Source organism: Xenopus laevis, chromosome 9_10S (genome assembly GCF_017654675.1).
Source record: "Xenopus laevis strain J_2021 chromosome 9_10S, Xenopus_laevis_v10.1, whole genome shotgun sequence".
Lineage (NCBI taxonomy): Eukaryota > Metazoa > Chordata > Amphibia > Anura > Pipidae > Xenopus > Xenopus laevis.
In genome coordinates, this window is record NC_054388.1 from 60,393,481 (window position 1) to 60,652,483 (window position 259,003).

At 38.3% G+C, this 259,003-nt stretch overlaps 2 protein-coding genes across 5 annotated transcripts; one reads left to right on the top strand and one right to left on the bottom strand.

The window, feature by feature from the left end:
* Positions 1–24,186: 24,186 nt before the first annotated feature.
* Positions 24,187–25,772, bottom strand: rprm.S (reprimo, TP53 dependent G2 arrest mediator homolog S homeolog). Its single transcript, XM_018237860.2, has one exon. The coding sequence runs from the start codon at positions 25,512–25,514 to the stop codon at positions 25,203–25,205; it is 312 nt and encodes a 103-aa protein (XP_018093349.1). The 5' UTR covers positions 25,515–25,772; the 3' UTR covers positions 24,187–25,202.
* Positions 25,773–40,918: 15,146 nt separating this feature from the next.
* galnt13.S (polypeptide N-acetylgalactosaminyltransferase 13 S homeolog) lies at positions 40,919–211,842 on the top strand. 4 transcript variants are annotated; one of them, XM_041577760.1, is made up of 13 exons: positions 40,919–41,808; positions 83,670–83,838; positions 117,493–117,659; positions 119,964–120,171; positions 122,697–122,867; positions 146,230–146,347; positions 149,972–150,152; positions 162,895–163,034; positions 169,776–169,874; positions 188,591–188,725; positions 201,480–201,509; positions 206,777–206,970; positions 210,427–210,505. In XM_041577760.1, exons 1-12 carry the CDS (start codon positions 41,667–41,669, stop codon positions 206,960–206,962), a joined length of 1,746 nt encoding a protein of 581 aa, XP_041433694.1. In that variant the 5' UTR covers positions 40,919–41,666; the 3' UTR covers positions 206,963–206,970; positions 210,427–210,505.
* The last annotated feature ends 47,161 nt before the right edge of the window (positions 211,843–259,003 follow it).

Below are 259,003 nucleotides of genomic sequence, written 5' to 3' on the forward strand. Positions count from 1 at the left end.
CTGCAAATTATAAATAGCCAATGCAATCCTAGATCATTGTATCTATATTGTTACTATTGCCAAGGTTACCTGTTTCTATGCTCTCATGAAATGGCTGCTGATGTGCCAGAGCGGTGTCTCATGCCTTGTTCCAGCCAGCTGGTGCCTCATTATTCCCCCTCAGCTATAATACAATGCCTGTTGGGAAGCAGGGAAAGGTTGCTGGAGGCGAGGGATTGCCGGGAGTATTACCCTGGATACAATTAACAAAATACATTGACTATGGTTGTAACCTGTGAGCAACTCAATGCTCAAGCCTCAACCACTATCCTATGATAAATGTTCATAGAGATCCTGCTAAGGTTTATTCCATTTATGACCTTGTTTGGCTGGACATACTTATAACCAGCCCCTTGGCTTATAGAGCTTTATACCACAACAGGGAGGCTAAGGAAGGAGATAAGCATGGCCAGACATATAATGTCACCTTAGTTTGCGTTCTACCTACTTTGAAGAACTGGTGAGAGTTTTATGGAAGATTTCTCTGTCTGTTGGAGGTGAAGTATTAACACTATACAGTATGTCACAGCCATTCCTTATTGTGTGTTCAAGGACACGGTCCCTGCTTTGAATACAGTTTTCACCTGACAGGGGTCCTTGGTAATATAACCTGCAACCTTCACATACACTATGAAGTTGCTTATCAGCCTCTGTGCCTATCTGCTTGGAATACTAGAGCTCTGTTCTTTCCCACCCCAGCCCAGCTGCAGTGACATCAAAAGCAAATTCTACCAGTGACTTGTCTATTAGACAATTAATTGACAGATGCAAATAAACAGACAAAAATGGCTTTTTCCTCAAAATGCTGTATTTTTTCAAGAACTATGGTATTAATGTGCTGAACATAGTCAAGTGATTCTGCTCACCATTGGGAGCAAACTGTGCTAAAGCATGGGCACCTGTCTCAAAATGCTAGGCTGATTACACTTGCATCATTATAGGTGCCAAGCAGGAGGGGCCTGTGTGTATAGTTACATAACTGTTAATTGCATGAGATTTCTTAGTAAAGATCATGGAAGAGTGCAATGTACATAGGGAGCTGTATAGTTAGCACCTGGATAGTTGCAAGTGTAAAAGACAGGTGTTCCTTGCGTATCGCATTAATATGCTCAAATGGTGCATTGACATGGCATCTTAACGTGCACAGACTTGTTTTTCTCTAGCAAATAGTAAATGAGACCCGTGGTTACAGCAGCCCTTTCATACATTAATAAGGATCTATAATGAGCTATAACCATCCATCTCTTTTAACATCAATGCAAAATTAATGCATCGTTCATTGCAGTTCAATTTCAGACCCTACTCCTTGGCAAAAACCACAATGCAGAGAAGGAATATTCTGGGCACATTATAAACATACACTTCACTTAAAAATAACCCTATTTATATATAGTTTTTATCATGCCTTTATAGGTACTAATCCCTATCATGCCTATTCTTCAGGCAATCCATTAATAAGATACTACTCAATCTGCCAGGCGTATTTATACTGACATGAGTCATGAGAGGTATACTAAATGAGATGCACAATGACGTGCTTTAAAGGGGATCACCGCCCAAAAACTATTTTTTGTTTATTGAAAGGAAATATAATTCTAAGCAACTGTCCAATATACATTTATCACACATATTCAGCGGGTGTAAAAGTGTTTGTAAATGTGATTGCTATCACATAGACGTCAGTCTAGAAGTTTCTTTTGCCTGTACTACTGGTCCTGACCCCTGAAATAATGTTGCAGAAGCCAGCAAATTAACAGACTTGGAGGAGAACTGACTTCCAGGGCATTGATTCAAAAGAAAGAACCAGTGACAGACAAGCACTCCTTTAAATAGGTATTATATTTACACATAACATTGAAACCACTAAAAACTTTTAATGAATCTATATTGGAAAGTTGGCTACAAAGACATTTTCTTTCATTATGCAATAAACTATAGAAGCCCTGTTTAAGAGATTATTTAGAGGCTGAATGTCACATGGCAAATATAAAGGAATTCTAGAGGGCTAGTGAGGCTCTAGAGAAATAAGAAGATGCGTGCCTGTATAGGTAATAGCTTTGCAAAGACCTGATAGGCTATTACAAAAGTGCTCCAACCTTTAAAGGAACAGTTGAGTGTGAAAATAAAAACTGGTTAAATAGATAGGCTGTGCAAAATTAAAAATGTTTCTAATATAGTTAGTTAGCCAAAAATCTAATATATAAAAACTGGAGTGAACAGATAATAAAACAGCCAGAATCCAACTTCCTGCTTTTCAGCTCTATAACCCTGAGTTAGTCAGCGACTTGAAGGGGGGCCACATGGTACATTTCTGTTCAGTGAGTTTGCAATTGATCCTCAGCATTCAGGTCAGATTCAAAAGCAACAGATATGACCCATGTGGCCCCCCCCTCAAGTCTCTGATTGGTTACTGCCTGGTATCCAGGGTAACCAGTCAGTGTAAGCCAAGAGAGCTGAAAAGCAGAAAGTAGTGTTCTGACTGACATGTTATACATGAGATCACTCCAGCCTTTATACATTACATTTTTTGGCTAACTAACTATATTAGAAACATTTTTTATTTTGCACAGCCTATTTACACAGTTTTTACTTTTACACTGAACAATTCCTTTAAGATTTTGGCACTGTTCCCAGCCCTTTGTGATGGATGCATGCTTACTTTCACAGATAGAATGTCCCAACAGATGTAGGTATCCCAGGGATAGAAGAAGTGTCATTGAAAGCATTCTATCACAGAAAAACATGTTTTTTTTACAAAATGCATAAATTAACAGTGCTCTTCCAGCAGAATCCTTCATTGAAATACATTTTTCAAAAGAGCAAACACATTTTTTAACATTTCATTTTGAAATCTGACATGGGACAATACATGCTGTCAGTTTCCCAGGTTCAAAAGTAGAATTTCCGCACCTTCTCTCCTTTCCTATGATATTCCTGTTTGGTGGTACAGAGCACCCTAGACGGTCAGCTCACGTCAATCATATGAGTAACAGCAAAATGGCTGACCATAATAATTATTGCAGGTGGGGAGCTTACCCCTTTTATTTTTTACCACCCGTGGATACACTGGTGGTAAAAAATAAAAGGGGTAAGCTCCCCACCTGCAATAATTATGGTGTTGTGCGACTCTCTTTCATTTTGCAGTTTCCCAGGTGCCCCAGTCATGTGACTTGTGTTCTGATAAACTTTAGTCACTTCAGAATCAGAAACAGAATCCCTTTAATGTTTGGATACCTGCTTTGGAGAGTTAAGAGAATGCAAAAGAAAGATATATTTCCCCTTTAATTGTAAAGCCAGTCAAGTTCTCAGACTGTGTTCAAAGCCATCAGTGAACTGCAAAAAAAGGTTTGTTTTCCATACAATGTGTGAGTGGCATGCCATCAAAACTGTTTGGGAACATCCGGATCAGTGTAACCCTTCACTGTACTGATTGATTGCAGCGGCTGTCAAAGCAAAGCTGCTTAAATAGTAGCACAATATAAAAAGTATTTCACATTCTGGGACAGGAAAAGTAGAAGTAATTCCCTGGTACAATGCACATCATTGAGGCAAGTTTATTGCAGGAACAGATCCCAAATGTTATTACTGAGAATGAATTGATAATGTGTTCTGAATTATACTGAAAAATGTAGGGCATCAAAACAACTCTAACCAACTAATTTGTAATCAACATGTTTCCGTTCAGAGTCAGTTGGCCGTTCTAATGTGATTAAGCGCAGTCAGGAGGCGCAGGGATGCACTGTGGCCAATGACAGTCTGTTCGGATGGGATGATGACATGATTTGTTGGCTAATTTTATTGTCAGGCTAAATGTATTCCATGTCTCAAGCTCAAGCCTAAAATGAATTTACTATCTGCACATGTTTCGGCACAAGGCATATATCTGTATAAGCATAAGTGGCCCCAGATCTCCTATCGTCTCATGATCTGCTCTGGAAAGGGAGAGGAGTTAATGTTGATCTGATATTTTATTAGCAATGCCCTTCTCTTAATTTAGCTGCCTCTGTTAGTAACTATTTTTAAGGAATTCGCACAATTAGAGTTATTTATAGTTATTAGTGTACTAGCACTTGACGACTTGACTCATTAGTGCATTAAAAATGTCTTGTTAGAGCATTAGCTGTACATATCTCAGGCTTCAGGCACACAAGTCGGACAGTTTGTAATGGTGATTACATTTAATGCAGTCTAGGAGCCACTTCTTACTTTGTCATTGTACGTTTTCCTGCTGGATGCGAGTCATTAGCGCAGCAATTATACAATAGTAATAAAGGAATTCCTCTGGGCAAAAAACCCTAAAAGCTGAAATAGAAAATCATTTCTCATTGCTGCAATTATATACCGTATATCTTCATTAGAATTAAGAATAATATGATTAAATAATACCCCCTGTTGAAAAATATAAGGGTATTAGAAACCACCTCTTAGTTCCATGACCTGTATAAAAGCACTAATTATTTAGTCTTCTGAATTTATATTGTCATGGAATGAACATCTTATATCTTTATAATACACAAAAGCTATGAATATCTTGTAAATTATGTCCTTATAAATGGTGAGTTCTGATGTCATCAGTTATAAACGGTGAGTTCTGATGTCATTTCTGTCACATGACTCGCGTTTTTATATGGTCAAGAAACTCCTTGGTAATGATAATATCCTTATATTTTACAAGAGGGGGTACTTTATTCACTATATAATTTACAATGGAGGGTACATTATCCCTAAAAATACATCAATGCATAACTTAGCCTGCAGCCTTGTGTCTTTATATGGTCACAGAACTCCTCAGTGACATATCTAATTTACAGTAGAGGGTACATTATCCCTCATAATACACGAGTGATACTCAGAGTTCACTGTATAACTGAACCTGTGTTTATATGGTCGCAGAACCTCTCAGTGACTTCCAATATCCTTATAATTTATAATTATTTTATATCATTTTTATAGGGGATATAATATTCCCTATAAAATAAACTTCATCTAATAAGATTTAAAGGATAAGTAAACCCATACTCACATATATGACTTCTGTTACATTTTTAGTGTTCGGGCATCTACTTCAAAGCAAGTATTCCAACAAAGTTTCCTGATTTCATCAGTTGGAAGAAATAGTCTCTTCAGAGTCAGCCTGACTCACCATTTTCATCTCTTCTGCGTTATACTATTCAGTTCTTATTATAATAATTAGTGATGGGCGAATTTATTCGGCAGGCGCGAATTCGTGGCGAATTTGTGCGATTCGCCGCCAGCGAATAAATTTGCGAAACACCCGCGAAAATTCGCGTAAAAAACGAGACGTCGGCGCCGTCTTGTGAATTTTTCGCCGTTTTGCAAATTTCGTGCGAAATTCGCAAATTTTTCGGCGAAGCGAAACAGCGCAAATTCCCCCCCTAATTTGCATATGCAAATTAGGATTCGGTTCCGCCGGGCAGAAGGATTCAGCCAAATCCGAATCCTGCTGAAAAAGGCTGAATCCTGGCTGAATCCCGAACCGAATCCTGGATTCGGTGCATCCCTAATTTTTATTTCTTTAAAACAATTTCATTTTTTGATGTTACTGTTCTTTCAAGCTCTAAAACTCTTCTTGATCTTGTATTTCTGCAAAGAAAATGTGTCCATATTTATATTTCATTATCCTGATGAAGTATCGCTTTATGCTATGACCCTTTGCAATCTGCCTTAGCTATCTACTGTATTTTTGTGCCTACCTACTGTACACCTGGCAAACAGATAGGAGCCCAGATAGGAGCCCATTTGGTTCAAGCCCACTCAAGGAATATAATGCCAAAGGTCATATGTAGTACTCCTCCTTAATTACCCCCCATTCCCTGATATGTATGCTGCTGCAGGGGTTAAACACAACTGTAGAATAAAGAAGCAGCTTGGCACCTGGAATACTAATATTACAAAGGAAGCCATAAAATAATACATAACAGATAATAGAATTATATATCTGATAGGGACTATTTCATTATAAATTCATAGCAATTGAGGAGATTACATGTACTAATTTACTTTATTAGCTCAGCTTTAATGTATATAAAAATAATTAGTAATTGGCCTTTAACATAAAGCTCACAGCAAAGAAGATTAAGGTTATGACTGCAAACTCTCTGCTGTATGTCTTGACAACAGTTGGGAGAAACATAAACAATTGAATTAGCATTGCTTCCTTAGGCTCAAGGAAATGTAGACCATTAGACATTGTCTCATTGAAGACAGAGATAAAATTAGTGGATATATCTTCAAGTTCATTTTTAAAATAGCAACCTCTATTCAATCTTAGTCATCATCATGCTCACATGTCTATATTTTATAGAGCTAGGGCTTGATACTGGAGCAGCATGCTTACTGTTATTGTAAAGGTTACCCAATTGTTGCTGCATTATCTTGTGTTGTATAATCCAACCTATCAAGTGTTAAACAGGCTGGAAGCCATACCCCAGCTATATCTGCCGATAACAGCATGGCATAGTGTGCACTGGGTCTGTACCATGAGAAAATGCTTTGGTGCGTTACAGAACACAACAGCACACAGCATGCAAATTGCCAGGATAAAAAAACCAGAACACTTTGTTCTGCTGTTTACAAATTGGTTGCAGAGTTCTGCCCTCCGTTTTGGAGCACAGACAACTTCAGCTAGACCTTTGAATAGAGTACTGCATCTATCCATTTGGGGTGGGTAATGGAAGTTTACCGCTACATGTCCCCTACGTTGCATGTCATTCAGATGGAGCCAACATTCTCTCTACCCATAAGTGTATGTCTATTTTCATCAACCAGGTCTCCTCACTGATTTGATTTACTTGAGCTACATGCTTCTGTGTGTATGTGGGAGACCAACAGCCCCATGGTTAATTGCTGGTTCCTGGCAAATGAGGTTCATTTGTTCAATATGTAATGTTAGCAAACAGGGCTCCTAATAATCTGCTGTCTTTTATCTTGTGAAGACTCCAGCTTTAACCCTGCAATGAACTCATACTTTCATTGACACATGAAATGCTTCAGAACAGAAAAGTTACAGACAGCTCAAGGATGCAAGATGCTACACTTCATGTTGCTATGCCATTTATACAAGGATTGTGCACAAGTCCATAGATAACTTGCCTCTTTGAGTCCCCAGCAGGTGCAACTAACTTCCCTCTCAGTTAAAGGAAATGTAGAAGGTTGGCCAACTGAGCCATCAACACCACAGCTGGCATAGCAGAAAGATGGCCCTCTCTACGAAAAGGCGCATGCAACACAGGAGATGGAGCAGTGTTAACAAGACTGTTGCATTGACCAATTGGAAGGCAAAGTTGATTAAAGAAGAAAATTACAGGCACTCAGGACTTAATGCAAGCGGGCCAAGCCCTGCGTGTTTATTTGCAGAGTAACGTTTCCGGGGCACGCCCCTTCGTCAGACTAGGCGACGGGGCGTGCCCCCGAAATGTTACTCTGCAAATAAACACGCAGGGCTTGGCCCGCTTGCATTAAGTCCTGAGTGCCTGTAATTTTCTTCTTCACCCAAGTGCCATTGAGGGTGCCGAATCCTTTTTTTTACCTTTTACCTTTTTTTCTCTAATATACTTTGAGAGGTCAGGTTGTGCCAGTGGTCTTCTTAAGGTAAAGTTGATGACATAATTACTGTACTAGATGCCCATGAGGCTGATAAAATAAATCTACAGCAACAATTACAGGAGGCACTACTCAAGATCAAGGACAGTGACAACTGTTCTTGTAGAAATAATATAAGGGTTTGGGGCGTACTGGAACATATAACAGAATGGCATGCAAATTTAGTGGACTTGTGTAGGGACTTGCTTCCTGAAATCAGACTGTCAAGATTGGGCCCTTCGAACATACAAAAGCAGGGAACCCCCCAGGGATGTTATTATATGCTTTCATTACCATCAAGTAACTACATAACTGGACACTCAACATTTACAGTCAATAGAAATATCCCCCTTGCAAAGATCCACCAACTTATCCCAATCTGCTAGAAGAATTTATCGCTTAACCTAAAGAGTATAGGTCAATACAAACTATACCGGCAAGCCGATCACTCTATTTAACATAGTGGTCAAGAAAGTGGATTCCTTTCAACCTTCACGAGTTCGCAACGGACATCCAGAACTGCCCTTGCTCCCTGATGGCAGCCATGATTGTAGTATATGTCAAACGCCTATCTAAACTGGTTAATATGTAAGTCGTTCAATGAAAGCTTTTCTGAATGTCAAATGACAGGAAGATAACTCATGAACTTAGAACCTACAGTGATGGATTCTTAATGCATCACTACGCATCAAACAAGTTCTCTAGGGCCAAAAGCCCAGTTAATGCATAGGTATCCTCCAATAAAATGGTGTCCTGCTTTCATTTGAATCTCTGTCTATATCTATAATTCTCCATTGATTGCAGAGTAATGATTGCAAGCAGAATGTGCACAATTATCCCGATACTGTATGTTAGATAACAGTGAAATGACTGACATAGAGCTGGTAAGGATGAATCTTATTAAAGAATTTTCCTGCCTTCTTTAGTGAGCTATGAGAAGCCCAAGAGTAATTTTAAGGTGTGAGTGTAATAGCAGCAAACAAAAATTGCACATTCATAGGTAGATTATCTTGCATTCATACTTAATCATACAACTTTTGGAGAGCTGACAATCTATGTAAACAATAGTTTTGCAACCACCTTGGGTCTTCTTTCAACATAATAAGGTTTGACATCAATGGGGCCATGTGTATTGTCATTTGCTGCCTTCAATCAATGCACTCATCGTCCATGTGACATGGAAATGATTCGAAGCCCTGAGTGGAAACCCTGTGATTTGTGCATTGAAAATAATTGTGATTTAGTACAAAGTAAGAGCAAACAGCTATTGTTGTGCTCGCTAACTTAATATAAATTTGTAAATTTTTTTAATGTTAAAATATTTTCATTTAATCCTCTAATAGTAGAGAATTGTCATAGATCAAGAAAAAGGAGGGTATTTAAGTTTGTACATTACTAAGCCCATTGAGGCAGCTGTTTACACATCAGCTTAACTGTGGCCCCAGAGGAATCTGTGCATTAGAAACATACCTTGCTGACATCCTGCTGCCATTATCAATTATAGTTATACAGCAATATTCCCAGGGTTCTGTGTAGTTAAGTAGGACCAGGCTTTACATGTGCACTTTGCTCCTGGAAGTCACATACCTTCTATAATCATTATGATACGTTAATAGAAAGAAGTTTGTTTGACAATTTTGAACCAATATCCTGTGGTGAATGATATAAGAGAATTGGTTTGGAGAGCACTTCAGCACAGAGGATGCAATGAGCACTGATTGATGGAATGTGAAGAGTCACTTCCATGTATAACATCAAATGTTATACGTAAAACAAAAAGTCATTAAGAGGCCAAATGCTCTTCTAAGGCATCCCAAAGAAATTAACTCTTGACAAACAGAACTTCTTTATACTAAGAAACTGGATTATATACAGAAAGTCTTTATTTTAATTCCAACATTTTTTTTCTTGCCAGAGATGTGTCCATTTAAGTACCTGTCACCCTAAGAAACAATTCCAAATTCTTTTCTATTGTGTTGGCCAGTCAAACTATAATTTTTAATTGGAATAACTTAAATGATGTTATTTCCGGTAAATGGATTTAAATAGCCGTTTGTTATGTCTGATTACCATGTCTATGACTATGTATCGTTGATACGAAACGCCTCAGGATTTTTTATGTTTTTAATCTGCTGAAATGAAACCTTTGATCTTACACGAGTGGACTCACCGAGTGCTTACCGATTTTTCACCATTATAATTTTCATCTCGATGGTTGGTGGATAGATCCTTCAATCAACAGATTGTACACAAATGACAAAACCAAAACATAATGATACAGTCACAAAGTCTTTAAATAAAAATGAGACTGTCTGATGCTTCCATAAAAAACTAAAATAAGCAGCAAGAACCCCCCCCCAAAAAAAGAATATACAAATAATGATAGACAAATGTATGAGTCTTCAGCTTAAAGGGGTCGTTCACCTTTAAGTTACATTTTAGTATATTATACTAAATGGCTAATTCTAAACTGTTCTTCAATTGTTCTTTTTTTTTTATAGTTTTTGAATTATTTGCCTTCTTCTTCTGACTGTTTCCAGCATTCAAATGGGGGTCACTGACCCAATCTAAAAAACAGATGTGCTGTAATGCTAGACATGTATTATTATTGCTACTTTTTATTACTTATCTTATCTTATTCAGGTTCTATTCATAATCTAGCCTCTTATTAAAATCAGTGAATGGCTGCTAGGGTAATTTGGACCTTAGCAACTAGATTGCTGAAATTGCAAACTGGAGAGCGGTTGAATAAAAAGCTAAATAACTCAAAAACCACAAATAATAAAAATAAAAACCAATTGCAAATTGTCTCAGAATATCACCCCTTAAAGAAATGACAATGCAGACTACTGGACCCAATTACTTAGAAATTACTTCTGGAAATGATTAACATAATGCTTTGATCCCACACTGAAACAAGGGATCTCCCCTTGGTGTCTAATATTATGAATACTTGCAAATAAATATATTGTGGGGGGTTGAGGAGAGCCTTCCTTCCTTCTCTTATAGATCTTGCAAATGGCATTTTGAGCATATAAAGAAATGCCTAAATCAATATCACACAGATGTTGTGGCCTGCTCTTAGACTGTTAATATGTGCAATTAACAGTTGCCCTATTACCTGGCAACTGGCATAATTGGGGTTTTACTGGCTGGATAGAATCATTTTCTTCATTCAAATGTGAAAACTGAAAAGCTGACAATTACACAATGAAATAAAAGTATCAAGAAAAAAGGCAATCCTCCAGTTAGGAAAAATCTGTATCTATTTCATTCTGCTGAGTGGACAGTGCTTTTCAGTAAAAGATGTAAAGAGGATATAAACCTTCTATACATCCTTTGTAGTCCCAGCTCTCCAATATAGGCATCCTAAACTTAAAGACAATCCAAGTGATAATAGATAATAGCTCACATTTTGGCCATTCAGGGGAAGGGGGGTACCACCCAGTCACAACCATGTCACATCTCCCCAACCACCAAAGTAATTCAAGACAGTCCATCATAACTTATTATAATTCCTCTTCCCTGTGTACATTTTGTTGCTCCTAATGTCCATAACTGTTTCAGCTGTACCATCAACAATGAATAAACAATACTAATAAAAAGCTGCTCTACCAAGTTCTTCTTGGCATTTCCCATTTCACTTAGCCTTAGGTGAACAACCCACCAGCACATTGGCCCCCTGCATTATCATTTATTTATATTGCACTGACAGTGAAATATATGTAACAGTAAATCATTTTTTAGATTCACTTATTTTTTCTTGGATGGGATTAACATAATGGAAAAAGTTAAAGGTATCCTGTCATCGGAAAACATGTTTTTTTTCAAAACGCATCAGTTAATAGTGCTACTCCAGCAGAATTCTGCACTGAAATCCGTTTCTCAAAAGAGCAAACAGATTTTTTTTATATTCAATTTTGAAATCTGACATGGGGCTAGACATTTTGTCAATTTCCCAGCTGCCCTGGGTCATGTGACTTGTGCCTGCACTTTAGGAGAGAAATGCTTTCTGGCAGGCTGCTGTTTTTCCTTCTCAATGTAACTGAATGTGTCTCAGTGAGACATGGGTTTTTACTATTGAGTGTTGTTCTTAGATCTACCAGGCAGCAGTTATCTTGTGTTAGGGAGCTGCTATCTGGTTACCTTCCCATTGTTCTTTTGTTTGGCTGCTGGGGGGGGGAAAAGGGAGGGGGGTGATATCACTCCAACTTGCAGTACAGCAGTAAAGAGTGATTGAAGTTTATCAGAGCACAAGCCACATGACTTGGGGCATCTGGGAAATTGACAATATGTCTAGCCCCATGTCAAGATTTCAAAATTGAATATAAAAAAATCTGTTTGCTCTTTTGTGAAATGGATTTCAGTGCAGAATTCTGCTGGAGCAGCACTATTAACTGATGTGTTTTGAAAAAAAAAAAAAAATTCCCATGAGAGTATCCCTTTAAATATTTTAGAAGGATAAAAATTTACAATAGTACAGAAAAAATTACCCTAGAAGCTCTGTCTTTAAAGTCATAAAGGGAAACATTAAACTTTAGTGCAAAGAAAATATGATTTTCTGGATTGAAATGAATACTGCAAAAGTAAGCTTTAACACATGGTGACCCAAAGATGAAATATTGCTATTTACACTTTTTATACCAGTCCTAATGTAGCCTACAGGGATTAATTTACAAATCAACAAGGCTATGTTTGTGCTGCAGTAAATAGTGGACAACAGCTCCTGGCTCCCTGGCTATTTACAGGACAAAAGACCTTGTCCAATGCTTCTCCACAACCAACATGGTGGCAGACACTGTGTGGTCCTTAATGTACAGGTGGAGTTAGCCTGTTTAGGTTGTGAAGTTTCATTGGTTCAGGATACCCAAGAAATGAGCTTGCACAGGACTGCTCAGGAAATCTCACTGAAGACATTGAAAGTGCCTGGACAAGTAATCTTGCATGGAAGGTGGCCAAACTAGGGGCACAGAGATTTTAATTTCTTGCAAAGACTGCAGCTCTTTAGGAACTTCTGTAAACTTCACCTCACCTTCACCTCACCTAAATGAAGCTAAGTTTAAGTGGTATAACTGTTTATTCACTGTAATAGACTTAGTTTTATGTGTATTGTTTAGGATTGTTTGTCAGTAGCCATTTTTTTTAGTAAAGTAGTACATTTTATATGCCATAGTGTGTGGCTGTCTATTTCCTTGACATTTACAGCAATTTCTTACTTACTGTGTGACAAACCAATAAATTAGTATCATTGTAGAATGAATTTACTCCTAAAGTGTTTACTTTGACCTCTCATGCTAGGAGTCATAGTAAAGAGCAGATGGACTGCTCCCGGATTGACATCCCTGCTTCCTGAACGATTTTATGTTTCAGAACTGTGCTTGATACACATTGCTTTTACTTATTCTCTGCGACGAGTAACCAAACCTCAGTTGCCATCAATTGTTAAACAAAGAGGGAAATCAATAAATGCTGATTAATGAACAGGCGTTTTGCTCAACAGGAGTGAACCAGGGGTTGTTGTTGCCCGAAGCACTGGTAATCAATTGCTCTGCATGGAGTTCTTTTACTGTATTTTGCATAATGCCTAAAGACTTTTTAAAGTTTAAGTGTGTTGATCATATACAAGTTTACTCAGTGAACATATAAGTAGCTCACATTGTACTTACCTGCAAGGCATCTCCGGCATCTCAGGCATTCCTCTGACTAGTTATCATCATAATTAAGTTACAGCAAATATCATGCTCATTTACTTTTGCTCAATGCCATGCAACTATTGTTCTATAGAGGGATGTTTTTAACATATTCAAAGGGATTTTAAAAGGTACCAGGGCCAAGGCCATGATACCTTTGGCACTGAGCAGAGTGGGCATATACAGTAGTAATAACATTCTTCACAGGCATGGAACTGACAGGAAGGGGCCCTTGTGCTTGGTAGAATTGTGAGTGTTTGTTAAAATATTGGTATATAAACAGATACCATAATGCCCATGCCTAGTGAACAGGTATAATGGATAAGATCAGAGTTCAGAACAGCAGTACGTAGCAGGTAAAATGCTGACCACAGGTAAGTAGGCAAGTAACAGAATAGTCCTGGAAATGGAAAACAACAAAAGCAAAAAGCTGGCTGAAAAATAAGCCTGTAAATCAGGCTAGTGGTCAGGCCCGGCAGAAGACCAATACAAGCCCATGAATTAGGCCAAAGCAACAAGTCCAAAAACAGACCAGGAATCAAAGAGTCAAAAATAAGAGTACCCTATTATAACTAATAACAAGACTGAGGTCATAGAGTAGCCTGTGGCTCAACTACGAGCACATAACCATTCCCCTAAATCACTTCTTCTATTGTTTATGTAGTGCAGATTATCCATTTTATGCAGTGATCGTACAGTCTTGTCTGAGCTTAATGGAGTGCCCATTATACATTTATAGCAGAAAATAAAATTTAAGCTGACATTAACTCTTATGTTTGGCTCAGTACTTGCAGATAAATTACGCGTATCACACACATTTCACATTTTAGTAAACTTGGTCATTGCACTTATTTTGGCACTAAAAATTGTGTAGTGTACATTGGGCGATGGCCATTGATTCTTGTTTGTTACAATAATTATGTATAAATATTGGTCTTAACAAAAATCAGTGCACAATAGACTCCTTTTTAAAAGATTTAAAATTTTCAATAGAAAACGTGACGGAGCAGATGAACTTGATATAGAATCAAATTGTATGTCCCACCAATTTGACAGACAAACACAAACTGATGTCACCCAGAGTCCTATTAATTAGGACTGATTTCCCAATGATTGATTTAATTATATAAGTGTGCAAAATATCTTATTGTGAAATTCTAAATAGAATCAAATTGGTCTTTCACCCCCTCCACAAAAGAGTGGGGCTTTAATCATCTGGAAGTCTGCACAAAGCACTTCTGAATTATAAAGCAGCACATCTATTTCAGCTCTGAGTGTATTATAAAATTTTAATAATGCTTCAATTTACTTTTATCATTTTAAATTAGATTTCGTGAATCAAATTTTCATGGAGAATTGAGCTCAATAAGATGAATGAAAGGAGAATGAATACAGTTCTTAAATCTTTTAATCAGGTAGAGGGCCAGCAGCCATGCTTCTTGTATGATATACATGTATTTATAAACAGTCAAACCATGCTGAAAGCTTTTTGTTCAACAACATTGCCAGTGGATTCTTAAAGTTACACTACTTAATAAAAACTTTTCTACAGTTCTCCAGGACCAAACGTCTACTTTAAGGGGTGGTTCACCTTTAAGTTAACTTTTAGGGGCAGATTTACTAAAGGACGAAGTGACTGATGCTGGCCGTTTTTAGGCACTTTAAAAAAACGTCAAATCGAATTCGATCGAATGCGCTATTCCTTCGATTCATATGATTCGTATTCGGCTGAATACGGACCTATTAGATCGAAAACTGACCTATTCGACCAAAAAAAAAAACTTTGACTTAATTTCGGTTTGGTCTTTTTGAATCGAATATCTACGTTTTTTTCAATTGGACATTCGACCCTTGATAAATATGCCCCTTATTGTTGTTGTTACTTTTTATAACTTATCTTTCTACTCAGGCCCTATGCTATTTATATTGCATTCTCTTATTAAAATCAGTGCAACCAGATTGCTGAAAATGCCAACTGGGGAGCTGCTGAATAAAAAGCTAAATAACTAAAAAAAACACAAATAATAAAAAATTAAAACCAACTGCAAATTGTCTCAGAATATCACTCTCTAAATCATACTAAAAGTTAACTCAAAGGTGAACAATTCCTTTAATACAAGAGGATCCTCCAGTAAGAGTCTTCTCCTGCTGATAGGTGTGACATTTTGTTTCTAGCTCTGAACACCTAAACAGCACTTTATTTGTTTAATTACAATGGGATATTGGCAAGGTATAGTAGAGATACTAATTAGAATCTTTTTGCATCTATAAATAGTTTTGGGTACTTACTTTGGGAATTAGACATACAATGTAAACACCTTGTAGTAGACAACAACACCATAATGACTTTTATGCAGTAACTACCTGGGTCTAACATATAATTTACTTGAGGGCTGCTGTGCTGACCACCTATAGCCATGATAAAGTCCTTAGTGTTTATTGTACGTTGCCTTTTAGTATTTAACCCCAAACACTAAATGAGTGCAGCCAGTGACATATTAAAATAATGACTATAGTGCCTTATTTTTACAATAGTGTTCAACTTAAAGCCCAACAAAAGAGGTAAAGAGTAACAGTGGAACTGAGCTTCAATTAGAACATTACTTACTTATAAAAGGCAGCAAATTAAATAGAAAATATCTCTACTCAAGATAAGCAACTAGCAGGCTGAGAGAACTGAACCTTTCCCTTGGGAGAAAAAGCTTTTACTCTGGTTTGTCTCAGGTTCATTCTTCCTTCCTCATGACTATCATACAGCTCACACTACTTATTCCATAGCTAGTCCTGTAGAAGATGGATTGGGGAGTTTTTGGGGACCATATTTTTCAAAAATTTCAAATGTCAGTGATATTAAACTTAAATATAATTGTGTTTAGTTAAATTCAGAAAATTAGCATTAAAATATTGTAAGGGTATATATTATAAATATATGAACTCAATCTCCAAGAAAAAAAACACCATTAAGCTGCTTTAAAATTTGGGGATCTGTTCCAATGTGCATTTCATAATAGCAGGATATTACTATACGAGTGCTCTAAAAAGTGTTGGTTCATTCTGAAAACAAATCAATGGATGTTGACAGAAATAGAATTTAAAGAACAAATCTATTGATATATAATGAATATTGCTGTATAAACAGTATTTTTATCCATTTGAGCACACAGAACAAATCCTGCACTGAGCTACTATACAGACCATCTCTGGAAGTTTCCCAGGTGCACTAAGCTTATATTCTCCTGACATCTGCTGTGTTTCTGCTATTTATAATTTTAGTGACCACATTAATATGGTGGCAGTGCATTATTGTTCTATGTTAAATGTCTATATGGTCAATAAAAGCTTTCATCTCTGTATTGCTTCCACCCAATTGCACTGATTGTCCAGCTAGGTGAGCAATACTTGCTAAAGGTTTTTCTAATTAGTAGAAGAAAAAAATTAACTGAGTACTCTGCTTAGGTTATAATAACATGTATTTTATTGCACTACTACTGACACATTTCATGGTGTAATATCTAAATGTATACATTTTTGCCACAAATTACCTGTCTTCTGCTGAAGCAGTGTAATATTATGAACTAGAATGCATGGGTATAATTGCTGCCTGCCATAATTTGACTAACAGCACCCATAACTGGCCAAGGGTCTTTGGAACACAAGGCACGTGTGTGAAACTGGGCTACTCCTCAGTCCATTACACCTGTCAGGAAGCTTAAGTAGTAAACACACACCAGTTGATATTGGAAGGGTGAGGAGAGTCAAGTAGCTGGTCTGATGATGAGCCTCTCAAAAAGGCTGCTGCTGCTGTGCTTACAGAATTGTTACAGAATTGCTTAGTATATAGGTGTTTGGGTCTGATCCCTATCTAATGAAAGCATGGCTACCTAGCATGTTAGGTATCTTCCCATTATGGTGCATGACACTTACTTTGTGGGGAAATTTACTCATTTTATAATAGCACAAAGCAGAGTGCATACGGTGAGGACTGTAATTCTCTCTTGGGGTACTATTGCAATTAAAATACCCAGCACCTTTAAAGTTATAATGGTTCTTCAAAAGCTATAGATATGGTGTCAAGCAACACTACGGGGCAGATTTATCAAGGGTCGAATTTTGAGGGTTAATAAACCCTCAAATTCAACCCTCGAAGTAAAATCCTTCGAATTCGAATATCGAATTCGATGGAATTACCGCAAATCTTGAATGTTAAAACAGCTGAAACAGACATGAATTTATTTTGGTGATTTTTGTGAAAATAAAATTATTCATAAAACATCAAACAGTTCTGTTGATATTGAAAAAAATGTTTTTACTAAGAGAGTTAACTTGTATATTAGCTATATTGCACAATTTTCTCGCGCAGTCAATGTTTTCATTTATTTTGCCCTCCAAATTTCCATAGATTCAGATAAAATAAGGTTCATAAATTATGGAGTGGAAGTGGAATGATTTTTATTTAATATATCTGCCTTGGCTTTACAATAGGAAAGAGAACCCAGCGCTGAATGCATTAGATGAAGAAAAACCTTACAAAGCCCGAGGGGAGAAGCCTGGTACCAACTGATTCTCTCCTTGTCCTTACTCACAAACATTATCTCTCGCTTTCATCTTGTCAGCTTTTTTTTTTCTCACATTATTATAAATGCCACGCGCTTTTCTTTTGCAGGCTGTCAGCTATTTTGACATTGTTATGACAATGACCCTGACAGATTTCAATGCTTTTGCAGAAAAGGGTGCACAGGGAGAGCGTGTGAGAAGGAAATAGATGCCTTCCTTGGATAATGTACGTGTAACAGAAGAATCATTAGAAAACAGTTTCACTTAAATGTATCCATGTGGAACAATTTCCTTTTTATGAAAAAATAAAAAAATAAACCAGTATGATTCTGAAGATGTTAGACAACAATAGGAGTCATATCAGCAAACCTTTGTATCTCCTCCCACCAGCTGTCAGCAAAAATTGAAAGTTAATCTCCAATTACAGATAACGATGATCTGACTGAACTCGCTCCGGCATGGATGACTTATTGCATCTGGTTTGGGATGACTCTTTTGGAGAACTGAGGGGATGCATAAAAGAGACTATATTAGTGGAGGAAATGTCACCTTTAGATGTAAAGGTGAACACCCATTTCCCTTGACTTAGTTGCAGAAAAATCACATTCATTCATTCCTATTAGGTGCTTTGGTCAACATGCACCTCCATATATTTGTGCTGCTGCCTCTCTTGCGTCTGACGCAGGGTAAACCACCTGGTTCAATAGTGGTGGTAGCTCCAGGGTTACCACATTAGCTGCATCAATAGGCACACTGTAGATGCTCCAAAAGAATTACTCTCAGGAAATTAGATTGGAATTATGGGGAAAAAGATACATTGTGGGTAAAAACCACAATATTGCACTCTAAAATGCCCCTATAATTAATTATTATTATTGTTTTATGTATGAATTTATATCAGTCCCTGCCTCAGTTGAGCTTGCAATCTAAGGTCCCTATCACATTCACACACAGGAGCCAACCTTTATTTCCATATATTTTTGAAGTAGGGGTTGAAATAAGGACACACAGAGGAAATCCACACAAGCACAGCAATTCTGTCCTTATTGCCTTCCATAGGAGCGGTGGTAGGTACAGAGCTCCACCTCAGTTAGTGCCCACTGGCACATGAATGATGTTTAATTTAGGGGACAAGTCATAAGTGGGAAGGGGGATGCCCATGTGCCTACCCCTGTCCAACTCTCAGTCAGTAATGTACCCATGGGGAGTCACCTCCCTGTAAATCCTTCTGCTTGTATGAACATATCCTGTTACGTCTCTCTCTGCAACTGAGCAGTTTCAAGAAAAGCTGGATCTGTATTAGAAATAAATGGCAAATAACAAAGCTCCTCCTCATCCTCCTATTTTGGTGTAGAGAACCTGCAGTACATATAGAGAACTTGCCCATCAGTTGTTATGTTGCATGAATGAAAATAAGTCGGAAAACTTTAAACATATTAAGACCACTATCTACTTTTTCCAATTGAAGCTTGAGAGGATTTACTTAGTACCCAAATCAAATGTTAGATGAAATTGCTTTTCAGGAGGAAATGCAAAATGATTCTGCAAGAAGCGATGTCTTTCCAGGATCTGGCTGAATTTATTAAGTTGATATAACTTGTTAAAAAGGAATGATTTCTGAAGGGCCTTCTTCCTAAAATGGCGGGGCTGAATCAGTGGCAATTTGTGCATTTTACAAGACTGATGCATTGTCTGCCTGTTAGGGAAATTTGAGTGGTTTTGCAATCACCCAAAATGTACTTTACATCAGCAAATGGCAATGGGAGAGGCTTTTGCTACTTGTTTTTAAGGGGGAAAAAAGATCAGTTAAATGGCATCTAAATAATTTATTTTGATAAAAAATACGGAATTTATTACTTGTATAATAGATACCTGTGAGAAGATATTAATGTAATTTCAGATGAAAGTCTATGGGGGTTATTTATCAAGGTCAAATTTCCAAGTTACGTGAATTTTTTTAACTCTAATAAATTCAAAAATTCTAATTATATTCAAATCGGATTCGAATCAAGGTTTCCTCTGAAAAAAAAACGCGAATATCAGGAAGGCTATTAACATCTTCAAATGATTCAACGGACCTCTGCACAACATAAACTCATTAAAATATCAGGGGGCAAATAAAGAAAAGTTGCATGGTTTACATTTAGTAGGGTTCAAGTTGAGCCATGTGGCTGCTCCTTTGTACAGGTATGGGATTTGTTATCTGGAAACCCGTTATCCAGAAAGCTCCAAACTATGGAATGGCTGTCTCCCATAGGGGCAAATTCACTAACCTGCTGAATTTCGCTAGCGCAGGATTTGCCACACTTCGCCAGGCGAAGTTTCACCAGGGCTCCGCTAATTCACTAAAATCCGAACTTGCGCTCAGGGAGGTGAACGGTAGCAAAGTTGCGCTAGCGTTAATTCGTCAAGGAAAGCGAAGTTACGCTAGCGATGCCTAATTTGCATACGGCGCCAAGTTAAAGTACAATGGACGTATATGTAGCAGCAAATACATTACATTACACAAGCCTGGGAAAGCTTCATAAAATAAAATAGAGTTGTTATTTTGCCCTACACATGTGCCCACTGTATAGTTTAGGTGCCATATGTTAGGAAATGTAGGGGGGAAAGAGGGTACCCCCAAAAAAATGTACGATCTTTTTCAGCCTATCACCCTTAAAAAAGGAAAAGACGCCAGATTTTTTTGGGACTTAGAAAAAATTTCAACTTTTTTTGAACCAATCCCTATCTACTCTATTGCACTTCGCCTGGTCTGAGGTGGCGAAGGCAAGTCTGGCGCAAGAGGTAACGTTCAGTAAAATGCGCAAGTTAGTGAATTAGCGTAGTTACGTCCCATCGCCATAGCGCAACTTCGCCTGGCGTAAGGGTGCGAAGTAGCGCTAGAGTAGGTCCACTATCATCTCTTTATGAAATCATAAAGGTCATGATAACTAGATAACTCAGCCCTGGAATCTTCAGATGTTTACCTCTTCAGCTATTATTACATAACCACTCATCACTTGGTCCCTCAACATCCACAGTCTGTGTGCAACCGCTCAAAGTGAAACTTCTTCGAAAGCTAGAGAAAGCAGATTTTGGATTGCTGAGCTAAGGTTATTTCTCAGCTCAGATACCTAATATTCAAGGTAAAATTAAAATAAGATGCAAGTGAATCTGATCTTACTTTTTTTTAAATTCTTTCTCAACCCTGAACCCAGCAGGCCCGCTGTCAATTTAACCGACACAGGGAGAGGAAGTATTATTTCTGACCCCAAAAACTGTCAGTAGGATTTACTGTGTGTATTGTATCTTTTATAATGTACAGTATGATCTACAGATAGCTTGCATTATGTTATGACTGGCAACATTTTATATTATAGTAAATGAATACAATTGTCAACCCTTCTCTGGCCATATGTTCCATCATACTAAATTAATAAATTTTTCAACTCTTCACTTGCCATATGTTGCATTATATTAATGGAATTCAATTTTCAGCTCTTCATTTGTTGCCTTCCGTCGGGTATGGGTTCTTCAGTCAGCATTAACGGGAAGAGTTCATAGCTTGGACAGGAAATCATGTAGCTACAATCCCCTTTACTTAAGAGATGCAACATATCTGACATTAAGGGGCCGATTCATCAAGCTCGAGTGAAGGATTCGAAGTAAAAAAAACTTCGAATTTCGAAGTGTTTTTTGGGCTACTTCGACCATCGAATGGGCTAGTTCGACCTTCGACTACGACTTCGAATCGAAGGATTCGAACTAAAAATCGTTCGACTTTTCGACCATTCGATAGTCGAAGTACTGTCTCTTTTAAAAAAACTTCGACCCCCTAGTTCGGCAGATAAAAGCTACCGAAGTCAATGTTAACCTATGGGGAAGGTCCCCATAGGCTTGCCTAAGTTTTTTTGATCGAAGGATATTCCTTCGATCGTTGGATTCAAATCCTTCGATTCGAAGGATTTAATCGTTCGATCGAAGGAATAATCCTTCGATCATACGATCGCAGAATTTGCGCTAAATCCTTCGACTTCGATATTCGAAGTCGAAGGATTTCAATTCCTAGTCGAATATCGAGGGTTAATTAACCCTCGATATTCGACCCTTGATGAATCGGCCCCTAAATTTACTCTTCCTAACTTAGGAGTAACGTGCCTTATATTTGATCTACTTCTTGACAAGCAGTGTTCACTGTAATATGCACTTGATTTGCCATCCAGATTGAATTCAGTGGGTCGGCAGAGTGCAATCAGTATACTGCACAGTCTCTGAGTTATCATTGCAAGTCACTTGTCATGACAAAGCACATTTTTAATAAATGGAATGTGTTGAATATGTGTATACTGTATATATATATTACAGTGAACTAAGGTATGTATTTTCTAGTAAAATCTTCTTGATAGCATTTCTCAAGCCACTGATATTGATCAGCTGGTTGATCATTACCTGTGTTTATGAAACTGGGTATGCAGAAGGGGTTTAGATATTTTTCATTTTCACAAGCAGCACAACTTTAAATTCAAATGCATCCAGTCTCTCTCTCTCTGTGACCCAAAACATGTGATTCTGGGTGATGTCAAATGAGTGTGGATTATTGACATAATCACAATACTGGTGTCCTACAATGTACATAAACAACATGTGCCGGTCACTATGACATCCCTGTATCCAGTATAAAGTTGCATAAATGCAGTTAAACTCAGTGATAAGGACTGGAACTATGTCTCACCCCTACTTGCTTTTTAATGGAATATGTTGCTGTATAAACAGTCTATAACAGATAAGTTGAAAGATGAAAAAAAGGGGTGGAAGGGGTACAATAGAAGGTACAGCATTTCTCTAGGTCTTGTAACATATGGGAACCAATAAAATACTTGTTTTTAAACAAGAACTGAGCAATGCAATCGGTATGAGTTTCTAGAACTACTACCAGTGTTGTTAAACAACCCCCTCGGTTAAAAACATTAACCATTCATATAGTTCAGACAAGTGTAACTCTGCTTTTATAGGAACACTCGTTAATACTGTCAAAAAGTCTAATAGTAATAACGGTATACATGGCATGGAATCTATTATCTTAAATTCTTGGGTTGTCTGGATATGGGGTTCTTTTGTCATTTGCCATTCATTAAGGCAAACATTGTTAATTAAGGAACCATTACCTACAAGGTACTGACTTATTATAACAGAGAAAAGGGAAATAAAGAATTACTGTATTGGGAATAAGGCATTCCTGCAATTTGTACCTTTCTGCATAATGAGATTCTAGGCAAAAGATCCCTTGTATCATATCAACCTCTCGTATTGAATGCACTGAAGTAAGTATAAGCCTTCAATACATTTTTCTAGGTGTGAAAATACAGGATCTCTTGAATCTTCTACATTTCTGGACTCACACTTCTGCATAGTGAAACATGAAACAAATCTTTCCTTTGCTGTCTCAAATCTTATTAAAATAATCAAAGCAGCTTTTTCTTTTATAAAAATGACATGTTCCAATACAAACCCTGACCTTTTTAGTAACACAATATGTCACACAGTATAACGCCTGCTTATGGTGCAGTTGTAAAGGGGATGAATATTTAGCGATGGCTCAGCGCAGCCAAACAAAACTGCTAGTGCTGCTGCAATGCAAACTCATGCTACTTGATCATCCATTTGTATTACTGATAATCTGACTTAGGTTTTCTATCCCTCCTATTCATTACTGCCTTGTCACAAGTAATTATTTTAATTAAAGCCATTCAAATTTCCATTTTCTACTGGTCTTTCTTTTATTATCATCTCCCCAGGACAGTATGCTCTGTTTTTTTGGAGAGAAAGCAGGAACATGTTATTTACATAGAAACCCATCCCCCAACTCATTGTTTTGTTTCATACTCCATCAAAAATGCACCTGCTCCCTCATTAACTATTTCACGTCATGAAACTGTTCCTTTTTGGTTACGCGGCTCCATATGCTAGAAACAAAAAAAACTTCATAGTAAATATCAGAAATTGTATTATAAATGTATTTTTTTTAATTGTATCCCCTCCCATGTTTTTTACAACAGGCTGTTACAATAAAATGTAAAAAAATCTGAACATCATGAAATGCTGGGAAACAATGTTTGAACATGAAAAAAAGTTGAATCAAATATTTAAAAAATCAGATTTGAATGCAATATCTAGAGCCCCATGCTCCAAAATCAAAATTAAAATAAACAATTTGAACATCATGAACTGCTGGGAGACTGAACAAGCGTTTGAATAAAATAAAAGTTGAACACAATATTTAAAAATCAGATTTTTATGCAATAATTGGAGCTGTTTGATTTTTTTTCGAATGATAATAAATAACAAAAAACAATTCCATTTCCTGAATTTTCACCAGCCATTTTTTTTTTTATGGGACCAAATTTCCTCGACCACACAGAATCAGATTGAAGACAGTCTGGAAGATATAATAACCTTTTTCTGTCTAATTCATATCCAGCATTCATGAAAGAATTTCAAAACATTTTAACAGTGGAAGCACCAAAGCCTATTGAAAGAATACAAAACTCTGTATTGGGAAACAACCAATCAATAATGCCTCTTAGATAGATTCTAAATATAATATATATATATATATATTACACTTCCAGGGATAGTGTAGGAAAAAAAGCAAGTTACCAAAAACTGTACAGATATATTAGTAGAGATATACAAATTACCGTACAGTAAAGAAATAAACAGACATTCTTAGTATCCCCCCTCTTTTTGCAAAAAAAGAAAAAGAGAAAAAAAAAATAACAGCAAAGTGAGCATTTTTAACAAAAATGTAACAGTCTTCAATTAACAATGCTCTCGCATTTATCAAAGGTATTGTATGAACTTGCTCTTAGGAAAGTCAGGCAGTAGTAATAAAGTTATAACAATCAGAACAGTGCAAAGAATCCCTCTTTCCAGTATAAAGTAAGACATAGAAGCCAAGCCTGTGCTTTATACTGATATGTAATACATTCTCACAAGTTCTGCTTTGAATGAAGGATGGGAGAGGTGGTTCCTGATTAAAGTGCAGCAAAAAATTGTATTTCCACAACAAATGTCATTTGCATCTTCATTTTTACTTCCATCAGACAGTCTCTGAGATTTTTCAGCCACAAATTTAAAAAAGAATAAAGAATAAACTTCAACACATCTTGGTCCCTCTCTCTTACTCTGTCCATGAGAAATCTGGTCTCATTTTTGGTTTGATTTTGATTCCTTCAACAGATGGGATGTGGGAATCAAAAAAAGGCAACCGTTGTTGCTTCGGACACCTGTTTGAGAATATCAGTGTCATTTTTTTTCTCACCAGTAATTTTATTTTTAATAAGGGCCAATGATGACTGCTTCAATTTCTTTGGAAGGTCTTCTGTCTTTGACCAAAAAGTTAATCATCCCTTCTGATTTTATTAGCAGGTTGCATCCCAAAAAGAAGATCCCAAACACGACTGTGAGGGATAGAACACACATCACTGCAATTTGTACCACTCGCATGATAAACAGGTTCCTCTCGTCAAGAGGGGGCACCTCAAATCCATCGTCTGTTACAACCGAAGCTGGGGTGCAACACCCCAAGATACTTCCAATAGAGTCAGTTCCGTTGGAGAACAGTAATCCGGCTTCTGTCTGGTTCATCTTCCTAAACTTCTTGTGGCTGTAGAACAAAGTCAAACAGGTGCTTCTGATGGAATAGAAAAAGAGAGTTCAGGGACAATCACCCATTAATCATAAGATTTGCCACATTGGTTTCTTGCTTCATCAAGAGGGAAGGAGAAAGATTGCCAGTCAATTTTTTCCAAACAAGATTTCTTTTCTTTATCAGTTTGAGTTTGCAAGCATCCGAGCATGGAAGAAAACCTCTGGCTTTCTTTGTCTATGGTTATTATAGTGCTCTGGATGAGCCATTAGCTGGTGGGAGGTGTCTCGGTTCCATTAGTCTAATATTTTTTTTAGAGTTGTAAGGAAATACTGCCATCTCTTGGCAGTTTGCAGAAATTAAATCTCAGTTTTCTACAGAGAAAACGGTTCTTCTTATTTTCATGCTTTAGAATATTGTGCAAATTCTTGTAATTTGCTAATTTATTTGAGCAGATTTTAAGATTATAAAAACTTTACAACTTGCTTGAAGTATCATTTTATTTTTTTGAAACAAAAATATTTACCCAACATAATTACCCGCCTTAAAATACAAATACTTATTTTTTTAAAAAACTTTTTTTCAGATACCCACTGATTGTGAAAAATGTAGCCCCAGGAGTACAAATACACAGAGGTATCTTTTCAATGAATGCATTGCACCAAGGGGAGAGAAAGGGAAGGGGAGTCAAATTGGGAATATGAGAACTGTAATACAGGCGAAAGGGGAGATACACAGAAATGAAAAGGGAAGACATTGACAGAGAGGGTGCAAAAGACTGGTACATGTGAGAAAAAAGTTGAAAGGCAGACACATGGGGCGAGGACTAAATGTGAATATATTAGAGCTTGGGGAGAGGTGTAAATGGGGACAGACTGGCATCCTCCACCTGTCTGTTGGCCCCGGGTAGACATAACACTATGCAACTTAATATAAAGCCCCTGTCACTTGTCTTTTGCCCTTATGAAAATGTATCACCAAGCCTCGGGCATGAGCTGCACCTCCCTTGTGAGCCTTGGGTACCTGGTGCATGGCGAACCCTCTGTTTAATTAGGCCTTTAGTTCGATTCATGCAAATCAAAGAAGGGTTGAATAATGCATGAAGTAATTTTATCTGAATGACTCTTTATTGAGTAGAATATAAATGCTATTTATAAAGTGCATCTTGTCTTGGCAGAGACTCCAAAGCATTTAGGCAGGGAGGCTCCATCACAGGGAGGGGCGAGGGGCAAATCATCAGTGCAGACAAGCAGAAAATGCAGGGCTGCTGAGAAAATCTAGTAAAAAGGGCAGAAGGAGGAAAAACTCATTAAAGGCAGACAATCTGCGGAGCAGGAGGGAGACAGGCAGCAAATTCTAATCTTCCGAGGCGCACAAGCAGGCATTTAAAAAGGCATCAATCCAATTAAATAAATCAATTGCTTAAAACCATTCAAGGATGCAATATTCTGCTCAATACATTGATGTTCTCTTTTTTGGGAAAACCACGGCTAAAGGAAACTTGGTAAACCTGTACTATAATGTACCAGATCTGGACTTTATCCACCCCTGGGTGATTAAAATCAGCTTTAAATAGGGATGTAGCGAACGGCGGAAAAAATGTTCGCGAACATATTCGCGAACTTGCGACAAAACATGCGAATAGTTCGCGAACGTCGCGAACCCCATAGACTTCAATGGGAAGGCGAATTTTAAAAGCTAGAAAAGACATTTCTGGCCAGAAAAATGATTTTAAAGTTGTTTAAAGGGTGCAACGACCTGGACAGTGGCATGCCAGAGGGGGATCAAGGGCAAAAATGTATCTGAAAAATCCATTGTTGACACAGCGCTGCGTTTTGTGCTGTAAAGGGCAGAAATCACACTACGTCACTCAGGTGATGTTTCTGGACACGGAATGTGAAAAAGCTCACACAGCTAGGTGGCACTTGGTTAAAGACTGGGCAAATAATGCCTGCAAGGTCAACGTATACACTACAGCCGTTGGATACGGAATATATTATTGCTGCTTGAAAAACGTCACTCGGGAGGTGTTTCTGGAGACGGTATTATTATTGATATTTAGACAGCTAGGTGGCAGTTGTTTGAAGAACAGATGCAGATGAGAGATCAGCAGCAGGACAGCTGCCCACAGCAGCTACATACAGAGCACTGCAGTAGAAGGTAGATTACTAGCCAGCAAAGCTACCTAACCTAAAATGTCCCTCAAATCCCTGCAGAGTTCTGTCCCTACAATACAGAGCAGTATCAAGTAGATTACTAGCCAGCAAAGTTACTATCAACTGTCCCTCAAATCACTAACAGCTCTCTCCCTACACTAGCTCTTCCAAGCACACACAGGCAGAATGAAAAAACGCTGCAGGGCTTCAGTTTATATATGGAAGGGGAGTGGTCCAGGGGGTGTGGGGGTGGTCCAGGAGGGAGAGCTTCCTGATTGGCTGCCATGTATCTGCTGGTCTGGGGTGAGAGGGCAAAAATAAGCGCCAGCTAAGGCGAACCCAAATTGGCGAACGTCGCGCGACGTTCGCGAACATTCGCCGAACGCGAATAGTCGATGTTCGCGCGAATTAGTTCGCGGGCGAACAGTCCGCGACATCCCTAGCTTTAAATCAGGGGTGCCCAAAAGAGAGTCTAATATCCCCATTGTCAGGGTCATCCCACTTCTAAATCATCAGGGTGGGGGGGGGGTGAAGGGCAAAACTGGTAATCTCTTCTTTTTATTTAGTGAAATCAGTGCAGTGGAACAGCTTCAAGGTAAAGAGATGCCACAGCTGCTCTGAAACTGGAGAAATAAGAGCAGAGGCCAATTAAATGTAACCCTTCTGCTGCTGCAACGTAAGTGCAGTTAGTTCAGCTAAAAAGGAAAGTGATTGCCTTTGGGCTTAGGAACACCTAAACATGGGCAAATCCTTTCTTACCTCATCATATGTGCTTTGGGGACATGCAGAGTGAGTATTAGGGTAATACAGATAGATTTATGGGGTATGTAATTGCTAACATATTGTTTGCTATAAAAGAAAAATAATTTGACTATTTGTATACAGAGGTGGCCCTTCAAGCTATTTTAGTATTTTGTATGTAATGGCTTAATCTGTATAGGCAGGTTTCATCCTCAGCATCATGCCCCCTTTAAGTTGTCAGTTTTGTCTCAACATGTATGACATCATAATTGCATAATTCCACCCTCTACCATATGGTCTGTTGGTACCCTGGGAACCTCCACATTCACAAAGGAACCTAGAGAGCAATTCATTCCATGTAGCGATCGAGAGGTTGATTTTTAAAACAGCAATGTTCCTCTTGCTTTGGTTTCCTAGGAAACATTTTTGATTGACAGGGCTACTTGGATGTATGCACTATAGATTCAAGGCCCTGCAGCTTTGCCATAGCCCTAGGAATACTGACTCTTCATATATTAAAGTTCAGTGAAGCAAGATGCAGCCAGAGCAGAATATAATGTACTTTTTATAGCCCCTTGGGGCCACTGTCAGTCTCCACTGTAATTAAGGTAAAGTGAGAATATATTCTTAAATAGTAAAGCCATTGTGTTGGCTAAATCTGTACACCTGGCAGGTTTATTACATTTCTGTATGGCTGATTCCACACCCCAGTGATGCTAGACTGCCCCATCCCAGACATTGAGTTATGCTTTCTGCAAGGGGGTTATAACACAATAGGATGACTATGGGAGGTGATAAGGAAGTTTGTGGCCCAGTTGTGGCCCAGTTTAAGATGCATGCTTGATTAATTCTACATTTACCTCTAATGTATATTTTGAATTTAATAAATGGAGACTTTTAACTGATTAAAATCCTCCTCTTGTGTTACAGAGACCCTAGAGTAACAAGATCACGCTGGGTCCCCCCACAAAAAACTTTTGAGGGGCCCGGTATGAAAGGTCTGCTTCCTCTATAGTTACACCATGGCCTAAGGATAATGACACACAAAATAATTCCCAGAGCACAACATGATTTCAGAGAATGGCTCCACTCATGAATAGGCCGGGTTAATTTGAATGGCGATTTCCTAGGGTTGCCACCCAACCAAGGCCAGTATTGTAATTTACCAGCAATGTATTTGGCAGAAAGTTAACTAACTCAGTCCCTGCTTGCAGCTTGATCTTATTACCCATCGTCACATGGATCTTGATTTGCCCACTTATGTCACTGCTCTGCCCACTTTTTGCTTCTGATCCACACATACACCTATGATGCCCTGGATACTTACTGTGTTTAAAAATGATCATTACCTTAACCAAGAGTTAACAGACAGGGTACAGGTGATTGCAGTTCCAGTGCCAAGAATGCCAGTTCCAGTGTCATACTGGGGAACTGACCCCCAAGACCAGCTCTACCACTCTAACTTCAAAATTTCCTTCAGCTCTGTGGGACTGCTGATAGGTAGTGGTGGCAGGCAGCAGGACAAGCTGGAAAATATCAGGAATTTTGGTGGGTGGTCCAGTTTGACCCTGGTAGGTAGTGGTGTCAGGCAGTGTGTAATAGGGTAAAATGTTAATGGTTTAATAAAAATGTTTATGTAATGGTTAATACATACATTTAGGTTGGCCACTATGGGGAGATAGAGGATAACAATTGTGAGGAAAAGTCCCCAGTGGGTGGAGTATAGGAAGTTATAAAAGGAGAAGTTTCAGTAAGCGAGGCTGAGTTGCATCATGGGAAGAAAGCTGAGCAGAGGGCACTACAGCAGCAGCAGTAGATTCATATCCTGGAAGGGGTACTGAGCCTAGGTAGTGTGAGGCCTAGTGGTGTAATAGTACTCTCTAGGGAATGTAAGAGAGCAAGGTAACTAGCATGGTCAGCTTTGGCCCCAACTAGGAGTGGCATAGTGTTTCCAGCAGGAATCCAGCCAGCCAGAACATAAGAGGAAGGGCTAGTTCTGGAGAGTGAGCCAGCCAGGACCCAAGAGGTGTGCCTATGAGGGTGTGTTCCCCCTGGCAGTGTGCAGTTACATATGTAAAAAGCTAGGATATTGAGCCCTGTGAAAGTGTTACTGCTCCACTGAAGGCCGTGATTATACAGAGAATGTGTTTAAATTGCAACTATCCAAATTGTATGTTTCACTGAGGTTTCGCCCACTCAAAAGGTTGGTGGTACATCAAGGGTTAATAACAGGTACAGCTGAGAAAAATATTTGCCCCAGTTACAAGCAGGACAAACTGGAAAGTACCAGGAATTTTGGCAGGTGGTCCAGTTTGACCCTGACAAATTTCAAGTGTTTTGTCATTTGTTATTGACCTAAGAGCCTTTCAGTACTACCTCTATGCCAGTGATCCCCAACCAGTAGCTCGTGAGCAACATGTTGCTCTCCAACCCCTTGGATGTTGCTCTCAGAGTCCTCAAAGCAGGTGATTATTTTTGAATTCCAGGCTTGAAAAGTGAATTAAAATTGCATAAAAACTAAGTATAGTGCCAAGTTGAGCCTCTTGTAGGCTGCCAGTCCACATAGGGGCTACCTAATAGCCAATCACTGCCCTTATTTGGCACCCAAGGGACTTTTTCATGCTCGTGTTGCTCCCCAACTCTTTTTACATTTTAATGTGGCTCATGGTTTAAAAAGGTTGGGGACCACTGCTCTATGCTAATTGCTTTACCTAAGTTGTTGATATGAAGCCAAACACTAGATAGTTATAGGCCACCCTGTCCAAATTCCAAGGATGCAGTGTCTCTAGTACATTTTGTGCTGGATTTAATAGACTCTGACTGGCACAATTGTGTTGCATTATCCTATATGAGTGTCTAAAAATATCTGTGAGTACATAATTGTTTGAACTAAAAAATGTTTAGATTAAAAAAAAAAATGCAAATATTGGTAGATGCCATTAAAGGTAACATACCAGGAGATGAGAAACTTAGGATCTTCAGATGTTGTTCGAGCTGCGAACAATCTGTGGTTAGCAGAGGATGCTGGGAGAAGTTGTTTATATGCAGAGCTGTGGGTTGCCTAGCTCATGTGTGTTATTTCCTTGGTCCTCAATGCAAATTTTGGTGCAGAGTCCCTGCTTATTTACATCTGAATCCTAACACTAACAACTACCACCTGTTTAATTCTACCTCCATTATCCACCTATTTTCTTTATTCCCTGGCTGTGGGATTGTACATTGGCATCAGACTGTTCAGACTGTTTCCATGGGGGACCATCAGTTTCAAGGACCCGACCCAAAACTCTTGTAGCTCCACCCCTTGGTGTGTGAAGTGACTTAACCAAACATATATTGAGGGAATAAATGAAGGCTGCATTCTAATCATCCATAATGATGCATTATGGTGGGGTCGGAATGAGGAAAGTGCAAGTAGTGTGTGTGGGATCCAACTACCATCAGACCACATTTATCCCATATTCTAGGTCTCAGAATAAACTACAAATCCCTGTGTATACAGCATAACTGTGCAAAGAGCAGCTCGAACATTATTTCAACCTATGCAGAGCAGGCATTCTGGTATGTTACTAAGTGCTGAATTGAGCACAAATGGGCTGCCGCGACTCATGCATCATACAACAGCAGGAGACACATTGCACCGGTGGCACATCTGTCATGTTAGATTTCTCTCTTTAAACCGAGAAACGTTTCTTCCTCTGGCATCTACTGGAACCAAACCATAAAGCACTGCTCATTTCTCTGGTAGCCCTGTCAGTCTTTACACACGCAGCTTTCTAACCCTAGAGGAGTAAATCTGTGGGAAATAGAACCAGATGGGTTTTTTTGGAACTTGCAATGTGAAGTTGTTATTCTGAACACATATTTCTGCTCAATCCAAGCATTTCTGCTACCCTTTGAGGAACAATTTATTCAATTTAGGAGGGACTCCTGATCTTGAATGAAGGTGGCATTACCCCAAAACTGCCACCGGCACCTATTTTTTGCCTTCATGGTTTTTCCTGGCATAAAAATAATAAGCATCAGCTTAAGGAGGGTAAAGCTTTTAGTGCAGACTTGATGCAGCTGGAGTAAAGGAGAGGGGGTGATCCATTATTCTTTAACTGAATAGTTCCAAGGCACAAAATAGGGTATTCCACTGTGTGGTCTATCCATGCCAACTGATACATATAGATATAAAGGTGGAGGAGTTGAGTGATGTATGTACTGTAAATATATAACACTAGAAGCTGAACACACAGCTAGAGGATAGAGGGGGCTTAGTGAAGTCTTGACTGATGTGCAAATTATAATATTTCTCTGGCAAATGCATAAATTGCTCAAAGATTGTTAGACCCTAAAGAAAGATTCTGCTGTGCAAGCCAGAACTAGGGGTAGAAAAGCAGTAGATGGGATCAGAGCGGGCGAGTGAGCTGTGGGACAATATGGGACCAAGCAGTGGGGCTAGGGGTGGGTTGGGTGTCAATACAAGCTGGTCTAGCTCTGCTGTTGTGGGCAACATCATTTTCATTGCATTTACTGGCCTAGTTATTGAAAGTAAACATTAGTGATGGGCGAATTTATTCGCCAGGCGCGAATTCGCGGCGAATTTGCGCGATTCGCCGCCGGCGAATAAATTAGCGAAACGCCCGCGAAAATTCGCGGAAAAAATTCGCCAGCGTCAAAATTTTTTTTCGAAAAAACGGACGCAGGCGTCAAAAACGGGCGCCGGCGCAAAAAAACGGGCGCCGGCGTCAAAAACGGGCGCCTGCGTCAAAAACGAGACGCCGGCGCCGTTTCGCGAATTTTTCGCCGTTTCGCGAATTTCGCGCGAAATTCGCAAATTTTTCGGCGAAGCGAAACGGCGCAAATTCGCCCATCACTAGTAAACATCTTATTGGTTGCTATGGGTTACTAGACCTACAGCACCATTGGTAATTTACTATGCCACATATAGTATGCAAGAGCACGAGGGGAGCAAATGTATACCCTCAATGCCGATTTAAAAAGCAGTTGCATCTTGTGTGTTGTTTCACAACGTCAATCCTCTTTTTCTGTGCATGGGTTTTAATCGCCACTCCATGTAGAGGGCTGCATCTGTCTAAAGAGAGTGGATAATCCTGATAAGGAATCTCTGCTGACAGATCACTGTAACAAACAGTGTCGCTGTGTGTGAATGGGAGTAATTAGCTCCAATTTATCTTTCCAGCAATGAACACAACAATCAGTCAATGAAACACACAGTAAACAGTCAGCACAATCAGAATTACTCACCTAAGGATGCTGACTGCAATAATGGTTTGTAGAATTTTCTTAAAGGGGAATCAAACCCTCCTAAACACTTTTTAAGGCCAATTGGGTTATTGCCCAGCTAGTGCATTAGAGCATGGGTTACATTTGACTTCAACACTAAAGGCAGAGCCTCCGTTAAGAAGAGATGAAGGTATGGTGTAGTACAACTTCCATAGGCTACTGTGCATAAAAAGGTAAAAGAGAGAACGGTTCTTGCAGTAAAACAGAAAAGGAACAATTTATTTGTCAGAGACAAATGAGCTACAGAGTTACTTACAGTCCAAAGAGGCAAATGTGTAAAATCAATAGAGGATCAGGAACTCCCTAAGGATATAGTGAAGTAGTAAAATACCACCCTCTAGGGAGAATTACCTCAACAGTGGTCTGGATTCAACACAGTGGAGTAATCAGGGAGAACAGTCCAAACCTGACACCCTATTCACTGCAGTCCCTTCACTGTAGGCAATCTAATAGCCTTAGGAAGATACTCCCTGCTACACCTCCTTGATGGAGCACAGGCTGCTCATGCTGTTTAACCCACCTGTCTTACTCTCCTAGAGAGTCCTATAATAGGTAGTATCCTATCTCTAATTGGTCTAATTCACAGGGTCCCTGCTCCCCAACTTGTCTCTAGAGGTGCTGGTCCCTTTAGGACAGAAAGGCTTAACCAGGCCTTGTTGTACCTAGGCTCAGTGGGAACATCCAGCTGGGTCAGCAACCAAAAGCCAAATAGAAAGATCCACCCCTAACCAGACACTATGTTAATGTGTGTCAGAAAGTGGTCATAGGCCAGTAGGCCAATAATACAAATATGTAAATTAGTAACTAGATACATGGGCATATATTATATAAAATATATAATTATATAACGTGTCCACCCCATTGAAGCACATAAGAAGGTGTTGTTTTCTGATCCCCCCCCTGCACCAACCATTTTACTACTCTGGACAGATGAAATCCACCAAAGTGGTTTGACCTTTGCTGCAACTTACAAGTGGGGGTGGGGGGGGGGGAGAAATAAAATCTTTATGTAGGAGGGTTTTTTTTGGACTGATGCAGGTGCTGGAAGAGAAAAAAAAATTGCAATCAAGCTTAGCATAGCACTTACTGTACATAGCATAAACATATTTACTTTGATTTCTATGAGGATTACCTTCCCCTTTAAAGACATGTAGTTGTGTAAAATGAGCCCCTCTTTTGTTAGGGTCCTTTATCTCTTTTAGTAAAGTATCTTATTACAATAGACTGTAGGCATTAAATAAGGTGCATAATTCTAAACCAATGTATAGTGATCCAAATTATGGAAAAAACCTTTAACTGGATAATCCCAAGTGCAAAACATTCTTTAGATTGCAAGATCTTGTGAGCAGGGCCTTCTGATCCCAACGCTTGTTTGTTAAATTATTGTAAGACCCCTTACGTCATATATTTTACTTATATCATATGTCTGATTAGGCAGGTTCTTGACAGAACAAGACCATGAATTTATTTCTTCTCTACACTAGAGGGCAGACTGATACACATATTAGCTTGAAAGGAATTAAATAAAATGCTTGTTGCAAATAAACATATCAGCTAAAACAAGGTCTGTGTATTTTTCAGCACTTCGTCATGCATTCACTATACATTGAACAGATATATATAGCATTTGTTAATTGCAAATAAAAATAAAGGTTATAGGTGATGGACCTGACTATTTTCATATTCTTTTACTATGCAATACTGTGTCAGAAAATATATTAGTATATATATATATATATATATATATATATATATATATATATATATATATATATATATATATATATATCAGTACTGTATATACATGTGATATTTGGGTATGTTTATGACAGGGGCTCAGTGTAGGAAGGCAGCAATGTTGTGGTTCTAGGAGTAGAGCAAATGAGGGGATGCCCAGAGACGCCACAGCAAGTTCAGCCTCCTACAGAGGTATTCTTGCCCGCAGGCTGATTTGATTCTTAGAATGTAGCATTCATTGACATAAGTTCAGAATGTTCAGAATGCCACAGACTCTCCATATCTGCACCCCCAGCCCCATTGTACATGACTTTATGGTATTGGAGGACACAGTCATTTCTCAAATATCAGCATTAAAGCAATTGCAATGAAATAAGGACAAAGTGCTCTCAGAAATATAGAGCTAAATAAGAACACAATCATTATTGTGGGTATATTATTGCATTTCTTGCTGTGAGTGCATATAAAAAAAGGATATAATACAATGAATTAGCTCATGTCTGGCAGCGATCAAAAGGCTAAGGTTAGAGACAGAACAATAGGCCGAGTTTTAATTGGGGTTGAGGTGCACCCATAGACTTTATTAATTGTAAATACCAGCGGAGGTTACTAAGCAACAGGAATGGGATTAAAGCAATACATTTCAAGCAAGAGTTCTGGGAATTTTACATATAAATAATGACGCAAAGAATACAATAATATTTTCCAAGATTAAAGTGGTTTATTTATGTGTTGGTGCACAGAGTTGATTGCATGGATTGGTTGGTCTCCAATACACAGTAATCAGACGGTTTGTATTTATGGAGTGGGCTGCTGAAGACAACAGAATGCCTCTTCAAGCCAGGCCTTATTCCCAATACCCTGTAGCTAAATGAAAACAAATCCTGCCAACAATGTCCTAACATCTAGTTGAAAGCCATCCCAGAAGAGGAGAGGCACAATTTAATATCAATGATATCAATGAATGGCCAACTTTATTTTAAAACCCTTGGTTTTGAAGATGTTGGACAGTCATCCACATGCTTCTGGTCATATAATATACTGAATATTCTAAATCAGAACACCAACCTCTAACTCTAAAATATGAAAGGTAACAAATTCCACCAACAATGTTCTAACATCTAGTGGAAAGCCAACTTCATATTAATACCCACAGTTTTGGAGATGTTGAATATGCAGGTATTATCATGGTGAAAGGCCAGGGTTCCCTTCCAGAAATAACTTGTCAAAATGGTTTAAATGAAAGTAACCATGCAGCCCATGCAACATTAAACATTACATTTTATATATTATCCAAAATAAAATGAAATTATGTCTATAGATGCTCAAGCTGTCACATGTAATTCCTTGATCATTACTAAATGCAGTGTGGCAAGTGATGTCTAATTATTGCTTTATGTCAATACAGATTTTCTTTGCACTTTTCACTGCCTGCATCATACTAAGGGCTCTTACAAATGAGCGTTTTTAGCTGCGCTCCCCTGCGTTCCAGTTTCATTCATTCAGTTGCAGGGGAGCGAAGGAGTAGATGCACTGAATTATTTTCAATGGGGCTGTACTCACACAGACGCATGTAAGTGCCGAACACAAGAAAAATGCAACATGCTGTGTCCCAACCTGCGTTCGGCGCTTACATGCGTCTGTGTGAGTACAGCCCCATTGTATATAATTCAGTGCGTCTACTACTGCGCTCCCCTGCGGCTGAGCGCATGAAACCGGAACGCAGGAGAGCGCAGCTAAAAACGCTCGTCTGTAAGAGCCCTAACAGTTAATTTAAAGGTCACTTGCCCCTTTAAATAGTCCCTCTATACAGTGGGGGTGCAGGGATGTTTTCCTTTAGCATGGCCAGTATCTGTTAGTGATTCTAGCTTGGGGAAAAATGTTGCATATACACTGATTATAAGGTACTGCAGTGATAATTATATTAAACGAAAATAATTAATATCGACTGTTTATTGCCCATCATATATATGATAATATATTAATAAATTGCAAGAAATTACTTTAAATTACTTCTAGCATTAATGGGCAATGAGTTATAGAAACCATAGTAAATGTTTAGGAAATTCCCGGTCGGTTGGTTAGGGAATATCCACCAGGTGGTGAGCACTATATACAGTTGAACTCTGATTGGTCACACATTATCCTCTGAACTATTGTCTATTCAGTCTGCAGGATCTAATTTGTCTGATTGATTTGGCGACACGCATAGAAGGTATAGATGAAGCCATGGAGATTTCACATTTTGTCACACGTGTCCTTTTAAAGCGCCACATCCTGCCTTTCTTTTGAGTGCAGATACTTGGAAATTCACAGGTGCAGGACAGAGTGCAAATTGCACCACTGATCGATCCATAATGATTTTTTTTTCATAAATCAGACACAAGGTTTTTGAAAAGAGATTTGCTATAAGTAAGAATTCTTTTCCTTGCACTGGCTTCCACAAATATTGCATTAGAAGGAATATGCTGATGGAGGGTTTCAATAAAATGCATCACACCCCCAGCCAGAGATTATTTATCCTATATTAGTTGGTCACTAATATTAGTTGCAGTTGATCAAATATATTAGTTGCGTAGCTGCATAGTTAAACATCATTACCTTTCAGTCTAGTCATGCTCTCTGTGACATGAGGCCACCCGCCATCCTTTGCCACTAAGCTATATCTGCTGCTGCCTTGTGCAATGAAACAAATCTCCTCTTCCAAATGCTTTCTCACTGGCAATAAAGTGGTAGTAAAACTTACTGCATCTGGTGTTTAGTTTTTCCAAAATTGCCTCTTTGGGGGACTCCCCTGCAGCTGAACACATGAAACTGGAATGCAGGGGAGTGCAGGTAAAAACGCTCGTCTGTAAGAGCCCATAGTGTGGCTAAAATTGCAAGCTGATCAGTATCACCTTCATAGAATGCAGATGAAGCAAACAGGTCATTGTGGTACATCACCTATTAGGTCTAAATGGATATTGATGAGGGAATCCTTTCTGTTTTGCTTCAGTGAAAAATTCAAAACACATTAAAGTCTATGGGTGATATCTTTGTAGGTGCAACATTTTTGTCACATGCAAAATTTACAGCGCTGTTCCACAAAACACAGTAATCCACGGTGAAACCAAACATGGCGAGAAGAATCGCTCATCACTATAAATGGAATTTCACACATATCAATAATACAATTATAGTTGCCCTTTAAGGTTCCAAAATGAAAAAATTGTTTAACTTGTTCCCGATTATAAACTTTCCTGCAATTTACATGATGTTGTCCTGCTCCCCTGAGAAGTGTTTTTAGATTTCTGCAGTAAATATATGATTATATTTGAACAAAAGTTGTACCGCATTTGTGCACTCTAATCCTTGCCACTCACTCTAAGCTTGCAGAAGCAAGATGTGTGCAGGCCCAGCACCATTTTGCCTGCAAGGCTATTAAATATGTATGTTTATAGCTGAACAGACACACAATAATAAAGCATTTGCACGGAATTATTCAAGTTTTTTTACTCATTCTGGGAGCATTGATAGTAGCAAAGCACTTGTCCGATGATTCCTTCTTCCCACAGAATAAACAGCTCAGAGAAAGCTCTGTTTTGTGTTGCACTGTATTTCTCACTGCATCCTTGCAATAAGAAGAGCAGTCTGGATAAACGCAGGCTGAGATTCAGCCCAGTGTGGCCATAAGAAACACATCCTGTTTTTGTAAACACATGCACTTGCATATATACTGAATTACTTATGAGACAGGGGACCAGGGGATGAGCATTGATCAATTGATCAAATCAGTAACACTTCCATTGTATTTAAACACATTTTTGCTTAGCCTTGGAGTGCACCCACAACCCTCCTATAGCCAGAAGCTGCAGACTAAGCTTTCACATGGTTTGTATCACCCTTACACCGACGCCTTTAAATGGTGGTCTTATGCTTTTAAAAAATGGGTGTTGGTTTGGGCAGTGCTCTCTCTTAAAAGCAGCAAAAGCTAGTGGCAGGGTAGGATCTAGCCCTCAAAATGAAACTAATGCCAAGGATCAGGAGACACTTCTCCCAAGTATTGCTACTATGCAGGAAGGTACAAGCCTTTTTATACTATGACCGGAGGTAAACAGTTAGGGACCTTGGTATGGGGTTTACCTTGACGTGGTATGGTGGCCTATCAACTTTATGATCATAACTTTGTAACTAAAAACCCCTGTTTTTGTAAACACATGCACTTGCATATATACTGAATTACTTATGAGACAGGGGACCAGGGAATGTGCATTGATCAATTGTCCAAATCAGTAGCACTTCCATTGTATTTAAACACATTTTTACTTAGCCTTGGTGTGCACCCACAACCCTCCTATTTCATAAGAAACACATACTCCATTTCAATGACAATATATAAAACTGTTTATTTCCGCAATAGTTTCCAGTTCTGTATATTTATTTACTGTAACTAAATAAGAGTATGTAGGTGTAAGTATTGCGTGTGACATATTTACAGTACACAGAAATGCAGCTTTTACAGTGTGTCCTTAGAAGAGACCTTTTTCATATACCAATATACTGCATGTTTTGACCACTAAGTTTGCTGTAACATTTAAGTCTATGGAGAATGGCAGCTTAATACAGCTATATTTGCAAAAGCAAATGCACAGAGAATAGATATTCAGTGTCATTTACTTAGTACAGGACTGGTAAGTAAGTAAAATGAGTGCAATACACCATGGTTTATGCACATTACACCCGAACTGTCCTGAAGAATTGCCATAGGTCCTGCCCTGTGTTGATGAGGGTCAGAGGGAGACAGGTGTTTTATGTACTCATGTTTAACTATGTTTAGTAATTTAATTTATGTGTAGCTGTGAGTGTCTCAGCAATTGATAATAGCACCCCTAGTGGACATCAACAGGTGATGCAAAAACTCACATTTTCAAATGTAAATATGCAGAAAAAAGGGGAAATAAATGGAATATTAAAGCTCTTTAATAAATAATATTTTGCATTTTCAAAAGCTTTGGAATTGAAAGCAGTGTTTGTCTCCACTGCTGGTCTGTTATTTAGCTGCCTTCTGTTACATTGTTTTAAAAGTTAGAACCACTGGTGCAGAGAATAGAATGGGACAGACAGATGCCGCTGTCAATGTCAAATATGTATACATATAACTATAAAACCATTGCACACGTATAATGAATGTACACTGGGAAATTGCTTAGACTCACCATTTCTTACATTATTTTGGAGTTGACACCCCCTGTAAGGAATGGCACTGTACATTTTACACACAATATGAATGCTAGTTGCTTTAGCCAAGGGTTAAGATTCCAGTCCGTTGTCACTGCTGCTTACCCTGTGCTTTCTCTGGCAGATTTCCCTGCATGCCTTAAATAATTGAATACAGAGCACTGATGTCCTGAGGGTGCACAGAGATATCTATTGTCAGAACCCTCCCTGCCTCCCCTCTCTCTTTAGTGTTTGGGGGGGCTCTGTTGTGCTTGTGGGCTGCAGCCGCTTCTGACCTCCACGTGCTGCCTCTTTTGCAGGCACCACCTGCTCAGCACCCTCCTAATCTCCCTCTATTTAACCTTCTGCTGTTCAAACTGCAGTAATAAACAACACTGTCCATTGTGCTACTCAGATAAGAATATGCAGCCTCCAATCAGGAACACCGACCTGTCTCCAATGAAAAGCCAGCTTACATTCTAATTCCCGGGACCTACTTCCCATCTCAAGGTTTCCTTGGCTGGAAATCAGTCATGTAAGAAGATTGGGCTTTTTTTCTTTTCTCTTTTTTTTTTGCATTCCTCTAGGCTGTGTGTATTCACGCCGATGCATGCAGAGAAGATGCTAATTGCAGCAAATGACAGACTAGAAATGAGAAAAAAGGGGCAGAACAAGTCAAATCAATAGGAAATTAAATTCCCATCCTTTTTTTTCTTCCCCAAGTAACCTGGCAACACATTATAAGCAATTCTAGCCAATTCTCCTGTTCTGCAGCTTTGCCACCTCTTGCTGTTGCAGGCGAAGCCCAAGTGCTCAGGCTGCATCTACAGATGGACATCAATGGTAAACGTCTCAGCATCCCTGCCTAAAACTAAAGTTCATCAGCCCTGAGTGTTTTGGTTTTTTACCGCTTTCATCTCGCTGGGATGTCATTTGCTTGGATTTCATGTTGGATTACCCCCGGGTGGCTGGGATTGATTTCAGTGGTGGCTGCTTCTTGCATGGTGTGACAACTAGACACCTACTAAGGACATGAGAAGATTTATCTATTGCAAAGTGGTTCTGGCCACGTCTTTGGTCTGGGTGCTCCTGGATGTCTTCTTACTTCTCTACTTCAGTGAATGTAACAAATGCGATGACAGAAAAGACCGATCGTTACTGCCTGCTCTGAGAGGTAAGACGGAACTCCACAGTCTGGTCACTTTACACATGGTTTCTTGTCTGAAAGGAGATAGAAGTCTGGGGGGAGGGGGGGCACCAAGGATAACCTTCATCTGCTAAGGTTTATATTGATAAGACAAAATGAGCAATAATGCAATACAACAAACCTTAAAATATTCATAATAATAAAGGTTAAAGAAAAAACATGTCACTAGTTAAAGTCACCAAAATCATAAGGCAAGTAGCTAGGTTACACTTAATGAAGGTGTATAACATTTGACCCCTAAATCATTAGCTAGCTTCACCCCATGAAATAATTGCAACTTATTGTTTAACATATTAATATAGCATATATTCTAGAAAGCCAACGTAGGATTTCCTGAACCTCACAAATGACTCACTAGCTACCAGCTCTGTTGGTGGGGAATCCAACATCATGCTGCATTCTGTACAGCATATGACACATAAAGGTACCCTTAAAACTTAGGAGTCAGTGATATCAGAATTCCCAAGAACCACAGACTTAAGTTCCAAACAACTGGAGGAGCACAAGTTCACCATCCAAGGTCAACATTCATGCCTTGCATTCTATTTTACAATGTATGTAAAGCTTAAGATGGATACACAGGTTTTATGACAGTGGCATTGGAAAAGGCACCTAGCCACAGAGCTGGATAGACAAGGAAGCCATTACCCTATAGGGACAGTGGGACTATTGAGAAGCAACAGGCAGCTCTGAAATTTCTGAACAGTTACACAAGTCCTTCAGGTTTGTTGTCATTAAACGCTTCAATTTACAAAGAGGTTCTGCCGAATAGGCAGCTTTATGCTCTTCAGCTACTGAAGGATCCCATTCCCACGATACCTACAACCATAGCTGGCAGTGTATTCCTGGGAGCTGTAGTTCTGCAGTGCTGAACAGAGCCTGTACTTTTTATCTCTTAGCTTTCTCATAGTAACTCCCTCTGCAATGATGGATGTTAATGCTGGCAAGCAGGTCTATTCCCTTTGGCAAGTTTAGCGCATGAACCTGGTTTTTAGCTTTGCAAATGGTGCATTTGTTATTCTAACAAAATATCACGTGTTATCTATAGTATTAGTGGGTTTGCAATGGATGAACATACAGAACAAGCTCGCCTTAGTTTGATAGTAACATTTTTAACTGACATTTTCAACATCATTTGTATGTTTACATTAACATTGTAGAAAATTATTTTGATTTCCCAGTAACTGTATAACCCTAGTTTAATTGGCCACTTGCAACTAGTACCCTAAGGTTTTTGCTCAACATAGATACCTAACTGTGCCAACAACCTGCAGCAATCAGTGTTTGATGGGTGCAGCTGGCTTGGACAGTGAGGTATATTTTAAATTAGAATTAAGTGCCTACCATACAAGCCTGGTGCCGGCTGGGTAAAGTATAAGCATGGAGGGTGCCTAGTAGTGATGAGATTCGAGGAATCCCATGGATTCCATGTTTTGGCATTGCCAAATTTTTCTGCAAAACCACAGCAAAATGTTGCTGTTTAAAAAATGTGTGTGAAAATAATGTGTCAAAAAAATTCAAAAGATTCAAACATCTGTATAATAAAAGTCCTTTTCAAATTAAACGTGAAATCCAATTTCTTTTTTTATTAATTTTAAGCATTCATAGGTCTTTTAAGCTCATTTACAAAACTCAGCTGTCCATCAAATATTGTCTGCCCCTCCTCTATGCCTTAGACATAGAGGCGGGGCAGACAATTACTTTCACTTTCCATTAAGCACTTCCTAGATGTTACTGCTCTCCCCACATTTCCCCTGTTCTCTTAACCATTTAATTGTGTAGCCAGTGCATGGGGATGGACATCAGGTCCCCCATTCTGGTGCACAAACAAGATTCTAAGATGATACAAGGCTTGCCTTAATAACAGTGTCCACAAAATGGCTCCTACCTACTTGCTATAATTATGAATTCCCAGACCGAAGGAAACAAGATTGAAATAATTTATATAGTCTAATTAAAGTTCATTAAGTTTGACTAATGTGATAAAATAGGATTTTGAATAATTTTTTTGGGTGACAGGTCCACTTTAACTTCAGTTTATTTTTTCCAGGAAAAGACACAGAAAAAACACCTTTTAACTTAAATACATTTTGGGAGAAAACAAAAAATTTGTGCAAAAAAACCCCACTGGCTTCAATGAGTGTCACTAATTTTTTTCAGCAGTTACGTGTAGTTTTCACCAAAGCAAGGCAGGATAGATATGCTTATCATTAGTGCCTAGTGCAGCTAGAAAACCCAAGGTGGTTGAAGGTGAGGCTGCAGTATAACATGTTCCTATACATGCCACCAAAAACAAAAAAAATTGGTGTAATATGCCATATAGTGCTGTAACCATGGATTAGTCTTTAGTGTCAGACTGGGGTGACAGCTCCAGCCCCTACAAAATGCCCCCCCATGTACCATTTACCATTTTTCCCTCTTGTGGTCATGATCAGGGATGGGAGAATTGACAGATTCCCTCAGTTCCCAGTGGATGAGCAGGCCTTGGTCAGTGTGGGTCCACCAGGTTTTTTTAATGGTGTCTTTCATGGTGACAGCCCAGTCAACCCTGCTAGTGCTGAACACAGAGAAATTAGTCTTTGACCAATATTACTTCTGTGGATATTACCATCCTCACAGAATTTCACATCCCTAGGAGACCATGTAGTGCCTTCTAGTTGAGCATATGGAAGTACGCAACCAACATTTCTTGATACAGTCCAAGGTGGAATTACAAAGTATTTCAGTACAGGCCATGTTGAGTGTAGGAGCCAACAAAGGATTCATATTAAACAGAACTTTGACTGCAGACCTGGCGTTTGTTTTGATGTCCTGGAAATGGTCTTACCTTTACTGGTTTGCACTGACCCAGCTATACTATGAGGTGTAAGGTATCAGCAGCAAGGAGGGAGGATCAGGGGTTATGCAGATGGCCTCTCTTATAAGTAGCTTGCTGCAAAGGAAGCCCTTGCTCCTAGGAGAGTTAGTTCACAGTGCTGGGTTGCAGAGAAACAAGGCAGGAGTACCTGCTCCCAGCAGTGTTGAAACAGTTGCTACTATCGGCCTTGCTGGCAGTACTGTGTCACTGTTCTGACAGGGACAGAGGAAAGAACTTTTGGCCAATGCATTGCAAGTACAAAGGCTGTGTGAGATTACTGACAGTACAGACAAGGGGGACCTTAGGACCTGTCACAACTTAGCCATGGGCTCAGGACTGCTGCTGTTTCCCTCAAAAGCCCAATGCTGTGAACTGAGAGAACTGAGAGGATTCCCTGTGCAGGAGGCTTTGATAGGAGAGGCTGCCTGCATACACAATTACCCCATGGACCGCTGACCCTGCAGTCTTCCTCCAATCTGAATTCTTTATTACTTCAAAATATGAAAACTTAAAATAACTTGCTAAAGTGCCCAGAGGCGCTCTTTAACGTTATAGTATTATCCATTAATATGCTTGATTATCGCTTCCAACTTGTCTTTAAAAAACATTTTCTTGATGTCTTTTAAATTGATTCTAACCCAAGCAATTCTGTAAACACAAGAGTGATTCTGTGATGGCTGGAAATGCCATGTTAGATTACATGTGGAATTTGCAGCTAGGAATAGAAATCAGGGTATTGATTTGTCAGAACTTTGATTTGGTATAAACCATGGGGATTCATGATAGGCTGAACGATCAAAGAGTTTTTCTTTTCTCTGCTTTGCTCTTTGCATGGTTTTGACCAGCAGTTCTTGGTTTAAAAAAAGTTTTGAGCAATTGAAGTAAGAGATAAGCAAGTCATTCCATAATATTTTCTTCAATAAGAACAGCAGATAATTTAATCATTCTGATGATCTGGAATGGTTGCATTCACTGATTCATTCTTCTGCTCAATTTCAACTCAATTGTGTCTCTGTTCTTAAAAATAATATATTCCTAATGGATGCAAATGGAGTGGTTCTGTGCTGAGGAACTTCAAGTCTCAGAATCCATCACTTTAAAATGGAACACATGAAGGAGGGTTTGCATGACTCTGTGTGCTTATGGTGGAGGGTAGAAAATGGTTTGTATGAGAATCATGGTTTCCTAAACATGGAAGCAGGTGACATGGTTGTGCGTTAAACATAAATATACCAACTCTTACCTTTAGCTTGTTTAAACTGCATTAGTCAGGAAAATATGGCTGCTAAGGGCCGTGGAACAAAAACAAAACCCTTTTTTTACTCTCTCTCCCTACTGCTATTCAAACACTGAGTTTTAAACTGTAATCCCAGTGTCATCAGCCATTTGTGGGCATAGATATTGTGATATGAACATAGGTATCTTTCTCATTAGCACACGTGGATCTGTCAGGATGACTAAACCCCGCCATTAATCTCCTCTGGAACTGGCGCTGTTGGAAAGGAATGATGTCTGATGTGCAGAGCCCAAGCATAATAATGTGTTCAAGTGACCTGATCATGATAGCATTCCTTTTATTCCGCTGTTATTTAATTAGATCACAAAGTCATTATCAATTTAATTTGCTCTATGTATTTACCCGATGTCTTTATTTTCAAGAGGAGAGGTTAGAGCCAATTGGCTGCTCCGTGTTTTTCAGACTAGGAAAATGAGACAGACTGAATGAGGAGGCCCCAATCACAATTTTTAAAAATATAATGATGATGGCTGTTCCATATGCAAAATTGCTATTTCATTCGCAATATAGTCCACGTCCAAGGTCATAAAACTTATTCCATCTCAGGATAAAGTGATGCCACTTCTAGATTTACCTCTATTCACTTGGTCCTCCCACTAAGACTAGGAGTGTAATTCAGCTCCATATTTAAAATTCTTATCTGTACTGACCCAATTATTACAGTCTGAGAAGTATCTAAATACCTTTTCTCCCAAGGTTATAAGGACACAAAATATTTTCCAGCAATTAATGTATCCGGTAAAATAGGTTTGGATTAAAGCAGCCATCCAAGGTCACAAGGATCTAAGCCTTGGTCTCTATGGTAGTTTGAGATCCCATGTCAGGAACCAGCTGCGATAAGTCCTCCCCCACTTTTTGTGTATATATTGAAATCCTTGCACAGAAAACAGATGGTTAAGAGGCTTTATAACTTCTGTCTGTTATTATTTAAAATCTTCAAAATCTCATTTTCCAAAGACATTTTGCACTAAGGGCAAATTAGGGTGGTCATGCTTGGCCTATATCACCACTATGCCATTATTTAGATGACCACATGCTTCCTAATTTCGTATGAATGTCCTGTATCCTATAAAAAAATGGGGAAGGTCCCCATAGGCTTCCTAACAATTTTCTGATCAAAGGAAAATCCTTCGATCGATGGATTAAAATCCTTCGAATCGTTCCATTGAACGATTATTCCTTCGATCGTAGGAATAGCGCTAAATCCTTCGACTTCGATATTCGAAGGATTTCAATTCAGCAGTCGAATATCGAGGGTTAATTAACCCTTGATATTCAACCCTATGTAAATCTGCCCCTTAGTAGGCGGAAAGCACATCAATTACTTGACTCCAGGAAACCGGAAAGACCTGTTCAGTTTGTTTTTTATAATTTCTGCACACCACTCAGCAAGGGATAGTAAAGGGGAGCAAATGCAATTTGGAATAAGCCCATCCCTTTCCTGGTTAAGGTTTAATAGGGTAACTGGCACTGGTACAAGCAGGTGGAAAAAGTCATGAAAATCCCATGTACAAATTGTCATGGGAACTCAAGAAATACAGATACTGAAGGAGAAAGGAAAACCTGTCCTTGGTTTCTAGGTCTGCAATAAATCCATTTGAACTGACAATGGAAATAGAGCAATATCTTGGAGACCTCTTAGGTGCTTTCTATATTGATATCCTATAATAAATTGGAAAAGGAATTTCCCAAAAAGTGGATACAGCTCAGATATATTGAACTGCAGTTCCATTCCTTCAAAAGAACTATATCTACCTTGGATTGATAATGGGATTTTGGCACATTAAAATGACCTGTTAGGCGCCATGATTATTATAATTATCAAAAGAGGATACATGTGACCAGAGTTAAAAATGCATTTAGTCAAAAAGGAATAGGAGGAAAGTCGGGCAAACAATGAGCTTTCTTTTGAGGCTGCATTTAATATTGTCATATAAGGGGCAATTTATAATGTGGAAGGCAAAGTGCAAAATCTAAAAAAACTTTACTACTCAACTGCTGAAGTCTATATAGGCCTGTCAAAAAGGGCCAAGTGCTGGAATATAGCCCCCAACTCCAAAGGGCACTCAATTCAAAAATTCAAAGATATATTTCCAGTCACTGGACTGGACTGGAAATATATCTTTGAATTTTTGAAAAGTGCAAAATCTGCCATGTTTTTGCACTTTGCACCCTGCCTTCCATTCTACATAAATTGCTGCATGTCCCTCTCTAAATACATGAATAAATGAACACAGTTTTGACAATTCTGAGTTCATAAGGGGCAGGTGTGGGGTGGCACATAGGTGTCCCCCCATCCACCGACTGCCCCCCCACCTGCTCACTGCCCTACCATTCTGATGCACATGTTAGGCAGCGCAGGAGGGTGCAAAACGTTCTGGAGCAAGGTGCATAGAGCTGCCCAATTCTGGACAGAAGTGCTCTCAGAATGATCACTAAGGAGTGTGCTTTTGTTGTCTGAAGTACTGTCAAAGTAAATGACCACTATATTGTTTTTTGAGACACAGCACCCTAAAATATTTTTGCACCTTTGAGCTTATTACACAACTTATGCTGCGAATGTTTTATGGTTTCTCCGTTTAAAGGCTATATAGTCTATTATCCCTCCTATACAGAATTCCATTTATTGGATCAATGTGTTAATTTTATACTTTCCTGGTTCCTGTTAAAAAGGTACAACACAATAAAGTACACATTTTCTGCATAAGGAAATTGTGTGCTGCTGTTTTGTGTCCTTTTTTCAAGCAACCACTATGACATTAGAATTTCGATTTTTTTTTGTGTGTTTTTTGTGTACAACAGCTCTGTTCTTTGGATGTATTATCTTATATTTCCAAGAGGACTGGATTGCAGGTTATACATCCATGCTTTAAACTGTGCCATATCATCTAAAAACAGCTTGATCCTAAACAGCACTTTCCCTCTGTTATTTCTTCCTTTACGAGCGCTCATATTGTTATGTATCATGGACATAAAATGCCAACTCTTCTGTTCAGGCTGAATATTCCTTCTTTAAATCTTCCACTTTCCCACTGAGTAAAAAACTCAGCTGACCAGTCATTTGAAACACATCCGAGAATATAAAACAAGCTGTAAAGAACATGATGAAAAAGACATTTTAGTAAAAATAAAAGCTGTGAGTTATGTCAAGAATAGGCAGCAGCATTCACCTGATTTTCTTTGAAGATATGTAGTTCTGCGCTGAAGGCATATTCTATAATTAATATAATTTATTTATAACTTGATCTGTTTTCTCTCTGCATGAGAGACCCTGCCTGTGGGAGCTAATTGTAGTGAACTAAAATATTTTTATTACAGGTAAAATATGTGTTGATTATAAGTATATTGGTGTTATATGAGGCAGAATTCCTTTCCATCCCTTTACATTACCTGTATAATATTTATAGGTAATCCTTGTTCCATACTGAGGCATTGTCTTACTGAATCATACCAGTTATTTATGGCTACTATGGCTGTCACTTTATTGAGGCCCAAGGCAGGCTTGCACTTATAGTTATAGATACATTCATGGATAATAATAAGGACTTTCATGGTGGCAGTCTGGGGCACTGAGTTGCCAGGTGGCCGTGAGAGAATCCTTTCATTGAAATAGATCATATGGATTGCAGGGACTGTGAATATAAAGTCATCTTTTTGTATAGTGGCATAACTATGGAGGAAGCAGACCCCGCAGTCGCAGGGGGGACCACGGAAAAAGGGGACTGGGACTGCAGGGTCTGCTTCCTTTATAGCTAATAAGGACACCTCCATTTCCCCAGCCACTCATACCTGTGGTGGGAAAGCAGAGAACAAGCTGGCATGGGCGGAGAGTTGGTGAGAGAGGGGAGTCAGCCAGGGGTTGAGTCAGGAAGTGGGCAGAGGCGGGAAGTTGGTGGGAGGGTGATGAGCGGAGTGCACTGGGCCCTTCTGAAGATTTTTTTGCAGGGGGGTCCAGTGTTTATGTACTCTGCAATTTGCTGTATAAGGCCAAAACACCCAGTTCATGCACTCAATTTGGGTCCACATTCACTCCACCCATAAGTTTTCATTCTACTGCACAGACAGTAATGTGGCTAGTTACTGTTGCCCTGTACTGCTTACTAAACTACCAACTTTATCTCCATCGCCATTGTCCTGGTGGGCTCTTGGGAAATGGCCATTTATTATGTCATTTGTTAAAATTGCCCTGCCCCCCTGCAGAAAGGAAACTTAGGGAGCGGAGGTGGAGGGGAGTGATAGGATGAACCCAGGGGCGCTTCGCCAATGAGGCAAGTTGAGGGGCAGCAAAAAAGCCACATTTTCAGTTTTTAAACCAGAAATTCGGCTCTTCTATCGCAGAGAGCAGTTAGGCTCTCTGCGCTAGCGTACTGGCCCTCTCTGCCGCCCTTGTGGACCCCTTCAGGCGCAAAAAGGTAAGCGCACAGTGGAGGGGGGGGCGGCAGCAACTGCTGCTGCCTCAGCCGGCGAGGGGCCAGAATCGCCCCTGAATGAACCGTGCGTTAGCTGCTAGCACTATTCTAGTGAATCAGTTTTATTTATAGTCTTGATTTGTTTAACTTGTAGGTTTTGTCCCTAGTATAGACAGATGACTAACCTGTTCTCTACTTGGCTGGTTTAGGGTTCCCAGTGAATTACTCTCACTTTTTTGTCAAGGATGAACAGCATGAGTCATTTGGTTGCACTTGGAGAAAACCCAAGTTAGGGTGTAGTTTTCTAGTGGATCATCCACAGGGGTATTAAGCCCATTATATTTTCCTCTACTAGCTGACTCTACACATAGAGCTGCTGTAGTACTACAAGTAGGATTTAACCATGCACTAGATATTTCTCATCGGGTCCCTATGCTACCTGGATTCCTTTCTACTCCAATCTTTGCAACACCCTGGCAAGAGACCTATACTGCTAAACATATTTGGTATTTTGATTACTACTGTTTGGAACAGCCACTATACTATGGATTGTCTATCAGTGGACTTGGACAGGAATCTGTGTGGCGACCATGCATGGTCACATATCATGTAAAATTCATGTTTATGTTAAGAGACAAACCCACTACCCATTACCCATTCTTCTGCCCTGGCTTATTTGAATAAATGAAGGCAAAAGACACCTGGTTATCTTGTCCATAAAACATATATCCAGATATACATTGTTAAATGGCAATAGGTCTTGTTACACTAGTTCTTGCAGGGAGCCGCTCTTTCCAACCCAATTAGTATCCAATATCAAAAACCCTTCAAAAAGGGCAAATCTGAAACTGAGAAATTGTCCTAAAAATAATCTCCTTTATGCTTCGTAGTAGCCTAATATCACAGCGTCTCTCAAACAAAATATTCTATTTTTAAGAGCAATTGACTTTCAAGTCAGAGAAACATTTGGCTCTTATCACACAACTATGGGGTTATGGCCAAGTTTAGAAATAAAAAGGCATTCATTTATATTGTTTCCATAGAAACAGGTTTATCTGTCAAAGCTCCACATGTTACAATGAATTGAGCTATTAGCAAATCCAGCTCACTCGACATATTTCACTGTAAAAATGAGCACATAGTATCATTGCTTTTGCCTTCGTGTACACATTACTATAAAATAAGCAATGATACATACCAGCTTTAGGCCGCTCACAAAATAATTTTAATAAGATAATTTTTTTACACTTGGAAAAAAAAAAGATAGCATTGTATATAGTTTGCATTCAGTCACCTCCATTTGTTGACAGGGCACTTTGATTGGCATATGTACACATTTGTCATTACTTTTTGACTTTGTGTAACAAACTTTATAGTAGGAAGTGATAGAATTAAAAAGTGACCATTCATTTGATAACATGCTCTGAGGACAGAGGCCATTTACAAGGTAAAACCAACCTGTAGGCAGTCGGAGCCCTAGAATATTCATAGCATGGGGGTTAATAGAACCAACTAAGGTCTAGCAGGAAGCAATAGCTCCTATAATGTAATGTCATATCTCAGTAAAAGGTTGGGTTACCAGTGTACCAATGTGGGCCTAGCCAAGGAAAATTCCCATCAGTGCATCCTTTTTTTCAGTATAGGCCTATGCAACAACTATAACATTTAACAGTATGGGTATCTTCTTATTACAAGATGGATGCATGACTGACAGCTTCTGTAGGTGGCCTTGGGAGGAACAGTCCATAGTCCATCATCGCCCAAGTAGCTTTAATGCAAACAAGTCTCACCCTATTGGTGAGTAGTTATGAGCGATTTCTTTTTGCCAAATTTCGCTGCAAAAAGATGCTCATAGATTCCAATGGGTGAGCAAAAATTGTTGTGAGTCAAAAATATAAATTGTCGCCCATTGACTTTTTTCGCCACATTGAATCTTTTTGTCATTTCCACAAATTTTCCACAAAGCAAAACGAGTCAGTTTCACCCATCACTATTGGTGAGTTTTTACATTTTTTAAATGCTGCCACAGTTATTACATGGCAGGCCCCCAAGTTGCTGAGCTGCTGAGCTTTTGTTGGCCCATTTGTGCCACCTTTAATTGTGCATGCTAGGGGAACGGCATCACCAAAAAATGCTAGTGGATTAAGTGCTGCTGTAATTGTAGCTTGTTTTGTATGGGAACTGCATGAGTTAATTTTGTATAAGTGCTGCATCTTATTTTGCTTTTGTTAATTGGATTCTACCTGCTGTGTACAACTGCTTTTAAAGTTAAGCACAGAGGGAAATGAATCAATTCAAAATGCAGAGAAACTGACAGAACTAGAAGTTGTTTTGTTGGAAAATAAAATCTGAAATAATCCTCTTTTCTTATTCCTTTGTGGCGCTTCTTTCCACCCCATAATATATTTTCTTTTTGGGTTGGCATGACTTATCCCATTACCTGTCTATGTGTCTATTTATATTTCTACTATATCACTCTCTCATTATCAGTCGATCTATCTGTATCTGTCAGTCTATTATCTGTTTGTGTATCTGCATAAGTATATTTGAGTGTAGAGCTCATTTACCAGGGCAGTGCTCCAAGCAAAATGTGCACAATTAGGAAGCAGCATGTATTTACCCACATTGCAGTGTTTTCCACCAGAATATTTCATGTTCCATAATTTCTCTGTGAAATTAGCATCTGCTTCGGTAAATCATGCACATTTTGCAACCCATGTTTTTCTGAAAATCGCATCAGTTTCATGTGTTGAGACAACCTGCTAAAGAAACCCTGGAATTATGACCAACCCAAGTCAGGAGTTTTTCAGGATTCCATTGCATCCATTATGCCCTGTACATGTGTACAATTCAAAGCAATCTGAAGTGTGAATCTCTAAGGTGCATCTATAGGAGCAAAGTACACTATGGAGCCTATTGGTCATGATATGTATAAAGTGGAGTGAAACATTTCCAGTGATGTTGCTCATAACAACCAATCAGATCTTTGCTTTTGTTTTCTAATTGTTGAAATGTAATTGCTGATTGATTGCTAGAAGGGGCATAACAACAGCAAGCCGGGCCCCCCCCACCAGAAAAATATTCGGAGGGACAGGCGCACATAGGGACTCCTGCCTGCACCCCAACCCCCTGTTGCTCGATGAGGCATGAGCGAGAAAAAATGCCGGGGAGGGGGATTTCAACACTATAGAGGAAACAGACCCTGCAGTCTGGGCCCCCCTTTTCCCTGCCCCCCCCCTCGACTGTGGTGCCTCTACAGTTATGCAAGTGGTTGCTAGGTTTCACTAGATGTTGGAGCACTGTTGGTGGGATTTGCTTCCATTCAGCTACAAGAGAGTTTAGTGAGGTTTGTGAATGAATTTGGGGATCAGGCATGGTGTTTCATTTGGTTGAGGTCATGGCTTTCTGCAAGTCAGTCAAGTCCTTCCTCTAGCATCATGGCAAACCAGTTTTGTACCGACCTCTCTTTGTGGATGGGGATTCTTATCCTTCTAAAAGAGAACACACAACTGTCATTGCAAATGTAGGTAATACTACATCATACATTGGGTCAGATTCAGTTCAGTGAGAAAAGGTTATCTCATGGGACTACAAGGAGAAAAAACTTTCCCCCCAAATTTAGTTCCAGTCATTTCCCATAGACTTCAATAGAGTTTTTATATGACAGCGAGATACGTTTTTCTGAATAAAATTGCATCTCAAATTTAATCTCATCCATGAGTTTTCACACGATAAACCTCTTTCTCAATGAATTAAATCTGGCCAAATGATTCTAATAATTTTAAAAGACGGTATAGTAATCTCCAGTTGCAGTATGATAGTGTAGAATTGCACACAGTAGTATCACTGGATAAAGCTAAAGCATTCCGTAAGATTGAACAGGAATATCTCTGGGCTGTGCTGCAGACTTTTGGCTTTAGTATTAGTTTCCTACCCTGGGAAAAGTAATTGTATAAGGAGTCAGTTTCAAGGTTAGGCTTGCTAGTAAAGGGTTAGATGTTAGATAAACTATATAAAAAAAAATAACAACAGCGATTTGCATGGGCAAGGAAGCAAGCCAGGATATCAAGTATGACATTAATAGTGTCTGTAGAGGAAAAAGGCTTAACCCTCCCTGATACCAAAATCTATTATACTGCCCGATGTTTGTCACATATACAGAGTTGGTTGAATCAAGATGAAACAGAAAAAGTTAATGAAATGCTTGCAGCACTCTTGCAATCACCTGACCTAGTTAGGGATAGTCCCTGTAGGTCCCATAGGGATCTTCCTCCTACACAATCGGTTTATTTGTCTGTTTTTGATGCATGGCAGGATCCAACATAGGGATGTACTGATAGCTGTTCTTGTATTTCGGAAAGGATTACATTATGGAAAAAGTTCAATTTGAATCTATAATATGAGCGGATGAGGGATAGGTACTTTATATTGTAAGGTACCTAAGGAGAATTTCCCTCAGGTAGCAGTGGATACACTAAGCAACCTGCAATTTAGGAGTATGTGTCCAAGCCCAGTTTGGAGTGAACTGGAAATACTGGTTAAGGATTTGAAGAAACCCTCAAAAATCCTAAAAAAAAAAAAATGGTATTGAGATATATATATATATATATATATATATATACACACAAACAAATACCCTCTTTGAGGCTGATTGATAAGATAATTATACTGGCTGAACCAGATGAAGAGACCTGGTCATTTATGCAGGGCTACTGTAATTTCACTTAGGGAAAAAATTATAAACTTTACATTTCTGCATATAGAGTATATTATTACACTCCAGAAAAGCTATCACACATTTTAAGGGTAAGGGAGTATAAATATAATTTATGTGGTGGCAGGATTTTTTTTTTTTTACATTTGTAATGGAGTTTGCCTGTTAAAATGATCTCACTAGGAAAAGGTAGAGTATATTTCATTCAGAATTCAACTTCAAATACAAGTATCCCCTGATCTGTATCTACTTTGCAAAATAAAAGTTTTACTTCATCAGTTAAAGTAAGAATACTTGTGAAGGTATTTATTTTTTATGCATATAAAGATGTCATTTGTAATTGGATGGGATCAACCCCAACAGTAGTGGAAAGGTGGTTATTACTAATTGACAGCGTGTTTCCTCTGATAAAATCCACTTATGCTAATAAAATATTTAAATCCTGTTTGGAATATACAGTATGGATCCATCTGCCTATTATCTACAGCATTATCAGCTATCAATGTATCTACTGTATCTGTCTATCATCTATGTGCATAATCTTTTTCAATTACAAGCAAAACTCTACAAGTTATCAACAAAGCAAATCTGCATTCATACAGTAACACCTGCCCCTTTTTAATTCCTTCTACCGTGTGTTTCACACCATAGTTTTTCCGCAGCATAAAAAATATGTAATGCCTCTAGTTTTCAATCAGCAGTAAGATCAACACCAGAGATAAAGCTGCAATAAATCTTGGGGAAAACAGCAACTTTTTTTTTCTTTAGGTTGTCTCCTTACTTTAAATTATTGGGTTTGGGTTTTTTTTTTAATAAAACCTTTATTAAGTCGGAGTTGGTGATAAGAGATAAGAAGAATAGAAGGACAACTCATTTTATAATAAAGCGTTTAGTTTGAATTCATATTATATAGTATTTACTGCACCATGGAACAATATTTGTGTGCATTCATGTTATTCATACAGTATGAGTTATAGCAGTGCTCTGATGAGTATATATTATCCAAATACTCTGATTAACAGGGCCGGATTTACATAGTGGGCGCCCCTAGGCCCACTGCCGTTCGTCGCCCCGTCCCCTCCCCTTTATTCATGCAAATTTTCATCATCTGGACCAAAGCAATGGGGATTGGTGCATGGGAATTTAAAAAATGATTGTATCTCCAGCACATCCCCAATGTTTTTGAACCAATATGGGTGTGGTTGGGCAGCATGCCGCCCCCTAAAATCCTGCCGCCCTAGGCCCGGGCCTAGGTGGCCTTTCCACAAATCTGGGCCTGCTGATTAAAAGTCTTGCAATTAAACTGTAGATTGCTTTCTGCATCACCCAGACAAGAAAGTATCCTTGTTTACTGTGCAAGTAAAATACTGCACTACATGCTGTTCACAAGTCAGTTTAATGTACCTTTAGCTTCCATCCATATGATTCAGCAGGAAGATGCAACTAAAAAGCATGAAACTAGCTCAGACAACATAGGCGGTAACCCAAAAATGCCATGCAAAAGCAACAGACCTTGCAGTGTTTGATATAACCCCAGTGAGTTTATAATCTCTAGAAATTGAGGTAGATACCTTAAAGGGATACTGTCATGGGAAAAAAATTTTTTTCCAAAATGAATCAGTTAATAGTGCTGCTCCATCAGAATTCTGCACTGAAATCCATTTCTCAAAAGAGCAAACAGATTTTTTTATATTCAATTTTGAAATCTGACATGGGGCTAGAAATATTGTCATTTTCCCAGCTGCCCCAAGTCATGTGACTTGTGCTCTGATAAACTTCAATCACTCTTTACTGCTGTACTCAAGTTGGAGTAATATTACCCCCCTCCCTTTTCCCCCGCAGCAGACAAACAAAAGAACAATGGGAAGGTAACCAGATAACAGCTCCTTAACACAAGATAACAGCTGCCTGGTAGATCTAAGAACAACACTTAATAGTAAAAACCCATGTCCCACTGAGACACATTCAGTTACATTGAGAAGGAAAAACAGCAGCCTGCCAGAAAGCATTTCTCTCCTAAAGTGCAGGCACAAGTCACATGACCAGGGGCAGCTGGGAAATTGACAAAATGTCTAGCCCCATGTCAGATTTCAAAATTGAATATAAAAAAAATTGTTTGTTCTTTTGAAAAATGGATTTCAATGCAGAATTCTGCTGGAGTAGCACTATTAACTGATGCATTTTGAAAAAAACATGTTTTCCGATGACAGGATCCCTTTAAATAAAATCTATCATCAATACGGAGCCATTTTTTCCCTGGCATTGGTATCCCTTGATCAAGCTACAGCCATTTATTTCTCAATAATTACTATAAGCATCTAAGTTGTATCTTATGAGCAGGGGTGCTTCGCCAATGAGGCGAGTTGAGGCTGTCGCCTCAGGTGGCAGCGCCCCACTAGGTACCAGGGGCAGCAAAAATGCTGCTCCTGGTACTTTAAGAGCGAATTTCCGGGGGAGGGGGGCCAGGATCGCCCCCTGCTTATGAGGGACATAATGGGTCTTTCCCATCCCTTAAGGCTGCTATAAAAAAGCAAAATAGGTTGTGTTCTGTTAGCTCCTGTTAGGAACTGTCTTGATAACTGATCCCATGTCTGCAATACTACATGAACACCTTATGCAATTTGCTCTTCCCTGTATAGTAACAAAGAGCAACTGACAAAGATGTTCGTTGTATCAGAGTTAACCATTGCAAGACCTCTATGTTGATCCAAAAGATCAACATAAAGCCCCCACCCCCAAGCTGGCTTGATTCCAGTTTAACATCACAGGGGGAAAAAGTCTTCCGTGGCACAGGAATATTATCCTGTTTGGAATTATGAAGGTTGTTTCTTCAAAGACCTCGTTTTAAACAGGCTTTCATATGTAATGAAGCTGATACTGATTTGATTTATGTTTGTAATTGAAGTGGGAGACTTCTTAGAATACATGAGTTGCCTAAAGCATTAGAGTTATGAATACATCAAGCAGCTCAGGCAGAATGCTCAGGTTAGGAACATTACACAAACCCTCCTGATTTTATCTGATTTTATGGATATGGTCAGGGAAACAGAGAACATTTTACCATGTGCCTATTGATTGATGTGAAAAGAATATACTACATTTTTCAATTTTAAGAAGAATTGTGCTTACAATTGGGCAATACCTATGCTAGCACACACTTATGATATCTCTCTATACAACCTTTATCAAATGGTCTAAATAAGTGCCATTTGCAACTCCTTTTTACTGACCATACCCTTTGTGTTGTTATACCTTATCCGTTAGACCAGGTATCCCGCCAGTCCAGTCCGACCCTGTGCGCACTCCCATCTCTCTCCTTACCATGTCGGGGCTGACCGTATCCTTTCTCTAGCCATATCCAGAACTCTCTGTAATACGTTTACCTCATTTCCTCTATCCCTAAATTCATCCCACATTTCCTGAGTTTCTGGATATGGGTTTCCGGATAACAGATCCCCTACCTATATATATATGTGTGTGTGTGTGTATATATATATATATATATATATATATATATATATATATATATATATATATATATATATATATATATATATACTATATAATTTATTAGAGTTACAGTTCAGTTGTGCAAAATAGTGCTGTGGTAAAGTGTGTAATTTGTATATCAAGCCTGACCACGTGCACCCAATAAGGTAAGGGATGAGCTGCATTTCATTGTGTTTTATATATATATATATATATATATCCAAGTTAATTTCTTTATTTCAATCTTAACGATCACACTTGGATGGAGCGCGCACATTTCTTGTACTTTGATGTGAATACACAACCCTGTGCAGCACCCGATAACACCTGAGAGACAATTAAGAGAGTGCGGCTTGTGGAGGTATATATATACCTGTACAAAAATTTATGCTGTTATATAGACTCCTTCAACTGTTACATTTCTATACTTTTATCTCTATGCCATGGGTCTCCAAAATTATTTTACCTATGAGCCACATTCAGATGTGCAAAGCAACCATAAAAATTGTTCCTGTTTGGGACAAATAAGTTTTGTGGTTGGCTATTTAGAAGTCTTTTTGCAGTTCACCTGGTTTTTAATGCAACCAGAACTTGGCTCTAAACCAAGCACCTGCTTAGATGCCACTGGGAGAAACATCCAAGGGGATGGTAAGCATTTCTATACTTTTATCTCTATGCCCTAGGTCTCCAAAATTATTTGACCCATGAGCCACATTCAGATGTGCAAAGCAACCATAAATATTGTTCCTGTTTGGGACAAATAAGTTTTGTGATTGGCCATTTAGAAGCCTTTTTGCAGTTCACCTGGTTTTTAATGCAAACAGAACTTGGCTCCAAACCAAGCACCTGCTTAGAGGCCACTGGGAGTAACATCCAAGGGGATGGTAAGCAACACCTTGCTCATTAGCCACTGATTGGGGGTCACTGCCTGAGGCAGATCCACCTATTGGTCATCTATTTAGCAATATCAAATATCAGGCCACACTTCCTTAAGTCTTGTACATGCGTTTTTTGGATATTGCAGAATAATCTAGGTTTCTAGGTGTTATAGGAAGTGATAATGTATGTTTTGGTAGGCCAGCCTGAGAAACAGGTATTAGGTGTTATGCTTATGCAATATATTGTGAGTTGTTCCCTCGCCTCGATAATTGACCCGTCCAGAACATCTGCTAAAGGGTGGATTTGGCACTTTCCTAGATCCTGGACAGAAGTGACCATGTGCCTCACAGTGAAGCAGGCTTCTGTGCTCCTATTTTTATGCAGGGAAGTGTGCAAAGTGAAAAACTTTTTTTGCACTTTGCACCCTGCCCTGCATGTAGTAACTGACACCCAAGGTGTAGCATTTCTAAACCTACACTTTTGAATCAGAAAGCGAAGTGCCTTGCATGCATGAGCATATCAGCTTAAATGTGCACTGAAAACCAATAATGATAGATATCATAACCATTAGGTTGCAGCAAATGGTGCCATAACCAGAATCCCATCTGTATTTTAACACGAGTCTTAACCTTAACAAAACCATTGTGAAACTGTGCGGCCTGTTTCTTAAGTGGAAGCAATTTGTGCTTCTCACTTCTCCTTCTGCAAAATAACTCCCTGCTGTGATGTTCAGCTGAGTGCAAGACTATTGTGAGAGTCGGCAGCACAGCACTCCCAGAGCTCATAAAATCAGGAGAGAAAAAAAAGACCTCTTACCTATTCAACCTGGCTGGCACTTTCAGCTTTACTTCATAGCCTGGGAATTACTAGTGGTACTCTAGTCCCTAGGGTGCATTCGTAAAATGGAGAGCTAGTTGAGCTTCTTGCAGATATGATTAGTGTATGCACACAGGTACATGACTCTGCTTATTATGCATATATTCACTGAATTATAGAGAAAGCAGGAGAAAAACTATAACACAAGCTGGTTTTAGGGTGAGGGAAACGGCCATTTCATTTGGCCCAGAGCATCGTAGTGGCCAACTAGAAAAAATATTCCCATTGGGCCTCATTTAACTATAAGCAGCTACAAGGCATAAAAATACTTTATATAAAGCATTTCAACTACATAATTGCCCTTCTGCATTTTAGGTTTTATTATGCAATTCAGGTGTTTGACTGGTCAAGATTTACCATGATTAAATCAATACAAAGTTATTTTGGGACATTTTGTTGCCTGTGCTAAATTTTCTCCATCGAAAAAACACAGTTTCTATTGAAGTCAGTCTGAATTTCCGCTGGATATCACAGCCCATAGGCCTTCTATTGTATTAAAATTCTGTTTTAAGCAAGGAGCATGTTCCAGTTCCCCAGGGGATGTGCTATTATGATATTCTAGATGTGGTTCATTGGATATAACTATATATGGAACACCACAGGGCTAGCTTTAGCTGGAAACCCCCCCTAGCGATGCCCAATGCCTTTACACTGAGATACAATAACATTCCATACGTAAGCAGTGCTTAGGTATACCCTGTACTAAGTTGCAGAACTGATTTTTAAAGCTATACAGTATATCTGTAGATGACAAACATCCAAATTTACCTTTTTACAGAAAAAGTAAAAACCCATTTTCAGAACCAGTTAATGACTTGTACAAACATTAACACTATAGGTCCAGGCTTTGGTTCTATTTAAAGCTCAATTGGTGGTGCTCATGAGGAGCCACTGCTACACAAATTACTGGGTCAGACACCCTGGAGGAACTGTCACATTTTGTTATCTGTCAAATAAACAAAACATGTGCGATGGAGCATTTCCTTCCCAGGAATCATTTTTCCATCTATCCTTTTGTCCTTTGATAACAGTAGATCATTCTCTAGGGGTACACTAAGGCTAGAACCTATATTGCCTATGCAGTTACAGTTGTTCGATTCATAGGTGATAATTCACTCTCTTGGTAAAGATGAAAGGACTTGCATTGGTTCTTATCAAAAGACCAATTTTAATCTTAAAATGAAATTACTATAAATCCCAGATGATTTAGTTTCCAGATGATTAAACTAAGTTGCTGGTTATTGAAAATCATACTACTATCAAACGTCGAGGTCGGATTAATACAAGGTAATCATCTTTACCTTTGAATTATGATTGATGTGATGATGGTCTTTGCATGTTTCATCTCTTCAGCCCAGGTCTATTGAGGTACCATATAAACCAATGGGAAATAAATATTTTTATTTTGGCACTGACATAAATGATTTCTTACCTGAGGCCTCAAATGGCAAGAGGCTGAAACAAATGTTGAGATTTTGCATAGAATTAAGCTGTACAAATGTTCTATTTTTGGTGCTGAAGAGAACACTATGCCAATGCCTATTCCTTGCTTAGTATTATGATATTTCTCTAGCAAGCACAGATCTATACATTGGGGAGACAAAACAACTGTTACCCAAGCAAATGGTTCAGCATAGAAGGGTGAAGTCTACAGGGCAAGACTGTCCTTCTACACCTAAAAGCGAAGGACACTCCTTTGAACATAGTAATGTTCACATTTTGATCAGAGAAGACCACTGGTTTGAATGAGACGTGAAAGAGGCCACTCATGTTAAGGTAGAGAAATCATCCCTAAACAAAGCAGGGGGCCTTCAACACCACCTGTTTAGTGATGAGCCAAATTTTTCGCCAATGCATTTTGGCGAATTTTCTATGTTTTGCAAAAGCGAAACACGTCAGATTCGCTCATCACTACACCTGTCTGCTACATACAATGCTTTTCTAACATCTTTATCTCTACATTTTCCCATTCATGAAGCGCTCACAAGTAACACTTGTCTCTTGACACCTTGGTAATTCTGTCACAGTAACTATATAGCATTCCCAACTTCCGTGAGTTCCAACTGTCACCTCTCTGGATAGTTACATTGCACCATTGTGACTGGATTTTTAGAAGGGTTTATAGGCCAAGAATTTCCCATACCAGCTGCTCAGATGAGCATTGAAATGTCTTCAATAATTACTCTACGAGTTCAGTTGCTCTAGATTTACTTCCACTAGACGTATTCAACCTTAAGTTTTCCGACAGGGGGACACTTTGTTTCTTGATGCCATTGTTGAATTGTGGGCTTGTAAACAGTATAGTAAAAATATTGATGGCTGATCACTTTAGGATAGGATATTTTTAGTTAAGGATCACCACCCCTTCAAATGCAGTCAGAACTGGACTTTGTGATTAGGAATTCAGTAACCTAATCGTAATCATGGAGTTGATTTATTCTGGGCGTTCTTCTTTAAAATACTACACACTACTTTTCAGGATTACTAAGGGCATGCACTGGACTGTACAGCAAAGGGCTCCTCAATTGCTGCATTCAAAGGTTTTAAAAGAACATTGAAGGTTAACAAAAGAAGTGGTAGCTTCCCAGTAGCTCCCCATCTTTTTTCTGTTTATTCCCAGCACATGGGTTGTTGTCACTGAGTTTAGGGACTGAATCACAATATACTGCATATATACAACATAACATTCACAATATAATGCAATGCATTCTGTCTACAAATGCATAATAAGTCCTGTTGCATCAACTTCTATGACACATGTAACCACACTTTTTGCCAATGTTTTAATGACTTCCAGGGCCCCCTAAGCTTAGCATCTCAGCAGCCAGGAGCCCACTGAGAATGTGCAATGGTGGAGAGCTGCTGTGGGCAATTTGATGACTTGGATTATTACTGTTATAGGAAGGCTGAACATCTGGACTGGTATAGTAAGTTCAGTATATAAAATACAGCATCTTTAGCCATATTCATTTTTAAGCTTCAGTTCTCCTTTAAGTGTTTTTTCATATATTAGAAATTCTTTCCCATCTGTCTTTTCGTATTTGGTCCTCAAAAATTTTGACGCTATACTTATGGTTAGCTTTTTGGGATAATATATTACATCTACTTATAATATATCAGCACATTTCACAAAACCTCAATACAGAGGGACAAGAAAACCCTGACTGGAAGAGTTTGCTGTTTAGGACCTTAGTGAGATGCCGATGAAATAAAAAGTGAGGTGAGTGTAGACTGTACATAGGTCTAGTCAAGTCAACCCTGACTGTTGATTAAAATGTACCTTATGGAACAGAAGCAACTTAAATGAATTATTGAGACTGAATTAGAAGACTTTTACACCATTTAAACTGCCAAGTGAAAGGACCTATGGTTGTCCATGGGATGGTGCTGTTGTGATTTACTGTGCTACTGGTTGCTGAGTGGCCAGTTATTACTTTGTGACCAAACTAGGGGTATATAACTAATCAGTTGTTCCATGAATTTAAATTGTTTTTATGATACCTCCCCCCTAAAAAGAAAGAAACCTGTAATGTCACAGCTAGAGGATGATTATTGGGAATAAAATGGGTATAGGCTCCTGGTTAATTGATAAGATCCAGCTTTAGGTAGGTGGGCTGGAGCCTAAGGCTTATGGCTGGTTAGGTGTCCATATACTGCCTAATACCTCTGGAAATGTTTAATGTTTTATATATATATATATATATATATATATATATATATATATATATATATATATATATATATATATATATATATATATATATATATATATATATATATATATATATATTAGATCTGTGGCAGCTTTTATTGGCCCGTGTATGGGGGCCTTATGAATTGAGATGTCTGTACAGGGTTATTTTACCTTTTGTAACAGCAGTAGGTAACGTTCCTTTCTATAAGAGCACTGCAGGGTAGCGGGGGAGGTAAAATAATGCCTCAACAAAGTACATTTCAGCGTTGTCTACATTGGCCTACTTTGGTAGGAGTCCCTGTGCAAATGCTGTACGTTTCCTCCCATAGAAATTCACAACCATAGATAGTACTAATGTACATATGGCACTCCCAGTCATGTCAGATTCCTTTAAAATCCACCTCATTGCATTTATGCAGCTTGAGCTAAAGGCTAAATATTAAAATGCTGATATCCAGTAGTGGAGGAGTTCTACGTTTGCGCAGCTGATATATATTCATGGCGCTCTGAAATTTCTAATCTTCATATTTCTATCAGAATAATTTCCCGTGGGATAGCAAGATCCCTTTATGGCCATATGGTATTCATTCTAATGGGATTTACCTGCTTCTCTGCTGATCAACCTGTCTCTGTTGATAGCTCTCAGCCCTTAACATTTTACATATATTTGCATCCAAATCTTTTCTGCCAGTTTCACATTTAATTTAAATTTGATAAACTGTTCAATGTGGTAATCTATTAGTGATGCCTCTAAGTACCTGTAGAATGTGGTCAGGCCTATGAAATATTATTTATATGAGGCAGATATACATTCAACCATCTATATCATTATATAAGGGAGGGAGTCCTTCACTCTTCTGAATTTGAAAAGCAAAGAAATACGGGTGATGAATTGAAATTTTTGCCAAAAAATTTAGAATATAATGGTATTTAAAGAGGGAGACTTAAAGTTTTAATAAATCTGTTGCCCTTTTTAAAGTTTCTGCAGTCAACATACTTGAATGACAATTCCTGTATATACAGTACAGAAATTAAGTAAAATAGCTTTGCCCATGACAGAAACCACGTATAGGGGGCATGGTGGTGACACAAAGGGTGAGGATAGGATAGGAAAAAATCCAGAAGCACACCAAAAAATTGTTGCTTTAGTGATTTATTTAACCCATAAAGTTTCACAAATATGGCAACGTTTCGGACCCCTCTGGGCCCTTTATCAAGGCAGTACAACAGTGGCTATGAGTAGTATAAGTGGTAAGACTGAAAAGGAATTGTGAATATATAGATAATACACAAAAGCCATGAATATCTTGTAAATTATATCCTTATAAACTGTGAATAGTGATGTCATAAGTTACAAACGGTGAGTAGTGATGTAATTTCTGTCACAAGACTCACTGAAACTTGTGTATTATAATAAGGACCCCCCTGTTGCAAAGTATGAGGATATTAGTAGGCTTGGGCGAATTTGACCCATTTAGTTTCGCCAAAAATTCGCTGCTGGCGAAATGTCGCCTACGCCCATTAAAGTCTATGGGTGTCAAAATTTCTTTGATGCGTGGCAAACTGTTTTTGATTCGCGTAAATTTTATTTTGACGAACAACACCATACTTGTCTAAGTCTAAAAATTCGCCCATCCCTGGATATTAGAAGTTACCCCGGAGTTCCATGACCTGTATAAAACCACTCAGCCTTCGGCCTCATGTTTTTATATGGTCATGAAACTCCTCGATAACTTATAATATCTAATATAATATTACAGTATAATTTAATTATAAATATACTGTATTTTATATATTAGTGACCCTTTTGCATATTTAGAATTTACAATAATTGTGCAGAACTATACAATTGCTCCTGGTTTGATCAGTCGCTACCCTAGTGGAGCTTACACATTTACACAGTAAGTCAGTGGTTCCTGAATTGTAGAGCTAGCTCCCCTGGATGTGGCCTGAAGCTCAGCCTTAAAGAGATTCTGTCATGATTTTTATGGTGTAGTATTTCTTAAATACACTGTTTACACTGCAAATAATTCACTCTGCAATGTAAAATTTAATTTCTAACCCAACAAGTTTTTTTTCTTTAGTTGTAATATTGGTGTGTAGTCAGCCATCTCAGGTCATTTTGCCTGGTCATGTGCTTTCAGAAAGAGTCAATTCTGCACTTTGGAGCTGCTTTCTGACAGGCTATTGTTTCTCCTACTAAGTTGTAGTGGGACATGACATTTTTACTATTGAGTAAGTTTCTTATATCTACTAGGGAGCTGTTATCTGGCTACCGTCCCATTGTTCTGATGGACTGCCTGGTGGGGGGAGGTGATATCACTCCAACTTGTAGTGCAGCAGTAAAGAATGACTGCATAGTACTGTACTGTAATGTAATTTGTCTTCACACTGACTGCTTCCCTACTTCAATTACTTTTGGCAGTGGTCACCCACAGCTTGGTTGTTCCAAAGGGTTGATACAACCTCTAAAGTCAAGCATACTCACCTCTATCAAGCACTCATGGCCAACACATTTTGAAGAGCCTCATTATTCATATGAAGTAGGACTGTCAGACCAACCTGTGGTTGATCTATAACTGCTAGAACCAGTCAAAGTTTGGGAAAACAAAGGACTGCAGGATGGGCAGCACTTATATTATGTGTTAAAGTATTTGTTAAACGAATGATCTTACCCAACCCTAGTCATCTTGCCTGACCATGTGACCTCCTAACCATAGCCCTAAAGACACCAGAAGGATACACACCTGCTGTAGGTCTGTAGGTTTTTTCATTCAGTAATCATAATTGAAAATAATGCTTTCAGAATATAAATAACTTTACCAAGTGCTGAATATTAATGTTAGCCTAATCTATATTCGCCCACAGTATATTCTATTCACATAGAAGAAACTTCTCTGTGTCCCATTCTATTTTAAAATACCCCTCTATATCATAACTGCATCACTTAAAAAAAACATTTTTTTCAGCCCTGTAAAATCCTCCAGTTTCCTCCATATATATATTTATAAACTGATTTCAAAGTAGTGATAACTTTTTATAGGCTGAATCATCTTTCAGTGCATTATAAATGGGACAGTGGGAGCAGGAATTTAGATATTGAACAATGGTGCTTGCCAGCAGTGTTAATGGCTTTCAGTGATACACAATAGATGGAATGAAAAGCCTGGGTATAGCATGGAGCATATTCTCACTCAATAGATGACTGGGAAGTTTTTGTTGCCGTGTTTGTTATCTGTCCTACAGATATATTTTTCATTATCACTATTATTTCTGTTGGTTCTGATGCTGTGGCGGTGACATTATATACACAAAGGATCACAGGGATAACAAAATTCATTTTTAAGGAGAAACAAGAATAATCCTTTTCTGGAGTAGCTTCTTGTTTATAAGCTGAGTCGTATTTCCTTCTGAATATTATTCTTTATCCACACACTGCTGATATGTTTCTATTTCTCTGTACTGAGGAGTTAATCATTTACATTAAGCTTGCTGAGGAGCTCACAATCAAAATTTCCTATCACAGGCATATACTATCTAGGTCAGTGATCCCCAACCAGTAGCTCGTGAGCAACATGTTGCTCTCCAACCTCTTGGATGTTGCTCCCAGTGGCCTCAAAGCAGGTGCTTGTTTTTGAATTCCAGGCTTGGAGCCAAGTTTTATTGCATTAAAACCAGGTGCACTGCCAAACAGAGCCTCAATGTAGGTTGACAATCCACATAGGGGCTACTAAATGACCAATCACAGCCCTTATTTGGAACTCCAGGAACATTTTTCATGCTAGTGTTGCTCCCCAACTCCTTTTACTTATGAATGTTGCTCACGGGTTGTAAAGGTTGGGGATCCCTGATCTAGGTCATACATCCCTGCAATTGAAAAATGTAAAATGGGACAAAAACCAACGGTGCATGTAGGTGTTAAGATCAGACAGGACTGAAACTCTGTTTTCCTTTGTCCAGGACTATTGTTGCACTTACCACATGAGCCACTGGAGGCTCTTGGATCTGTTCCTGACCTTGTCATTGTTGTTCTCGATATGCCTATTTCCAGTATGTCTCCTTTCTGGAACAACAATGACAAGGTCAAGACCAACCCCAAGAGCCTCCAGTGGCTCACACGTTAAGTGCAAGAGTCCTGGACAGAGTAAACCAGAGTTTGAGTTATGGCTGATCCTGACAGTAGGTATTTAGGCAATTTTTTGTACCATGCCCATTTTATGGCCACACCCTCTAATTACCATGTCCATTTTACAAAATTTGGTAGGTTCTTAAAGTTTGAACACATTTCTAAGAGTTTTAGGGCGATGTTTTATGAGTTATAACAGTTTTCATAATGAATCTGAAATTGCCCTTAAAGATGTGTCTCTGTTTCCCTAAGAGACCTGCTAATTTTAGTTACAAATGTCTCTTTGCTTATCTTAAATTGTTACAAAAGTATCAGAGAGCAGTGACTGGGCCTCTTATTTTAATTAAGTTTCAGAAACGTTGTATCTTTTTCTGGCATCAGTGCAGATCAAACAGAAACTCTGGACTTACAGTAAGAAACAGGGACTGCGGGCCGAGCTGTCAAAATCGGGACTGTCCCACACAAAATGGGAGGTATGATGAGGGATATTTTCATCAGTAGCCAGTTATCCTTCCTGTACCTTTATGTGCTTTTTAAGGAAACTGGACCCCATGCAGAGAAGGCAAGACTATACCAAAAGAAAAACCTATGTAGATAGTAGCCTTGTCATAATGGAAGCCAAGACCCCAACTGATTTCTAAATATCAGTCCATGCAGGCCTGGATTTGTGGCGAGGCCGCATCCTAAACTGCATTGGGAACTCATAGTTCCCCTGCACTTGGGGGGGTCGAGACTCGTGAGGCGGTGGGCGCAACTGGCGGGTGCTCGGACCCTGAGGCCTTGGGGCGCAGAGGAGGGAAATTCGGCCCTGAGACTATGTTTTTACATTTGGTAAAATGAATGGGATCTGTCATATGGTTTCTTTTGAATGATTAGATTTCAAGAAAATAGACATTCTGTGGCCATATTATAATAAAATTCTAGCTTGGAATTACCATGCAGAGCAAGGCATTTAACCTTAACTGCTAATTATATTGTTTTATTGCAATGACATATTTTCAGAACTGCCTGAGATTTATAAGAAACACATAAACCACATTACACATAAGACTTCTTGGTAGTGATGAGCACTTTTTTTTCACCAGTAATGAATTCGCAATGAAATTCTGCATATGAACCTGAGGCAAAAATTTTCAGCGAAAAAATTTGCAGAGACAAAAAAATCATTGGATAAAATTGTTGCCAAAACAAAATAAAAAGACGAAATATGCCTATTGACTTTATAGGAATCGGAGTGAGAAAAAAAGTCATGCACATAAAAAATTGTCGCGATGAAAAAAAATCTCACACCTATTGACTTGAATGCTTTTTGTGAACTTTTCGCCATTTCACAATTTTTTCAGCCAAATGAAACAGGACAGATTTGTTCATCATTCCTTCTTGCTGCTGAGCCACCACCTCCCATACATAAGGCAACCATGTCATTCAAAGTGACATTAAACCCCACTGTAAAGCTATCCCACTGCGTGCCTAGTTCTCTGTAGAAGTTGATGAAAATCTTAATTACACATGAAAAACAATTCACCAATGAAAATTCTACTGGCCAAAAACGTAATTATAGCTGCCAGGGAATTCACCAGTGAGAATATTATCAGCACTTTGTCAGGCATCTCGCTATTTATACTGAAACTATTTTATTATGGCTTTATTATATTATATTGGAATCAGACATAGGGAAAAGGGACAGACTTGTTTAGTGACGGGAAACTGTGTTTAAAGCTTCCAACTCCAGTTGCAGGAACAAAGAACATGGAGGCAGATTTACACAGATCGGTTGGGATTCTCATTGGAGGATTATTTTGCAACTCCTATCATCTTTAACCAATGACAGTATGCTGGAGAGTGCTACAATAAGACATACTGTATGGCCTGCATTTATTTTATTATAATAAATAAAATGGCACAGAGATTGGCTACTTTGAAAACCAGTCACAAAGTAGCGTCTGTCTTCCTCAAGAGTTTATGGTTATTGGAAAAGTGTCAGAAATAATGGCTCCTATTAGTCATGCTGGTTATCTGAGTTGAGCATTGGATTAGTAGCAAAAGTAACAAACTCAGAGAAGCTACACAGAGAACAGGCCTAAGGGAGCTTAGTAAGTTATCCATTGCTGATCATGGAGCTTAACCGTAATAAACAATACACTGTCCGCTGCAACTCTTAGCTGCCTGTTATTATCAATTCTAAATACAGATTTATTTTTGTGTTCCCTGGAGAAACATTTCTATCTCTACTTACTGTTTATGGGGTCATATGGATATTATGGTTTGTCATATAAAAATACAGTCATTTCTGAGATATGGTAATTTAATGTTTAATGCTTCAACAATATTTTATACAAATTTGAATATTGTGTCATTATACTAATTGCAGCACATTTTCTTTTCTGCATTTTACTTGTTGTCATATTGTCTTTATGGTTTATCTTGAAAAATCAAATAAGATATTTTATGCAAATTGGTTATTGCAGAAAATGAAATCAGCACTGAAGGTCCTAAGGGGCAAACACTTTTGCTTCAGCATGAATAAAATAGTACACTATTGGAATATATTGGTTACTGGGGATGTGGTGCAGAAGGGGATGTAAACTAAAAAATATGGAAGAATGGAAAGTGCAACGCAGGGGAGCACACTAAAAAACTCCCGTGTGTAAGAGCCTTAATAATGAATATGGCTAGAAATACTTTATTTTATATAATGAACTCACAACACCAGCTCAGCAGTCTTCTAACAGCAATGATATAGGCTTTCAGATTTGTCTACAGGAGGTCCTTATTTGATCTTGTTAGGCCATCTTTCATTGCACATGCTCAGTGCGCTCTTTCAGCTGTTAAATACCTAAGCTTAGGGGCCAGAAAAAAAAATCATTAGACACAAAATGAGGGCCATCTCTCGTATAGGCTGAAGTTATGAGTTTAATTATTACAGAATGCACTGGTTTCTGATCTGCCATGTAATAAAACTCTAGAATTAGTAATCAGCCTTGCACCACACATTTTATACTGGATATATATTGTATGTTGTGAGTCGGCCCATAAACTGAGGCAAGTAACAGCAACCCAGTTCAGTGAATCAGCAGGAAAGAAGATGGGGAGCTACTGGAGGCATCTTCAGAGGTACAGATCCTACTGCTTAAAGGGGGTTGTTCACCTTTGAGTTAACTTTTAGTATGATGTAGAGAGTGATTTTCTGAGACAATTTGCAATTGGTTTTCATTTGTGGTTTTTGAGTTATTTAGCTTTTTATTCAGCAGCATTTCAATTTGCCATGTCAGCAATCTGGTTGCTAGGGCCCAAATTATACTAGCAACCCTTGACATAAATGAGAATATGGAATATTAATAGGGGAGAGAACAGAGAGATGAGTAATACAAAGTAGCAAAACCAATAAATGTGTAGCATTACAGAACATTTGTTTTTAGACAAGGTCAGTGACCCCCTTTTGAAAGCTAGAAAGAGTCAGAAGAAAAAGGCAAATAGTTCATAAACTGTAAAAAGTAAATAATAAAGACCAACTGAAAAGTTGCTTAGAATTGGACATTCTATAACATACTAAAAGTTAACCTGAAGGTGAACCACCCCTTTAGGCACTGTGGTGGCCTTGGCTGGTACAGAATATAATATAATGTTTGACATTTAGTAACCCAATAAACTTTAGTTCTCTTTTAAATCAGTTGTGACAAACGTGTTTCTGCTTGAAGTGGAAATGGTTATTTCCAATGAGTATAAGTTGCCCTCACAGTAAAACCCTGCAGTGGAACAGTATTTCATAGCTTGATTATATTCCACATAATCCTGTCTGGCTGCAGCATTCCCCTAGTAATGGTGGGGGTGGGGAAAAATGTCTTTATATGGCTGACAATCTCTGAGCAGAAAAGCCCATGCCAATTTGACTGAAATATTATTTTACATTCTAGTTAATAAACAGCAAAATATTCAGCTGTGGAAAAAAAGTGTATTTTTGTGACCTCATCAAATGCGCTTGTACATTTCCTCCCATGCAAATTCATTCTGTCTATCATGTCGCCTGGTGACAAATCTAATTTACATCACAGCGAATCATTATTCCTCGAATGACAAAGAGAGACTGTAATGCTGTAAATTCACAGCATGTTCACCCATGTAGCAGCAAAATAAGAGATCCATGCATCTGTTTCTGCAGTAAAACTCCCAGCTGGCAGATACAAATAAATGTCTATAGGCAAATGTCATGCTTTACAGGTAAACAACCTGCACGTGTATTGACCCATGTGTATATACTATGGGTGAGTTGTGAGATTATAATTCAAACATTAACTTTAAAGGATATTTTTTCTAATTTTCAAGATATTAGCAGCTTTTACTTCTAATATTATACAATTGAAGCAACAGTGCCACCTGCTGGTCATTTCTGGATTCAGTATTAGGTCAAATCCCAAAATAGTTGATTCGGTGCTTCCCTATTTTCAGCCTCATTTGTCCACATAACAGTCTTCTCACATATTCATGTGTTCTTTAGCAAACTATAGATGGATAGCAATGTTTTTTTGGATAGTAGTGGCGTTCTCCTAGCAACCCTACCATAGATAGGGTTGCCACCTGGCCGGTATTTTACCTGGCTAGCCGGTAAAAATGATGGTTGATCTCAATGTTTTTAATAGGGAAAAAGATTAACATATAGGAAGGCCGGTATTTTTTTTTACAGAAAAGGTGGCAACCCTAGTTGTAGACCATTGTTGATGAGTGTTCTCCTGATGTTGGACTTTAATTCCTTAGACATTCGTTTGGTGTTCTTTGAGGTCTCCAGGAGTATAAGACTGATTGCTTTTGGTGTTATCTTTCTTGGTTAACCACTCATGGAGAGGGGAACAATGGTTTTGAATTGACTTTATTTGTACATGACCTGCCTGATGGTAGAGTTCAAACTGTTTAGAAATAGTTTTGTAACCTTTTTCCAGCCTGATGACCATCATTGTTTATCACAATTTCCTTTTGTTACTGGTCCTTTAACTGGAATGTAACCTAAGTGACTATACAAGATAAATGTATTTGTAATTATATAATTTATTATAAACTCCTGTCACACATGAATAGATAGGAGGAAACCATCCTGCTGACTGTATTACTTAGCAGATGTGCTGAAACCTGTCTCCTTTCTGCATAAAGCTACGCTAGAAATGTTATTCATCCCTCAGATAAATAATACATCTATTATGCCAGTCTGCTAAAACTGCACACACAGTGTTCTACAGACAGCCCGTAGAGCTGCCAGATTGCTTTGTTGTACCTTTCTTATCCACACTAAGCAGAACTAAAATGCTGTTTGTTGACAGTAATGCAGAATAGGATGATGCCTTCTGCTCCGCTAACTCCTTCACAGTGAGATATATGTTTTTTTGAAATGCAGAGATTGGCTGTTCTGTAATGATTTACAGAGTCCATTGTTACATGTGCTTAGCATTAGTAAAAAGTAAGAACACAGGCAGAGTGGCCCTGAGTAAAGTAAAGAGAGTGGGACCCAAATGTAATGCAAAATACTCTCCCATCAGTCCTGCAGATGTTGTTGAAGTTATTCCCGATATCTACAGGATTTTTGGAAATAATATAAATACAATTGATCTCACCACTCTGATACTGCCAGAGTATAAAACTTCCTGTGACAAACAGGGAACATGGACTAGCTTGTGGCAACCACTTCACATATCTTTTTCCCACTTTCATCTGATGAATAAAATGTCCCATTTGTTCTTCAGGATTTGTGGAAAGCCATTGAAATTAGTCTTTTTCTTTCTCCTTTCTCCACATGTTTGATGAGGGCTTCAAAAAGTGAGCAGATCTTTGTCCAATATGGCCTCCCTAATAGGGGCTAAAGAAAGCTCACCCAATTGTTTGGCCTCTACCATTGATCAGATCCCATGAGGTTGGGGTGCTGTGCAATATACATGAGCTGAAGGGCTTTTCTGCTAGTGTTACAATATCTTACCAACTTTTGGGCAGTGTTATTTAGATCACTATTGGACTCAAACATTTGTAAACAGACTGCTTAGTCAGTCGAGTCAGTGTATATCCAGCTTTAGACTGGCCAAAGTTGGCAGATGTTTTGGGATCATTCGGGATCATTATTTTAAAAGAACTTCAATAAGAAGCTAATAAATGTGCTGGAGCAAGGGTGGGATATCATGTCATGTCTTGCTTTTTATTAAATAGTAAGGGTATTGGTCAACAATTGGGTCAAACAAATTTGCCTTTGGGGGGTTAAGGGATACTACCTTAAGTTTGCCCCATATAAAACAGTTCCTAAAACAGTGCCTTTTCAACATTAATTAATTTCAATTACCTTAGACTCCATTTACAAAGCAGGGCAAATAGACACAAGCCACCCTGCACCTTAATAAAATGCCCCAGGCCTGTGTGCGCTCTATGAATACAACACTGCCTGTGTTCAACAGCTTTGTTTTCATGAGAGGTTGGAATGTAAGCACCCCCACCAACCCTTACCTGTTACCTAACTCTAAGGGGCAAATTCATCAAGGGTCGAATATCGAGGGTTAATTAACCCTCGATATTCGACTGGGAATGAAAATCCTTCAACTTCGAATATCGAAGTCGAAGGATTTTGCGCAAATACTTTGATCGAATGATCGAAGGAATAATCATTCGATCGAACGATTAACTCCTTCGAATCGAACGATTCGAAGGATTTTAATCCAACGATCGAAGGAAAAAACTTAGCCAAGCCTATGGGGACCTTCCCCATAGGCTAACATTGGGTCTGGTAGCTTTTAGGTGGCGAACTAGGGGGTCGAAGTTTTTTCTTAAAGAGACAGTACTTTGACTATCGAATGGTCGAATAGTCGAACGATTTTTAGTTTGAATTCTTCAATTCGAAGTCGTAGTCGAAGTAGCCCATTCGATGGTCAAAGTAGCCAAAAAAACACTTCGAAATTGGAATCTTTTTTTATTCCTTCACTCGAAGTTAATGAATTGGCCCCTAAGAGTGCCATCCAGAGTGCAGGTGGGAGTAGGCTGCAATGGAGCTTTGTTTGCTCTATGACAGGCAGTAAGGACAGGGCCACCTTGTGTTCACTGAAGCTGATGGTGCAAATAGACCATAGATGCAAATACATTTGACTGTGCCCTAAGCAGATTTTGCACTCTTAGTGCAATTGTATCTGGGATCCCAGTAAAAGGCTGCCATCAAATTACCCTGTATTTAGCCAAACAATCCTATCCTGCCCAAGTCACCTATTATTCTGGGACTTTAAGCAATGCACCTGTTTAAAAAATCTGCCTGGCAGAGTCATACTGTGATATTGCAGAGCTCCACCATATTGGGAGGTCAGGTACTCACGCTGAGATGGGACCCGCTTGTCTCTGCCCATGAATAAAGCACTGAAAGACTGCTGTTTTGTGGCCAGAAGGAAGAACATGCATGGTGCATGTAGCACTAGCATTTCCTTAAATAGTTTCCAACAAGTTAAAAAAAGCTGATCAATATTATATAAAAATTCTTGCTTAGGTGGCATTTCATTTCGTAAGGTCATAAATTCATGGCTTTGTTATTATATAATGAGCTGCACTGCCACGTAGTCATGGCTACTTGATGAAATACCTCCGGAAGATACTGAAGACAATTTAAAGAGAATTAAAAATGAACATTCATATTAACATCCGACAGCACAGAGTGTCATGCAATGGAATTTGTAAGTAATTGTCTGTATGAATATTTAACGGTGCTGATTGATGCCCACAAGTCATTTATTGCATGTGGGTTTTTCTGAGCCCGTAGCAGGGGAGCAGCATGGCAGCAGAGTAGGCATCGTATCTGAACAATGATGCTTCTAGTCTTGAGCCTGAAATCTGATCCCAGCTGACTGGTTAATCTTGTTACATAGCCTGCTTACATTCTGTAAATAGAGCAAATTATCTGAGCAGATGCATAAGACAATCATGTTTAATCCATGTTATTTGCTGCAATGTAGCGATTGCATGCTTCCATTATACTCTGCATAAATAAGCTGGGGGATGGGGGGAGCAGTGTTATAAGAGGATAGCAAGAGCCAATATTTCTTTGAAATAGGTCATGGGACTCATCTGCTGTTATACACACACACAAAAAACATATTTACCGTATTTCTTAACCGTTTTATATGGTTAAAGTTATAAAATGCTTCAATAATCATAATAAAAATACATCTTTTTTTTTTAGAAGTGCACACGACGCATGGATTATTAATATGCTTTAATTTCCTCCAGTTGGATTCTAGAGAGTCACTGTGGGAGGTTAAAAATCCCTCTCATTCCCAGACCATTATATTCTGCATAAATTAGGGAAATTAGGTCATAAGAGAATTAGATGATGATTCAGTGATTACATTTGTTATGCGTGTTGGTAAAATAAGAGCTTGTAAAAATGTCTGAAAACCTAATTTCAATTGGAAATACTCAGCTATGGATAGTTTCAGCAAAGAATTCAGTCGAAAGGGATTGTGCTGCAAAAATGTCTAATAACCGTGCTCAATTGAAAATAAATATATTAATATTACTAATGTTGCCTCGGGGCAGAAGGAAAGAGAGGTCGGCATTTAAAACAACTTTCTTACAGCCCAATCTCCTCCCATTATGTCTATGAACACATGAAACACAGTTGAAGAAGGGACTAATTACCATGAAAAATTAACTTGACTGTAGTAGGTGCTTCCAGTAAATCAACTACCCACCCATGGTTTTACAGAGTGCGTGGGCTCTGTTCTGTTTGCTTTATAGCTGCTGGTGTAACCATCTAATGAGGGCACTGTTTAGTGCTTAATTAACAAGCACTTGCTAGCCTAGACAGCACTCTTACCATGGGGCTAGGCACATGTGTCTGTGCTCCAAAATGGAACCAAGAGACCTGCAGTCATTCTGCAAAAAAATGGTTGATAACAGTCTTTCCACTCTGCAGTCTGCTTCTTTAATGACCCCTACTGTTGCAGGCTGAATCCCTGTCACATACACACCACGGTGAGCTGTAGAGAGGCGTAAGGAAAGACACAAGAGGTAAGCACATACAAACGCTTTGCAGGTAGTGCCTTGCAGGTCTGGAATAGGTTTTCAGGTACACACAGGCCCAACAGCCCCCACCAGCCCACTAAAAACTGACTTTCTATGGGACCTTATAGCAGCCCCTCTGGCATTTGCCCGAATCCACAGATTGCCAGTCCGGGCCTGGTGCCTTGGATGGAATAAAGAACTCCAGTGATACAAGGCAACAGTGCAAACCACTACACCACTATGCTTCCTCCTATCCCTCAGTAGTCTTCTGATATCTAAACTCAACTAATTATTTTATGTTCATTGCTTGGTGTGACATCAGCAGCTGTCTAGCAAGACTGCCTGGAAGTTGTTCAGTCAGGAGGGACAGTAGCTTATCATTTTGGCTGCTGGGGAGACCTACTAGTGTAATAGTCCCCTTTGGATTGTTACCGATCCTCTAATTCAATACATATTTAAGAAAGAGATATCTTACCCCAGGTTAATGACTCACTAGAGTCTTTCCTCAATAAAATATGTTAAACTCAATATATTCCTGTTATCAGGATATTCATGCAGGTCCATTCATGCCGGTCAGTATTCCATATATAATAAAAAGTACAACGTTTGCCCAGGTGCAGTAAACAAACCAAAAGGTGTTTGCTTATGGTGACCAGTAAATCTTATCTGCTGATTGGTTGCTATGGATTACTGCTCCTGGGCAAATGTATTGCCTTTTATTATACAGTATATGGGGCTATGTGTGTTTTTACGTTATTTACCCATGATAATAGCATGTAGTGCAATGGCACATATTGGGTTATGTGTTAGCATGGTTTTCAGAACTTCCAAATTTACTTCCAGCTGTCCATCATTGCATCTTATGTGAAATGTGGGATTTTTGGACAAAATGTGTATTTTTAGAACTTTATATTGGTGGCTATGGGGAATAATAAGGACTTCTATCACTGTAGAAACATTTGAATGTCCGATCCCTTGTTAAATACATTCAGACAGACTAAAATTACCCATTGATGCCATGGGCTGGACTGGCCACTGTCACTCACTACAGACTGGGTTTAGCTTTGATTGCTTATTTAAGGAAAACTTTTTTTCTTGTTATAATAAATTTGTTAAACCAAGTGCTTTCATCTGATTGCTAGTTTCAGAAGCCCAAGTACTCATTACAGCTAGGGAAAATTATCGTTTGAAACGTTGTCATTATTCCCCAAGCCACTCAGTTTTTATATGTCTTTCAGTAATCATTTCTTGACGTACATCTGAAAGATTAAGAATTCATTGTGTAGAATTTGGAGAGAGACATTTGCCAATGCGATAATGGTATTGCTATTTACTGAGAGCAAAGGTGATCATGAGGCAATTGTAAGATAACAATCTGGGTCTGGCTTTGCTAAGATATTAGAAAGGCCCATTTATGACTGTAACTGCGGTCACACTAAATTGGACACAGTTGTTTCCCAAACTGAAGCCATTCATTAGAGATACTTGTGTCCAAAGCCACTCCTTGCTCTTCTGTATAGTTGCACTTTGCACCTCTGCATTTATCCCTCCTCCTGTTCCGTATTGCATGCATATGTGACACAGTGCAACTCGGGATCTACCTCCTTTTCAAGCTGGCACTTACAGAATTAGGAGTATGTGTCATTTTGATGGCAAGTGCCCTAAATACCGGCATCCAGAGGTAGAACATCAAAATACGCATTGTATGGCCCAAAAATCAAACAAAATTATGTACGATTCTATCTGTGCCTCTATGGCAAGTTTAAAGGGGCACAAAGTGCAGTGGTTAGTTCTCATTTAAAAATCAATGGAATCTTGTTGCAATCTGCACCTGGCACAAAGAATAATGGAGAGGTTTATTGAGTATTACTTCTGCCTCGCCTCACTTGGACTACAGTCAGGGCACTGTCTGCAAGAAATTTGTGATTGGTTTCCTCCAATGTTCCAAAAAAACCCACATACAGGCAAGTTAATTGGATTCTTATAATATTGTATATGTGTGCATGTGATAGTGACCTTAGATTTTAAGCTCCACTGCGGCAGGGACTGATGTGAGTTTGGTGCTATATAAATACAAAAATAAATAAAAAGCACGGAGACTCATATTTTGGTTTTTAAAAGTTTTAAAAGAAACAATTACAGTTTTAAACTACAGGTTTCATAAATAAAATATTTGGATCACAAGAAGAGTTTATCCAAATTTGTCCAAAATGTAATATTATGATTATGAGATATTTCATATCTAGTATCCACCGAGGGAACAATAGCAGGAATAATTTCTTGTGCCTCTATATATATATATATATATATATATTTATGAATCTTCTATCTTTTAATATTCTGAAAACAGGGAAGTAAATGTTGGCTGAAATCCTTTGAAGCACCTTCCCCTTTGTCTTCTGACAATGCATCTCACTAACAGATGGTGCATCTTGCCTTCTTTTGGAGGAAGTGACCTTTCAGATCATTAACAGTGAAGGAGACAAAGATTTCCTGTAGTGATCCACTTAACAAAACATTACAGAAGTCCAAAGGCCCGGTCTATTAATCAGCTAGGCAAGTGCTACTCTAATTAAAAGATACGCACAATGCAATCTGCATGATAAAGTGTTCTTTCCATCTAAAAGAAATGCCAGTAAATCCAAACAATATGATGATAATGATAGCATCATAGCAAAGTTTCAATCAGCAAATGGCCAAAATGCACTGGTTACTTTTGGGATGTGTAATATAGATCAGCCATAGGGCACCCTCTTTATAATAATAACATATTTCTTCATGTGCAGGGTTTATTCATCTTGAAAACTTTCATATCACTCCGTATTATCCGTAGAAGCCATTATTATTAGTACAGTATATGGGCTAAAGTATGTAGACACTGTTCTGTCCAACTCTTTTTCCAAACCGAGTAGGTACTCCCTTTGCTACTTGAAGAACCTCTGATGTTCTTGGAAGGCTTCTATTACAGGTTGTGTTCAGAATAATAGCAGTCCGACATCACTAACTTGATCAATCACTATTTTTGATAAAAATTATATTTCTACATGGCAAATAATTTACTAGTAGGTGTAAAAGAGTATTAGAAACCCAACAGACCCAACAGTCATGACATGCATGCTGCTGATTCTGTGGTATTGAATGTTAATTGAGGCTTGTTCAAAATAATAGCAGTATGGAGTTCAATTAGTGAGGTCACTCATTCCTTGAAAAAACAGGTGTCAATTAGGCAACAAATGTTGCTGGTTATAGTGCCTTTCTCTCTGAAAAATGGGTCATTTCAGACATTGTTCGGAAGAACAAAAAAGTTGATTGAGAGGGGAAAACATATAAAGAAGTGCAGAAAATGAGAGGCTGCTCCACTAAAATGATTTCAAATGCTTTAAAATTGCAAACAAAACCTGAGAGATGTGGAAGAAAATGGAAAACTACCATTTGAATGGATAGAAGAATAGCCAAAATGGCAAAGATCAGCTCCATGAAGATCAAATAAGGACTAAACTTACCTGTGAGTACTGTTACAATTAGAAGATGCCTATGTAAAGCCTAACAAGAATGTTATTGTTTGATGTATTGGCAATGAATATTGAAGTACAAGTGTGGACAACAGCCTTACGCGTTTTGTGTTCTCACAACACTTAAATCATAGGGGCAAATTTACTTAAGGGCGAAGTGACTAACACTGGTGAAAATTTTCCAGCGTGACGTCATTTCGGAACATCGCAGATTTACTAATGGTCATCGGCATATCTTCGCTTGCGAAGGAAACAGACTCTAGCGGTACTTCGCTCCCTCACGCCAGGTAAATTTGTGCTCTGGTGAATGGACATAACTACGCAAATTCACTATGATGTTAAACGTTACCTCTTGTGCTAGACTTGCCTTCGCCACCTAAGACCAGGCGAAGTGCAATAGAGTAGATAGGAGTTCCTCAAAAAATAGTTGAACATTTTTCTAAGTCCCAAAAAACGCTAGCGTCTTTTCCTTTTTTCAGGGTGATAGGCTGCAAAAGAGTGTACTTTTTTTGGGGGGGGTAACTGGCTTCTCCCCTACATTTCCTAACATATGGCACATAAACTATACACTGGGCTCATGTGTAGGGCATTATAACAACTTTATTTATTTTATTAAGGTTTCCTGAGCTTGTATTTGCTGCAACATATAGGTCCATTGAACTTTAACTTCCCGCTATTTGCAATTTAGGCAATGCTAGCACAACTTCGCTTTGCTTGGCGCAGTAACGCTAGCGCAACTTTGCCAGCATTCGGCGCCCTGGACGCAACTTCGAATTTTAGTGAATTAGTGTTGTCATGGTGAATCTACGCCTTGCGAAGTGTTGTGCTGTGAGCGAGGCCGTAGCTAGCGAATTTTCGGAGGTTAGTGAATTTGCCCCATAGGCTCATGATTAAGTGTTGTGAGAACATGAAATGTGTAAGGCTGTTATCCACACTTGTACTATTATAAAGACCTGTTTTTACTTCAACTGCCCTGAGGATTGCCTTTTGAATGCCTACCCTACAAACAATACAGTGATGTCCGCTCCCTTATGCTGAAGGCTTGGGGCAGAGCACCTGAGCCTCCTCTTTCACATGGTGAGTCTCTCTAAAAAAGAAATGTTTAGAAGATGATATTACAGCTGGCCTGTTACCCTGCTATTACAGATGTTAAAGGTTGGCTATATTCTCCCACATTTTCTATAAATTTCAAGGTATAACGTGGCTTGCATGGATTTTATCTTTCTCTGTACAGGCTATAAAAAACTAAAGGTAATTATCCTTGCTACAATGAGTCTTTTTTAAATTGACTTTAAACATAAGGTGGCCTGCAGGAGATGATAAGGAGCTTATAGGCAGCATGCCAGTGAGTCGATGGCAGCATTGGCAAAGTTGAAACTGCAAGCTAAGCCAGAGACACCATTAAAGAAGGTACTGTAGTAAAAATGATGCAAAAGAAAACTAAACATACATACAACAACTGCTTCAATTAATATATTAGGTACCTCTCAATTACAACCAATCACTACTTCTGTAGGTCAAATTAAAGCAAAGAAACTGCTCCAAAACTTTCCATGTGTCTCTGTTGTGTGTCCCTAGCCTCCTTTTGACATTGTGGTTCACCCTGTCCCAAGAAAGCATCACAATCTCTTGACATATCATGGCACAGAGAGGAATAATTGTCCATTGTATTCTGGAACTGTCTGAGGAATACCCTCATTCCAATTTCTTATTTGTACATCTGTACATATCTTGGAATATTCTGGATCTTGACTATTCTAGTTGTGACTATGAAGATTTTTTTAGATTGACCTATACAATCTATACTAGATAGAATAGTCTATCTAGTATAGATTGACCTATACTAGATAGACTATTCTAGACTATTCTAGGTGTGCATCTCAGTAGCAGACTGAAAATACCTTGTATAAATATTGAAAATATCCTTCAGTTATCGTAATGTAATATAATTTTGCCAAATATACAGTACTTTCACAGAACCAGCAAGTATTGGAATTAATGTGTTTCGAACTGCGCAACAGAAAGTGTAGACAAAGCAAGATATATACTGTTGCATAATCTTTGATGGCACACAGCCTTCTTCATCAGCATTCATAAGTACACGTGATCTGGAAGCGTAGCCTGATTACATATAGATCAGCCGACATTACAATATGCCCTAGTAAATACAAAGTAAGTCTAAAGCAAAGAATTTATTCTCACTATTGCTCTGTTTTCTCTACATGCACCAGAAGATTTATATGTATGCTTCAAATAGAATTTGCTCTAAATTCACAGTATATTCGCTCTTAAGTGATACAAAGTCATTTCCCCGGGGTCTGTGGTTTCACCTGCACAGAAGTTTTCATAGACTGGTTAGCCATGGGTCTACTTGATCATTATTGTGTTGCACGCAAAGTCTATATCGTGGAGACCACATCACATTCCCAGATGTGTGCCCACTGTCCTTGCTGCCAACATTACTTTAGATCATTATTTCCAGAACTCTGGTTTCTGGCTGAATAAAACAGAGAATGCTATCTACAATACCCTAAGCCCAGTGCAGAATAATCAACACAGTGTCCATATGTTCATTAATACATTTATATATAGGTAAATTAAGTAACATAAGGCTTGTCTAATGATAAAGAATATATTTTGCCTTTTAATTACATAATTTCCAAGGTTTCATTTGAAAATTTAGGGCATTCTGGCCAAACCCCTGGTTGCACATTTCCCTCTTCAATGATATACCACACCAACATAGCACTGTTTCCTTTTCTTTTCAAGCTTTCTCTGTATTGTTTAGGAAATAACGCTGCATCTGCTACATTGATTACAGTGTAGACTATAGAGGCAGCTTGGTACCTGCCTTCAGATCTAACTGTAATGCTCTCCCTAAGATGTTTTAAATCTGACTGATAAAATCTTTAAAATGACAAGTAATGAAAAATGTTTTTTCTTACGTTTAATTTGTGTTGTTTTAGCTGTGATTTCAAGAAGTCCCGAAGGACCAGGGGAACTTGGGAAAGCTGTCATTATTCCAAAAGATGATCAGGAGAAAATGAAGGAGTTGTTCAAAATCAATCAGTTCAACCTGATGGCCAGTGACCTCATTGCATTAAACCGAAGTCTTCCCGATGTAAGGTTGGAAGGGTAAGTGGAAAAAAAAAATATATATACAGGTATATGCAAATTATTGGGATCACGGTGCATGGAAATGTGTGTGCGTAAAGATGAAACCTGTACCCAACTGCAATTGATATACGTAGACACAAACTGTGTCACAAACGAATGCTTAACAAGTCTTTTCCAGAAATGAAATGCTGTATACATCCCAGCCATGCTGTTTGTCAACTGGAATCCGCCAGTTAGATTAAATGAAATCTATCAGTGACTTGCAGCATCAGTGTTCTGTTTGCACAAAAGACATGGCGCCCGCAAGCCAGTAAATAGAAGCTGAGTTTAGATGCAAACTTGGGATGGTGTCCTTGCGAAGCACTATGTACTATTCTGTAAACTCTGTAGAGCAATACCTGCCTCTTTTGAAGTGGTGGTGATTACTATGCACAGAAGGAAAAAGTTCAATGCATCTGCAGTCAGGCAAAGAGTCTGCCATTTTGTTACTGTGGCTCAAATTGTACTTGCCTCACCCTCTCAGATTTTTAGTGTCAAAAAAAGACTCTGGGACATGGTGGTTGGAATGTTGGTTAATGTTTTGTGGTGCTAATGTCTTAGGTTCATTGCTGACCAAGGCACCATTAGCATTGTATTTTTTCCTTGTATATTTGCTGGGTTTTCTTTAGTGCTTCAGCTTGTGGGTGTTCTGAAATGAAAAGTACATATAAAAGCAATTCTTTAAGGTCCAAAGGCTCTGGCACTGCCACATGATTGCCAGCGGGACCACCCTATCTTTTCTTATGAATGCTGCACCTGTGCTAGATGCAACTCTCTGATTTGCTCCAAAACAAGACTGCATCCTTTTTGACTCTTCAGACCTTGAATTGTGGGGAAAATGTTGCATTATGGGTAAATGATATAGAGATTTGGACCTGAAATTGCATTTTGCAAACGGCACTTGTATTTGTAAATAACCCATTGCCACGGTACTGTTGAATATATAAAAAAGTAATTATCTTTATTTAGTTCCAGAGGACACCTCGATTATGATAAGGCTGTTGGATCCTGTATTTATATGAGAAAATATTAAGCTACAACACTGCTTAGCAGCAGGCACGAATCTCATTGTTTATACTGATTGCTTATGTTTCAAGATTTTCATTTTTATTTTTGAGAAAGACGTTTGAATTATTGATCCAGTTACATGAGTCAACATGAATTGTATTACAGGATTTCCTGTTTAACTTGATACCAATGATACCTCTGTGGCCAAGACAAATAGATTTCCATTATTGGAAAGTGATACTACATACCCTTAACATCCTCTTCTAGACCGAATCCATAAGATTCCATTGTTCCAGTTTGGATGCTGTTTCTCATTATTGCTTTATTATGAATGCTGGCCTAGTTGCTCATATTGTACTGCCTGTAATACTCTTCCATATCTAATATGAAACTATCCTTTCCACTAGCCATTATGCATGGATTAAGGTAATTTGGTACTTCTGGGTTATACAATGCTCTTTTTTGAGGTCTATGTACGGATGGAGAATTTCATGTTGTAGAATAAATAACCAGGCTATTTCCTGATGGGAACAGCAGTTATAATGCCACTAATGTTAAAGACAATGAGGCAGATATATCAATGACTGAATGGCAATTAGGCAGGACTCCTGACTATTAAATCTGTTTAGGACTTGTTTTATGATCTAAGTCTATCGAATGATTCAAAATCTATTTTCATCAATGTCTATCAAGACTTCATTGTTTGCTACATGAAACTACAAAAAAAGAAAGATCTGTAGACTATATGAATTACAAATGAAAATATGGGCAATGTTGTCATTCATATTTTTAAAGGTTTATGTTGATTTTATTGTCAGTTACTTCCTAATTAAAATTCTAAAGTAAATTTGGATTCATCAGAATCATTTGGTTATTAAGGATCCTTTGTAAACAAATTTTATTAGTCCGGAGAAAGGGTTTCTTGGCTAAAGCAACTGTTATGATATGATTATACGTCCCCCAGTTTGTAAGTAAGCACTGTCTTATTGGAGATCATAGACTGCTGAATGGTTCTGGCACTCCAAACAAAGTTGTTTGTTGAGTCCATGGACTCTTGTAGCTCATCTTGGTGGGGTTTGAGCTACAGACCTCTCATAGTTTTCAAATTCAGCAGGGTCTCCTTCCATTCTGCCTCCCTGGAGGGTTTCCTGATGAAAATAGGGCCTCAGCCTTTTATGGTGGCTTCCTCTGCACCAGCTCCCAGCAGTTTCTTGCAGCTTCCGGGGTACAGGGCTGTTGACTGACCCCCAAATTGAGTCAGCCACTTATACTTTGTTATATTTCTGCTCCACTGCCCATGCACATTTCTATTCATAGAGCAGTCAATGATAGAGGAAATTTAGAAGCACAATTCTTTATGCATAGTGTCTAAATGAGGAGATGGTCTCCTTCTTCTGTATTCTCAATATACAAACTTTACTTCTAAATATATTTTTCTCTTTTAAAACTTTATTTTCTCTTCCTTTGATAGACTGAGATTGAAGGCAGTTTCTCATTATACATTTTTTACATTCCTTGCACATTAATGACTTTATTTCATTTTTCCTTATAACAAATGTGGACGAGCTTATGCCTGTATCCCCTGAAGGTAAAAATTGTATTTTTCTGTACAAAGGCAGATTCCATTCATTTGACCATACTCTTGAGGCTGGTTATTTACAGCAGCAACAATCAGTGCTTTTAGCTGTGTTGCGGAAAAGAACCAAAACACATTGCAGAAAGTAAAAAAGATTTGTAGATAGCTTTGTACTTCAGACCATTATATTTTTTCAAACAGAATAAGGAACTGAGCCATAAATCACTGACTTGTTTTGGGGCTAGCTAACCACAAACATTCATATCATTTTATAGCTTAACAAATTATATTATCCGTGTCTTAAAACACTGACAATACCCTGTTGGTCAGAAACAGACATTGTTTTGGCTGTTGCTGCTGCTTTTGTACATCAATATGGCAGCTCTCAGGCACATGCATAATTATCACACACACACACACAGATATATATATATAGATATATATAGATAAACTTTCGAAGGGCCAGACCAGATGGCTCACAAGAGTGAAAGATAGCCAGGTTATAGTCTTTTGTCCCACGAAAAGTGAGTATTTTTGGGTAAAGGCTCAGGCGACTGTTCGACAGTTAGGGAATTAGGAGGGTTTTGGTCTAGGTTAGTGGGCATCTAGTGGAGCTGTAGTGAGACAGCTTGGGAGAAGTAGGGATGTCGCGGACTGTTCGCCGGCGAACTTGTTCGCGCGAACATCGGCTGTTCGCGCTCGCCGAATGTTCGCGAACGTCGCGCGACGTTCGCCATTTTGGGTTCGCCTTACCTGGCGCTTTTTTTTGACCTCTCACCCCAGACCAGCAGATACATGGCAGCCAATCAGGAAGCTCTCCCTCCTGGACCACCCCCACACCCCCTGGACCACTCCCCTTCCATATATAAACTGAAGCCCTGCAGCGTTTTTTCATTCTGCCTGTGTGTGCTTGCAAGAGCTAGTGTAGGGAGAGAGCTGTTACTGATTTCACTGATTTCTTTGAGGGACAGTTGATAGTAAGTTTGCTGGCTAGTAATCTACTTGATACTGCTCTGTATTGGAGGGACAGAAGTCTGCAGGGATTTGAGGGACATTTTAGGGTAGCTTTGCTGGCTAGTAATCTACCTTCTACTGCAGTGCTCTGTATGTAGCTGCCTGCTGTGGGCACTGATCTCTTCTGATCTCATCTGCTGACTGCTGTAATAACCCAATAGTCCTTGTAAGGACTGCTTTTATTTTCTTATTTGTTTTTTTACTTTGCTACTTTAACAGCCAAGTGCTATTAGTCTAGCAGTGTTGGGGAGTGGGACTGGTGTGCTACTGTGCTGCTCCTAGTAGTTCAGCAGCACCAACCCGAGAATATTTTTTTTTTTTAATATACATATAATTTTTTTTTTTATTTTACATATCTTACTGTTCTTTAAGGTGTCCAGTGCTGTTTGCTGTTCTTCATAGTAGTGCACCAATAGTAGTGCACTTGCAGGCATTATTTGCCCAGTGGCCATCTAGCTGTGTGAGCTTTTTCACATTCTGTCTAAATATCAATAATAATACCGTCTCCAGAAACACCACCTGAGTGACGTTTTTCAAGCAGCAATAATATATTCCGTATCCACCACTGCTGTAGTGTATACGTTGACCTTGCAGGCATTATTTGCCTAGTGTGTTCTTCAAACAACTGCCATCTAGCTGTGTGAGCTTTTTCACATTCTGTCTAAATATCAATAATAATACCGTCTCCAGAAACACCACCTGAGTGACGTTTTTCAAGCAGCAATAATATATTCCGTATCCACCACTGCTGTAGTGTATACGTTGACCTTGTAGGCATTATTTGCCCAGTGTGTTCTTCATTTTCAAACCACTGCCACTTAGCTGTGTGAGCTTTTTCACATTCTGTCTAAATATCAATAATAATACCGTCTCCAGAAACACCACCTGAGTGACGTTTTTCAAGCAGCAATAATATATTCCGTATCCACCACTGCTGTAGTGTATACGTTGACCTTGCAGGCATTATTTGCCCAGTGTGTTCTTCATTTTCAAACCACTGCCACTTAGCTGTGTGAGCTTTTTCACATTCTGTCTAAATATCAATAATAATACCGTCTCCAGAAACACCACCTGAGTGACGTTTTTCAAGCAGCAATAATATATTCCGTATCCACCACTGCTGTAGTGTATACGTTGACTTGTAGGCATTATTTGCCCAGTGTGTTCTTCATTTTCAAACCACTGCCACTTAGCTGTGTGAGCTTTTTCACATTCTGTCTAAATATCAATAATAATACCGTCTCCAGAAACACCACCTGAGTGACGTTTTTCAAGCAGCAATAATATATTCCGTATCCACCACTGCTGTAGTGTATACGTTGACCTTGTAGGCATTATTTGCCCAGTGTGTTCTTCATTTTCAAACCACTGCCATCTAGCTGTGTGAGCTTGTTCACATTCTGTCTAAATATCAATAATAATACCGTCTCCAGAAACACCACCTGAGTGACGTTTTTCAAGCAGCAATAATATATTCCGTATCCACCACTGCTGTAGTGTATACGTTGACCTTGTAGGCATTATTTGCCCAGTGTGTTCTTCGTTTTCAAACCACTGCCACTTAGCTGTGTGAGCTTTTTCACATTCTGTCTAAATATCAATAATAATACCGTCTCCAGAAACACCACCTGAGTGACGTTTTTCAAGCAGCAATAATATATTACGTATCCACCACTGCTGTAGTGTATACGTTGACCTTGTAGGCATTATTTGCCCAGTGTGTTCTTCATTTTCAAACCACTGCCATCTAGCTGTGTGAGCTTGTTCACATTCTGTCTAAATATCAATAATAATACCGTCTCCAGAAACACCACCTGAGTGACGTTTTTCAAGCAGCAATAATATATTCCGTATCCACCACTGCTGTAGTGTATACGTTGACCTTGTAGGCATTATTTGCCCAGTGTGTTCTTCATTTTCAAACCACTGCCACTTAGCTGTGTGAGCTTTTTCACATTCTGTCTAAATATCAATAATAATACCGTCTCCAGAAACACCACCTGAGTTGTTGTTGTTTTTGTTTTAAAAATAATGCCAGGCAAAGGCAGGCCGCCACGCAGAGGCACTAGGGGCCGTGCTGCTATGCTATCCTGTGGCCCTAGGAAATTGCCCAGTTTTAAAAAGGCAATGACCCAGAACTCCCAAAATGCTGAAGAGGTAGTTGACTGGCTTACACAGCACACCCCATCCTCTACCGTTTCTAACTTTACCACAACATCCTCATCCTCCACTGCTATGGGCACCCCACGTAACACTTCCTCCACCACCGGCGCCCCTTCTTCACTGGAGTCAGAGGAGTTATTTTCACATGAGTTTCTTGAACTGAGTGATGCGCAACCATTATTGGCAGAAGAAGATGAAGGAGATGAGGACGTTACACCAGATTTAATTCTGGCAGAGAACACAACAGAGATGGACATAATGAGTGATGACGAGGAGGTCCCCGCTGCTGCTTCCTTCTGTGAGCTGTTAGAAGAAATTGATGCATCTGAGGAGAATGATGATGAGGAGATTGATGTTTTGTGGGTGCCCAGTAGAAGAGAGCAAGAGGAGGATAGTTCAGATGGAGAGACGGAGAGTCAGAGAGGCAGGAGGAGAATAAGACTTAGAAGAAGCAGGGAGGACAGCTCGCAGGGAACAGTAGGGCAACAACATGTATCGGCACCTGTGGTCAGCCGGCCAACGCACCCGCCATTGCCGCCAACGCCGCCAACTTCTACTGTTACCGCCAGATTGCCAGCTTCAAAAAGGTCAGCAGTGTGGGATTTTTTTAATCTGTCTGCCTCTGACAAAAGCGTTGTAATTTGCAATGAGTGCAGTCAGAAACTGAGTCTTGGGAAGCCCAACAGCCACATAGGTACAACTTCTATGCGAAGGCACATGAACGGCAAGCACAAAGCACTTTGGGAGCAACACCTCAAAGGCAACAGGCAAACTAAAAGCCACCCTCCTTCTGGTCCAGCATCTTACTGCTCTACCTCTGCTGTCCTTGACCCGTCTGAACCACCCTCCACTCCGCCTTCCACCTTGACCACCAGTTCCCATTCCCAGTCATCTGCCCCCAGCCAAGTTTCTGTGAGGGCCATGTTTGAGCGTAAGAAGCCAATGTCTGCGAGTCACCCCCTTGCCCAGCGTCTGACAGCTGGCTTGTCTGCACTCTTAGCCCGCCAGCTTTTACCATACCAGCTGGTGGACTCTGAGGCCTTCCGCAAATTTGTAGCAATTGGGACACCGCAGTGGAAGGTACCCAGCCGCAATTTTTTTTCAAAAAAGGGAATACCACACCTGTACCACCATGTGCAGAGCCAAGTCACCGCATCTCTGTCACTTAGTGTTGGGCCAAAGGTCCATATGACTACTGACGCATGGTCCTCCAAGCATGGTCAGGGCAGGTATGTCACCTACACTGCCCACTGGGTGAACTTGGTCATGGCTGGGAAGCAGGAAATGTGTGGCTCAACAACGACAGTGGAGTTGGTGTCACCGCCACGGATTGCACGCGGTTCTGCCACCACCTCTACTCCTCCTTCGCTCTCTACCTCGTCTTCTTCTTCTTCTTCGTCCTCTGCTGCTGGGTCCTCCTCCTCCACACCTGTGCACCCCCAGCTCCCCCTAGGCTATTCGACGTGCCAGGTACGCCGTTGTCATGCTGTCTTGGGGATGACGTGCCTGGAAAGCAGAAACCATACCGGATCTGTACTCCTGTCATCTCTGCAGTCACAGGCCGATCGGTGGCTGACCCCACACCAACTGAAGATCGGAAAAGTGGTGTGTGACAATGGAAGCAATCTGTTGGCAGCACTGAGACTGGGCAATTTAACACATGTGCCCTGCATGGCACATGTTCTGAATTTAATAGTACAAGGTTTTGTCTCAAAGTACCCAGGATTCCAGGACGTTCTCAGGCAGTCCAGGAAGGTGTCGGCCCATTTCAGACGTTCCTATACAGCCATGGCACGCCTTGCTGACATTCAGCAGCGGTACAACATGCCAGTCAGGCGTTTGATTTGCGACAGCCAGACTCGCTGGAATTCAACGCTCCTCATGTTGGAACGTCTGCTGCAACAACAAAGAGCCGTCAACGAATACCTGTTTGAACTGGGTGGTAGGACTGGATCTGCAGAGCTGGGGATTTTTTTCCCCCGTTACTGGGTGCTTATGCGCGATGCCTGCAGGCTCATGCGCCCTTTTGAAGAGGTTACAAATATGGTCAGTCGCACCGAAGGCACCATCAGCGACCTAATACCCTTTGCTTTCTTCCTGGAGCGTGCCGTGCGACGAGTGACAGATGAGGCTGTAGACCAGCGTGACGAGGAGCAGGAAGCGCACGATTTCTGGTCGGAATCACCAGAACGAACCCAGGCACCTGCTGCAACGCAGGGAGAGGTGTCAGAAGTGGAGTCAGAGGAGGAAGGTGGCTTTGTGGAGGAGGAGGACCAACAGGAGCAGGCTTCCCAGGGGGCTAGTGGTGACGTTTTGGGGACCCCTGGTCTTGTACGTGGCTGGGGGGAGGAGACCGTGGATGATGCAGTCCTTGATAACGAGGAAGCGGAGATGGATACCTCTGCATCCAACCTTGTGAGAATGGGGTCTTTCATGCTGTCATGCCTGTTGAAGGACCCCCGTATCAAGAGGCTTAAGGAGAAGGACCTGTACTGGGTCGCGACTCTACTAGACCCTCGGTACAAGCATAAAGTGGCAGAAATGTTACCAACATACCACAAGTCTGAAAGGATGCTGCATTTACAAACCAGCCCGCAAAACATGTTGTACAATGCTTTTAAGGGTGATGTCACTTCAGGAACTCATCAACATTCCAGGGGCAGAGGTGCCAGTAATCCTGCCACGAGCGCACCTGCAAGGACAAAGCACTTTGGCCACTCTGTAACGTCAGACATGCAAATGTTTTTTTGTCCAAGGCAGCGGCAGAACCCTTCTGGATCCACCCTCAAAGAACGCCTCGACCGGCAGGTAGCGGACTACCTGGCATTAACTGCAGATATCGACACTCTGAGGAGCGATGAACCCCTGGACTACTGGGTGCGCAGGCTTGATCTGTGGCCAGAGCTGTCACAATTTGCCATGAACCTCTTGTCTTGCCCCGCCTCAAGTGTCCTCTCAGAAAGGACCTTCAGTGCAGCAGGAGGGATTGTAACTGAGAAGAGAACTCGCCTAGGTCACAAAAGTGTGGATTACCTGACCTTTATTAAAATGAATGAGGGGTGGATCTCGGAGGGTTACTGCATGCCGGAAGACTTGTTCTGAGTTTCTGATTCTGACTCCCCATGCAGCTGTCCTTCTCTGCACGCCTCATGACTCCACATACAGCTGTCCTTTAGCGTCCTCCTCCCTCCACCATCGTTACAAACTAGGGTGCAAACCCTACTGGTTTCATTTGAATCCAGGTAAATCCTGAGTTTTTCTGGCCTCTGTGCTTCAGTGGCTGCGACCAAAAAAAACAGAATATTTTCAGCATTTATATGGCATATTTTTTCTGGCCTCTGTGCTTCAGTGGCTGTGACAAAAAAAATGAATATTTTCAGCATTTATATGGCATATTTTTTCTGGCCTCTGTGCTGCAGTGGCTGCGACAAAAAAAAATTAATATTGTTTGCATTTATATGGCATATTTTTTCTGGCCTCTGTGCTGCAGTGGCTGCGACCAAAAAAAACAGAATATTTTCAGCATTTATATGGCATATTTTTTCTGGCCTCTGTGCTTCAGTGGCTGTGACAAAAAAATGAATATTTTCAGCATTTATATGGCATATTTTTTCTGGCCTCTGTGCTTCAGTGGCTGTGACAAAAAAATGAATATTTTCAGCATTTATATGACATATTTTTTCTGGCCTCTGTGCTGCAGTGGCTGCGACAAAAAAAAATTAATATTGTTTGCATTTATATAGCATATTTTTTCTGGCCTCTGTGCTGCAGTGGCTGCGACCAAAAAAAACAGAATATTTTCAGCATTTATATGGCATATTTTTTCTGGCCTCTGTGCTTCAGTGGCTGTGACAAAAAAATGAATATTTTCAGCATTTATATGGCATATTTTTTCTGGCCTCTGTGCTTCAGTGGCTGCGACCAAAAAAAAATTAATATTGTTTGCATTTATATGGAATATTTTTTCTGGCCTCTGTGCTGCAGTGGCTGCGACAAAAAAAAATTAATATTGTTTGCATTTATATGGCATATTTTTTCTGGCCTCTGTGCTGCAGTGGCTGCCACAAAAAAAAATTAATATTTTCAGCATTTATATGGCATATTGTTTCTGGACTTCTGGTTCAGTGGCTGCGACAAAAAAAACATAATTTTTCAGGAAAGTACACATGCCTAATTTTTCAGGGTTCTGCAACAGTGGCAAAATCGCATCTTTTATGGTCACCGCAGGTGATCAATAAAGTAGACCAAAACTGGGCCCACACTGCAGAATCAGTGTTTTTTGGTTCACTTCACTGTACATTGAATTACCTCTGCCTGACCGTGCACGTGCGCACAAGCACGGTGACTGCTAAACACACCACTACAGAAATATTGCCACCAACAGGACGAACATCCTGGAGGTGACAAGCAACTAGTAATTAAAAACTATTATTTGCTCACTTGACGGTATCATTCATTAAAGCTCTTTGCGTCTTTTTGCGTTGCAGTAAGCACCGCGTTTCGTCTTTGCGTGTGAACAGGCTGTAACCTTTACACGACTTGATTGGCATGTAGACGCCGGACGTTTTAAAGCATTTTATTACACAGGTTTAGAAATGTAGTGTGATTTCTGCCCTTTACAGCACAAAACGCAGCGCTGTGTCAACAATGGATTTTTTAGAAACATTTTTGCCCTTGACCCCCCTCTGGCATGGCACTGTCCAGGTCGTTGCACCCTTTAAACAACTTTAAAATCATTTTTCTGGCCAGAAATGTCTTTTCTAGCTTTTAAAATTCGCCTTCCCATTGAAGTCTATGGGGTTCGCGACGTTCGCATTTTTGACGCAAGTTCGCGAATATGTTCGCGAACTTTTTTTCCGACGTTCGCTACATCCCTAGGGAGAAGCTCATGCACTGTATGCTGCACACAACAGATATAGGGGAAAAGTGTTATTGTTAAAAGATTCACCCTCAATGGCTAATGCATGATGGCCATTGGAGGCTTATGGAGAAAGGAGGAATGCTGTGTTTGTGAGGAAGAGCTTCTGATCTTCTGAGAAGTATTTATTTTGTGTAACTGAGGTACAGGGCCGGGCCAAGCTGACGGGGCACCTTAGGCAACCCAGTCAGCTAGCCCCACCATACGTGCGCTCGCCATAACATCGGGGAGGGCAACAAAAGGGGAGCGTAAGGGCAGGGGAGGGACAGAGCTGCAGACGAGAGAGAATCCGAACTAGGGGTAGGCAGAAGAAAATTGAACAGGCACCTGCCAGCACCCCCACATCATTGCACCCTAGGCAGGTGCCTCTTCTGCCTATGGGAAGTCTGCCTTGTTTTATCACAAAATCTAATTTTTAGGTTTGGAGCACTGGGGAGTGGCACACAGGAAGTTGTAAAAAACTATTGTATTTCCCACGGATCTCCAGCATTTCTGAACCAATCCTGCTGCCTTAAGCCTGGACCTTGATGGCCTTTCCACAAATCCAGGACTGTGAAGAGGGATATTTCCTTGGTATGGTAGCACCCATCAACATAAAGTGTGTGCAGTCTCAGACACATGGCTATATTCTGGGAATATAGCTTTTTTTTGTGTCTGTTGATACCCGTGCAAGACAGCATGATCAACAACTTTTCCACTATTTACCTAATACTGAATTTTCCAAACACAACTTTCATACACTGTATATAAACGAAAAATAAAAAATTTACAGCTCCTATTCCCTTTATATTAGTGCAAAAGGACACTGTAATGATCCTGAAGGGAATCAGATTTCCAATTATCTTTATTATATCTTTAAACAGTTTTATGTTTGTCCATTAAAGACACCAATAGCTGCCATCAGCATTGCTTCTAGCCACATAGCACAAGCAACACTTTGTACAAGAATAATAACAACTGCAATATACGATTGATTGAACACATAGTATATCTCCTTCCTTTCTTTGACACTGTGGTTCCCAGATCCATGATTGAATGGGTTCTTTGACTGTACAATGAATCAAAGCTGAAAGAGGAAAATACATAAGAACATCCCACTGTGAGGAATTCAGTGGCAAAATAGACAACATATTCCTTTCACGAGTTCCTCTTTCATAAGAAAATGTAAATACAAAACAAAATAATCATACATGAAGCAATGATAATAATGTACAATCTTGGATCTTGGCACCAAGGAAACGACAATGCGAAATGCTCAGGATTCAATATAACACCTAGATAGCTGCATTGATCTTTTGTGGCCTGTTATCAAGACTATCAAGAGATACAATGAAGTAGAGATGGAATACATACTGAGCAAATCTATTGCTCTATATTTGCAAAATGTACTAGGAAGTCTTTCCAAATGTGTTATTGGTTATATACAGTAGTATCGGGAATACTTGGGACCACTGCCTGTTGGGACATTGAGTTTTTCTGGAACATCATAGCCCATTTAAATATTAAGAAAACCTACATTATGGGCTTGTTATATGTATGAAATTATGCAGTTTAGTTACCATCAAGAACAAAGACTAGGGGTCATTTGCCAAGTGTAGGGCAGGTTGCTGGTTGCAGAAAAAAGCCACAATCCACCATGTTTTTGCCCTTTGCAACCTGCACTGTACTTCTCAATATTTTGTAACATAGAGACTTGCATTCACCCCAAAGCTACAGCACAGCCTGTGTTAAGCATTGATGTATTTATGAAGAGCAGGTGGAAGATGCATGTACCCCCCCCTCCCAGCTTACTACCTATCCCTAACTTGCCTTCAATACACTTTGCACCTAGTGATGGATTTCGAATTTGGTTCTAGGTGCAGAAAACCGCCAGACCCAGGACACAAGTGCTTTCAGAATGAACTCTAAGGGGGGCATTTTTCACCCATTAGTGCTCTCGCACTTGAGTCCAGAGTTATAGCAACTGATGCCTCTTATTTCAGAGAAAACCGAATTTTTTTTTAATTAATTTAAGAACTTTTACCCTGTCCTTCAAGGTTGTTGGACCTGAAAATCTGTGGAGAAACTGATATTTACACTGTTGGCTTTCAAAATCATTCTTATTATTTTTATGTGTATATTACTGACATGTTATACAGTACTTTACAGACATTGGGGCAAATTTACTAAATGGCAAAGTGACGTCATTTCAGAACTTCGTTGATTTACTAATGGTCGCTGGCGTAACTTCATTAGTGAAGGAGATAGACTCTAGTGGTACTTTGCTCCCTAATTCCAGCCAAATTTGCGCTCTGGCGAATGGATGTAACAACACAAATTCACTAAGATGCGGATTTTACTGAACGTTACCTCTTGCGCCAGACTTGCCTTCACCACCTCAGACCAGGCAAAGTGCAATAGAGTAGATAGGACTTCCTCAAAAAATAGCTGAAAGTTTTTCTAAGTGTCCTTTTCTTTTTTCAGGGTGATAGGCTGCAAAAGAGCGTAATTTTCTTGGGGGGTAACCGGGTTGCCCCCTACATTTCCTAACAAATGCCACATAAACTATACACTGGGCTCATGTGTAGGGCAATATAACAACTTCATTTTATTTTATTAAGGTTTCCCAGGCTAGTGTAGTGTAATGTATTTGCTGCAATAAATACGTCCATTCAACTTTAACTTCCCGCCGTATACAAATTAGGTAACGTTAGAGCAATTTCACTTTACTTGGCGCAGTAATGCTAGCGCAACTTCGCCAGCGTTCGGTGCCCTCAACGCAACTTCAAATTTTAATGAATTAGCGCTGTCCTGGTGAAGTGTTGCGATTTGAGCAGAACAGAACCAGTGGCTGTGGTGGGGACCCAATGGCTGCAAGGGTTCATAAGAGATAAGAGGGCTTAGTTGAAATCATAACTGGCATGCAGTGTTAATAAATGATACAGAACCAAGGTTTTGGGACACTTGTACATTGCCTATACTACTATACTAATATGTTAGTCTATAAAATAAGTGTTTATACAATACGTTTGCTGTTTGACCATGTGGAGCCACTGGAAAGAAGCAAGGCTGATTTTGAGAGTTGAGAGCTGAAGTTGAGAGTTACAGCACTGTTAGCCTTCTCCAAAGAAAAGAAATTAATTCTGGAGGCCAAACAAGAGTTATATTGGACAACTGTGCTGCCTGTGATGTAATGAATCTTTCCACCTAAATCTCTCTTTTTTTGCAGCAAGAACTGAAAAACATATTTTCTTTTCGTTGTGTATAGTATATTTTGTTGTAATTGCTCCGACTCGGCAGGGAGACACTGCTGCTGTAAATATTTATAATTAGAAGGTTCTAATGGATTTTCTAAATTAGTTGGCAATATCAATAACATATCATTTTTAAAAACCCAATTTTAGCATTAGCAAAACATAGCATTCAATTCTTAAAAGACAAAACATTTATTCCACGTCTACTAGTTTTAACATGCCCCTAATGATAAATTAGGTGAACTGAATAGAACTGCTTTATATTATGTTGCCATCAATTTGAAAACCTAATAATATCTATCATGTTAAAGGAGGCTTGATCATAAGTGTATTCATTTTTATCTGAATTCATGAAGTGTCACTTGTGCAGTGAGTTACAATGTTCTAATGGTGACATGTGGACTGGGCCAAAAAAACCCATGGGCCCCAGCCCTCGTGAGCTCCGTTTGCCCAGACCCTATGTAAAGCCTATGCCATAGCTTACAGCCTCTCCCCTGGTCTGATACTGGTAACAAGTTGGAACAAGTTGGAACTGTCTTTTAAGGTTATAGATGTTGCCACAAAAACAGATCCCTGTGCTATTTGGCCATTGAGTAATTAGCTAAAATGGGATGATCTGATCAACTGCCCCCCTTCCAAAACTCTGTGTATGGGGACAAGTCCAAACCCATTGGGATGAGAACTGTATCCACAGCCCAAGGGGGCATTTCCAATCAATCTAGGACCATGGTGCTGCTGAGTTGTCAGTAAATGTATGGCCATATTAACATAAGAAGTGTGCTATTCAATTATGGCACTTCACAAGCAAAGATTCAGGCTCCAACACTTCACTGGCACCTTACATGGTCCGAGCAGGAAAATGTTTGACTCTAGCAACAAGCTTTAAACAGGTTACAGGATAGTGAGGAAATATTAATCTCAATGAGACAAACAATTCAGGACAGTTTCCAATAAAGTGTCTGTGAATGCTTTTAGCAAGTACTGAGTTAGAATTAAGCATACTATGTTATACGAGGGCTGTCATAGCGTCAAGTTGTAGGCTGGACTAGAAAACCATGGTAGCTGCTTGAGGCAAAAAAGTTGTTTATCCAAGCATTGCAGGCTGGATTGGACCACATGGTTGCTCATTCAGAAGTACTTTATTCAGGAGTTCTAAGCTGGGTAAGATATCTGTATGATGAAATAGCTGAACTGCTTTCCTTTTCCATGTTTTTTCTGTCATTACTAACTGGACAGAAAACGTTAGTGTTTTGAGCTAAAATGAGCAATATGAGGCCCTTTTAGAGCAAGGATATATAACCTAGTCCACCTGTTATACAGTAAATGTTAATTCTTGGAAACCCCCAATGATCCTCATCAATAGTATAGCAAGCCACTTTTCCTAACTATGAACACTCTCTAATAGCCATTGCCCATTCCTAGAGGCTATTTACCAAACTGTGTTTTTTAATTCTTTTTTTTTTTTTGGCCAAAGACAGCCTTACCTCTACATGATCTCGGAGCACACTTTATACTGGACTCTTAAAGGTTAGTCTGTCTGTTCCAGGTTTCATAGGAATGTACAGTGTCCAGCTAATCTTTCTAGACTGTACTTATTTCTCCTAAAGGGAACATGGTATAAAGGATCAGTTTCTGCATCTAGGGAGAACAAAAACTCATAGTTGAAGAAAACTATAGGGGTGATTTACTATTAACTTGGGCAAGAGCAAGAGCACTAAGGTGTGTAAATGGTTGCCTGTTTGTCTCTGGAAGACTGAAAGGAGTTATCCCACCCAACAGAAATTTGTTCCTTCACTGCAGGTTTGGGTGGACTTGAAAATGTATCTTTAAAGAAACTGGTATTTACACTTTTGACTTTTTTATTGTTATTTTAATTGTTAACCTTTATATATAAAGTGCTGACCGCTTGTTCTTTATCCACAACAGTCACTGCCCCAGTGGAGCTTACAATCTAAAGCCCCTTCCACACTTGGCTTGTAAGAGTGTGCTGAGGGCATTTCTGTTGGATAAATGATGCACATAATCTGAGCTGTTTTGAGTGGTAATACATCATTTAGAAAAGTGAATGCAGATTTGAAACTTCAAGCTTAGTCTAGCATGAAATTGACTTCCTTTTCTATTTGATTCACTTTCGGCTGATACTTTGTGGGTAATCCAAGAAATGCTAAGTGTATGGTGCCTGGCTCGTAACATGTCAAATGTGCTTTCAAAGAGAAAGAACAACTATGAAATCAACAGTAGGGAGCCTTTTTTTTCGTACTACAGTTTGCAGCTAGAGATAGGATTTAAGAGATACTAAGGTTTATTTATAAATGAAAATGCAAATTACATGCATAAAAGCTATTCACAAAGGTACTGCACCCATACTCTTCAACTTTGCACTGATGCCAACATACCACTTCAGCTTACTCTGATGGATTACTGACATGTTTAAACGTGAAGGGCCCATGGACACAATGAAGTCCTGGAATAAACTCCTGTCTTGTCAGTATAGAAAGTTGAACATTATCTATATGTTATCAAATGCTGGTAGGTTCCGCAAACAGTTTGCCTAAGCTGCAAAGTATTATAAGCACTTATGGGAAATGGATGCAGGCAGAGCCAAAACAAGGAACCAATTGGGCACTCAGGGACTGAATAATGAAGACAGAGACTGAGGCAGGTACTCAGGCACTAAGACATGGTCTCAAGAACTCTAAGGCAATTAATCATGGGCACAATAACCAAGGCAGGGACTCAGAAACCAATGGTGAGAATCAGAACCTCAGAAAATCACCAAGTGGTGAGATCACAGCTGGATGCTTCATAAGTAAGCAAATAGGAGCTGTGTATAGCAGGCTTATGTAGAACCTAATTGTCAAAATCTGATGTTAATTAGGTAGGACGCGAAAACAGTTAAGAAGAAAGAGATAGTTGATATCTATTGGGTAGGTTATTGGCCAGTCATGAGAGCATGGGTCTGACTACTCTATTCTACAGTTGGATACTAACAGCTAATTTGCATGTGTTCATCATGACTCAGTGATAAATTCTTAAAATAATGATTTAAGATTTATGTTTACTGTTCACATTAAATGAGGACACTGAGTGTTTTGTCTCATTCACTTGCTAGAAATTAGATGAAAAATAAATTTCATTTTGACTTTATTCAATATGAAATTCGGCAAATAATTAGCAGGAATTAGGTTATATATCAATCACTGTCAATGTACATTTGAAGGCTGTCTCATCACTAAGCAGACCAACATGTTCATCTTTTCTTAGCTTAAATTTTCTTTCTTGCATTACCTACATGAGCATAAAGGAAAATTATGTGTAATTGGAGAGAAAGCTGGAACACCGAGTGATCTTACTGTAATAAGTATTGCAATATGATTTTCTGTATAATTCTCTTCAGTATTTTCCTCCCATTCTTTAACTCCATTAAGACTGCCAGGTAAAAAATATGATAGACTAAATTGAACAGTTATATCACGGGATATTGATGCATTTCAATAAGAGAATAGTAATTCTTTGCTGGTGTGATCAAGGCAGGATAACACTCTGTGTGACTTATGGTGGTACCAACTGGAGGTCACAAAATTCTGGGGAACATATTAAAAAAAAAGAGAGAAATCTGGAACACTAGTGTACAAAACCTCCACCTAATGGGCTCCAAGGGATACACTTTAGCTAATTTTCCCCCAAATGCAAGTGAAGGACCACTAAGGGGCAAAAAATTGTGCCCTATGCACTTAGAACACAATCATCTGTGCAGGCTGCACTGAGGACTTTGCACTAGGTTAAGAATCTAGCACAAGATGCACAGCCCTGTACTTTAAGGGAAGACTTCAGCAATTTAATACAGTATAAGCTTCATATTACAAAAATGGGAAATGTTTTAAAAATAATAAAATGAAAATTCTGAACAGTTTCTGAAATAATTAAGTAAACCTTCACTGTTATCCTACTCTGTCTCTATAGACGCTTTTGAGAATTTATGTTGGAGTCGATTATTTTGAAAGAAAGTGATCTTCAATAGATTGTCGAGGCAAAGGGTTCACATGTAAATGCACTTGGCCTGTCAAATATGTCAGACGCACCAAAAATACATCAAAAAGGACCCTGGGATTTACAAGATAATTGATTACTGTATGTTTAGAAGGTGTCCTATTTACACAAGATGACTCTCATACTAAATTTTCATGATAAAGACCTCTTTAACATCTGAAATAGTCTTGTTTTGAGTACAATTCTGATAAAAACACATGATGTCCTTTATTATATTCATAGCATCACATGAAGCCATAAGGTACTGAGGCCAACCTAAACCATATAAGGGGTAATTTTAGTGTTCTTTTGTGCCCTTTAGTGCTCCTGCACTTTTACTCAGGGGAATTGTTAATGACCTGCCTGTTACCCTGTATAATACAGTTCATTATAGCTACACCCTTTTAAAATTCCATTTAATGCCACAGAATATGGGAATAAATATTCATTAACCAGTTCTATAAACCTCATACATCTCTCTCTATGTACGTAATGGCACATGGGACATTTCAGGTGCTTTAACTGCTGTTTATTAAGCAGCCCAAAAATATGTCAAACCTCACAGAAAAGCATTGTTTTGCATAGGAACCAACTGCAAGTACTTGTTTTAACACTTGTTAGTAGATCATTTCTTAAAAAAGCCAATCCTAACATCTTAATAATTCCGAATTCTGGTTGCCGGGGTCACTGACCCCAAAATGCATTTTCATTTGTCAAGAAACAGTAAATGTCCTTTTTTTTTACATATACTGTAGCCACATATTCCCATATCATCCTGCCTTAAGTAAAATAGCCAATGATCCTCCTCTGCATTTGTAATAACATTACAGAGAATTTAATCTTGCCTCAGGATGATCCTTCTTAAACAAATTGCTGTAGAATACAGAATTATATACAGGGGGTTAATGATTGAAAACTCCTCTGCTGATGAAGAACCTATGATACACTAAAAGACTGAGGACTCGGCTCCCATAATGCAGCAAGTGATTCATGGTGTAATTTTGTAATGAAAGTGATTATATTCTGCTTGTAAGCAAAAGTTTTTCAAGCTGTAATTGAAAAGCAAAATGATGCCTTATGCCTTCCATGATTAAAACACAGTTATTTGCTTGGCTTTTAATAGTAAAATGGAGCTGATGGTGCAAAAATGTATTCAAAATTATTGCAGAGACTATGGATAGTTTTGATATTGATTAGGATGTGCTCCTTGCCTCAGGCAGGATAAAAACACAGGGCTTGGGAACTTCATGTGCTATTATGTCTGAAGCCCAAAGGTGTTACCTTATCCATTTTCACTGCTCGGAGCAATGATAACTCTATGGCATCCTGGAGGACAGTTTAAGTCAAAAACATACAGCTGACCCCTATACTGATTAGTCAACTCTTAGAAATACAAAAATTCATAATGAGCACTGTCAGCCTGATCTGATATATTTGTCACATTCTCGAGTGAAGCATCGACATTTAAATAAGTTAATTACTGAATTAAGTCAAGCAAAGTGCAGCAATAATTATTATAACCAAGGGCTATATAGATTGGAGCATCCACAAACAAACCAATTTTAAATATATATACATAAAATGGGACATAATCCCCAACCCTGAGCCCATAAGTAACACAATATTGTAAATGATCAGAGCCTGAAAGGAAAAAGGCAATATTTATTCACAACCATACACAACCATGTGGGAGAAGGGATCCCTCTCATGTGGATGCTTAACTCCACCACATGATTAGTATGAATCAGATATGAGGAAAAAGCAAATAGGCTGAAGTATACCCATTGCTGTTCTATCCGTATTAACAATGCACAGTAAAGGGCAGATCTGCCTGTGTTATGTAGTATACCTTATGTTCACATTAATAATGCACAATAAAAGGCAAAACAGCATATATCATATTGCATCAATTATTTGTTGGCATGAAAAAGAAAGAGAAGGAATTAGTCCTGAGGTCACGAGGCCTTGTAGTACGCTAAATCAAATATTAACTTAATGACCAAAATATTTATTCAATATGACTGTTGATCGAGCAATTGCGTTTATTCAAAATGTTGGACTGGTTGGGCAGTAAGCCCAGTAGATATTTTGGAGCTTGAACAAGTCCCAGCTCGCCCGGACTGAAGACTCGGTGTAGTGGTTTAGTAAATGCCCTGGCAATAAGGTCTATGTACTGTATAATATGCTCGATTGGATTAAGTACCCATAGACAATGTATGTAATGTGTTCAATCCAACAACTGAATAAGCGACTTTATAATCGCAATGTTGCAACATCAACTCAACCGTCTATGTCAAGATTGTGGATACTTTGCCAAAGAGGTTCCAGGTATTAGCAATGTCCTGCTGGAGCAAATGAAAGGATATTTACAGACCGTGTGTCCAGTCGCATCACTGTTGAGCCATATTGCATCTATTGGGTCCTCCCCATATCCATTGAGCCTCGGATTCTCAAATCTTGTTCTTTAAGCACACCACGATTCCTCAGAGATTGGCCCTGTCTCCCAGATGCAGCACCACGCCTCGACTAAAGTCAGTTCAGCATACAGTAATACAGGGGTTAAAATTATTTATCTAATGCCCCTTTCATACTTAACAATACAAGGGAGGAAGTGTGAGTGGGGAACTATCTACTGACTGCAAATTTCTTGCTTACAATTGTTTAATCTGAACCCTGTCCTCCCTTCCCTTTCTCCAATATTCTATCAATATTTTGGGTCAGCCCAATCATGCATGCCTTTCTCCCTTCAATTTAATGGGGTTCTGCTTTAGACTGATTTCCTCCTGTAAACAATTTCCTGAAGCAACTATCTATATTTTCTCACCATTTATCAGATAGATCATAAGGGCAAACTTAATGGTGCGTGCATGTGATGCATTTGATGCCCAAAGAACAATTTTTTGGCTTTTCCCCCATAATGAATCGTCAAAGTCCACGTATAGGTTGTGATAGGTCAGCAATTGTTCTTTTTCATTTCAGTTTGTCTCTTGAGTGTTGATATTTTTTCTGCTCATTTCTGCCGTTTCTTAAAATTGTTTATATGATAGCTTTGTAAATAATACAAGAGTTGCTGGCTCCAAGTACTCTGTTGTGGCCACTTCACAGGCAGCTGTGCCAATAACGAGCACTCATCAAATGATAAAAAGGGTAATAACACTAAGATATTACTTGCTCAGAAATGAAAGAACGCCCAGTAGCATTTGTAGGCTGAAGATGACTGTACATTGAGGGACACAATCAGTTGTGCCATTTTCTGCAACTGAGGCTCCATGGAGACAAAATTTGGCCACTCGGTCATATGAGGATGTGACATCATATTGCCCCACTGTTTAGGCCTGGCACTTCTCAATTTCATCTTGTACATCTGAATTTCATCTGGGTACTGGGCAGCTGGGACAACTTTTCTATTGCTATCGAGATTACATATTGCTCTACTACAAGTGCTAATGTTCCTACTTGGGATGTTTTCGAAATTAGCTAATTCCATAGTGGGTGGTGCACAGCTTCTCTGGAAAGCAGATAGACTTCGAATCCCAGAATTCATCACATAACAATGGAACAAAGTGAGGGAAGGGTTGCATGGCTCAGTGAGGCTATAGGGGGGGGGGGGTTAGGGTTTGGGAAATGAACAGTTATCATGGCTTCCTTTCAGTCTGTGGAATCATATATTTGTACATTCATATTTATTTTTGTAAGTACAGTATTTATGCACCTTTTCTACATATGATCAGCTGAGAAGAGCTATGTCAAAAAGGGGAGGATATTTTCCTTTTAAAGTTATCCCTGGCTCTCTAGGGGTGCCTATGATAACATTTTTGAAACACCAATAAATGGAAGTCAGTGGGAGAGGAAAACTGTCAGTGCCTTAAGGTTATCAAACATGGGCCAGTTCCATTTGGTATCAAATTAATTCGTTGGATAGAGTATAATTAGCCGACTATTCTTAAGAGGCCACTTTTCTATTGTTCCATTTCTGCAGCATGATAGTTCAAAAAATTGTATTAGAGGAAGTGAAGTCATTGTGATTCATCTTCATTTCCTCGTTTGCTGATATTGTGGACAGGCAGATTACTTTTATAATCCTGCCCCATTAGTGTTGCTGTCCATGTATTTGTCCATGTGAGCCATAAGCCACTTCTTTGGCATGTGGGCTGGAAAAACATACGGTAAATATACAGAATTTCTTGGTTGCCATGTGACTGTTTAGAAGATGTATTGCAAGATCAATTTTCTATATACACGTACCTGAAAGGCTTACTCTGTCTGTTGTCAATTTATTCATAACTGCAGCAAAATTCTTTTGTAGAATAAAGCTTAAAAGCAAGTGAAGTCCTAGATGAAAATGCTTTTTCTTCATTGTTTCAAGAATCAATACAAAAAGTGCAGAGAATGTAAACAGTGAGACAGATACTAATAACCGAACCACTGAAAATTCGGTTCTATTTAAAAGTATACCCAGCGGATAGTTATGGACTTTAGGTAATAGTGTGTATGGTATGTTTATAATCCTGTGAAGGATCTATCTCTTTGTCTCAACTGACTTTTTCTTGAGATCACCATAGCAACACCAATTAAAATTAAATTCAGCCCAATTTTCATATTTTTGTGCGTTTTCCAATGCATTGCAAAGACTATTGGTTTTTTTTGTGCTGTACACAAAGCACAAGACATTATCAGCATCTTATGAAAGTGAATCAATTCATGTAATTTCAATGTTCCGTATTTGATCAGAGAGACCTTGCATTAAGGGCAAAGAGCAACTTTCTATAGTGGATTAATTTCCAAATGTAAAAATGTGTGTAAAACCCCACCTATGTAGCATAAGTCACAGTAACATAGTAGTTGAGATTAAAAATGTACACAACTGTCATGTTCAAGTTTTATATTATCACAATATCTCTTGGCTATTGTGGTTGGTTATTGGTTGAGCTTAAATAACTATGTATTAAAGGGGACCAATCACCCAAAATTATTTGAAATCCTATTTTATCACATTAGTGAGGCAAAATGAACTTTAATTACACTATATAAATTATTTGAATCATAGTCCCAATAGGGGGGGCTTCAACTGCTGTAAGAAGTTTGGAACCATAGAGAAATGGGCAGGGTTAGGGGTGGATCAGATTTTGTTTTACCATAATGGGCATTGTGGGCATATAGGACCACATGATATCTGAAGGAATGTCTTATAATGCATGTGGGACTGTCTTGCAGTGAACTGTCACAGTTAAGGGCAATATCGGGCAGAAGCATCCATTGAGTAAGGAATGCCTACTGCTGCTTACTGATACCTTAGGTTCTTTAACATCATGAGTTAAATAGGGTTACGTTGGAGAGAATCCCACACCCCACAAAGAGAATTAAGACAATTGAAACATTGGCAGGTGATCCCAAGAATAGAAACTCTAACAGTTAGTAATAAGGGTAGTGAATGTAAGGCAAAGTGAATTTATAACTCCCAAAGAGAAACCAAAAACGGAAAATTTCTGTAGAAAACATTTTATGAACTGGCATGAGTACAGCATATAAAGTGAACTGATATGCTCTAATTAGCCTACTTATATGTGGAAGTTGGACTATTTTTTGGGAAATCTAAGCCACCCTAAATCTTCATTATTCTGTTTGGATATCTAAATTCCAATTCTGAATAAAACATCCACTGCTTCAAAGCTAGCTGGAGCTGATGTTGAGATCTCTTTGTTAGATATAGTGTTTCCTAAAGATTGTTGGCCACTGGAGTTTCCAAATCAATATCAATATCCTGTTTCTTAAGCAGTTATACCACTATAATTTGAATATTAAAACAAGAATCAGTGTAGAGCATGGCCTTATTTGCCATGACAGCTTCAAACCCCACCCAATTCTGATCACTGATATCTGATGGATGTTCTCTCATTTATTGTGTATCATCACTTTGTAATTTCACCATTGTTAGGATGCATTGTTTCACTACTTTGTGCCCACTGGAGGTTTTCACTTTAGCATTTCTTGGTATTTGTTCTCTTGGTACTTTGAGGATAGACCTGTAGTTGTATGGAAACCTTATTCTAGACACATATAGAATGATTTCATGTTTTTCTTTGTTATACTAGTACTTAGTCCCCCTAGGGCTGATCATTCATGGTGAGACATGGTCAGCCAATTTAGTAAGGCCAAGCACCACTCCACTCATTTGCATTCAATAATGGAGCAATTAATATTGCCTAAAACACATCTGCATAAAACAGAAAATTCTCATAGCGGATGACTTCTGCTGCAGTTTGTGAGAGGTTATTGAGTGAAATTGCTAGTTGTATGGTAACTGTTATAATTAACTGTAAGTAAAGTTGAGATGCATATATCCTGCCTTCAAGCCCACATGGGAAGGAACCTAGCCAGAGAGAGCAAAGCTAATGGTGGAAGTGCCACAGTGGGATGTCTCGCTATTATGTGACTCTGCTGCCATGTTAGGGGGGAGAGGGGAATGATGCAGACTTCTTCTCACTCTTTCAGAAATCACAGAGATGGCAGATCGTTCCAATCTGTCAGTTCTAGAAGAGAACATGCCAGGGTTTTGCCGTGGGGGCAAAATTTAATTTATAGTATCTCTTTATTTATACTGCCACAGTTACAAGCCTGTTCCCTGATACTCTCTTACCTTTTTATACTAATTACACCCCCAACCTCAATTTCAATTCTATCTTCTTCCCATACTTCTATGCTTTTGAAACCTCCTAAAGGCAGTAGGTACGATAAGTCAGAAACCACTTTTCTTTGCAAGTAGTATCAGTTTAAATAGGGCAGTATACCTCCCTTTTCAACATTAGCTCAATGTATGGGACTTGCGTTGAACATTACAGACCCTTTTGCTTTTAATTATAAAAAATATAGGGTGTTTATTAGTGAAAAATTCGGGAAATATTCCGCAAATTTTCATGGCAGTTTCGAGAATTTATTTGCCGGCCGCGAATCGCGGGAATTCACCACAATTTCGTGCCTCGTGCCCATCACTAGTGTTTATTATTTCCTGCACTAAATAGGGCAAAATCTGAAACTGAAAGTAAAGTCACATTCTACATTCTGTCCATAGGAACACAATCAAATTAATCAAGTCAGAAATCTACTGAGAAGCCCCATGTTTAAACAACCCCATCCTTTCCCCAAAGCTGAAGCCTTTGTAAAGCAAAAGGAGCTTTATAATACAGAAGGTATTATACAGTACATTATACAAAAGGCATCTCAGTAGACTGATGCTTTGTTTTGACTCTCCTTGTAAAAACAGAAAGTTTGTTTAGTTTTACTTTCAATTTTCATATTTTGCAAAAAGGCAAAAAAAAAAGGATGTTCAGATCAACCCTATTCAGTGTGAGTTTCTCTTAAGTGGAAGTGATATAATTTTTGAATTCAGCCGAGGCAGCAAAGAGTTACTGTTCATATTGTGGCAAGGAAATGCATTACTGCCCACATTCTGTCAGGGATGGTCATTTGATTTGATTTTCCTTGGAAGGGCAGACTCAAGGTTTTCCTTGATTACCAAACTGGAACTTCGAGAGGCCATAATAGAATTAAGCAAAGTCAGACTTATAAGAAAGGTTAAATATAGGAAATATTGAAAATTGCAATGCTTTACATGAATAACAGCCCTATTTAAAATTGGAGCAAATTATATATAAACAGTTGGATATTGTTAATCACTTTCTACAGCATATGAATAAATAAAGGGGTCTGTTTATCATGATGTTTAAAAAGCGGAGTGAAGTTACTCATAACAACCAATTAGATCTTTGCTATTGTTTTCTAAACTGTTGAAATGGAATTGCTGATTTTTTTGCTATGGGTAACATCACTGTTAATGTTTCACTGCACTTTTTACACAGCATGATAAATAGACCCCAAGGGGAAGATTTATCAAGGTTTGAATTCCGAAGTACAAAAAACTTCGAAATTCGACCATCAAAATAAAAAATGACGATTTTGAATATCGAAGGATTTTTATTAGACCAAAAAAAACTTAGAAAAGTGCTCTGGAAGGTCCCCATAGGCTAACATTGCACTTTGGTAGCTTTAATTTGGCGAAGTATGAAGTCAAAGTTTTCTTTAAAGAGACAGTACTTAGATTATCGAATGGTCGAATAGTCGAATGATTTTTACATCGAATCATTCGAATCGAAGTCGAATGGTTGAATATAGCCTATTCAATGGTCGAAGTACCCATAAATTTACTTTTTGAAATTTGAACCCTCACTCGAGCTTAGTAAATCTACCCCCAAGTGTTTCATTATATCTTATGCATACCCATGTGTATAGGTGATTTCAGCCAAGGTATGTGAAAACACCAAACCCTTCACTGAATGGAAGTTTTACCCTATAAACCATACCGATTTCACCATGTCAAGTTATTATTTGCTAAACACCTGAAGGCAGAAAGAATTGGACACTATGGGGCAGATTTATCAAGGGTCGAATTTCAAAGTGCAAAAAAACTTCGAAATTTGACCATCGAATAGGGTAGTTCGACATTCGAATTCAAAGGATTTTTAAAATCGTACGATCGTACGATGAAATCATTTGAATCGAGCGATTCGAACGGTCGTACGATTTTACCAAAAATCCTTCAATTTCTCAAAACTTGCCCAAACACTCAAGATAGGTTATAGGAGGTCCCCCATAGGCTAAACAGCAAAAACAGTTTTTCACTTCAGGTCGAAGTCGAATTTGGCCTATTCGATGGTCGAAGTATCCAAAAATTAAAGTTTTTGAAATCCGAAAAATCACTTTGACCCTTAGTAAATGTGCCCCATAAATCAGAGCTCACCAACTGATCTCAAAATTTGCCTCAAGGAATGTCTCTGTATTTTCATGGCACACAGTCATGGCATTGAGTCAGCTGGTACCAGTTGCAGACTTTTAAAGGCAGCATGCCTACTTGTAGAGGTGGCTTCCCTACCTTCTTGGCTCCATGTTGAATTCCTGTCTCAATATTTGTTTTCAAGCCTTATCTGCTTATCTGGTAGTGCTAGCGTCCATGCATCCATGGTATACATGATAGCGCTAGCACATAGTTGTGAATTTCTCGACCAGCATCCATGGTACACATGCTAGTGCCAGCAAATAGTTGGGAATTTCCCCACCTGCATCCAGCCTACTGCCACTTCCCAACACATGGTCTGAAATTTTTTTTTCACATCTGTGTCCGTACCACTTCCTCTGTTGATTTCAGGGTAGACAGGCATGGTACTTCCATTCCTAGAGGTAGTATGGCAAGTGATGTTATGTTACCATTGGGGTTGACTTTAATGCAAATCCCAGTTCTGTGTATGCAATTATGTGGTGCTCTATCTGGAAACTCTGCTGCTCAGGAATTCTGTATTATTGAAATCAGATGGCACTCACGCTGCAAAATGTGCTTACTTTTGATTTATTAAGCTCTCCACACAGTGGAGATGAATTAGATAGATAGATAGATAAATAGATAGATAGATAAATAGATAGATAGATGATAAATAGATAGATAGATAGATAGATAGATAGATAGATAAATAGATAGATGATAGATAGATAGATAGATAGATAGATAGATAGATAGATAGATAGATTCAACTGACACATACTATTTGGAACATTTACATTACATTATAGTTTTAATTTATCAATCAAGCAAAAGTCACAACAAAGTATCTATATAATTACAGAAATAAGTTAAATGTATGTCATCTAAAGGAAGAAATGAGTTGAGTGACCAAGTGCCCTTGTTTTGCTGTAAGTAATATTCTCTCTTCCAACTGTGCAAACAAAGGTAATACGTTTTAATAGTTCATGTAAGGATTTCTAAGCTGTGTTTAAAAAAAGATTTGACATAAAAGGATAATTATTTTCTATTCTTCTATAAAATACCTTGTTAAAATAAAAGCCACATTTTTACAGTCGGATTTGTGTAATGTAGACTTACATAATGTAATAGGCATGTAAGGTGGCAGACCTGCCACATATTCACAAATGTACTCTAGTTGGGAGGAATCTCTCACTTCCTTATGTGCAGATGCCCTATTTTAGTGATCCCCAACCAGTAGCTTGTGAGCAACATGTTGCTCTCCAACCCCTTGGATGTTGCTCTCAGTGTCCTCAAAGCAGGTGCTTATTTTTGAATTCCTGGCTTGGAAGCAATTTTCAATTGCATAAAAAATAAGCATAGTGCCACGTAGAGCCTCGTGTGGGCTGCCAGTTCACATAGGGGCTACCAAATAGCCAATCACATCCCTTATTTTGGCACGCCAAGGGATTTTTTCATGCTTGAGTTGCTCCCCAAGTCTTTTAAGATTTGAATGTGGCTCACGGGTAAAAAAAAGGTTGGGGACCCCTGCCCTATTTACTCACCTTTTAGAGGCACTTTCAGATGAAAGTATCAGTTTGGACAATCAGATCTGCCTCTACCGAGGTGTCAGACATTGGCGGACTGTATGGTCACAGTTGACAGAACTATCCAACCACATTTTGCTGAAGGGTGGCAACTGAAACACAGTTTCAATTGTTTTACAGTCCATTGTCATATGTAATGTATGAATAATACCATCCTAGTATTAAATTGAACACTTATTTGATTTAGATTTATTAACATTTGTTTACTGTGCAAAATGGCTCAGTTAACCATGTTATGCTAATGGAAACAGAAGATGGTGCCTTCCCAATAAGAATCCATTGATTAGTCCTACCAAGATTAACATTTAATACAAAGAAACACTATTTTTTTTCTGTGTCGCGTGACTAGGCTGAATGCATATTGCTACCAGCAGTATATTAGCACTGTACAACCGAAATTAAATCTCTCTTTTTGGATGACTTTCACCAATGTTATCATAATTTGATTAGTGGGAATCCTGATTTAGTACTGAATAAACCTGTATTTCAGAATTGACTAGCAAATCTAATCACGGGTAATTTAACAATTTCTTTCTGTTTTCCTCCTCTCAATGCCTGTTCTATCTGTCAGACTATATGTATGCAATTAAAAGTGTCAGTCACAGGAGAGGGTAAAACTGGCATCTCATTTCAGTCAGATGTTTAACTATCTATAAGAAAAGCAATTAGAAGGTGGATAAAAGGTGTCCTTTTTAATATTAGTGTCCACCACTGTGTCTTAGACTATCAGCCATCTTCTCTTCTGGGACCAGTTACCTGTATTGTACCATTTTGCTCATTTATCTTTCCCTCCCCAGGGGATAACAAACCAATACAGTTTGGGTTTAAAAGACCACAGCTTATTTAACAGATAAGAACATATTAACAAACACAAATAACATACAGTATAATAGTTTCTAATCAATGATTAAACTGAGAATGAACATGTAGATAGCTAAAGTATCCCCCCTAAGGAATCCTTGCAAAAGTCTGCCCCAAAGGCAGTCAGCTGGGTAAGTGAAACCCACTTTTAACTTACATTGGCTTTTGTATCAATAATGTTTTCTCAACCAATATGTCTTTGAATAATTATTGAATAATAATTAATAGCAAATCAGTTTCAATGTACTTATATTTTAAACTGGTAAGGTGCCAACCTAAATTATGGCTGGGTCCCAATACCTGGTTTAATAGCCTATACACTATTTTGTGAGTTTGCTTAGAAATAACAAATTAAGCTGAAAAAAATAACGAAAAAGAAAGCAAATCCATATTATGAGCTTTAATACATCAAATATTCTATAATTGGTTAGACATGGAACTGATTTATCTAATAGTCTGGAAAGGAAAGTGAATTTAACATCTGAATGATTCAATCAAGCCACACAATCTAATGGGTTTCCAGATTATAAAGGAAAAAAATCATTTAGAATTTAAGTAGAACAAGAAAATGCTTTTTGTGCGATCATGAAAGTTCAGTTTTTTCTTTATTCGAAGTAATACAGTGTATATACTTTATAATAAAAGGAATCTCTTTTCTTAGAATAAAACGAATACTCTCTGAAAAGAACTCGTGAATGTGAACTAACCAAGCAAGAGTGTTATGTTTTGGGTAGCCAAGGATTAGTAGAGTACAACGGTGCTTTATTAGCAGAGTCATGCAGGCATTACACAACAGTAACTTTCACTTTTAAGCAACCAGGAAATATGCACAGTATAAGTCTGTTCATAGTAACACTGGTAAAAAGATCAATAACCAAAAATGCTTTTATTGAATATGCAGAGTCAGTACCAGTGGGGAAATAGTCTCTGGGAAGGGACTGTGGCTGTGGGATAGCAGGTATAGTAAGGAGAGATGGTACCTATAGTAACAGTGGGGATAATAGTCTCTGGGAAGGGACTGTGGCTATGGGATAGCAGGTATAGTAGGGAGAAATGGGGCCTATAGTAGCAGTAAAGATAATAGTCTATGGAAGGGGCTGTGGATATAGAATAGCAGGTAGGTATTGTAGGAAAGCATGGTGTCTATAGTAGCAGTGGGAATAATAGTTGCTGGGAAGGGACTGTGGCTGTGCGATATCAGGTATAGTAGGAAGAGATGGTGCCCATAGTAGCAGTGCGGATAGTAGACTGGGAAGGGACTGTGATTGTGGGATAACGTGTATTGTAAAAAGAGATTGTGTCTATTGTAACAGTGGAGATAGTAGCAGCGGCTTCTGCCACCGAGGCGGCAGCCCCGATGCCACTCCCCCCTCCTGCTCTGCGCTTTCAACTTTTAACGTAGAAGCAGGTACAGGGGGGCCTCATCGCTAGTGCAGTATATGCCACATCTGGAGACGCATATGTATATCTCTGCTGACTATTTCCATTTATAGGAGTGGATTTTCAGGTGAGTTCCTAACTATGTAATTTTTTTTTCTAATTATCTTTTTATTGAAAAATATTTACATGGATATCCAAACATTACATAACATAAGCTGAGTGCATCTCATATCAGGTCACGAGAATTGTGAATGTAACAATAGGATAGGAATGGGGGGGGGGGAGTTTAGGGACATGGGGAAGGTCTGTGAAGGAAGAGAAAGAAGAAGACAGAGAGAGAGGGAAAGGAAAAAAAATTAAAAACAATTCCTTATACCTTTCTGTTTCTTTAGATTCCAACCACCTCCACCAAGTCTATGTAAATTTTATAATGGGAACAGGGAATTTTCTAACACCCTTTTTTTTAGACATGCTGGGGCTCTCCCAGGAAAGACAAGGCACTTGTCAGGTACTTAGCTAGGGTACAAGCAAATGAATTTACCCCTCTGTGGCACACAGTTTATTCCATGGATCATAGAGGTTAAAACTGGACATTGTTTTAGTTTCATAGATTTGGGCCATGGAAAAGTGATGCCTTGTGTAAAATATAAAATAAATGTAACTATTATTAAAATTCTCAAGGTAAGTGGATCCTGAAGCTGCCAAGTCATGCATTCAGATGATGGAATGGTGATGACAGAAGCCATTTATTGTATATATAACTCTCATTATGGAGCCTATTATTTAAAATTCAAGACATTTGTGATCTTGAAATTTTCCAAACTCAAATTTGTAATACTGAACAATTTGACAAAATATCAAAAGTTCTACATTTGACTACAGAATTGTGTGAATGGTACATTTTCAACATTTTTTTTATTGATGCTTTAGAACAAACATTATACTGGCATTTAACAATTTACTGTTGTCTTTACAGCAAATCTGTTAATTGCAAAGCGTTGAATAGAAATTACAGGTTGCAGACACACATTGATACCTTTGTTGCAAAAAAGATAGACAATATCATAGACCATTCCCAATGTTACTGATCATTTTCAACATTTAAGCTATTTTAGTGTTCAACTTTTTTTAAAACAGTTTGTTAAAATCAACAGAACAATGAGACTTTTGCTGTTATCAAGTTTTTCTTCTGCAAATTGTGTTTTTTGATTTAAGTTTTTCTTAATTATGCTGCTGGTTGATATGCTTAAGAGTTAAGTCACGATTTTTATTTGTAAATGAATTTAAAAAAAAAAAACAATTGTTAAAACTCAAAAATTACAGTTTGGAAACCAAGTGCACTCTCCATGTTTAATAAATCCTTTATTATCATCAAGTATTTCTGTTGCCCCAAATATTTGTACAATTTATTTGTGTACTCTGTAATCATCTTCTATTTGATAATATAGAATGGAATGGATAATGGACTTAGGGATTTCCAGATAAGAGATCTTTCTGTAATTTGAATCTTCATACCTGAAAGAGATACTGACATCAGAAAAATAACCTTTTTTATTATCTATCATAACATTGTCTTTAAATGCTGTTTATAATTTGGCCATAAAAGTATTTGCCTGATGCTTTTACATTACCTTTCTTACCCCCATGTTCCTCTATGAGGAGGCTGCCATTTTTGTGCAGCAGGAGTCCGAAAATCTAACTGACAGGCTGAGATGGGACAGTCAGGTTGGCAAAACAGTCAGGTTTATGAACTTCAACTAACAATTACTTACAAAAGCAGAACTATCAGTGAAAAACTCAGCATGACCTATAGGTAACTTTTAATGTAGATATTTTCAAAAGACATTTTTTAGTTTTCAGTATCACTTTAAGTCTACTAGAAAATCATGTAACAATTAAATAAACCCAACAGACTGGTTCTTCTTCTTCTTCCGATAAGGATTAATTATGTATTTTTTATTATAACAGAGAAAAAGGAAATAATTTATTAAAATTTAGATTACTTGGATAAAATGGAATCTATGGGAGATGGCCTTTCTATAAATTGGAGCTTTCTGGATAACGGGTTTCCGGATAACAGATCCCATACCTGTATTCCTAAATGTGTTTTCTGATAAACTCCTATTTGGATATTGTGTCCATGTGCAACAGCCTGTGTCATTTAGTGGGAAAAAAAACCTCTTTTCAAAACACGTCTTGTTGGATTTACGTCTCTGCCAGTGTTTTGTTTTTTTACAATCCATCAGTTACATTTGTCAAAACAATTTTTCACAGGCTTGTTTACTCTATGTGGGATATTTCTTCTGGCTTGGCCACTGTATCAGCCTATTCGCTATTTGAAATTCTAAACAAAAAATGTACCATAAGCAATTTGTCTACTAGTGGTTTCTCAATCAATAAGGATTGAAGCAGCTAAATTATCAATATGTATAAGTTACAATTTTATTCTAACAGAAAAGGGAAATAGGGAAATAAAGAAATGACAAGAGAAGTTAGTCACTTACTTCAGATCTTGATTATGGTGGCACAGCCACCCCCCCCCCACCGTGATTTTCCTTTTCTTGCCCTATTATAATTATATTCTTAAAATTTTTTATGGTACTTCTGAATAAGTTGGATAATAAATTCCATACCTGTACATCATGGCCAACCCATGTATTGATTTATTTATGGAAGCTAAAGGGTTTTGTAATGAAAAGTTCAGAGTTTGCTATTGGTCTGTTAACCCATAGCAACAGGTATCTGTCAGCTACTAGATGTTATATTTTGGGTAGCTGAGGATGAGTAGAGTATAACAGTGCTTTATTAGCAGGCTCTCATGCAGCCATTACACAAAAGTAACTTTCACTTTTAAGCTGTCAGGACGTATGCACAGTATAAGTCTGGGCACAGTGACATCTACAGGCCACTTGTATAAACACCACACTAGACTTTAGAAAACTTTGCACTATTGCAATCTTTTAGTCGTCACTTGTCACCCTGTAAAAGTCATATTCTAATATTTTCATTTGAAGTCAGAATTCTGTCTTTCTAAAAATGTGTTTGTTTTTGGGCAGATGTAAAACAAAGGTTTATCCAGATGAACTTCCCAATACAAGCATTGTGATCGTATTCCACAATGAAGCCTGGAGCACTTTGCTGAGGACTGTTCACAGTGTCATTAACCGATCCCCGCACCGCCTTATATCTGAAATAATTCTGGTGGATGATGCAAGTGAGAGAGGTACTGTATGACTTCTTTTTTTGAGGAAAGTTTTTTTTTTCCCTGTTTTTCATAACCACTTGGAAGAGAACATAGAATACTGGATGATCTTATATGGTAATAAAGTTGGTCCTGTCAGCATGAATTGACATGAAATCTATTCTCTCACATTCATTCCTTGTCAAAAACACCCTTTTAAAGGTAATTGTGTGCGGGTACATCAGTTCCCGCTCCACCCAGATGACAGAAACAGTTTTAGAATATGTATAGAATGTTTTAAAATGTTTGAGCTTGTTTCTATTATTTAGTTTCGATTGGTCTTTTAAATTATTAGCCTTCCTCAAGAGTTCTGTAACAAAATGAAAAATGCCAGTTATTAAACCTAACTGTGTTGATGTAGCATATCTTGTGTGGTGGTGGTGTTGGTGGTCACTTCACATCTGTTCCCAGTTTGGATCTCAAGAACATGTACATTAAAAGTGACCTGATCCAAACTGGGAACCGAAGTTACATGGTCAAAGATGGTGGCTGCCAAAATTGCTACACAGCTCTGCATTACTAAAAGTGATATTGAGGTACAACTAATGTATAGCAGCTACAACATAATATTATGGTTTTTCTACACATCTCCACCGTGTATATAACAACATATGAAAAGGTGAGGTTACAGTCAGACCACTATCATCAACAACTAGGGGCAGATTTATCAAGGGTTGAATTTCGAAGTGTAAAAAACTTCGACCATCGAATGGCATTACTTTGATATTAGAAGTCGAAGTTTTTTTTATCGAATTTGGCCATATTCGGTTGAAGTAAAATCGTTCGATTGTACAATGAAATCCTTTGAATCGAATGATTCAAACAAAATAATCGATTGATCGAACGATTTTACTTCGACTTCTAAAAACGTAGCCAAATGTTGGCTATGGGTTCTAGGAGGTGCCCATAGGCTAACATAGCCATTCGGCAGGTTTGAGGTGCTGAATAGTGATGGGCGAATTTGCGCCGTTTCGCTTCGCCGCAAAATTTGCGAATTTCGCGAAATGGCGAAAAATTTGCGAAACGGCGCCGGCGCCTCGTTTTTTGATGCCGGCGACCGTTTTTGATGCCGGCATCCGTTTTTTCGAAAAAAAAGAATTTGACGCCGGCAAATTTTTTCCGCGAATTTTCGCGGGCGTTTCGCAAATTTATTCGCTGGCGGCGAATCGCGCAAATTCGCTGCGAATTCGCGCCTGACGAATAAATTCGCCCATCACTAGTGCTGAAGTGTCGAAGTCGAACTTTTTGAAAGAGACAAAGTCGAATTTAGGCCTATTCGATGGTCAAAGTACCCAAAAATTAGTTCGAAATTTGACGTTTTTAAATTCGAAAATTCCCTTTGACCCTTAGTAAATGTGCCCCTTAATGTGAATTTATTGCTACATTGATGGTTTATACCTCCCCTTAGAAACATAACAAACTATATATAAAAATAAATTGTCCTTTTTTCATACCCCAAATTGCCCTTAAAGGGGAACTCCAGCTTCCAAATCAAAATTTGATAAAGAGACCCACATAACACAGAAACCCCCAATATACCTATCACAGTTACCTGTTTCTTCAAAAATTATGAATAAATGCCATTTACTATGCTGCAATCCAGCTGTTTAACATTTCTTCTCTTTCTGCATCATTTGAAATCCTGGCAGGGAAGGAGGGACTAAAACACTAATGTTACAAATTGTAGCAACTTCTCCACAGCTTACAGACAGCATGCAGGAGCTACATAACCCACAATGCATTGCACTATGATGTTCTGTTCCTTATTGAAATCATGTGGGGTTTGGAGAATGCAGGCTAAGGACAGCTGGTTGTTGATACAAAGTAAGAGTAGTCAGCCAGCTCAGCAATGTAGTCAGACAGCTCAGCAGGCAAGCAGTGGGCTAGGCTTAGTCTGTCAGAAACCATTAAAAATCATGAAAAGTCTGCATATTTTTTAATTGATGTATATTGCAAAGTTGCTTGAAATTATGTTTACTTTTCAAAAAGCTTAAGTTTTTATGGAGTTCCCCTTTAAGTACTTTCCCACCCTTAAAACAAGAGCAATCAGGACTGAGGGCCCCCACCACAAGAAAGATATATGTGGTACCAATGCACTTTAGAAGATAAATGGAAGCATCAGTTAGTTTGGGAAGGGGATCAGTGCACTAGTGCTAAAATGAAAATGTTGCAGATGAGGGTTTACTTCCCATTTAAGTAATCAAAACTATTATGTATTTGATTTTCTTTCTAATCACCCTTTCTTGGAAGTGTATACTCTGAATTTGCATTGTTTTACTCATTCAGATTTCCTAAAAACACCCTTGGAAAACTATGTTAAACATTTGGAAGTAGCAGTGAAAATTCTTAGGATGGAGCAGAGATCGGGACTGATCCGAGCACGACTCAGGGGGGCAAATGTTGCCAAGGGCAAAATCATCACTTTCCTAGATGCTCATTGTGAATGTACATTTGGCTGGCTAGAGCCGCTACTAGCAAGAATCAAAGAAGATCGGTATGTTATGGGGATTTATCAAATCATTCTGTTCTGGTTAATAACTCTGACCTCTGATTTTTAAAAATCAGAATCCCAGATGCCTTGCATGCTGTTGGGCCAATGTCATTTGCTTTTCCGCTGGGAGCCCTCCACTTGGAACAGAATCAAAATGGGCTAGTGACCTGTGCATGGCTAAGTCCAGGAGGAAATTCTTGCTGTCAATCATCCATTGTTACTGGAGCTCAAACTTTCAGTCCTTTCTGTCTCTACAATACATGTCTAGGCTTTTCATTGAATTAAACAGGGATGCTATATTCCATAGAGCAGTTTATTGTGCTTTGTTTCACTGCTTTCTTTTAGCTCTGAGCCTTATTCTCTGCCACCTGATTAAAGGAAATGTAAACCCTCAATAAAATGTTCCCACTGCACCCCCCCCAAGGCAGTTCACTAATGTAAATGATCAAAAATCGCAATTACAGAAAGTACAGAAAGTACAGAAGAAAATTCACCAATAAGAATGTCCTTTATCCCAGCATAATTTAAAGGAGACATATAGGATACATGAAAAAACCATAATTTTGTAAGCAATTATGAGTAATATATGTTGTTGCTTTCACATTGTACTAAAAATTAATATTATCTTTAAAAATAGCCCCTTTATTGGAGCTCCCTATAGATGTTCACTGGTCCCTGTCTGTGTTTCAAATTAGGGGTGGGCTTGTCCTAACGGTCCCTGCCAGAAGCACAGTAGGAGGGGGACAGCCAACCACAGCCCTGCAGTCACACAGACATGCTTTAGTTCCCTATCAGGTCATGCTAGCTGCTGATTGGTTCCTGTCCTACAGTGCAGTGAGCTGAGAGCCGCCGGCTCCCCTGCACAGTCTGGGAATTCAGTGAGCAGGAAGTGGAAGGGAAGGGAAGGGAGGGATTATTATGGTTTTTGCAGAAAAAAATCAATAAATCAGCCTGAAACACTACTTTTTTAAGCACAATTCTTCTATATCTAAATTAGTATAATGCACTGGTACATTCTTTTTTTTACACTGAATGTCTCCTTTAAACCTTGATAATATATTAAACTACATAAGAATTCCGCCTGTGTTTTATCTGCAGGATTCATTTCCCTTTCGCCAAGTTCTGTCTTATGCAGTCATGCCATAAAACTGCTGCTTTCACTTTACAGCTGCAGAAAAAGCCCTGTCCCAAGCTTTATACAGTAGTGGAAGTTAGAACATGAGTAGTTGGGTGTTCAGGTGGGATGGCCCTTGATTGAGAAGAGAGTATATATTCAGCTTGTATTAATCCAAAGAGGGCACTACTCTTTGATACTGCAATTGTGAAGTCTTATCTGGGGAATGAAAATATACCTTTTTGTACTGATTCCATAACTCCCAACACCTGAATTATTAAATGAAGGAAAATTAGACCACATCCCTGCTGCCGCAACCATGCCCAGTTTTGCTAGGATCCTCCTCCGATCTTCCCAAACCCTGCCATTTTCCCACTTTCCCACACCTTTCTCAGGTCCCCAGTGCAGTGCAGTCCCATTAAAAATGGGAACATGGGGGGGATGTGATTAATCTAACTCAAATTGCAGTGGTATCCTCTGTATTATTATTTTTGGATAGGGACCATTGTACAATGCACAATTCCATATTGAGTAGAGTCACTGGCATTATACCTACAGAGCATTCCATTCTCCCAAATAAGTGGAGGCTCTGGTCTACTGTTTGCTAGCTGGGGCCCATTTGAGTGTTGTTATGCAAACAGTATTTAGATCCCCTTTAATATTTTCAGGGAATGCTAGGAGGACTAACCTCCTTTTCTTGGGTTTGGTTCCTGGGTTAGACTTTGAGTAGGTGGAGGACAAGGAGCACAGCAGCAGTTATTGCCACCCTCTCTACTCATGGGTTTGTAAAGGTGTTTTTTGTTGCAGTTGACCCTGAGCCCCAGAAATGAGTTCAATTGATAATAAGCAAAGAGAGATGGTAACAAGGTAGGCCTGTGGCCTAAGGCAAATTTAACAGCCTCTGTTGGGGATTTTGAGAAAAGGCAGTAATCACGCTTCAGACCCAAGCTCAGGGATGGTCCTATGGGAGGATATGGGCATTGCTTTGCTACTGCTTTAATGTTGTGGTAAAAGAAGTCTTGTTACAATACGTTATTGCTGGTTCTATTAATAATTTATGTTAAAAAATAATGTTAAAAACAACTGTGGCCTTCTCTTCCCAACTGGTTGGGTGCTAGATCTTTGGTGGAGGCAAAACAATGGGGACAAAGGGGTATAACAGATATCAGTAATGCATTTGTCATGATACTGAAAAACCTATACTATATAACAGTGTAATATTTGTAAGTACAAATTGTAAAGTAATCCCAATAAGTTAGATAACTTGAGATGAATGATGTGGTGCTGGTAAGGACGAGACTCTTGCATCTGTAAATACGCTTTCCATGCTTTCTCTGGATAATAAGGACCGTCAGTTTTAAGGAAATCTTTAAATTCCATGTGCTATATGTTATTGCTTTTTTTTCTTCTTCAGTAAAACGGTAGTTTGTCCCATAATTGATGTCATAAGTGACGACACCTTTGAATACATGGCTGGATCGGACATGACTTATGGCGGCTTTAATTGGAAGCTGAATTTCCGCTGGTATCCTGTTCCACAGAGAGAAATGGACAGAAGGAAAGGAGACAGAACTTTGCCAGTAAGGTAAACCTATGATTCGGGCCTGTAAATGGTTAAGATTAATCAAGAAGCAGAAATGGTTAATCCTGGGGAATTTCAGAGGCTTCTTTTGGTTAAGTACCTGCTTTGTTACACTGAGGCATGGTGTAAAATAGCTGCAACTGATTCCTCTAGTGATCTGAACATATGAACGAGTTATTTATTTACCGTGATTTGTTGTCCTATGTTGAAGATCTTGGTCTACAATTGATTACTTGTCTAAGGAAGCACAGCAAGAGTTTCTAATTCAAACGTCTAGCGTTTGCAAGTGTATCTCACCTCCAGTGGCCAAATCTGATATAATCTGCCTCTGATGTTTCCTTTTTTCATAACAAAACCGCCAAGGCACTTAGCGGCGATGCACAAAAGTTGACCATCTCTGACATATTTACTATATGTCAATTGCCTGACCCTGTCATAGCCATCAGAGCATATGCTCTGTCATGTAATCTTATAAAGAAATCTTGGCTACTTCTCCAAAGTGGTAGAGATTCTTCATCAAAAGGAATAAAATAAAATATAGCTACAGCTGAATTGTATATTACTAGAAGGAATACGAGGCACATATATCTCAATATGGCGAATAAAGTATGTAAAGTATCAAGCAGTTGTGTGTGTATATCAAGGAAGATATTGTGAATCAATATATATATATATATATATATATATATATATATATATATATATATATATATATATATATATATATATATATATATATATATATATATACATATATAGTATCGAAATGTGCCCCAGCACTCTCAGTAGTGTAGTCAGCGTTGACCTCGGTGCACGCTCCTGTGGGGGACCCCGTCACGTCCCCACTAGAAATATTCAGATAGAAGAATGAAGCAGCACACGATTCTTTGCAAAAGTGTATATTACAGATATAGCATCAATACAGCGACGTTTCGGGCAAGCTATATGCCCTTTATCAAGCCATAATAAAATGAGCATTATACAAGTGATTTTTTAAAAGCAACACACAGGAAATGACTTCATAATTTGCATAATGGTTAGTCCACATCCATCACCATTTCATTTTAACCCTATACGCGTTTTCAGTGGATTTAAAGGAATAGAAATAGATCATAGTCCCTATTGAGACCTGAGGGATATAGAGATCCAAGTTTTTTAATCCACCACACCTCTCTCTGTTTTAGTTTTAATTCTCTATCACCCCCTCTTTTCAGAGGCGGTATTGTTTCCAACACCATAAATTTCAATTGGTCTGCAGTGTGTCCTTTTTCTAGGAAATGTTTGGATACAGGTAAGGACATATTACCTAGATTGATGCTGGAACGATGCTGGGAGATACGTGATTTGACCATCTGTGTGGTCTCACCTATATAGATGAGGCCACACGGACATATCAGCACATATATCACAAATTTAGAAATGCAGGTAAAGTAGCCTCGTAATTGTACTGTGTAACCAGTCTGGGGGTGTATAAACTCCTTGTTTTTCAAAACGAAAGGGCATTGTGCGCATCCTAAACAGGGAAACATCCCCTTGGATCTGCCTCCCAAGAATGTTCTGTCAATTGTTTTAATTTTAGTTTTCATCTGGGTTGAAGTAACCTGTGCTCCTATAGTTTTTCCTTTGCGATAGGATATAAGTGGCATCATCTTAAATTCTTGTATCATAGGGTATGCATTTTGTAGTAAATACCAATGTTTGCGTAATACTTTGCCTATTGTTTCGCTATCCGTATGGAATTGGGTGACAAACGGTATCCTGTTTGACTGTTTTTTCTTAATTAGAGGGTATTCTACCCTATGTTGGGCCTGTTGTATCGTTTTTTCTGGATAACCTCTATCCCTAAATTTTTGGCACATGGTTTGTCTCTGAACACCTCTTTCTTTGGAGTCACTGACTAATCTTTGTACCCTAGATAACTGGCTGATAGGGATCGATTTTTTTATATGTGGTGGATGGTAGCTCGTGTAGTGTAAAATTTGATTCCTGTCTGTAGGTTTGGAAAATAACGAAGTATGTAGGAGGCCACACTGGTCCTTATATATCAGAACATCAAGGAAATTAATTTTGTGAAGATCAAATATTAGTGAGAACGAGATAGAGGGATGTACCCCATTAATCCTGTCGTGGAATCGCTGAAGGGAGCCAACGTCACCCCGCCAAACCACAAAAGACATCATCGATATATCTCCACCAGGCCAAACAGTGCCTGGTAAAGTCTACATCTAGATATATATGTAGTTCCTCAAGCTTAGCCATGAAGGCATTGGCATAGGCCGGGGCAACATTGGATCCCATCGCCGTCCCACGCAACTGGAGATAGAAGTCATCCCTGAAGGTGAAATAGTTGCAATACAGTATGATCTCCAACAATTGTAGAAAAAATTCAATTTGCTGTTCAGAATAGTGGGCCCTTTCTCTAAGTATCCACTCACATGCTAACAATCCATCTCGGTGTGGGATAGATGTATATAAACTGGCCACATCAAGCGTGGCCAGTATTATATTTTCATCCCCCATTTCACCCAATGTGTTTAGCTTTGTAGAAAGTGACCAGTATCCCTGATATATGAGGGTACCAATTGTATCAATGGGCTCAGTATTTTGTCCAGCATAACTGCTAATGGGCAAAAGACTGAGCCGATCCCTGCTACTATCGTTCGGCCCGGAGGACTGACCGGGTTTTTGTGTATTTTCGGCAAACAATATAGTGTCGGTGTCACAGGATTTTTTACAGTCAGAAATTGTCTCAATTTTTCTGAAATTACCCCTTCCTTGACCAAGTCATCTAACACAATTTTGATTTTACGTATAATACTCAAAAGTGGGTCATGTGATAAAGGTTTATACACCTCCTGATCAGCAAGTTGACTCTCTATCTCTGAGATGTAATAAGGAGTATCCATGATAACTATTGCACCCCCCTTATCAGAGGGCTTTATAGTAATATCGGTTCTTAACGATAGTGCTTTCAGAGCATCTTTTTGTAGTTTAGTTAAGTTATGTGTCACATTTGAGGAATTAACCCCCACCTGACACATATCTTTAATGTCTGATGTGATGTTACTTATATATGTTTCCACAGCAGCGTATGTAGTAGGAGGAACATACACACTTTTGCTGTGTAAACCAAAAGTAGAAATGTCCAAACAGTTAGTGTCTTCCCTAACATGCAAAGGTTCTTGTGGTTTTAAATTAAAGTGTACTTTAAGTCGCAAAGTTCGAAAAAATCTATATAGATCTATATCCAATTGGAGTGGATCAACTGATTGATCCGGACAGAAATTCAAACCCAATCTCAACACAGATTCCTCTGTGGATGACAGACTTTTAGAGGAAATGTTGTAAATTATTTGCTTATTGTCCTCTTGTTGCAGACTCGTTGTGGCCGTCTGTGTATGTCTCCTGTGCCTGACGCCTCCCCTTCTCCAGGGTCTCCTTGTCCTTTCTTTGGGGATTTCTCTAAAAAATCAGCTCCCTGATTTTTATCTTGTATGGTGTTAGATCTTGTTTCCCCTCTTGGTGCGGATATGTGCCTTTTATTATCAAAATGAAAATGAGACGTCTTCTCTCTCCCAGTGCCCATCCAAGCATATACATGACCCTTCTGGTAATCAGAACAATCTCTATCGAATTTGGAGCGCTTCTGTCGCTCACCCTCCTTACGATATTGTTCTAATTTGGCATCTAATTGGTCATGCACTTGTGTCAGTTCCTCTATAGAACTACACTGTTGTAGTTCAGCATCAATTTTGGTAATATCTTGTTGTACTTGGTCCAATTCCTTATTAATAAAATCTAGTGTAAGGAGCATGATGTCTTTGGAACACGTGTCAATAATCTGCTTAAACTGGGTGCAGAAATCAGTGTTGGATGCAAATAATGTAGGACGCAAACTTACTCTGAGTCCGCGTGGTATCCAGGCCCTCTTATGGTACTCCGCAAGCGTCAGTCCATGTAATTCTAGATCCACTGCTCTTTTGCGTAGAGTCTCCAACTGGCGCCGGGTGTTTGCCACGGTCGGGATCTGTAGAAACTCAACGGGTCCGGTGAAGTGTGACAGGATGCGCGTCACTTCCGCTTCCGTATAAGCTGAAGCTCCTTGATGCGTTCCAGCGTGGTTCTCCATTATCGGTAATATAAGTAAGTTTGCCAATATGCCTCAATGAGCCTGTATATGAGGTGCACGTAAGCCACAGACGGCCACAACGAGTCTGCAACAAGAGGACAATAAGCAAATAATTTACAACATTTCCTCTAAAAGTCTGTCATCCACAGAGGAATCTGTGTTGAGATTGGGTTTGAATTTCTGTCCGGATCAATCAGTTGATCCACTCCAATTGGATATAGATCTATATAGATTTTTTCGAACTTTGCGACTTAAAGTACACTTTAATTTAAAACCACAAGAACCTTTGCATGTTAGGGAAGACACTAACTGTTTGGACATTTCTACTTTTGGTTTACACAGCAAAAGTGTGTATGTTCCTCCTACTACATACGCTGCTGTGGAAACATATATAAGTAACATCACATCAGACATTAAAGATATGTGTCAGGTGGGGGTTAATTCCTCAAATGTGACACATAACTTAACTAAACTACAAAAAGATGCTCTGAAAGCACTATCGTTAAGAACCGATATTACTATAAAGCCCTCTGATAAGGGGGGTGCAATAGTTATCATGGATACTCCTTATTACATCTCAGAGATAGAGAGTCAACTTGCTGATCAGGAGGTGTATAAACCTTTATCACATGACCCACTTTTGAGTATTATACGTAAGATCAAAATTGTGTTAGATGGGGCGTGGCCTGCATGGGGAACGGCTAGGACGTGTGCCGTGTGAGCTCCGACCTGGGGCGCAAAAATACTGCTTTTATCCTGTTGATACCCGGCGAAATTTGCAATCCCCTCAAGAGGCAAGTACCTTACCAGGGTGGCAGCTACTCCCGATGGTGCGGAGAGGTCGGAGCAAAAGCGCAGCACAAGCGAAAACATCGAGGCGCACCATGTCGAATCAAAATGGCGCCGATCCGTCTGCACGCAGCATGACGCCTGAACATACACTGGGTGCACGGGATGCGGCTGCACAGAGGCTCGCGCAGTTTGTCAGAGACCCGCAAGCTCCACGGCCTGCTAAAGGTGAGACTGGTTGCTCACAGAGCACTGATTCCTCGCGGTTTGAAACTCCAGGGCAGGCCGCAGTGCCTGATCCATTACCCCAGGCCTCACTGAGCCCTGAGCCTATAGAACCCACGTTAAATGAGGTTCTGTCTGCAATTACAGCTAATCACACTGTGCTCATGGGGAAGATTGATGAGCTTAAAACTGACTTTGCGATTTTGAAACATGACACCCAAAAGCTAAGAGAGAGAACGGGGGAAGCTGAGAGGAGGATCAGTGATCTGGAAGACCTTGCTCACCCCATTCCAGGCCGCCTAAATGCTGCAGAATCGCATATTGCTTTATTGGAGGCTAAGGCGGATGACTTGGAGAACAGGCTCCGAAGGAATAACATCAGGATCCCGGGGCTTCCTGAGAGGGCAGAAGGAGCTGCAACTGAAAGATTCATTGAACAGTGGCTTACTAGCACCTTTGGCCAATCGTCATTCTCATCGGCTTTCATAGTGGAGAGAGCTCATAGAGTTCCAGGGAAGCCACCTCCGCCTGGGGCCCCCCCGCGACCCCTAATAGCACGTTTGCTAAACTATAGGGATAGGGATGCGGCTCTGGCAGCGGCTCGACAAGCAGGGGAGATTCTGTATGAAAATCAAAGAATCTCTTTATACCCCGACTTCTCTACAGAGGTGAGAAAACAGAGAGCACGGTTTACAGAGGCAAAGCGGCTCCTGCGGCAGAAACAGCTACCATATGCCATGTTGTTCCCGGCGAGACTGAGGGTCAATCTCAGTGGTAAAGCCTATTTCTTCACCAAGCCGGAGGAGGTCATACAATGGATGGAGGAGAGACCACGCGGCTCCCCGCGCAGAGATTGATGAGGATTTGCATGCAGCTTGGAATATGGAGGTGCTATGCCTAGTGTGTGGGCGGCTGCGATTGGAATTAAGGATCCGGCTCCCCTTTTTCTTTATTGTCCTGGGTTTGGTGGACACATTCGCTTATTCAAATTTCTACTTGGTTACATCTGTGACTTCTCGCAGGACAGGTAATGGTCTTTATATTACTGCCTAATGGGACACATTTTCAGTATCACTATCTTGCCCCGGGTTGGAGGTCACCGGTGTGGACTGTCGGTGGGCACCTCCTGGACTGGACTCTGTGCGGGTACTAACCCCACGACAAAGTTAAGGCTTGTTTCAGTTATGGGCAGTAAACTCACTTGTACTATGTTTATGCAGTGGGTGGGGTGGGGGTGGGGAAAAGGGTTTTTGGTTATGAATGTTTTGTTGCTTGATGTCACATGTAATGGAAGGTTATGTAGGGTTCTACTACTGCGGTTTGGCAGACAACTGCCCATGATATCTAGTAAGATATCAGTTAGGAAACTTGAGAAACATGGCTTCGGTTAACATCTTATCGTGGAATGTGAGGGGTATGGGGGGCGCCATAAAAAGAAGATTAGTCTTTGATTTTATACGTAGGCATAGACCTCAATTGATATTCTTACAGGAGACTCATTTAGTGGGCGGGAAAACGCTGTCCATGAAAAAGCCTTGGATAACTACGATGTACCACTCAGTATATTCCAGCTATTCTAGGGGGGTCTCTGTTCTGGTATGTAGATCGTGCCCCTTTGTAGCGGAAACGATTATTTCAGATAGACTTGGAAGGTTTATAATAGTGCAAGGCACTTTGTTGGGAAAGAAAATAACTCTGATTAATGTGTATGCACCCCCCCCGCTATCTGATGGTTTTTTGCAGGAACTGACCAACAAACTTCTGACCATTGCAGTGACTCCGCTACTCCTCATGGGTGACTTCAATGCGGTAGCTAATGCGGATATAGATAAACTTCACCCCCCCAGAGTGTCCTCAGCAATTTTGAATAGATGGCTGAACACTTTTCAACTGGTAGACTTATGGCGGGTGCGTAACCCGGGGGCGCGGCAGTTCACGTGTTACTCTCCTGGTTCCAATAATATGTCTAGAATTGACTTGGCGATAGGTTGCCCTGAGTTTAATAAATGGGTTCAAAAGGTAGAAATACTCACGCGAGGCATATCTGATCATTCCCCCATTCTGCTCACCATGTCGGCCTCGCAATCCCCAGCTGATCGGATTTGGAGACTGAGTCCTTACTGGGCTAAGCATGACCAGCTTCAGGAATCCATTCATACTAGCATAGAAAATTTCCTGGCACTAAACAAGGAAGAAGTCTCCCCACAAATAACATGGGATGCCTTTAAAGCTTTTATTAGGGGGGAGTTTATCAGTAATATTAAGGCGCTGTCAGATAGCTACCAAAGAGATCTGATGCAAAAATCTGCGGCGGTGCAGGAAGCTGAGATTAGATATGTGGCACACCCAACTGACCAAAATCAAAAATTATGGCAGGATAAACAAAGGGAGCTACAGTTGGCCCAGGTGGAGCTTACAAAAAAGCATATCCTTTATCAGAGGTCTAATATTTTTGAGTTTGGAGATAAAAATGGAAAATTACTGGCTCTATTGTCCAAAGAAGCGGGGGGTTCAATGGCTATACCAGCGATAAAAGTTTCCAATGGGGATATTGATTCCACTCCAGAGGGTATCAATAGTAGGTTTATGAGTTATTATGCAGATCTCTATACTTCCAAGATGACGGTAACGAATGCGGAGGTAGACCAATACTTGTTTGACACGGACATACCGGAATTTGATGTAGGTACAATAGCACAGCTAGCCGAGCCAATTACTCAAGAGGAGGTGGAGGTGGCGATTGGAGCCTTCCCGGGGGGTAAAACTCCAGGCTTAGATGGCCTCCCCATTGAGTGGTATAAGCAGAATGTTAAAAAGATAGCCCCTCTGTTGGTTAATTTGTATAATGATGTCAGGGTGGGGGCACCCCTCCCAGAGTCTATGAGGGAAACGCTCATTATACTGATTCTCAAACCAGGCAAGGACCCCTTAGAATGCTCCTCGTATAGACCAATATCGCTTATTAATGTGGATGCCAAGATTCTGGCAAAGGTGCTTGGGAATAGATTGGCACCACACCTGGCCAAGGTTATTTCACCGGATCAAACGGGCTTCATGCCGGGCTGCACTACTGACATTAATATCCGACGGCTGTTTACTAATATCTCAGTTGTACATGATACCCGGGGTGAGAGGGTGGTGGCGTCATTGGATAATGAGAAGGCGTTTGATTCGGTGGAATGGCACTATCTATGGGCCACAATGAGGAGGGTGGGTGTGCCCATAGATTACATCAAATGGGTGCAGGCACTTTACCGCTTCCCGGTGGGCAAAATTAGAACCAACACCAAAGTGTCAAAGGCCCTGGCAATTGGAAGGGGCACTAGACAAGGATGCCCCCTGTCCCCTCTTCTGTTCGCTCTTGCCATGGAACCATTGGCCTGTCGCATTAAACTTTCGCAGGAGGTGCAGGGGTTACACCTGGGTTCGTGTAGGGAAACTATCTCCATGTATGCGGATGACACTCTCCTTTATCTTCCTAATCCGAATTATGCTCTCACTGGAGCACTGGCCATTATAAATTTACACACAAGGTATTCAGGGTTGAAGATTAACTGGTCTAAATCAGTGCTTTTCCCCATTGACCCCCTCCCGCCGAACCTACCTCAGAATGTCCATGGTCTTCAGTGGGCGGACACCTTTAAATACTTGGGCATATGGGTACATTCGGATCTCCAGAAATATGTTGAGTTGAATGTACAACCCATCCTTAAATATATACTGGAGAGAAGGGAGGCTTGGGTGCATCTTCCCCTTACCCTATTAGGTAGAATTAACTTGTTTAAGATGATAATCCTTCCAAAACTCACATATGTATTTCGACAGGCCCCGATTGGCATACACAAAGCTGTTTTTACCAAACTAAAGAGTTCGATGTTGTCCCTATTTTGGAACAACGCTCCACCCAGGTTAGCCTTGAGCACTCTGCAGCTCCCTATTACTCAGGGTGGTTTGGCGGCTCCTAACCCCTTCTGGTACTACTTGGCGTCACAATTGGTGGTGGCGAAAAGCTGGGTTACTCCTTCTCCCACTAATGCGGCGACGCTCCTGGAAGCACAAATAGTGGGGTCTTGGGAAGGTTTGAGGAATCTGCTATATAGGGGTACCTCCCTTTCTCAGACCTTGTCTCCCCTAATGTCTACCACAATTGCAGTGTGGCGCACTGTTTTGCAATTTTACCCCAAATGTCAGCCACACTGTTCGGGATTCTCCCCACTGTGGTGTAATCCTAGACTTCAGCATCTCCGCACTATCCCAGACCCGCAGCTATGGGCACGTTATGGCATTAAGTACATCTCCGACATTATGCCTGATGGTAACCTCAGTTCCTTTCAAGACTTGAAGCAGAAATTCTCTCTCCCTAATCCAATGCTCTTTAGGTATTTGCAACTGAGGCATGCTATAGCTATTCAGTTTCAGTCTGGCCCACCGGACACTACCCCCAGGAAAGTAGAATTAGATATTCGCTCAGAGGCTATTAGGAAACCTCTTTCATATTTTTATGCCCAATTGGTCAGGGTCGGTAGTCCCTCACTCACCAAACTGCTAGCTAGATGGCAACAGGATATCCCGGGGCTTACTTCGGAGGAATGGGAGGAGATTCTGGAATTGAGTCTGGATGGGATTATCTGCAGTAGGGATAGAATGACCCAATTGAATTACCTGCATAGAATATATCTTACTCCCTACAGGCTGAATAAAATGAACCATGCTTTGAGAGATGAATGCCCCAGATGTTCTAACTCGCCAGCAAATTTTATGCACATGATCTGGAATTGCCCGGTTATGCAGACATTTTGGGGAGAGGTCAGCCGAATCATTAGTGTAAAAACTGGTATCCCGGTGCCACTGCATCCTAAGGTGTTGATATTGAATCTGCTAGGGGAGATCTCCCACAACAGGGCGCAGAGGACGCTTTTGATCACTTTATGTATGTACGCAAAAAAAGCTATAGCTTTGAAATGGAAATCTAGAGGGGGCCCAACGGTACAGGGCTGGGAGCAACTCATTAACAATGCGCTCCCCCTGCATAAACTCACATATATGAGAAGGGGCTGTTTGGAGAAATTTAATAAAATTTGGGCACCTTGGTCGGAGGAGGAGGAGAGTCTGGGCTAACTGCAGTAGATGAATGTACCTGTCTATTACACTGTTTTTGGTTTTTCTTTTATTATTTTTCTATGGCACAGTATTTGGAATGAACCTGTGTATAATAATCTGTGTTGAAGGATGACATCAAGATGGTTAATGTTTGTAATGATTGTTTATTTGGTTAATGTGCAGGAAAATTGAGATGCAATACTATTATACGACTTTATTTCTGTATTGCTATGATTGCACAATAAAAGAATTGTTAAAAAAAAAAAAATTGTGTTAGATGACTTGGTCAAGGAAGGGGTAATTTCAGAAAAATTGAGACAATTTCTGACTGTAAAAAATCCTGTGACACCGACACTATATTGTTTGCCGAAAATACACAAAAACCCGGTCAGTCCTCCGGGCCGACCGATAGTAGCAGGGATCGGCTCAGTCTTTTGCCCATTAGCAGTTATGCTGGACAAAATACTGAGCCCATTGATACAATTGGTACCCTCATATATCAGGGATACTGGTCACTTTCTACAAAAGCTAAACACATTGGGTGAAATGGGGGATGAAAATATAATACTGGCCACGCTTGATGTGGCCAGTTTATATACATCTATCCCACACCGAGATGGATTGTTAGCATGTGAGTGGATACTTAGAGAAAGGGCCCACTATTCTGAACAGCAAATTGAATTTTTTCTACAATTGTTGGAGATCATACTGTATTGCAACTATTTCACCTTCAGGGATGACTTCTATCTCCAGTTGCGTGGGACGGCGATGGGATCCAATGTCGCCCCGGCCTATGCCAATGCCTTCATGGCTAAGCTTGAGGAACTACATATATATCTAGATGTAGACTTTACCAGGCACTGTTTGGCCTGGTGGAGATACATCGATGATGTCTTTGTGGTTTGGCGGGGTGACGTTGGCTCCCTTCAGCGATTCCACGACAGGATTAATGGGGTACATCCCTCTATCTCGTTCTCACTAATATTTGATCTTCACAAAATTAATTTCCTTGATGTTCTGATATATAAGGACCAGTGTGGCCTCCTACATACTTCGTTATTTTCCAAACCTACAGACAGGAATCAAATTTTACACTACACGAGCTACCATCCACCACATATAAAAAATCGATCCCTATCAGCCAGTTATCTAGGGTACAAAGATTAGTCAGTGACTCCAAAGAAAGAGGTGTTCAGAGACAAACCATGTGCCAAAAATTTAGGGATAGAGGTTATCCAGAAAAAACGATACAACAGGCCCAACATAGGGTAGAATACCCTCTAATTAAGAAAAAACAGTCAAACAGGATACCGTTTGTCACCCAATTCCATACGGATAGCGAAACAATAGGCAAAGTATTACGCAAACATTGGTATTTACTACAAAATGCATACCCTATGATACAAGAATTTAAGATGATGCCACTTATATCCTATCGCAAAGGAAAAACTATAGGAGCACAGGTTACTTCAACCCAGATGAAAACTAAAATTAAAACAATTGACAGAACATTCTTGGGAGGCAGATCCAAGGGGATGTTTCCCTGTTTAGGATGCGCACAATGCCCTTTCGTTTTGAAAAACAAGGAGTTTATACACCCCCAGACTGGTTACACAGTACAATTACGAGGCTACTTTACCTGCATTTCTAAATTTGCGATATATGTGCTGATATGTCCGTGTGGCCTCATCTATATAGGTGAGACCACACAGATGGTCAAATCACGTATCTCCCAGCATCGTTCCAGCATCAATCTAGGTAATATGTCCTTACCTGTATCCAAACATTTCCTAGAAAAAGGACACACTGCAGACCAATTGAAATTTATGGTGTTGGAAACAATACCGCCTCTGAAAAGAGGGGGTGATAGAGAATTAAAACTAAAACAGAGAGAGGTGTGGTGGATTAAAAAACTTGGATCTCTATATCCCTCAGGTCTCAATAGGGACTATGATCTATTTCTATTCCTTTAAATCCACTGAAAACGCGTATAGGGTTAAAATGAAATGGTGATGGATGTGGACTAACCATTATGCAAATTATGAAGTCATTTCCTGTGTGTTGCTTTTAAAAAATCACTTGTATAATGCTCATTTTATTATGGCTTGATAAAGGGCATATAGCTTGCCCGAAACGTCGCTGTATTGATGCTATATCTGTAATATACACTTTTGCAAAGAATCGTGTGCTGCTTCATTCTTCTATCTGTATATATACATATATATATTAGGGATGCACCAAATCCACTATTTTGGATTCGGAAGAACCCTGAATCCTTCGCGAAAGATTCGCCCGAATACCAAAACATATCTGGATCCTAATTTGCATATGCAAATTAGGGGTGGGAAGGTAAAACATTTTTCACTTCCTTGTTTTGTGACAAAAAGTCACACAATTTCCCTCCCCATCGCTAATTTGTATATGCAAATTAGGATTTGGATTCAGTCCGGCTGGGCATCCTGATGACGGTCCCTAGAAACGCCAAGATGTCCGTACTTGTTGATCTATAGTAAAAACATGCTTCAATCTGCTGCCGTAAGTGCTTAATTTATATATATATATATATATATATATATATATATATATATATATATATATATATATATATATATATATATATATATATATATATATATATTTTATGAAAGCTCACAAGGTTTCTCATCACATCTCTCTGTTACAATCAAGGTTGGTCCATTACTTTGGGAATACAGATCAATTCCTGATGGATTATCCAGTTGGAGTTTAAATTCCTCCCTAGAACATTTTCTTAATTATTTGGAGGGTAATGAGACTTGAAGCTGTTTACCCTTGTCAGCACCACAGTGGTACCACACACAATCCTTGCAGTCAAACTTAGGGACACTATTCTCTATTTCATTCTCTATTTTGTTGCACACATGACCTCAGATTTTATACAGAATAAGGACATGGTTGCACTGTCAAGTTCACCCAAGTGCACTCTTATTCCACATATGCCCTCCTAGCCCATGGGTGCACAATAAGGGATCCTGCTGACAGTGGTTTTAAGGATGCCCTAAGCTTATGATCCTTTAAAAATGAAGTTCTCTTTGGGGTGCTGGACACTCTAAACTTGTTCAAGCTGCTCAGCTATCTCAATCCATCCAATAAGGTGAGCGCTACAGAATCTGCTCTATCACTAGCTGGCTTGTGATGGTGGTTTCCATTCTCACCTGAGCAACTCCCCTGCAATTGGTTTCGTCAGACCTTTAAGCATCATGCAGTTTCCCTGGAACATCAGCCAAAGAGGTCTAGAGCACCTCCTTCCTAGTACCCTAACCTAAGCACCTCCCGAACCACTGATCAAACGCTAAATAACCCATTGTACTAAAACCTTCTACACAACTGGGATTTTCTGCTCCACACTTCCTAGTCTCCAAACATAACAATGACTATTAACTGAATGTAACTATAAAACATATACATTTGCTATTAACCTTTACACTATACATATAATACAATGTTGATCATTTTACAAAACCAAAAAAAAAAAACATGTTTTCTTAAACTGACCAGAGCAGGGAGTCACATGATAACAAGAATACAGACTAAATAGGCTTAATACAAAAGCAAAAACAGAGAGAATGTCATTAACTGAATAGGTTTTCCTTTTCCTGGCACTAATGCACTCCAAGGAAAAATAACTGGCACCAGCATATAGTGCATATAATGAAATCTCCAACTAAATATGTTATTTTCTGAATAAATAATAAAAAATAGCAGCTTCTTCAAGCAGGTCGTTAAAAAAGCACAAGGCACAAGCAAAATGTACAATGCAGTAATCATCTAAAGCTCCTTATTATATTATTACAGTGTGGTAATAAATCAGCAACATTCTCATTTTATTAATGCAATAAAAAAAATTAGACTTTTGCAGGTTTTTATTACACTTGTGGCTATTACATTCCCTCATCAGATCTTTGCAAATTCTGAATTTTGATGTCATTTACTCAACAAGACTCTAAATGCAAGGTGGAGAAAGGTGCAGTGTAAGTTGCACTTTCCCCACACAATTCAGCATTTTTTCCCAATATTCCATCATATCTGTATGCTTGTAAATCACTGCAAAACGCATAGCTTATTGTCAATTTCTGGTCATTATTATTATTATGGTCATGTAGGAAAGGCAGGGGTGCATAGCTACACAGGTCTTAGTTCCTCGTAGTTTCTCTGCAGTGTGCAAAGGGAGTACTTAGCTGTAAGTACAACATTTTGGCATTCGGAATTTTCTGCTGTTACTTATAAACCTGAATATTTCTCATAGAATTTGATGTCATCAGTCAAAATTGTGTAAATCATCCATTATAAAGAAGTATTTGTAGTATTTAGGAGGACGTGAGGTGGGCCCTTTGTGTCACAGCCCCATTGGGCCCCTTATACTCCAGTCCAATGCTGGGCATGTCAGTGACACTGCACATGCTCAGTGTGCTCTGGGCTGCTGTTGAGAAGCCAAGTTTAGGGGTCATCATAAATCATTAAAGGGGTTGTTCACCTTCAAACACTTTTTCCAGTTTAGTTGCACTTAGATAGTTTACAAGAAATAAAGACTTCTTGCAATTACTTTCTATTTTCTATTTGTGATCGTTTTTCTAATGAAGTGTAAAGTTTAATTTTTCACCTTCTAAAGCAGCTCTAGGGTGAGGGGTCTTTACCTGTCTCTTTAACTGTTTTAAATTGATAACTTTAGTGGATACATTTGTTATCTTTGTCTCTGCTTTACCTGATTCCCTGAGTTTAATTATAGGCATCTATTTGATTAGAGGCATCTGAATTGATACAATAGTTGCTAATATGACAAATGTATCAACTAAATGTAGCAAATTGTAACAGTTCAGAATCTGTTCCTGGATCAGTGAGCTGCCAAACTGAAACTTTAATTAAACTTTAAACTTCAATTTTGGAAAAACAATAACAAAACATGGAAGGCAATTGAAAAAAAATCTTTATTTCTGATGAACAATCTGAAAACAACTGAACTGAAAAAAATAGTTTGGAAGGTGAACAACCCGTTTAAGCATAAAGTGAGACTCATCTGCCATTGAATCTGCTGCTTCATTGCACTGGTTTTTGAGCAGCTATGTAATTAGAATCTGAATAAATAACTAACCAGCCTTGTATCATGATGTTTCTATTCTATATGAACTGTATACTGTGTGCTGGTCTCTAAGCTCAGGTAAGTGAATTGAGCAGAAAAAAAGATGAGGAGCTACTGGGGCATCTTCAGAGGAACAGATCTTCCCTGCCAAAGGACTGGCGTTGCCTTAGGCTGGTACAGAGCATGAAAACATAATGTGAATCATTTCTAACTTTCTTAAACATTAGCTTTAGTCAGTGGAAAAATTCTAGGCAGTAAGTAGATTCCTATGGAAATTGCAAAAAGTAAAAAAAAAAAGCAACCTTAGTAAACACTAAACACATCATTTTCCTAGTACTTGCTGCTTTTTACACAAACATTTTATATAGAGCTATACCACCTATAAATATGTAGAAATTTACTCTGCAATGCCTGACGTTTAAGCCATAACATTTTTATCTCAAAATAACTTGATAAATATGCTCTTTATGGCATGGCCAAAACCCTCAAATAATTGTGGGATCAGAGGATTTTTTGTGATCACTTTTTCCCATGAATTTAAGAAAACCTTAGACAATAGGCCCAGTCTCCAAATTATTTTTCCTCCTCACCTCATTCAACCTATGTATTGTTGTAGTTTCTTTACTATAATCTATCCTATATGGGTTGTCACTTTGTTCCCATACAGAAATAGGAAATAACCATGAAATAGACCAAATGGTTAGAAGCAGGAGGGCTCACTGATACCTAGGCCCACTGGGAGTTTTCACTGTATCCCAGTAAGCCATTGCTGCATACATTGTTTCAGCAGGTAAAGCAGTGATGTGGCTGTGAAACAAAGTAATGAAGGTGAGTACATTTTCTTGGGTTCAGCTGCACAGTATTAATTTTCTTTATTTGATTGGGGGGCTGGAGCTCAGTTACAATGTGTGCCAAGCACGGGTGAAGATTAGAAAATGATTTTGAAATCCTCAAATAACTTGTGAATAATTGATAAAGGCTGTGAATTTGCAGAATTACTTTTAAGTGAAAAGTAGAAATGTACTTTACAATGTTATTTCCTTGTATTAAAGAAAACTTAAATTATAAATGCACTAGAGATTACTGCTATATATACAGAATATATAGAGTTTATTGCCAGTAATGACTTTTTTCCCCCTTGCTGTGTTTGAGCACTAAGCTTGCAGAACTTTTTGATGCATGAAGGAAGTGACAATCAGTGATGGGCGAATTCACGGTGAATTTCCTAATTTTGCCACCGATGAATAAATTTGCAAATTTGCCGCAAAAGTATTTGTGACGCCTGCAACGCTTCCAACACCGGCGACAATTTAGGTGCTGGCGACAATTTACAACCGATCAACTTCAATGGGTGGCAAATGTCGCCAGCATCAAAATTTGCATTTCGCTAATTTTTCACCTATTTCCCGCGAAATTCGCATATTTCATGGCCAAGCGAAATGGGACCATTTTGATAATTTTGTCTTGGCGACTTTTATTGTATTGGCCAAATTTTAGTGGTGGATTTTTGCTGTAGTATTGCATATGACGAAATTCATAAATTTCAATGCCTGGCAAAAAAGATTCAGTCATCACTACCAATGACTATTGCATGGACAAAAGGATGCTGGGAGTTGTAGTTTACTGTTTACAGTATTTGCTTTGTTGAATAATTTTAAAGAAACTTGAAGGGGAAGGAAGAGTAACAGAAGTACTAACTGTTTATTGTGGTCTACTTCTTTTAAAGCAATCCAGTCCAGGGTACTTTAACTGGTGGTAGATCAAAAATACCAACCCAAATCTAAAAGTATTCTGGATGTGCCTGGCCATGGCTATTCCACCCCAACTACGCCCATGCACTAACCCAAGATTGTACTCCCTGCTTTATCAACTTTTGAGGATTTAAGGTGGAATTACTATGCTTTTCATTAGTGGGGTAAAGCTGGCCATACTTTCAGTGATTCATGAAATTAGCAGATCTCTCCCCTATATGCCCACCTTGCAGTGTACAATATTGGGCTGATCTGATTGTGGGCCCAATAATTGGATCACAATGAGAAGAATATGGGCAGTTGTATTGAGGACCGCATCAATGAAACAATGCGGTCCTAGATCCAATGGGATTTTTAAACCTGCCAGATTGACATCCCCGATCAGGAAAGCCCATCGGAGGGGCCCATACACTGCCCAATTAGCTGCCAACTTAATCTTTCAGCAGCTTATATCAGCCAATGTATGGGGGCATTAAGCAAGTTACAGTATTTAGTTGGCTGGAAATTTACTGTGGGTGACCAGGTGACTCCCTTACAGACATGTCAACTTACCTGTGTTTTTTGGAAGTCAGACTGATTTGACCCCCCCTCAACTGGTCACCCGCTGCCAGTAATTTGCACCTGAAACTTATTGTACCTGCTCCATTAAAATGCATTGAATCTTCAACTGAAGTCCTCCAATGTACAGTACGTCAAAAACAGGGGAGCAGGCAGCATGGCAGGAGTAGAGCTGAGGTGGGACAGATGCACAACCCAGGGTCAGACTGGGGTGTGTGAGACCCACCCGAGCTACTACTCAGGAGCCCCAACACCCCCTCTAGGGCCCCTGCCGGCCGACTGTGCACTGTCCTTATACTTCTTTTTCTGTTATAGGGGAGGGAGGGCAGCTGGGGAGCAATGTGGTAGGGCAGGCTCAGGAGAGGGAGGGCAGTCTATGGTTGTCAAATTATTTTGTCTCGTGATGCGGCGTGTCATTTTATTTGTTCTGCAACTATGGTTTTCACCCATTGAAGTCCATGGGCCAAATTCACTAAAGGGCGAAGATTCACTAGCGACCGTTTCACAGAACTTCAAGCTTCCAGGCACAAATTCACTACCACTACGCTAATTCACTAAAATGCAAAGTTGCATAGTGTTACTTCGGTTACTTAATTTCATTGTGTTCATTTTTACCTAGCGAAACTTTGCTAACGCTTAGGTTAATTTGAATATGGCAGGTACCTAACAGTCGTATGGACGTCTTTAATAGTAATGTTGGTGCAAATGCTTGAAGAGGCTTCATTTTCAAACACATTTCGAATGAACCATAATAAAGACAGAGATCCTCTAATGCCCTAGACATGAGCCCTCCCTTAAACAAAGGTGACATGCCCCTCAAATTAGTTTAAAAACATTGTTCACACATAAATCTTTAATAGTTCAGAATTTTGAAGGCAATCCCGCTTTAAAAAAAGAAAAGTCGCTAGCATTTTTTATAACTTTAATGCATTTCCTGCAGACAGGATATGATGTCACTGAAGATTGAGGAAGATGTTGCTTTGTTTTAACAGTTTACCTGGTGTGAGGCGGCGAAGTCAACTCTGGCCAAAGAGGTAACGTTCAGTAAAATTAGCATCTTAGTGAATTTGCGGAGTAACAACCATTCGCCAGATCAAAAAGTCTCCTGGTGATAGGGTACGAATGACCGATAGCGATGGTCTTGATTGCCAGTGATTTGTCCTCTATGATTTTTATTGAATTGGTGATGTCCCTGCAATGAGATTTCTGGGGATTTCTGGGGAATTGTCGATATTGACGGCCACTTCGCCCTTTAGTGAAGCTGCCCCCATGGGCGTCATTGTTGTAGTGAAACTGGGTGAAAAATTTCGCTCATCACTATCTAAAACCTCACAAATTAAATTTTAGAAAAATTAGCCCACATGTTTCACAGGTGGGATAAGGTTCTTATGCTTGATTGATGTTTTTTCTTTCTTCAAATGTAACACTTCTCATTTAAGCCAAAAAGTTATATTTTGGCTTCATCCATCCCAAAACACTATCCTTCTGGTTTGTCTGAGGGATCTTGATGGTCAGCAATATTTTTGGGGCAGTTACTTTCTCCTTGCTACCCTGCCATACACACCATTGCTGTTCAGCGTTCTCCTGATGGTGGACTCATGAACATTAACATTTGACAATGTGAGGCCTTTAGTTTCTTAGAAGTTACCCAGGGTTCCTCTGTAACCAGGGCCGGAACTAGGGTAGGCAGAAGAGGCATCTGCCTAGGGAGCAAAGATGTGGGGCTGCTGGGCAAGGACCTGTTCAAAAGTTTTCTGCCTACCCCTAGTCTGGCTCATTCGCTCCACTGCTGATTGATTCCCTCTTCTCCTCCTCACCATCCGTCACTCCTCTCCCTCCCTCTGTCCGTCACTCCCCTCCCTCCCTCTGTCCGTCACTCCCCTCCCTCCCTCTGTCTGTCACTCCCCTCCCTCTGTCTGTCACTCCCCTCCCTCTGTCTGTCACTCCCTCGTCACTCCCCTCTGTCATGCTACTCTCTCTGTCACTATCCTGCCCTTCCCTTTCTTTAATCTCCCCCTATAGCGCATGCGGGGGTAGCCGACCGGGTGCCTATGGCGCCCTGCTGGCTTGGCCCGGCCCTGTTTCGGACTATTAGACTCCTTGTAGTTTGAGTAATCTTTGATGGTTGACCCAGGGGCGCGCCGCCAATGAGGCGAGCTGAGACACTCGCCTCAGGCGGCAACGCCGGAGTGGTTTCCAGGGGTGGCAAAAAGCCGCTCCTGCACCTTTAAGAGCCGAATTTCCGGTTTTTAAACCGGAAATTCGGCTTTACGAATGCGAGAGAGCGCAATTGCGCTCTCCGCATTAGTGTTCCTGCCTCCCCTCCCGACAGGTAAGTCGGCGAGGGGGGGCGGCATTGCAGGAGCCGCCTCAGGCGGCACTAAGGTACGAATCGGCGCTGGGTTGACCACTTCTGGGTAGGACAACAACTTGAATTTCCTCCATTTGTACACAGTCTGTCTGACAGTTGATTGGTGGAGTATAACTATGTTATCTTTATCTACTTTTAGGACTTGCTTGATAATCAGATGATGTTTTAGGTCATATTCATATAAAATTTAAAAAATTAAGGGTTCCCAATCTTTCAAGCACCACTGTATATAAGCTTCTCTAGGGATAGGGGTTTAGTTAAATCAGGTCAGTTCCCAAGAGTTCCAGATAAGTTAAAATGCCTGCCTGAGTCTTACTTTAATTGAGAAAAAGGCTAAATATGCAGTGTTGCTTTAGGGATCCATTGCTGTGATTGCTGGACTACAGCTCCCATCATGCTTTATCCCTTGATAATATGCTAGAGAATGCTGGGAGCTGTGGTACTGCAATACTTGGGTGGGCTACAACACTAGAGATGGTTTATGTCCTCACTCAGATAAAACTGTAAGAAGTAATGATACTTATTAATTTGAATAATATGTCTTCATAAAGAATAGCTTATATTTTATTTATTTTATTTAACTTGCCTTATATATTCAGTACCCTGATGACAGTGTTTCCTACAGTGCATATACAACATCTTTTCAACGGTTATTTACATTGTTTTGACATAGACTTTAGTGTAGGATGTTGTGATGTGCATTGTGTTGCTAAGAAGTCATGTATTGATGCTCAGCTCCCTCTGCTGCAAGATATTGGAAAGGATGTTGTGCCGAAATGTATGGAGCTTTATGCTATTGTTGTTTGTTAACCTATAGAATGCTGCCTCCCTAAGCCATCCCCAACTTTGCATTATTCATGTGTTTTGATCCATCTATGTCAAGGTTTATTTCCAATGTTGTTCCCATTTATTGAAGGTCGAATTTTAGTGGGTTTTAGAGCTTTTTGAAACCATGATTGAACTAAATGCCACAAAAGTTATTGAAAGATCTGATTATAAAAAGTACGAAGGGAAAAAATGCTGAACAATGCACTAAAGCATATGAATATATCTAAAATGTCTAAAAATGTGAGTTTTTCAGAAAATTACTAGAAAAAAAAATCTGAAAACCTCTAAAAGGCTTAAAATATTTAAAAAACTGTTGAATTGGATAAAAGCAGCTTCCTTGACTTCTATAGGGCCTCGACTACCTTTACATTTAAAAGTTTTGTATTTGAGTTTTTCATGGTTTTTACATTAAAAAAATGAAAAAAAAAAAAAATAGAAATCCAATCCAAATTTTTGTAGATGTTTTGTAGTATGATGTAGAGCAAAGGTCCCCAAACTTTTTTACCCATGAGCCACATTCAAACATAAAATGATTTGGAAAGCAACACAGCATAAAACAAGTGGTTGCCAAATAAGGACTGTGATTGGCTATTTGGTAGCCCCTATGTGGGCTGGCAGCCTACAGTAGACTCTGCGTGACAATATACCTTGTTTTTATGTAGCCAAAAATTATCTCCAAGCCTGGAATTTAAAAATAAGCACCTTCTTTGAGACCACTGAGAGCAACATCCAAGTGGATGGTGAGCAACATGTTGCTCACAAGCCACTGGTTGGGGATTACTGATGCAGAGTGTGATATTCTCAGAAAATTTGCAATTGTTTTTCATTTTTTATTTGTGTTTTTAAGCTATTTAGCTTTTTATTCAGCACCTCTCCAGTTTGAAATTTCAGCCAAAGTCCAAATTACCCAAGCAACCATGCATTGATTTGAATAAGATACTGGAATATGAATAGGAAAGGCCTGATAGAAAGATGAGTAATCAAAATACATAACAGGTGTAGCCTTTCAGAGCATTTAGTTTTATATTAGATCAGTAACCCCTATTTGAAAGACTGAAAGAGCAAGAAGAAGAAGGAAAACAAAAAAGGGACTATTAAGACCAATTGAAAAGTTGCTTAACCATTATCCATTCTATAACATACTAAAAGTTCTACCTGAACTACTTGTGTCTATCTGTTTCCTTTAAATGTCTATTCCTTTTTATATGGGATACTGGGAATACCCATGTTTGAGCAGGGTGCTGCATAACATGATATTCTACATATTCTGTATATTTGTCCTTTTAGTTATACCAGCTTGAAGGTCAGGGTGAGATCTAAAAGAGAATATCTATTTGCTTCCCAAGATATTTTTTGAGTTTTGTCTTATTGACTCATATTTTCTTATGTTTGTAAAGGTATAGGGTCCATTATCAGGAAACCCATTATCCAGAAAATTTTGGATTATGGGATGACCATCTCTCATAGATTACATTTGAATCAAATAATTCAAATTTTAAAATCTGATTAGCTTTTTCTCTGTAATAATCAAACAATTCCTTGTATGTGTTTCCAACTAAGATATAATTAATCCTTATTTGAGTCAAAACAATCCTATTATGTTTAATTAAATTAAATAATTAAATTATTAATTGAGTAGACCTACGATATGGAGATCCAAATAACTGAAAGACCCCTTATCTGGAAAACCTTAGGTCCCAAGCATTCTGGATAACTGGTCCCATACATGTACTTATTTCATGAGCTAAGAGGACCCCGGAGCAAGGTTCAGGTCTCTTTTATATGTATAAAATGTATCATTCCAAGATTATCCAATCCTAGAGATGGCACATCAGAGTTTATTTTAATAGTTTTTGGGGGACGGTGTTGTAGAAGAACATCTTAGGGGGTTATAAAAGGTAAATGTAACCAAGTCTACCTCATGGTACATGGTAAGTCAGTTTGCTAAGAAAAGGTTATCTCCTCGTTTAGTTTTAGATTTACCTATAGCCTTCATTGGTTTTTCTCAAGAGATAAACCAGGGCATAACACTTCTCCTCAAATATAAAGTCCCTGACTTTTACATCTGCTCACATTTTATAAACATGAAGCTCTGTATTCAACTACCTACTCTGGCGGTGTTTTCTGTTACCTCCTAACATGAACCTGGACTTTTCTGATCTACATATAATGTGGAGCATCCTGCCTAAATGGGGATCTAACCACCTTAGCTCAGCTATATTTTGCATAGAATTTGCTGTCCTGTACTTTACAGAATTGAACACAATATCAAGGGTTAAAGCATGTTGGTCCATAAAAAAATGTTGGTAAGAAGATGCAAGAAAACCTGATAAATACCTATATATCTATGGGAAAAACCCAATTTTTTATCAAGATCAATTTGTCAACAGGATTTTTTTTATACAGTATATAGAAAGTAGATATTACTAGCAGTTCAACATAGATTTAAACATACAATGACATTCACTATTAAACTGATATATTCTTCCCTCTTTCAGGACACCTACCATGGCAGGAGGCCTTTTCTCTATTGACAAAAAATACTTTGAAGAGCTTGGAACCTATGATTCCGGAATGGATATTTGGGGAGGAGAGAATCTGGAAATGTCTTTTAGGGTAAATAAAAAATAATATATTAATGTATTATATCAGTATTTGCAGCTACTTTTTATCTTGCCGTAAATGTCGAATATTCTAAATTTTATTGAAAGGGACAATCATGCAATCCATTGACATTGGTAGACTCGCTTATTAGGCCACCTCCCCCAATCCACAAAACCCCTCTCACTTACTCACATATAGATCTGTAATTGGGTGGCAAGAAAAGAGCTTGACTTCTTAACAAACATACATCTTAAATAGTGAACTGGTCCCGTTTTTGCTTTGTCAAAAAATTAGTGAAATGGCTTAAAATTTGTGCATTTTTTTTATGCACGCAACTTTTTTTTCTCAAAGACTTTATGTCCAAATTAGTGATGGGCGAATTTGTCCCGAAACGCGAATTTTGATGCCTGCCTAAATTGTTACGTGAGCGTCAATTTTGATGCCAGCATTAAAGTCAATGATCATCCGAATAATGTTGACGCATGGCGGTTTTGACGCGAGTGACTTTTCCGACGCGCGTCCAAATATTTTTGACACAAATCCGCGCCCGGCCAAGTTTATTCGCCCATCACTAATCCAAATGCATTAAAGTTAATGGGTGGTGTTTCTCAAGTTTTTTTTCACTCAAACTGATTTAAAGTCAATAGGCATTTTATCTTGAGACTACTTTTTTGTCTCTGCAACAATTTTGTCTTGGCTACTTTTTTAAATGAAAATTGCAATTCTACGGCTCTGGCAAATAGTTTTTTTCCAGTTTTAAACAGTGCTTTATTTGCCATTCTAAAATCTGATTATTGTGTAAAACAAAAATAGCAGTAGTTCATGTGTGTTATTGTTACTTATGCAAAAAATCCCATTCTCAAAAAATGCTAAAACCTGTCCTGAAATTGTTTTCTCATATAAAGAAAAAATATTATGGAAAAATAACTGATTTGAATTTTGGGAAATCAGACCCTAAGGGTTAGATTTATTATGTGGTATGAAAAAACAGGGGAATCATTTGCCACACATTGTCAGGCATTGCTGTGTAAAAATACAGTGTAAAAATTGCGTAATTTTTCTACACACTTTTCTTTGAGCAACTTCCCCCAGAACTTACTTACAAAGGTCTGAAGCAGTGTAAAATAATGGTGAAATTCACATAATGTAAAATATAATGCACCTTGATAAATTTTTCATTTATTTTACACAGCTCTTTACACTGTTTTTCTGGTGAATTTAGTTTTATACAGCATAATATATAGGCCCCAAAATGTCAGTGTAAGGAGACGTTAAAATTGAGGTAACTAATGGAAATGGAGATCTTTCCCTTTAAAAGTATGACTCTGTATAATGTAGTTTCCTGTTGGGCCTCCCCTGAGAAATGAAGGAAGTGTCTAACATTCCTTGTACAAAAGGGAGGTTTAAGAGGTGAGGATTGGAAATTGCTTTACCTTGCATGAAGAACACCTTGTCGGAATGGAGAGGAGCATGTTAGGTTAATTGGATGTTTGGTGTTTTGATGGAGAGAACTGAATGCTAATCCGTCTGGCCCTTAGATACACGCTGCCTCTTAGATTCACGTCTCTTTCATTTCAGAATAAAAAGCAAATCTCAATATGTTCATAGCAACACAATGAGAGTCTCACATGCACTTCCATTTGGGGAGGGGGAACAAAACATTAATTTATGTACATGAAGAGTAAACTAAATCATGCTCTTTAACTACCACTGCGCCACTGCCACCGGCCCTAAGAGTTAGATACTTAGGGGCACATTTACTTAGCTCGAGTGAAGGATTAGAATGAAAAATACTTAGAATTTCAAAGTATTTTTTTGGCTACTTCGACCATCGAATTGGCTACGTCGACCTTTGACTACGACTTCGACTTTGAATCGAACGATTCGAACTAAAAATCGTTCGACTATTCGACCATTCGATAGTCGAAGTACTGTCTCTTTAAAAAAAACTTAGACTACCTACTTCGACAGCTAAAACCTACCGAGCGCCAATGTTAGCCTATGGGGACCTTCCCCATTAACCCTTGATATTCGACCCATAGTAAATGTGCCCCTAAATAATGAAAATGTGCACTATATAAATATGTATAGTGCGATAGCTTAAAAATAAAGGGAAAGTTCATCTATAATGAACTTTTAGTTTGTCATAGATTGACCTGTTCCAAGCATCATTTGAATTGGGTAATTTTATATTATTAACTTTTATATGTTATGTGGCCCCTTCTGCCATGGAGCCTGACTGTAAACTCCTGATGGTGGCCCTGCTTTCCAGCATTTTAATTATGGAAATGTGGATATTTACAGACATCCATTCATACTTTGCTACATTATACCCAGCAATGCCTACAATTCTCATGATCAGACCCCATTCATGACTAACCAAACAACTTCTCAATCTCAGGGCTATCCAACAAAACAAAATGTTGGGACAGAGTAGGGGTGTAGATATACTATTAATGTAAGTATTAGCCCCCTTTGTGATGCATCCCCATAGTACTCCACTCCTCCTTCATGTAAGTAGCAAAGTGCAATGTAAAACAAATAATATATCATCACAATCTTTTCTTTTAAAATGTTTATTTCAGTTAATATTGATGGAAGAAAATACTGGACTCTGTCCTTTAGTTGGACTGAAATTAAATTAAGGGATATATTTATAGAACAGATCATGGCATGAGGACATTAAATGTTTTTTTATCCTGTTTATATACATAAGATCTATTTGTCATAAAAACACAAGGAATATAAACTTTGCTAAATATGTACATATATATATATATATATATATATATATATATATATATATATATATATATATATATATATATATATATATATATATAAATTTATATATATATATATAAATTTATATATAAATACCTTTATTCTGAATAGATTATGAGGCTATGAGGCTATTTAGAATGAAATCTAGAGAATGTATTGCTCTATATGTTATTTTCTCCAGTGATGATGATTATTAATATTTTTTAATATTTTGCCCAGTTAAAAATGTAGTACCCAGAGCACTCCTTTACTATTTCTGTCCTTATTTAAAAGTTTCAACTGTCGCATAAATGTTTTTGCAAGTTTTTTTTAATAAATAGAATTCTGGCAAACTTGCAATTTTGTTGGGCAGAAGTTTTAATGATTTTTACCAGTGTTGTTTAGCCTGTAATATAAACATATGTATTAAAAATAATATATTTCTCTTTGGGTAAAATAACACTGCTATAGAAGGTTTATGTCCCCTGTAAGATTAGCTTAAAATGACAAGGTGAATGCTAAATATGGCTAAATATGATTTTCAGCCTTTCATCCTTGCTAAATGAGGCTATGTGTATGCAGGAATGTCAAGTCTAAAATCTTTACTGTAGAAACTGCTGCAGTAAGTAGAAGAATGAAAGCAAGAGAGAAATTAAAGTGTCAATAAAAAAAATATATATATATATATATGGCAAGCAGTAACATTCCCATACAGAGTTAATGTTTAGTGTTTTTCTATATCTTACTATATACAGTAAAAATAAAGAATGGCAGTGACCAAGTTAGACAATTGAGGAAAAACAGTATAGACACGTGCATTACCGAAAAGATTATTGTGTTTTAAAACAATGTGTGTAATTACATATATTTCAGATCTGGCAGTGCGGCGGATCACTTGAAATAGTAACTTGTTCCCATGTTGGCCACGTGTTTCGTAAAGCAACTCCCTACACCTTCCCTGGAGGCACAGGTCACGTGATTAACAAAAACAACAGAAGGCTAGCGGAAGTCTGGATGGATGATTTTAAAGACTTCTTCTATATCATTTCTCCAGGTGAATATCATGTCTTATTCACATTTGCACCTATAATATGGGTGTAAAAGTGTTCCAAAGCAAGTGTCTTTTTCATTAAAAAATCCAGTGTCAACTTATGTTTCGTGCATGCCTAGATTCCTTTACATCAGTCTTCCGTGTGTTTTACCACATGTCTCGAGCGCCACATTTTCTTGTTTACACATTTCCTTGATGCCTTAACATCAGCCACGACACATGGGTCTCCCGTGTGTTTTATGATTACCCCCCTTTCATCCCTAGAAACATTTGGGTAACCCAAGAATAAGCATCAATACTTGTCTAAAATGAAAGCATGGATGGTAATATCTTGTCTCTTTGTTTGTAGTTTGTAGTGGAACCTCCAGTTGCCTTTTTAGTTAATGTTCTTTACAACTCAAAATATATTGAACTGCTTTTCCTACTTATAGCAGATAAACTAGTTCAGCAGCAGAAATCAATAGCTTAATAGAAATCATTCTGCCCATTTTGCAGATAAATATATCCAACTGTATTTTTTCTTTTCAGAACAACAGCTACATATATAATCTGTGATTGAATGGTGGTTCTAGGGCATGATACAGATGGTAATTCTCTAGTCCACCCAGAAAATGGCTTCTGTAAAGTTAAAATAACAATAAAAGCAGAACATTCCTGGCTCAGCTTTCTTCTTTTCAGGTTCCCATTCTTTTCTGCAGGACACAAAATCTTCAGTTTTAGCAGTATGGGGGGGGGGGTCCTTTGTGACACCCAGTGAGCAAAGTGCCATGTGTTTTTCCTACAATTTGTACATAGAATTCCAGTGTGATTGCAGTCACCAAAGGCAGCTTGAACCTGGTGCAGTTGTGGCGGATGCATTAAAATGAGTACAGCTGTGCTCACACTTTGATTCGAATCAGATGCAGTTTTGTTTAGAAAGTCCAGTTGTCACTATTTCTGCCATTCAGCATGCAAGTGATGTGTGCTCCCTATACGTTCAGCAGAACTGTGCTGTAGCATTTGATGCTGCATTCTCTCAGCAGGACTCAGCAGAGCGCAACTATATGAAAGTGCAAAGAGTCCCCTTTGATGCAAGTACCTTTAATAAATGGAATTTTTAGCACAACTCATTGTGGGTAAACAAGTAGAAATTAAGTGTACTAGCAGTCGTAAATTACCCCATATCTGTTTTCATAGTTATTTCATATTGCACTAAAATATAATGGCTGAACACTATCAATTCGATTTCTGAGCAGGTCATTGAGTTTTGGCTTAATACAGTACATTAGTCAGTGCCCAATTATAACAGAATTTACACAAAGCAATAGATTCACTGAATGCACACTCGCTGCTAGTTAATAGCAGAAAAGCAAATAGCCCACATTTAAAAGAATTCCTAACAGAACCATAAATACTGATTGGTTTTACATGTATCGATCGCTTTCCTCCAACTTCAGTTAAATGTCTATTGATTTATGCCAGAAGGACTGAACTACCATAGCTTGATTAATAATCAATATGAATTAAATATCCTCTCTTTCCTGTGACTGCCTGGTGTACAAACTAAAAATTTGTATTTTGCCAACATTTATGGTGCTTTTCAGAACAAAAGGCTATTGAGTGGAAGGAATTCCTTTTTCTTCTTTTTGTAAATCATGGGATAAATATTTCAGCTTTTAAAAAGGTTTCAGTTTTTCTTTTAACATTGCATTTTCTGATATGAACATTTGTGAAACAGACTATATTTTACTTTCTGAAACAATCAAAAATCAACAGCTATAGGTATTAACTACTAATTTCCTGGTTGGGTGCATAACTGCCACTTGCATGGTAGTTCTCCCTAAGGGGCAAATTCGCAACTTCGCCGCTCTTCGCCGCACTTCGCCAGGCGAATTTTCGCCAGCGCTCCGCAAATTCACTAAAATGCGAAGTTGCGCACAGGGGTAGCGTAAGTTTGCGAAGTTGCGCTAGCGTTGTTTTGCTATATAAAGCGAAGTTGCGCTAGCGAAGGCTAATTTGCATACGGCGGCGAAATTCAAATTTCAATGGAGGAACACGTATCTGCACTACAAATGCCTAGAAAACCTTCAAATCAGCCAATAAAATTTTTATTTTGCCCTACACATGTGCCCACTGTCTAGGTAAGTTGCCATGAGTCAGGAAATGTAGGGGGGAGGAAGGGGAGCCCCAAAAATGTTTCCATCTTTTTCAGCCTATCACCCGTCATGTAGAAAACACGCCAGCGTTTTTTGGGACTTAGAAAAATTTTTGACTTTTTTTGAAACAATCCCTATCTACTCTATTGCGCTTCGCCAGGTCTGAGGTGGCAAAGGAAGTCTAGCGTAAAAGGTAGCGTTCGCTACACTGCGCAAGTTAGTGAATTTGCGTAGTTTCGTCGCTAGCGAAAATTCGCCTGGCGTAAGGTTGCGAAGTAACACTAGCGAAACTACGCCAGCGTTCGTTAGTGAATTTGCGCAGTAGCAAAAATGCCTAACGCTAGCGAAAAAACGCTAGCGTTCGGTGCTTCGCGCCTTATTGAATTTGCCCCTTAAGATTCTATACCTATTTAGACTCTTACTATAGATATTTTTAAAAAGGAAATTGACTTATTACAGAGAAAAATCCTAAAGTATATAGCATAACAAATATCACAGGAATTTACCTTTTACAGATCCACAGATGCCACACCAAGGAGGATTAAACGTACCATGCTTATTTAACTATTTTAGGGCTTCACTCTAGCACTCTGACCTGGGTGTTGCCCATATGGTCGATTTTGAAAAGCTTTAATAAGCCCATTATGCATGTCAGGATTATTATGGGCAACTCCTGGGGGTCCCAAAAGGGCCTCTTAACTATTTTCAAATGAATTACCCCTCCCATGGATTTAAACGAAAACTATTCTCCCAAAATGAATACTTAAACATCAGATAGTTTATATCATATTAAGTGGCACACTAAAGAATCTTACCAAACAGGAATATGTATTTAAGTAAATATCGCTCTTTTACATCTTTTGTTCTCTGTGCTGCCTCAGAGATCACCTGACCAGAAATACTGCAGCTCTAACTTTAACAGGAAGAAGTTTGGAAGCAAAAGACAGAGCTTTGTCCATTAATTGGCTCATGTGACCTTTGCCTGACGAAGGGGCCATGGTGCTCCAAAAGCTTGCAATGTGTTTTTATTGTTAGCCAATATAGGTATCACTTCTACAATACTTTTTGTATTTGTTTGTTTTTTTATTTGTTAAAAGAGATGCAAGAAACAATGAATATCTCCATATTATGTAACCAATTAATTGAACAACCTCCTGACTCACAACCTCCTGCATATACATGACTCTCCAGAAAGAGTCACTGAAAAAACGAAAAAAAACTTGTTAGCAGAATGCAAACACATTGCATGTATTTTAGGCAAGGAGAATGAGTGTGGTGATCAGGTGTTGGACTCTGACCTGTTGGAGAACCGAGGTTGGAATCTAGAACCAATCCATTGATGAAAAATACTGTAATTCCCGTGCTTTGTACATGCCTCTATATGAACTAGAAGTTTGTCTACAGACTACCTCATACAGGTTATTACCAGCATCCGTTGCTGGATATTTTGCTATAGTCACAGAAATCCTTCATTTAAGATGACATTTATTTAAGGAACTTTAGGGTTAGGGCTAAGGATGAACTTGTGCTCATACCATTAAAGGGGTGGTTCACCTTGAAGTCACTTTTTAAAATGTTATAGGCTAATTCTAAGCCTGCATAATAGTTTTTTTAATAATTTGCCTTCTTCTACTGACTCTTCCTAGCTTTCAAAAAAGGGTTACTGACGCATCTTAAAACAAAGGCTCTATAAGGGCCCCCATAGCTTTGACGAACGACCAATTTCAATGCAATCCAACCAATCCATCAAATTATCGTGAGGTTCGTGGGAATCAAACGATCTTGCATCTAACAATTATTCATCCGACATTGGTCAGAAAATTGATTGGCCAGGTTAGAAAATTGTCATCGGTCACAGTGAAATCTATTGTCCAATTCTTTGCAGGGCCAAGCAGGCAGCTGCATTCATTTTTCCTGGCTTCAACTAGACAACATCACTTGAAATGGGCTTTTTAGTTGCTGGACAAATCGTACATTTAAACGATCATTTCAAGATAAGCTTGGTGTAAGACTCGCTGGGAGATCTCTCTGTTCCCTTACCTCCCGGTGCGTCTCTTCCCGACTTCTAGTGTGCAGGCGCTGGTCATCGTGGAGCTGGCATGTTGATGCTGGGCGTCATGACGTCATCCTTGGACGCCAAATTTGAATCCTTGGCGCCAAATCCCCTTTAAAAGGCCAGTACACCATTTTTACAATGCCCAGTTCCAGTTCTACTGTTCCTGCTGAACCGTTTATTGTGATTTTGAATTCCTGGTTTTTGACTTCTGCCTGACCCTTGACTATGATTCCTGCCGCCTGCCTTGAACTTTTCGCTTGACATTGACTACACCTTCTTTAAATCCTTGCCGGTACCTTGCTTACGGACTTGTTAGGCACCTCCTTGTCGGCTTCTGCAGCAGAAAGCTCGGGGCCCCAAAAGGGTGACGGTGAACACTGGAACCCACAGGGGTTACCTGCGCATCCACAGGTACTTTTCGCTGAACAAGGTTCCAGATAACGCATGGTCGTTACACTTAGGGGCCGATTCACTAACTTCGAGTGAAGGATTTGAAGTTAAAAATCTTCGTATTTCGAAGTTTTTTTTGGGCTACTTTAACCATCGAATGGGCTACTTCGACCTTCGACTACGACTACGACTTCGAATCGAAGGATTCTAAGTAAAAATCGTACGACTATTCGACCATTCAATAGTCGAAGTACTGTCTCTTTAAAAAAAACTTCGACCCCCTAGTTCACCATCTAAAAGCTACCGAAGTCAATATTAGCCTATGGGGAAGGTCCCCATAGGCTTGGCTAACTTTTTTTGATCGAAGGATATTCCTTCGATCGTTGGATTTAAATCCTTCGAATCGTTCGATCGAAGGAATTATCCTTCGATCGTTCGATCGAACTATCTGCGCTAAATCCTTTGACTTCGATATTCGAAGTATTTTAATTCCTAGTCGAATATCGAGGGTTAATTAACCCTCGATATTCGACCCTTAGTGAATCGGCCCCCTGATCTAACGATAACGAAAAGATCTTTTAAACATCTTTACATCCATGGCCAGCTTTAGTCTACACATGTATTAGAACTGCTTCTTTTTATTAATCATCTTTCTATTCAGGCTCCCTCCTATTCATATTCCAGTCTCTTATTCAAATCAATGTATGGTTACTAGGGTCAATTTGATCCAGAAACCAGTTTGCTGAAATTGCAAACTGGAGAGCTGCTGAATAAAAAGCCAAATAATGCAAAAAAAATAAAAATAAAAAAATTATAAAATTCAATTGGCAAAATGTCTCAGATTATCGCTGTCTACATCATACTAAAAAAGTTGATTTAAAGGTGAATTTTGATTATTTAAAGGCACCATGTACCTTTTTGCATTGCCCAACATAAAGGTCTATCTATAGTTCCTGGGTGCATTTTCCAAGTCTGTTACACTGATCTTTGACTCTGCCTGTCCCTGACTTTGTCCAGTTAAGCCGCCTGTCCTGATCTTTGCCTGTTATCCAACTATTCTCCAGAAGTCTGTTTCTGTACCTTTGGTGTGTTTGACCCAGCCTGTGACTCCGACTACTCTTTCATCTCCTTTCATCTCGCTTCTTGTTTCCTGTTCTACTACCTCACGCTTGGTTCTCTTGCTTGCTCAGAACTCTCTTCTTGAGCATCTCATTAAGACCTGGCGGCATCCGAGTAGCGGAGGGCTAGTCCTGAAGCCAAAGGTGACTGTTATAGGCGGAAGAGTGAACTGTGACTGGGTCCTTGGAGTCTGTTCTGAGTTTGGGATACCCTGCATTACACCAACATCCAGAATCCAGTTCTCTAGTTACACTTGACTCTGTCCTTGATCTCATAAGATTACTAATGAAGGTGAAGTTTCACTAATATCCTCTGCATCTATACTGCTACTTGAGTTCCTATTGTCTGACAAAGATGTCCGGCTTTCATAGAAAGAAAGAAAAATATTAAGTAAAGGGAGAGGCTGAGGACTAAAGCTGGGAATTTGCAGTTGCTTTAGAATAATCCTGATCTTTCACCTATGAAGATATCACGGTGAACATTTTTGCTTCCATAGAAGCGTTCCCTTTAATTTTATAATAATCATGTTAGACACTTGAAAAAGACAGGGACCTGGCATTGGTTATACTTTTCTAGGGATACTTCATTATATTGTGTTTATAATGTATTGTTGCTTTCTTATCTTGAAATTACCTGTGCTAAAATAAATTCCTGACTGGATATTGATTTGTCAGTAAGCAACAACTGCTCATTTATAAAACAATAACTGGTTATTGGCTATCTAGAAAATACTGCATTTAACTCCTGCAAGGCTCGCTGCTGAAAAAATCTTGTGATGACAGTTACATATTTATTTATTGTAATTCAAGAAATATGAATTAATCTTAACTGCCATTTTTTTTTTTAATTGTTTTTAATCTGTGATAGGAGTGAAATTTGCTTTGTGAGAATCTCATCATAGTAGTCCCATCCATTTCTCCTCCTCTGCCCACAGAGCATATTATTCATGTATGGGCAATGATGAAAGCTGAAAGAGATGGCATAATTATTCCTACATTGCTTTGAAGTACTTTTACTGTACGTCACCTTATCTACCATGAGAATATCTCACTCTAAAATGGAATATATTTGGCTGGCTGTAATTTACCATGAATTCAAGAGATTGTTATAGTTATTCTCATTATTATCATAAGTAAATATGTATTACTTTCCCAGATAGATATCTAATCATATACTTCTGCAGCATTGCAAGAAATATAGGCCTGCCCTGAAAAGCCTTTCTGTGTCCTATAAAAGAATGCATACAATTAAGTGCAATCTTTGTGCCTATGGTGACGCCATATGTTGGGAAATAAAGGTTTTAAGTAAATCAAAGATGTTTATGTGGTACAAAATTGCATAGCTGTCCATTTTTTTTGAAAAAAAGTTTTGAATTTGTCCTCTTCAGAAGTCAGTTTTCTTGCAATTCTTATCATATTCAGTGTAGTGGGAAACCTAGTGAGGGGAGAATCATGGCAATCAAAGCACGTATTGACTGAGAAAAGGTTCATCTGAAATATGTGGTTTATAGTAGAAGCTTTTTCTGGTAGTCTGGAGTTGCATGGGAGGAGTGATACAGCATATATATACATCAGCATTCCTAATTGGACCAGGTTCAGGGACTGGTCTAATTGCTATCTCAGGAAGGACTTTTTTCCCTCGCTGAGGCAAATTGGAGAGGCTTCAAATAGTTTTTTTTGCCTTCCTCTAAATTAACTAGCAGTTAGGCGGGTTATATATAGACTTAAAAGGTTAAACTTCATGGACGTGTGGCTTTTTTCAACCAAATTTACTATGTTACCATGCTACTATGTTATTATGTTTAAAATAATGGGGTGTTGTTGTCAGTGAACACCCACCCTAAAAAGAGACTGCAGCATCTAAAACAACCAAGTAGTATAAAGCAAAGAGAGTGTGATGGGGATCTATAAGGATTTTATATATCATTTTTAATATCATCTATACCCATAAAGCTTGGTAAATGATAGGAAAGATAAAATCCCCAGCTGTTGCCCACTATATATGGTCACCTCTCCTATATCTTATTCTTGTACTGTGAGTGGGGACTGGAGTGAAGGTGACAACCCTACTGCTGGCCCAAATCCAAAAGGTTGTGGTGCCATCACCTGCATTCTAATCCCTTTTCTAAAGATTAGTTGAAGATATTAAGGAATCTGTCAAGGATCTTTCCAAAAGAATTGGAAACTAGTAACAAAGAAAGAACAGATATGGGAGCTATTATCCAGAATGCTTGGGGACTGACCTGTTATGGAATAATGAGTGGTTCTGTTTATGACGTGGTTTATGACAACCGTACTCTGTAAGGTCCCAAGTGGACCTCAGAGACACACATACAGTATTTTTACATACAAACCCCTAAAGGATTATTTTTAAATCAAGTTCTCAAAGACTGTCCTTTGCCAGCAGTTTTTTTTACCCGTGAGCCACATTAAAATATAAAATGAGTTGAGGAGCCAAATAAGGGCTGTGATTGGCTCTTTGGTAGCCCCTACGTGGACTGACAGCCTACAGGAGGCTCTGTTTGGCAGTACACCTGGTTTATATGCAACCAAAACTTACCTCCAACTCAGGAATTAAAAAATAAGCACCTGCTTTGAGGCCACTGGGAGCAACATCCAAGGGGTTGGTGAGCAACATGTTGCTCATGAGCCACTGGTTGGGGGTCACTGATTTAGACCACTATAACATTTCAGTTAACCTAGACCCAGTCCTGAAAGATACTATCCTGATCCTCCACCAACCCAAGTTAGCTCTGCCCTTTGCTGGTGTCTGCTATACATGTCTGTCCAGGATGGACATGTGTTGCTGGTCTTCAAATAAGAAACACAAGCTTCAAAGTTATTAGTTATAAAAAACTTAATGGATACCAGTTTAAATAGCATATAAAGTATATAAAGATCAATTGATTGTGATTCTGCTGCTTAAGCAAGCACCAACTAATGTAATTGCTGTTCTGAATGTAAATGTTACTAAATTGAAGGCTTATAAAATTCATTAGATTGTTGGATGAACATGTCAATCTGAAATCAGCACTTTGCACAGCATTGGTTTGATTTGTTGATCTCTGAAGGATGTCATAATGCAGACTGTATAAGTTACATACAGAGTGGTCTAGTTTTATAGAATGGTACAATGGTTCCATCTGCTGGATATTTTATGTAAATCTATTATGTAGGCACATTTAGCTTTTATCATGGCACTACAACATTTTCACTTCAATGTATTTTATCTAGCGATGGGTGAATTTTCATGTTTCGCTGCAAGCAAATGAATTTGCAAAACTGCGGCGACAATTCGTCAGCGAAAGATCTGGCGCGTCAAGAAACAATTGGCACGTGTCAAAATTGGCGTGCGCATAAAAATTGTCGGGCGTAAAAATTATTCAGATGGCATTTAACTTTTATGCATTTCAACCAAATAATCGCGCGTATAAAAATTGTCGCTCATATCAAAATCATTTTGACGGCTATTGACTTCAATGCATTTTGCAAATTTATCACAGTTTCGTGAATTTAGCAGTAAATTCCCAAATTTTTTGGCAAAACGGCAAAGATTCGACCATCCCCTTTTTTAACTTTTGAAATCCAAGCTCCTTTACTTGACGCCAGTAAAGTATCTTATAAGGATGAACTTAAAATCCCAGGTAATATTACAAATATAAATTGCTTCCCTGCAGTGCCAATATGGTGATTACCCAGGCCATAATAGCTTTCCATAGGGCAAGTTGCTGCCACCTTTTCTCTTCTTCCTAGGCAAACCTTGCACCAGGTCACTTTTGATGCATTTTTGCCTCTGAAGAAGAGAGAAAATTACACTTCTGCCATAACTATAACTACTCTGGACCCAGGGACAAGACACAAAAAGCATGTGCGTTGTGTTCAAAGGTGAGGGGTGCTGGGTACATACCTCTCCTCCCTGCCATCATCCTAGTTTTGGGCAATGGAGAGTCAATGAAGTCGGAAGATATGCACATGAACTCTCGGGCATGCAAGGGCAAGGGAGAATATGAACACGTGGTCCAGTGCCGGTCAGGTAAGCGATTGGGGGCCACCCAAAAAGTTTGCACCATTGTTTTTAGCTTTCCTTGTTCTTTAGAAAATGCTTTTAGAGTAAAAGCATAGGCAGATAGGTAGTTAATAAAAAAAAAAAAAGGATGGACATGTGTCTTTTTTCAACCCTATGTTACTATGTTACTATATTACTGATTTGTAAAGTTGCTGCAAACCACATTTTCACCCAAGAGAAAAAATATAAATTGCCATTTTTTGAGTGACGATTTCAATGTAGACTTTAATTTACTTGCTATGTCAAGAGGAAAACTAAAATGTTAATGCTAATCTATGTGCAAGTTTAGACCTGCACAGTGCATGTTGTATATCATATTACAATGCCCTAAAATTCTTTGTCCAAACAGTAATTGTTAACTAGTATGTTTTGCATTCCTTAAATACATATGTGCTGTATATGTAGAGTATGTGTCCATATAAAAGATTTATCACAGCGCAGTGTAAAAGCATGAAGACTGTTCCAGAGCCAGGCAGTCAGATAGGGAGAGAGGACAATTGAGAATGTGACAGGACAGGGCATTTTGCACTTACATTGACTTAAAGTAGATGTACTCTGGCAACACTAAAATGATGAGATATCATGACCCTTATTGAATGATCCTCTTGCATCATTTGGCCAACACGCTCTGGAGGACTTGAAAAAAAGATGCTGTGTTTTTTTTTTTTTGTTTTTTTTGTATGATTGCTGGAATACAGGGTTAATTTACTAACTGGAAGGCAGGGTGCAAAGTGAAAAGAAATGTCACAATCTGCCTTTTTTGGCACTTTGTACCCTGCCTTCCAGTGTAAATGAATTGTTGTCGGCCTCTGTGATTGGAACACAGAGACCTGAAGCTGTCCCTTAAATAAAGTGTTGCCTGTAGTTAGTCATCACCCCCCCCCCCTAACCTGTGCCAAGCAGAGCAATGCTGGGTGGTGATTTCATGGAGCAGAGGTGACATCATAGTTAGGACAGTGATATCAGGGGGTGGGACTATTACACAGCAATAGGCGATTGGCTAATCGTTGTCAGTCGTTGTCAGTCAAAGAAAGTCCTGTCCAGATTTCCTAATTTGGAAAACCAGGCACGCAGTTTTGACTTGGGCAGCCCTTTAAAAAACTGGGCTGCAGGGCCAGGCCAACCGAGCCCCCAAGGCTCACTGATATTCAAAGCTTTATTAAAGCGTTGCTTTTCGGTCCACTTGTCCAAATCAGAGAAAACACTTAGCTACTAGACCAGTTTTTTGGCAGTGTACCAAGTGCATAATTGAAACTAAGCAGGAGGCAGAACCCATAAATACACAGCGTAAGCATGCTAATCAATAGCAAACACGGAAAACTCTCTGGAAATTCTCATTAATCTGTGTACAATGTACCTACCTTTGTGCATAAGCTGGTGCCTGAGAACTTTCCATTCTTTCTATTAAGTTTTTTTATTTTTTTTTAAGCTAGAAGGCTTAATCTATCCTGCTCTAACATGATTAGTAGGATCCCTGTATGATTTTTATGAGAAATTAAGAGGTATGGCAGATTTAATACATCTGCATTATTTTAAAAAATAATAGTAATATCTAAAAAATCAGGCACACACAGAAAAAAACAGGAAATCAGTACAGCTGTATGAAAAGGTAGAGAGCAGTTTCAATATTTATCATGCCTAAAAGATATTAGGTGTTTCAAATGTAACTATTTGCTTGTTAAAATTTTGAATCCTTAATCCTCACTTTATAGGTTTTAATCATTCAAAAGTGTGTTAGGGCCTGGCACTGCTTTGGGCTCTGACACCGCATAAAGAAAAATGGTGTTCAGCTGTTCATGCTCTGACACTAGAATGTCATTTATAAACACTGGGTCTGCTGTCATTGATTACACTCAGGGTCAGACTGGGCCCGCTCCCCTAATCTGGCTAGCACTCGCACTCGCTTTTATACATTTGCTTGGACCCCGGAAGGATTGACCCCGGTGGGTCCCGGTGCTCCAGTCCGACCCTTATTACACTATCTGACACTGCTTGCTAAAAGGGGCCAATTTATTATGCTGTGCAAAACAAAATTTGGCAGAGAAACAATGTAAAATAGTTGCATAAAATAAATGGCCAACTTATGAAGGAGTATGAAAATGCCAGATTTTCCTGTGATAGATGATCAACATATTTTTTCATGGAATTTTCTGTTTACACCGGAAAGAAGTACACAGTGGCATAAATAAGCAGTTTTATAAAATGATTTGTTGATATGTGGTGTAATTTTTTTACTCACAATGAGAAATACTCCCCTATGTGTGTCATTTAGTCTTAATAACTAAAAGCTTCCCATAATTAATTAAGGTTTGGAGTAGTAGTGGGGGAGGACTCAGCCTAAAGACCACTTATGGTGAGAATTAGGAAGAATAGCCATTTGCTTTATAAGGTACTGAAAAAACTGAATGCCCAGCTTGAAGGTCAGTGAGGGTGATATGTGCAGCGAATACTGAAATGCTGTTCTTGAAAAAATTAATGACTGATACATAGTGAAAGGCGAATTTGGGGCATTTTGCTTCGCCGAAAAATTTGCGAATTTCCCGTGAACTTCCTTTTTTTCACGCCGGCATCCGTTTTTGACACTGGCGTCCGTTTTTTGATGCTGGCGTCCATTTTTTTGTCGCTGGCATTCGTTTTTTCGCCAGCGACGAATCGCGGGAATTTACCGCGAATTACATTTTTCAGGGGACCAGGAAAAACAACCATTTTGGGATCATCATGGCAAAATGTTAATATAAAATCAGAGAAAACATGCAATGCATTCTAAATTGGTAGTAAAATTGAGGTGTCACTGTATATGTACTGTATTTCATGAACTAAAAGGCTCTCTGACCAAAGGTTGGACCAATGGGAACCTGAATTGTGAGAACCTTTGGTATTTGCAGATAGATTACTAAGTAAAGTACTGTAACAAAAACAAATGTGGTTCATGGCTCAATATGGAACATAATTTAATTCATGTGTGTCTTCACTTTTTTAGGTGTCGTCAAGGTGGATTACGGGGACGTATCAGAGAGGAAAGCCCTCAGAGAGAATTTGAAGTGTAATCCATTTTCTTGGTACTTGGAAACTGTATATCCAGATTCCCAGATTCCTAGGCGATATTTTTCCCTTGGTGAGGTATGATTCCTATACCTTTATTTTCTATGCTATGGAATTTGTTATGGTCATTGCTGTGTCACCCAACTTGTCATCATTTTTCTCCACTTTGCTTGCGAGAAACAAAGTAGTCGTGTTAAATCCTCAGGAATGCATCGATTCCTTAATTTTTGGATCCAGCCATATAGTGAATTCTCCACAAATGAAAAACTGAATCCAAACCCTAATTTACTTATTCAAATTTGAATTAAATAAAAAAATGGCATCACCTGTAAACAAAATAATATGTTACATTTAGAAGTCGCATGACTTACTTTCTGCTAAACTGAATGGCTAATAGCCACAGCTAATAGTCTTAGGTAGTTAAAGGGTCCCTAAGACTAACTGAAAACACGTCCAACTGCAGCCCATTTTTCTCTATAAGAATTGATTAAAAAAATTTAAAGGGCATCTATTTTCAAAAAAAACATTCCCCTTCTAGAGGTACAGGCTAATAGAGTCCACACTACAACTGGGGGAACATATTTTTGAATTTTAAATCCTCCCCAAGCGCTTCTAGGGCATATAGCCATGTTGGGACACTAAGCAAAGGGTCACAGCTCTCAATCATTATGCACATGCCCATGGCATCACATGCGCGTGACTTGTGGCCTTTAATTACCATTAAAAAACAATTCACCAATGAAAATTCTACTAACCAAAAACTTATAGATGCAAAAGAATTCACAGATTACCTGCACCATGTCAGGTATCACTCTAAAGCATTCCCCTGATTTCTGACAATTATCCACAATTTGCAAGTAAAAAAATCACATCCACTGATGTCAGTCCACTGAAGTGACCAACCCAGAAAAATCCCCCCGCATTGCACACTCAAAAAGCTTGGTATATATATATATGGTGATTATTATGTCATTTTGGCTTTATTATGGTAATGAACACTGGAATCAGACATGGAGATAAACTTCCAACTCCAGTTGCAGGAACAGTTGGAATCAGATTTACACGGATCATCAGGGATTTTCATTATGCAGCAGCCATGGGCCCTGGAAAGCTGGGAACAGTTTTACTAAGCAATAATGAACATATATTCCCCCTATAACTTGAACACCAGCTACCAAAACAGTCACAACCAAGGCGGGGGAAGGGAGTGGTTTGTATACCGGTAACCTAATTATCTGCTTCACAAGGACCATAACTTCAGCTTCTTTGTTTGCCCTGTTTAGCTCACAGGATATCCAGGATATTTGTGTTAATTAAAACAATAAAGCAAAAAGTATATTCAGCACATGCCCGATTTGTTGTGTTCTTGTTAAACAAGCGTATACTGCCCCTTTAAAATATGCCTTCTCATACAGAGCAGGGTGTGGTATAATGTTCTGTTCTTTCATTCTAAACCGCATTGTAGCATTTTATTTCAGCAGGAAAATAGCTCATGTCACTATAACCAAATTAATTTCATATTAAGCAGGAAAGTACATTTTCCCCAGTGTGGATACATCATCTGGCTGGGTTGTTCATTTGAGAAAAGCCAATGATTACATTTAGAATTTAAAATTCCATCTGAATTTGTTTCCTGAGCACGGGTTTGGTCATGTATTGATAGCTAAAGCTAAAGGAATTATCTTCTGGCCTATCTGCAGATCTTACATCATGTTTATAGGAATAGTTATTTCAGTTTGTGCCAGCACAATTATTACAGGAGCTTTCATACCCCTGGTGTGTAATTAAATTGTATGTTTTTCTTATGTAGACTTCCCATTCTTGCCTGTTATTTATCTTCACAACTTGAGGGATTGAGGAGAAGCACCCTTAGTGCTACTGAGCAATTGATAACTGTTAGACTTATGTACAGTTTTTTTTGGCATTTTTATAAAATGGACACATTTATCAAAGGCTGAAGAAACAGCTGTAAAAATTCTTCATAACACCTTTAAAAGTGAAATGGAATTTCCTAGAGAACTTGTGCAATATCATTTCACTACTCTTTCACCAATATCTTGTCTATAGGTAAGCATGACACAGTATGTAAGAGAACTTGGTGAACTGAAAAGGCAGATACTCATAATTATTAGTGATGGGCGAATCTATTCGCCAGGTGCGAATTTGCTGCGAATTCCATTAAGTGATCCATTATCCAGTAACCCGTTATCCATAAAGCTCTGAATTATGCAAATGCCATCTCCCATAGACTCCATTTTATCCAAATAATCCAAATTTTTAAAAATGATTAATTACCCTTTTCTCTGTAATAATAAAACAGTACCTTGTACTTGATCCCAATTAAGATATAATGACTCTTTATTGGAAGTTAAGCCAGCCTATTGGGTTTATTTAATATTTACATGATTTTCTAGTAGACTTAAGGTATGATCCATTATCTGGAATATCCCAGGTCTCGAGCATTCTGGATAATAGGTCCCATACCTGTTTATGTAATGTATAGTTAATAAAGTATCCTTATTGTAAAATATTAGGATATTTAAATTCACTGAGGCATTCCATAACCATATGGAAGGGTCTTTTTATGCACGTAATGGAACTTCAAGCCGATTTCTAATATGCTCATATTTTTGTCATGTGACACAAACTCCATCAGTCATCACCAGTTATAACTGGTGACATCATTTCACAGGTTATCCAAGATATTTGTGTATGCAAATATTAAATATATTGACCAATGAAATACTATATCTTATAAAAATGTCCTGATATATTTTGCTTAGTAAAAGGTTCTATATTTTCTATTTGAGTGGTTTCTGAGATATTAGCAGTTTTAGATAGTATAGTATAGAACCTGAGTAAGTTTACATTAATTCATTTTAAACTGTGGACATGAAAAAATCATTTTGTGGATGTTTTTATCAGTGTCTGCCCTCCACAGCAACTCACAACCCCTTAAATAAATTGACTTAATATTGAAAATATCATAGTACAGTCACTGTTGGTAATTGGTAAGATAGGAGACATAAAAAGCCACTTGTAATTCTTTATGCCAATTTTACACCTGCGCCGCTGTTTGAGGTGGAGGTTAGCAGAAATTGGTACCAGTTGAAAAAATCACCAATTCTGCTGCTTTAGTAATGGAGTACTCCCTCTCCAAATATTCAGAAATCTGTAGTTAAAAAATCTTTGCGCTCTATTATTTTTTAACTACAGATGTATTTCTTTATTGACTTACTGGTAAATGCTCTCTGCTGAATTGTTGATCTGGGTTACTAGCCCTATGCAAACATTTCAACTTTTAGTAAGTTTTTCTGGTGATCATGTAGCATCTGGCTAGCCTGTCAGAGAGACAATGACTGCTTAGTCAAGGATAAGACTGCAGCTGAGCCAACAATACCTTCAGTCAATCTAGGTGAAGTAAAGCAAAATTAAAATAGATATGCATTGAGTTTATTAAGCTTACTCAGCTTAATGTTTCCATTAGACACATTCACATAAATAATAATGAATGTATAGTTGTTCTTTATGCATGTAAGTTACATCATTCTTATAAAAAAGTAATACTATAAGTACTCTTCTTACCATAAATTGGCCAGACAAAGCCTACAAGTTTTTAACTGTTTTAATAAAACACAGTCCCTAAAACTAGCGCTGATTCGCAGGATTATGTTTATTTATAACCCATCTTGAGTTAGAAAAGGTAAAACGATCAACTAGTACAAAGTACAAAAACTAATTTTTAATGTTATTTCTGAATATTAAAGAGACTTTTACTGAACACAGCTTCCTGACTGTTTCACTCTTTAGTGACTGTTTTAATGTACTTTACATATTTAATTCACTCTTGCTTGATTTAATCTGAATTACCTATGGTCTGAGTATGACATGTCAATGAGTCAATGTTTTTTCCAGGTTATATGTAGGGATGGGGGGAATAAATTTGCCAGACATGAATTTGTGGTGTCAATTCACTGCTGAAAAATCTGCCGCACCAAAAAAAATCTTGTCTAAATTGGGGCACAGGTAAAAATTGTTGCGCGTCAAAAATATTCGGACTCCCATTGACTTTAATGCATTTGAACCAAATAGTCGCGTATATTAAAATTGACGCACGTCACAATTATTTGACTTCAAATTACCAATTGACTTCAATACATTTTTCAAATTTTTCGTTGTTTTGTCGTTTTTGGCACAGATTTGCCCATCACTAGTTATTTATAAAATATCTGAAATATGAAACTAAATTAAGGGGTACTGTCATATATGAGTAAAGTGCTCTCTCTCTTATAGCTGATATGCAAAAGAAATTTTTTGTTCTTCAAAACAGGGGCCCAGATACCTAATTAACATTGGTATGTCATCCATGTTCTTCCAAATGTCCCCTGCAACTCCACCTACTTTGCATCATTGAGGGAGCAAATAATGCAGAGCCCTGTACTTAACATATTCCTAAGGAATAAGTAATGGACTCCCCAAGTCATGTGCTCTGCAATTTGGGCCATATGGGGACCTGGATCTAACCAGGGTAGTCTGCATGCTTATTAGAGGATCCTAGAGGACTGAGGAAATACATTACATTGGAGTATTGGGGAATCATGTGATAAAACTTGAGTGAGAGGTTTCCAATAGTAAATTTGTGTACTCACCACAAAAGGGAAGAGGCCCAGGTGCACCGCCCTAAGCCTCAGCATGGGGAGTGGATAAACAGAAAATACTTTGCAGCAGGCACTCAAAAGAAGGCTTCCACCAGGCTGTTGAAGCAATGTAAAAGAGTTTATTGTGTCCACAGCCTTATGCGTTTCTTGTTACAAACACTTAGTCATAGTCATATATTGGGGAATCATAGTCTAGTAACTTATGTTTGAGCAATACGATTTCATTTCCTTTAACTGAAAAATAAACCCTACTGCATGCCATTACTTCTGCAATAACTCAATTTGTAATGTGATTTTTTAGCATGGTTGGTGCCATCCACATTCAGTAGAGCTCAGGATTTCATCAGTTCATTTGTTTTTGCCGAAAGGGTTTGAGAGATGCCAGTGGAACATGGTTGACTTTTACACCTCTGTTTCTAGATGACTATAATTATTGGTGACATTGTGTGTTTAAAACTGATGATGTATGTCACAAGTGTCAAAAGCAGGGACATAAAGTGTCTAAATGCATTCCTGTCAGACATGCTAAGATTTAGAAGCTAATGGAAAAGGGCTTACAGTTAGATCAAACATCTCTGAAGAAATCAATTTGCTACAGATGCTCATTTAAGTTCGTATATTATTTGCAAAATTTCCAAATCATTCAATGGATAGGACTGGATGCCCTGAGCTAGCACCCTGCCTTGGTCCCATAGAAAGTGGCTTGTGTCTCCTGTCTCACTGTCTCTGTCTTCCTGTTTATAGTAGCTGGCTTCATAAAGCATTGGTTTTGGGTGCAATTGGTTTTGGGTGAGTAGGATATAGTGTTTTAAACTGTTTCTTTAGCAACCCATTTTGGAAATACTTCCTGTCTTTAAGTCTTTGTAGAAATGAGCTGCATTCTGGAGAAATTTGTAGACAGCTCAAGTCAGAGCGCAATTCATTCTCGCTGAGAGAGAAATTCCCTTTTTTGAAAAACCATTTTGTAATTCTGAATTGGAATTCTAAAGAGGAACACTGCACCTGATTAGAACCTAAGGCAAGTCCTGTACAACTCCAGTGCTATAAAAACATGTTTACGATGCATATCATTATCATTATGATAATTTAATGTAGGGTCAAGGTTTAATTTAATGCTTGGGACATCGTGCCAATTTATGCTGGGTTCCCTTTCCCATTTATTGCTGGAGTTATTGTGCTAATTTATGTTGGGTTCACTGTATCATTTAATGCTGGAGCCATTGCACCAATTTTAGGCTGTGCTCATTTTGCCAATTTGAGGCTGGGTCCACCATAATATATAATGCTGGGGTCAATGTTTGTTTCGTACAAATATATATATAGTGAGTTAGGTTTGATGGCAAAGTGTGGTGCAACATAGATGTGGTCTTCACAAGTATGTGTCCTTTACACTAATATTTGAGCTGTAGGTGGCCATAGACACACCAATAATATCGTACAAAATATTTGTTGTTTGGCGGGAGACCAGCCAACCAATATCGGCAGGAGACTTGGATCGACTGGCCATAAAATTTTGATTGGGCACCTTTGAAGGCACCTGTTAGTGCTGAATCGTCAGATACAGGTAGAATTCTATTGTTTCTACCTGTATAGCTAACAACTCAGCTCTAACAGTTGGTATTGAAAATTAACAATTTTTCCTGTGACCATTGATCATAATTGTAACGTCTATTGCCACCTTTAAACAGGGAAAGCATCAACAAATATTTTCTTAATAAGTGTTCTTGGTTATAAAGAATTAGTGAACTTCCTGGCTTTTCAGACCACTCCTAAACATGTAGGAATTGGCAGTTTATAAATGAATAAAGATATGGATTTGGCTTAAATGCTTATGGACACGGAGTAAACAATTGGATGTCCCGTTCTAGGAAATGGTTGTTTTGACAGAAAAACGACAGTTTCACTTAAAAAACAGCAGATTCAGAAACAAAACAGCAAGCACTTTGCTCCAGGCCACTTTTTTTTTTTTTTAGCAAAGCCAGGACTTTTACACATGACAAAACAAAGGTTTCCAAGAAGCAAGTGAAGATTTTGACAGGATTTTCTTATCTTTATTGTGATTTCACAAAATCTTCTATATGAATTTGTTGTGATGGAAGGTAAAATAAAATGAAGAAACAGAACCCAAAATGCACACATTTTAACAATTGTTTTGTTTTAGATACGCAATGTAGAAACAAACCAATGCCTGGATAACATGGGTCGTAAAGAAAACGAAAAAGTGGGAATTTTCAACTGTCATGGCATGGGAGGAAATCAGGTAATATGTTGTTCTTTTCTTTTTCTTTATTTCAAGCCGTGAGTGAATATAGGATCGGATTTGTGGCGAGGCACAATTTAAGGGGCAGCATGCCGCCCAGCCGCATCTTAATGTATTGGGAATGCACAGTTCCCCTCGCAATGGCGCAATGGCGCAATGGCGCATGCACGCGGACAGTGGGCGCTAGGACCCTGAGGCCCCGGGAACCTCTGAGTGGAAATCTGGCCCTGAGTGAATAATTATTGCAATAAGTACTGCAATGGCCCATTAGGCATGCCTTTAATTCACTTTCATTATTTCATTTTTAACAGCAGCCGGAAAAAAAAGGTTGACAAAAAATTTCACATAATAATTATTTGTGGAACTGTGACGCACTGCAGAAATCTCAGCAGTCTTGAAATATAGTCATTTAAATCTTTATGACACAAAGTGCATGTTCTGAATTGCATTCAACAGCAGGTAGCCAGCTATTACTTAAATAGGATTAACAGGCTTTCTGCGTTAATATCCACAAGTAGCTTCTCCGCTAATCTCACCGCCATAGCCAACAGGAGGGATTTAGGCTCTGCCCTTCTGTGCCATGACTACCAAGTACAGCTTTTAAATTGCTCCATCTATCTTAGAAATCTACAGAAAAGACATGCTGCTCATCTTGCTTTTCATACTTTCATATAATGTGCTTTACAAAGATTGCAGTATTAGGAATGTGAACTCTAATTCAATGTTTTCAAGAGATATTGGGATATATTTAGATGAAATCCATTTTCTCAATTGTCTCCTGTTTGCATTTTTGGGGAATTATTTCTTTGGGTTCTGTGGACCGTGTAAGATGACCACATACAGCGTATGTTGTAAAGACAAAGGAATAGTTCTAGTCCTGAATATAATGTTTGCTTAAATGGTAAGGGTAGATGATACATTGATCATTATATGTGACTTTACAGCTCTACATCTACATTTTTCAGCTATGGAGATTCAAAGGGGTGTTTCACAGTTAAGTTAACTTATAGTATTTTATACAATGTCCTATTACCTGCAGCTTTTCAGTTGTTTTTTTTTTTCATTTTTTTAAATAGTTTTTGCATTATTAGCCTTCCTCTTCTGACCCTTAAAATTTTCAAATGGGGGTATAAACTCCAGCAGCCAAAACCCATTGCTCTTTGTGGCCATAATTTTACTGCTATTGTTACTTTGTATTACTTATCTTTCCATACAGGCCCTCTTCTTTTCATATTTCTGTCTCTTGTTCAAATTACTGCCTGGTTGTTAGGGTAAGTTGGACTTTAGCAACCAGATAGCTGCTGAAATACCAAGCTGGAGAGATTCTGAACAAAAAGCTAAATTAATGAAAAACCATAAAAAAAATAAAAAATTGTAATGTGTCTCAGAATATCAATGTCTACATCAAAGGTAAACTATTCTTATAAACCGGAGTCATATTGGCTCTGTAGTAAATCTACTGAAGATCTCAGGACATAGTATCCTTAGGGCACTGTAGCCGTGTAGCCAGAGATTCCATGTATGCAATACCACCCTAAGATGCCAAGTAGAACTATATTGTAGACATTTTAGTTAGTAAGGATGGTAAGTGGAAGCATACTGTATGTAAGAGGTGAAGTACCCAAATTAGCTATTTATATATGAAACCCTGTGTGCTGGATAGTAGCACTTATTACTACTAGTACATACAGATTATTACAATCTATCAACACACATTGGTTAAGAGACAATGAAAAAACCTTGTAAATCTCCTAAATTGTAATCATGCCATGTAGTCCCAGCAAGTAGAATCCTTTCATTTATACAGTACTATCACGTGTCACACAACCCTCAACATCATTTACAACAAATATATATATATATATATATATATATATATATATATATATATATATATAATTATAATTCATGGTATGGAGGGGTCAGTGTGTGTATGTTTGGATGCTGGGTTTCATTAGGAGGGGTTGAACTTAATGGACTTTGTGTTTTTTCAACCCAATGTAACTATGTAACTATGTAACTTCTTTATGCTACATTTGTTTGCGGAGGTCTGTAAGATCTTACACTTGGGGGCACATTTACTTAGTTCGAGTGAAGGAATAGAATAAAAAAAACTTTGAATTTCGAAGAATTTTTTTGGCTACTTCGACCATCGAATTGGCTACTTCGACCTTCGACTACGACTTCGAATCGTTCGATCGATGGATTAAAATCCTTGGAATCGTTCGATTCGAAGGATTTAATTGTTCGATCAAATGATTTTTCCTTCTATCGTTCGATCAAACGAATTGCGGTAAATTTTACTTCGACAATCGAATATCGAGGGTTAATTAACCCTCGTTATTCGACCCTAAGTAAAGGTGCCCCTTGATGTTCTTAACCATCATGCTACTGAATGACAACTGATAAAATATCAGTTAATATTATCTTCTGAAGCAAGTGTGACATGGTGGTGGAACACACACACTGTCAATTCATATATAAAGAGGAATTGGCGAACTTTAGCCGTTTCATTTTGCCAAAAATTTGCCACCGGCAAAATGTCGCTGGCGCCCATTAAAGTCTATGGGCATCAAAAAAAATTTTGACACGCGTCAAATTTTTTTCGTTGCGCGTCAAATTTTTTTGACGCATGATGCCGTACAAGTCTATGGGCGTCATTTCCACGGCGAAACAAGGCAAAAAAATTCACCAATCCCTTAGGATGCTGTTGAGGTCCTAGAAACATTTATCATTTTTATGCATATATATTATATGCAATATTTTTTAAGTGCTTTTTAACTGTTAATCTTTTACATGAACTGCATTGGTTGAACTCATTATATTAAAGTCTAAAGATTAGTGTTTTCCATTCACTGTTGAATTCATAATGAGAGCATTGTGCTCTTTCTACAGACCAATTCACAAGGAAGCTAGTGCGGGCTTAAAACTCAATAAGAATTACATTAAAATAAAGTCCACATGTAAATAGTTTTAAAATAGCACTGACTACAAAATACAGTGCAGTCGAGCTACAATTAAAGATGTATCGGATGCAATTAAAGCAAATGCAGCACTGTGCACTGCAACGATGCTGGAATTTTGGATATAAAAACATGGCAATTCGCATCCTACATTGCACTTTAAATATTATGGTCATACAAAAGCCCAGCATATATGTTTTATATGTCTTTCGTCTCCCCAAAGAAAATACTCTTTTCACTTAGTTAGGACTGATGCCTCGACGGGCGCAACAGCGTATGCATAACTTCTACAAACCATGTAACTAAAACTGTCTCTTTTTACTAAATACAGACATTTTCCTTTCAATCTGTTTTTTCCTTAAAGGAAAACTATACCCCCCAAACAATGTAGGTCTCTATTAAAAGATACTGAGTAAAACAGCTCATGTGTAAAACCCTGCTTCATGTAAATGAACCATTATCATAATAATATACTTTTTTAGTAGTATGTGCCATTGGGTAATCATAAATAGAAAATTTCCATTTTAAAAAATAAGGGCCGCCCCCTGAGATCGTAAGATTCACTGTGCACACATACAAACCACATGTAAGGTCACATGAGCCAATTAACAGACAGAGTTCTGCCTTTTGCTTCCTCACTTCTTCCTGTTACAGTTAGGGGCACATTTACTAAGGGTCGAATATCGAGGGTTAATTAACCCTCGATATTCGACCATCGAAGTAAAATCGTTCGACTTCGAATATCGAAGTCGAACGATTTAGCGCTAATACTTCGATCGAACGATCGAACGATTAAATCCTTCGAATCGAACGATTCGAAGGATTTTAATTCATCGATCGAACGAATATCCTTCGATCCAAAAAACATAGGCAAGCCTATGGGGACCTTCCCCATAGGCTAACATTGAGTTCGGTAGCTTTTAGCTGCCGAACTAGGGGGTCGAAGTTTTTCTTAAAGAGACAGTACTTCGATTATCGAACGATCGAATAGTCGAACGATTTTTAGTTCGAATCGTTCGATTCGAAGTCGAAGTCGTAGTCGAAGGTCGAACTAGCCCATTCGATGGTCGAAGTAGCCAAAAAAACACTTCGAAATTTGAAGTTTTTTTTATTCGAATCCTTCACTCGAGCTTTGTAAATGTGCCCCTTAGTGTTGTAGTATTTCTGGTCAGGTGATCTCTGAGGCAGCACAGATAGAGTCACGAAATGGTGGTTCAAGGCAAGAGATGTAAAAGGGCAATATTTATGTAAATATATATTCCAGTTTGGTAAGATTCTTTAATATGTCATTCAATTTGATATAAACTATCTGTTGCTTAAGTATTCATTTTGGGGGTATAGTTTTCCTTTAAGGCTATATAATGGGAGCGCTGGGGTAATTTGTTTTGTTATATATATATATATATATATATATATATATATATATATATATATACACACAATACCTCCAAAAGAAGTCAATCTCAGGGTTTATAGATGAATAAAATTGGTCTTTATTTACAGGCATACTTACTAACTTTGTCGTGAGTGCTGTTAGCCCCGTGGAATGGTATATATATATACTGTACATATATATATATATATATATATATATATATATATATATATATATATATATATATATATATATATATATATATGTTCAGAATATAGCTAGGTTCAGTTCTTGGTGATGTTACTGTACATGTGTCCTCTTCTTGTGACCTTAGAAAGAAAAGTTACAAGTATTCAACAGGGTCTAATTAAAAGGATGCATATTGTAAATGCATCCTTTTATTGCTTTAATCAAGGTAAAATCTATAATTTTGCTGCTGAAACAATGAAAATCATTGAAGTTGAAAAACAGCATCACCAGCTTCTTCTTATCTTTAAGGACACAAGAAGGCTTTATACAGAGTTCAGTTAAACAGAGATAAGTATCTCAATAATTTCTCTCATTCTAGTGGAAGGGAATACACATAAAAAGAAAACCAAAATCAATTTGCAGGACCTTCTTATATAAAGCAGGCAACACACCTTTTAATGTTCTATGTAAATCTATATGTCTTTTGGTTAACAGTTAAAAAAAAATATATATCCCCCCTCATCAGCAAATGAGAACATTTTTTGTTTGCACACAGTTAAATCTGGCTTCAAGGAAGCAATGTTCTTCCTGGTTTGAACATTACAGAGCCAACATTAATGTCAGATATTTTAAATTGTGTGACATAACTCTCACAATTAAAAGAGTAGAAGATGAATACAAATGAGACTGCCCCCTGATGAGCTAAAAGTAATACTTCTGTCAGTTGTATCTTACAGGAAGGCTTGACAACATAATACTCTACAAGAACAAGGAAAATCTGTTTAATCACATCGGCTTTGCCCGACTGTGTAAGTTAAAACTACAGCATTTGAACTGATGTGCTCTTTTTTTCTTGAAGATCAAACACTTTGAATTTTGTCTCTGAAAATCAGTTGACTTTGGGAGCCAGCTTTTGATCCAGAGGGAAGAAAAATCATGAACTAAAGTTAATCAAATGATTATTTAGCCCAACAGATGAGACAAATTTGAAGTCTGTTTTATCTGAAGAAATAGCAATACTAATAGATGCATAGGATGGACCAAGTTTGGTTGATTCTGAAGCCAACTGATTTCAGTCCTTCTTTCATTTATCTCTTTTATTCCAATACATTTCCTTTTGGTATAACTGGTAATGTTCACCTTTGTAACAACCTGTTTTGCTAACAATAAGAAAAGAACACAGGAAATATTATTCCGTATATACAGTAACTCATCTCTTTTGGATTTCATTAATGCTTGCATATCCCAGAGTAGTCCATGGATGAGGGATGTACACCTGCCATGAAAAAGGGACTCTTTGCTCCCACCATTTCTCCAAAGTAGGCGCCTAAGGCGGAAGACTTCTCAATTGAGAATTATTCTTATCCAGTCATCTCACTGTCATCTAACATACTGGCATAGCTATGCAATTGCTGTTTGCCACTATTACATTATAATTAAACTTTAAAAGGTTGGATATAGTGCTGTGAAGGTTTTCAGAGCTACAAGTCCTTTAGTAACAACCATTTGGAACCAAGATTATGGAGTAAAATATAGTGTAAACAGGTCAGTGGGGAGTCTTATTGGAGCATATTCTCAAATCATTTGGGCTGTTAGCTTGAAACAAAGTGCCATGTTGCTTTAAGAATCCATCTATTTGGTCTATAGCTCTTTAAATTCTTTAATCCATATACATATGTTGGAGAAAGCTGTGCATTGTAGAACAACAACATTGTATACTGTATATCCTTTGTACAAATGTTCTTTATTCCTTTATAAAGAGCTTGTATCAGTCAGTTCAATGCTGGGGCCTCATAGAGACACAATGACCACAAATGACACCTGCAATCAAATTTAGTCTACAGCCAGTACTATTTGTTCTTGTCCTACCAAAAAGAAAACACACCCCAATATCATACAGAATTGTAAGGGGATCTTTTTTGGCTCATACAAGGGCCAGTAGGTCTCTGATACAGTCGAGAGGCAGCAGCACACATCTGCTAAAGATGGGGTCATTTCAGATAGCTTCTAGCTATTACAGTTTCTGTAGCAATACAGAGTCCCTTTGAATTAAAGATGCACCACTTACATACTGAATATTTCATATTTTACTTTCCATTGGCAGATTATGGTATGTTTCTTTTCTATGTTCAAGTGCAATTTATGCTCTTCTGCAGGTTTCCAATACGGAATGGTGAAGAACTGAAGAATTCATTGAAAAGGCCACTAAAGATTTATTTTCATGACTATGTGCAGCATAGCAGCCCCTAATACAGTACTGCATATAAAGCAAATATTTCTATAAAGCATTTTATGTACCAACATCAGAACAGTTGCTTCAAAACACTAAAATGCATTTCTTGAAATATTAAACTCTTCATTGCTTGGAGGAAATGTATTACGTTGCTCTACAGTGCATTGCGTGTCCTTCTCTAGCTTAAGGGTCTTTACTAAAATACCACTTCTGATGATTCTAAGGTCACTGGGTATTGGGCTCTTTTTCCTTCTAGGATCTTAAAAGGGAAACCAGGGCTAAAGACTTAACACAGGGAAGAAACATTTCATTAATATTTATAAGACAAAACGGAGAGAGAGAGAGATTTTAAATTGCTCATGTGTGCCCTCTTGATAAGTGGATTGCTACATGCTCACATAATTTCACTTCTCTTATCTATAATAGTGCAATGTACTGGCAGGCACACTGTAAGTAATCGTACAATTATTTATTGCTTTAATATTTGGCTCTTCTGATTAATAGGAGATGCTGTAATTTCAAACAGTGTGGAAGCACAATTAGTAATACGATGATTATAATATATTAACCATTAATGGAGATAAGCAAAGCAAAGGCAATGTGCTAAGCAACTGCAATTTCTATGGATGCCTATGTGTCTCTGTGTAAGTGTGAGCTTATAGGTTACACTCACTTTTCTTGCAAAGAAGGGCAACTGCCAGTAATAAAAGCTGGGGTCAGATGGGAATTTAATTTACGCAAAGCACATAAACATCTATTGGTCTGATAAGTAGTGCTGTACGCAGGATTTCCAATGGAATCTGTAATGAAGTTTAAACTTGGTGGTGGAATACAAAAGGCATACATGATGTTTACATTTTCCTGCTTCAGTTTACTTTGTGTATATTAGGCCCAAGATGTTTAGACCAGGAAAGAATACGCTGGGAACAAAACATACTCAAATCAGAATTATGTATATTATAAGCCCATGAGTCTCTCTTCTATCATTTCCTCCTTCTTCTCTGATTTACTTTCCGTGAAAAGATAAATCTTACTGTTAAAAAACGAAAACAATTATTGTTTAAATGAAAAAAGAGTTTCATGCAGTTACTGTATAGTCAAAGTTAAATAGCACAATTCCCAAAAGATGGATAATGATATGTCAGTAGCTCTTCACTTGGGGGCAGATGTATCAAGGGTCGAATATCGGGGGTTAATTAACCCTCGATATTCGACTGCCGAATTAAAATCCTTCGACTTCGAATATCGAAGTCGAAGGATTTTGCGCAATTCGTTCGATCGAACGATCGAAGGAATAATTGTTCGATCAAACGATTAAATCCTTCAAATCGAAAGATTCAAAGGATTTTAATCCATCGATCGAAGGATTATCCTTCGATCAGAAAATTGTTAGCAAGCCTATGGGGACCTTCCCACATTGGCCTCGGTAGGTTTTAGGTGGTGAACTAGGGGGTCGAAGAAATTTTTAAAGAGACAGTACTTCGATTATCGAATGGTCGAATATTCGAACGATTTTTAGTTCGATTTTTAGTTTCGTAGTAGCCAAAAAAAACATTTGAAAATCGATTTTTTTGTCCCTCTATTTTCCTCTATTTTCCTCTATTCCTTCACTCGAGTTTAGTGAATGGGCCCCCAAATGTCTTCCAGATCACAGTCCTACATTAAACATACAGTAAATGGTTGCTTGAGATCCATATTTCAAAAATTTCCTGGTATTCAGAAACTTATAGAATGGGTGTTTTTTTGGTTAAATACAGCATTATAGGGGTTATTTACAGATGGTGGGCCAGGGTGCAAAGTGCAAAGTGTTGGCCAGTCAGCTTGCGACATTATGACCATGACTAAAACTGCAAGCTGATCCATTAACACTTTCATAGAATCTTATTATCAATAAGAGGGAAATAATTATACATTCACTTCTTAATATTTCCAACACCAACGTTTATTGGTTTTGCCACTGATTTTCATAAAAGTCCATCTTTAATTTGCAGATTACAGATAATTAATCCCAAAAGGGGGATAAACAGAAAAATGCTAAAATGACCCAGCACAGATACTCATAACAACCTCTGAGAATTTATTTTTCATTAGACTTTTTATTTTAAGTTAGACAATTAAAGCAAATATGTTATTGCTATACTGTAAGTCATTTCATGTTGCTATGTAGCAACTTAGCCGTAAATATGTATTTCTGTTGTTTTTATAAATAGATATGTCTGTGTAAAATCCCTTTATGAATTAGAGTAACTATAACATCCTTCACTTTAGCTGTCTCTGTGCTAAGTATTAGTGGCCTGGCCTGCCCTCCAACCCCTCTCTTCCAGCTTTAAAGAATTCTTAAAAGAGCACACACAGATCGATCAGTCACACAAGTGAATCTGCCAGAATCAATCACCCACTTATGGATTGTTTAAATCTGCCTTGGTGGCAGGAGAGATTCACTGCATTAAACCATGTTATGTTACTAAACAAGAAATTTGTAGCAAACACAAGATTTTCTATTCTTTGTCAGGTAGATGGCAGAATTCTGTTTTTCTGCTTTTCATTTTGTGCCTTTTGTTGATTTAATAATGTTGTTTTCTCACAAAGAAAGCTCTGAGTGTATTTGTTTTCCCATTCTGATTAAAGGACCAGCAACGCCATGAAATGTATTTGTAGCGCTATAGTAAACTGACTTGCGTGAGGGCAGTTTTAGCTACTTTCCTTTGTGGGCTGATACCACAGATGAGCTCTCTTTCTCAGGGGCAAGCCCTAGCAACGCGGTGGAGGCAGGGTGTAGTGTAACTGTAACCGGGTGCGATAGCACAATGATGGGTGCCAGTAGTTCTTTAACGGTTGAACATAGAACTGTATTTATTGAACAATAGCACATAGATCATTCAGCAACATTGATCCACAATGGAGCATAGAACATACAAAGCAGCATAAAGGAAGCATATACTCACAGCACGTATAGGCTGAATCCCCACAGGCTAGGGAATAAACAGCAGAGAGTAAATTGACAGCATGTGATGGGTATTGCCCAGTTTTCAGGATATCTTCCAGTGGCAGACTAGGGGAATTCCTATCATCCCTATCTCAACACTTTAGCATCAGCAAGAAGATAGTGAAAGGATGCCATAGACTGCAGAGCTCTGCTGCGTTAGTGCTTTATTGTACACACGATATGTTTCGAGTCACATGGACCCTTTCTCAAGTGTGACACTTGAGAAAGGGTCCATGTGACTCGAAACATGTCGTGTGTACAATAAAGCACTAACGCAGCAGAGCTCTGCAGTCTATGGCATCCTTTCACTATCTTCTTGCTGATGCTAATTGAGGTCTATACGGTGTGACCTTTGAAAGGAGTGCCTGCTATTGCAAAGATTGGGGATAAGCTGGTAATTCATTTGTTGGATATCTCAACACTTTAGACCTTACTCCGGTTTAGTAATACCCTGGGATCTTAATCCCTCTAAACTCCTCGGCGGAGCCTTGAGCTGCTCAACTAAATAACCTCTCTATCACTCCTAGAGTGATCCATAATTGAGTATAGCTGTCTAATTACTAGGGCCAAGGCGCCTAGGGTCGACACTACCCATTCCCTTCCAGCCTGCTTGATTGGGCTAAAGCAATGGACCCAGAACACATGGTTCCTAAACCTTTTATACTCTGGCACAGTGCCATCTGGTGTACACTGTGTGAACTACAGGGTTACATAAGCACAAGGTCCTCACAAGGACCCACTGAGGTGTCCATATTACTAGGGATGTGCCTGTCTGTAATGTGTAAGGGTGTCTAAGATTTTCACATCCCTACATATGCTTTGATGATTGGAGGCAGATTTACTAAAAAAATTATGTTTTTGTCTTAATAGCCAACATATTTACAAAAATCTCAAAAACTTGAATATTTTTAAATAGCTTGAATTCCAGCTGCTACACTTTTAATTGCAAGCTTTCAATATTTTTTTTTTGGATAAATGTGGAAAATACAAGAGTACTTGAAAATTAAGAGACATGTCTAGAAACTGCAGTTAGAAGAGCTGCACTGATACCAATGAAACTTTAATGCATTGCAGCCCTGGTATATACTGTGCCCCCATATTTTTATATTTTTGGGGTGCACCGAATTCAGGATTCGGTTCGAGATTTGGCCAGGATTCTGCCTTTTTCAGCAGGATTCGGCCAAATCCTTCTGCCCAGCCAAACGGAATCCGAGTCCTAATTTGCATATGCAAATTAGGGTCGGGAGGGAAATCACGTGACTTTTTGTCACAAAACAAAGAAGTAAAAAATGTTTTCCCCTTCCTAATTTGCATATGCAAAGTGGATTCGGTGCATTCCTAATTTTTGATAACTTTATATCACCTGAGTACGGCTCATATTAATATATATTTTTTGTCGTTTTTCTAGAAAAGTATTATTTTCTAGCATGTTATAATGTACTGGTTGATTCAGGCCATGACTAAACAAAAAAAACCCCTGAAAACTGTTTTTGAAATATGAGCAATGGCTTTTAAAGTAGGTTTAGTAAGTTTCAGTAAGTTTTCATCTATTCATTTTTTGGGCTCTGATGCCCTTTAAGTTGATTACTCTATATACACATAAATATAGTGATGATTCCTCATTCCTGCAATAATCAAGTCTCCTGCACTGCTTCAATTGCATAGTGGTCATATGGAAATGTAGTGGGTTCACTTGTATTATTCTTAAATTAATTTTACTGTTCCTCTTGCAATTGTAGTACAAAGGATTAAAGGTATGCAAGGCCAAGGACCTGTAATCAAATCCCAAGTGGCATTTCAAACTGAGCAGACTGGGAAAAGGGCTTGAATTCAAGTTGAATGCGCAATGTTATTCTGTGGGCTGCCACGGGAACCAAGAAGATATGTATTTTGTACTTTCATTTGCCTGATGTACTGATATGCCTTAGCAATCTAGAAGCTAGTAATATTCCGCTCACACCATTAGCTGAGACATATTAATATGAAGAAATACCTATAGAATTTTTGAAAGAGACCTCAATATTAAGCAATTAAACCAGGAGTTTCTCTACACAGTAAAGGTATGGGACCTGTTATGCAGAATGCTCGGGCCTGAGGTTTCCTGAATAAGGGGTCTTTCTGTAATTTGGATCTTCATACTTCTGCTTAAAAAAAATGTAAACATTAAATAAACCCAATAGGATTGTTATGCTTCCACTAAGGACTAATTATATCTTAGTTTGGACCAAGTACACAGTACTGTTTTATTATTACAGAGATAAAAGAAAATAATTAAAAAAAATGTTGATTATTTGGATGAAATGGAGTTTATGGGAGATGTCCTCTCTCCATAATTCTGAGCTTTTTGAATACCGGGTTTCTGGATATCAGATCCCATATCTGTATATGTACAACCCTCTTCTTCTATTAATACATTTATTTTAAAGGGATGCTAGCATCCCCTGATTTCCTTCTTCTGCTAATTGCAATACATTTTGCATATTTATTAAAACAGTAAAGTAATGACGGATTTACTAGCTCTAATTTTCTCCCCGCATAATTTGGCATTGATGTAAGTAACAGAAGTGGTACAGTATAGCTCAGCCTAATACTCTTTTATGTGCATAATTTAAAATGGGAGGGCTCATTTAAGTGCAGCAGTGTTCAATTTTGAGCACAATTGCATTTTTCCCAGAATTCCATGACTGTTGTGGTTGCAAGGGGTAGCTGAGCCTGATGAATTTGTGTATGATGTGTCATAATGTGTACAATTTCACTTTATGTACTTCAACACAAATTTGACACAAATGTACAGATTATTTTCAAAGTGAAGTTGTCACCATATATGATGTTCGGTATGTGAGTGACACTTGCGCCCACTGATGCAGGGCACTGTGAGAACCCTGGTGCTACTGGCTGGCCTGGAGGTGGCTGAAGCTCCAGGTTTTTCTGCGTCCTGCAAATGCAACTTTATGGAAGTGCAAGGAGTACACTTGACACAAGAACCTGAAGTTTTATCCACAAATGACTGCAGGAAAACATGCAGCTGGGCTTGTGGTTGTAAACAAGTCTTTTTGGTTGATTTAAATGTTTTTTTTTCCACTCGAATTTTCAATGTTTTGGGTTCTGATGCCCTTTAACTTGAATATGGGAAGAAATTGAATTTAAAACTCAGCCACCTAAAACCTGTTGAGATTCTATAGTCAGTGGTGGGTGTAACTGAAACATTTAAACAAGTTGAACTTTTATTATTAGAGCAGTCAATACTTTTGGGGCAGAATTTAAAAATCAAGAATTCTTAAGCAAGTGGAGAGATCAAAAAGATTTTCATTCAAAGAATGATTGCATTGGTATATATATATCTCAGAAGGTTTGAGCCCCCCAAAAGATCTGGTTAAAACTATCAGGGATAAGGCATGGGAAAATGTGATGACCAGGGATGTAGCGAACTGCCGATTTGGTGTTCCTGAACACCGGCAAAAAATGCGAATGTTCGCGGACAGTTCGAGAACTTCGAACACCCGCTAAAATCGTTCGATTCGAACGATCGAAGGATTTTAATCATTTGATCGAAGGATTTTCATTCGAATCGAACGATCGAAGCCATTCGATCGAATGCTTTTCATTCGATCGAATGCTTACAATCGTTCGAACGAATGGAAATCGTTCGATTTTCAGCGGTCGAAGGAATTCGAATGGTCGAATGGTCGAACTATCGAACGCGAACTCAAAATGCGAACGTTCCCAAACGTTCGCGAACATTCGGCGGGCGCGAACTAGTTCGCAGCAGAACAGTTCGCTACATCCCTAGTGATGACCAGGGAAAAAAACAACTTGAATTTTAACTTTTGATAAATCTGAACTTTTTTCTATTTCCCATAGCACACAAATATTTGAATTGTGCAACGACTACAACAGAATGAAATTTTAGCATAAATAAAAGCTGTGTTAAAAACTTCAGGCTTAGTCACAGAACCATTTTAATGGTTTTATAATCCTCCGATTTTAACTAGACATATAATCGAATTAGTAATAATTTTCCTTATTAAGAAAAAACAACCATAAACAACGAGATTGTTAATGTCTAAAAGTGGAATAATTGTACAAGTCTACAATTTTTTTCCCTTGGAGCAAAATTAAATCTTCTTGACAAATGGAACCACCTTTTTCTATCTAGTTTCTGCTCATTATAATGAGTGATAAATAGAATAAAAATCTTCCACAAAGTTCTACCTCACTAGCCATGCTTAATTAACAATAAATTAATTAAAAGGCAAGAGAAGTTTGCTGATTTAATAGCTGTGACACGTGAGGTGTTAATACCACATTTTTGCTCAGGAGGAGTACCTTTATGTTTGAGCAACATTGTATTTTATACTATAGGTAAGGGGTCCCTTATCCGGAAACCCATTATCCAGAAAGCTCTGATTTACAATAAGGCCTTCTCACTTCAACTTAATATTAATAAAATAATTAAAAAAATGTAACAGTGTCTTGCACCTGATGCCAACTAAGATATAATTTATCCTTGCTGGATGCAAAACAATCTTATTGAGTTTAATTCATGTTTAAAAGATTTTTAGTAGAATTAAGATATTGAGATCCAAATTTCAGAAATCCCAGGTCCCAAGCATCCTGGATAATAGGTCCCATACCTGTAACAAAAGGTTTGTTGCTGTGGTTAGAATGACATTGTTCTACATTATCTGAGTAATCTGTATATGTCCTTTTGTAATTGTAAGATATAGGGGGGGGGATAAAATGGAAAGAGCATATTCAAGCAATTGATTAAGATACTTGTGTTCAAACACACTTCTGCTCTTGTCAGTGCATCCGTCCTACCTATTCTAGTGACTAATGTGAAACTGAACCTGGTGACACTGAGGAACTTTGGAGCTGCCATTACTCTGGACCTAATAGACCTTGGTCCATAAGTCAGGGTTGCCACAGTGGGTTGTGTCCATAGGTGCACCAGTCGTGCATCTGATTATTGCTGGTTTTACACAAACTTGTCATTGCCTTTCACCCACATTGTCCTATGTGTCTTACTAATATACTATATTTAGGGAATGAATGGAAATTTACTGTATTAAAAGGACATTTGACAGAGCTAGGCATGCTTTATGAAGGATCAACTTATTTATAATAAATTTATATTATATATAAATATATAATATTCATAATAACAATTTATAAATAATTTTATTGTTACTCATTTGGAGGAAGTTAAGAACAACTCAGAAAGTCTTTGATGATAGTGAGTAAGCTTAAAATTGCTCTCTATAAAGCAGAAATCAAGCAGATGGGCAGCTATAGGTGCCCGACATAGTGATTAATTTAGAATGCAGACTTTAACGTTGCCATGAATTCTTAGAATACTGATTTCTCACCAACGTAGTTGCTTGGATATCACTCTTACCTTGTGAGAAGTACTCTGTCAAGATTCATGAAGCTTTTGAGGAGGGATAAGGAGATTGTCTTATGGTAACAAAGCTAAGCCTGATACAGATAAGTCAGAACATTAAGGGGCAAATTTACTTAAGGTCGAATATCGAGGGTTAATTTACCCTCGATATTCGACTGTCGAAGTTAAATCCTTTGACTTCGAATATCGAAGGATGTAGCAATATTCGTTCGATCAAGCGAAAAATCGTTTAATCCATCGATCGAACGATTTTTGTTCTACCATAAAAAGATTGCTAAGCCTATGGGGACCTTCCCCATAGGCTAACATTGACTTCAGTAGCTTTTAGGTGGCGAACTAGGGGGTCGAAGTTTTTTCTTAAAGAGACAGTACTTCGACTATCGAATGGTCGAATAGTCGAACGATTTTTAGTTCGATTCAAAGTCGTAGTCGAAGGTCGAAGTAGCCCATTCGATGGTCGAAGTAGCTAAAAAAAACATTCGAAATTCAAAGTTTTTTTTCCTCTATTCCTTCACTTAACTAAGAAAATGGGCCCCTAACCTTTTAAGAGGGATTGTAAATATTGGTTGAAGGTGCTGGCATGAAAGTACCAGGCTGCAGTGCTGTAGACCTTAAGGTTCAGGGCTGCACTTGTTTTATTTCATGCCACATTTTTACTGGCAGCATGTGACATGGCAAGATTGATTGCAAAGGCTGGTCCACACATGTGTGATGGTCGGGGGGTGTTTCTTAAATGAGAACCCTACACACCGGTCACAGGCAGACAGGGCGTTTGTACTCTTCTGTTTTCCACCAAATAGCAGTGGCAGACAAAGTAGCAATTGCAATAGTGCTAATTCTGGAAAATATTACTAATTCATCACTTTTTGTGTATATATATATATATATATATATATATATATATATATATATATATATATATATATATATATATATATATATATATATATATATATATATATATATATATATACAAAAAGTGATGACTTAGTAATATTTTCCAGAATTAGCACAATCTCAAAGCTTAATTTCTGGTGCTTATAAACATAAAGCTTGATAATATAAAGTTAAACTGGGTTTCTGTAGCCTGTGAGTTTTGTAGGGTTGGCCAGTGGTTTCTTGCCTAGGGATACTGTCATCATTAGTGATGGGTGAACTTGCGCCGTTTCGGCCAAAAATTTGCGAATTTTGCGAAACGGCGAAAGATTCGCGAAACGGCGCCAGCGTCTCGTTTTTGATGCCGGCGCCCGTTTTTGACGCCAGTGCCCGTTTTTGACGGCGGCGTCCATTTTATCGAAAAAAAAAATTTTGACGCCGGCGAATTTTTGCTGCGAATTTTTGCGGGCGTTTTGCAAATTTATTCACTGGCGGGGAATCGTGCAAATTCGCAGCGAATTCGCTCCTGGCGAATAAATTCTCCCATCACTAGTCATCATCTCATTCTACCACAGAGAGACAGTGTCAGTTACAGCCTTGGCATTAAATTATATTTCTAAATGTTTTTTTTTTCACAGATGGCAAGTACAATATGTAGCCATGGGGGAATAGCTCTGTTAGGGCTTTCTGCAATGTGGGTTTGTTTGGAAAACTATTGTACTGTATGACTGACACTGTTAACAGATGCCCCTTTCTCGCCAGAGCATTCATACAACATAGAGATAATTAGTCTACTCTCTAACTGCCACAGACTGAATAATAATACAGCAATATCCATCCACTATATATATATATATTATTTATATATATATATAAAAATTCCGTAGACTCGTGCACTACGGTTCTTGCTTCATGATGGTAATGCATTTTGAAAAGGCTCTAGACCATGAGCCAGAACATTAATGCTTTGATATGAGATAATTAATAAAAACAAAAGTGAAGCAAGAACCGGAGTGTGTGAGTCTACGGTATTTTTCTATGATTGAACCTCTACAGAAGCACCCAGAAGTGGTATATATATATATATATATATATATATATATATATATATATATATATAGACAAATACAAGATTCCTCTGCACTCAACCCATTATCAATATATTTAAGACAGCGACATTTTGTGCATACTGCTACTGAAAAATGCCTTACCCTTTAAACAAAACAGGGATTGTTTGTCCATATATTGCAATATATTTAAGCTGGCCAACTACGTCAAAGTCATCCCATATCTGGCCAGTCCTATGCTCAATTTTCATCTGATTCATTAAGAATTCTATGGTTTAATTATACATTTTATAAAAGGGACGAATACGTTTTACCTGCAACTTACTAGCTGCTTTCAAAGTAAAACTCCCAAACTTGGCTGCCCTTTTATTAGACACCAGTGGGATCACCTGACTATAGTTGGAGGGGGTGGGAGCTACAACATGGAGCTGGTCACTGCTCTTGTATAACTATAACAAACAGGGGAAAGTTGTGCTCACCACTAGTTTTTAAAATCATTAGGCGGGGGTGCAATGAGGGTGTGACCACAAAATACATATAGACAAATACAAGATTCCTCTGCACTCAACCCATTATCAATTTGTCTATATGTATTTTGTGGTCACACCCTCATTGCACCCCCGCCTAATGATTTTAAAAACTAGTGGTGAGCACAACTTTCCCCTGTTTGTTATAGTTATACAAGAGCAGTGACCAGCTCCATGTTGTAGCTCCCACCCCCTCCAACTATAGTCAGGACACTGGTGTCTAATAAAAGGGCAGCCAAGTTTGGGAGTTTTACTTTGAAAGCAGCTAGTAAGTTGCAGGTAAAACGTATTCGTCCCTTTTATAAAATGTATAATTAAACCATAGAATTCTTAATGAATCAGATGAAAATTGAGCATAGGACTGGCCAGATATGGGATGACTTTGACGTAGTTGGCCAGCTTAAATATATTGCAATATATGGACAAACAATCCCTGTTTTGTTTAAAGGGTAAGGCATTTTTCAGTAGCAGTATGCACAAAATGTCGCTGTCTTAAATATATTGATAATGGGTTGAGTGCAGAGGAATCTTGTATTTGTCTATATGTATTTTGTGGTCACACCCTCATTGCACCCCCGCCTAATGATTTTAAAAACTAGTGGTGAGCACAACTTTCCCCTGTTTGTTATATATATATATATATATATATATATATATATATATATATATATATATATATATATATATATATATATATATATATATATATATATATATATAAAACCGAGGGTCCCAGCACTCACAATAAAAGCTTTCACTGGCACCTGGGTGAAGTCCACATTGTAGATGCTGTCAGAGATCTTTGCTTTGGAATAATACAACTCTGCAGTTTGAGGTGTACATCATCAACATTATTCATACCAGCCAATTTGTATAAAGTATGCCTTTAGATCACCTACTGGTTGTTATGGTTACTAGCAACCATGGAGCAAAACTAGTCCCAAGAATATCCAAATAACTCTTAACTTACAAATGTCACATATTGACCTTTCAGTTGGGTTTCCTGAATGACCTAGAACAGAAAAGATGGTCACATTACCCCGTATGTTTATAGGCATGTCATTTGTTTAATCAGTAAAATTCTTGTTTTTGGCAGGTGTTTTCATATACAGCTGACAAAGAGATTCGTACTGATGACCTGTGTTTGGATGTATCTCGACTAAATGGTCCAGTCATCATGTTGAAGTGCCACCACATGAGGGGCAATCAGCTCTGGGAATATGATGCGGAGGTAAGATTATTTAGAATTGTTCCACCAGCTAGTCTGAAACCATGATGACCTACAACTAAAATAGTAGGTTATAGGGAATTCACTGAATGACTATGAGTTATTCAAGGTAGAACATTTCATACTGCAGAAGCATACTGCCACCATATATCATTCAACACATCCAGCTTTGTGCTTTCTCATGTTTTTTGTAGTTATTTTTCACCAGAGAGGGAATTTTACCTTTATGGTACCTGACAATTTATTTTCAAATTTTACGAATAACATTTACCTACCAACATAACCAAGATTCACAGGGAGATTTCACTCCAAAAATAATCACCAGATGTAATAGATTTGTATAGGTTTAAAAAAAATTTGGAAAATTATTGCTTTCATTGCTATTAAAATATTATACCAAAAACGTTGGTATAAAATTGGCTATTTTTTTCTACCAGAAAAGACAGCAGTAACTGGTCCTCTGATAAAAAGTATTGAAAAACTTCTTTATATAAAATTTTTCTCCTAGCAGCTCTTACTATTGTCTTGCCTTCCAATATTATCTTGTGCATTTAATAAAAGGACAGACCTTAAATGGTAAACTAGTGAAATGAACTGTAATGTGGAAAATAGCAAATCAGCCAACTGTAACGAATCTCAGAATCTATTAATAGGGAAATATACTGTATTTGATTCACTAAAAATGTTTCACAGAAATTGTAGAGTTGTTCATAGCTCTTAGCTCTTGTAAAATGATACAAGCATTAAACTGGGGCTCATTTGAGAAGATACATGTACCATTTAGAAATTAATTTTAAAGTGGATTATAAAGCTGAATGTGAGGCTTTTATGCACTGTAGTGCTTCCATTATACATCTATTTAAAATTCTTCTAACAATGAATACACAGGTGAGAATTTTATAAGTCTTTTTATGTTTCTATCACATTAATTTGATAGATGAATATAAAAATGCAGTGCCCCACAAATGTGAGACGTGCCATTCACAGGTAAAAAAAATTGACCTATTCCCTTAGATCTAGTCTTAAAGCCCTTAATCCTCATGGCTAGACCATGATCACTGTAGCACTTTTAGGAAAAACTACAGTGATAAATATGTCCATTCTCATTGACAGCTGATTCTGATTTAAATCAGGAAACAGTAACTATCATGGTGCTGCACACCTACGCCAGACACAATTTCACCAAAGTCATTTATTAATTGATTAATGTACAATTGTATAGTGATGGACGGATTTATTCGCCAGGCATAAATTTGCAGTGAATTTCCGCATTTTGCTGCCGGCAAATAAATTTGCTAAATTGCAGGAGGCTAATAACAGCCTTGATTTCCATAATTTTTATTCTATTCTTCTGTTTTCATACATCTAATTGAATTACTTTTTTATTTCCATTTTTTAATTATTTCTTGTTTTCTTTTATTATTCCACAATATACTGTATATAAGTTCAGTTGTTAGAATACAATTGCAAGCTACTTATTAGGGATGCACCGAATCCAGGATTCGGTTTGGTATTCGGCCAGGATTCAGGCATTTTCAGCAGGATTCGGATTCAGCTGAATCCTTGTGTCTGGACGAACTGAATCCTTAAAATCATGTGACTTTTCGTCAAAAAACAAGGAAGTAAAAAATGATTTAGCCGCTCGCTTCGTGTGCACCTCTCTTTTTCCCTCCCGTCGCTGATTTACATATGCAAATTAGGGTTTCAGAATCGCTTCTGTATTCGGCCGAATCTTTCAGGAAGGATTCAGTGGATTTGTGCATCCCTACTACTTATATCTTTAATAGGCCTAACAAAGGCAAATCTTAGCAATGAAAGACCTAGGGATACTTTTTATTAGTAAGCCTTGCTGTAGCAGTGTAGTCAGCAAGGGCCAACAAAGAACAAAGTATATACCTTTTTAAAGGACATCACTTGTGGTTAGAAGAACATCTTGTCACTTGTTTTTTTTATAGTGAGACTGTGAAACTGTGGCAGTCTCTCCCTGGAGTAGTTGTACTGGCAGATACAGTATATGAGATAGCTTTAATAAAGGGTTGGCTGGCTTTTTAGCAAATGAGAAAATACAAGAGTTTTCCAGTAGACATTACCTAATCTAAAGTCCTTCATCAGGTCAGGTATCTATGGAATGCCCACAAAACAGTTGTGGAAAGCATGGGCTTTGTCTGCAGTATCTCAATTTGATCACCCTCCACTTCCATCCCATGGTGATGTTATTTCCAAATCACAAAGTACTTGTTCTGGTTATTCTAACCAAAATGGTCATAAAGGGCACTCTCTAGAGAAATGGAGCATACTTTTAACCTTCAAAGGGTTAAGTTCCAGCATTGTTCCTTTATACTAAGAACAATGAAAATGTGAAGATATAGTTGCCCTTTAATAATACAGAACACATCCATATCAGCTCTGTTGCATTACTGCACTGTCCTAGTTGGGCTAAAGTGATCTTCCCTGTGAAGTTATTAAACTCAAATTAACATAATTACTAATCACAACCCTGCCAACAAGAGCAGCTTACTTCTGCACATTACGGTGGAGAGCAAAACAAGAAAAACAACATAATTAGCAGAGCTAAAATATGTCATTTAGCCATCATTAAATAATAATTACCGTCTTTAAAAAGGACGGTGATTCTGTTGTTTGATTTCAAGCAAATTAATCAAATCGTCCAAGATTGGATAATGAATGTTACTGGGAGATATGTTATCCGACTGTATCACTTTATAGTGAACAGATTGATTATAATCAATGCCTTGATAAAACGGAATGCTTTCAGAGTCTGCCCTGGGCAATGAGCTTTGCATCCTGGTTTCTGCATGTGTGGGGCCAACTACCATTGCTCTAATGTTTAGACGTAACCTCTGTGCAAGGTCATCAGACTGTATCCTAGGGCATGTTGCACTGCAGTTCTATCAGTTATTCAGATGGAAATATATGAGCAGCAGTGGAGACACCGTCTATTGCTGATCATACTGTCTCTGATTCCTTTCAGTCATTGGCATCAGATTAAAGGGATACTGTCACGGGAAAACATGTTTTCTTCAAAATGCATCAGTTAATAGTGCTACTTCAGCAGAATTCTGCACTGAAATCCATTTCTCAAAAGAGCAAACAGATTTTTTTAGATTCAATTTTGAAATCTGACATGGGGCTAGACATTTTGTCATTTTCCCAGCTGCCCCATGTCATGTGACTTGTGCCTGCACTTTAGGAGAGAAATGCTTTCTGGCAGGCTGCTGTTTTTCCTTCTCAATGTAATTCAATGTGTCTCAGTGAGACATGGGTTTTTACTATTGAGTGTTGTTCTTAGATCTACCAGGCAGCTGTTATCTTGTGTTAGGGATCTGCTATCTGGTTACCTTCCCATTGTTCTTTTGTTTGGCTGCTGGGGGGGGGGAAGGGAGGGGGGTGATATCACTCCAACTTGCAGTACAGCAGTAAAGAGTGATTGAAGTTTATCAAAGCACAAGTCACATGACTTGGGGCAGCTGGGAAATTGACAAAATGTCTAGCCTCATGTCAGATTTCAAAATTGAATATAAAGAAATCTGTTTGCTTTTTTGAGAAATGGATTTCAGTGCAGAATTCTGCTGGAGCAGCACTATTAACTGACCCATTTTTTCCCATGACAGTATCCCTTTAAAGAACAGTGTATGATATAATGTAACCTTTTTTATGCCAGTGATGACCAATAAGTTGTTAAGCAATTTTTTTTCTTGTTCAATGGCACAAGGAATGGCAGTTGGCATGTCCTTGACAGACTGTGCCACACTGTGTTTGTGACTCTTTATCATTAAACCATTGACTTGGGATAAAGTCAATTCCAAACTGGAGATCAATGTAATAAATACAACACATAGTGGCAAATCTCAGAATATCACTGTCTACGTCATATTAAAACATTTAAAGATGGACTACCCTATTTATATGGAAACCACAGCAACTGTATAGGTAGCCAGTATAATGCATTAGCCAGCAACTGTCTAGCATCTATTACATGTATGTAACTGCATTTATGATTTTTATGTATGCTGCCAATTATGATAAGCTATCATTGGAGCCACATTGCTGTGACAGATTTATACCCCCTTTATAATTAAACTTCAACATTGGGTTTTAGCCATCCGTAAACTCACTTTACAAACACATAAAAATGAATCTGTACACTCCAAATCACCAAAATGTGCTTGTATTTTTCACTTTCATTTCTTCTCTCTCTCATCAGTGTCAGCCAATCAGCAGCTCAGAAAGGGATTCATTATCTAATAAGCTGCAATATTTATACATAGACTTATACAGTATATTCTAAAGGTATGGCATGGCTATTAATTAAATTCCCATGTGCCTTATTATGGGTAGTTTCATTTTTATAATATATAAAAAAATTCCTATATATATTGGTCTTACTTATTCAGATGAATTTCTATTGGTACTCAGCAAACTTATAAAAGCAAGAATACATAGTTATTTCAATGTGTTTTTTTTTCATTGCAGATTAAGGGGCAGATTTACTAAGGGTCGAATATCGAGGGTTAATTAACCCTCGATATTCGACTAGGAACTAAAATCGTTCGACTTCGAATATCGAAGTCGAACGATTTAGCGCTAATCCTACGATCGAAGGATCGAAGGATTATTCGTTTGATCGAACGATTAAATCCTTCGAATCGAACGATTCGAAGGATTTTAATCCAACGATCGAAGGAATATCCTTCGATCAAAAAAACGCTGGCAAGCCTATGGGGACCTTCCCCATAGGCTAACATTGACTTCGGTAGCTTTTAGCTGCCGAAGTAGGGGGTCGAAGTTTTTCTTAAAGAGACAGTACTTCGACTATCGAATGGTCGAATAGTCGAACGATTTTTAGTTCGAATCGTTCGATTCGAAGTCGAAGTAGTAGTCGAAGGTCGAAGTAGCCCAGTCGATGGTCGAAGTACCCAAAAAAACACTTCGAAATTCGAAGTTTTTTTAATTCGAATCCTTCACTCGAGCTTTGTAAATGTGCCCCTAACTGATTTTTTTTAATTAGATTTAGGCTGTGTACTAATGCTTGGATTTGTAGTCCAGCAACTTTTGGGTGGACAATAAGGGGCATATTTATCAAGGGTCGAATTTCGAATTGAAAAAACTTCGACATTCGAATTCAAAAAGACCAACCAAAATTACGTTTTTTTTTGGTCAAATAGGTCAGTTTCGATCAAATAGGTCTGTATTCAGCCAAATTTGAATTGTACAAATCGAAGAATAAGCACATTCGATTAGAAGTTTTTCCAAAAAAAACCTTTGACTCCAAATAGGTTCTAGCAGGTCTCCCATAGGCTAAAACAGCAATTCGGCAGGTTTTAGATGGCGAATGGTTGAAGTCGAAGTTTTAAAGAGACAGTAAATGATACATTTTGATATTTGAATTTTTGAATTCTTTTCAAAATCAAATCGAATTTGGACTATTCCCTAGTCAGAGTACATAAAAAATAGCTTGCATTTCAAATTCTTTTTATTCGAAAATTCACCTCGACCGTTGATAAATCTGCCCCTTAATGTTATAGAATTTTTTATATCCCTTTTAAATGGATGTGGGAAATGTCCGAGTGCTAAAAACTCAGTATTAGGGGGTTATTTATGAAAGTCCGATTTTATCTCAACATTTTCTGCTACAAACTCTGATAAAATCCACTAGGGTTTTTTACCGTAATTTATTATTACATTTTCCAGAAAATTTTTTACCCAAAAACTCAGATTTCTTATACTTTTTTGCCTGAAAACTTATATGCAACCTCAACAGGTCTGAGATGCCGGATTTTCTGATTCAGACTTTTTCATCCTCTGGGTTTAATAAATTCTGAAAAATTTGTTATTTTTAAAAATCACAAATTTTTCGTCAGTTTAGTAAATAACCCGCTTAGTGTCTCTTATGTCTGCTTATTCAAACCTTTATTCCTCAGCCTTAAAATATTTCTAAGCACCTCTGACTACTGGCAATAACAGAAAAGGCTTCAATGTTAATCAGTACAAATGGGGATAATTACAACAATTTCCAAATAACTGTTCGAACAGGTGATGTCTAGAATAGAAAATAGACTTTATGTAATTTCCCAGTCTCTGATAACTATGATTGCTTGCTAAAACAAATCCAGCCATTAGATGGAGCCATTAAGAAGGACATTTATGATTCATCGGCACATGTTGTTGCCAGTGAATAATGTTAGTAGTAAATTTAATTCATGTCCCTTATTTAGCATTATTATTATCGCCTGGTTTATAATTGATATAAATGGAGAAAATAAAACACAAAATTAGAGATATGATATGCTTTTTGGGGGCAATGTCATGCAAATATTTTCCCTGAAGAGCATGACAATGTTATTTGATTATTAAAATACTAAGGCACATTTCTAACTCAGAATATTGCAGTTAAAAAAGAGGTTATAAATCTTTCTAAGTAATATTATACCAAACAAATACTGCTGGACCACAATGCTCAGCATTTAGTCGTAGCATAAATCATGGTGAAAGCTGCAGTTCAACAACCATAGATATGGATTCTTAAAGCAACACATTAAAACTTTTTCAAGTACTTCAGGGCCCAATTAATGTAAGATAATGCTTCAATAAGAATCCTGTCTGTTCTGGTTCCATTTAATTCCAAGTCTTCTTGGTTATGATTGTAGCTACCTAGGGTTTACATGCTACACCCAGCACACAAATTATTTATATGGGGAATAGAGGTTGGCGCATATCAAATGCTATAAAATCAATCTATTATATGTGTCTGCCATTATGTATTTATTGGGAGGAAGCAGGTCTCTACCTTCCCATTTGGAGTCAATTCTTGTGCAGTATAGGGCAAAACAAAATGGCAGACCAAAAAGTGCTTAAAGGAAATCTATACCCCCAAACAATGTAGGTCTCTATGAAAATAAATATATAAAACAGCTTATATGTAAACCCTGTTTCATGTAAATAAACTATTTTCATAATAATATACTTTTTTAGTATTATGCAAAATTGCCATTTTAATAATTTAAATATATAACAGGAGTTTAGTTTTCCTTTAAAGGGGTTGTTCACCTTTGAGATAACTTTTAGGGGGTTATTTGTCACAGTCCGAATTTATCTCAATATTTTATTAAAAAAACTCCAAATCTGCATGGGTTTTTTGGGATTATTTATTAATACACTTTACTGAAAATGCTTTTGCGGGAAAAAATCCCCAAAAAATTGTGAAAAATCAGATTTTCACATTTTTTTCAGATTTTTCATCTGGTTTTCAAGTTTTTTTTTCAGATTTTTCACCTGAAAAAAAACTCCGAAAATGTTGGGGTATTTCCAAAAACCCAGCGCACAACAAAAAATCATTGGGACTTCTCCCTTTGACTTATATGCAAACTCAACAGGTCTGAGATGCCGGATTTTCAGATTCTGACTTTTTCATCCTCTGGGTTTAATAAAGTCCAAAAAATTTGTGATTTTTTTCAAAGCCAGATTTTATGAAAAAAAAATCACAAATTTTTCATGATTTTTGCATTCAGAGTTTAGTAAATAATATGATATAGAGAGTGATATTCTGAGACAATTTGCATTTTGTTTTAATTTTTTATTATCTGTGGTTTTGAGTTTTTTTTTGCTTTTTATTCACCAGCTCCTTGGACCCCTGAATCCATCTGAATCACTCTTCCTATGGCATTATGCTGCATCATAATCCTAATGTAGCTGTAGCTAATGGGCTTGTCACATCATAATAATTTGTTACCATGGAGGCGTATTTGCAAACTAAAAGCAAAGAAGTTCTGTTACATAAGAATAATCACTCAGAGCAACAGTATACCATGAGACATGGATGGCTGCTAAACTAACACAAGAGGATATATATATATATATATATATATATATATATATATATATATATCCTCTTGTGTTAGTTTAGCAGCCATCCATGTCTCTGTAAATGCTATATATATATATATATATATATATATATATATATATATATATATATATATATATATATATATATATATATATATATATATATAGCATTTACAGAAAGTAAGATGTACTGTATCTTCACTATATATTAAAGTTAATATAAACATGTCTCAAGGATGGCATACCCTAGACTACATCTTCAAGCCTACTATAATATGTTATGAAGGGCTAAAGCAGCTGGAAACTGTAATCCAGCATCATCAGTTTCTTAAAGGGATACTGCCATGGGAATTTTTTTTTTCAAAATGAATCAGTTAATAGTGCTGCTGAAGCAGAATTCTGCACTGAAATCCATTTCTCAAAAGAGCAAACAGATTTTTTTATATTCAATTTTGAAATCTGACCTGGGGCTAGACATATTGTTGATTTCCCAGCTGCCGCAAGTCATGTAACTTGTGCTCTGATAAACTTCAATCACTCTTTACTGCTGTACTGCAAGTTAGAGTGATATCACCCCCTTCCTTTTTCCCCCCAGCAACTAAACAAAAGAACAATGGGAAGGTAACCAGATAGCAGCTCCCTAACACAAGATAACAGCTGCCTGGTAGATCTAAGAACAGCACTCAATAGAAAAAAAACCCATGTCCCACTGAGACACATTCAGTTACATTGAGAAGGAAAAACAGCAGCCTGCCAGAAAGCATTTCTCTCCTAAAGTGCAGGCACAAGTCACGTGACTGGGGGCAGCTGGGAAATTGACAAAATGTCTAGCCCCATGTCAGATTTCAAAATTGAATCTAAAAAAAATCTGTTTGCTCTTTTGAGAAATGGATTTCAGTGCAGAATTCTGCTGGAGTAGCACTATTAACTGGTGCGTTTTGAAAAAAACATGTTTTCCGATGACAGGATCCCTTTAAAGTAATATTCTGATTTGTGTGATCAGCCTCATTTTTGTTCTGGAGACATTAAACCCACTTTTCTTCCTCTTGCAAGGAACACTTTAACATCACTAAGTACACTCTTCTGATGACGGATTACATTACAGAGTAATTTAGGGAAGCAAGGAGTGCATGGTAATTGCCCCATGTGAGATAACAGCAAGATGAATGAGTGTCACATGTTTACTGACTCACATCTTATTGCTGAGTCAGTAACACCTTCAAAGAAAGTCTGACAGTTTTAATAAATAACTGGATAACTAAATCGGTCAATTTCATTTTCATTACATCAAATCACATAAACTGATCTTCACATTTTTTGTAATGTTTGTTTTGCATTTGTGAATTCACACCCAGTAGTGTATTATCTGAACCACACTGAGAAAAGTTAAGTATGTAGTCACAGCCAGCTTGCTCATCTCTTCAACAAGCTGAAGTTTGTGTGGGTCGTACTATAATAATGTGCTAAAATTTAACAGAAAACCAATATGTTATGATTTATGACCTGCACCAGTTATGCCAACTGCCCAGAAATAAATCTTTGCATGATTTGTAATTAAGCCCAGTTTTAACAAACATCACACGTAAGTGAAAGTTTTGAATAAGGAACTTGAGCAGATGTCAAGGATTGTTTACTGCCCAAGACAGGCATATTTTAATAACAATCCCTTTAGAATGGAACATTAAAGAACATATAAAGCCTACATTTTCCTACCATGCCTATAAGTTGGGCATATCTTCCCCACGCAAGCCACATCATTTGTACTGCATATACCCCCCAGCACCATCACATTTTCCTAAAAAAATAGCAGCTTTCACCCAGCTGCCATTTTCCCTCTGACACATCATCAGTAACACTGATCTGCAAATAGGACTTGTATGCTGTAAAGTTAATGCAGTGCAGAATGCGGGTTTAAATAGGCACTACATACTTTGATACATACTTTGATAAAAAAGTTCTGTTGGGGTTGACCACTGTAATGGTTAAGCTGAGCTCAGGAGAGGTGGTTAGGAGAAAAAAATAGGATCAGACAGCTAGAGTTTCTATGGGAACCAGCAATGCTATCTCTTCATTGGCTGTTAGACTGAAGGGTGTGTTTAGTAATCTGAGTTGAAAATTCCTGAGGGAGGGGCAGAGTGGGTTAGAGGAGTAGAAGGATTTCTAAGTGATTAGGGGATGCTGCAGCCTTACTGTTAACCTTGTAACAACCAGAGTTGCAGTTGTCTAAAGATTTCAAAGAGGCTGTTCAATGATCACATTTTTGTGGTGGGGGTTTACATGTCCTTTAATATTCTAATATTTTTTATATTTTTTTTTCTTTTCCATTTCTCTAAAAATTGTAACATTTTTAGATTTTGTAAACACTTTTTGTGAGGGGAATTTAAGACATTAAAATGTTTACAGCCATACTTTTTCTTTACTATAACTGCTACAGTGAATTGATGTCTAACACACAGGTTATTTATCAAAATGCGAAAAGTTCTTACTATTTTCTGAAAATTACTGACTAAATCCGCACTGACTCCCCCCATCTATCAATAATTTTTTTTAGAAAATTTCTCGAAAAACTCGAAAAATCGGCGGAAAAAATCTATGACGCCTGACACCTCTGACTTTTTTGGATTTGACGGCCGAAATCACAAAATCTTTGGATTATGGAACCAAACTCCATTCAAAAAAATTTAATTTAGAATTTTAATAATTCTGTCCCCATTTGTTTTTTTCTCTATAATCATTACTTAAAATTAACTTTAAAAGGACTACTCTTTGGGGGGTTATGTATCAAAGTCCTATTTTTTCTGGCTGGACTTTTAAAGGAGAAAACCACAATTATTTTGCAGAAAAAAACCTTGATTTTTTCATGATTTATTAAACCCCAATGGTGTTAAAAGTCTGAATAAAAAGGTACTCCAACTCAGACCTGCTGAGTTCATGTAGAAGTCAATGACAGATGTCCTGAAGATATCCTGCTTTGCACTGGGTTTTAGAAAAAAGTTGCACTATTTGGGCGTCAAAAAAAGTCCCGGTGTTAGGGAGACAAGTCCCAAAAAGTTGCGGATTTGGATTTTTTTACAATCTTATCACGACTTTTCCCACACAATAATATTTCGGGAAAATTTTATGATAAATAGGGGGGAAAAGTCAGTCTGGAGTGGCTTTCCAAAAATAGTGCGATAAATTTGGATTTTGTTAAATAGCCCCTTAAATTGTAAACTCTACTGGGCAGAGACCCCCTTCCTATTGTCTCTCTTACCACATGGCACTTAAGCTCTGTGTACTAATATAATTATTGTTTTTGTGATGTTACTTCCTCCCTTTGTGTACTTTTATATTTTGTAAGATTGTAAGCGCTGCGCATCCTTATAGTGAATTAAGTTATACATACCGTATATACTCGAGTATAAGCCGACCCGAGTATAAGCCGAGGTACCTAATTTTACCTACGAAAACTGGGAAAACTTATTGACTCTAGTATAAGCCTAGACACAACTACAGCCCTGTCTCCCAGCAGCGCACATTCTGCCAAAGCGACCCCCCAGCGATCAACAGGACTTCTTTGCAAAGTTGATGGTGACAGAGAATTGCCAAACGGATTACTGTGTGCATTGTCCCACTGTCCCACTACCATGTGCAGAGGGTGCTGTTTGATACAGCCATCACTGTTAATCTTTCGTATAACCAACAGAGGGCGCTGTGTGATATTGCAGTCACTGTTATTCTTTCATATAACCAACAGAGGGCGCTGTGTGATATTGCAGTCACTGTTAATCTTTCATATAACCAACAGAGGGCGCTGTGTGATATTGCAGTCACTGTTATTCTTCCATATAACCAATAGATGGTGCTGTGTGATATTGCAGTCACTGTTATTCTTTCATATAACCAACAGAGGGTGCACTGTTACTCTTTCATATAACCAACAGAGGGTTCTGTGTGATATTGCAGTCACTGTTATTCTTTAATATAACCAACAGAGGGCGCTGTGTGATATTGCAGTCACTTTTAATCTTTCATACAACCAACAGATGGCGCTGTGTGATATTGCAGTCACTGTTATTCTTTCATACAACCAACAGATGGCGCTGTGTGATATTGCAGTCACTGTTATTCTTTCATACAACCAACAGATGGCGCTGTGTGATATTGCAGTCACTGTTATTCTTTCATACAACCAACAGATGGCGCTGTGTGATATTGCAGTCACTGTTATTCTTTCATACAACCAACAGATGGCGCTGTGTGATATTGCAGTCACTGTTATTCTTTCATACAACCAACAGATGGCGCTGTGTGATATTGCAGTCACTGTTATTCTTTCATACAACCAACAGATGGCGCTGTGTGATATTGCAGTCACTGTTATTCTTTCATACAACCAACAGATGGCGCTGTGTGATATTGCAGTCACTGTTATTCTTTCATACAACCAACAGAGGGTGCTGTGTGATATTGCAGTCACTGTTATTCTTTCATATAACCAACAGAGGGCGCACTGTTATTCTTTCATATAACCAACAGAGGGCATTGTGGGATATTGCAGTCTCTCCCCAAGTGTACTGTTGGTATAGGAATGATTAAAAGTGACTGCAATCTCAGCTACTCGGGTCGGGTAACGCTGACCCGAGTATAAGCCGAGGTAGACTTTTTCAGCACATTTTGGATGCTGAAAAACTCGGCTTATACACGGGTATATACGGTACATACACACTAAAGAAAACCCTTTGTTTTGTAATATTTTCACATCCAAAGTAATAATTCAATATAAATTCTCAGATTTTAATAAAAGTGTCTCACCTTTGTGCATTGATTAAGAATGACAGCATTGATGAATACTGCTCTTCAATATTTTTCTTTTATTTCATTTCTTTCTGTATGTCTTTGCTTCTGTCAGTATGCAGGTAAATGGGAATATAATTTTGAGGTAAGAAGTTTTGATACTTGATAAAACAAATACAAAATTCCAAAGCTTCTGTGTTAGATGTAGAATTGGTTTAATTTACCCTAATTACTAATATAATGTTGGTTTTACCTGTGGGTATTGGGAGCCATTTTTTCCATTTAAACCTGGCAATGCCTTAAAATCCCATATTTTGGTTATTTGAAGGAACCTTCTATTACACACTGATTACCAGCTGGGCAAAATTACATTTAAGAGGGCAAATTTACTGAGGTTACCTATATAAGTGCTGTATATTTTGTAACGGCATCATGTATGTGCAGTAGAGGTGAGCAGTAGTGGGCAATTAGACTGTGAGTGTATTATTTATTTTATTCGTTTGAGTGCTTGAGGCAGGTTTTCTAAATATTTAGTCCTCCAGCGGACCAGTCTTTCAAAAGAATGAACTAACATTTGTTTGTTTACATAAAAAAAATCCCAATGTTTCCTGCAAAACCCTGTTGCCCTGTTGTGAATAAAACACATGCAGAGACCTACTTAAATTACACTGGTTGTCACTGTCATTTCCCATGAAAAAAGGTCTAGGTGAATTTTTGAATTGAAAAAATTCAAATTTCGATCTATTTTTGTGTACTTTGACTAGGGAATAGTACAAATTTGATTCGAATTTGCAAAAAATGTGAAAATTCGAATATCGAAATGTATCATGTACTGTCTCTTTAAAAATTCGACTTCGACCATTTGCCATCTAAAACCTGCCAAAATGCTGTTTTAGCTTATGGGGGACCTCCTAAAACCTATTTGGAGACATTTGGAAGACTTTGAAAAATCTAAGTTTCTTTTGGGAAAAATGTTGAATCGAATTCAATCAAATGAGATATTCCTTCGATTCGAACAATTCAAATACATACCTATTCAATCAAAAACGGACCTATTCGACCCAAAAAAAAACTTTGACTTAATTTCGGTTGGTCTTTTTGAATTTGAATTTCAAAGTTTTTTTACGTCGAAATTGGACCCTTGATAAATATGCCCCTGTATGTGTGTTATAATTATCATTATATGATTCCTTTGTCAGAATCAAACTGAGGTGTGCTGCAAAAAAACACATGATCAAATTTCCCAAAACCTTAATGAATCCATTGTATTTTAAAGTCATTTTACAGGGTTTTTTGTGTGTTAAAATTAAGTTATTTTGATAAATATATGCATACATTGAGCTATGATAGCAAAACTAAAATCTACAAAAGAAACTCACCATAGGAAGATATGCATAATTAAAAAAAAAATAGTTTCCTTTCTACACAGGATAACTAGTACCATAATGAATGTTAGAAGTCTCCAGATGAAAGTGGACAAGATTTTCATAGACCACAGTAGACACATCGCAATTTCTATTATTAACATGTCATTTATGAGTCCAATTACGCTGAGTCAATAAAAAAAGGCAAAGACTTGTTTGCAACAGCAGCTTTTATATTTTGGGAAAGCTTTGATAGACAGTCCCTTGGGGATAATAATGCAATATAAATGGTGTCCAAAGGACTAGAACCATCCTTCATTTTAATTGCCTGTGGCTAAATCAGGTTTTTGGTTTGACGAAGTGTAGTAAAACCAACTTGCTAATGAGATTACAAAAAAGTGTAGATAAGATGGAGTTTTAGAAATTATTAAATATTTAAAAATACAATGAAATTCTGCTGTTTGAATTCAAATTTGATTTGATATTGCTAACCTAGTATCAGAAACAATACATGGACTTCTGTTTCTCCAAAGCACACTTCCTTTTTACAATGAAGTCAGAAGTTAAAGGCAAACAATTGGAAAGGAAAAAAGGCAATAAGAACCTATAGAAGAAAAAATAGCAAGAGAAAAACTTGTCTTGGTATTTTCAAAGAGGAATATGGAAGTTTTAAAGGGTTATGTGAGTTGAATATTGTAGGCCATGGCCATCATAATATGTAATGTCTTCTTGAAGTTAGGAAAAACATTGTAAAATGATAACAATAAACTTGGCTTTCAATATCTCTATTAGATAAATAGAAAGTGCTAGGGGTTGCTAAAGTAAGTAATTAAGGATGCAATTAAGGACAGCATGAATGCAGCTGGCTTCAGCAAAATAAAAAATTAGATCAGTAATGAAAAAGAAAACCAGACACACAACTCCAATGGGCAGATATACTAAAGGGCGAATTGTCGCCAGCAACCGCTTCGCACACATTCCACTATGCTAATTCACTAATATGCAAAGTTACATAGTTACATAGGGTTAAACAAAGACAAAGTCCATTAAGTTCAACCCCTCAAATGAAAACCTAGCATCCATATACACACCCCTCCCTACTTTCAAGTTGCGCCCTGGGCACTAAACGCTTGCGACTTTTTGCTTGCGTTACTTCGGCAGTGCGACATTTCATTTTGATGATGTGCTAGCGTTCGTCTGTGCACAGCAAACATTTGCTAGTGATCTTGTGCTTAGGTCAAGACGTCTTTATTATAAATGTTGGTGCAAATGCTTGAAGTTGCCACTTTTATTACAAATGTCCAGGGAACCTTAATAAAGACAAGAGAATTTATATAATGCCCTACACATGAGCCCACTGTAAAATTAGTTCCATATTAATGATGGGTGAATTTGGGGCGTTTCGATCGCAGGAAAATTTGTGAATTCCCCGGCAAATTCGCAAAACATCGAAAAATTAGCGAAACAGCACCAGCGTCTAGTTGTTGACATCGGCGTCCATTTTTTGGCGCCGCCGTCCGTTTTTTTTTGCCAGCGACCGTTTTTTTGATGGCGCAAATTCACTGGCAAAAATGCGCCAGGGTCGCCAGTGTCAATTTTTTTTGACGCCAGCAACGAATCTGGGGAATTTGCGGTGAATTTGCGCCTGGCGGATAAATTTGCCCATCATTATTCCATATGTTAGGAAATGTCTGGAGAAAACCGATTACCCAAAAAAAGTTTGTTAGGACTTTTGCAGTCAATCCTGCTTAAAAAAAAGGAAAAGTCGCCAGCGTTTTTTGAACTTTAATGCATTTTTGGCACACAGGATATGATGTAAGTGACAGAATATCTAGCTTCTTTTTAGCACTTCGCCTGGTCTGAGGTGAAGTCAACTCTGGCGAAAGAGATAATGTTCAATAAAATCTACACTTCAGTGAATTTTTCGGCGTAACGATCGTTCGCCAGAGCAAAAAGTCGCCTGGCAATAGAGTGCAAATGAACGCTAGCGATGGTAACATTCGCTAATGAATTGGCACCTGCACCTGTAAGTGAATTGGCGCTGTCCCTGCGGGAGCCACTGCTGGCGAAAAGTCGCACTTTGCCCTTTTGTAAATCTGCCCCCAAATGTTTTCAAATTATAAAGCTGTGACCCCATAATTCAAATACACCCTCTAATGTTAAAAAGATGGGAAGGTGTGAAGCTACTGTATAACAAGATCTTAGCTACTACACTTTCAAAGAATAGATGCTCTTTAATCACCCTTATAAATATGTTATGTTAGAACCATAGACCACAATGGCTCAGCATTGAAACGGTTAAAGAGGTTGCATTTTACTAGCTTATGCACAGCATGTCTTAAAAGTCTTGTAATATATTGATAAGGGTAACTACAGAGGATCTGATGTTATGCACATCAGACACCAGGACGGGAAATATATGAAATCTCACCCACAAAACTCTCTAATGAATTCATTCTTCTGTAATTTTCAGCTCTCAGCTGGGGTTTGGGCTTCTTCTTAACAGAATTCATTTTCCAAGTGACTAATATGACTAAAAATATAACAGTTAAAATGTACAAAGGAAATAGAAGCACACCTGCTTCTCAAAGAAAACCCAGCATGAGAGTGGCTATTATACAGAATTTTAACAACTGCCATGTAATCAGGGTATAATTGCAACAAATAGTGTTGTTTTGATTTATATTACTTGTTTATAAGTAATAACTTATAAGTTTAACTTTTTCTTCACTTCTGCTGGACTTGCTCCCCTTTCACAATTTAGAGATAAGAGAATCATCTGCAATCCATTTGCACAAGTTGCATGATTTGGTTTGAATAGATCTTGGAATTAAAGCTCCCAAGCCAAAAGTCAGTACAAAGGTGCCGATTCACTAAGGGTCGAATATCGAGGGTTAATTAACCCTCGATATTCGACTAGGAATTAAAATCCTTTGACTTCGAATATCGAAGTCGAAAGATTTAGCGCAGATAGTTCGATCGAACGATCGAAGGATAATTGCTTCGATCGAACGATAAAATCCTTCGAATTCGAAGGATTTTAATCCAACGATCGAAGGAATATGCTTCGATCAAAAAAAGTTAGCCAAGCCTATGGGGACCTTCCCCATAGGCTAACATTGACTTCGGTAGAATTTAGATGGCGAACTAGGGGGTCGAAGTATTTTTTAAAGAGACAGTACTTCGACTATCGAATGGTCGAATAGTCAAACGATTTTTACTACGAATCCTTCGATTCGAAGCCGTAGTCGAAGGTCGAAGTAGCCCATTCGATGGTCAAAGTAGCCCAAAAAAACCTTCGAAATTCGAAGTTTTTTACCTTCGAATCCTTCACTCGAAGTTAGTGAATCGGCCCCTAAGTAACGATCAACATGATATTCACAAACTGAAAATTCTTAAGAACCATCTTTGAGAACCCTAGATTTCAGGGAGGGCTTTAGCATCCACAAAAATATTTTTTTCTAAATAAAGTATCAGTTCTATGTCACACTAGCCATTTTTTTTGCTAGTGTCAGAAAACGTGTGAATACAATTGGTTTTTTGTATGACTTTTTTTTTTTGCCGCAGTTGCTTTTCTTTTTTTTTTTCCCCAAAACTCAAACTCAGAAGTTAATAAATCGTCTTTATAGAGCAAATACAGAAACCTGATTAGAACCAATTTTAGGGGTAGATGCATTCAATGTTGTATTTTCATGGGATTAGCATAAAATCACAATGAAACACAAACGCTAAGGGACCTATTTATTAATCCTCATATTTTTCTGGTTAAGTTTGTAATGGGAAATATGTTTTAAAAACAGTTTTATAATGCAAAAGGGGATTATCAATTATCAATAAAATAAATTAACATTATAAATAAATATTTAAAAAAATGATAATATATTTAAAGGCTTTTAATACACAAGTCAGTTTTTGTAGAGGAATTCCTACAGTGTGTGAGTTGTTACGCTTAAGCATCATGTGTGAAATATTTGTCATCATATTCATGTAAATGTTATGCATCATTTCATATTTTTGGTTTTCTCATGCTTTTTTTTCTGTTACGCAGACGCACACATTTCTTCATATCATAACTCAATCATGTTTGACTTTAAGCAATATAGAGGATGGCACATTTGGCCCAACTGTGGAGTTCTGTAATGGCAAAAATCAGCAAATGTGGACACTGAGAAATTATACAAGGCTGGAAGTTTTTAGAAATATTTTTTACAGTCCTACTGATTACTTTCTGTGATATTTGAGGTTGGTATCTCGCAATGTGATAACTTTGGATAGGTCTGGTAAAGGAATTTTTAAATGTGTATTTTTTATGGTTTCAAGATGTTAGATAAATAATTAAAACAACTTTTACTGTTGTTTTTTAAGAAAATAAAGAAAAGAAAATGGGTGAGTTTGCAAGTGAAGTACATCTGACACCGATACAATAGATTAAGTACAGACCTGCTAAGCAATAGAAAATGTACACCACTGGCTACACAACTGAGTGGACTTCAATGCTAGGGTTACATATGCCCCTTTAAACTACATAGTTACATAGTTAATTTGGGTTGAAAAATGACTAAACACAGAAAATAATTGCCAGCTCTCAGTCTAACCCAAGCCAATATTTGAACACTAAAAAATGAGGTGTTAGTACCACACTTTGGCCAAAATATGTAAGCTCATGTGCCATGTCAAGGCCCTCATTGTATGTGAGTCCTACACTATTTATGAGCATTCTAAGTTTGTAGTACATTTAAAATCAAGTACCCCAGCAACCAATGTGATTGAGTAGTAAAACCATTGTGCATTTACCGTTAGCTCAGGAGCTCTAGTGAGAAAGCTTTTAAGCTAAAACCAACATACATACACCTGTGAATAATTACCTTCTTACAATATCTATTAGCATTTTACGTTTGTAGTGTATTTAAAGACGATCATGGTGCACTTCCCCTTAACTCAGGGGCTAAAGCCTAAAGTCCATCAAGTTTAACCCCTCCAAATGAAACCCAGCATCCATATATACACACACTCACACTGACCCCATCATACACTCACATAAACTATACATACCAATATCTATTTTAATTGCAATTGGTGTTAACAGAATCAGCCATCACAACGTCATCTGGCAAGGTATTCCACAAACTCACTGCCCTCACTGTGAAGAACCACATGCGCTGCTTCAATTGAAAGCTCTGTTTTTGTAGTGTAAAAGTGTGGCCTCTGGTGCAGGGATTTATATTAAGGGAAAAAATATCTCCTTCTATCTGTCTATAATGTCCTCTAATGTACTTATAAAGAGTAATAATGTCCCCTTGTAAGCATCTTTTCTTCAAAGAGGACAACCCAAACTTTGACAGTCTACCCTCATAATTTAAATCTTCCATCTCTGTAACTAGTTGATATATACTGTATATCTGCACTCTCTCCAGCTCATTAATATCCTTCTTAAGAACTGGAGCTCAAAACTGCACTGCATACTCAAGGTGAGGCATTACCATTATGTTTTCTTCCCTTGAGTTAATGCCCTTTTTATGCAAGACAGTACTTTAAAAGTGAGGGTAGGCTTCTCTAAATAAGTGCATTTTAATAGATCTTTTGAAAGCAGAAAGGTAGGGAGAAAGTCTTGAATGCGAGCGTTTGAGGAGGTAAAGTGAGAAGAGTTGAGGAGTATGTCAGTAAAGGAGCGTAGTAAGCGGTTGGGTGAGCATCTAGAGATGAGTTCAGAGACGTAGGGTGGGGCAGAATTATGAAGTGCTTTGAATATCAGGGTCATTACTTTGAATTATTCTGAAAGGTAGCGGAAGCCAGTGCAGGGATTGGCAGAGTGGCATGGCAGAGGGGGAACAGTTGCTGAGGTTTATGAGCCTCGCAGCAGTGTTCATTATGGACTGTAGAGGTGATAGTCTCTGGCGTGGGAAGGCCAATTAAAAGAGTTACAATAGTCTTTAATTGTCTTAATTTCTGCCAAAGTGCATAACCTTGCAGAGATCACTCTGCAAAGTGTCAGCATCAGTGTCGGACTGGGATGTCAGGGGCTAACCAGAAAACCTTAGACCGTGGGCCAGTCTAGAACATAAGGAAAGGGTGAAACAAAAATAAACCACTCTTTGTAATGTTTGTCAAGATTCTCGTTCATCCAGGTCATGATATACCTGTAGAAATAAATCAAATCAACTGGACTTGCTGTGTTTTTTTACTTGATGACGTTTCACCAGTCATCTGTGTATGGGGTCTCCAAAGGTAAAGCAGTTACTCACCACATAGGGGAAGTGGCCCAGGTGCACCGCCCTGAGCCCTCAGCACGGGGAGTGGACAAACCAAAAACCAATTGAGAGCAGGCACTCAATGTAGGCAAACTTCCACAAGGACAATAGTTCAATGTAAAAAATGTTTATTGTGTCCACAGCCTTACGCGTTTCGTGTCTTAAACACTTAATCATAGGCTCATTAGCCTTCGATTATTGAATGGTCGAACAATTTTACTTCGAATCAAAGTCGAAGTCGTAGTAGCCTATTCGATGGTCGAAGTACCCAAAAATTTACTTAGAAATTCAAACTTTTTGAACTTTGAAAATTCACTCAAATCCACTTCGACCCTTGATAAATCTGCCCCTAGATGTCGCACCCCCCGCCTCTATTCAAAATTGGTTTTTCAGTTTTTACATATATGGCTTCTTTAACACCTTTTTTGAACCAGTTGCTCTTCTGGTCTAGAATCTGGGCTTGGCAGTCTTCAAACGTTTCTTTAAGAAAGCCAGTTGGATGACTGGTGAAACGTCTTTAAGGAAAAAAAAAACCACAGCAAGTCCAGTTGATTTGACTTGTTCTACAGATACACTCTTTGTAATTTTTTTCTGTATCTGTAGTAAAGTATAAAAATAATGCCATAAATATTTTTATTTATGAAAATATATGAAACAGTTGAACATAACAGCTAACCATAAGGGCTGTTTTATGTGATATATAATGTTCAGAGTTTCCAAATAAAAAAAAGCTAATTTTGGTGCTTGGAATTGAAATAATCTAACAATGACTAGTGATATACTGTAATGGAGAATTTCACTTAACAAAGGGGTGGTAACAGGTCAGAAACAGAGGGCTCATTTCCAAACCTAAGTAAAACTGCAAGCACAAAAATGGATGCAGGCTTCACCCATACATGCTCTTTACAGCTTGCAGATAGCACCAGTTAACCAGTTATAGGCCAGTTATGGGTCACTAGAATGCAAGGGTGCTGATAAATGTCCAGTCTAATGACAGGGTTAGGAAAATAGTTTGTAATTTGCATGCAACTTGCATCAGCATTATTCAGTTGCAAATATGCTATTTTGCTGTCATCATTAAAGGTGCTTGAATTCTGGATAAAACATCGCATTGTGGGTAAAATAGAGGTGCCTTGGAATTTCGAGTTTGGTAGTTAAACCTGATGTATTATATGGAAATATTTTAATTGCCACCATAACAATTGTTTTCTGTGTTTCAATCAGTTTAGAGAATTAGCAGTAAGATTGCCAGATCTTTTCTTTATTAAAATATGTGAGAAATTCTGTTTTCATTTACAGCTTTTCGCAGGCAACTTATTTTTACAAGGTTGATTTTTAACAAAGGATATTACTTGCATTCCTCCATTCCATGCTATTGCCCTTCTATTCAATGCTTTTCAAAATGTTGAATATATGTCAGCAACTTTCTTTACATTGTTGTGTTTTGCAGCATTTAATATTGAGACATATCAACAGCAACCAATGCCTGGATGAGCCAGCTGATGATGATAAAATGGTTCCTACCATTAAGGAGTGCAATGGAAGTCGATCACAACAATGGCTGCTGCGTAACATGACCTTGGGTGCCTAATGCTGTCAGAGCATAATCAAGTTGACCCCAATCGTTTGCAATGCCGAAGGACCTCAATTATCAGCTTTTTGAACACTTGAAGGGGTATAGCACTTCCTTTCCTCTCCATGGTGTCAAATAATTATGAGCCTCTTTAAACTCCAACGTGAGGATAAAAATAGGACGTTTTCTATTTTTTCCCCCGAACAATACATGGCTGAACATGTCCAACAAAAACAAGTGTCTGTCTTTCAGAAAGCACATTTGGAAGCTGTAAATAACATTACATGGCTGAAAAAAGAAATGGTGGCATAAAACTATATTTGACAAATACAGAACATGTTGTAATAAACTTTAAATGTATTATGTATAAGAATTTATTTTATTTTATTAAATGAGTGAAGATTGGTTAGATATATTTATAATTGTAATTCATATCAAAAAAGCAAAGTAAAAAATGCACTTGCAGGATCATATCCAATTGTGCAAGCAAAGTCAATTCATGGAAACTATTATCCAAAATACTTGAGACCTAGGTTTGTCTGGATATAAGATGTTTCAGTCATATTAAGCCAAATACACACACAAAAAATGTAATTATATACATGAAAAATGAAATGTTTTGTAATCAGCATTCGTATCAATGGGAAACATGAACAACTGTACCTTTGCACATAGTTAATATAGATTGTCTGCATATGTAAAGACTCACCCGGCAGCAGAAGAAAGATTGCGTGTAATAACATTTCTACTCAAAAAGCAGTTATATTGTACCCATAAAGCTTATGTCACCTTCAAGCACATCCCAAAAAAATTACATTTTAGAAAAATTGTAAATGTTAATTTAATTTTTATTATTACAGAAGAAGAGCTAAAGAAGAAAAAATAAATGCTTATTCAAATAATACATTGTCTGGAATGGCATAGCTGTTTTTCAGTGCATTATGAATAACAGGTTTCTGGAGAGGAAGAGATCTCATTCTGTTATTAAAAAAAAAAGTTAATTTAATATTGTTTAATTTATATGATATTTTCATGTGGCAAATTGTGAATTCAGTACACTTAGCTTTTGGGATCATAGAAAACATATTTGAAAATCAGAAATAGGCCTTGCTTCACTTTTATAAATAAAGTTAAGGAGTATTGTGTTTTAAACCAAGTATGCATTGGGTCGGCAACATCATTCTTGTATTGTAACAAAATGCACATCAGAAATATAGGAAATATAATGTTGAATTGTTGAAGAATATTTAAATTGATACTCTGCCCATTAAAAAAATAACATTGAATACTAAATTCATTGCTTTTTTTGTGTAAATATAGCAATTAGCAATTATGTGGTAAACTTAAATTGAAGGATGTTTAGAAAATTAAGTTCTGAGTATCACATACTCGTTATTAGAAAACCAATTTAGGACTAATTTAAAGAGCTACAAGAGCTACATGACGCAATTGTTTTATTTTTTATATTTGCCTTAGCTTAGCCTTGTAATAGCCATAAACAAGGTTTTATGAAAGTCACTTGAAATCACATATGCCTTTCATCGGCATTATTACTGGCTTTTGCATAAACATATTTTGACTGGAAGTCTGATACAGAAGCCCATGTGTACACAATAAAAGAAAAGAAATGCTGTGTTTCTTTTGACAGAGGACTCAGAGCAGCATTACTTTGAGGGTTTACTGGTGTATTTATATAGACCTTTCTGATAATGCTTACTTAATTTAAGGATGTAATAAACAAAATGGTACCTCTGCTAATCTGGTGCATATAAGATAATAATATTTTTAACATTTATACATATTAAATCCGACCTACACTAAGGTGGTTATTTATCATAGTCCGAATTTATATCAATATCGGCTGCTACAAACTCCGATCTAACCCGCTCGGGTTTTTAATGCTTATTTATTAAAATTTGCTTTGCGGGAAAAGCTCAGATTTTCACTATTTTTTCGTGAATTTTCCCCGAATTCTCTGAATTTTTCAGAGTTTTCACTCGAAAGCTCAGAAAACATAGTGAAATTGCCCGAAACCCCAACACAACCAAAAATGGGACTGTTCCCATTTACTTTTATGCAACCTCCACAGGTTTGAGATGCCGTGTTTTTATATTCAGACTTTTTAGCCCTCGGGTTTAATAAATTCTGAAAAAATTCTTAATTTTTTTAAAAGTCCGATTTTATAAAAAAAAGTCACAAATTTTTCTGATTTCGGGGAATTTCGGGTATTCAGACCTTAGTAAATAACTTCAAAAAACAAATGGTGCTGTTACCTCAAACAAACTGCAAAAAAAACTTTTAAAGTCGAAACCTTGTGATGCACCTCCGCCGTGTGTGCTGCTGAATAGGTCCAAAATTATAAACTTCACAAGGATCGATCAAGACTGCAGGTTAACTGCTCAAACTTAGTGTTTATTGTTTAACACGTTTAACACAACATGTTTCGAGTCTCGTAGGACTCTTTGTCAAGTGTCTTGACAAAGAGTCCTACGAGACTCGAAACATGTTGTGTTAAACGTGTTAAACAATAAACACTAAGTTTGAGCAGTTAACCTGCAGTCTTGATTGATCCTTGCGAAGTTTATAATTTTGGACCTTAGTAAATAACCCCCTTAGTAGGGAGAAAAAAGACAAATTTAAAAATAGACCTAGTAACATAAATTGGATGAATGAGATGTGTTCCCAACAGTGCAATGTTCATACATATAGTTATATAATTAAAGGCACTAAGTCTTTAAAAAGTGTTTAAAAACAAACATCTTATTGGTTAGTATAGGTTACTGCTAATGAGCAAACATTACATATAGGGGTATGTTTCTTATTGTTTTGTAGTTTGTAGATGATACAGGAAGCAATGAAAGACATTTTTTTAAAAAAGGTCTTTATTTAACAATTAGGAATATTGAGCAATATTGCTTTAAAGGAATTGTTCATTATAAGAATAAAAACTGACTGACTGATAGACTGTGCAAAATAAAAAATGTTTATAATATAGTTAGTTAGCCAAAAATGTAATCTATAAAGGCTGGAGTGACCAAATGCCACTGTCTTTTCTAATGCTTTTAATATAGTTTATACAGTAGTGCAGTGTATTGATTTGCAATATAAATGAAAAATTGGGAGGGGGCAAAAAAAAGTTATTTATCAGACTGCTACAGAAAAGTTTCAACATATTGAGTAGGCTCAAATCTCAAAAAATATGAAAATGTAATCCACTGCATAACTGCTGTCTGTGTAGATTGCATTAAGTAAGGGATTATTATGCACAGTCGGCAACAACATTAGTAGCAGGTGTCCAAAACTCATCTCTAAACAGTTGCTCGGAATGGCAGTTTGGGGTTCTTTTTATCTCTTGTATATAGTGCATCTTTAAAGATTTATATTTGTTTCCCAACCAACCACAATTTAACATTTTAAAATAAATTAGTTGCTGTCAAGCATTAATTCAAGCATTAATTAATTTAATTAATTTTCTGTGCAATGTCTTGAGAACCAATAAAGAAGATTATTTTTAGTTACTATTGAATAAGAAAGTATGAAAAACAAAACCGTGTTTAGCTTTAAGTTTTGGAAGAAATAATTTATTCATGACAATGACATATGCAGTGCTGGACTGGCTTACCAGGTTACCTTGAAAAGAGTCAGTGGGCCCTCCTGCTTTTAATCATTTGGCCAATGTTATGGTTGTTACCTATTTTTTTAAACTGGGCATACATTAAAAAATCATACTGTGGGAAAAAATTAATAATAATCTAGAAGTCATCAATCTTAGTCACTCAAAGCATTAAGTTTCCTCAGCGGAGCAGTGGTGCTCAATTAAAGCCCATGTTAATTGTTTAGACATAATTTTTAAAGGGCTTTTAAATTAAATTAACCTTATTAATGCCACTCACTATACACCTATATGTATTCTTAGCAATTTTTTGCTGCGCAAGGGATAAAATCGACAGCATCAGCATTACAGTACTTTTATGTTAAGGATACAGATTTTGTGGTTCCTGTTTTCTCTTTGATTGATGCAATGCAGCATGTTAACTAGCAGCACAATGTTGTTAAACTACCATGTGCCCATTCTAGCCCGTTACACATTCCTTAAAACTGACTCTTTTGCTATCCCTAAAAAATTCGTTAGTATACATTGAAAAAAAACCACCAAGACAAATGAAACTTTAAAATCGCAAAGCCTTTATTAAGAAATAACTTACCGAAACTGCTTCCGCTCCTCTTCAGAAAAAATGCGATCACGATCCATTGCTCGGCACTCGATTTATCGTCTCTGCCTTCCTTATAGGAGATAGACAGGGAGGAGTAATCGAGCGCCCCATGATGGATAGCTGCCCTGTCGCCTTTTCTGAAGAGGAGTGGAAGCAGAGTTTCAGTAAGTTATTTCTTAATAAAGGCTTTGCGATTTTAAAGTTTCATTTGTTTTGGTGTTTTTTCAATGTATCCTTTCATTACACATGCAATAAAATTTACCAATAAGAATCATCCTTACCATCTTAATGTCAGTCATTTTATTGTTGTCTGACATATTAGTAGGTATGTAGCGAACTGTTCGCCGGCGAACTTGTTCGCGCGAACTTCGACCGTTCGCGTCCGCCGAATGTTCGAGAACGTCGCGCGACGTTCGCATTTTGAGTTCGCGTTCGATTCGAATACAAATCGTTCAACCATTCGAATTCCTTCGACCGCTAAAAATCGAACGATTTCCATTCGTTCGAACGATTGTAAGCATTCGATCGAATGAAAAGCATTCGATCGAATGCTTCGATCGTTCGATTCGAATGAAAATCGTTCGATCGAACGATTAAAATCCTTCGATCGAACGATTAAAATCCTTCGATCGTTCGAATCGAACGATTTTAGCGGGTGTTCGAAGTTCGCGAACTGTTCGCGAACGTTCGCATTTTTTGCCGGTATTCGCGAACGGCGTTCGCGAACACCAAATCGGCAGTTCGCTACATCCCTACATATTAGTGGTTGCAGCAGAGTTTCTGTTTGTTAATATTACTCTTTAATCAGACTTCACAAACTTCAAAATGGCAGAATAGAGGCTTGTAGACTGAACAGACAGAATTCTCTTTGGAAGATACTCTTACATCAGTTAATATGACCCTAAAGGAATAGTAGATTGGATGCTAGAAATTGCAGGTCAACACTTTTGCTGAAGGTATATGTCCTGTTGAATATAGTACAAAGGTCTATCCATGCCAAAATTAAATGCTAAAACAGTGGTTACTGGCCTATATAGATGGCCTCTGCATCAGAATCCTTCTTCAATGGGTGCCCTACATCGCACTTCTACCAGTTAAAAGGGTTGTTTGCTTTGAGTATGATGCAGAGAGTGCTATTCTGAGACAATTTGCAATTGGTTTTTATTATTTGTGATTTTCGAGTTATTTAACTTTTTATTTAGCAGCTTTACGGCTTATAGTTTCAGCAATCTAGTAGCTAGGGTCCAAATTACCAATTACCCTCACAACTATACATTTATTTGAATTAGAGACTGGAATATGAATAGGAGAGGGCCTGAATAGAAAGATTAGAAACAATGCATTTGTAGCTTTACAGAGCATTTGTTTTTTTATGTGTGGTCAGTAAACCCCCCTTTGAAAGCTGGAAATAGTCAGAAGAAGAAGGCAATTAATTAAAAAAAAACGATAAAAATTAAATTATAACAACCAGTTGAAAAGTTGACAGCTGGTAGAAAAGAAAAATGGAATGCAAAATTCAAACCATCTCAGTCTTAATTTTTTAAAGATGTCTTTAGTTTCCCTTTACCATCTCACAAACCCTGTCTATTGCAGCTTGCTTTGGGGAACGGCTGGGTGTTTCCAGGAGTGCAACTTAAAATGCATTTTGTGGCTTTTAATGTGGGAAAGTATTTGACATTTACACAAAGTGACCTGTGGTGCCTGGTAAGTACAATGATATCCGAGGGAAAGCAGAAGTTTAATAGCATTATTCTTAGGAAATATAAAACATTTAGAAATGTGAATGATGCTGTGTCTTTTAGAGTGCATGCCAATTTGTTCTAAAATAGAAATGTTGCTTTGGAAAAAAAAAACACAGAAATGTTGAATGAAAAGTCACTTCCTAAGAATAGTGGGACTTTGGTCATTATATTATCACCTTTGCCTTTTGAGACAGAGGCTTTTTAGGTTTATTAACCTGTCAATATTAAAGGACCCCTGTCAACATAACAGATTGTTTACTTATGCAGACAGCTTTATGCCATGCCTCTGCAGAAAGTGTGGGAATACTTCCTGTCTGGTAATATACAGGACATGCTTTAAAAAGTTGTGAAAATGCCCAGCCATCTGATCTATACAAGGATAGAACTTAACATCACCAATTGTCATGGCAATCTAGTTGTTCATGTATTGATGACACATTTCTTAATCATTTCAGGGTTGCCTAGTAGGCAAAAAGTAACAGATGTGTCATTGCTGTGAAAATTTCTGCCACATCAGCCACCAATGAGAATTCAGCACATCACTGCATAATACAGCCCAGCAAAATAGATTTCCATGTAACATGTCCCTGTAGAAATAATCATTTCCGAAAGCAAATTGAGGTGTTTTATAAAAAACATCTTGGCAAAGCATTTTTTAATTTCTAATAGACGCTTCAGCAAACATTGCCTATGGCACACATTTCGTTGCAACGTACACTGCTGGAGTTTTTTTATTAAATAAAAGTTGCTGAGAGTGCACGATGCTTGATTCCTTTCTACAGTCTCTATAATGAGAGGAAGCCTTATATTTAACAAGCTTTGTATTTAAATGACTAAAGCCTATTCATTTTGGATCTTCAAATATTTTAATATTCTAAAAAAAATTCTTATATTTAAGAGCTTTATCAAAGGTGGCCTTTTCTTCCCTGCATTTTCTGTCCAACTTATGTGCTGGGTGATGTACAGTAATTTATTTTACCTTACTGCATACAAGGGGCATTAGCGGGACATATTTGTGTTATAGTACTGCACAGGTCTGGTCACGCTGACTCATGTCTGAACCTGCTGACTGTAAGCTGCGGGATCCACAACAGACACTTTTCTCTTTTTTTAAGGCAGTTTATTTACACACAGGGGTGACCATTTCAGGATACAAAACAAATCATAAAAATAAATCCTGCCTACTGGGCTCTACCTATACACATGAAGAGTTCCCTTACTAAACTGGGCCTCTTGTGGACTACCAGTAAGCCAAGCAGGGGTCACCCCTATACTCATGACTCTCCTGGGGAATTGATCAGCCTCCTGACTTTTCTCAGTCAGATAGACTCTGTGTCACTATGTCTCGCCTCTCTTTTGCAGTGGCAAGTGCCACCCCCAGCCCCTCTAGGAGTTCCTCACACAGGCAGTATCCTTCCTGCTCTCTGCCCTGCTTTGAAAGACCTTCCTAACAGCCTCACTAGAACTAAATACCTTTCCACAGGAAAGCCTTCCTGTGGAAAGTGAGCTCTAATCCATGAGCTGGACTACTGGACCGGAGTACCTGGCTTGCTTGTTCCAAAGCCTTTTAAACAGAGAACCTATTCTCTGTTTATTGACACTCTTCCTGGTGCCTATCTCTCTTACTATGGAGAACTTAAAGGGAAAACACATCTTTTCCCACATTGTTTTGGTCACTCTTCCACATGACTCACAACCTGGATTGAACCTACCGACCCATTAGGTGGAGGCACTGCCAAGAGAAGAACTTCCCAGTACCCTGGGACCTGCACTGGTAATTGGTAAGATGGTACAACCTTATCACCAGGGTGGTGGCCAAGAGGGTGTTACATATATTTGCATAGACATATAAAATCTGAGGTTTTGTAGTAACAATAAAATGCAAAATAATTAGCAATATGTGGGCATTTCCTTGGAGGATTCAATGTTAAACAGATGCACAAACAGCCTTAATGTTGAGTCTATGAGTCTTACTTTGCCATACCTTATGTTGGCTCTGGCTACTACTTTATTTTCACTCTGCACAGCAATGTCAAACCTAAATTATTTTCGTTCTTGCTCTGTAAGAATATATTTCTTCAGAATATGTTATGTGTTATTATAATAAAGCTGAACAAAATGACCCTGCTGCTCCTGGGCACTGAATTTATTGGAACAATGTGTCATTCAGGTCATTAAAGAACATTTATTGAGAACGCCAGCAACATTATAAGTCTTTGCTCAGCAGATATAGCATTAATAATAAACTCAAAGGGATGAGATTATGCTGACATAAGATTTCTTGATCCCAGAGAGCTTATTTTATGCTTGTTAATATGAAGCATCATTTTTTGCAACCTTAACACAACCTTAATTGTTAAACCCATCAGCCCACAATGCAAAACATGAGCAATAGAGATTTTAATTATACCACATCATTTCCTTTTATGTGCAGTTTTACATGAACTACATGAAATATCTCAAACCATCTAACAGACTGGGAAAGTCATTTGCAGAATTCTATAGTAACTGTCTGCATAGGCAACTCTAGGTAGCACAGGTGGTGGTGAATTATAATAGGGATGTTTAGGATGTCTCTGGAAAAAAGGCGCTTGCGAGGGGACATGATTACACTTTACAAGTACATTAGAGACAAATGGCAGGGGACCTTTTTACCCATAAAGAGGATCACCGTACCAGAGGCCACCCCTTTAGACTAGAAGAAAAGAACTTTCATTTGAAGCAACGTAGGGGGTTCTTCACAGTCAGGACAGTGAGGTTGTGGAATGCACTGCCGGGTGATGTTGTGATGGCTGATTCAGTTAATGCCTTTAAGAATGGCTTGGATGATTTTTTGGACAGACATAATATCAAAGGCTATTGTGATACTAAACTCTATAGTTAGTATAGGTATGGGTATATAGAATTTTAATTAAAAGTAGGGAGGGGTGTGTGTATGGATGCTGGGTTTTCATTTGGAGGGGTTGAACTTGATGGACTTTGTCTTTTTTCAACCCAATTTAACTATGTAACTATGTAACTATGTAACTATGTCTACCCAGGTCTCATTGTTCTGGGACCAGGGGTAAGGCCCAATGTCACAGATTATAGTCTTCCCTGATTGAAAAAGTGGCAGGAGAAATTCAAATTTAGAATGGTTCCAATATGCATCTGGGCTTATGCTCCTCCTCACTTGGGAACAAAACTTCTACAATGCTGGGAGCATATTGTCATGAAATGTAATGGTCACTTTTTTATGAAATGTTGGAACTTGGAACCTGTTGTACAGATATGCCACATGTGACTTATTTGGGGAGAAAAACATCACTGGTTATGTTGCCCATAGCAACCAATCAGCAATTAGATTCCAACAGTCAAACAAAAGCAAAGATTAGTTGCTATAGGCAACATCACCAGTTCTGTTTTTCTCCACTGTTTTACACAACATGTTAAATAGGCCTCAAATAAGTCACATGTGGCATGATCTGTACATACATGTGATCTGCCCTAAGGATCAAAATACTCAGTAGTCTGTCAGATTGTCTTCATTTTTGCTTTCAAAGGAATCTATACATTGGATTTGGTCCAGGAATGCTGCAAGCTGAATACCTGCCTTCAGTCTGTTCACCCCTCTTTATTCTGCCAGCTGTTGCATTAGTTGGAATTCTGCATTCAGCATGTCTGACATTTCCAACACACGTGTGCACTGCAGTTCTTCCAGGTATTTTTAGATTTGTATTACTGAATGGTCAAGTGCCCAAAAGGTACCAAAACAGGTGATATCTGTAGAATGCTTTCCAGTTCTTCTGATCTGCTAAAAAGCTCCATTAATTTGGCAGCTGTCACATTGCATTTTCTCTTGAAAAATTTCACACAGCATTAAATAATTAAGGCTGGTTTATATAAACAGTTGTAACTGCAAATTCACAATTTAAATTCTCTGCAGATGTTGGCTTTGATCATTTTTATGTTTTTTTTTCTAGCAACAGTACATAATTAGCAAAATAGACACTTTTCCCATTTGTAGGACCTACTGAGTGGTTTAGGGTTAAAAATGGGCTTGTCGACAAACATTTTTATATTATTCACCATGAGAAATTGTGGATAATTTTATTAGCAGTGCAATATTTTATATCAACAGTGTGATGTGCTCTGAGACATTGCATTTTCTACAAAAAAATGGCAATTCTTTCTACTATGATGCAATTTTGTAAGCCATTTTTGATCACCTTCCCATCTACTGTAGCAGAACACTTACTTACTCTGATGGGCCTCATGGTTCTATGAAAGAAGGTCTTCCAGGTTTACACCCACACAATCCAGTGGTTCTTAAACAGGCTGGAACATGCTTGGCATATATATAACACTAATAGGATGTTCAACTTGACTAAATACTTGCTTCCTGTCAGAGTGTACAGAGTACTAGTGGATACCAGGATTTTAAGACTCTTCCACCACTGAGGATCTTAACACCATTGAAAATCCCTGAATCTTTCACTGCTTAAGGGACTAAACATTACAGAGGTATTTACTAAAATTTGACCAAACTCTCATCTACATTTTTATCGTATTTATCAATAAATTAAATTTGGTGCAGGAAAAGACTCTATAAAATTGTGAAAAAAATCAAAATGGTACCATTTTTGCTGATTATCACCCGGAAAACCACAAATTATTTGGATAATTATACGATATCCAGCGCATATCTTGAAATCTTCCAATTGAAAATGGTACATCTGATACATGGCCTCGGCAAGTTTGACATGGAGTTCTTCTTTATTCAGACTTTTAATAGCCTCTGGTTATAATAAATCATGGAAAATTTGAGGGTTTTTTCCCTCCGAAAAAACTGTGTTTTCCTGTTTAAAACTCAGACCAGAAAAAAATCTGACTTTAATAAATAAACCTCTACTTGTAACGTAACACTGGATAGTTATAATTGATTGGGGCTTTCCTGCCTGACTTCCATTGAAGTGTTTAATGTTCTTCTAAAACCATTTATTCACCTCCGACAGAGGAGTCATGAAAATGCAGGGATCTCTCTATATAAATTGCCGGTAATGTTCTGTCATGAAATGCTGGGGACCACAGTGTCATTCTGTATATTGTTGTATTGCCTAGCACTATTTACTATTCTGACTGAGGGGGGAACCTTTGGTCATTCTTGTGGTCTGTGGTCATTATTAACCTGCACAAATGAATAAAACGGTATCACATGGAACACCAAGGCACAACATAGGGAGAAGCTTTGCAATATATTGTCAGGGGAACTCCATAATGTTCCTGAATCAATGGGATCCTCCTTGGCATCCACAGGACACACATCCAGCTGAATGGACTATACCCCATTTTAACCCATTTTCACAGAGACCAATCCACCATCTAAGGCCATATAACTCAAAGGGAAACCATACAATAAGGCAAGACTCATTTTTAGACACTGATTTTGTAGAAATACAGATTTGCTTAGATGGTTTGTCATATATAGTGATGAGCGAATCTGTCTGTAAAAAAACATTTAATCTATGGGCAACTTTTTTGTCTATCATGACAATTTAATCGAACACGCAACAATTTGTCTACCACACAACATTTTTGATGCATGCGCAAAATTTTGGATACAAATGAAACTGACCATGTGGGCCATTCCGTAAAACTTTTCACCCGTGTCGAAACTCAGAAATTCACAGTGAAACCATACATGGAAAGAAATCGATCATCACTAGTTAGATTTACTCATACACCATTTTAAAATGAATCATAGCTGTGATATGTTGTGCGTTGGTGTGTCATTTGATGTCAGATAACGTTTGCTTCATCTGTTCAGGCAAATAACAGTTGCAGAGGACATGACCCCATCTATTATTTCATAGATGAACCTCTGGTCCATTTCATTTTTTATCTTCATGCTAGTTATCAGACTCTAAACCCTTCTGTACAGGAGCCTTCTGCTATCAGTACAGCATGAGATTACTAGGTTTCATTTTAAGAGCAGACCTAGTTATATTTACTATTGACTCAAATAACCTTACTCTGCCCTTGTCAGTGACAAGTGACAAATTAAAACTCAGACTATAAATTGTACCAGGATCTGGTTCAATTCTTCAAAAACAATCACATTCCAGGAAGCCACTGAAACTCACTGTAATGGAATGGAACCTTTAATTAGATTCTTTGCATCACAAAGAAAATACAAAATCAACAACATAAAAAGTCACTTGTCACATTATTTATTGCATATCTTGAAGTTTAAGAGCAGAAACATAAGGGCTGAAATCTTTGAAGGATACATATTGGGTAGCTCCAGAGCAATTAAAGTTTTATTTAATGTCGATACTGCATAATTCTTGCTTATTATGCTCTTTCTAGAGTTTCTCTTGGAAAATCTGATTAACTTTTGATACATGAAAAAGTGTCAGCGTTCCTGGGGCTTTTGCGATCATACAAGCAACGTGATGTACATAGCAATCAAATGACAGCCCTGACTTCTCTGCCATTGACGATTACGTGTATTTAGCTTCATCTGCATAATACAATAATACATAATAAAAAAGGCATTTCAGTTCTCCACCTTCCTTAATTATGTAAATAATTGCACAGTTTCAATCCACTCGTATGCTTGAGGAAGAGATTTAAGGATTTCCTTGACAAGAAATCAATTAAATCACCCATAACCAAGCCATACTGTATAGCATTGATCCAGGAATAAAAAAACATTATTGCTCTGTGAGTTAATCAGAGAGTAATTCCAGGACAAGACATACTCCCCAAATAACTTTTAGTGCACAACTTTTAACACAAGTTTTGTTTCAAATACAGTAAAATGTGGGTTTTGGAAAGTACTGTATACTTTTGTCTTTTACATTTTTACAACTTATTTTTCCCCAGATATTCAGCATCTAATACCAAATACTGCTAAATACTGGTGCACAACTTGCATTCTTTAGTATATGGGGTCAGATTGGGCAACAAATAGGTGTGTCATTTTTGTGAAGTACAGCCAATAGCATGGCACAAATCATTTCTGTATGTTATTTTTAGAGGCAATTTGATTACAGAAACCCAAAAATTAATTTACGAACACCATTGTAGTGTCAAATGCAATTTAGGACACAACCAAGAGTGCATAGTTTACTGATATGAAATGGGCACATAAAATTGTAATTGAAACATTTCATTGTGGACAAACGTCTAAATCCAAAAACAAATTTAAAAATGATGTTAGTTGCACCTCACTGCCTAAGACAAAGCTACAATATGTCATCTATATGTTGGCACCAAAATGTCATCTTGGGACAATGATTGTGCAAAAACTGTGCCTCCAATGTTTTGTGTACCTTGTAAAGATATCAATCTTCTAATATGAAAATTAGGGATTATTGTGTATATTTCACATTTTGTCTTGGTGAATTTGGTGTTGCATGCATATAGTATGCTACTCAAAGAGAAAAGGTGTGACCCTTCCTGACAATTTTGTTGACAGTTCTTTTGTTAGTCTCTGCCCTTTTCTGTCAGTCTCAATTATATGTTGTTGACAGAAGTCTTAGCCATGAGTAGATGAAACAAATAAACATAATACATAAAAAACAGCAACACGCTTAAATGTAGGAATACTCTACTTATTCCTATTCTTTGTCTTCTTCATGGTAGTACGAAACCTTATATGAATGTAGCAGAGTATTTCTCTGAATAATGTTATTTGTCTCTGTGAATGTTAACTGATATTATTCTTGTTTTGACCGAGGAATTCATCTCAGCCCTCTGTAAGGGCTCTTACAGACGAGCGGTTTTACCTGTGCTCCTCTGCGTTGCGCTTTCTTCCATTCAGCCAAAGGGGAGCGTAGTAGAAGACGCACTAAATTATTGGCAATCGGGCTGTACTCACACAGAAGCATGTAAGCGCCAAACGCAGGTAAAATTAAATATGCTGCGTCCCAACCTGCTTTTGCCGCTTACATGCATCTGTGTGAGTACAGCTCCATTGACAATAATTCAGTGCGTCCACTCCTGCGCTCCCCTGCGGCTGTACAGAAGAAATCACAACGCAGGGGAGCGCAGATAAAACTGCTTGTCTGTGAGAGCCCTAAAGAAACACATTCTAGTGGACAAAAAAAGGTTAATGCACTCTAATCCCACATCATCTGTTCACATTGTACATACAATGGGATCTCTTCCAAGAATCATTACTATGAAATTTAACAACACAACACATTCCATAACGAGGTGTGAGAAAATCTTACCCTGGTGGTCTAGTGGGGGGACGGCAGGGACGCCTGCCGCCCCCTCGGCGAGGACGCTCGGCGCATCAAACCGTTTCAGCAAGCGCCGGTTAGTTAGAGCGCGCCTCTTTCTGTATTTTATGCGCATGCGCGCTGACGTGATGACGTCAGCGCGCAGTGGCGCGAAATTCAAATGGTATATAAAGCGATCTCTAGTTTTTTACTGTGCCCGTGATAGGATTTGTTCCTGGTGCTGTTAGCTTTGCTATTCCGTTTGAAATCTGATCCTGATTATCTGTTTTGACCCCTTCCTGCCTGTTTGACTATTCTGATCTCTGGAACCTGACCTCTGCCTGCCTTCGACAACTCTTCCTGCTAAATCCCTTGATTGACAACCCGGTTTGACCCATGCCTGCCTGACGATTCTCGATATCTGCCTGCCTCGACCCTGCCTGTCTGACGATTCTCTTGCCTGTTCCATTTGTACCGAGACCATTGGCCTAACTGACTTTTACAACAGTCGTGCCGCTTTGCTTGCCAGAACTCCTCGCTTTGCTCCTCTCGAAAAGTCCAGGTGGCATCTGAGTACGCTGAGGGCTCCTCTCGAAGCCAAAGGCGGTCACACTACTGGTGAAGCCGAGCTGAGACCAGAGAGCTTGGCATTAGTTCTGGTTTAGGGTGCCGACCGTGACACGAGGGCTCAAGCAGGAATAATGGTAATCGTAAAAATAGACACTTTATTATCACAAAAATGGAATAAAATACACACAATTTTAAAAGGACATATAAGATATAAATAACAATCCCTCTTATGAATGCCTAATTTTATGTACCCGGGTACAAAGAGAATGCAAAAATTCCTCTAACACTCTCAATGTTTTATCTAAAAGTCAACAAAATATGATAAATCAAATAATATAGATCTTAAACCCCAAAGAATGAATATATTAGACAAAAAAACCTTTTCTCTGCCATCTCAAGGGGGACACAGAGAATGATGGGAGTTAAGCTCCATTCTACGGAGGCAGGACACTTGCAAATTAAATTAAAGGGTGTCCCAAGCAGGCTTAACCCCCCACACTGTACACTCGAATCAGTTTTTCAAGTGTCCTGCTCCTGGGAGGATGGATACCCATCACAAGGATAGATTCTTTGGTCAGCAAGAGGCTGACAACCGGGGTGAGACCCAAAGCAGAATTACCTGTATTTAAAAGGGTTAGACCCCTACGAGGAGATTGACACCCAGACTAATTCCTACTCTGGAGGCTTTAGCGCAGACAGTCTGGCCAGTGTGAGAGGTATGTGGCATATGTACCCTGGTGTACTGCCCATGCTGCCGTGTTCACCCCTAAGGAACTGGTTGACAAATGGTCAAACCCCAGGCTGTGGATGCACCGGTGTCCAGACTATGTTAATCCACCACACTGCCAGTCACTGTCGCAGCAGCATTCAAGGACCCTTCCGATAGAAGATCAGAGGATTTCTTAAGGGGAATCTTCTCCTCTGCTGGATAGAAGCTACGTCCTTGTCTTGCCTCAGCCTGGGTGTCCAGGGCCATACAAGCATGGTCAGAGTTGCTTATTAGAGACATTCAAGAGAGTGTTCCTTCGGCTGAATTGAAAATGACTGCACAAGCTATCGCAGAGTCATCAAGTTACCTCTGTGACACTACCTTAGATGCCTCACAACTTACTGCATGCACATCTGCCTTGTCTATTGCTGCACGCAGAACACTGTGGCTAAATAATTAGTAGGCAGATATTAGCTCTAAGAAAGCATTAACCTCACTTCCCTTCAAGGGACAAAAATTGTTTGGAGAGGAATTAGAGACGTTCATTTCCCAAGCAACAGGGAGTAAGAGTACCTTCCTCCCGCAAGCCAGAGGGTGAACCTCAACAGCTAACAGACGAGGGAAGTTTTTTCAGGTCAGAGTGGACATTTCACACTGCGACACAGCTCCCCACAATGCTCTCACTTTTGTTCCAAGGGCAATAATAAGGACTGTGCCACATGGAAGAACAACAAGCCCTACAACAAGCCCTGAGCTGACAATCCCACATCCGCCTGATGGGGCACACCCTCCAGAATCGTCTGTACGGATCAGAGGAAAGTTACTATGATTACGGGAGGTATATATAAATTACTTGCCGGATGCCTGGGTGTGGGAAAACACTTTAGGAGGGTACCATCTGGACATAAAATCTATCCCACCCAGAATCATCATGTCCAGGGTCCCAGTCAAATCCGACAAAAGCGAGAAGATGGAGATAACAGGAGTGATCATTCCAGTTCCAACTCCAGAGAGATTCTCCGGTTTCTTCTCTAATCTGTTTACGGTTCCGAAGAAGAATGGCACAGTCTGTGTTAGATCTCATGGACCTCAACAAATTTATTTGACCTGTGCTCTTCAAAATGGAGACACTGCAGTCAGTGATTTGGAGAATGGAGCAAGGACAGTTGCTGATGTCCCTAGACATCAAAGACGCATATCTCCACCTTCCAAACTGGCCTCCTCACCATCACTATCTTCGCTTTGCATTCAAGAACAAGTATAACCAATTTGTGGCATTACCATTTGGCCTGTCGTCAGCCCCCAGGGTGTTCACCAAACTAATTGCGGTTACAGCAGCGTCCATGAGACTGCAGAAAATATCTATGACTCCCTATTTAGATGATCTACTATTGAGGGCAGGGTCAATAGAAAAGGCCAGAGAGGATCTTTACAAGACAGTGCTACTTCTCCAGGACTTTGTCTGGACCATCAACTGGGAAAAGTCCAAACCACACCCGAGTCACCAGATGACATTTCTGTGGCTAGAAATCAATGCAGAGATGCAGATTGTCTTCCAAAGGACAAACAGACCAGAATCAAGAGTGAGGTAAAATCTCTACTATCCAACCAAATGATGATGGTACACTGTTACTACAGTGGCGTACATAAACTGCCAGGGAGGAATGCAAAGCCAGTTGGCATTGGCGAAAGCCAGTCAGATCCTGCACTGGGCAGAACTCAACTCAGTAAAGCTGTCAGCCATACATATTCCAGGACTGTCCAAAACAAAGGCGGACTTTCTCACCCAGAATGGGAACTGCACCAAGAGGCCTTCCAACAACTAGTAAGAAGCTGGGAACAACCAAGCATAGACCTAATGGCATCCAGACTCAATCGTAAAGCGCCAAAATTCCACTACCGAGACCCCCTAGCCACAGGGGTAGATGCCATGACACAGCACTGGCAGTTTAACCTAGCATATGTGTTTCCATGCTGCCACGAGTCCTCAAAAATGATCAAGAAGTCTCGGACCATGGTAATAGTAGTGGCTCCCTTTTGGCCGTGGAGGACTTGGTTCTCAGATCTCCAGGAGATGTCGATAGAGCAACTAGTTCAGCTGGATTACAGACCAGACCTCCTTCAGCAAGGACCAACAGTGCATCACAATCCCAGACTATTTGCTTTTATGGGATGGCTGTTGAGGCATCCATCTGGCGGAGTAGGGGACTAGCAGAGGAAGTCATTCCAACAATGTTAAAAGCACGCAAGTCATCTTTATCTAAGTCGTACCAACGTCTATTCCAACTGGTGTAGAGAAGCTGTACTTTGCTTCACCGAACTCAACTATCCGAGAATCTTGGCCTTTCTACAGCAAGGTTTACAAATGGGTCTGAAGATTAGTTCACTCAAAGTCCAGGTGTCTGCCCTGTCGGTCTGCCCTGTTCCAACATAGGTTGGTGAATGAGGATGCAATGCGCACCTTTCTGCAGGGAGTAGCTCATATAGCTCCTCCATTCCGTCCACCAGTGGTAGGATGGGATCTCAACCTAGTGCTGGAGGCACTGCTCGATCCTCCTTTGGAACCAATGAGCTTGATATCTGATACGTGGCTTACATGGAAAGTAGTATTCCTCATGGCAATTTTATCCACTAGGAGAGTGTCTGAACTCAGTGCCCTGTCCTGTGAGCCACCATTCCTAACCTTTCATAAAGATAAAGCCGTACTACGTGGCTTACATGGAAAGTAGTATTCTTCATGGCAATTTTATCCACTAGGAGAGTGTCTGAACTCAGTGCCCTGTCCTGTGAGCCTCCATTCCTAACCTTTCATAAAGATAAAGCCGTACTACTACAGTTCCAACCAATCTTTCTTCATTCCACGCGAACCAAGAGATTGTAGTGCCTTGTCTATGTCTGGAACCTAAGAATAGCAAGAAATACAGAATGCACAGTCTAGACGTAGTCAAAGCATTATGTTGGTACATGGAACAATCTAAGCCATTCAGAAGATCTCAATCGCTATTTGTTCTTCCTTCTGGTCCACGCAGAGGACAGGCAGCCTCAAAGACGACTAACTCTCGGTGGATCAGAGAGACAATCAAGCAGGCCTATTCAGCAAAGGTAAGAGTACCGCCAGAAGGAATTCTGGCTCACTCCACCAGATCGGTGGGGGCCTCCTGGGCGTGGAGTAACTCTACCTCCTTAGAGCAGATCTGCAAGGCGGCTACTTGGTCATCCGTTCATACATTTACCAAATTCTACAATGTTGACACCTTTTCTTCTGCTGAGGCCTCCCTCGGACGAAAGGTGTTACAATCAGTACTTAAGTAAATTAGCAGCATCGGTCTAGGCTCACTCCCACCCTGCTGTTTTGGGACTGCTTTGGTAAGTTCCCATCGGTCCGTGTGTCCCCCTTAAGATGGCAAAAAAAACAGGATCTTTATACTTACCATTAAATCTGTTTCACTGTAGTCGAAAGGGGGACACAGGGCTTCCCATCCGTCAGTGAGCTGTCGACCTTGACTGTTTGGTCAATAATGAATACTTTCCTAGTTACCAGTTCTGGCAGTTATTGTTATAATGTTATAAAGTTTCTGTTAGCAGCTTTGGAACAAACTGATTAGAGTGTACAGTGTGGCGGGTTAAGCCCCATCGTTCCCTGTGTCCCCTTTCGAATATAGAGAAACAGATTTAACGGTAAGTATAAATATCCTGTTATTCAATCTTAAATTAGAGTATAGGGAGTGATCTAGCCAAAGAGGATCTCAAGGCAGCCATACAATAATTATAACAAGAGGGTTATCATATATCACCAAAGATTCCCGAAGCACATTCCACCACTTGGGCTTCTTCCTGGAAGATAGGAAGAAGCTTTACAAGAACCCTAACAGAAAGCCCTAGTGGTGAAATGTGCATAGGGATTTTGGTGATAGCGTAGGGATTGGCGAATTTGACCCATTTTCGTCAAAAATTCGCCGCTGGCGAAATGTCGGCGATGCCCATTAAAGTCTGTGGGCATCAAAAAATTTCTGTTGCGTGGCGAAATTTTTTTTGACACACGTCTTTTTCTTTTGAAGCACAATGCCATACAAGACTATGGGCGTGATTTTTGCGGTGAAAAAATTTGCCCATCCCTAGTGATAGGTGAGAACCCTCTTGTTATAACAGGGCTTCCCGGACAAGTGTAACTGGAGGGAGGGAAGCTTTGATCGGGTTAGGCAGGTCAGAGGGAGCAAGGGGTTAAAGTTTGGCTAGGAGTAGAAAGGGGGAGGGCTTACCAAGTAGGAAGAAACATTTTGGGCAGGTATTCCTTCAGTCTGCAGGATCAGCGAGCTGGGAGCAGCACCCAGCCCTCCTGCCCCTGTGTTATGGAATCCTTGAAGGTTGGTAAGTTTGTAAGTATGCTGCTATTGCAGCTGGGTAAGTGGGGAATGCTTGCCAGATTGAGGTAATGGGGCAGTAGTCCCCTATCAGTGGAGTGTGCTGATGTCTCTCCAGGTAAGGGTCCCAGGAGATACGATTTTGAGTGAGGCCATTCACTCCTACTTACCCATCCGGGTGCAGCACATTTGGGTGCCTGGCATGGTGGTTGCCCCTTCACTCTGTGGTGTAATTGGTTAGGCAAGCACTCCATTTGGTTGGTGTTATGCTTACATGCTGTTTATACTGATGTGGGTAATAAAGCTGCAGCCTTTTTAACCCATTCTGGGCTCCAAGTGTTGTTATTGTAATCATTATGTTATATACAGATTAAGGGTAAAACTGGTGACCTTAACACTGGCCAGGTCATGTGTCATATGGTTGCCTCGAGATCCGATTTGACTAGATTTTTAAAATGCCCATTACTTGGAAAGCATACAAACACTATTAGCTGGATGAAGTGCATTAAGAAATCCAACATACAAAGCATTAATCAGTAGCACATTATTATGACGATGACAGGCAGAGCAGAGCTAGAGTGCAAAGGAGTTAATCATTCATTCATCATTATTAATAAGGGCATACTGGCGGGACATTGGAGGCTTTCCAAAAAGAATGTATGATATTCGGATGCCTTTTAAAAAGCCTTATCATTATTACATAAATCCAACCTGGCGGCAACAAAGTAACCTATTGCAATAGACCTTCCTGGCACTCAGCATGCAGAACAATGAAAAATTACGCTATTACGTATTCATTTAAGTTATTATTAAAATTAATGAACAATAAATCACTTATGACATTTTTTCCCTACTCTGTGTCTCTACTATGTTCTGAAAGAATAAATTCAGTAATAAGTGATGAGGAAGACAATGTACTCTGAAGCGGAAAATGTTTGTTCAGCTCCTTTGTCATTGCCTTCTGCCATCAACTCTCCTGAATCTAAGATGAGATTGGAAATGACTGCTTTTGTGACTTCTGCTTGGGTGTTAGGACCTAAGTGGATAGTTTGTAGCCTTCACTGAGTGGTACAAACTATACCCTCTCCAAATGAATCATTGATCGTATTTAAAAGACTATTTAGTTGGCCTCATCTTGACATAATCTGTAAGAAAATGTTTGCTGAAGTTTATGAACCCTAAATTAATCAAAATATGTAAAAATGGGAGAGCGGGAAGCCTAATTGTCTTCTATTGGCAGCTGTTTTATGAGCAGAGGTTCCTACGGATCTGCTTCATAAATTACCCATTATTAAATTACCCCTGGAACTCTGTTTACTGCTACCCCAATGTTTCTATTTATCCGTAAATATGTTATGAGCTAAAGGGACCCAGCCTAAAGGACAGTTAGGGTGAGAGTTGGGGTAAGTGCTTATATGCTGCTCTGGGTACCCCTGGAACTATAACAGAGTGACTGTTATCCCAACATTTCTATATATCAGTAACTTGTTATGAGCTAAGGGACCACAGCCTGAAACCCACTTAGGGTGAGATGTAGGGGCAAATTTACTAAAGGACGAAGTGGCAAACACTAACGAAAATTCGCAGCGTGACATCAAAGTTACCGATTTTCGTGAACATTACCTCTTGCTCCAGACTTTACTTCGCCACCTCAGACCAGGCGAAGTGCAATAGAGTAGATAGGGATGGTCCAAAAAAAGTTGAAAAAACGCTGGCGTCTTTTACTTTTTATAGGGTGATAGGGTACCCTCCTTTCCCCCTACATTTGATAACATATGGCACCTAAAATATACTGTGGGCACATGTGTAGGGCATTAGAATACATTTTTTAAGGTTCCCTGGCCTTGTGTAGTGTAATGTGTTAGCTGCTGCATATACGGCAATTGTACTTTAACTGCACGCCATATGCAAATTTGCCTTCGCTAGTGTAACTTCGAACTGCTAATCGTAACAACGCTAGCGGAACTTCGTAAATGACAAGTAACTTGTGCGCAACTTCGAACCTTCGTGAATTTGCACAGCCCTGGCGAATCTACGCCTGGCGGAGTGCGTTGAAGCCAACGCTGGCTCAACTTCGAAGGTAAGTAAATTTGCCCCATAGAAGCATGCATGCTGCATTGACCACCAGTCACTGCAATATATTTGAAGAAAATGTGTATAAGCTGAAAAGCATCTGAAAGTAGCATTTTTCCAGTATTCATGACTATATATAAATTTGAAAACACATGCATTATCACCTAGAAACTATTCACCCCTTGACTATATGATTTTTAAATAAAAAAAACTTCTACCTATTATTTGATTAATATTAATGTTCTATGCTCTGATGAAAAGCCGGAGAGCAGGTGCTGTCAGTTGTATAATTTTTAAGAGTGAGGATTGACGCGAGGAAGGAGAACAGTCCCAAGTCTTATTCTCACAGCTAAGTACTCTGCATTCTTACAATGCCTCAAGGCAGTCACGGAAATAGTCGTCCATTCTCTGAAGTCTTCTATACACATCTGCCTATCTGCGCAGAGGCCTGTGTTATAACTGCCAAATGTTCCAGGGGAAAAAATGCTGAATAAAATGAATCATATTTTTTGCAACCATAATAAAATATAACATTAAAGCGGAAAGAGTCTTTGACGTCCTTTTCAGGTGAATATCACAAAGAAGATTAATGCTTTGACGCTAGCATTCTTTCACCTAGAACATAAAGTTTATATATGACATCTTTACTGTTTTCTGGGTTTGAACAACTTAATACACTTCTTTATTGACTCTATATTTTTTGGAACTCTTCTCTTACCTACAGCTTGCCATGTCCAGAATTTTTCCACAGTTATATCTTAATCAATCTATTCCAATCCCTACTTGTAAGTATTGCCTGTTGGTTAAAATGCTGTAATAGCCCACTAAAGGTTTCCTAAAAACACATATGGGGTTATGTAAATAAAGGCACTAAATTTGCCATGGGGCGGTAACCTATAGCAACCAATTGGCAGATAGAATTTCCTGGTCACATGTTTAAACGAAAACATCTTATTGGTTGCTACTGGTTACTGCTCCTGTGTCTTTTATTACATATGGGGGTTAGGGTTTTATGTTGAGTTCTGTTTCTAGGCCTTCAGTTGTACTTATAAATGGTTAATGGTGGCCTCCTTATTACAGGACATCTGTAGAAACATCTGAATCACAGGGATTAATAAGAATGAAATTTAGGAGCAGATTTACATATGGTCGAATATCGAGGGTTAATTAACAACCAAAAAAACATAGGAAAACCTATGGGGACCTTCCCCATAGGCTGACATTGCACCTCGGTAGGTTTTAGGTGGCAAAATAGGGGGTAAAAGTTTTTTTTAAAGAGACAGTACTTCGACTATCGAATGGTCGAATATTCTAAACGATTTTTAGTTCGAAACGTTCGATTCAAAGTCGTAGTCGAAGGTCGAAGTAGCCAAAAAAAATTCAAAATTCAAAGTTTTTTTTATTCTATTCCTTCACTCGAGCAAAGTAAATGTGCCCCTTAATGTCCTGGCCATCTCACAAGCTATAATACAATAATAGTGCCTTTAAATGGCGATAACTTGTAGGTCTGTTATTAAATAAATCATTTGAGCTATTGCTTAAGGCAAATCTAATTTGCTCAGGTACAGAATAGGGGCCAGTTAATTAAGCTGTGTTAATGATATAAAGATCTATAGAGAGAGTGATAAATATATTATTAGGCAGAAGCATACATTCATTGATAAACACATTGATATAAAGGAACACAGTTACACAGACAGCACAGGGGGCCCTGTCAGGGGCCTATCGGCTCCTAGTGGAGAAGTCCGGACCAAGGAGGAAGCTTCAACAAAGTTCAAGTTGCGGTAACCAAAGGGATCAAGAATAAATGTAGTCAGGATACAGGCAAAAAGGCAATAGTTTAATAGACTGACGGCAAAGAATCAAAGTCCAGAGTTCAATCAGAGGTCAAACTCAGAAGTCCAAGAATCAGGATACAAGGAATTTAGGAACACCCAGGAATGCAGACAAACAAGTCCTATAATCGGGCATTGAACCTGTGACCTTGGTGTCTTCTGATTTCAAATGTTCGCATCAAGCGTGCAACATCATCGCACCGGTGTCAAGGCACCGGTGTCTTCCCACGTGGCTCATGGACGCCATCATGTTGGACGAATATTCGACCGTTCTGGACACAATCATAGCATTAGGTGGATCTGTCAAATGGCTTGAAAAGGAGGTAGGCCTCAGAACAGGAGTCCAAGACCAAGCTTTAAGGTAACCAATCCTTAGAGATGCTGGATGACACACTTCTGCCTCTAGAGGTTAAATGGGCAGGACTAGTAAGCAACAGCAAGAGGAACCTGGAAAATGAGCCATAAGGGTGAAGTGACAGGGTTATGACTGGGAGGGGGATTGCATTGTAGTGGCAAAATGGGGGATTATTGGGATTGTAGTTAATAGTATGGGCAGGTGAAGGAGGAGCAACAGAGTTTATTATAGAGTGGGGCAGACATTTTACCTAGATCATGGAGACAACTTCCCACCCTCCCTCCCACCCTTGGGTCATTGGAACAAGGGGGTGGAGGGGATAGCGTGGTGGTTTTGCCACAGTAATAGGCAGGGTGTGGTGGGCTGCCCTATGGGGCAGCCAAAAAGGGAAGAAGAAAATGGAAGGGGATAGTTGTCTTGGAGGATTAGGTTCCAGTTAGGTGCCACAGTATGTAGGTGTATTGGGAAGGTTAAGCTGCTGAGGTGTAGCCTCCAGTTTGAATATCAAGTCAGGTTGTTACATTATATGTGGTTATATTCAAATGTCAATGGTTTATGGAGAATGCACACCAATAAATACCTGCAAATGCCTTTAAAACATTTATTGCAGTAGAAATGTGGCACAAGCTTTCAGGGAACAACCCCTTTCTCAGCTGCCATGTGATGCATCATGTGACCAATTGAAGTAGAAGGCTAAAAAAGATGGATTTATAGGAATATTTGTAGAAAGACACACAAGTAGAGAGGCAGAGGCTGATATACAGTATACTTTCAGGTGAAAAGAGAGATATACATTCAAGTTTTGGTATATGCGCAGAGAGTGAGAGATAGAGATGCTGTATATAGATGGATGTAACAAAATGAATAGAGGATTTTTGAAGGTGATAAAATAGTGGAATAAATATTCCTACCTAATAGAAAAATGTTGCCAAAAAGACTGTATAAGAATCAATGCAAAATGTATATTAATTGGCTTCAAAATATGCAGTTAAATCATTCATTATGTGTTTAGCTGGTGCGGCAGAACTAACTTAGTTATGGACCAAAACACTGCACAAGTACAATGTTTCAATTCAATTTAGTTTGATTGTGTGACTCAGCAGAGTCAGCATGTAACGTCTATATGTATTGATTCCCACTGAGTAGTGGAACCTGATGTGTTTGCACTTTGTAAATAAAAGAAAGCAGGAAGGGAAAATACTGTATATACACCAGTGGAGGAAGCAGTGGAGACTCCAACTCCAGATCTTTATAACAGATTACAACCTCCCACCATTGCTGCATTGTTAACATATCCTCAATTATTTCCATATGTAGCCTTGAGTTGCTGTATTTTGTTGACTTGCAAACACTTCAGATCATGTTGTTAGTGTAAAGGATGGCAAAATGGAGAGCAGAGACTGCTTGGAAGCAGGAGCTCATACTAATACTTCCCAAGGGGCTCATACAAATCCATTACTGTAGGACATTCAACATCCCTGTGCAAGCAGTATGTCCTTGGTATCTGATGTCTTGGGGTCAAGGCATTTCTTTTGAGCTAGTTTGTTACATATCTCTGCTACTGGGTGCTCAATAAACCTTTCCCCAGCTCGCTCAGGTCAGCGGCTCATGAGAATTTCACCTGATCTGTGTCTGGCTCCATGTTTTTTGTATCTGGAGTCGGAAACTTTAAACACATAAATGGCAGTATGTCCTCTCTTTTTACTGTCAGACTGGAGACCAGTGGCCCCTCCCGAGGACCTGACCTCCAGGACCGTGCTACTGCACTCCCCTCCCCGGTAATGATCACCTTTGCCCCTACCCCACAGTTGGGGCCCACTCGGATTTCTTCCATTATCCCAGTGGGCCAGTCTTCAGATTTTTTTGGTTATTGTCTACTATTTTATAGCTGGAAAACTAGGTTAAATAACATATATTATATGAAACTGCTGCCTTAATTGTCAATCTGCTGTAATACAGCAAGGCAGCATAAACCTCTAGGTTAAATAGCATATGTAATATGAAAATGCTTCCATAATAGTCATGCTGCTGTAGTACAGCTAAGCAACATAAACCCAAGTTGATTTCTGTTCAAGATCCTGAACACAAGAAGGAAAAAATAACACATAATAAAACTAATGAGGCCTGTTATACCTCAGGCTGAGCCCCCTATATAGACTGGTTTGAGCTCCCTTAGGCCCATGTTTAGATAACTCTGGCTTATGGGTATGCCACTGACTGACTGACTGTCATTACACCAGGGTCCCATTAAGTGTTGCTTCGTTACCAAGCTGTGCAGCTTAAAGTAAAGTACATGAGTACTTTCTGGTTTCTTTTATAAAGCCTAAGGGGAACAAATAATCCTATCTTCCAGATATTCTGGCACATGGTAGACAGGTGTCCTTTGTTTAGGAAAGTTATATTTACTTATTTTTTAGCAGTATTTGTAGTTAGAAGTTTGATGTTAGTACTAAGGTTAATAAAGGGAATTTGGGGTTTTTAATAACACATAATATTCATTTAGCATCGTAACCTTGTCAAGCACATGCTACATCATTAAACTACCTATATTTATATTACACAAGAAGCTTAATTTGCTGCATAGTATTGCATCAAATCATGCTACAGTACAGCTTCTAACATACTCTAATGCAGTGATCCCCAACCAGTAGCTTGCTTGCATTTTGTTCCCAGTGGCATCAAAGCAGGTGATTATTTTTGAATTCCAGGCTTGGAGGCAAGTTTTGGTTGCATAAAAAACAGGTGTACTGCCAAAAAGAGCCTCCTGTAGGCTGGCAGTCCACATAGAGGCTACCAAACAGCCAATCACAGCCCGTATTTGACATCCCCATGGATGCATCATGCTTGTGTTGCTCTCCAACTCTTTTTTTACATTTAAATGTGGCTCACAGTAACAAAGGTTGGGAACCCCTGCTCTAATGTATTGTCAAGGGTAAAAGCATGATGTGTGTGCTGGGCTAGGAACACCAGAGTTTTATTTAGATCCAGGTTCCCTTTTGAAAGTTTGCTTTACCAAACTTTAGCCAAATCTCAACATACCGTACACCAACATACTATTAATGGTTGTATCATGCTGAAATGTCTAACAATGGTAGAAGAGTAGTCTTGCAAAGGTTAACAGTTATTTCTAGAGGTGTGGGTGTTTGCATTTATACCCACAAAGATTTTACAAGAGCTTACCAGGGAGGCAGACTTTCTTTTTTTTAGATTTAATTATGTGTTTATTAAAATGTAAAACCCGGCTATCATACCCTCTTTCCATCTTTGAGTATCATGTTTTATTAGATTATTTATTTTATTGTACATCTTGACTGGTTTTATATTATACATTGTGCTTCAGGGTTCTTTATTCACATGGGGTCTCATTATAGTTCTGTATCACAAAATCACATTGCTTTGTGGAACTGGTGTGGACACAAAGCAAAGAATTTAAGTGGATGAGCGGATTTCTGATTTTCACCCAGGTAAAAAAATAAACATTCCCTTGGTTCAATTATATATCACTGAGAGGGATAAACTACTGTTTGGCCTAATTCATGTTTACTATTAATGCTGCCCTCAGTACAATACAAACAGTGGTGTCCTAAGCAAAGTTAAAGAACGTTCTTAGAAGGAAAACTTGTTTGAGAAATGGGTTTTATTTATGGCCTTACTGTATGGGGATGCCTACTTTTGCAAATAAATAAGTTCATTTTTGGCAAGTTTATTCTCTTGTTATCTTATTCACATATCTTGGGGCTGCAGTGGGACATTTTTTGAGAGGATTATTCTTTAATATAATATTGTAACGTTAAGCTAAATTGTATCATCCTCTCAACTGTATACAAGTACACCGTGAAACAAAATGATATATTTTTAGGCTTAAAAATTCATTAAAATATTCACGCATTGAAGTCAAAAGACAATTTTCTCTTAAATGTGGGTTTTTCTCCCTACAAATGCATTAAGGTCAATGGCCATTTTTTTCTTGTGGCAATTTTTTTGTCTCTGTGACTTTTTTTGCCTTGGTGACTTTTTTGTGGTAAACTTTTGTGCAAAAATTTGCAGATGGCGAAATGTGAAATTCTGCTGCAAATCCATACCTGGTGAAAAAAATGTTCAAATCACTAAAGTGATCAATATAATGATACAATAGATGATACATCTCATGTTATTCTATATATCTTGTGCAGCTAAAACATGTTGTAATAATCTCGTTATCAGAACCTTGCGCAGTGATGGGTGTACTTGGATGCACAGGTTAATCCTGTGGTCTCCGGTGTTCAACGACGCCCTTTTGGGGCCTGGGCTTTCTTCTGTGGAAAACCAACAAGGAAGTGCAGGGTTCAGGAATAAGTCCAAAAACAAGGTACTGGGAAGGATTTAGAAGAGACGTAGTCAAACAGATGAAGAATCAAAGGCAGGCGGCAGGAATCATAAACGAGGGTCAGGCAGCAGTCAAAAACAGGAACAGTAAACTGAAGCCTAGCTTGGGCACTCCATGATGTCATGACGCTCGGCATAAATGTAGAAGGGATGAGACGCACTGGGAGGTAAGAGAGCGCCGAACTCTCCCGCTGCGTCTTACACATGTATTAAATATTCTCACAAGAAGTATAAAGTGCCTATATGAATTTATTTATACATCTATGAATAATCTTCTACATCTATCTTCTAAGTCTATGCAGAGGCAGTTGTACAGCAACAAACAAAATTGTTTATAAAGTATATTTTCCAATTAAAATGTAGATGTATAACCTCCTCATATAAAAGAGGCATGCTTATGAATGTGAATTGCATTAAGTACCCATTTAATAAACTAGTTTAATAAGCTGTGCTCATTATGAGATCTGTTACCTAGGTATTGTCCTAAGGTATGTAGGCAAGGTGAATGGCTATAATCGTCCTATATTTATCTGACACTATTACACTGTGTTTGATTGCTATCGCCCTGTCTGTTGCCATGTAACACTGTTTGGCGTGTAGGGACTCCATACTGATAGATCAGGATCATTTTATTTTCCACTTAGAATAAATAGAACAAACTCTTTGTATTGAACAATAACCTGATGTGTGTCAAAAGAGCAGCACTTGATCAAAAGCTCAGACTAGAGCTGGCAATAATTAATGTTTATTCTCTGTCCAATTACCGTGTGTTTCCTCAGTATAATCAGTAAATATGAGCTTTCTGGTTCCAGGATTAAATCAATTGAGCAAATACAAAGAAAAGCAAATGAAGCCGAAATCAAACATTGTCGATTGATTATGCCAACAAAGAATGAAGTATAACAGAGACAATAACCAGAAAATGATCTGCTTGAGTCCAGGCGATGTCGGATCTCAGTTCACGCAGAGCACAAAATGTTCCTTATACCACTGTGTATATTATGGATAATCATCCTATCAATACAAAGTCATACAATCAAGTCATATCCTGAAATCTGATGATAATAAGAAAGTTAACCCCAAGTCTGCAGGATACTGTATATTTTTGTCTTGGGCGGGTTAGAGTTGCAAGAGTATGTGGGTGGAAGATAGAATATACAGAACAAACCAAGACAGAAAAGAAAGTGGTTGTTTAGATTAGATTGGGTTCAGGTCAAATAAATGGCTTTTATATGACTGATGGGTTGTAAATGGACAAGATAGAGTGATGGGCCAGACATCTGAATGAGGCAGAATGTAGTGGGCCTTGCATGGGACACCCTTTGCTCACACCCATTGCCCACGCTGGATGCAGCAGTGCTGAACACAGGTTTCTAGGAGCATAAAAATATGCAACTCAGGGTGCAACATTTTGGGTGCAGTGTATATACAGGGCACAATGGGCCTATTTATGTGCGTTAACCCTTTGCTCTAGGCTTTGTAAGCAACATTTGTAAGTATTCTCTCATTTTGTCTGACATTAAAGGGCATATTTATCAAGGGTCGAATTTCGAACTGAAAAAATGTCGAAATTCGAATTCAAAAATACCAACCGAAATTAAGTCAAAGGTTGTTTTTGGTCGAATGGGTCAGTTTTCAATGAATAGGTCCATATTCGGACAAATTCGAATTGTACGAATCGAAGGAATAGCGCATTTGATCAAATTCGATTCAAAGTTTCCCCCCAAAAAAACTTCAATTTGACTCCAATTGACTCCAAATAGGTTCTAGGAGGTCCCCCATAGGCTAAAACAGCAATTCGACAAGAGATAGTACATGATAAATTTGGACTTTTTGAATTTTTTTCAAATTCAAATCGAATTTGGACTATTCCCTAGTTGAAGTACACAAAAAAAAGCTTGAAATTCTAATCTTTTTCATTGAAAATTCACCTCGACCTTTGATAAATCTGCCTCTAAGGATGTGGTGCTGGCTAAGTAGTAATGGGTTCTGAATTTGCTCAATTTCTACAAATAGCAACAATTAAACTGGTAGCCTAAATTTGTTAAAGATACTGCACACAGGCAGTTTATTTTAACCTATGTTAAAATAAACATCACCCTTAAAAGCATTATCCACACATGTATAGGTTTAGTACACCATGTACTACTGCTCCATACAAGCATTTTGGCATATGTGTCACTTTGTCAAATTGCTTAGGAATATTAAAAGATACCACTAGACTTTCCTAAAAAAACAGTTTCTAATGGTTTTGCTGATAGTCAGAGAGGAGGATGCAAAAGTGAATGGAAGGGCGACAGTGGATAGAACAGCAGTAGAGTAAAGACTTGTTAGTTTCAACATATGGTGATCTCTCAGAATTTGTGAAAAGGGCTGTAAATAAATATTGGTGCTTTTTACAAAATTATCAAACATATGGCAAACTGTTTTCAGAACGCCCACTGATCTCCTATGGATATGGGAAGATTATTAGTGAAACATCATAAAGACAGACTATAGTGTGCCACCTGAAAATCTACTGATATAACTAGAAGAGCACAACTACACATGAAGACACGGCATGATCAGAACAACGTGCTTATGATGCACCTGAAAGTACTCTTCTTTATTGTTTCTCTTCCTGTCTCTCTTTAGTTGTGGTGCCATGGACGGGAGTCCTAAACCTTTCTTAAAACTCTAGAATGGCACACCAATCTATACAATGTAGGAAGCCTTAACTTAATTACGTATTCAGTGAAATTCTTCTTGTGCAGTCCCCTTGATAAATTATAATAAAGTACCAAGTGCAATATTCATGAAAGGGAAAAAAAGCATATCAGAGTGCAGACATATTTATTATTTATTTAGGAGCAATGGCAATTTACCTGTTTTAATTGCAACATTCTAAATTTCCTATTATTGTGTGAACATACCCAGTTGTGGGGGCACATTATTTTTAAATAAATATGTCTGCACTATTATATGCTTTTTTTTCTTCCTTTCATGAATATTGCATGAATACTTGGAGACACCATGGACTCAGCATGAGCTTGGTTGATGTGTACTTACTCTTAGGGGCAGATTTATCAAAGGTTGAGGTGAATTTTTGAATGGAAAAAATTCGGATTTCGAGTTATTTTTTGTGTACTTCGACTAGGGAATAGTCCAAATTCGATTCGAATTTGAACAAAATTCGAGAATTTGAATATCGAAATTTAAATGTACTGTCTCTTTAAAAATTTGTCTTCGATCATTTGCCATCTAAAACCTTCCGAATTTCTGTTTTAGCCCATGGGGGGCCTCCTAGTACCTATTTGGAGTCAATTGGTGAACTCTGAAAAATCGAAAAACTTCTAATTGAATTTGCTATTCCTTCGATTCGTACAATTAGAATTCGGCCGAATATGGACCTATTCGATCGAAAAACAGACCTATTCGACCAAAAAAAAACCTTTGACTTAATTTCAGTTGATCTTTTTGAATTCAAAAAAAGTTTTTTCAATTCAAAATTTGACACTTGATAAATACGCCCCTTAAAGTTTGGTATGTAGGTAATTTTACTGTAGGATGGCTGACTTAACATTCTTGGTCTAACTTACCTGAAGGGTCCACAGCACATGGCACTTTTCTAAACATGGTTTACAAAAAAAACACAGCACAGACTGTTGAACTTGACACTTTATTATAATTAATCAAGTTTACTGCACCATAGTATCCATTTTTTCTCTTCCCTACAGAGATTTGTTTTGTATAGGAGAGTCCAGCAGAGTGAACCCAGTGAGGGGCAACTGCAATCAAGAACGGCTAATACCAGTTAAAGACTTCACAGTATAAGCACTGAATTAACTTTCTATTAACAGAATTCTTCTTAAAGATTTCTGCCTACCAGTGCTATATCAGTAATCTTGCTATTATCTAATATAAGGAGATTAATGGGCAATATTGGCTTGCTAGTGATACATTATAATTAATAATTTAATGTCTTCATCAACGATCTCATAAACAGGCAGGATTCTCATTGAAGGAATCTCTTGCATTAAATGGGCCACTTGCCCTGGATGAGAAAAGTCCAATGTGTGACACTAGCCTCATGCAGATCCCAGTTATCTGTAATAAAGCAAATTATCTTCAGAGTAAATAGACCTTTCTGTTCAGCTCATTATTTTTCCTTTTAAAAGTCTGTGCCCCTGCATAAAATGACTCCTAGTCAACAAGTCCATCTTGTTTCCATATATATTGATTCACAATGCGCAGAAAAAAACCATTGTATTCATGATACAATGTATACGTTTCCTTAAGCAAGGGAGCTACCACAGCACAAGTTCAAAGCATGATACTGGGAAGTGTGGAAGAAACCATTAAATTAATTGAAAAGGGAGCCTGGGCATATGTGCTCAGAAATAAAATGGAATCTAGGTGGCTCTTACATAACCTCTAAGAGACATTTACTAGAAGAAACATGTAAGGCAATGAGGCAGTAAAGCCCTAGCTAAATTTGGCAGCTTTCTTGTTATAATCATAGTCCTGGATTTTTTTTAAAGGAACACTAAAGCTTCGATGTGGACAAGAGCCCTAGGTTAATCCAATAAATCTCCCTGATGCCCCTTCTTGCCCAACATATTTTAACATGGTACAGTATCTCGAAATTATATCTAAAGCTATCTCTAACAGCTACTCTAGTCTCTTTTCTTAGATGCCTTAGTAGGTATAATTAGAATGTGATAGATCTAGAGAGCTATGGAAAAGCCAGGAGTTAAGTTTTAGAGTTAGATGTCCATTTGTAATTAAATAACCACTTTGCAACTCCAATCATAAGTTTATTCTGTTTCCAAAAGATTTACTAATATACTCTTGTCTGCTTGTTTGCATGAGTCCACTGCCAATATGCTGTAGCATAACATACCATACAATTTAGACTCCATTGCACGTAGGCTTATAGAAAACATTTCAAGAAAACATATTTTGGGATTCACAGGTTGATGGACTCTGTGCCGGCTCTCAGCCCATCAACATCACAAACATATTATTTTACAAATTGACATCCTTGGCAAAATTGTAATCAGTGTTATCAAATAACAGAAAAATTAATCTTTTTAAGGAGCAGTGTTGCTATTCTTGGCTTATTGATGTAAAATTAAGAAAATTATGTCCGCTTTTCACTCTGGGGTTGCATAAATAAAACAGAACAGGACAATTCATGTTTATGAGCCGTCAATTTATTGATAGTAAGATAAGGGTGTAATTCTATCTGGTGTCATGTCATCCAATTTCATTTAAAATGTATTATCATAATTCATGGCAGTCTGGGAATAATGACATTATATAACTTTACAATATACATGCAAATGCACCTGAGATGCCTGGTGCTCTTTCTACTTCTGGACAAATACAATGCAATAATATAGGGATACTACTCTACACACACAAAGACGCACTAACTAGCACATATGGATTTTGTGAATGAAGGAAATGTAACCTTGCATTTTACCCTTTGTGAAATACATATGAATATATTCTTGCCTACATAAGATATATGCGAGGTGTGACACTTTATGAGATGTGTAAATCTATGTATGAGATATGTGAGACTTTATGAGATGTGTAAGTCTACAGAGTCAGCTTCTACATTTATATACTACAGAGTGGCTCCTTCTATGTGCATGCAACGTGTTCATAGTATAAATACATATATATGCAGTAAATGCAAAAGAAGTATTCTGAGCATTGTATGTTTATATGTCTGTAATGTAGGAGCCCTTCACTGACTCACCATTAAAAGCATATATATTGGTTATTATAAAACCTGGCAGAAAAAAACAAAGATAGTTCAGGACTATCCACAGTAATATCTCCAGCTTCTTGGTTCCCTACATGAATCCCAAAATTGTAATATTTCAGTGCTCCTTAAAGTTCATTAACAAATGCAAGTGCAAAAGAGCTAAAATGGACAAAATATTGTGAATGTCAAGCACAATTTATAAGCGTAATTATGTCTGAGTGAATTTCCGCCTGGCGAAGTGCCTGCGTAGCCGTCGCTGGCGAATTTTTGGGGCTCAGTAAATTTGCCCTATAGAGTTAGAGCAATCAGAATTATTAATTATGGAACTCATCCTTGTAATTTGTATAACTTTGTATGTGACAAATAAAGAATCTATCTATTTAGTTGCTTTATTACGAAACTTTAAAGCTACTGTCCATTGCTAAAGAGCAATAAAGCCCAAATTGCATTGATGATTGTTTTGCATGGTATCATGTTATTGTCTACATTTTACCACAATTTATGTGGCTCATTTAACAAACAAGATCTCCACTGATCTAAGATAGCTGCTCGCAAATAAAACAATTTAAATTTGTAAGCCCTAAGGATCTAATTTCAACTATTTATTACTCTTTAAAAGTGTTAGCTGTTCTTGCTAAAGGGCCTATTATCTAACATATGAATTTATTTTTTTAACTAATCTCTAAAAATTTGTGACATTTTCTGAATCTCTTTGAAACTCTTAAGATTTATCAAGTGCAGAAACAACAAAAAACTGTAATAGTTTTTAATAGTCCCTGTCAAAGGCAGCTGCTCCGATCCTATTGGACCATTTTTAATCAATTCAGACTGCAAGGGGTTCTCTGATTTTTTTTCACTAGTAATTGTTCAAATAACTAAAATTTTTCGAGGTTTTTAAGTTATTCTTAAGCACATTGTTCATTTTTTTTTATTCATACATTTTATATACATACCTTTTAATACTTTTCATGGCATTTAGAGAACATTTGTTTAATAATGGTTTTAAAAACCTCCAAAACCACTAAAATTTTACCTTTGATAAATGGGCTTCTTAGGGGGTTGATTTATTAACAACTGAATTAATTTTTTTTCTATGCGGCAGATATCTTGCTTGTGAATTTTCACAGCAGTTTCACAAATTTATTTGCTGGCAGCGAAACATGATAATTCGCTGCAAATTCACGCCTGGCAAATTTATTCGCCCATCACTAGTCAAGATGTAAATACTGGTTTCAAAAACCTCTAAAACCACTAACCGCTTTAATAAATAAACCTCTAAGTGTTCTATGTATTGCTCGGTTCTAAAATGATTTGAAAAGAAAATATAGATTTTCAACTTGTATGCATTTTAAAAAATATCTTGTTTTAGTACTGGGATTTGTCTTTAAATCTATAATGTTCAGTGGGCTATTCCAGACTATTTATAATGTTATAGCTTATATAAAATTTTAGGACAACTGTAATTACTTCATTTCTTTTAAGAGAATTGATATGAAATAGTAATAAATGCAATTTTACAATCACAATCCTACTTTTTTTTTAATGCTGGATTTGGTTGGAGGTAAAGGTTACTCAGAAAAGTGTGAAACTGTGTGAGAATTTGTTATACATACTCTGTGATTCATATGGAATACAGTAGCTCAGCTAAATAGTTGCATTAATATGAGTTTGTTTATTACATATGAGTCAGGACTGCCACAGAAAAGTCATTCTCTATAGAAAAATATGGTTATTGTAATTTGTAATTTGACCTATCAATTGCTGTTCATTGGGTTTCAATAGAACTGATGCATATATTATGCCAACTTTTACTCATTCATGTGTACCCATGTATGTTTTGTAAAACTGGAAATATGCCTCAGTACTTGCCTATTTTAATGACCAAGAATTTTGACCTTATTATGAAGAAGCTATTGCTTAAACCCCAAAGGATTAAGAATGATCAAATGTAATACAAAGCCTACTTGTAAACATAGTTATTTGAGCTTTATGGTGTCACTGATACATCTGTGGTATAAGGTCTCCAAAAGTAAAGCAGTTACTCACCACATAGGGGAAGTGGCCCAGGTGCACCGCCCTGAGCCCTCAGCACGGGGAGCGGACAAACCGAAAACCAATTGGGAGCAGTCAAACTTCAACCAGGATGGTGTCACTCCCTATCTATACAGGACCATAAAAGCAGTCGTCCACTGTTCAGCATTAATCAAAAATCAATTTAAAAAAAAATGAAAAAATCTACAAAGTACTGAGGCACTTATACAAATACTTGCAGAATGTGGAATTTAATCATCTTTTTCTCCCTCACATTCAGAAGAATGTATTATGTTAATGGAAACACCAGTTGGCTTTTCTGATGAACGAGTGGTTCTCTGCCAGCAGCAAGCGATTAAAAGTAACTCATCAAGTCGGCAAATATAAATAAATAAAAATCCTTGCGATGCATGTGTAATTGAAGAAAAAAATTGGACCATTTCCAGCTTCTAATCTCCTTCAGTGGAGTCCAAATTGGAAAAAGTGTCACGAAAGGAGAACAGATGCAAGCAAATCAGAACCTTGTTGTTTTGCCTCTGTAAATTTTATATGCTCTGGTACTCTTTCACCTTATTAAACAAGGGACCTACCTGTGAGATACTTACATTTTATTGCAGATATACACAGTTGAAAATAGGTTTATTTATTTGTCACCATTCCAATTCTCAACAGCCATTTTTAACAGTCAACAACTGTACATAATCCATCAGAGCATTTGCACTCCCTGCAGGATGATATGGAGCGTATGAGAACACATTTACCTTCAGCACTTTGTTCTGGAATGAGCAGAATGAAGATGTATTATTATTTATTATTTAGTATTGGTCAAACTGATATAGATTTGGTAACTAGACATTTTCAGCAGTGTGGGAATGAATACACATTAGTTTTTTCTTCATTTTATATGATACTGACTTCAGGCCTTCACTAGCTTGACACGCTTCTTTAATGAAAAATATTTATAACGAGGTAAGATATCACCTGGGGGTGCCTGTAAGAAATATAAGGGCTTGTTAAAAATGCAGCTCCATTATGGACATATACACAGGGAATTCAGTATGATATGTATTGTAGGTCAAATTCTCTTATTTTTGACAAAGGTACTGTCAGAAGTATTTGCTTTGTTGAGTTTACTACAATCCTTGCATAAGCCCAGACAAGTTTGGACAAGTTGTGGTGATGACAGGGAAGATTACTGGTAGATTTCTTTATTTCCTTTATGGTTGATCCATCCTAGGCTATAGGTGGTGTTCCTTGTAGTTTATTTTAGTATTGATTGACTCTACATTAAAGCTTTCTGTAAGTCTAAATTCAGCTCAAACTGGATGTCTCCAAGGATTACATAAAATAATCTCATTGATTTGAGTCTTATTTACATGTTGATTTTGCCATGAAAGCAATGAAATGGATGTTGAGAACAGATGGCGACACCATGTTTGTGCATCTGGTGCACACCATTTATTTCTAAGGGTGTAACAATTGACTGCAATTTGTAGAGGAAGGATCTTGCAAACATTTCACTTTATTAGTATTACAGCATGTGTCTGAGTACACCAGTTTCCGAAGGTTAATTAGTTATGGATAAAATTAACCATAATGTGTAGTGAATGGCATAGGGACCTTAGATATGTATAGACTAATGTATAATCTCTGTAAAATGTTGAGGAATATGTTGCCACTGTATAAATAAATGTATAATGATGTCTCTTTGCATCAATAACATTACATAATTTTTTGCAACAGTTTTGTAAAACATTGTTTTGATGGCAACCAAATTTGCTCCACATTTATCCACATCTTTTCTACAAAATAAATAAATGAATAAAAGACAAGTTTAGTAGCTCCTCTCCATAAGGACTACACCACAGCTCTAGCAGAGCACCAGAGTACTCCATGGCACAACAGCAATCATTTTAATGGAAAATGGAATGCTAATAATCTTTTGCCATTTGACCCAAATATCTAGACGACTTTTACTTCAGCTCTAGCTCCAGCTCTCCAGAAACCGTAATTATTTTTCCTAATTATTTTCTTTTTTATACTGATGGAATGAAGTAAAGGATAGCTTTTTTGAGGCAAGATGACTACACTCTAATGCATACTAAAACCATTTTTCTTCTCTCGCTCTTTTTATTTGGTCAAATAGAATGCATAATTAGTACATGCATTCGTGTTTCTGAATTGGGTGTGCTGTTTGATGGCACCTTGCATGAACCTGACATTTGGAAACATGACCTCCTTGCAATTACTAACTCACTCTAGCAATTATTCCTCTTTTCCTAATAGTGTTGTTCATTAAAATGTGCTCCTGTAGGAACACAGAAAACAATCAGATGGCAGAATTTCTAATAAATTATTTACATGGAATAAAGTAATGTTTCTGATTTAGTGGTCTACAAGGGAACAATGCCTCCAGCTTAGTGTGTATTTCATTAATAGTAATCCTAAGGTTTGGGCATTGATTAATTAGGCACATTGTAGTCTATTCCTTTTAATATATTTTATTGTTAAAATATATTTTTCATTTAACAAAACAAATTAACTAATGTGCCACGTATAACTGTCCTGTACAAGCTGCTGTTAAGCAAAAGGCTTGCTTTGTTTCAATGTAGTATGTTTGCTATCAGGTCTGTTGGTTTTGTCCATCTTTTATCTGTTATCCCAACTCTGTCTATTTTGTTCAAAGAACTTTAGCTAATACATAATCATAAACTGACACAAATACAATGAAAAAGCAACTATAGTAATTATATGCTATATGAACTTACGAAAGGACAAATTCATGAAAATTCTAATTTGAGTTAAAAAAATCACAAATTTAAATATATTCAAATTGATGTTTTCTGAGATTTTGTGATCACCAGGCAAGCTTCTATAGAAGTCAATGGTAGCTGTAGATTCATTGTTAAAGTCATTTTTCAATTCAAGTTTTTGGTCAAATTAAAGTTGATTTTTAATAATACATTTGAAAAAAAATGTAATTAAGAGCCATCATATAAAGACAGCTTCCAAAATTCATAAATTTACCACATTGTGTACACTTAGGGCATTTTCTGACCCTTTAAAAATATGGCAAAAATAAAACACATTTAGTATGTATCCAATTCCCTAAAGCATTTCTTGATCTATCTGACAATATATTTGGTCAATAGCATGGAGCAATTTCTTACTTTTTGTCCTTTGGGCAGTGTGCAGATCCCAGGTATAGATCCTGTGGATGTGACACTGTACTACTGCTTTTCATCATTTAAAAATAAATATTTTTTTAATCAATATTTTGTAAATTGGTAGTACAATGTGGAAATCAGGCGAACTTGAGGCTGATGCAAAACAAATAAATTATACAATTTAATATAACATAATAAAATAATAATAAAAAAAACTTAACAAACATAGCACTGTTGCTTCTAACATTTATAGACTGGAAGTTGTAGAACAAAATTCCATTTAGGCACAGAGTATACAGTAAATCGCATTGTAGCTGATACGTGGGACAGTTCCATAGGGAGATATAAATGAAGAACTGTAGGTACATCATATGGACAATAACTGTCTTGAAGTGGGGTCACAACGTCTGTAATCCAGCCATGGTTGCCAAATTTTTTAAAATTTGGCATACGTATTAGTTGGAAAGCTTGTGAGTCTTTGATTTATCATAACTTAATCGATTTTGTGTTTAAAGGCTGGAAAAGGGATAGAACGAGATTTCCAAATCAGCATCAAATTGTTCATAGGAATATGGACAGGAAAATTGAAGATCAAAGATTCTCAATACAAATGAAAGGAAAGCAGAGTGGGATTAGCTAAAATGAAAGGCAAATTAAATAGCAAAGATTATTGTGAAGAAAGATAAAAACATCTCTTTTTAGTGAGTTAATTATAGCACTGCAGTTCAGACTGGAAGACTCTGTAAGACACATTTTATATTTAATTAAAAGACACAGATTTCCAATAAAATATAATTTTCCTAGAAACTCATGAGATAATATCAGTGGTTTCTTACATTTCACAGAAACATGTTCTTTTTTTTCTGTTTACATGTAATAATTAGAATTGGATAGAATATTCCCTGAAGCATGAAATACTTCTAATATGTTAACATTATAAATGGTTAGGAAAGAACAAATGTTAGATTGGTTTTATTATTATTAATAATAATAATAATAATAAGCAATGCTTTTTATCTGATGAATATGTAAGGAGCAACAGAAGATCCTTAAGGTGGGGTATAAACAAAAGAACCTCTGCAGGGACTGTACAGTTATTGTTTTTATAACAATGATCATTTCTTTTACTTATTATGCATAATCTTATAGCATTGCCTCAAGTTTACAGTTTTAGGTTATGAAAATCAAGGTTAAGCATTTTCATGCTCATTAGATGTTGCAGAAATGGAATCCAACTCATTCAGCATGGAACTGGTAGATATTACTTTTCTGCAGTATGTAATAGAAAAAACACAACCTCAGCCCTGAATAGTGAGAGAATTTAGAGATATTTTGTACATTCCCATGGTGTACATGACATCTTATAAAACTGTTAATTTACTTTTGTTTTTTGATTATTTTAGTTGTATTATCCAATTTAGTTATTCAGTTGTAAGTCCAATAATTTGGAATACATTATACATAAGATGCAAAAATATTGTAGGTCTGTACTATTTCCTTCTGGGCTTGGTAGATTTATACAAGGCTTCCAATACTATGTTAGAGGAAACCAAAGAAATGTGATCAAAGGTCAGAGTGAATGTTCTTCACTTTTTTTCTTCTGTTGCACCAGCAATTGCAACACATATTTTAAATCACAACAGGACACTTCCCCGTCCAACATCAATATCTATATTGATGTTCAATAAAAGTTATTGTAGCCTACCACAATGTGCAATGTATTCCTCACGTGTTTCATTATCAATATACAGTACATGCATGAAGAAACACATTTACTGGCAATTTTGAAAAGGGCATATGTGAATTTAGCAGAAATCAAAGAATAAAGTTTTAAACAGCTATTTTACAAGGTCCAGACATCAATAATTAGAGAAATATAGAGCTAGAGACAAACAGAGATAATATGCTAGTACATAAAAAACCCAAGTATTGAAACATTTAATAGACTCTACCTATGTATTTGTACAACATCTCTATGAAATGTCATAAACAATTACATAAGGGCTTACATCAACATGTCTAACATCAAGTCAATACTTTGTTTCAGACTACAGATATACGTTGCAAATATTGTTAAGCTCTAAAAGGAAGCCAATAGCTAGAAACTGTCTTTCAAAAAGCTTTATTTGTTACGGTGCCTAATATATCTATTTTTTTCATGTTGCTCATCCAACCTTGTTTCAACTCCAACTGTTTTTGTAGCCCATGGATGAGTGATGGTCCTCCTCCTCATTAGATCTTTTACGCCTTCAGGGAACACACGTCTTCATGCCACCAAATTTAGCCTTATCTCTTGTCTCTGAAAATGTAATTCTTTAAGTTCAAATATTCTATGGCTACTGAATTGCTTGCCATCCAACACCTACATATACCAGACACTCATAATTATTGTCTTAAACATAATAATTTTCTTCTAAAGTTTAATTTCAAGCAGGTTACAAAGGATTCAATGACTTATGTGTTCTTGCGCTGGTTAGCGTGTCGTCTAGATAACAAACTGAATGTACTAAGAAATTTCATGATGCTCAATGTGCTGATATTGATAGTGAGATGTATTTTCAGGATTTATTCATGCCTCTGACAAATGTGGGAATGAGAAATATCATGCTTTATTACTAAATAATACCAGCATATTCTGGAATCATGTGACACAATGGTTAACTAAATCTATATCATAACTCTGAATTCTATATAATATGGATTTCATTGCCTCATTGATTGGAACTCCTCTGGCTGCTGCCAACCAAAAGTTTGCTATTTCGTGGCCAATAAAACATTTTGAAGGAATAATCTTTGTAAGCGCAAACTGCTTTCCATTAATTCCCTAAAGGGATATTATTATATAATGTAGATAACTGTTCATGAGAGTGTATTTATTTATACAGTGCTCTACACTGTTAAGCAATGTCATATTCTATAGACATACTGTAGAACCATTATATTTGGGTCAATTATTTTCTACAAGCTGAACCCTGCTTACTTACAGTAGGTACTGCAGATAAAGCACTGACCTTGTTAGATTTCTTCCTTCCATTTATGTCCAAGGGAAAGTGGCACGGTCTACTGTAATATGTACATGGTAAGTGCCAGGATTTAATTTGCACAATTATCTAGAAACAGATATGTTAACTTGGAGCTCTTAAGAGACTCACTCCGCAAAAAATGACTCTATGTAATTATCCTCACACTACAACATGGAGCGATGCTGTGTGCTGAACAACAGATTGGTTAGATGTAATAAGCAGGGTTAGTGTAATAAAGCAACGGTGAACTTATTGATAAAGACAAACATTTGCTATCTTTCTACTTTTACATCTGTTTTATTTAGTCCAAAGTCCTAGATGCATTTCCACCTTTGAGCTAAGATTTTCCATGATGTTGATGACATCTTTACACACCCATCACACCAGAGACCAAATATAGAGAGTACCTTGAATTAAGATATTTTTGACAAGTTTACCAAAGGGGTTTTAACTGCCATTTCTGCCAGGTTAGTAGTTTCTATCCATTCTCGCAGTGTCTAATTCTTCATTGCTGCATTTTAGTGAATGCATCAGTTTCATGTCAGGACATAAAGAAGCCCTGGAACCCATATTTTTTCACCACATATTCCAACTGGGAGCTCTTATAATGCCAATTTAGAAATGCACCTCTCAAACAAACTCTACAGGGCTGACTTATGGATCTTTCGTATTTTCTTTACTGAAAGATTCAGAATTAAAGGAGATGGAAAAATCCAGGGTAATGTTTCTAGAATCCTCTTTGATATTTTTTTATGGTCTTCAATTTGTTATAAATTATTTTCTGATAGAAAGGAAGATTTTGATAAAAAGTTAAATATTAAACTGCTGGGAATGCTTTGGCATTCCCCAGTTTGATATCTAACAAATCAGCCCTTTTGTGTTATGGATTAACTTGATGCTTTTAGCATATTGTAAGCATTAACTTACAATACCATAGATAGTGGTATGGCTAACACTGAACCTCTGCTCCAAACCAACATTGTAAAGGGTTTTATTTTATGATTGACTAGTATGGCTGTCTGCATCCCCCTTTTGGTCTTCTCCCTTATCTCTAGGACTCATTTACTAACAGAAGGGAAATTAGCTCTAATTCAGCAACCATGACTAGGGATGTAGCAAACTGTTCGCCGGCGAACTTGTTCGCGCGAACTTCGACCGTTCGCGTCCGCCGAATGTTCGCGAACGTCACGCGACGTTCGCATTTTGAGTTCGCGTTCGATTCGAATACAAATCGTTCGACCATTCGACCATTCGAATTCCTTCGACCGCTAAAAATCGAACGATTTCCATTTGTTCGAACGATTGTAAGCATTCGATCGAATGAAAAGCATTCGATCGAATGCTTCGATCGTTCGATTCGAATGAAAATCGTTCGATCGAACGATTAAAATCCTTCGATCGTTCGAATCGAACGATTTTAGCGGGTGTTCGAAGTTCGTGAACTGTTCGCGAACGTTCGCATTTTTTGCCGGTGTTCGCGAACGGCGTTCGCGAACACCAAATCGGCAGTTCGCTACATCCCTAACCATGACAACAAGTGGCAATTTTGCTTTCATTATTCTTCAAAAAGCTGGCTAAAATATCTAATTGCTGATTAGTTGCTATGGGTTTCTCAGATGTACATATGCCCACTGTGTGTCCATGACTCTGAGCAGTTACTGATGAAGGTGTAAATACTCACTTCAACTAAAATGCTACTGAATATTCAAGATTAAATAGAAAAGAACTGTCTAGGGAAGACCTCATGGGGCAGAAAATGGAACGTTATAATATGTCAGGTGGTCCATAGCAGAGGAATAGGATACAGAACAGTAAGGAGAACTACATTTTCTTGTACACATTTCCTTATAATTCCTTGGCACAAAGACAATACATGCCCAATCTAACTATTAAACTGTTCCCAGAACAATCATCAAACACTAAGCCCATTACTCTCAAAAGGTTCAAATAAAATTCCATCCAATCAAAAGTCAGAAGAAAGAAAGAAGAAGAAATTACCCAGTTCCATCAAATTGTCCAGATCAGTCCACACTACCAGCCCCTTGGTTCCCAGTTAAAGGCTGCCTCTTCTGTGCAATGGGAAATTTAATGAAACATTTCAGACCATGTAAAAATATCTCAATAATAATGGCCGGGGGGGGGGGGAGTTGAATACAGTATGAATCCTAGTTCACACTTAAGGCAAAAAATGTGAGTAATCTATCCCGGAAAAAAAAAGGAATGTCTAAAATGATTTCCAGCAGGTAATAGACATTGCTAAAGGCAGAGCTTATCCATCTTCATTTTGAACACCAGTTTGCCACTTAATCAAACACTGTAGTTTTCTTTACCCTGATGACTGTGCAGTAGGGGAATGTTCTAGAAAGAAAAACTGCCACATGTAGCAGGTGGGCTGTTTTAAAATTAATCAATGAAACCACTGGGAGCAATTTTATTTTGACCCCATTAGGTTGCTGTATTGAGTAGTGAAGTGTCAGGCATGTGGCATTGCGGTGACAAAATTAGCTAAATACACTCAGCTTCAGGAATACATTTAGCAGCAAGGTAGAAACACTGACAATTATGTACGTGAAAAGTCAGAGGAAAATGTTTATGATAGCAGAGGCAAAAATGTCTGCAACACTCAAAAATACCCATATTAGAAAAACATGGCTAAATATAGCCTCCGTGGCCACCCGACCATCTTAACTCACTGCATCATTCATTTATTCTGCTTCACTAGAAATTCACCCTGCATACTTGAGTGTGATTTAGCAAGCATCTCTCTATTCATTCCTGGAAATACTCTAGAGCAGGCCAAGACTTTAGAGCAAGCAGCTGTTTTCCAGCTTTAATCCACAATAGATGCAGTACTTGGAGTGGCACTTTGGGAATTGTAATTCAATAAGAGATGGTTTGGCACTTTTCATTGACCAATGCGTTTAACATTTTCTGGCCATTTTCATGTCAAATAACACATTTATTCTACATTCTCATAGTAATAATACAATTTTAACACAGTCATTTGGCCTCACTTTTTCTTAATAGTTGCTGGACTACAAATCCCAGTCTATATTAACAGGTTATTCATGTTTAAAGCATGTCTGGACATGTAGTCCAGCAATATCTGGGTTATATTCTAAAAATAAACTTAAAACTTGAAGCTTGAATACTGCATATAACTGATAACATCAATACGCATTATGGGGCAGATATACTAAAGGGCAAAGTGACTAACGATGGCGACAATTCGCCAGAATTACCATTTTTACGCACTTCGCCATTTTACTAACGGGCACAGGTGTAACTTCGCTAGCGAAAGAGACAGACAATAGCGCTCATTAGCACTCGCCAGGTGAATTTTTGCTCTGGCGAATGGACGTTACTCCACAAATTCACTAAGATGCGGATTTTGCTGAATGTTACCTCTTTTGCCAGACTTGCCTTCACCAGCTCAGACCAGCCTAAGTGCATTGGAGTGCTATTCCTCAATCTTTTAGTGGAAAAAGTTTCTAAGTGCCGTCTTTTCCTTTTTTCAGAGTGATAGTCTGCAAAAGTCCTTAAATTTTTTTTTGGAATAATTGGGTTCCCCATACATTTTCTAACATATGAAACACAAACTATACAGTGGGCTCATGTGTAGGCCATTATAACAACTATATTTTCTTGATTAAGTTTCCCTGGACTTGTGTAATGTGATGTATTTCCTGCAACATTCAACTTTATAATTTCCCACTGTATGCAAATTAGCCTGAGCGAAGACCTCTAATGAAGTTGCTCTAGGCATAATTGACCGCTAGCGCATCTTCGCCAAAGAAACACTAGCGAAAATTCGCAAGCGTTGCCCTGGACACAACTTTGCATTTTATTAAATTAGCGTTGTCCTAGTGAATTCACACCTGGCATAGTGTTGCGCTGGCTGCGAAGCCTTCGCTGGCGAATTTTCGTCGCTTAGTGAATTTACCCCCATGACTCTTGTGTATTATATACCAATATTGTATAGAGACTCTAGCTACATAGGGAGGTGGTCACATTATTCTTGTTTTAGGCTGTCCTGGAATTTCCCAGCAGGACCAACCTTACGTGGGCCAAAAAGGCTATTCAAGACATTTATGCATTAACACTAGCTATTTCCAATATTTGTGAGAGGGAGTCATAGATTTCTCTCAGGCTGGGAGACGCAATACAATGCTTTTTGTACAATTACCAATACCATAATGGACTCTACTGCCATATTGATAAGATCAATAGAGATTAGTGAAGGGCGAATACATTTTTCGCTGTTTTGCGAATTTCCCTGTAAATTCGTGAATTTTCCGTCGAATCGAAACGGGCCTATCACTAATGGAGATGAAAAAAATCTGAACTAAAGCACTGTTGCCTCAAGTGGGCTACCTTGACTTGAAATAGATTCTACTACATGGTAATAAATGGCTGTTTTTTTAGTCTAGAAGGGACATTCTTTTGTAGATTAACCAGTTCCAATTCTATCTCCAGCTGCAGGAACTATACACATGGAGTCAGATTTACACAGATCAGATGGGATTCTCATTGTACAATTCTCGTTAACTCATTAGGGGTTATTTAAAGGAACAGTAACACCAACAAATAAAGAAAGAGTAAAAAAAGAGTAATTCGCTTGTTCCTAAAAAGGCCCCAAAATGTTGATGACTACAGTTCCCAGCATGGTTGAGCAACCTTGTATGGATTCCCTTTCAATTCAAAACCTCATAAAATAAAAATGAGGAGATTAATAAAAAAAAAATCTTATAATAGCATCTTGTTCGAATGTTAAAAGCTATAAGTGTCAGATCACAGCACTAAAATTCAGGTTTAAACAGTATTTTTAAGAGAACTTCATAACCAAATGTAACAGTCACAATTGGTGGTTGACATTTCAATAAGAACTGTGTATATGTGGCTTGTAGAGAAACCAGTGGGCAATTTCCTGGTTTGGCTTTGCTTTTTGTTCTCTCACAATGTCGCCTGTGATGTGCTATTTTTTGCTGGTACAACGTGCGCCCACTTAAGGATTTAGAAAAGGGAAATGAGGTTAAAGTGGCACCTGCTGCTTAATTTAAAAATGAAAAATGTGTGAACCTGTGCTCTCAACAGAGTCGTTCCATTTCATGATCTGACGGCACCTAGAAACATGTAGGTTTTGCTCCTTTCATGTAATTCATATTATTTCATGTTATGGTTGTAAATGGAAATTTTACTTTATTTTAATATGGTATATTATGTTATATTGTGCATGGAATATTCCATATATACATAGGAATGGGATTTGTTATGTGAAATGCTTAGCTGCTTAGCACTTGGCGATTCTGCATAATCAATTTTTCAAGTAATTTCCTGATGATACAAATCAGCATAGTTAAAATATTTCCTTTAGTTACAACTTTGCCTTTAGCAAATTAGAATAACTGCATCTTATTATGTGGGCAAGTATTATAGGGGGCAAGTAATGCTTTACTATCTAGGCCAGAAGGAATCACATGATCCCTTGCAACTGCCAGCCCACCCCTGCTATTCTTCTTGGATCAGGTGGTTTTAGTAGTGGAGGGAGTGCGTCTCTGACTTAGATTTGCTCACAGTCATAGAGTTTAAAGACTGTTCATTTTCCCACACTCCCCCCTCCACTCCCACATTAACTAGCAGCAGTGACAGCTCATGAAGCAAGAAAAGCCGCCTTGCAACACAACAAGCTTTAAGGTAATGTGGGGGAAATTGAATTTAGATTAGTTTTCACAGAAGGCATCAGTCCCTTTTTATATGCATAGAACCTCTATTTTTAAAAGTGGACAACTGTACAAATTTTCAAAGATCATTGGGATCATTTGGTGCTATATTATACCAGAGCAGTAACCCATAGCAACAAATCAGTTGCTAGTGCTCAGCCTAGTTAGAAAATAAGGGGAAAGACCTGAATGGTTGCTACTAATAGCTGCAATGGTACAGTTTAGAGCCATTTAGTAAATTACTCCCATATGTTAGATAGTGCTTCTCGTAGCTAACAAAAGTTAGGAGAGATACTCTGGAGTGTTTAACCAGGAATCTCC

What these genes read in the sequence shown, in the direction of transcription:
- rprm.S (XM_018237860.2), bottom strand. Translation starts at nt 25,514, where the DNA reads ATGAACCAGACAGAAGCCGGATTACTGTTCTCCAACGGAACTGACTCT.
- galnt13.S (XM_041577760.1), top strand. Translation starts at nt 41,667, where the DNA reads ATGAGAAGATTTATCTATTGCAAAGTGGTTCTGGCCACGTCTTTGGTC. An exon ending in GGATGATGCAAGTGAGAGAG is followed by an intron (nt 117,660 to 119,963) that starts GTACTGTATGAC and finishes TTACTCATTCAG; the next exon opens with ATTTCCTAAAAACACCCTTG. An exon ending in CTTCTATATCATTTCTCCAG is followed by an intron (nt 150,153 to 162,894) that starts GTGAATATCATG and finishes TCACTTTTTTAG; the next exon opens with GTGTCGTCAAGGTGGATTAC.